The 288,358-nt window shown below is 29.7% G+C and overlaps 8 protein-coding genes across 14 annotated transcripts in view; 3 read left to right on the top strand and 5 right to left on the bottom strand.

Annotated features, from left to right (window-relative positions):
• cora (coracle) overlaps positions 1–75,011 on the top strand; it is a 97,080-nt gene extending 22,069 nt beyond the window's left edge. The window contains exons 3-16 of one of the 2 annotated variants that reach the window (XM_067287907.1): positions 5,456–5,560; positions 9,439–9,481; positions 16,170–16,245; positions 21,080–21,124; positions 23,981–24,154; positions 29,237–29,477; positions 36,162–36,259; positions 38,380–38,564; positions 59,336–59,460; positions 64,563–64,676; positions 67,815–67,937; positions 68,417–68,755; positions 71,270–71,459; positions 73,356–75,011. In XM_067287907.1, coding sequence (XP_067144008.1) covers positions 5,456–5,560; positions 9,439–9,481; positions 16,170–16,245; positions 21,080–21,124; positions 23,981–24,154; positions 29,237–29,477; positions 36,162–36,259; positions 38,380–38,564; positions 59,336–59,460; positions 64,563–64,676; positions 67,815–67,937; positions 68,417–68,755; positions 71,270–71,452 — 1,851 coding nt within the window. In that variant the 3' untranslated portion in view covers positions 71,453–71,459; positions 73,356–75,011. Of the gene's footprint in view, positions 1–5,455; positions 5,561–9,438; positions 9,482–16,169; positions 16,246–21,079; positions 21,125–23,980; positions 24,155–29,236; positions 29,478–36,161; positions 36,260–38,379; positions 38,565–59,263; positions 59,461–64,562; positions 64,677–67,814; positions 67,938–68,416; positions 68,756–71,269; positions 71,460–73,355 lie in introns of both variants that reach the window. The other variant, XM_067287906.1, reaches the window with a different exon arrangement.
• On the bottom strand, positions 69,104–94,155 carry LOC136989684 (uncharacterized). The gene is made up of 9 exons (XM_067287908.1): positions 93,983–94,155; positions 93,585–93,731; positions 92,808–92,957; positions 92,647–92,742; positions 90,588–90,713; positions 89,491–89,667; positions 89,170–89,193; positions 86,316–86,391; positions 69,104–69,544 (listed from the first exon to the last, which is right to left on the bottom strand). The coding sequence occupies exons 1-9, from the start codon at positions 94,062–94,064 to the stop codon at positions 69,514–69,516; spliced, it is 909 nt and encodes a 302-aa protein (XP_067144009.1). The 5' UTR covers positions 94,065–94,155; the 3' UTR covers positions 69,104–69,513.
• Positions 94,156–119,590: 25,435 nt separating this feature from the next.
• Positions 119,591–123,218, top strand: LOC136989693 (cytochrome c oxidase assembly protein COX19-like). The gene is made up of 4 exons (XM_067287915.1): positions 119,591–119,753; positions 122,731–122,842; positions 122,915–122,999; positions 123,113–123,218. The coding sequence occupies exons 1-3, from the start codon at positions 119,672–119,674 to the stop codon at positions 122,985–122,987; spliced, it is 267 nt and encodes an 88-aa protein (XP_067144016.1). The 5' UTR covers positions 119,591–119,671; the 3' UTR covers positions 122,988–122,999; positions 123,113–123,218.
• LOC136989692 (transcription elongation factor, mitochondrial) lies at positions 123,172–133,577 on the bottom strand. The gene is made up of 4 exons (XM_067287914.1): positions 133,417–133,577; positions 132,994–133,290; positions 128,518–128,661; positions 123,172–123,882 (listed from the first exon to the last, which is right to left on the bottom strand). Exons 1-4 carry the CDS (start codon positions 133,489–133,491, stop codon positions 123,436–123,438), a joined length of 963 nt encoding a protein of 320 aa, XP_067144015.1. The 5' UTR covers positions 133,492–133,577; the 3' UTR covers positions 123,172–123,435.
• Positions 133,578–134,858: 1,281 nt separating this feature from the next.
• LOC136989691 (tubulin beta-4B chain) lies at positions 134,859–137,574 on the bottom strand. Its single transcript, XM_067287913.1, has 5 exons — positions 137,389–137,574; positions 137,182–137,290; positions 136,993–137,103; positions 136,673–136,917; positions 134,859–135,820 (listed from the first exon to the last, which is right to left on the bottom strand). Exons 1-5 carry the CDS (start codon positions 137,443–137,445, stop codon positions 135,008–135,010), a joined length of 1,335 nt encoding a protein of 444 aa, XP_067144014.1. The 5' UTR covers positions 137,446–137,574; the 3' UTR covers positions 134,859–135,007.
• A 760-nt stretch (positions 137,575–138,334) lies between these two features.
• On the top strand, positions 138,335–164,099 carry LOC136989735 (transmembrane protein 234 homolog). Of its 3 annotated transcripts, XM_067287988.1 has the most exons (6): positions 138,353–138,500; positions 143,661–143,692; positions 143,830–143,981; positions 154,493–154,559; positions 163,585–163,677; positions 163,801–164,099. In XM_067287988.1, exons 3-6 carry the CDS (start codon positions 143,871–143,873, stop codon positions 163,863–163,865), a joined length of 336 nt encoding a protein of 111 aa, XP_067144089.1. In that variant the 5' UTR covers positions 138,353–138,500; positions 143,661–143,692; positions 143,830–143,870; the 3' UTR covers positions 163,866–164,099. The 3 variants fall into 3 exon arrangements, with proteins under 3 accessions (XP_067144087.1, XP_067144088.1, XP_067144089.1); XM_067287986.1 differs by lacking the exon at positions 143,661–143,692 and having other exon boundaries at positions 138,335–138,500; XM_067287987.1 differs by lacking the exon at positions 143,661–143,692 and having other exon boundaries at positions 138,351–138,544.
• Positions 164,100–166,759: 2,660 nt separating this feature from the next.
• LOC136989650 (microtubule-associated protein futsch-like) lies at positions 166,760–176,089 on the bottom strand. Its single transcript, XM_067287875.1, is given in 4 exon segments — positions 166,760–168,844; positions 168,846–170,003; positions 170,611–170,825; positions 175,933–176,089. Coding segments are annotated over 2 exon segments (2,433 nt in total). The 5' UTR covers positions 169,983–170,003; positions 170,611–170,825; positions 175,933–176,089; the 3' UTR covers positions 166,760–167,548.
• A 10,885-nt stretch (positions 176,090–186,974) lies between these two features.
• Positions 186,975–279,244, bottom strand: LOC136989648 (phosphatase and actin regulator 1-like). Of its 4 annotated transcripts, XM_067287869.1 has the most exons (15): positions 278,987–279,226; positions 245,025–245,117; positions 237,488–237,661; positions 232,586–232,693; positions 224,242–224,409; positions 221,304–221,471; positions 216,200–216,437; positions 205,302–205,319; positions 203,421–203,608; positions 201,186–201,342; positions 195,889–195,944; positions 195,743–195,804; positions 193,367–193,504; positions 192,298–192,374; positions 186,975–187,960 (listed from the first exon to the last, which is right to left on the bottom strand). In XM_067287869.1, the coding sequence occupies exons 3-15, from the start codon at positions 237,639–237,641 to the stop codon at positions 187,945–187,947; spliced, it is 1,548 nt and encodes a 515-aa protein (XP_067143970.1). In that variant the 5' UTR covers positions 237,642–237,661; positions 245,025–245,117; positions 278,987–279,226; the 3' UTR covers positions 186,975–187,944. The 4 variants fall into 4 exon arrangements, with proteins under 4 accessions (XP_067143970.1, XP_067143967.1, XP_067143971.1 ...); XM_067287866.1 differs by lacking the exon at positions 245,025–245,117 and having other exon boundaries at positions 278,987–279,227; XM_067287870.1 differs by lacking the exons at positions 224,242–224,409; positions 245,025–245,117 and having other exon boundaries at positions 278,987–279,244.
• Between the last annotated feature and the right edge of the window lie 9,114 nt (positions 279,245–288,358).

Here is a 288,358-nt window from a genome sequence, read left to right as displayed (position 1 = left end):
TTTGTCTGATATTAGAAAAATGGATTTGAAAATATTAAAGAATGAACTATGGTTAGCTAGATGTAGAAGTATATAATAAAAATTATTATTATATATATCATCATCATTAGATTTAATAATAATTCACATTCAAAGTGAAAAAGTAAAAAATGAATTGTCAAAATGAAAACTTCAAAAATTTTAAGTTATATAAAAAAAATTCATAGAATAAGCCATATGGAAATTAATATTATGAAAAATTATATATTTTTTTATAAGATTTGATTTTTTTAAATGGTTCTGTGATGTATTTATATGTACAAAATATCCAAAAAAAACACAAGTTAATTAATAGATTTTAGCTTTTTATATGAATTGTTTTTTAAATTGCATTTATTGTTTGATTTAGTGTTGTGAGTCAGAGTATGATATTAGTTTTTGATTTTTTTCAAAAATACTATTGGACACAAATATTCAGTCCTTTTCTTGTTTCTCTTTCTGAAGTGAAATATAATAATGCTATATTCACACAATCTTACCAATTAGGCAGAATGATCATTACTGTAAAATGGGGTGAATAGAAACAAAACTTTAAGAAAATTTTGTACATGTCTGACAAAGGAACTAGGGTGTACTATAGATTATCACCTATGGAATTTTGGGTCTTTGAGTATATATTTGAACTCGGAACCAAGACGAGTTCAACGGTACCTTACTTTTGGGCTGAAGGCAAAAAATAATAAAGTTATCATACTGTTTTTGGCAATCGTATGATGATTGGGAGTCGCATCGCTCTCTCCACTAAGCTTATTGCATGTTTAATAGGCAGTCCAGCAAGTCGGCCATATATACCTTCAACAGAGGCAGATGTTGATCCATGAGCACACTGATCGTCTGCAGTTTGAGTTAAGTCCTTTTCGCACATCCTCGCTCGTTGACCTCGGAGGCTATGGCCCCTCAGTCTCACTACCGCTCGCGGTCGGCTAGGACTACGAGCCGACCGCACTGTCGCAATTGGGAGTTGCAATGCTTGAACAAAAGAAAAAAAGGAACTGGCGTTTGACTGTTAGTGCTCCCAACGGACTTCCCCCGGGGGGGAGCCGCCGGCAGGCCGCCGATTGTTTAACGTCACTAGTTATTGATTCATGGTAGTTCTTGAACAAAAGAAAAAAAAGGAAGTGGCGTTCGACTGTTTGTGCAATTTCTTGCCTTTCAGAGTGCTTTTTTAAAATTTGTTTGCAGACATTATTGCGAAATGGCAGCACTAGCAACTACAGTGTCGTCTGTATGAAAGCATTAAAAAAGTACGATAACTTAAAAACTATGATAACTTTCTTATTTTTCGTTTCCGGTCCAAAAGAAGGGTATCGTTGAACTCATCTCGGTTCCCTCAGTTCAGATATATACTCACGTCAGTCCCGAAATTCCATAGGTGGTAATCTATAGTATTTCCAGGAACTAACCAACAAATCAGAAGTTTCTCTTGTCTATATCTCTTTGGACATTATTTTTCAAAGTATGGACATTGTTTTGTTAGGCTGGCAACATTGTTCTTGATGCCAGGCCTGTTTGCATGTTACAATTGTTGCATACATGCTTTTAATGTTTGACAAAAGTTGTTGGTAAGTGTGATATTATAAGACTTTCTTTATTAAAAAATTGTATTAGGATATTGCCGCGACTCACTTCTCCCACCGTGGCATTCCTGGTCCAGTGGTCAGCATGGTCGCCTATCAAACGGGAGGTTTCCGGTTCAAGCCCCCTTGCTGTGATTCTTTTTTGGGGTATACGTTCGCCCGGGCTCAGAACAAATGTAAATCCGTATCATTTACATATGGAAACCCCTGTCCTCACGCGGATATAAGCACGAGCGCTCAGGTTGAGCAGAGTTATTTTCATCTGGCAGTGGTTGTACGTTTATCGAAGTGAATAAACACCTCTTTGAAATCCTCACGTCTGATTATCATTCGTCTACGCGACAGTATTGTCCTAGTATCATTTCATTAAATTTTCATTGAGATCAGTCATATTTTGAATTTTTTTTTATCACTGATCTCTTCTTGCAATGTTTTTGATTTTGTGGGAAGAATAGAAACACAACAAAACTGGCTGTTTCTATTCATCCCAAGCAACTTTTTTCAATACTAGTGGTTTAAAATTTGAAGATGTCTAAGACCTAGCTTTGAAATACCTAAATAGATCTATTTATATGCTTGCAATGTAAAAATGTCAAAGAAACAACTCTTGCATCCAGAGTTTGTAAAATATTAAACAATTTTATCCATATATTTTGTATCAGCTGGATAGATTATAATAAAAAAAAACTTTTAAAAAATCCAACAATGAAATTTAATAAATAATAATGTTTTTGATCAATTTAACTGATCTTCAGTTAAATTGGAATATGAAAATAGAACATAAATACAAAAATATAAATGGGCAGTCCCACGTCAGCAATACTTTGTGAACTGGTGGTGCGACAATTAGAAAACAAGAATCTACTCAAATTCCAACACCTCATTATCTTATGTGCTAGATATGTTGATGATATCTTCATCTTGTGGCAGAGAAAACCAAACTTGCAGCATTTTTTAAAAGTGATCAATGATAACCCCTATGGATTACTCCTACAATTAGACCAGGAGAGTGAAACAATTGTAAACTTTTTGGACATCTTACAAATATGGCAAAATTTGAACCAAGGTATACAGGAAATTATGTTTTCAACCTATTTTAATTCCACATAACTCTGTAGATCCTCTCCACATCAAATTGGCAGCCTTTAGATTCTTGATAAGAAGGGCATATACATATTGTACCAGCATATGGGACACCATAACAGAGCTGAATTACATCTTAAAGATTGCAGAACAATAGAGTTATCCAATAAAAATGATTCAGAAGTTGATTGCAACCTTTCAAACATCAAAACATCAGCATACGTCAGTAGACCAGAAACGAAAAGTGGTTTTAAATTATATTTCATCTTTAAGAAGAATACATAGGAAAGCGGCCAGAACTAATAATGTTGAGGTTGTATATCGACACAACCCAATAATATTCAGAAGTTTAAATAACGATAAGAAACCGTATAACCGTAATTTGACCGCAAAGATTTACTCCATCCCATTAAACAACCAAAGTTTCAAATCAAAACTGGTCTATATGGGTGCCACTATGTGTAATTTACATCATCTCAAATAACATAAATACATAATTGATAAAAATCGCTGCACATTTTCTAATTCCATAATTAACATTTTATGTTGTTGTACATGCATACATACTTAATATTTTATGGTGTTAAAATTTTTTTGAGTAAGGTCTTTTCTATATTTAATTTCAGTAAAATCTGTGAAAATAGAATTGCATGGGAACTATAAACTTTCTGTCTTAAACAGGTTTTTCATTTTTTCCAACTTAGGCAGGCTTGAACAAGAAAATGGTCACTTCAAAATCTTAACATATTTTTTTTTCAAGTTTCAATGTATACATAGTGTTAGCAATATTTCTTGAAATTATCTTATAATAAAAGGAAAAGGCCAGATAAAATATACATTCATATATACAGTCTCAACTGAAAAAAAGAAGAGTGCATACCAAATGTGTTTTAAGGGAAACTTCTTTGTGTTTTCTCATGGAAAATATGGACTTTTAAATGCCATCTTGTATGGTTTACTTGCTCAAATTTTAGCTTCATACTTTTGAGCCCTATCTGCATTTGTATTACAAAGAGATTTTCTAGCTTTGATATCCTGACTTTTGCTGAAATTGTAATATACCCTCTCCACTAATCTAAGGTAGCATAACTTGTGCTAATGAACAGTAATTTAAGATAAATTATTGTTTAAACTTTTCCATATCTGTTATATATCAAGTTCTATAAATGAATTGTAACAATAAAATGGAGAAAACACTGAGATCGGCATTATAACTCTGATCTCAGTGTTTTCTCCATTTTTTTTATACAGTACAGTCAAACCTGTTTTTGTGCGGGGAATAGGGACCGCATAAAAGAAAATGCATTAAAAAAAAATCGCGCGAAACTTCACGAGTGGCTATAAAAAATAGTTTTCGCAACACAATTAAAAAAATATTTTTTTTTATGTGGTGAATAGGGACCGCATAAAAAAAGTCTCACGTAGAAAATAACTCGAAACCGTACGAAATAACTAGGAATTGCTTTTTTAACTCCTTGGGCTTTTTTCTGCAACACCTAATGGGGAAAAAAATCCTCTAAGAATTTTAATTTTTATATTAATTAATTATTTCCACTTAAATACCAATCTAACATTAAAAAGTTAAAAATAATTGTTAAATAATGATTTTATTTGATAAATATAGCTGCAGGAAGTGTTATTTCATTTAACAAGGCTTGAAATTTCACACCTGCAGTCTAAAGCTGGAGGGGAGCTAACTTACTGCATCTGTTCAAATATAACATAATATTTATGGTTTTTATGCTATTAAAATAAGAGGGGATCGAAATAAACGTATGAGAAAAAAATTTTACTGAATAAAAAATGAAAAAACCTGCTGATGTCATAGAAAACAACCAATAGAGTTTTTAAAAATTTTACAGGAGTCAATTATGTTCCAATTTGATTGAAATTTTCATATACCGCACAAAAAAAAATTGCACAAAACAAATTGCACAAAAAAAATCGCACAGAAAAAGACCGCACAAAAACAGGTTTGACTGTATTTGGTGTGAAAATCATCCCATTGATCATGAATTGTAACAAGCAGGCATAGACCAGTAAGTAAAGCACCAGGTTAAAAATCTTAATGTTGCAGGTTTATCTTGTTTTTTCCAACTTTTTTCCAATTTTTTCTGAAGTGTGCAATCCAGTGAACTATTAGAAAATATATTTGGCCCAAAAACACTATTTTTAATTATTAAAATAATTTGCATATTCTTACACCAGCAACTGTGAATGGTAAATCAATGCCAAAACTAACCAAAAAAATCAATACTTTTTCTGCAGTTGTTTAAAGATATGCAAATGATTTTAATAATTACAAGATAGTATTTCAGAAATTTTTAAAAAAATATTTACAACAAAATTTGAAAAATATGAATAATATGTAGAATACTAATTTTACATACACATACATACCATACATAGATTTTAAATAAAAAATAACAAGTATAAAAATAGAATTGTTTTCAGTTTAAATATAATGACAGTACATGACATCTTTTCTGCTAGTATTATTAGTTTTATCTTTGATCAGTCTTTTAGTTAAAACAATATATCTTAAATAAACAACAACATTACAACCCGATACATTATAAACTACAAGCCAACCAATGTTGTATGTTATTGGGCTAGATAACATTGGCTTGTACAATATATCTTGCATTTTTTAATGGAAAAATGCCAACAATCCTTTATTTTGTAAACAATTTTCTGTAATTTATTTTAAAATAAAGAATGCAAAATTCATTTTAAAATGTTTACTATTTTAATAGAGAAAAGCAGTAGGTCAAGAATTATTTGAAAAAGTCTGTGATCATTTGAATTTATTGGAAAAAGATTACTTTGGTCTAACTTATCATGACTCTGAAGAAACAAGGGTAAGTTTTAAGATAATTTATTAAAATATTTTCAAATAATTAAAATATCTTTTAAAAAAGCAATTTTAATTATTATTTATATGTTTCATTATTTAAAAGCTGATAGCTTACGAGTTATTTAATTTCATCATGCAGAACTTTCTATCTGAAGCAATGTAGCATCTGCCTTACTTGTCCAACAATTACTGTATTTTACGGACTATAAGACACACGTGAAGTTTGGAGGCAATTTTTCAAAGAAAAAAGTGCGTCTTATAGTCCGTAAAATACAGTACATTATTCTTAGGTACACTTAATGCTTTAAGTGTGCCTGAGAGTAATGTCAGAAGAAGAGAAAAGATCAGTAGAAGCCTTAAAAATGTTTATCCATTTATAAATAACCATTAACAAATTATTCATCCTACCTACGTTTATACGTTTATATCAACGCAGGTCTGATATCAGGATCATGTGCTAAACAGTTCAACTCTGCCTGTCCATTATAATCAAATTTGAAAATTTTAGTTTTGCACATGTGACAAGAGTGACTATTTTAATTGATTGAAGATAAAATATATCTAATCTTTCATGTCAAATATTTCAAAATCAACAATAACTCAGAGAAAAAATGATTTGGATGTGGAACCCAAAGAAACTGTTCTAAACCTGATTCTCTGGGTCAAAAAGGTGCAGTTGGTCACTCTAATACCACATCATAGTAAAACAATATGATGGTCCTTAGTGAAGTGAATAAATTATATTAAACAACATACCCTCCAGAACCATAGATAAAATATGATATATTACACTCATTGCCATAAAAATTAGTGCACCAACAAGGAGTTATCGGAATTGAACAAAATTGTACATGCAAGTGTAATGTGATATAAGTAAGTGATTACAGAATGAAAGCAAAAGGATCATTTATTGCAGGGAAAACTACAAATAAAAGGAGGTTCTAGTATCCTATTGGGTCACCTCTAGCATGAATACATGATGTTATACAGACAAGCACGAAGGTATACAGGTGCTGTATGGTGTCCTGCAGCATCTCAGTTCACAGTTGTGCAAGTGGTCCTCTAGTTTGGGACCATAGTCCTCTAGTGGTCCTAGGGAGTTTTGTCCAACTTGGTGTCCCAGGTGGTGGTCTCAGACATGTTTGATTGATGACAAATCAGGACTGGCAGGCCAGGGAAGTGTGGTTATATGGCAGAGACAGTCCTGTAACACTCTTGTTGTGTGTGGTTGAGCATTGTCCTGTTGGAAAATGGCTCTTGCGATCCCTGCCATGAGAGCGAAAACATGTGGCTGCAGGATATCACTAGCATACTGCTGGGCTGTCATGGTCCCTTGGATCATTACTAGAGGTGACTGGCTCTTGTATGTGATGGTACCCCCAGTCCATCACACCAGCTGTGAGGACAGTGTGCCACTCCAAAGTGTAGGAGTATTGAGGCATTCACCACAAGGCTTCCAGACACAAATATGCCATTAACTGAATCATGCCCAAACTGAATCTGGATTCATCACTTTAGACAACCCAGTTCCATTCCATTGTGATCCAATTTCATTGGGAGTGACACCACTCCAAACAGAGGCAACAACGGGTGGCTGCCAATGGCAGCACAAGTAATGGCCGCCACAATACCAAATGTTCCTCAGGCAGGTGCCTCGAAATGATACAGACAGACACAGAGCCTATAATGATGGTGCCACCTGTGTCTGGATGGCAGACAATGATACAGTTGGCTGTGTTTGTGCTTGTTGGAGGACCAGATGGTCCTCTTGGCTAGTGGTCTACTGAGGATGTCCTGAGCCAGAGCACCATATGTGAGTTTTCTCTCTCACTGATCCCAACATCTCCTCACAGTGTTGTCAGAACAGTCTAGGTGGAGGCTATTTGACAAGATGATCATGTGGAGTTTGAGAGGGGAAGGATCATTGGGTTGAGAACCCAATGATCTTTTCTCCCTCAAACTTGGTTAGTTGTTCATGTCGTCTTCAATTGTGACGTAAAGGCATCTCTAGTGATACAGTATCCCTCTGCAACAGGTAAACTACAGACAGGATGCCTCTGTGAACTTTTTTATAGGCCAAGCAGGACACACTTTAGTGCCCTCTGCTAGCATTACACAATTAGCCATCATGCTATAATTCTAATCATTTCCATATCTGCTTGAGACTTAATCTGCATGCCAGGTTTTGCCGCAATATGACAACTCATTCTTGATATGCTAATTTTTATGGCACTGAGTGTATTATTACATGTACAGTACCATTCCTTTCATGTCAGTTCAATAGTAACTTGCAAATGAAGTGAAACTGATTTTTGTCACCTTGTTTCCAGAACCATTGCCAATAGAGAGCACTTCTAACACTGACACTTTTGTATGAACTATTTATAAACAGCCTATGGAATTTCTTTGTATTTCACTTATTATTTTACTTACTTATTTTTTTCCTTTTGAACATTTTTGGCTGCTCATTTTTCTGCTTGATGCAGTTGCCTAGTCATCTCACCCATTGAGCTGATCCTGATTCTCCCTAGAAACTGAGAACAGCAGATGGACTTTTTCAGCTATCCAGTATTTAGTGGCTTTCATTATTGTTCTGTATATTAAAGAGACTGCAAAAATATTTATAATAAACATTAATTTTTATGAATAATTTCTGGAAGAAAATTCACTGAGTTTGGCGTTAAAATAGTTCTTTTAGTATTACCACAAGCATGATCGTGACAAGTTAACCACTTTAGAAAAATCAGGAGTCTACGCAATACACCTAGAAAATCCGGCAACGGGAGCTATCACAAGATATATAGGAGCAACAACAAGAATGCTCGCCTCCCACCTCGCAGAGCATCAGGACGATGTAGCCAAGGGAAAATATACTACAGAGCTTGCTAAAAAAGTTCTCGAGCAAGGCTACAACTTGCTGTGGTCCAGAACGGAAATACTAAAATGCTGCAACAATCGAAGGCTTGTGTTTATCTGGGAAGCGCTACTCACAGCTACTACGGAAGCATGCAATGTTCCCACCCTCAATCTACCCAGGGTTTGGGTAGCATTGTATTGACGTTTAAACAACGAAATGCGCCTAACATCATATCGCCATCGTGGTGTCAATTCCACGCATGCGCCGCTCGCACCGTAGAATTAAGAAGTCAAACACGTCAAAAACTATTTGCACGTTCTTAATGGAATTACCAGACGCCTGTTTTGAATTTAAAATTTTCTGTTGTTCTTGGAACATTCTGCATGTTCGTTTCATTAAAATCGTTCTTTTTACCTGAAGACGATGATTATAAACTTGTTGAAAGTGCTCGTGGTAATACTGAAGGAACTATTTTAACGCTGAACTCAGCGAATTTTCTTCCAGAAATTATTTATTCCTTGGTGTGAGTTTTAAGTTTAATTTTTATGAAATAATATAATATAATTATTATTAAAATATAAATGAAAAATCCAAAAATTTGATTTTCGACACTAAACACACATTATACACTTTTCCAGCAACTAAATTGATCAAACAAATGTTTTTGGCCTGATTGATAAGCTTTCATCAGGATTTTAAACAGAGATTCTATTTTTGGAATAAAATAATATTCTTTGATGTAAATTACAATTTTTAAATCATAATGTGTTTTTTTGATTACTCAGTATAACAAAAAATTATAACATAAAATAAAATACATTTAAATATAAAAAATAAAATAAAAATGAGATGAACATACAATGTTTGTTTTGATTAAATTTAGTTGCTGGAAAAGTGTGAAAGGTATTTTAATGTCTTTATATACTGGTGAAGTTCCAGTTTCACTATATATTATTAATTTTATTTTTTTTCTATTGATGTTATTTTTATAAATTGAGCTGTGTTTTCCAAATTTATATTTGCAGAATTGGCTGAATAATGATAAAGGAATAGGAAAACAGATACGAAGTATGTACTGTTATAATAATAATTTCTTGTGTTATGGTTTGGAATTATGATGACAATTTTTTAAACTACTATTTATTCTGTACTAAATAGTAAAATATTGAATATTACATTTCTAAATGTTCTACTGCTGATAAGAATGAAAAATACTGGCAGTTTTTCTCATAAAAATTGGATTTAAATGTTAGAAATAATTTTAAAAGTAAATAAATGCCAAGATAATGGAATTCTTCAGAATGTAGTTGATTGCAACAAATAGAAAAATTATTAAAAAAAATAAAAAGGCGCTCTGATCGTCAAGGCTGTTGGTGACTTTTTTATGCTGCTTCACCCAAGAATTCTTTTTTGACAAATATCGTAAAATATACTTGCCTGGCATTATAATGACTTGCTACAAACTAATATTGCTACTATTGCTGATTTCTGGCATTGAACCTAACCCTGGACCTCTGCAGAAAACTCCTACTAAAAGAGGAAGACCACCTACTAACCGTTCGAATCTACCACTTAGCAGTGCAAAATCATCTGGATCCGAGGTAAATCTTATAACTGAATACACAGAAACAAGAAGAGCAGTTTCCCCAAATACTTCAGGTGAGAATTCTAAATCTACTAAATTAATTGAGACAACTAATCCAAAGTCTCCAGACATCTCAACTACAGAGCTATGGTTAAAGATTGTCGAACTCATTACGGCTAGTAACCAAAAGATTGATAACCAATTTACGTCTATTCGAGAAGAAATTAATAATATTCACAGTGAAATATTGGAATTTAAAAAACAACTTCAACTGGTGAATAAAAAATATGATAAAATTGAACAAGATTTGACTAAACTGCATACTTATACAGAACAAACGCAATTTAGAATGGATGCCATGACTAACTCTATTAATAATAATAAGCTAATAATTTATGATTTTACAAACATTATGAAAGACAAAAACCATAAAGAAATTCTAGCCTTTCTTACATTCGTCTCAAAAATGCCATTTAACGAAAAAGAGGATATAAAACTTATTCATGACATTCCCAATTCTAGAATCAACATTAAGTGTATAACACTAAAATCTGAACAAATACGTAATACTATATTGATGAATTTTAATAATCTGAGACAAAACAAATTATTGGGAGAATGGCAAAATGTAAATGTGGCGGCGGATTTAGTCAAAGATTCACGCCTGCGAAGAAAAATGCTTTTACCACATTATATCGACCTAAAAAAACGTGGATTTCAAATTAAACTAAGAGATGACTATTTCTTATTAAATCAGCATAAAATTACTTACAGCTTAGTACAACAACAGTTGGTTTACGTAAAAGATTTTTTAGAGTATATCCCTTCAACAGATTTATTAACTCGACCACCCTAAATAACGCAAAAGTAGAACTAAATAATGAAAAAGCTCAACAAGATAATCTGTTACGTATAATTAATTGGAACTGCCAAGGTCTAGGAAAAAAAATTAAAAGTAATAACCTTGCTTACCTTCTTAATAACAATCATATAATAGGTATCACCGAAACTTGGATTACTAATCCGAATATTAAATGGGACAATAATAATGATCAATTGAATATCTTTTTAACTACTGCTCGAAAACCTGATGGACCTGGCCGTCCGTATGGAGGTTTATGTTTACTGATTAAAAAAAATATTGGTGAAATTAAATTTAAACAAGAAACTGATAATTATATAATGGTTTTACTACAGGTTACGAATTCAACTATAACATTGTTATTTAAAAAACATTTAATAATTTTATTGATATACGTCCCTCCAGAACAACCAGAAACTATGAAAAAAATATTTGACCAATACGAAAAATGGAAGCACATTTCACCATACACTATCATTATAGGTGATATGAATGCTAGAATAGCTCAGCTAATGGATACCATATACTACGGCCCCAATACCTTAATTAATAATACTCGAGAATCCAAGGATAAAAAATACAATAAAGTTGGTCTGCAACTGCTTGACCATACTCACCGTTTACAACTATACATTATGAATGGAAGATTGCGATTTGATTACCCTTCGGAATTTACATGTATAAATTATAATGGATGCTCTGTTATAGATTTAACAATTTGTTCAGAACTTATGTCGGACCTGTGCGCATCTATTCAAGTGTTGAACTGTGATATGTCTGACCATTTCCCGACCTGTACCTCCTTTGAGATATCAAATAAAACTACTACTAAGAAAGAACCTTTATTCCATCAAACAATTTATTATGATTACCAAGCATATTTATCACAGATTAGCGAATATATCAAGAACACTATGATTAGTGAAGAAAATAATGGCAACGAAAAATACTTACAACTGGTAAATTTAATCAAACAGTTTATAAAAATTAGATCTCTCAAACGACGACAAATTTCTACATTCAAAAAACCTTGGTATGACTTCCATTGCTATGTGGCGAAAAGAAAGAAAAATAAAGCCTTACAACAATTTAGACTAAACTTCTCAAATGAATCATTTACGAATTATAAAAAATTAAAAACAATATATTTTAATTTATTAAAGTCAAAAAAGATCAACTACTTCAAGAATTTACAACATAAGTTGATTTCTACAAAAAATACTGATTTTTTCTGGACAACTATTCAGAGACTAAGGAGGAAAAAACTAGATTATCGAATAAATATAGAAACTTCAACTTGGAATAAATTTTTTAATAGATTTCCAAACATTATTAGACCACCATCTCCAAATTCCTTCATTCCGAATAATGATTTATTCGATCTGCCGTTTACCTCTGATGAACTTGAAGATTCAATTCGAAAGCTGAAATTAAAGTCTGCTCCTGGTATGGACCTAATAACTTCCAGATTCATTAAAGCATTACCACCATCGGGCAAACAAATATTACTAGACTCATTTAACTTCTTTTACAAAACGTCTAAATATCCAGAAAATTGGAATACAGCTAAACTAATTATGATCTACAAAAAAGGAAACCGTTTAGAACCTGAGAACTACAGACCAATAGCTCTTCTCCCAGTACTAAGGAAATGTTTTACATCTATTCTTGTAATCCGGTTTCAGCGATGGACTCAAGAAATAAACCTTAATTCAAAATTTCAATACGCTTTCACTAAATCCAGAGGAACGGAATTTGCTATTTTTCTTTTATCTTCGATTATTCAAATATATTTACAAAAAAAACGAAGAAAAATTTACGCTGCCTTTATTGATATCTCTAAAGCTTTTGACTCTGTCCATGTACCGACTCTAGTCAACAAATTAAAACAATGTGGTGCAGGTAGCTGCTTCTCAGGCTCGATTATGAATCTTTTTTCTTTCTATAAACTATATATCGTGAATGACAAAGTAAATAATCCAGAAATAATTACAAATCGCGGACTGCTTCAAGGTGAACCTCTATCTCCGTATCTTTTTAATTTTTACATAAATGACATAAATAATCTATTTGACAAGGACAATGAAGGAATATATATCAACGGCCGTACCTTCCACCATATCATGTATGCAGATGATCTGGTATTATTAGCACCTACTCGTATAACATTGCAACATAAAATCGATAAAGTAAATAAATACCTATTGTCGTTATATTTATCGATCAATGCTTCCAAAACAAAAATAATCATATTCAGAAAAAATACTAAATTATCTAATCAAGAAACAGGTTTCTACTTAGACGGCAGACCTCTCGAAATTGTCAGCAGTATAAAATACTTGGGAATAACTTTTAATTGGAACGGATTATATCAACAGCACCTGAAAGTACTTACTGCAAAAATTAATACATTAATTGATAATACTATATATTTATGTTCAACGTTAAAAATTTCTGATTTAAAACTTCAAATTAAAATTTTCAATGCTACTATTCTCCCTTCTCTTTTTTACGCCAGCCCGGTGTGGGCTCTTGATTATTTTTATAAATTAGAAAAATTCCACATTAACTACTTACGTAAAATATTTAAACTTGAGAGAACGGTACCAGGTTATTCAATCCGAGCAGAAACTAATAGAATCCAAATATTTCCTTGGTTTCTAAAGAGACTAATAAGATTTTATCATCGACTTATATATACAGATGACGAAAATATAAAATTTTTACACCAACAAATGTACCAAGCAAATGTCTTAAACCCTATTAAAGATACCTGGCAATTCAAATTCAATAACACTCTTCAACAGTATGGAATTTCAAGTGCATTGCTAGACGAATCAGACTTAAATTGGAAAAACAGTTATACTCTACTGATGGATTCGGCCATATCGCATTCAATAATTCAGGATCAAGATTCAATACTAAAATCAACCTATCATCCCTGGTATTCTGAGATTTTAAAAATTCCTTCTGATTCCAGATTTATTACAGCTGATATAAATATGAATATTAAACGATTATGCTTACAACTCCGGCTTAATAAATATTCCTTACTGGTTAATAATACATATATAAACTTTTCCAATCAAAACTGTTACTGGTGCAAAACAATCGACTTTTCTATTACTCATCTCCTGAAAGACTGTGCAGCTATTAATAATTATCGTCAAAAATATCAAATAATAGAAATACTTGGCATGAATCAAAACTTAAATTACAAAACAAGAATTGGTAATCTATCAAAGAATGAAATGTACAAACTAAATAATTTTTTTACCCAAATTACCAACATACTTAACAATGATGTTAATAATCAAGTCTCAGAGAACGTCATTTAATAATAACTTCTTATATGTATAATTATATTTACCTTTTACTCAATTTACATGTAATAACAAAACTACTATATGTTGTACAACTAGATATTACGTGTTTCATGTTCATGAATAATTTAAAAGTAAATAAATGCCAAGATAATGGAATTCTTCAGAATGTAGTTGATTGCAACAAATAGAAAAATTATTAAAAAAAATAAAAAGTTGAAGACTTTTACAAATTAGAAAAATTATAGTTTTTATTTTTAAAAAGTCTGATATAAATGTTAAAATAATTTGTAATAAATGAATTTTTGAGTAGTAGTAATAATTAATATTATGAACCTTTAATATTTTCTGATAATATTAATTTAAAAAGTTTTTAATGAAATTAATATTAATTATAACTAAAGGCTGGAATTGTATGCACATATATTACAATTTTAAATGCCTGAAATATGCATTGTGTGTGTTAAAAGCACCAGTAATGCACACTAAAATTTGTAGATTGAAAGGTGAATGTACTTCTATCTGTGAGCAAATTTTACTAACATCTAGTATGCCACACTTCTTAGGGGGAGGGGATAAGCATCTTACAACAGGTAACACAAGAAATTTGAAAGTTACGACATTACAAATACATAATAGGAGGGAACATGAAATCAATTACAAATAAAATTACATCTTCGATAAAATTTTATAACTCTCTATCTAATCAATCATTATTGAATTTATTTTTATATACATGATCATTTACAAGATGTTTGAGAATGACTTGGTTAACCTAGTTTTCTTCATCCTATAGTTATCAATCTAAAGTAGTCATATATTTTTGTTTATAGCACTGTACAAATAATGAAAAATGAGTAAACACTCTTATTAAGTTATTAACTAATTATAGATTTAGTATTAAAGTTGATAGTAATTTTTTGTTCTTAACTGATATTGTGAATTCTAATAAAGTTAGTTTAAATTCAACTAAATCAAATATAGTCTAGTAGTCAGTTATAATTTTGGCTTTTTTGATGCTTTGTAAGATGTTAATATAAGGAGGTTTCAGCATACTGAGATATTAGAAACTGTTTTTTTTAGTAGGAAACAATTTGTAGCATACATAACAATAAAGAATTTTTCCATTTGTTTTAAATATCTAAGATCCAAATTTCTGTAAGTACTTTCTTAGCAAATCAGTATTAGTTTGAACTGTTTGGTATAAATTTGGTTCAACCAACAATATATGTAAAATACAATAATTAAATTATTGAAAGATTTTTGAAAAATTAAATTTAACATTATTAAATTAAAAAATATAACGTTTACAATAATTTTAACCAGTTTAATCAAAGAATTTTAAAAATAAGAGAGTTCTGTGACAATGCAAAACATGCTTATTTGTGGGAATTTAAAAGGAACAGAGATAAATGGTTCAAATTTAAAACATTTGAATTTTACATGCTCATCTGTAATTGAATGACAGAGTAATATTTCTTATGTGAACTACTGTGCATTCACAAAAATAATTCACCAAACAGATAGCAGAAACTGACTGTAGTGTAGATCATTTGAAAAAAGTAGCATTTGGAATCACAAAAACAAGATATAAAGTTTATTTCATCCCAAAAAAATGATCAAATTTGCAAAATATGCAGTAAAAACATAAATGTATACTTTACATGTATTTTTGAAAATGAATATAAAATATGCACTATCAGACAACCTTTTTTTTTTTATTTGTGGTTTTAGATGCCTTTACCGCTCATAATGAGCACAAAAAGGCCCCTATCAGACAACCTTAATTTGATTTACTTGGACTCAAGTCATGTTTATATCAAGGTTTCAACATCAAAGTACTTAAGGAAAAACATGCATATGCATACAAATCTGGTGCTTAATTATAACTCTCCTCTTTTCTAATTTTATCTATTACTTAGAATAAAATTATTTTTAAAAAATGATTAAAAATCCAATCTAAATACTCTTTTGGTTTTTATTTAGGTGGACCTTGGATATTCTCTTTTGAAGTGAAATTTTATCCACCTGATCCAGCTCAATTACAAGAAGATATTACAAGGTATTTTATTTTTTTATGTAAAAACTAAATTCTTATAATATCAAGTACGTTTAAATATTTGAAATTAAAAATGTTTCTTTTATCTTATCATTTAAAACAATAATTATGAAACATTAAACAGAAAAAGAATTATTATGATAAATCACAAAGGTCAGTTTAAATTAAGTAAATAACCACAAAGCTTTCATTTCTTACTGATAATTGTTTTTAAAAATGTATTATTTATTGTTCTTTTTAATGATTATTTGTGAATAATGAATTTTCTATAATTATTCATTTCGTAATGTAAGTGTAATTGTCAAAGTAGAATCATACCAAATAATAGAGAGATAGACATTTTTAAATTTGATTCTGAAACCTATTTTTTCAAATGATAAGTTTCAGATATTAATTCTCTCTGATAAATTTTATCTAATTTAAAGTTAAGAAACTGAGAAGCTTGATAAATGTAAATTATCATTTATATATTTAAATTAATATAACTAAAATAATTAAATTTGTAATATAAGAAGTAAAAATTAATTATGAAATATTAAACTTTTTAATTTTAATGATTTTAGATAAATTAAAAAAAAAAAATTTTTAATGTTTTTTTCTTATATAAATCTACATAAATAAAAATATACATGTTTGTTTGTTCTTAATAGCTAATCTCCAAAAGTTCTTCACTGATTGCTTTGAAATTTTGGCACAACATCTGCATTTGAATATGTGCATGTTTTTATATAATATAGATGTCAAAATCTCCCCCCGCAAGGGAGAGGGACAAAATTAAGGCTTACCGTGAAGAACTGGGCTTCTATTATACTATTTTAGATGCAGTTTTTTGCATTTTTGATTGTGTTTTAATAGGGTATGTCAAGAGAATGTACCGTACACTAAGAAGGGATTTTTCAAAATTCCCCCATGGGGAAATGTTATACATTTATAATAGATACATTTTGAGCCACAGCAACGCGTGGCGGGTACTGCTAGTTAATAAATAAATAATAATGATTTCGTAAAAAAATTTTAAGATTCCTTTGATAACTGATCTTTAAAAATATTAATAGTTTTTTATTTTGTAATCACAAGTATGAAATTTCACAAATTGGAAATTAGAAAGAAATAAGTTAGTTATTATTTACTAAAGATAAAAATATATTTTCTGTATTATATTTCTTTATTGAAAAAATATGTGATGTATCATTTTTTGGAACATTTTTAGAAAAAATAATATATATATTTTATTATTAAAATATAAAAATCTAGAATGCAAAACAAATTTCAAGATGACCATTATGTGTAGTGAATCAAAAAGAAACCAGACTGCTTCCACTGTTCAATGATAGTACAAAGTACACTCTTTTTATTATCAAGGATCAATACCTTAGACATTTGAGCATCAGTCTGCCAAATGGGGTTGAGTTTTTCAAACCAGAATGCTGATTACACATGATTTTGTCATGTTATGTTAATGTAATGCTGCAATTTGAGAATTAACTTGAAAATTGAACCAAGTTAAATTTTGTGTTAAACTTTGAAAATGCCACAAGTACTCTTGAAATAGTTCAGAAAGCCTGTGGCAAGTAAACCACGGGTGACATCACAATCTATGAGACCAAGAAAATAAGACAAGTCAGAAGCCAAAGTTTTTATAATAAAGGGATAGTATACTGGAAATTTTTTTCTCCAGATCAGACAGTGAATTCAAACTTACTGAACCATTTTAAGTTGATTGTGGAAAACATTTGTCATAAAAGACTAGAACTGTATCACAATCAAACCTGGCTCCTTAATCATGACAATGCACAAATGATCTTTGAAACACAAAACTACAATACCCCACCCTCCTTACTTACTGGATTTACCTTGTCACTTCGTTGGTTCTCTAAAATGAAATTGAAGCTTGAATGAAATTGAAGTTTCTTGATTGAAATCAAGAAACTGTTTTGATACAGTTGAGGAGATCCAATCCTGATTACAACAGGTACTTCAAAATTTTCAAGACAGTGATTTCCAAAGAGCATTTGAGGCTTAACTGAAGTGGCGGGATTACTGTATAAATGCAGGAGAGGAGTACTTTTAAGGAGATGTTGGCCAATTTAATAATTAGTTAAGTATTAAAATATTTATAGATCAAATCTAATTTTTTCTTGATTGCATCTCAGAGTGCTAGAAATCACAAATTTTAACATAGTCTTTATATGTCAATTGTAAAACTTCTTCATTAAAGTATAGTTCTAAGGTAATTGTTGTTATGCTCAAGTACAGTAGAGTGTCTATAATCATACTGGCATGTGTCAGATTATTGGATTTTGTATGTATGTACTATTTATACTGTACAGTAAAAACATACTTAACTCACAGATTAATTTATCATATCATAATTTATCAAATTAATTTATCATGTTTATCACAAAACAGTCACAACTGTGACTGTTTTTATGTGGTCTTTATGTGGACTGTTCTTATGTGGTCACAAAACAGTCACAGTTGTGACTGTTTTGTGACCACATAAGAAACAAAAACAATTAGCAACTGATAGTATGCATATATATATATATAGTAATATCAATCTCTGTCTGTTTGTATATGTCAAGTGGTAACATGAAAATTTCATTTATGCTGTCCTGCAGTGGAGTGTTGGATTATTGGACATGTCATACTAGAGAACAGAGTTTGTATAAACTCTGTTCTCTAGTATGACATGAGTTCTAGAGTTTGTATAAACTCTAGAAGTTTATACAAACTTCTAGAGTTTATACAATTTAAAATTCTCTAAGAGTTACAAGTTAATTCTCTAGAGTTTGTATAAACTCTGTTCTCTACAGAATTATTGAAATATATTTTATATTACAGAACTTGTTTTTAAATTAATGTGTACAACACTGACCAAAATTTTAGAACAAGTTATCAGGAGATTAAGAGAGTTAATTGTTTAGTAATATCAGATATTTAATAATAAAATATAGTGGAACTCTGCTATCTCAATATTCAAATAACATTTTTCTATATTTTGCTTTGTCTAATGTATTATTCTATGGAGAAAAACCTCCTATAGAATAATACATCAATAACATCAATATAAAGTCAACATCAATAACAGACAGCCTTGTTAACTTGAACTATGTTTTACATATTTTTTATAAAAAGCAAGTTTTTCTGAGAATTTGCACTCCTATTGTGTGAACAAATCTCTAAACTTACTTTTCCTTTATTTCTTTTTCCATCCCACTGCCCCATCTCATAAAAGCTGCTGTTCTCTATCCTTTCAACTGGGAAAAACCTAGGGGTTCACTGTCTAGTGTTTTCAATATCAATGTTAATGACTAACTTTGGTGGAGCTATATTCTTAATATTTAATGGATATTTAAAAACTTTTCAGCAAAATATTTAAGAAGCTTTCAAAGAGAGCATATTTTTACTATTTAGCATCTTCTTCATCAACAGAACAAAATTTGGAACTATTACAGTTTAAGATTTGCATTATGCATTTCCAATCAGTGATTGACATAATTGCTTGTTGGGCTTTTGCATCTTTACAATACCTTGTGACTTGCTCATTTGCCATTTTTTATGTTGCCTATACTATGTTTACCAGTGACAGTTTTGAATAGAATTTGAATGAAGTAATATGGATATCTGAAACTTCCATATTGCAAAATTGACTCAACGGATAGACTTAAAGACTCTCAGTTGACTCAGTTTCATGCTCAAGGTATAATTTTCAGTTGGCTATGTTTGCTAACAATTCATTGAGTTGAACATGTCACAGTTCATAAGATCAGTATTTAAAAATTTCTTATCTTTAGTACACAGTTAACCAATCTGGGCCTGTAACCTGATAGATTTTTATTAAGGTGACAAGTAAAAATTAAGAAAGTCTCTAAACGCAACTAAACACTTTAATGGCTTTTACTTGTTTCTTTTACAAAAGTTACAAGATGAAGTAATAAAGAGAAAAGTAATGACATCAAACTAAAAATGAGCAGTGTTGCCATTAGGCACCCACTTTATAGTTTTTTAAATCATTAATAATTACTTCCAACATAGACATATTTTACACAAAGATATTAAACAGTTAAATTTGTCTTTGAAATATAATCAAGGATTCCTGCTTATTTCCTACTGTGAGGATTTAATATGGCTTTATCACTGCAGTTTCTAAATTTGAAACAAAAAAATAAAAATAAAAATACATTTTTATCAATATCACTGCTATTGTGTATTATTAATAAGTACTACTTTTCATATTTTATACTTGTTGCCATATGTTCAGGTTTGTAGTTGCACAGGAATACTGTATCTGGATCACAGAATCTAGGGAACTTCAAAGACTGGCATGATATTGCTCTACTCTATTTGCTTTGCCAATCTTTGAGTCTAGCAATGGCTGCCAAAGTGCCAAAATTACAGAATGTGACATCCTCTCATTATCACAAGATGACAAAACAATTTTGATAATTCATTGAACTTTTATAACTTTCCTGACCATTTGAACATTCCTTGTTTTTTTCAAAAAAACCATATTATTTAGGTGGAAATTTGTCTAGGGATGAAGTTTTTAATATATCAAATCCTGAAAATTTACAAAATCAAAACACTAAATATGGTAATGTTAACATTAAGATTTATGAAAATTTGAAGGGATTGGTGAAAAAATACATTAAATCAATAGAATCAAATCAGAGAGTATTAAATTAAGAAGTTTTTACTCTAATTATTATAATTTATTTTCTATTTGTTTTATATGTACTGATAAGTACAAAAATGTTTATAATATACTGTATATATTATAGCTGACATTATTTCTTTAAATATATAATAATAATAATAATAATAAATTTTTAAGGTACCAATTGTGCTTGCAAATAAGGAATGATATATTATCTGGAAAGTAAGTAAAATTTTAAAATTTTTATGAAATAAATAAAATATGTTGTATATAATTTTAGCTCTAATTAATGTGCATATATGCATGGAATGCTAAATCTTCTTTTTCTTCTTTATCCTTGCCTGTTCCCAGGGTCAGCATTTTTTTCTCTAATACATTTCTTCCATTTCTCCCTATCAAGTGCTTCCCTCTCTTAAGTCTCCTCTTGTTCAAGTCTTCTTCCACCTTATCTTTCCAATGCATCTTTGGTCTTCCTCTTTTCCTCTTTCCTTTTATTATTAGTTTTCTGATCTTCTTTCCAACATAATTGTTGCTTCTTTCCTCTACGTGGCCAAACCACCTCCACCTACATTCTTGCATCTTTTTGCTCAAGGGGCCCGCCTTAACAGAACCTCTAATAAAATCATTCCTTACTCTATTCTTCCTTGACACTCCACACATCCATCTCAACATTCTCATCTCTGCCACTTCCATCTTTCTTTCTTGGGTTCTTGTTATTGCCCATGTCGCCACTCCATGTAACATTGCAGGCCTAACAACTGATTTATACAATTTTGCTTTCAGATTGCAGCTAACTTTTTTGTCACATAACACACTGTTCAGCTTCTTCCAGTTCATCCATCCACATTGAATTCTATGCTGCACCTCTGAGTTCAATCCTCCTCCTATCTCGACAAATGTCCCAAGATATTTAAAACTTGGAACCAAAGGGAGCAGCACATTTTGGATTTTAATATTACACTCGTCTCTACCATTCAAAGTCATATAAGCTGTTTTACTTCTGCTAATCTTCATGCCCCTTTCTTCCAAAACTTTTTTTCCAAGCTTCCAGTTTCTTCTCAGCCTTGGTTTGGGAAAGTGTTCACACAGCACAATATCATTTGCAAATAGAATATTCCACAGAGCTTTACACTTCACGTCACACACCAACACGTCCATTATCAGGTCAAACAAATAAGGGCTAAGGACTGAACTGTGATGCAAACCAACATTAACGAAGAACCCTTCTGTAGTGCCCACACTACTCTTAACTTGGGTCTCTGCTCCCTTGTACATTTCTTTGATGAGCCTAATGAGCCTAACATATTTTTCTGGAACATTCTTTTCCCTCAAACATCTCCATTTCTCTTTCCTTGGTACCCTATCATACTCCTTTTCTAGATCTATGAACCCAGGTACAAATCTTCCTGCATTTCCCTGTGCCTTTTTATCAGCTGTTTTAGAGCAAAGATAGCATCAGTTGTACTCCTTCCTAGCAAAAAGCCAAATCGTTCCTCTCCAATCTCAGATTCCTGCCTAATCCTTTCTCCAAATTTCTTCCAAATCTTCATAGTATGGGACAATAACTTTATACCTCTAATTTCTGCAATTTTTTACATTCCCTTTACCTTTAAAGATTGGCACCAGAATGCTCTTCCTCTATTCATCTGGAATCTTCTCCTGCTGCCAGAGTTTCTTCGTAGGGTCCCAGAGGATATCAATTCCCTCCTTACCCAAACTTCTCCAAGCCTCAACCAGAATCTGATCAGTGCCTACTGCTTTCCCCATTTTCATTTTCCTAAGCACACTTTCCACTTCTTCTCTGCTAATATCTTGCACCATTCCTTCATTTGCCTCTCCATTCTCATATAAAGTTCTGGAGTTTTCTTCATTCGATAAATTCCTAAAATATTCTTTCCATCTTTCCTTGACCTTTTCATAATCTTGTAATACCACTCCTTTATCATATTTAATTGGTTTAATAGAGGTAAAATAAAAATTAAAAATGAATATATTTATGTTTAAGTTTTACTTTTGGATATCTGATTCTATTTATATTTTAGCAAATTTAAAATTATATATTTATAAATATTAATAAATATTATTAAATATAAATATTTTATATACATAATTGTGTATATATACACAAAAAATGCGTATTGTAAACATTTTGGGATTTGCCTATAAACCAAACAATAATGTTAAGTAGGGGGTAAGTAAAGAGGACCACAATTAATAAATATTCTGATTTTTATTGATTTTGACATTAAAACAATAAAAATTATATAACTTCAAGATTTATTGTAGTTTGATTCCTGTAAAATATTTTTAATTCTTGACAAAAACACCTTTTATTGAATCTTAGAGTAAAATAATTTTTTTGTTTTATATGATCAGGATTAGATATAAAACACTAAAAGTTATTTATTTTAAGATTGAATAAAAGATTATTCCCAATTTGTCAGACTGGTACTGTATTTTTCCATATTACTTTATTATTGTATTTTACTACCAGGGTGCCTACGACAATATCTTTATATTTAAGTGCATATTCACTGTTGCAGTAAAATATATGTCAATATACAATATATTTTTTAAAAAACATACAATATTATAATTTAATACATTTTCTTCTCTGGAGATTTTCTGCTAACTTGCAGCTAATTTTTCAAGAGGTCCAGTGACTGATTTCAGTTTGTGGACTGACACCAGTCATATGACTTGTAGTTTGAGTAGTACTGGTTTAAAAGGGTTTTTATATTTGTTATAAAATGTATGTATTTGATATCAAATTTTTTAAAAGAATTTTTAAAATCCTATTCAGTTAAAAATAATTATTAACAATTAATAAACAGATTGTTTCACATATCTTGGCCAGGCAATGCATGGTACTCAATCGGGTTTTAAAAAGTTCCACAGTGCTTTTTTGATAATCCACTGTGACCTTGTCAAAGATTCATCAAACAATTCCTTTCTATCACTAAGTATTGTTCCCTGTTACTGCACATTTTTACAGTTAAGCCAAGATTTATGAAACAAACATTAATATGTGTATTTTTCATATGTAATAATTAATGAGATGTTTTCATTGATCAATAGGCTTCCTTGCTCATTTGTTACTCATGCCCTTTTGGGATCATACTTAGTACAGTCAGAATTAGGAGATTATGATGCAGATGAACATGTTGATAACTACCTCACTGATTTCCGTTTTGCCCCTAATCAAACTCCTGAATTAGAAGAAAAAGTTATGGAGTTACATAAACAACATAAGTAAGTATCAAATTTTTTAATATAGATAATTCAAAGACATTTAAAAATCTTCTTGGGCTGATTTGTAATAACATATAGTATCATATGTACTATATTTCAAAAAGTTTGTTACTACTTTGTTAAGTATTCTTTATAATCATTATAATAATATAACTTATTTTGAATAATTTTATTAGAATATGGCATTGTATATGATGTATATAAAATTTTGTTTAATTTGTATACTCTGATATTTTATTATTCTCAAACATAACATATTATATATAAACATTTTTATTCCAAATTCAGATATTTGAAATATCTATAATTTAAAGCTATACTAAATACTAGAAAGCTGTTTTAATTTGAAAAGTCATAACTTTTAAAAAAATTAATTATTCTTATACTGCTTATTTTTTACAACAATTATAATTTTGGTAAATTTGAAGATTTTTGGAAAAGATGAGATACAATATATCATATATGATTAATGCATTGATAAAATAAAAATATTCTTTCTAATGTTTAAAATTAGAGAAAATACTAATAATAAATATTATTTTTTCTAGAGAATTATATTAGAGAATAATTAATCTTATTAATTATTATTATTATTATAATTAATAAGTCGTCAGATCAGTTTCAGGTTCCATTATGAGCTCTTCAATGCTCTTTATTTCTCAGATGTGATTTTTGTTACTCCTTTAGCTACTTGAGACTTCTTGATTAATAATAATAAATATTATTATTATTATTTTCTCTAATTTTAAACATTAGAAAGAATATATTATAGTAATAATTTGTAATGTATAATATCTCAACAAAAATTTATTTATATGCAAAAATGTATCAAAATTAACATTTGCAACAAATTTATATTTATTTTATTAATATTAAATTAATCAGTATATATTATACATGGTATCATATCAGTAAGTATAATTATTGTACATAAATAAGTCATAAGAAATTTCTTATATATTTGTATATCATGTACTGTACAGTGGGTGATCGATTAATGAACATAATCCATTCCAAGACTTTGTTTACTATCTGAATTGTTTGGAACCGATTATTGATATACCATAAGTTTTTATGGGAATTTGATTAATTCATTCTGGAGACTCCAAAAAAATAAAAAATATATACTTTCTTACTACATTTATTTATATGCAATAATAAAAATACATATATACACAGTCTTGCATTTTTATTAGTCATGTTTTTTCTGTTTATGGGGGTTAAAGAATCTGTCTAATGTCGATTGCTTTTCTCTCTTCTTTAGGATTTTTCAGAAATAATTAATAGCATTGTAATTGTAGAGATCCCTAAGCCTATTAACCTCAACCTGGTTTGGATGCCATTCTAAGACTGTTGTTCTGACATCCTCCCACTTCAAAAGATCTTTAATAGCAGATATCGACATTAATCTTCTTTTTCAGAAGAAAACATATCTTACCGAGTTTCTTGGTGTTCTTCATTCAAGAGTTCTTGGCATTCTTCTGTTGTCAGATCAGTTTTAGGTTCCATTATGAGCTCTTCAATGCTCTTTATTTCTCAGATGTGATTTTTGTTACTCCTTTAGCTGCTTGAGTCTTCTTGATCAATCTTATCTAAGAAAGATACAGTATAAACTATGGCCTACTGTAGACCAGTTCAAGCCATACTGCTTGGCAACATCAGACATCTTCTTCCGTTGCTATTATGCTCTCACTTTTTGAAAATAAAAACTGATGCAAAACTCAATGAGTGTCCGCCCAAAAGTCTTGCGAATACTATAAAAGAATTTTTTTTGTCAGAAAAATAAAAAGCTGGAATTACGAGAGAGTTTCAAATTTCGGAGGAATACTATCCAATTAGTATATACTGGGTTGAGTGTCGATGTCGACATCTCCCGCAATCCGAAAAGTTTCTAGTTGTTGCCTGAAGACAAGGGAAGACCAATCGGTATTCGTTATTTTTTGTCGCTTCTTCTTGTGTTTGTTCTGTGAGGTGTTTGTTGTTAGAACATAAAAATCTTTCGCGAAAATGTTCATTATCTGATTTGTTCATTAACAGATCACCCAGCAAAAAACATGTAAGTGATCAATATTTACAAAAATGTGTGTGTGTAAAAAATTGCAAATTGTTAAGTTTTGCTAAAGAAATGAAAGTTTATACTAAAACAAAAAAATTCTTAAACTAATTTAAAAGTTTTTATTTTACATTTCACTATTTTACTTTATTTGGTCATAAATACTAAGATTGTTTTAATATAGTATTATTGTTTCAATTTTATTTGTTTTTACAGAGAGGCACTTCCAAATACATTATATTCTGTAAACCAAATTCTTTTGGAACTTTGGAGCCTAAACATTATTTTTGGAAATAACAGTATTTGAGAGTTTGGTGGGGTTAATGTAATGAATTTGGTATTTTATGGATTATGAAATCCCTGAGGATAGAGCACTTGCTATGAATGCACTTGGTTTATAGGATATGCTGCCTTTGGAAGTGTTTCTCTGAATAAAACAATGTGTTGTAATAGGAAATAAATATATTAATATACTTCTCTAAAGTAACACAGGAAAATAACTGCATACATAAACTGATAGATCTAATATATTCACTCACCACAGTGGTTTGTTTAAAAACAGTACTCACATCCAAAACCAATAACCAGTGCAAAAACTTCCAAAAAGCAAACGTTTTCGTAGCTGCATTTAGTGTGTTAATACATAGAGCCTATACCCATTTTTCAACCACCCATTATCTACATAAGGAATTATCCTACATTAAGAACATAGCTAAACAGCACGGTTACGGCAGCATCATAAGTAAATTATGTAACCGACACAGTCGTCAACAAAACACTCCGGAAGTTGAGAAAAAAGCAAAGAGGGATAGTAATGAGGAAACCATTGAGAGAATCCTGATATCGTATAACCCACAGCTAAAAGGAGTATACAACACAGTGGCAAAGAAAAAAAGGATTAAAGATTGCATACAGAAGAAACCCTTCCATATATGCTATATTAAGGAATGGGAAAGACAGCTCTGACCTGAATAGACTCCCGGGTGTATATAGCATTCCTTTGAAAGATGAGAGATGGGATAGGAATTTACTTTACATCGGTTCCATCAAGCGGCCTTTAGATATTAGAATAAAAGAGCACAAGTCCGATATCACATGTAACAAATATACAACAGCTTTGTCCACATATGCCACAAACCCGGACATAATACCATTTTTTGAGAAATGCAAATTATCCGAACCACCCAACATCAAGAACATTTAAGAACATTAGAAGCAATCGAAATTTTTAAGGCAGATTGCGACGCAGGATGCATTAATTTTAAAGAAGAAAAGAACCTCTCCACAGCATGGCAGTGCTTATTGGAGGATGAATCGGGACTGAAACAATAGTATACTCATAAATAAAAGATATTTTATTATGACATGCACTCAACGTGATCCCATTGGCCAAATATATTTTTTCAAAGCGGCTCGTGAATTACTTCCTTTTAAAAATTATTTGGAAGGAAAGCACATTATAAGTTTTTAAAAAACCTTTGAATCCAGCTTCAATGGAAAGAAATAAATAAGCCTGACAAAGATCCCAGAAGGGGAATCAAAAACATTTGTTTTATGGAAGTTTTTGCACTGGTTATTGGTTTTGGATGTGAGTACTGATAGATCTATTAATCTAATCTAATACAGTGGAACCCCAGTTAACGAATGCCCTGGTTAATGACCAAATTGGTTAACAAACTTTTATTTTGCAAAAATTTTGTCTCGGATAATGGATGAAATTTAGATAATGAACTTAATGGTTTTTTGTGTCAAATTTTAGTTGCTGTAATGATGGATACTACATTTTCTTACATTTTCATCAAAGAAAACCTACTGTATTTTACAAATAAAGTCACAAAAATTTTGGAGGCTAGAATGGATAAATTGTATTTGCATTAATTCCTATGGGAAAAATTGCTTTGGTTAATGAATGGAGTCGTGGAACAGATTAAGTTCGTAAACTGAGGTTCCACTGTATATTACATGACCTGATTAAGAACTGACTAGTACTTTTATTCAATAGTTGACAATTTCCAAAGATCTGTCATCTAATAGTTTCCATTTTTCATTATAGGATAGATTTGTGATCCTCTCTTACACTAATCTACACTAACAAAACAAAACAGAGGTAAATGTACATTTGATAGGCACAGGTCATATGTATGAAAATATGAACCATATTTATGTTGTATCCTTTATATGTCATGTTAGCGTACTTGTGAGGTGTCACTGGTTACTGTAATAGTCAGTTAAACTGATCAAATTATTTTCTTACATACAGAAAAACAGGGCAAATTCATTTCAGATTGAGGTGTATTTTACTATTCTTCAGTATCTTCCTATACATTAAAAATACCATTTAGTATACCTAGATGCTAATACCCAGTAAAAGTGGATATATTTTAAACAAAACAAACATTCTCTTCTATTTTAAATGGGCATCTTTATGTTAGAAGAAACTTAAATAAAATTGAATGTATATTTTACAAAATAGAACACAACAGAAGATGCCATTTAAAATGAAAGAAAATGGTTTTGTTTAAAATACATTTGAGTTTGCATAAGTTGACTCCCCTCCTGAAAAAAATGAGTTCACACCACATACTGTAATGTCACAGCAGAATTTGATTTAGCATTTTTTTTACCTTTCATTCATGCATTATTTGCAGCAAGTGTTTCACATTTCTGTTAGAAATGAGTATCTGAAACCTAACAATGCTTACACTGAAGGAAAATTACAAACTTGCATGTGAATTTGAATGTAATAAAACTTTGCAAGCTTTCTTTCTGTTTGTTTCACTTTAAAATTTTTATTTTTTTCTTAACCATCTATGTCTGTTCTGGTGTATAAAAGCTAAACATATTTTTGTTACATCAATTCCAAATTATACGTGAATAAAATTTGCATTTTAGTTAGGCTTTTAAGTATTTTCTTCAGAACATGAAAATATCTCATTGTAAATATGCAGAAATGTAATTTATTGCTTATTGGAATATTACTAGTCTGTAATCTAGTGCTTATTCATCATTTATAAATTTTATTTTTTTAGAGGTCAAACTCCAGCAGAAGCTGAGCTTCACTATTTAGAAAATGCTAAAAAATTAGCAATGTATGGGGTTGATTTACATCAAGCAAAAGATTCTGAAGGTGTAGATATTATGCTTGGAGTTTGTGCTTCTGGTTTACTTGTGTATAGGGATAGATTAAGAATTAACCGGTTTGCTTGGCCAAAAATTTTGAAGATATCTTACAAACGAAATAATTTTTACATCAAAATTCGCCCTGGAGAGGTGAGTAGTAGTTAAAGTAATTTATTGAGTAAATAAATTTAAAATTTGAACAAAGTAAATTTATGTAGAAATAAAATAGATAAATGATGGTTTGATAATCTTTAAGTCTATATTTTTTCTTTATTTTAATCTAAAGTTTTTCATATTTATGAATAGATTAATTTTTCTATTAAAAATGTGTTTAGCCTTCTAAGCATGTATTTTGCATTCATACTAGATCTGTTTTCACAAAATTAAATTAATATATTGACTGAAAAATATTTTCTTGTTACATAAATATTAGTTACAATTAATTCTTAAATATATTTAATTTTGAAAATCTGGATTTATAATAAATGAAGCTATTCAATTTTAATAAGAAATGTTATTGATCTTTCCTTGAATCAGCTTCAGTTAACAAAATGTTTAGAATGGAATATAAAAAATATACTGTATATTTTTTATATTCCATTCTAGTCTAGTCTGCATAAGTCATCACCCGGATAACTCAACACACTTCAATTATGTAGTCAGTTTTTGTGGTTCTGGCCGACTTACATAGGCATTAATGTTGTTAATGTTAAAATAAACTCTGTTTATTCGACGTCGGTTAACTTGTCACCACTGGATAAATCAAAATACTTTTTCTGTTTCACACTTTTTAGAATTCTGATAAGTCGACTCCCCCTGAAAAATGAGTTCACACCACACAGCTTATTGTACGGTGTGAACTCATTTTTTCAGGAGGAGAGTTGACTTATCAGACGTCTAAAAAGTGTGAAACAGAAAAAGTATGTTGATTTATCCAGTGGTGACGAGTTAAACGATGTCGAGTAAACTGAGTTTTTTTTAACATTAATAACATTAATCCTATGTAAGTCGGCTGGGACCACAGAAAACTGACTAATTAACCTATGGTGTCGAGTTATCCGGATGAAGACTTATGCAGACTTGACTGTATATAGAAATATGTATCTAAGTTATATATTTTATATTTGTAATGCATAAAGCAATATAATTTTGCTTATAATTTATCCTGAATCTTATCTAATTTGATAATTTCTTATAAATATATAAATTTTCTATATTAAAGCCAAATGATTGCTGAATTATATCAAGCTATATTTATGTAAGTATAGTCTGATATAATTTGGCAATTGTTTGAATTTAATATATAACTAGCAGGTTTGGATGTTTAAATTTTCTGTAGTTTAATAATTCTTCTTTTATATACACCTGTTAAAACTACAGTAGACCCCCCCCTATAACACGGTAGATACGTTCTGTGTTATATGAATCCGTGTTGTACGAGTCACTTAAATACATGAGCCAACCACAGCCCGGCACATGGGCTGTGATTGGCTTATGTATTTAAGTGACTTGTACAACACGGATTCATATAACACAGAACGTATCTACTGTGTTATAGGGGGGTCTACTGTATAGCATCTTTAGCTCTTAAACAATTCTGATAAAGCACTTATAATAATATTTCTTTGATTTAAGATTTCTTGGCTTTAAATTTTTGATGATTTTTTAAAATAAAATAATAAATTATTTATAACAATTGATTTATGTATGATGCAATTGAATAGAACACTATTCAATGATTACCATTAATTTTGACTTAATCATTTTATTTCTCATCTAAATATATTTTTATATATAAAAAATATGAATATTAATTTAACAAATTAAGTATTTAACAATTTATTACATACATAATAAAGTAAATTATAAATGACATTATTGTAATATATTGTAATGGATAAGTGGTCAATTATGCAAACTATTACTTTAAACAGTTTATTATGGTAGCATACTATGTATATATGTATAACAGTAAAATGATATGTGTGTTCAGAAATTGCATCAGTTATAGTTTGGCTAGAATAATTATTATGGAAACAATCTTAATTTTGGCTAATAAAACCAACCAGAGACTAACAAAAATTTTGTTATATCTGTCTTTATGTTGCTCAAGGGGTGGTTTCCTTATTGTGAGAAAATAGTTGTCTGAAGAGGGATGTGGTTTCCCATCTGAAATGCATTGCAATAAAAGATATTTTTAGAGGTTGATTAAATGGTCTTGGTTTTTTTAAAGATTGATATAACAAAAGAGATGTGACAAAATTATTAATAGTCTTTGGCTGGTTTTATTAACCAAAAATAAGTATAGTTTGACTGTTAATATTTGTGATAATCACCACAAATAATTTTTCTTTATAGCCAAATGATTGCTAGATTAGATCAGACTGTATTACTGCTGCTATTAAATATTAAGTAATTTGAATTATAATTAAATTAATATTTATTAATTAATTTAGAAGGTTCTGGTAGAAAAGAATTGGTCTTGAGCAGGACTCAAACCTACAGCTGCCACTTACTGTGTGGCTGTGTTGCCAATTATGCTATCTGGATCTTTGTCTAATCTTTGCTTCTAGAACTATTAATTTACAAGTAACCATACTGTATGTGGTGTAACTGGCAATGCATCTGCATGGTAAGCGACACTTATGGGTTTGAGTTCTGCTTTGGGCCAATTTTTTTCTTCCAGAACCTTCTAAATTAATTAATAAATATTAATTTAATTATAATTAATAAATTTAATAAGATATGGTGTCTAATGCCTACCTCTAGGCCAAATTACTTAGTACTTAATAGTAGTAGTAATATAGCCTGATCTAATCAGGCAATAATTTGACTTTGACATATAACTTCAGACTTATGGATGCATATATTAATAATTTTTATTTTATTTACAAGTTGAAAAGTTTTAAAATTCATGCCATTATAAATGCCATGAAAAATAAAATATAACAAAATAACAACAAAAACATCATTTTTCATAATATAAATAAACATCTCTAAGCCTGATGAGTATATAATAAATTACCAACAATCGCCTAAAAATTGGGCTATAAATTGGCAAATTAAATGATAGATATAAAGTAAATTTGTTACTAGAGGTAGATGTTAGGCACCATCTCTTATCTAAGTTAATAATTATAATTTTAAGTAAATATTAAATAAATTTAGAACCTTCCGGAATAAAAGAACTAACCCGGGCCGGGGCTTTAACTAGCCAATTTATAGCCTGATTTTTAGGTGATCATTGGTAATTTATTATCATTTTTCATCTTTTAGCATAAAATAAAGTACAATTATAAGTTATATAAATTAACTTTAAAGGCTATTTTCTGATGTTAATGTATACAAATTAGTATAGTCCCAATTATGATTGGAGTCAGGCCTGTGCATACAATTTTTGAAAAAAAATGTTATTTTTTATAACTTTTTTTTTTTTTTGAAGTTTTTAGGCCCTTATATATAAACTAGTAGCCTGGAATGCCCCCTAGTGGGCGTTCTGGCAGCAGCGGTGTCATTCCTTGGTATAAAAAATAAATTCATATTAGAAATAAAAATAATAATATACTGAATTTCTCATGGCGTACCCTACTAAAACGCAGTTAGAAATGCAAAAAAACTGCATCTAAAATAGTACAGTAGAAGCCAAGTTCTTCAGGGTAATCCTTAACTCCCCCATGGGAGAAATTTTAAAAAATCCTTTCTTAATGTGCATTCTCGTGGCATACCCTACTAAAACGCAGTCAAAAATGCAAAAAATTGCATTTATTGTATTGTTATGCAAAAAACTGAATTTATTGTTAATTAAAATAATAGCTAGGGGTGCCCCTAGTGGCCATTTTTGGCATACTCTGACAGAGAATGCCCAGTTTTTCAGTTTTATATAGTAGATATTCTAAAAAGAAAGAAAGATAGGAAAGTGTGCAGATTGAGAGAACTAACCAACCAGACCTAACTTGTTATACTGGGTTACCCAAAGCCACCAAGGAAAAGAAGGCAACAGTGGGCAATCCATTGATAATAGTTTTCAGCAATCTGGAAAATAATTTTTTAGATAGAAATATCTCAACACCCATATCAACGTCAGCCTTTCTATGGACGTCAGATCCTCCATAGAAAGGCTGACGTTGATATCGTTTTAACCATGTGAATTTTCTACTTACTGTTTGTTTTTTCGTGAAGTTTATCTTCATGTATTTTTAGCTGTTACTTCTGTGATTGGTGTAAAAAATGGATTAAAACATAGACTTGAAAATGTATATTTTCTTCATTGTCTTAACTTCGATAATATAGTAGACTAGGCAGGAACTGAATGGCTACAAAATAAATATAAATTATATACAATATACAGTTTAATTTTAATTTTTTAAATTCATCTCAAATGGGAGAGTGGGGTCAAGCTCCAAAGCTTTCTTTGTTTGAACAGCCTTGATTGAAATCATTAAAAAGTTTTTCTGAATTATAAATTCTAAATATTCCTAAGGATGAATTTATTGCAAATGAAATACAATATTTTTTTAATATAGTTTTTATCTTTTCTCTTTATTTTAGCACTAATGGATCACAATTAACATCATTGTGATGCTGGTCTATATGTTCCCCTGTACGTTCACAAAATTTTTATTTCAAACAAACTATAAACGCTATACAGACATATGTATGAATAATAATCATCATACAGCAAAAGGATAAAGAATCTCACATGCTGATCAATAATCTGTCAGCCAACCACTAGACAAAAAAGGTCTTAACCCAAACCAGTTGGCATTATACATCAGGGAACCAATGTTTCCTGCCAAATTTTTTGGTTGGGACTTACAAGTTTAGCCTTGGAATTTACTACAAAAGCTTGTTAATTGATTTGCTAACATTTCTGTGAACCATCAATCATAAAAGTAATTGTATGGATTGTATTAACTTTTAGTCAAAATTTATAAAATATATGTATTATTTTAGTATATTTTACTATGAATTACTACTGCTATACTATATTAAAATATATTACTATGTTATATATTACATATATAGTAAAACTTCTAAATCTCAAATATGGACTAAAAAATAGCTAGTTTGACTTATGAAGAGTTTTACATGTGGAAGTATATGAAAAAATTTTTTATTCAAATGCAAAGTACAAAGCAGTGGAATAAGGGATGTAACTTTGTGATATATTTAAGCCCATCATATTTTATTTAAATTATTATTAGAACAATATATGAGGCTGTAATAATGATTTAAATAAATATCATAAATTTAGGTCTATAACATAACTATCTGTATACAGCCATCTACACTACTCTGAATTTATTGAAAAATCAAATTTCACATCATACAACACATCAAATTTTAGGTCTGGTGGATTTTACTAAACTGACAACTTGCTCATGAACAAAGGTAACATTGCTTGATAAAGTGACTAATTGAATAATCAAGTCATTGACATTGCTCATTTCATTTGATATCGACTGTCATTAGCTGCTTATGCAGATGTATTAAAACCACTACTAAGCAGTGTGCCAAAAGATTCATGGAACTTGATAGGTTGGTCAGAATCTGCTGAGTTTGACTAGTTTGACTTAAGGAAGGACAATGTTGAGACATAAAATTTTTTTCCACTTTAGAAGTAGAAAATACATTATATAGGGTGTTTTCCAGGACCAACAATTCAGTTCGATTTGAGGAAGAGATGATTTGAAATTAGAGGTTTTACTGTATATAAATATTACTAGTATTGATTATATTTTATTATAGTAGTAGTAAAACTTTTTAAATTTTTTCCGATGTTGTTTATAAACTTGAATTTAATATACAGTTTGGCCTAAAACTAAATATGTTACCATCATGAATATTTTAATAATTAGAGTTAATGAAGTAAAAATAAATAAATTGAAAACTTGTAGAGATAAGGATCAACTTGGATCAAGATTCAAACATACAATTTTGTTTGCATACATATAATTTTGAAAACATATTACGATCTATTTATGCACCTTCTTTTGCACTCAATTGGCCTAACTTTTTGCCTTAGCATAGTTTAACAATTAATGTACTATACCAGAGGTGGGCAAACAAGAGTTCAGTGGAGCCGAAATGTAGGTTTTGCAAAATGCATGGGAGCCGCAGTTCTGTTACTTTCATGGCGGATAGTATGATAAGGATAGGGTGTCCCCATCTGGATCGAGAACTTGTTATAAAAGAATAGATTAGAAATGTCAATTTAATTTATTGTACCAACTTGGAAATTAATTACTAAATATTACATATATATAATTACATATTTTCATAAAATTGTGGAAATAAAATTGTAAAAATAATAATAAAAGCAGAAATTAACACTTTCAGCAAGAGCCACATGTAACTCAAAAAGAGCCGCATTTGCCCATGTCTATACTATACAAAGGTTGAAAGTTTATATTCCACTGAGGCTCAATTTTTTTTCTCTTAGACATTTTTAAGAAATTAATTAATTAAATGAATTCAAATTATTAAAATATTTTTAAAATTATGACACTGATCTATCTTAGATAAACTTGCATACTAAAATAATTAAATTCAATCTTAAAAGTAATCAAAATAATCCAGAAAACAACCTAATAGTATTTTGTATATTAACTTAATTATTAATATTGATTTCTATATATTACATATTATTCTGCAAAATGTTATATATGTATATCCATTTATCTAACTTAAAACATTAATGTCAAATGTTTATTATATTGATAAATGATAAATATTTTTCATTTTATTTGGATAATATAATATTATTATTATTATTATTATTCTAAAATAGTAAAAACTTAATTTTTAAAACTGAAATGTTTTTCTTTCTTATAGTTTGAACAATTTGAAAGTACAATAGGTTTTAAATTAGCTAATCATAGAGCAGCTAAAAAGCTTTGGAAAGTATGTGTAGAACATCATACATTTTTTAGGTAAGTTAGTTATAAAGCATAGTTTAATTAAATATTTAAGTCAGATAAGGAAACAGATAATGGAAAACATTGATAGAAACAGATGATAATGTCATTTTTCTGTGGAATTGATAGCTTCAAATTCTGTTACAGAGTCTAAATATTTATGAACATTATGAACATCATCAAGTATGTCATAATGAATACCGAACACAACAACATTAAGCAATCAAACACATTAAATATCTGGTATTGAGTATGACATACTTGATGATGATCATTAGAAATGGATGAAAATGTTTGTATCAATAAATATTTATTCCTTTTACAGGTTTTTGATATATTTATGTGTTTTCATTTCATATGATGAATTTCTGAAGTAAATGTGTTACAGTTTAATTTTGGAATAACTTGGAGACCCAAGAAGCCTTTTTCTCCAGTCCTTTTTACTCAATCATAAGTAAAGGCAAAAAGTTAAGCTGCTATAAAGACAAAACATTAACAGATATGATTTTCATTATTTATAAACTGCCAATTTCCAATAAAATTTCCATACATGAGTATTATCACTACAGAACAAACAATTTTTGACTTGTTAATTCTAAATCTGGAACTATCTTCTAAATGCTAAAATTCACACCTTCCTTTCACTTTCTAACATTTGTTATATTGATAAATGAGAAATATTTTTCATTTTATTTGGATAATATATTATTATTATTATTATTATTATTCTAAAATAGTAAAAACTTAATTTTTAAAACTGAAATGTTTTTCTTTCTTATAGTTTGAACTTTCTTATAGTTCTTTCTTATGTTTTTCTTTCTTATAGTAATTCACTGATTAAAATAAACATTTTTGGCTACTTTCAGTGGCCTGCATCAGGTTAAACATATTTCTATATCAGACATCTACAACAGATTTGAAGTTTGGAATAATGCCTTTTTTTTTTTTTTGACATAATGGTCTTTGAATTAAAATAAAACTATATTAATCTCTACATAAATATAGTATAACAAATTAAATGAATAATTACAAATAAAAATATGAAAATGCCAATAAATGATAAAACTGAAAAACTAAAAAATTAAATTATTTGGCAAGATGTAAATTGCTATTACTGCCTGTAATAATACATGCAGTAATTATTGGTTGCCACTATTTTTTTAAGGGGTTATGCACCTGAAAATGTTCATTTTTAGCCAGTGAGTTGCTAGAAAGTGAGGAAGGTGTGAATTTTAGCATTTAGAAGATAATTCCAGCTTTAGAATTAACAAGTTGAAATATGGCAATACCAGCCAATGTTTATAGAAAGAACATCTTAAACAATTTTTGTTTTTAGTTTTCTGTTTTTGTTTCTATTTTACATTATTTGTTTCTGTAGAGTGTGAAGATGACTAATAAACCAAAAACATTTGTATCTACATTTTGTTCATTATTTCAATTAAACAGTTCAATTGTGTTTATATTTATTTTAAAATGTTTGTTTGTTATGCTCTAACTTATTTCTCTTCATTTTATTTTAAATTTTTAAGTCACGTAGATTTCTTTTTTCATGATATTTCCTGATTTATAGCATGCATAATTTTTCAACATTATTTTTTATAAAGATGTTAGTATTAATTGATTCAAATTTCTTAAGTAAAATTATATTTATGTTGAGTATTTTACATGCAAATAAGTTTTATTGACATTAATCTAAACTAACATTATAATAATTATAATCTACTATAATAGCTCTTAAATTGATGAAATTTTTATATTTAATAGAAACAGAAATGTGATTAATTATTATTATGTTTTTGTATATTTTGCAACAAATGTACAAATAATAAAGTAATTAATAACATATGTTTATTAAGTATAATACTGAAAATATTAATATATTGCAAATATATAAAAGCTCAATTTTTATCAAAATTTAATTTATTTGTAAGACTTAGGTTGATGAAAATATTAAAGGAATTTTTTAGTAAATTGTACTGAAATTTTAATGTTAAGAATGTTATATTAATATAATATAACTGTAACAAAATTTATTATTAATTTTGTAATGGGATAAATTTAAAAATTTTTAAATTATTTATCATCAGTTAGAAAATATAATTTAAATGATTAATTTGCCATATTTATTTATTTAGATTAATGTCACCAGAGCCTACACCAAAGCCTAGACTATTCTTTCCTCGTTTTGGATCAAAATTCAGATACTCAGGTCGAACACAATATCAAACAAGATTGGCTAGTTCATTAATCGATCGACCTCCTCCACATTTTGAAAGGACATTAAGTAACAAGCGTTTCACATCTCGTAGCATGGATGGTGGTATGTTAAGAATGTCATCAGTAGTTTCTACATTGTAATTTATATTTAATTTAGGGAAACAATTAATATAAAATGTTAATTTACTTAATATATTCTATGGGTTTAATTATCATGTAGGAAATGAAAATTTATAGTTATTTGTAATTGTAATAATGTGATTGTGGGTGTAATTATTTTAGAGGCATGTCATTAAATAAAATGTTACTCCTTAAATTAATATGTAAATTGACCTGCATTTGCAAATATAGTACAATATGATAAATTTTTGTTATGCTTCCAATTAAACCTATCTGTTCTCTTTCCAGTTGGTAGTTACAGAAATGCAGAAATAATTGTGTATTTATTTCATTATCTTCAAATATTTATAGATTTGCTTTAATTCCATTTAAATCTTAAAAAATAATAAAATAATTGTGCAGATTAGAAGTGTAAATATTTAAAATTTTCCACTACTATATTTTACATGTATGATAATACTTTGCTATCAATATTTAATAATATAATTGTTTGTCATACTAATCATTTGCTATATAGCAAGTTTATCATTATACACTTTATTAATGTGATTTTTGATCTTGCAATTATTGATATGATGCCTTTTTAAAACTTTAGTTTTACAAATTAAAAAACTTTTTAATGAAAATTTACATCTTCAGAAAATATATCATATATTTTGAATTTTTAAAAAGATTGATATTATACATTTATATGTTTTATTTTAATGTCTTTATACAAATTTATATTGAAATATAATTTATAATGATTATGCATCATTGTTTACAATATGTAAGAGTTAGTATGTGAATATGATTTTAATTTTGTAATTTAATGAAAATTTGCAAGATAACAAAAGAAAATTGAATAAATACAACAGTAGTTAAATATAAGTAATTTATGCAAAAATCATAGCAAAATGAAACTAAGAAATTAAGCAAAATGTAACAATTAAAATAGAGGAAATAGATATTTTAATCATATATTTAATAACTGCTGCAAAAGTACATGCATATCTGTTGTAAATGTAAATGCAAATATTTGCAAAAGATTGAGCATTTGGATGTGTAAAGATTGAAATTTTCAAATTGTTTAATTGTTAGATATTGTTTTCTAAATTTTTCATTTATATTTTTATGGTAATTATATTTTTAATTTGTTTAAATATTCATTGACTGTTAAAAAGATGTATTTATCAATAATCTTACCAAAACATTTCTTTTATCACTTTTTAAATCCTAAATTTTGGCATTAAATTGTGAGATTCATAAATAAGTTTTGACACATGGCTGTCATTTGGATAATATCAATAATTAAATTTTAAAGCATTCTAAATTTTAAATTATACACAAACAATTTTTAGAATATTCTAATGATATAAATTATATTAATTTTTTTTAAATTAAAAGTTTGTTGCATTATCAATTTAAATCATTACAATAAATGTTCTAAGTAGGATCCCACCATTTTGAACTTTTGAACTTTTTATAATTTCACTTGTCACTAGGAAGTAAGATTGCATTGCATTATTACCTAATTTTTCTTAAGTAGGTTAAATTATGCAATGATTAATTTTTAGACAATTCTAAAGAATATAAATGATTATCATTTATACTATTGAAGTCAGTTGCATATATTTAATAAAATATTAAACTTCACTTAACATATTAATTCTGATATTAATATGTTAAGTGAAGCAATTTGTTGCTTTTATATTATAGTTTAAATACATAGCTGTAGTTACTGATATTAGACATTACTTGAATATACATGACTTATATACATATTGAATTAATTATTAATTTATATAAGTAAGAAATAATATAAAGCAGTGATTGTTTTTGTAACAATTCATTTTGTCCATAATATAATAATCCACATCTAATAATGTTTATAAAATACTGAGTTTTCTTTATACTTAGCAGTGCATCAGATAAGGGAGCAGTTCATTTAAGAGAGCACTCTTCCATGTTTCCTATTTATTCTCTTACGTTTTTATTTGTCTCTCATTAACAGAGCACCAGATAATAGAACAGTCTATTTAAATGAGTGCCATGTTGATAGATTTTTTTAGAGCAGAGCCCACATAAGAGACCACTATTCTAAGGAAGATTTATAAAGGTCTGTTCAATTTTATGATATATCATTGTCCAGGACACACTGTGACATGGCTTTCTACACTATGGTATTTGTTGAAATATGCCATATGATTAAAAGAAAACAAGTGGAGGAAGATGATGAGATTGAACCCTTGTTATGTCATCATCATTTATTTAAGGTTGTCTAAGTAGAGTATAAAAATATTTAGAAAAATTTTTTTATTAACTATAATGCATTTTATGAGATCAAAAAGATAACTGAAAAAGCAAGCTTCCAGTAATCGTATTAAAAAAGTACAAACTTCTTTAAATAAATTTGTTTAAGTTTACTGCAAGAATTAAGTTATTTATTTTTATATTGTACAGTACATTCCATTAGAGAACATTTAGAAATGTTGGAGCAATGGTGTTCAGATGTTTTCAGCTAGACCTCGTACCATATTTCTGGAAAGAAGTGAAAGTAATGTGATTGGTCAATATACTGTATTTACTGATTATTCAATAAAATGATAAAATTACTGACATAAGAATGGAAACCAATATGCAACTTACAGTAAAATTATGTGATAATGAATTTTAACATTTCTAAGTGTGTTACAAGTTATATTGTGCTTGTAAGACATGGACAAATGGAGAGATTTTGATATGTCCTGGGTAGTCTTGTTAATAGTCTGGGTAGTCTAGTGGATAAGGGAGCATGATGCAACAATCCTGAGAGTGTCATCTTAAGTGGGCTTATCTGTACCAACTATAAACAAAACATTCAAGTAAAACATAAACAATGATATTTATATTTATATTAAGAATTTTTTTTTACATTGATTGAAAATTAAAAACAAAAAATTTAAATGTTAATTACCATAGAAAATATCCTACTTATGTATTTCCCTCCCCATTTGATTCTCTTTTGTATTACATTATTTAAATTATAAATAGAAAAAGAATTAATTAAATATTATTTTATCTTTTATATTTACTCATAAACGTTATTTAATAACTATTAAGTATGTCATCTAACATTTATGTAAAAAAATTAAATGTAAAATTTTCATTTTATTTTTAACTGTGTACTTGGACATTACTCATTAGTAAGACTTTATACTGGTGTTTAAAGATTGGCACAATAATATGAGTTAGTTCAGAAAAAACAAAATTTTTTTATTATATCACCTGTAGTAATTCAGAAATTATTACTGAATTACTACAGGTGATATAATAAAAAAATTTTGTTTTTTCTGAACTAACTCATATTATTGTGCCAATCTTTAAACACCAGTATAAAGTCTTACTAATGAGTAATGTCCAAGTACACAGTTAAAAATAAAATTAGAAGTAAGGACAGTAAGGCATTTATAATTAGTAAAATTTTCAATTTATTTCATTATTTTCAAAATATTATCATTCAAATATAAATGGCAGAATCAAAAATAAACCAAAACCAAACTTTTGATATAACTTTTAATCACATTACTAATACAGAAGACCATGTTCAAAATAAACACCTTCTGTAGTTGAAAGATTATTTTAGTATCTAGTATGTAACTCATTCAGCATTATTTTCCTGGTTGGAATCATTGCAGTACTGTAACCTCTTTTGCTGATTTGAATTCTGTAGCCCTTCAGCAGAAATAACATTTTGGTAAAGACATGAAAGAGCAAGGTCTGGTGAGTAAGGAGGCTATGAATGTATAGCACAGATATTTGGTATTTGCTATGCCAGATATTTGCTAATTAGGAGAGACTGATATATTAGGATGTTGTCATGATGTAAACCCAGCTTTTTGATTCCAAAAATGAGGCTATTTTCATCTTACTGAGTCATGGAGGCAACCCAGAATATCAATGTAGGATTCCTTGTTAACAGGTCTATCATTGGAAAAACTTGTGATGCATAGGTCTTTCACATCAAAACAGTCTGCAATGAAGTGAAAAGTGTGCTATGACAATTGCACTCGAGGTAATGCCGAATAGACTTGAAGACTGTTTATTAAGTAGTACAAACATTGCATAACTATAACTACAGAAAGTATTTACTTTAAAAGTTGTCTTCTATAATTATAAATTTTACATACATACAAAAACTACATACTGTGGGTGTGTATATATCAACCTCAAAAGCCCATGTAATTGTCTAATTTTGGATATTCTAAAACATTGGATACTTTGGACGATGTCTTATGTGTTGTAAAATATGGTAAAAAAAAGGGGGGGACTGAAAAAATTGCCCTAGATCTTAGATATAAAGTTTGATCTCCCAAAGGCTAATGAATTTTCCTGTATTTAGGAAAACAGTTTTCAGTAGATTATTCCACAAGTAACCTTTATCTGGTCCAACTCTTGAATTAAAATTTTACTGTTTAATTAAACATATTATTAGTATTATTATTATTCATTATAGCTAAGCAGCTTCTACATATGTTCACATAGAAATATTTTTTAAAATAATATTTTAATGGCAAATTTTAATTGTAAATGACTTATTTAAAAATTTTTTTTTTCTTGATAAATAAAAGCGTGCATTCTAATTTTACATTTTTTCTTTTAAACAGAATACAGTAAAATATATTTGGGGCTAAATGCCAAAGGCACAGGTTGCCTTAAATTAAACATGTTAAATACTTTTTTCCTAAATATTCTATGCTGAAATGGTGTGCTTTTCATATGTTTTATTATATGCCTGTGTCTTATATGCCATTAAATATAATATATAATTGATTCATTTAAAATATGCTTAAAAAGTAGTTGATGATTCACATGGTAGCGATGAAAAGCTATTCTGGGTTAATATAATCAAAGTATATTTTAAATTATTATTTATAGGCAGGAGTCAGAGTCAGATCTAAAATTCTGTGAGTCAAAGTTGGAATTGGAGGCTTGGTCTACCAATTTCATAGTTCTACTCTAAAATCACAAAAAGCATCTTTAGAAAGCATGAAAAATCTATTTGCAATGTTGACATATCTGTCATTGCAAATTTTTTGAAACCACCAAAGACACATATACACATATCTTGCCTTTAGATCTTTCTACCATTCATTTGCTGTACAATGAATTTGTTACATGTAAGGCTAAGACATCAAGGCACTAAAACTCATATAAGCTATAATTTTCATAAGTACAATATTTATAAGATTTTTAGTGTCTAGATGTCCTAGCCTTAGTTTTATGTAATCAATTATTAATTTTTTTCTCCTTTCCATAATTTCACTTTGGTTTTATCATCCTAAAGATAAATTGGAGCCAAAACTTTCTGATATTAATTCAGCTGAAATAATTGAAATTATTATTATTTTTATAATATTTGGAATAATTTATTAACAGAAAACTATAAAAACTATACCAATTTAGCAGGAATTAAATTTACTTTAGATGTTTTCAGTCTACTTTGTAGACCATCTTCAGGATTTGTTATTTTTCAGAACAAATTCAAGGTATAAAACATAAATCGTTTGAAATTGAATGTGCAAAATAATTTTAAAAAGATTATTTACATATATTACAAATATGACAAATTAAAATAAAAACTATTAAAAACAAAAACCTTAATGTTTCCAGCAATAAAAACTATTTAATAATAACGTTTTCGACTGTTTTAAACAACCATCAATGCAATGTTAGGGCCACGACCAACAAACAAATGCTGAAACATCTAGAAAAGCTGGAAATCTACAAAGCCCACGTTAACACTGGTTGCATTAACCATAGGGACGCAGATGGTTTATCCACGGCATGGAAGTCATTTTACCGAAATGCATAACGTTCTTTCTTGTAATAGAAATATTTTTGCGGCAGTATTTTTGTTATTTTGTTTTTGTTTTTATTTTTATTCTTACTACGATATTTAGCGCATGCGCAGTTTTGTTAGTTTCTAATATACGACGGCATTTTTACTTTGGAATTATTTTTGAATTTTAAATATTTGTATTGCTTGGGTTCTATTTTTTCTGCATTCTTTTTTGTTTAAGTTCGTTTTAACTGATGATGGCTGTTTAAAACAGTCGAAAACGTTATTATTAAATAGTTTTTATTGCTGGAAACATTAAGGTTTTTGTTTTTAATAGTTTATTTTTCCAGTAGCTGATTTACTTATTAAAATAAAAATATAATATTTGCGATATATATTATTTTATATTCATTAATTATATTTATATGAATGTAAATAATGAATAAAAATAAATAAATGTTTATAAATCAAAAACCAAAGCAAATTCCATGTCAAAGAAAGTTTGTCTGCATCCCTACAGTTTAAATGTTCTCTCATAGCTTTTTGCTTAAATATTTCTATTCATTCTGCAATGAGTGCATGTGATGCAGAGCTGATCTTTTTAATAACTTTAGCCTCATTTTACAAAATTTCTGCACTTTGTTTTTGCAAAGTATGCTAGGGCTGTGTTCCTTTTATAATTCCAGTAATATATTTAGTTAACCGAAAATGTTTCTGACCTACTTTCATAGGCCTTCTTCAGTTCTCTTTCATTTAAGTTTGATGTTCCAACTAAAGAGGTTTTTTGGAAGTAGGTTGAAAATGTTTTTGGTTGATCAAATATATTGCTGGAGTTATACAAGGTGTACTACTTCCTTTGTTTGGTTACCTCTCCAGTTTTGTTGAATGATTTTTATAAGACTGTTGTTAAGATTATTCTGTGTATTCTATTTGTGTTCATAAATGCATTTCTCCATGTCTCACTAGTATAGTATGTATAATTAGGCCAACCATGTCTCCAATTTAGCAGGTATCTTGTAAATGCAATGTTGTATCTCTCTGGGATTTTATCCTTGTCATTTCTTAGGAGACTGTATAATGTGGGATTCCATTTGTAAACAATTCTTGATCTTTTTTTCCTAGCCAGTTCATTGAATGTTGGATTTTACAATGTTTACATTCTTAATGATGTTAAGTTCTTATTGAGTGTGTTCTTTATTCTGGACTAATGTGAGTGGATTAGATTAATAACCATCTTCCTACCATATCCATGGGTACATGCTATGTTCATGATTCTGTCAATTTCTGTTTCATAATCACTAGCCAATGTGCAGTGCATATGTACTGCATACATATTGGATCAATGCCCTCAAAGCAGCATGTTTGTAACAGGAGGATCATGTGAACATGCTGGGATAGAACAAAGAGTGGAAGGTCTATTTAACAAATACATTGATGTATATTTACTCAATCCTGATATGTATATTTTCTCAACATATCTTTAAGTGTTACTTTGTTGTTCGATCTTCAATGGAGGGTGTAATATGTTGTTAATGATGGAGTTGAAATAGTTATCAGCTCTGTTACCATTATTCCAAATGATCAGTATGTCATCATATATCCTTTGTATAAGATAAAATCATTTATAAAATTTGATACTATAGATTTTTCTAATTCTATACAACTAATTCACAAAGTGCCCCAGCTGCACACTGCCCGAAGGCACTCCACTCCACTATCTATATATTATTCCATCAAACATGAAAAAGGAATTGCAGACAAGGTTTACTGATTCATTGTCCTTTTGTAAATTTGAAAACTAGTAGCCCTTGGGATATTTAAATGCTAGGAATGAATGCACACATTTTTTGGTATGGAAATTCATATTTTGGTTTGTGATTTATAAAGATTTATTTTCTATTCATTAGTTATTATATTTTTATTTCAATTTGTTATGTTTATAATTGTTGTCAATATATATATATAGACAGACAATCTTCTTCAAATTATTTTGTTCATGCTCATTTGATTCTGAAAATATTACGTTTGTTTCTTCAAATTTGTTTTGATAAAGAATCCTGAATCCCGAAGATGTTCTATGAAGTAGACCAAAAACATTTGAAGCAAATTTAATTCCTGCAAAATTGATCTAGTTTTTATAGTTTATTGTTAAATCATAACATATATCTTCCTCATACACCCCGGTGTGTATGAGGAAGATATATATCTTTTTATTAATAGAAAGCTAAAAGTAAATGGAAATTAGTTTTTTTTACTTTGGAAAGTTTTTGTCCAAAATTTGATTCATTGTTTATTATTGGAAAATTCACTTCAATATGTTGTAAGTATTAATGTCATTTTTAAAGTAATGAAGATCACGGATTGGCTTGTATTTTGGTCATCTTAAAACTAAAAAAAATCATTATTTTGACTGAACAACAATTATGATTTTAATGAAGTTGAATGCTTCAAAAGATTGAAATTTGTAAATTAAACTTAGTTTAAAATATTTTATTATTAAACTGAAATATATATATAGATATAACAAATCTTTTGTTTTTATTAATGGTCATTGATTTTAAAAATAAATTTTGATTAATTTTGGCTAAGTTAACTCAAGCATTTGGTGATTTTTTATTGTTATTATTATTTGTATGAAAATATAAGAAGGCTGTAGTTTTGATCATATTTAAATGTAAAGTTAGAATTAGACGACTTATTTTAGATGGTAAAGAAAAACTTATGACAAAAATTTATATAAATTATAATGAAAATAATTTATATGCATTTTTTGAAACTATGAATAAATTTTTTATGAATGTAGCATGAAAAAATTAAACAATAAACAAAATATATAATTTATTAGTTTTTAAAGTTCATTATTTAAAATATATTGTTAGGATAAATTACTTCTATTGTCTTAAAATAATTTTAATACATATTTTGTGTTTTACACAAATACAAAAACATTCTACAATAACAAGATGTAACATTCCATTTTGTTTGTTTGCTAAAGATCAATAAATTTTTATTTTTTTAAATTTCAGTAGATAAAAATAAAGTAAATTAACGAAGTTCACAATAAATTGTGATAGGTTGTAAATTAATTTTGAATAAACATTATTTTTAGACTAAAGAACAACATAGCACTAGACTAAACTGTAACGAATACGTGAGCATGCACATGCCAGTACATAAGGTCACCGTACAAAAAAATCTCTCTACACTAATAGAGGGGGGTCATATATCAGATTTAATGTCTAGCGATGATGACATTTAAACCTTTAACCTTAACAAATAATTTTAATATACTGTGTGTGTATATTATAGGCATCGGGCATCCTCTACTTAATGTCGGTAATCTATTTCTGAAAATCAGCTGTTTTATTGAAAAATATTAACAAGTAGTTTATATTCCATTATGTTAAGTGGGAAAAATTATAATGCATTATCAAAACTCTCAACTAATTTTCCAAAAGTAATTGATACAAAATACAATGTCTATATATAAGTTACAAACTAGGATACAGGTGAAAAAATTATTCAAAGGACTTCAAATAAGATCTCCAAGTGTGATAGTGTTATTATCCTTAAAGTGTGGATGTATTTTTTCTATAGGTCTTATATATTTCTAGCTTTTCCAAGCTCTTGAGATGCATATATTATACACCATACTGGGAGAAGACACATTTCAAGAGCTTAATAAAACTAGAAATATATAAGGCCTTATAGAAAAAAATACATCCATAAACTTTAATGACAATGATACCTTATCACAATCTTGGAGATCTTATTTTTTCATCTGTATTTGCCTGTAGTGATGTTCAATCTTCCATCCAATTGGAAACTATCTTTTAAAACTTTTGTATTCAAATTACTATTTCACTCTAGAATAATTGACAACCAAATGATGACTGCTTAAAGTGGTAGTTTTCTATTAAATACTTTGCTGGATTACTGATTTTTGAGTGTGTTATTCACAAACATTGTGATGTTTGCATGATGTTGGTATGATATGATGCTTCTTCCAGTATCAGCTATATTCAAGATATATATTCACAAACATCATGTTTACTTGCTGTAATGTAACATATAAATATGTCACAGCAAATAATATTCAAGCAATAGAGGGATTTGTTTTAAAAAATTGTAGACAAAAGTGTACAATAAGAAATAAGGAATAAATTGAAAAATATTTTTAATATCTCTGACATTTCTGTAATTGGGAATTTGTTGCTGTTAGTGATGTATAAATATGAAAGCATGTTTAGGCTGCTTTGCGTGATGTTGGTGTGATATGATGCTTCTTGCAGTATCAGCTATATTAAGATACATATTCAATTTCTTGACACTTAGGGTGCTTTTCAAAACATTTACACATAATTCTAACATACATTCCAAATACAATTGATCAGAAACTTGAAACTTACTACATGCACACAGATGCATTGTTTTGTTAAAAATCTTTATACCAAAAACTTTTTACTTTTTCTACTCTGGGCATAAGAAAACCTTTGTTTTCATATTTGCTATGGGTTTGGTATAAAATAAAATATAAAAAAAATAAATAAATAAATAAAAATGTGGTCTTGCCCATTTGTCTCTGTTGGTCCATTTGTCTCGTTTAGTTTGTCATTGTGTTCATTTCCTTTTTGCACTGTCTGTCTAGCCGTTTAGTATTAAGATTTGCAATTATGTTCAGTTTTATTAGTATTAAGTAGATATAAGTCTTCCTACTAATAGCCACTTGGCACTAACTTCTACACTTAGCTATTTGTGGCGGCACTCAGTTATTGGTGTTCGCTACACTCAGGTTTTCTTTTAGACCCTTTGGGGACTATGGCCTTGCAGCATAAAAACTGCATTCCAACATCAAACATAGAGGGTACTGTAGTCATATGTATGCCGTTCAGAGGGATCCTATCTTTCTCTACTGTCTATCTCCTCTTCCTCCTCCTTCCCTTTCCCTTACCCTCTTTTCTGCCGGCTAAACACTTTGTATACAGCCAATGTCTTTCTTGTATGTATGTATGTATGTATGTATGTATGGGTTTGGCATAGCCCACAGTGGGACTGCTGGGTGGTGAGGAATAGGGTCCAACATATCTGGCACAGATTACTTATGAAAAATTCCTGAACCTCTTGGATTTGTTCACAGGTATCCCAGAATATAGTAGGTTGATGCCTTAACTGCCTCAGCCAACTGTCTGCTTACTGCTATATGTCAGACATTGCCAGTGGCTGAGTGGATAAAACTACTGAACATGCTAGTTTGTCACAAATTTGCACTTCACCAACAGGCTGGCTGCATAGTTTTCTGGGTTTTCTTTACATGTCTAACACCTAAATAGGAGCCAGTTTCTTATAGAAAATCCTCCCACGAGGTCATCCTGCATGGCAGATTATCTATGCGTTACATTGCCATAGTGCATCAGAAGCAAAAAACTATATGTAAGGTTTGGTTTATATGTAATTATCTACCCAATATTATATATATAGTTAGTTTTTTTTATATATTACTTTTTAATTAAAATATTTTTCTCCTGTATTTCTTTCTAGACTAGAGAGTGGTTATTATTTACTGTAGATTGCAATCACTAATATAAAAATTTTCCAATTTATTTTATGTAAATATATTAAATTGAGAGGATAATTCTAATTAATGTAAGATAATTTAAAACAAAACTCTGATGCATGAAAAAATTTTCATAGAAATTTCAACTGAAAGTTATCTACATATCACATTTTCTGTATATATGTTTAACTTTTTAATATATAAATATTAATTATAATTTAATTTAATTTGACTTATTTTGATTTATTGAGTCAGCAGTCAATTTTGTAAGAATATTTTTTTTTATTCCACTTTAATGAACATATTGAAAATTACTTTAATTTTTATTTGTATAAGATTCATTTTCATTATTATATTTAATTATGAGGACAGTTTAACTTCTGTCTGGAATTTCAGTAATAATTCAGAATCTGAAGGAAGTAATGGAACTGTATATACTGCATAGTTCCAATTTATGTTTCTTTCTGTATGTTTCTTCTCCTCCTCCACACACTGATAATTCTCCCACTGTTTTGGCAATGATGCTATGCCTACAGAATAGAAATCTTTTGTTACATAATAATTAATTGCCTGGATTAGAAATAATATAATTAAGTAACTTAAATTTGTAATTCTAGTACTTTAGTGTCTTAAGTGTTTGAATTCTGATGTCTTCACCTGTTTGAATATTCAAATTGGAACAATTAAAACACCAAGTACTCAGATTACAAATTGAAGTTACTTAATTAGAAATCTTTTGGCTGATGTCAGTCCAAATCCATCATTGTACAATTATCATCTGTTTAGTCCTTTGGAAGAAGCCTTAGGAGACAGGAGATTCATTCAGAATACTGAAGTCAGAGAATTCGTGATGCAATGACTCTAACAACAGCCAAAAGATTTATATTTTGGAGGCATAGGATCATTATCACGTTACTGAAATTCAGCACAGGCACAGAAGATAGACTGCCTTTGTATATTAATGTTATCTTAAAAGTGCAAAGTAAAAACATGTAAATCACAGTGAATTACCTTATTTTCTTGCATATATTTCATGGGTTACTATATATGTTTAAACAAGAATTTGAAGGGGTACAGATTATTTAATAGAGTGGATTATGCACTAATTTTAAATTGCAGTTAGGAATTCGCACTTATCAAGCAATGGTTTCTCTCAAAGAGATAGATTATACAGTGAAGCAAGTTATGTGAGGGTCTTATTTTTGTTCTAACACTTTTTGTTGGTTATACACATGAAATACATTAGATAAATCAAGAGGGAGAAAGAATTAGTTTTTTATAATAAACAAATTTTATTATTGTTGAACTATTTCTTACATAATTGACTTCAAAAAATATTAGATAGTTATATAATAATTAGTCAAAGTCAGAACTGGACAAAAGGAATATAAATCCACAAACCTCAGAGTTAGTCCAGTAGTATCCAAAAAATTCACGTTTAATAATTTGTTGTATATTGTATTATCCTGTAATTTTGTTGAGCAATATATTTTGTAAGACAGACAGACTTTACAATAATCATGTTATCAAAATCATATTATTAATGTGACTGATTCAGACTACACTATTTATTCACTATCATTTATAGCTTTCATTGCTTTCCTTGGTCTTTTAAAAATTCATATGTTGTAGTTTAATAATTTCTTATATTAAATTTATTAGAACATTCTATCTCTCAATTTTATGCCAATATTTCTGGTAAAAAGTGATAAAAATATATTTTTATACTTTTAAGTTTCAATATTTTTATAATGTTATGTACAGATATCATTTATTTTAAGTGCAATATTTTTCTCTATATTTTAATTTGTATACTTGTTATAGTGACTTTGCAATATTTTGTAATTTTCTTTTTAAAAATTTAGTGTTGAGATATAAAATTCTGAACTATAGTTAATATAATTTTAAAAATCGATGACCATTAATACAAATATATACATATATATATATATTTATATTGATATTTTGTGTTTTAAATGATTCAATTATATGTAAATAGCATCAATTTCTAATTCCTAATATACATAAAATAAAATAATTATAAGTCAGATTATTAATTTGCTTGTTAAAATTCGTTTTTCAAGCTATTTTCTTGTAAAGGCTTCATAATTGCATTCATAATACTATTTGCTTTTCACAAAAGAAAATTCCTTTGATGTTTTTAAAAAACAGATGATAATTTCAATATTAAATCATGCATTTAATTTGTTAACTATTGATTTTCATTATAAAATGTATGTAATCAAGCATTAAACAGTTAAAATATTTTTTGGTAAGTTAATATAGATAAATATTTTTGCTATATTTACCTTATATAGTCTTTAAAAATACAAAATACACAAAACAAATGTTTACAAACTTATAAAATATTTAGCATTGTTATATATGCTGTTTAGTAATAAAACTTAAAGAAGGTTAATGTAATGTAAACAATAAAATTTTAATCCTGTTGAGAATAAAGAGTTGGATAATGCATTTTGTGCATTTTTTTTTTCTTTTTTGAAGAGACTGTTTACACTTTTCAGTCTGTTTACTTGAAGAAGATCGATTGACAGCCATTTTAACATATAATTCAAATTAAAATTTTCAATGTTTTAAAAATGGTGATCCTTTTATAATTGAAATCAATTTTTTTTTTTAAATTGTCTTTATTGTAAATGCTAATATAAAGTATCTTGAAATGAAAAGAGAATGAGTCAGTACAAATTATTTATTAATCTATGTATGTTTATCTCATTTTGAAACAATAATATGGCACTTAGTTGAATTTTTTATTTCACATTTTAAATTTAATTAAAATTTTTCTGAAGTTGTACAAATTTAAAAGAACAAAAGATAGTTTTTTTTATTTTTGTAAATCCAAAAAGAAAAAATACAAAGAATAAACTTTTCTTTTCACTTAGTCTTTCATGGATTTTTTTTTTTCCAAATATTATACAATCCTGTTTATGATTATATTATATTATCATCATAATATAATATATAATAAAGAAATAGAATTTTGTTTTATCACTTTTTGCTAAGAAAATTTTAAACGTATATATTTTTTGCTGCATCTTAGAATACATAGTGTACAAATTCAATGATGTATTTCAATGTTATTAACAGATCACTTTAGCAAAACAGATATATTATGATACTGTTAAAAAATCTAAAATTCAATAAATACATTATCATTTAGAAGAAACGTTATGTAGAGCAATTAAAAATATAATTAAAAAGAGAACTACTGTAAATAGTTCTTAAAACAAAAAAATAAGTCGAAGAGAAAAATGGTACTAAAGAAACTAAGATTTTTTTTCCCCTGACCAGAAATAAGATGTTAGTATTAGAAATATTCAAGTATTTAAGAGTATTGTAACATATCAGATATGTTTACGTTATTTTTTAAGACAAAGTATTAAAAAACGAAGAGGAAAAAATAAGGAGAAGTATTGTTTTTGACTATTAAAACAGTGTTTGTTTTAATACTCAAATATAGTATTTTTTAATTCTTTGTGTTGAGTTAATAAGCAATGTACTTTATTCAGATTAAATTTTAATAATACATTGCAAATAGAAACAAAATGAAACAATTACTCAACAGATGGGAAACAATATTAGTTGGCGTACTTTTATTTTCTAATGGAAAATACTTTAATTTATATGGCTTCTATGGATTTAAATATTATTGAGATGGCTTATACTAACAAAAAGATGTTAAAATGAGTTGAGTTCATTACAGATCTGTTATAATATAATCTGCTATTGTCAAGATGAAACATTACTGTTATCAAGTAAATTAGAAATACCAAATATTCAATCTATACACATGAATGACTAATTTTGGGTAGTGGTGATTTATTTATTTTCGAAAGTATGATAGAAATAATTTTTATTAGAAAATGCTTTGTCATGTAAGCTTTAAAGTTAATGATATTAAAATTAGCTTCTGAACTAAGAAAGAAACCTCTAACAAAAGATAGAAGTAATACTGGAAAAAACAAAAGTTATCAACTTGTGCATCAACAAGGAACAAATAAGTAATCACTAACAGATTTTATGGTTAAATAAATATAGCAACTAGCTTTCAATTCTGTCATATTGATTTTTTACAAAACCTTAAAGAATTTCACATTATAAACATCATACATTAAAATTAAACAACTCAATATCAAATACCTGTCTTAATCTCTATATTCTTCATAATATACTGTATTTTATAGCATATAAGATAGCACATTTTAGCACAGAATATTTAGGGAAAAAGTATTTAGTGTTTTTAAGCCATCCTATGCCTTTGGCACTTGCCACCATTTTTTTTTTTTTTTTTTACTATATTCTGTTTGAAAAAAGTAAAATTAGAATGCAGTCTTTTGTTTATCAGGTAAAAAAAAAAGGAGTTTAAAAGAAGTCATTACCATTAACTTATTCTACTTGAATTAACTGCAAAGTGTACTGTACAGCAAAAACAAGTAACATTGTCTAATTAAACATATTATTATTAACATTTTTATTTAAGAATTGGGCTAGACAGAGGTTAGCTGTAACTTACAGAAAGACGTTTGGGGAATTCATTAGCCTAAGAAAAATCACATGTAACTTTTGTTAAAAGAAAAAAAAATCTTATATCTTATATGCTGTAAAATATGGTAATAAATAATTAAATAGATTTAATTGATATATTGCAACATCTGATGATTTTTCATACATCTCTCAATATACTGTTTTGAACAAATTGTTGATTTGCATCAAAATAAAACTTAATTATAAATATTTTGACTATATGTTACAAAATTTTAATACTGGTATTGCTTAAAAACTGGTAACTCTTCATTCTTTGATCAGAGACTCCAGCTTTGTCCATTGTTGCCTGAATTATCATCAAAAACTATATTCATGTAACTCTCTTCAAATTTTTAAAATCTAATTACCAATCTATTATAAAATGATTATTTTAAGTACTTGATTGCTTAATTATTTTAAATTATAAAATTGTGTTCATTTGTAGTTCTATCTACTTTGATATCATTTATCTATTTTTGGACTGTAAAAACAAGTTTTCTTATTACCATTCTAAATACAGTTTTATTCATTTAATCAGCCAAGAGAATCATGTAATCTTTTTCTAAATATATTTCCACATTTGCTATTTCCAGAATTTATATTTTTTTTATCAACTTTGTGGGTTTGAATTGTAATGAAAATCATTTTTTATTTTCTTTTACATTGTTTTTTTTTATTGTAAATATATGTTGAACTCATAATTTGAACTTAAAAACCAATCACTGAATAATTGACTGATTGATTAATTTTAATAAACAAAAAGCAGTTATAATTTTCAAATGTATGAAATGATTGGCTGATTATCTAATAATGAGGAAATCCAGACCAAAAAGGCACATTTCCACCATAATTCTTTTATCAGGAAAAGGTAAAATCTGATATCTTAAATTATATAATGTATTAAAGTATTATGAAATGGATTTTGGTATGATTTTGGGGTACATTTCTAGATTTTAGCAAATATAATATGATCCAATAAGAAAATTAAATTTTTCCAACATTTTGTTCTGGACCATCTCAGATGTTTTTGTATAATATTTTTTTCTTTATTTTTCTATACTGACACAAAATTTTTTTAAGTGTGACATTTTTTCCCTCTTTTTCTAGTTCTTATTATTCAAAATTAATTCACTTTTTCTTGATCTAATTTTTAAAATAATCTTTATACATATTAGCTTTTAGATGTCTATTTATTTGTTAAGAGTGTTTTTCATAACAAATAGACATCTACAATTAAAACGTGCAAGATTATTAAAAGTAATAATAATTTAATCTCAAATTGTTCAGCATTGCTTATGAGTGGATATTGAAAATATGTTAACTTACTCAGAATCTTCAAAATGCTCATTTCAAACAGTAAAATATAAGAATATCTCTTATAGCCATCTCTTATCATTTATTGCACACTTCAAATAATTCAAAACCAATTAATAAGATATATTATTATTCTGTATATAAATTTTTTTATTGGTTCAAACCGAGCATCATGATCTATTTCTTTGAGGAAAGAACAGAACAAAAAATTTCTGACATTTTTTTTACATACCAAATTTTTTTGTTTAATCATATGTATGTTGGTAAGGAAATCGTTTTTTTATCGATAGTGAATGTGTTAATACCCAAAATCTGTAGAATATACAGTATATATCTCTCAACGCTTCTTTCAACAAATGTTTATATATTTACATCTCAAAAACTGATTACATCTTTACAAAACAGTATGCAGGAAAATTTCAAGTTAAACTTCAAATTCAGTTGGGGAGAACATTATATGTGATTCTAACATTTTGAGAAGCACCTCAAGTGTTGAGAAATGAAATATGCATCTCAGTTATAGTTGGTGCTGAAAGAGGTATTGTAGTGACATATCATACTGACATCTATAGCAAGAAAGCCTTAAACCCTTTCATGATGTTACTATCTAACAGTACTCAATTGATTTTCTGTTGAAGGAATAAACTGCAATTTATTCCTTATTTTTATTGTAGAATTTTATTTGCAGTTTTTAAAACAAATCTGTATTGCTATGTACTATTTAGTATGCCTTATCATAAATATAACTGCAGTGCAGCATGCATATTGTACCTATTATTGCATACAAAGTGATTATTTGATAACTATATTCAATGTTTAGTGATCAGAAAGCAATGTATTAAGCATTTTATATCCCAATATAATAATTTGTAACTTATAAGTATGTATAAGGGGCAGTCAAATGAAAATGAGACAGATGGGAAAGAAGTAAGTAAACTGTTTATTATTTCAAAAGAAATTGCCATAACTGTTAATACATTTATCCCACTGTGAGACAAGGTGGTCAATGCCTTTATGGAAAAATGTTTATGGTTGCCTACGGAACCATGCTTGTACTCAGGTGTGCACCTCTTCGTCTGAAGCAAATTGATGGCCATGAATGTCTTTCTTCAGGGCTCCAAAAATATGGAAATCACATGGGGAGAGATCAGGACTGTATGGAGGATGTGTGAGAGCTTCCCAGAGAAACTTCTGCAGCATAGTTGAAACAATGTTGGCAACATGTGGGCAGGAATTATCCTGCAACAGAATGATACCATCTGTCATCATTCCTGGGCTTTTGGACTTGATGGCACACTTCAATTTTTGCAAAGTTTCCACATACTGCTGTGCATTAATTGTGGTGCCATGTTCCAGAAAGTCACCTTGCTGTTCCTCTTTCCCAGCCACCATAGTGATGTCAGATGCACACACGACTCACCAACCTCACTTCAAGCACATCTAACAGACAAATGACATAGCGGTGAACGTTTGTGCTGTTCCTTCTGATTCCCAATAGAGGGCACTTTTATACACACACCTACCTGCATTACCAACTTCTGCACCATGCTCGTTATATAGTCTGTCTCGTTTTCATTTGACTTCCCCTTATATTATATTTCTTTTAGTTACATTTTGAAAATTGAGAGTTTTAGGTTGACAATATAATGCATTATAATTTTTCCTGTTTAAAATGATGTGTAAACAGACCTGTAATGTGGTCATATGTTCCAATATTGGCGGGTTACTCCTGCATTTGAGCTTCGTGTCCCACCATTCCCAAATACTTGGTGGGATACACAAATGTTCCACTTTAGGGGAATGGTATAATAACTGTTCTTTATGAAGGTAGGAGTCTTTTTATGCCTTCAATTTGCTGACTGGATGTTTCTAGTACATTGTACAGGTTGCATTGACAGCCAATTGAGTAACCTGTCAGAAGGTGCATTTCCTCTTATAAGTCAACTAATAGTCCAATACAAAATCCTAATATAGTGTAAGTGATACCTCTGAAGCTGCCAAATGGAAGTTTCAGAGGTATCTCTTACTAAAGCTGAAATCTTTTCAGTGAATGCATGTCTTTCAGGTGGACAAAGGAGAAAATTCAACTGTAATGTTGAAGATGATGCTTCTGGTGAAATATAATTTTGATGCCTCTGATACTGAGAACTTGTGTGAGAAACTATATGAACAATCATACAGTGATCAAATCCTATGTGAAAGATTGTGCAATATGTGTGTTTAAGTTACAATTGTCACAACTGTAAATTTTAAATTGTGTCATTTCAGGATATACAGAATACTACAAAAACTGAATTGTGACAATTCAATTTTTATAGTATCCTATATATTCTGAAATTTAACCTGCTCTGGTGTCCATTGTAGTTAATTGTTAATATAAAGTCACCAGAAACAGGGCTACTGGATCAATGGAGGTTTAAAAATTAAACATGTTAATAAATTTTTGAGTTGATGCTGATTTGAAGAGAAAAAATTGGTTATCTCTCCCTCTCCCAGATATCTTTTTGTGTTGACAACCTTACTCTTAAATAAGATAGTTAGATAACCTAAAAAATAGGATTTAACAATTTGGAGGGCTTATTACACCAAGGCCAACAGAAAGAAGAACCAGATCTTTTACAAAAAAGTTAGTCTTTAATAATCACATTTCAAATTTAGGTAAGGATGCATTTCAGATACAAGGACCCCTCATCAGCTTACAAACACATGGCACCAACATGAACTGCTACTCTAAAAATGCCACTGATGCAACACTCATTTAAATGGACTGCTTGGCTATCTGTGCTCTGTTAATGGGAGATTCACTAATGTAAAACATAGGGAAAAAAATTGGGAATGTGGGAGAGTGCTCTCTTAAGTGAACTGCTTCCTTATCTGATGCTCTGCTTTGTTAAATGAACTTAAAACTTATAAACTTAATAAACTGCTTTCATTGCATTTTGTAAATTAATGGTAAAAACTGTACAATAATTTTTCTGTTATTTAAAATTGCTTTATAAGAGATTTTTATTTTGCAAGTAAAATTCTGATATTGTCATCTTAATGCTAAATCATATTCATTTATATTTCATATGAATCAGTTTTATTTATGTGAGAGTATTAAGATACTGAAATTTTAATAATTTACATAATCTAAAACAAAAAATTATGTGTAATATAACTTGCACTAATTTCTTAGTTTTTTTTTTTATTGCAGTTCTGTTTTGTGAAACTATAATGATTTTGTTATCAATACTTTATATTGTAAATTGCACAATTATTCTGCATTTCTGTTAAATATTGCTTGAATAAGTGTAATTTTAACTTTTTTTTATAATTGCATGATACATTAAAGTAAGGCTTTAGTGTTTGTTAATTCAAGTTATAATTGCTTTATAATAATTATGCATGTAATCCATAGCATGTATAGTACCCTTTGTGTAGTCCTAACCCTCCCTTCGTTCCTGGGGAATTTCTGTTGCCCTCCCAGCCCTCGGCTACACCAGGAATCGTTCCTTTCCTGAAGAAAGACCGGACGAAAGCAAGCGCCACACTCTTTCAGGTCCTCCTACAAGAAACTATTTGGGAGATGAAAATCAAGATAAGACAAAATTAGCAAGTACACCTGAAGAAATCAGAGAAAAAGATAAAGATTTAGATGCTGATGAGAAGAAAAAAGAAAGTAAAGTGAGTGTTAATTTTTTTAGTTAAATCTATGGAAGTAATTATTTATTCCCAGGTAAAACAAATTGATTTTAACTTCTCAGTGTATTAGAACAATTGAATGAAATTTGATTAAATAATTTATGAATCCAAACACTATTTACCTGATGAGAGCTCATAAATAGAGCCAAAAAGCATTTAGTAAAGTGATTTAACTACTCCAGTGGTAAGATGTTTTATATTTAGTTAAAAATAGGAGCTGGGTTATAATGGATTATTTGATAAAAACTTCAGATAGTAACTTATGTTTCTCATTTTTTTAAATATACGGAAGAATCTGGTTTTAACAGATTGCTCAGACCACTGAAACTCGTCTGTTGTTCACTGAAACAATGGATTTCCTGCACACCCAGGAAAATATCCATTATTAAAAAAAATTTAATTTTTTAATCACTATATATAGGAAATACCAGTACTTGAAATTACTCAGTCTCTTGAGATCGCTATTTTTTATCCTATAGAAGCACACGTTTGTAACATACATTTATATTATGCCATATGCATGTACAACAAAACTGATGAAAACTGTACATACTGTAGCATAAAAAGAGGCAAATTACATATGCATGTTAGTACTTTGCTTGACTTCATGGTTTGTTAAAAAACTCATGCATCTTGATTTCTTTCGATGCTGCTTTTCTATCTATTGAATACAACACCACTTGAAATTTGCAATGTCATGCACAGTACAACCTGTTTGTTTATGCTGAAAATCATCATGAAGGTCTTCGGGACTTGGAAATACTGTATGGCTTCACTAAATTTTGGTATTACATTTGGACCAGCTCTGGATTAAACCTCTAGCGGGCCCTAGACAAAATTTAAATTGGGGCCCCATTTAAATAAGTTGCTTCTAAACAAATCTTATATAATGTGATATTAGCGTAGCTAGCATGGGTGACACCCGGTGCGGATATCGTGGTGTCAGAAAGTCATTTCTAGATGGTGCGAGAGATCTCGTGGCGTCGATTACTTCTCACGCACGGATGCTATTGAACTTGTAATATCTTCGCACTCAAGCAACTTGAACGCTACATCGAATATGCAATGTCGCGACATATAAGTTTTTAGATTTAGAAAATAAATCATAACCATACATCAGTACTACCACGAGAGAGGCGGCCCTAGAAATATTTCTAGATGGTGCGAGAGATCTCGTGGCGCACATTACTTCTGACGCATGGGTGGCTGTTGACCTTTTTTTTTCTTTTTTTCTTTTTTTTTTTTTCTTTTTAGGTAATGGCTAGTCGAGCGGAGCTTAGTAGAAATTGTTAAATACAGCCTTTTCTGTCCTATCTAATTTCTTAAATGATTTTTAACTCGTTTTGAAACAGAGAAATCTTCTGCACTGAAGCTGGGCCCCTCCGAATTATGGGCCTTAGACATTTGTCTACTTTGCCTATTCGATAATCCGGCCCTGATTTGGACCAGTGACTGAGTTCACTAAGTGGCTCCTCCTCAATTGTATCTGCTGGCTGACTCTTTTCGTACAATTCTTCAATTGTACTTATCCCAAATGTAACAAGTGCATCATCAAACTCAAAAAATTTCCAGAAACAAATAACCCAAATATTAACTAAACATTGAAAAAAAAAGCACAAAGTTTACAATAGATTGGGGTAGAAAGAAAATTTATTATTCCGAGAAGCAGATTTGCTAAGCGGAGGTAAAATTACATTGATTTGGCAGGACCTAGAAAAAAATCCGTTATTCCATGATCCATTAAAACAAGATTCTACTGTATATAACAAATTAAAGAAAATAAATATATAAAGAAAAATTTTATATACACATGTAGATATTTATATGAATAATCAGTTTAAAAGTTTGTCTAAACAAAACAAAGTTCTTAAAATAAAATATATTTATAGAAGCATAAAATGCAATTTGATTAACTTTTTCTCAATTGTAGCAAAATAGAAACAGTTATAGCTATTGCAGAAAAAAGAGATTAAATTTTGTAAATTTAAGGTTTTTGAAATTTATGTAAATTCCAAACATTATTTTTACTTTCATTTTTGTCATAAATTTTGATACTGATTAAATAAAATTAGATTTTCCTCCATTATCTAGTCTCCATCTTTTATGATATAGTGAGATATCATTGCGAGGCAGGAATTTCGATATACAGTCAAACCTGTTTTTATGCGGTGGATAGGGACCGCGTAAAAAAACGCATAAAAAAAAAATCACATGAAACTTCACGAGTGGCTATAAAAAATATTTTTTTTATGCGGTCAATAGGGACCGCATAGAAAAAGTCTCACATAGAAAATAACTCAAAACCGTACGAAATAGAATTTATTGACAACAGATTTCAGCACTTGACTGCATCATCTCGTCTATCGTCTGTTTTACATATTTTTGTCCAGGTGGTTTTTTTTTGACTTAAAAAATAAATTATTTCATTTTTTGCATATTCATGCAATAATATTACTATAATAATTTCATTTATGCTATAATAAGTTTATTTAGCTATAATAAGTCAACGTGAGACATGACAAATCACACGAGACTAGTCGCCAACTATACCGCACAAATAAAAAATCGCACAAAAAAAAACGCATGAATTAAAAATTCGCATAAAAAAATCGCACAAAAAAAGACCGCATAAAAACAGGTTTGACTGTAATCATTACATATAAGTTTGCATTCATTAATTCTTCCATATATTTCTATTATTCTTCAGTAACTGAAAGAAATATAAATTAGAATACAATAACCCTTTTTTTTTTATATATTTGCTGTTTGAACACATTATCAATAACATTTATTTTCAAAATAAGATAAAAGAAAATAAATGTTTAATTACTGTTTCTTTCACCCACTTGGGCTTTTTCTTAAGGTAAGCACTTATTGTTTGAATGAAGAAAAACACTAGGCTGATTCCTTTATCCTTTTATTTATTTCCCAAATGCTTTTCAAACTACTTTGTTCCTCGTCAGTGGGTATAAAAGGAAAGATTTCTGGTACAAAATTTACAGGTGCAATATTGTATAGAACATAATTTACCTTCATAATGTTTGAGTCACAATTTCACGAAGTTTGTTACTTGCTTTTGAAAACTGATAATTCTGCTTTTATTCTTAATTAACATTTATTTGTCTTAACACCATATGATAAAGTTTCATCAAAAAAAAATTTAAGACATTCAAATATGTGTAACAGTCCATTTACTTCACTTGTTTCAAACTGTTTGATAAAGATAGATCTGTACTTCAAAAATCTCAAAACATTTTTTGTTAAAACATCTCTTAGATGACAACTATTAACAGTTATTCTGTAAATTCTCTTTTACTCCATATACAGTGGAACCTCGCTTAACGAGCACCTCGCACAACGAGTTTTGCATAATGAGCAAAACAAATTGTAAAAATTTGCCTCACTTAATGAGCGATGTTTCGCATAACGAGTGGTGAGGAGAGGGGAAGTCCCAAATTGTGCGCATGCAGCATGCTCCATCAGTCTGTGTTTAGCACTCGTTCCACTGGCATCTTAGTGTCACTTGTGATCACATATTTTTCCAAACTTGTGTTCACACATATTACTTATAAACATCAACAACCATAGCCTGTTATATAATAAACACGCCCAACGATATGCCAAATTCTTGGGTTATTAAATTTAATGAATGATTCCAAATTAAATTTTAGAAATGTCTGAATTAAAACTTAACTATTTTTATAATTATTAAATTTAATATGAGATGGAAACATAACTGCCTACCTCTAGTCAAATTAATTAATTTCTAATATTTAATTATAGCCTTTACATAACCCAAGAATTTGACATATTGTTTGGAGTGTTTATCAAACATATTAGATGTGATTTTGTTTTTTGTTTCTGCAAATTGAATTCTCATTCCAGGATGGTTCATTTTGCACTAGAAAAAAAGATGATGATGATTCACGCTCCTTAACAGTGTATATTATACAATTTTTTTTAAAACATTATACATAAAACATTTGAGCATTTTTTCGGCGTGGAACGCATTATTGTATTTTACATTAATTTCTATGGGAGAAACTGTTTCGCTTAACGAGTGTTTCGCATTTCGATTAAGACTCTGGAATGAATTATGCTCGTTAAGCGAGGTTCCACTGTACTAGGTTCTACAAACTTACCCTGAAGATTCCTAATTCCATGGTAATTTCAAATCCTTTAAAGCAGCATCTCTCTTTTTCCTTCTAACTGTTCTAGCCAAAGCCGACAATCTCATAATCCTTTCTTTTCTCAACCTCTCACACTCTAAAGTGTTCTTAAGTCCCAATCTGCATGGACTCAAACTTACTCTTCCTTGATTCTTTTCTTTCTCTATTCCATCCCATTGACCTTTTTTAACATGTAGGAGGTCTGTAATATGCCTGGGCCATCAACTACAGGGAAAGGAAAGACAAGAAAAACACCAAAGACAAAGGAGACACAAAAACAAAGAAAATAGAAATAAACAAGAATTTTAAAACATGGCAAACAGCCACAATTAATTGTGTTTTCTATCTGTACTGTAATAAATAAAACCTTACACTAGTATTGATAATGAGATAGCTCTATAGTGCAATTACAGAAGATTGTTGACAATTGTTGTTATATAAAAACTTTGTAATTTCTGGAATTAGTACTTTCTCAAGTTCATTTTGGTTAATTTTCAGATAATTGATGTTATACTATATATTCATTCATTGTTAATCTTCATCTAGTTTTCAAGATCTGTATAATTTCTTTATAACAACATTATTCAAGTTATTTAAAGAAAAATAAACTTTACACTTTACTTCAACTTCTAATTAGTATCTGATTTTTTTTCTTGCAACAATTTATCAAGTTTTATGATTATTAAAAATAAAAATTTTAGATGTTTTGTACTTGAAAAGTTTTTAATATTCATAATGACTGTTAATGTTACATTAAAATTAATTTAAAAGTTATTAGAAGTTTCATTTTGAGTAGTTTATTTTGTAAGTGTTTTCGTGTTTGTCTGTGCATGAAAAATGGATCATGTATGTATAAATTTCACCCAATAAACATATTAACTGAAAAAAAAAATTTCATTTTTTCTTTATTACTAGAAACCTGTTGGTGGTGTGGCAGTTTTACCTCCAATGGACTTATTGATGAAAGAGCAAAAGCAAAATCAAAAGAAATCACCTGAAATTTTTAATGGAACAGCTGAACAATATGAGGTTAATAAATTTATATAAATGTATTAATTTTAAATATTAAAAAAAAATATATCAAATCTAAAGTGAAAATTCTTTTTAAATAAATATATCATAAAAGTTTACTGAGAAGTTGTTAATGTATTTTCTATTATTCATTCAATTTTGCCATCAATTATCAGAGTTAAATTTATTTACTTTAACTGTAAATCTTTTTAGAAAGAAATATTAATTTTATTAGGAAAATAGTTAAGATTGAAAATATGTATTTATAAAGTAACATTGACAATTCTATGATTTATTGGAGAGCTAATGGCAACAGTCATGTCTTGTCATTAGCATCCCAACATTAAGATGTGTCCCCATAAATATAAAAGCACAACTTGTTATGCAAATAAAAGCTAAACTAATTATCATATAACAAAACTAATTTAATTTTGAGGTAGTTACAACTTACAAATAAACATACTAAAAAAATCATGTAATTATATTGTTTAACAACTTAACAATAAATTAATTTAAATGAAAATTGCATTTTTTGCTGTCCCAAAATATAAAGGCAGGTTTGATTTTTCTAACAATAGAGTTCATACAGTAATACAGTATAACTGTTACATATTTCAAATGTTTATTTCTGTTGTGTATTGATGTAAATGAGTTGTTTTTGAAAAAAGGCAAGATTTCAGCTTTAAGAGATGAAAATTACTCAGCAAGAGCAATTGCAAAGAAAATTAATCATTCTCCAATTGTAATTGACAATTTCATAAAGCTTGGAGACAAATACAGACAAAAAGAAATTAACAGGTCAACCTTCAAAGCTTACAAACAGAGGAAAATGCAGTATTTTTAGGGAAATCAAAAGCAATTAAACATCTTTATGAAAATTAGCATCAAAACCAGAGCTTAATGTATCAAAATCTACAATTGGAAGAATTGTTAGTACATGTCAGGATCTCATCTATAAGAAGAAAAAGCCTGCACCATCACTAGCCCCCATCCATAAGCAAAAGCACTTGCAGTGGGCACAGGAAAAAATGGGATGGACAGACACATGGAAACACATCATCTGGAGTGACAAGAAGTTTAATCTCGATGGACCAGATGGTTGGACTTGTTATTGGCATAATTTGAAGGATGAAGAATAAATATTTTTAAAACAGTAGCAAGTGGGAGGCTCAATGATGGTATGGGTGGATTTAGTTGGTTTGTCAAGACAAATATTGAAACGGAAAGACTTTTTCCGAACAAAATGTTCTAATTCTGTACTTCAAAAGTTTTGTTTGGAAAAGTTTTCCATTTCAGTTGCCTGATCACGATATTTATATTAATATTAAAAGTGCTAGCAGAGGATTAAAAAAAAGCCCTTTAATGCCATTTTTGTTGACTTATTCTTTTTCTCTCTAGTAAGTGTGTTGGTGTGAATTCCATTACTAATTTGAGGTGGAGAGCATATATATTTTAAATTAAATAAATTAAAAGTATGATTAAAAATTGCAGCCCGGCATTTTGATGATGTCACAATAAATAATTGCTTGTTATTTGATTATTTTACTGCATCATTAGAATTATTATTCTTCACATTTAAAACTTATATAATGAGATTAAAAATTGTGATGTCATATCCTTTTAGAAAAAGCAAGTCTATGTTGATGTAAAGTTTTATCTAACAACATTTACACTTACTACTTCACATTTATTTTCACATATTTTTGATCATGATATACTCTGTCCTCACAAGCAAACAAGCTTCAGACATTACTGCACATGAATGAAAAAGACAAGTGATATGAATATTTAGCATTTTATTATTATTTTTTGTTAATATTATGGAAAATTTCCTTATATGCTCATCTTGGTTACACTTCAAATATCACAATATCACCATATATGAAAATAAGTATGAAGAAATAAAAATTTTATTTAATAACATACAAGTTAAATCTACAGATGAAATGACGTAATTTTTAATCTCTTGTTTTATAAGCTTTAAACGTTAGGAATGATAAAGCTAATGATGTGGTAAAAACCCAAAATAATAATGTTACGCATTAAAAAATAAATAAAACTAAGCTAAGATTCCAAAGGTTTGAACCTACTTCATTCAGCATCAGTACATAGCATCTTATCCACTGCTATCGCCACTAAGATACATGAAACTTTCAAAGACTTATAAGCTAAAGACTGAATTTTCAGAGGTCTGGTTTTTGGAAATGTTTGAGAATTGTTTAGACAAGAAGTTGTTTGTGTTTAAGGTTACATGCTCTTCAAGTTTTGTTCAAATCAGAGACCCACATGCCTAGCCCCCTCCTTGTAAGTGACAGCGTAATGTGTTACTTTCGCTTTCCAGAGGCCAATTTGATAAGGCTACAGCACCTACATAATTAATAAGTAAAACTGGTGGAAATAATTTTAAGTAACGAAAAAATTTAAAACTGACGAAATGGTTGTGATGTTTTTAAATTTTCCAGAGAAACCCCTGCAGTGGTGTTACATCTTTCCTCCCATAAGAAATGAGTTTCTGCATGAACTTCCAATTTGGACACTACATTCAAATGAAATGACATCCTTTATGACTGAAAACTGATTAACCTCTGCAGCTAAATTTGCTATGCCTTGTAGCCAGAAGTATTATTAACATTGTTACCAGATTTCATCTAAATATCATTTATTAACAAAACGTTCTTACCAATTGCAACTTACTTTTTGATTTACCCTGGTATATACAGTATGTGGAAAAGACTGGGAGCATGGGGATTTTCCCATTCAAGAATACTGGTTGAGATATTCTCAGAATTATGGTTGAAATTGTAAACAACAATTATTTAATATAATCAAAAATGCCATTTTATACAAATTGGCCTGATTAGGATATGAATCCAAGTTTCGTTAGATTCAAAAAACAAATATTTACATACACACATATTTCTATTATTTAAGTGCACGCATGCAAACAAATATAGTGAATATTACTATTTACTATGTTTATCAAACTATTAAATATTTTAGTAAAATTAATTAAATATCTAATTTAATAAAACTTGTATTCAATTTGTAATTAACAGATCTTCAATCAAATTAAAAAATATATAAATATAAATTGATAACTTATTTTCTGAATGAATTCATTATGTTAAATGTCATTACTATTTTTATATCTAACAGACTGACAATGCAAATAAAATCAGTCAAGATGGATCAAACAAATTTACAGGAAAGAAGCTGCCAGCAATTCCTCCAGACAGATCTGTTAATGAACATAAATCTTCAGTTAGTCCCAAAGAACAGGTATATTATATAATATATTATATTTATTTGTTATACAGAAGATAAAATATATGTTTTAAAATCTTTTTAATGTTTATAAATTTTAGGAAATAATTAAAAAGATATATTGTGATATTTAAGCATAATAATGAAGAAAAATAATTTTGTTTATTCCTTTTGAGTTTTAATAATTGTTGTTATTAACAGAAAATATAAAGAAAAAGGTTTTTGTTTATTTGATATAATCTAAAAAAATGTGGTGTATCAAAAAATGACTATTTTAAGCAAAAATCCAATTATATGGATGCACCAAGATTCCAGTTAATTTGGAGAATTGGAGTTTTATCACATAGTTTTTATTTATTGTGTGTATATATATAAAAATTTCAGTATTTTATATCATTTAATCATAAAAATTATTCAAAACCTTAAATGATAGCAACAATATACCAATAGTATTTAATTTGTTTTGTATAGTTGATATATTTTTATATTTTCAGCACCCATTAAAAACAGAAGCCACGAAATATGAACAAAATAATATTGATGAAATGCAAGACAATGTATTTGAAGATTCAATACCAACTTCTGAAACAAGAAAAGCTGCCTTTTCATCTGATCAGATTTCACCTGTAGCTTCTTCACCACCACCACCGCCTCCACCACCGCCTCCACCTCCTCCTATTCCGCCGCCACCTCCATTATCATCATCTGCTTCATCTTTACCCGATTCAGATCAAATACCATTACCATTACCACCAGAACACGATACGTTAGTAGGAGAAGTTGTTAGTTCATCAACAATATCAAGTAAAACTAGAACTGTGGAAACCATTACAGTTAGTGAAATTTTTAAATTTTATAATTCTCTAATTTATAGGGATAATAATTTGCCATTTTTATTAATTATGGAACTTGTAAATTAATTATAATTTTTGTGTTATTATTTTAATTTTTAAGATTATCTTTACATAAGTATTTTAATTTGAAAAATGTATGTATGTATGTATATATATATATATATATATATATATATATTTTATTGTCCATTTTTTTAATGTTGTAAAATTATTTTATATGCTAAATCCTTGATAAAATATTCACGATGAAATGCAGATATTTATAATTTTATACCATTAGATTTAATTTATAATTTAATAAAGAATTAGAACAGTACTGCATTTATTTGCAAATTATCTTAGCACAGATGAACAAAAATAAAAAAATATTTATACAGGATAAATATTTTTGGAATTTAAAATTCCAGAATCAGATTCAATTTAAAATACAAACAAAAATAGAACATAAACTGATTTGCGTGAATTGAACAGCACATGGCATCATAATCATTTTAAGAATTTTACATTAATGTAACTAAAATATTATAATACAAATAAATAAAAATAAAATGATACAAAAAATAATAAATTAAACATAAAGAGTAAAAGACAACTATTTAGTATAAAATTTTATGAAATATCAAATAAATGACTGTCCCATGTCTAGACTTTAATTTCACAACTTTTCAGTGTTCATATCTCCCACGATCAGCAGAATTCCCTTGTTTTTGTCTGCTCACGTAGCAATAAATAAGTCTTCAATGATCTTTAGTAGCGTTAATCTTGAATCTGATTATATTATATTTGTCTGATTAGTTACAATATATTTAAACACAAGCAAAACAATTATTATAATGAAAAGATTATAAATAAATTCTAAAAGTTTTTGTAATTATATATGATTTATAAATAGAAGGCAATAAAAAGTACCTTTAATGACTTTTTGGCTTCTCATTTTCATGATTTCTATCATATTTGCATTAGTGCATTTTTTGCATTGGGAAAAGTGTATTAATGTTGGAGAAGACAATTTTGATTTAATATGAAAGTTTTAGATTAAAGTAATAAACATTTAAAGTCAGAAGTAAAAATCAGTTATTTCATTTACAACAACCTAATAATATAAATCTTAATGTTTATTCTTAGTTCCTGAAATTAAGAATTATGTGATTGTGCATTATTTACATGGTCGTATTAAAAAATAAAATTACTTTATAAAAAGAATAACTCCTTATAGAAATATTTTAAATAATTTTCTGAGAACTTGTTAATAATTCTTATTGAATTACTAAATTAAATCCAAATGATCTGCCAAGTTATCAAGTTATTTTTAGGCTAAGTTAATAATTAGCCTAAAAATAGTCCAGTAATTCAGCAGATCGTTTAGATTTAATTATTTAAATCAGGTTATGACTTGTTATTACAGGAAATCCTTGTTAGTTTGAAACTTAAGTGACAAAATAATTGTGACTTCAAATTATCCAAGATTTACATATTTTTATATAATATGCCAAATGCCATGTAACTGATATAATTTATTAAGCAACTGGAATATGACTATGTATACAGAACATTACTTTCATTAATTAATAATTATTAACAATAATATAAATAAACTGGAGGTAAATGGCACATGTCCAGTGAGAACCTTACAATTTGCCACATAGGTAGAATAGCAGAATAGCAAAGTAAAGCAAAATTTTCAAAATGTAGCCCAAATGATTTTTAAAGTAACCCAAATCTAGTAGTGTACAAATATCAATCTGCTGTTTGTAGCCCAATTCTTCACTCCTGAAATCCAGTGATATTTTGAGGTAAGAGAAAAAGGGTGGTCGATGGTAAGGTGACACCTGAAAATGTGTTACTGTAAAAGCAAAACCATGTTGACAAAATTAGAATTGTTCATGGTCAGTTATTCTCTTATAGTATGGCGATGTAAACTTCAGTCTAAACATATAAGTTAATATAAGCATATTATAATTTGCACAGAATTTTCTCTTTGAATTTCAAAGTAGCCTTATTTGAACTAACTAAATTCCATAACATATAAATTTCTATATCCTTGGCTGAGAAAAATAATAGTTACAAAGAATGAGATTACAAACTATCTGAGTTTGAATTATCAAGGATTTCCTGTATTATGTTGAATTACTAAACTTTAAACATTATTTTTGAATGTTCTATTTTTTTCCTATTATAACTTCTTAATGATTTGTTGATTGGAAAACTATTTTTGATTAGTTAGTAATCTATTACATAATATATCATCACACATAAAAATTTTCAAACTTCAAAATAGTTTTCTCATAATATCTTGTTTATAAGACTAATGTTTGCTTTCTGAATGAGATTTGATTATTTGTGTGTGGTGAGAACAATGCTTAGTTTTCTTATTTGCCTTATTATAAATAGAATAGAGTAGTTTATATTCTACATTAATCATACTTACTCTGATAAAAGTATTATTTTGTTAGAGATCAGTATGATTGATATGATTATTATGGAATATTTCAGTATAAAATGGAACATGATGGAATTGTTGAAACCAGAGTTGAACAAAAAATAACAATTCAAAGTGATGGTGATCCAATTGATCATGATCGAGCATTAGCTGAAGCAATTCAAGAAGCAACTATGATGAATCCAGATATGACAGTTGAAAAAATTGAAATACAGCAACAAACATCAAGTCAATAACAAAAAGGTAAAAAGGTTTGATAAAATATGTAGTTTATATTCGTTTTGTGTTTGTAGCTATTAAAAATCTAGATTTATATAGTATATTTTTGGTTATCTGAATACCTGATAATCCAAACTTTCTGAAGTCTAGAAAGCTCTTATTTTGACTGAGAAGAAAATTGTAGAAATAGCACTCATCAAACAGAAACAAACAAGAATTAATAATGCTTTTCATTAAAAATAATGTTATTCTGTAGATGATTTAGTATCAATTTTAAGTTTTATTAAATTTATATTTTCAATAATCTGAACTTTTTACTAATTTGAATACCCTTAATATTAATTAGGCTAATATAAACATCTACAAACTTAATTTTAGATTAAAGCCAAACAAATACTAGATTATATTGGGCTATATTAATGCAACTAATTACTGATTAAATATCAAGTAATTTGGCCTAGAGGCATACATTAGGAACCATCTCTTGATAAATTTAATTATAATTATTAAATAATAAAACTGGTTATCACTTCACGCCAACTTTATAATTATCATAAACTACACTCACGTGTTGTGGCATTACCATGTTGAATTGTTAAAATATAAAGATGTTCACAAGCACTTACAATTACCATCTTCAGGTGAAATTGAATCATGCCGAAAGTGCTCGTGAACATCTTTATATTTTAACAATTCAATGTGGTGTAGTTCATGATGATAATTATTAAATTTATCAAGAGATCTCTAGGCCAAATTACTTGACATTTAATTAGTAATTAGTAGCGTTGATGTAGCCTGATGTAATCTGACAATTGTTTGGCTTTAATATTAGTTCTAATTCAATATTTCCTAATTATCTTACAAAATGAGTAATGTTGTGTATCAATTAAATAAAACACAGCTGTTTGTTCAATCATTTTCAGTCTATTTTGATTGAAGGTCTCCTCCAGTGATTTCCATTCTTTTCTTTGATTTTCATTCATTTTGAACTAATCAGTTTGTTTTAGTTAATATAGACAGGTGAAATCCCAACCTGTCTGGACAGCATGAGATGGTTAATGATCAAAAATTGAGAGCAAAACACTACTTATAACAACATTATGCAATCAAATTTTGTATGATACTTGTTAAAAATAAGAACAACACAAACACATGAAAAAGTGAAACTGGCCTATGGAAAGCACTCAATATTCAGGGCATGAAGTGTTCAGATTGTTCAGAAGTGTTAAGGCATTTGCAGAAAGTCATGAAAGTGTTGAAGATTAACTCTGCTCAGAAAGACCATATTTGGTGAAACCAGATGGAAAAAATAAATAAATACATAAAGATTTTCTTTTTCTGAATAAGATCTCTGTTTGCAGAAACTGAAACAACACCAGTATAATAAGTTCTATTAATATACTAAGTACAATGTAGACAATGATATAATAAAAAATTCAATACAGTAAGGACATAGAAGCAAAAGAATTAAAGTTATCTTTAGAACAACTAAAACTAAAAAATAAAAATAACAATTCCTGAAAGTGCTTACTCGTAAAATATGTACTTGATTTCTTGAATGAATGTGAGCATGTCACACAATTAAAATAAAGTATCTCAAGAATAAAGTCTTAAGAATTCACTAAAAGAGGGATAAGCTACCCCAAAAGTTTATTCTGATAGTTTCAAATAATTAAATCATTCAAGATTTTAACAAAAGACATGAATTTGATTCTCAGTCAGTTCTTTTTTTGATGGATCTTGATTTTATTTTTCAGTTCAATTTAAATGTAACAGCCATCTGTGGAGTATAATTAATTAGCTATCACATGTACTAGATTAAAATTTTATTGTCAATTACCATTTTTAATATTTATTTAATATAATATCAAATTTATGCAAATAAAAAATATTTATATGTAAAGATGTAATTTTTTTCAGCCATCTTAAATGCTGTGATGCTGCTTCAATTTGAATACAAAATAAACAATTTCAAGCAAGAATATTATTTTTATTTTCATGTGAAAAGTGAATAAATGTAGAGAAGCTAAATCACCATCACATAAAAGACTGCTGAATTTAAGGTATTTCCACTGAATAAAGCATTTATGAATCCAAAGGATTAAATTTAAAAAAATGATGCTTGTTGTAATTTTATAATGTAATCAAACTAATATTCCTAAGATATTTTCAGCAGAGCTTCCTTAAAGATTGTTTTCTTCTTTTAACAATGGTGAAATCAGAAAAATAGCACCAAAAAAAATTATATATATATATATACATCAAAACTATTTCCCCATTCTTTTTACTCAGCATTGAAGTAAATTGACTTGTATGGTGCTTAATATAACTTAGAAAAGTTTATTAACACATACATCTTTTCAAATTTTTATAAACAAATAATAAAAAAAAAATCTTTTATGCATTCTTCAAGTTGATTTTTATAAAAGAATTACTGTATAACAATAAAAATCAGCAATTAGCTTCTGTGAAATTGTTTCAAACCTATTTTGTCATTCAGTAAATAGTCTGATAGTGATTTGAGTAATTGTTAAAATTATTTATTCTTATTTTAAATTATTTTGTTAATATCATTTTTCACATTAAATTTGTTAAAATTTTATCAGTCATTTTAAGTTCTTTTTTATTCCTAAGAATTAAACCTCAAAAAAATTTTCAATTTAACAAAAATTCTTTTTGAATTTTTTATTAAAATAAAAAAACTAAATATTAATTATTTTTGTTACTATTGTTTGAAGTGGATTATTCTAAGATAGTTTAGTTTAATTTTTTAATATAATAATAATTGTCAATTATAAATGTAAACTGTTAAATGAAGATGGTTAAATAAGAAATCCCCATGAAATTTCCATATATAATTGTTAAATTGGTGTTAAATTTGATGACTGTTAGAAAAAAAAACTTTAAATCATGAATACAACTTTAATCTTTGATTAGTAGTTAGCATAAATTGTTTGTCTGTGGAGTTTAATTAATGCTAATACAGTATCATAATTCTTTGGCTATGTGATTTAAGAATTTGTGAGTTTTTGTTGTTGTACTTTGTATAAACTTTTTTTTTATATATACACATATATATATAATTTATTTAAATTTTTCATTCAATCCATTTTTTTCAGATTTATATTTACGGTAATTTAATTTTTAATTAATTTAAAATATTTTTTCTCATTTATTATATACTCTCATCATTTATTTCCTAATCATAATTAATAAATTATGTGTACAGATTGATAAATACACTCATTAATATAAATTAGCCTAATATATTTAGGTATTAAATATTAAAAAAAAATAATATAACATTAAAGAAAAAGCACAAAAATATTAATTTTTGTGTTTGCTCAATTTAATTTTGATTATCAATTCATTTGCTAAAGTGGCTCATTATTTTTCATATCATTAAAAAAAGAAAGTTTTTAAAAACTAGAAAACAATTACTTTAGATATTGCAATTGTATCTTTTAAAAAAATTGTACTTATAAACTTATAACTATGCTGAAATACATGACTGAAATTAATTTTATGATACAGGAACTATCTGAAATCTAACTAATAAGAAATTGATTTATTTTGATTAATGTCCATCGAAAAAATATTTAATCATTGTATCTACTAAAAATTTCATTAGTATGTTCAATATGTAAGTTATCAATCAGAAGAGAAAGATGATTAGATTCAAAGAAAATTTTTAATTTATTAAAATTTTTGAATAATAATTTTTTAACAAGTATATATGAATAATAATGGTTCATCTTCCTTAAGTAAAATTGAAAATTCAGAATCTAAAACGCAGTGCTCAATTCATAAATATTACCCAATATTATTATATATATTTTAGTGTTTAATCATTTTTTTTAATATGGCTAACATAACATTCCAATTTTTCTGACAAATTTTCCAGGAATAACTATCTTAAAGTTTGTCATTAAGATATTATAAATCAAATTCTATTTCCACTTAAGCTTAATGCCATAAACTGAAAATTTATTTCTGGAAATACTGAAAACATTAATATATGTAATATCGTACCGAGATGGCTAACAAAAAAATTACAGTTGCTTAAATCTGATATAAATTTTTATGATTATATGAAATATCAGTAAATAAAAGTAGAAACCAAAAAGTGGAATTTATTTCCTAATAAATTCAAAAATATAACTATCAAAACCTTTTATTTCTCTGGCAGGTTAATTTCTTTGATTAATAAACAATGAATGTCTTTAGCTGCCTTCATCAGCCATGTTCATGTTTATTGAACATCATCCAAACGGTATTCTTTCCAGTTGAATTTCACATGAAGGTGGCTCATTCTAATAGTAGAATGTATAGTTAAATTTAGCAATTTGAACACAAATGATAATGTGCATGCATAATCAGAAACGAACTAACACGTTTAAGAATTGTGTAGAACTGACATAACCACAGATGCTTACAAAGAAATAAATGTGCATCCAGTTCTCCATTGGGAAACCAACTCTCTAGTGATGTAGCATCTTCCATACATTTGTAAGTCCATCAGCATCTCTATTGTTTATGCAATTGGTACTTAGCTCATGTCTATACATTTCAATTATTTCAGCATACTTGTTAATGGTAGTCTCTGATGGGTCTAATAACTTGACTCTGTCCCAATACAATACATTGTCCTTCACTATGAATGCAGCAGGTGCTTTAGAGTGCCTTCCTTTCAAATATTAGCATGAATTGTTTTATGTGATTTCTATCGGAAAGAATTCCATTCAGTTGATATTCAATAAATCTGCAGATGAAGGCAGTCAAAAATGTCCATTGTTTATTAATCAAAGAAATTAATCTACTGGAGAGACAAATGTCTGTGATAGTCATACAAATACTTTAGTTGTGTGTTTAGTAGACTTAAATTCAAAAATAATAAATAAATATAGTATTAAAAGTATTATACACAAAAAATGTACTGAAAAACTTTTTAAAATATTATCAAAATTGATAATATTTTAAAAAGTTTTTTTTGAGATCATTCTTATTTATAATAATCTAAATTCTAAAATATCAGATAAGATGAATTACTAATAATCAATCTTTTATTATATTTAATAAAACTTATTAACTTCAGTTAAAACAAGATGTACTCTTTTATATAGGGATATGAATTTCAGGCAGGTTTTTGCCCCTCCAATGTTTGTCCAACTTTTTAAAGCTCTCTTTTAACATTAAGAAATTGGACTAAAGGGGCAAAAAATTTGTCATATTTTTAAATTATGGAAATTGTATCCATTTTTTACAAGTTGAAAATTTTTATTGAAAATACAATGATTCAAAGTAACAATTATTATGTTTTAATTAATTTTGATACATTATTAAGTTGTTATATTATAAAACATGTTAAATAAATATTATTTTAATATTTGCAGATTTGTTTTATATTGTAATTTAATAAAAAAAAAAAAAAAGTCTAGAACATTAAATCATACATAAACAGTTATAAAATATACACAGTTAAATCTCTATAAATAAAAATTATATTGAATTCCTTTATGAAATGAATTGTAGCCAAGAGTATAAAATCTGTTTCTATACTATGAAATGCTTAAACATCTTCCTAACAAATTTTAGGTTGATTTATTATTTAAACAATATGTTGCTAATAAGTTAATCTGTTCATTGGTATTGTGCATTACACAATAAAGAATCTAAAATGAGAAATGAATTATTTACATTCCTTTTCAGTTTTAATTTACATAAATTGATTCTATATAATAAAATTTTCATGTAATGAAATTTTGATGGACTTTTTGTCATTTTTCTCCGTAGAAATTTTAACTGGCTGCCTAATCTAACTTAAATTCTATTAGTCTAGAATTTAGATAGTTCATTGAATATTGCAATTTGCTCTGAGTGATATGGCATTTATAAATTAAGCATGCAAATTTGTTTGGCTTTATAATTAATTTGTGTTTTATGCATAAATTAATTCTGTAAAAAAAGTCAGTAATTTAAGTTTAAATTGTCATAAAGAATATTTAAAATTTTTCTAACATATTTTAAATACTTTCTTATAAATATAAATAATAATTTAAGAAATATAGAACTGTTAATTTATTTTTATAAAATTAAAAAATATGTAAATTCTGTATGCTATCTTTAACAGTTATTAAACAGAAATAAAGGAGCGTTAAAAAATTCTTCTATATATTTTAAGTCATTAGTTGTAATTAAAAAGTAAAAGAAAAAAAGGAAACATGGGAATAGAAAATACGAAAGATTCTAATAGAGCATAATATAAATCGGATTATATATGCAATAATAAACAAAAATACAACCATAAATGATGCTTAAACAATATTTTTACCAATTTTACAAAAATAAAGAAACTTCTTTAAAAACAGTTTTTCTGGAGAAACAAACAAAATCAACTAGACTGATATTTTACCCAAGATATTTTCCCTTCTTACAATCATTATCAGGGAACATTCAAACACAAAATCTGAACTTTACCAATTCAAAAACATTCCAAACATCTAGTATGAAAATCTTTATAGCCTAAGTACTCTGATCTCCAATTGAGTGTCATCTTTAAGACTGTTCTTTACTTAAAAAATTTAAGAGATTTACAGTAGATCTATAATTTTTATCACTGGACATTACTCTTTTCTTAATCCATGCAATCCTCATAGTTCCCAGAATGCTTATAAACCTTTTACTATTTTTATCTTCTAATTGTTCCTACTTCTCCTCTTATGCCATATTATCCATTTCCAAGCTTGTGATCACAGGTAACAAATCTAAAGAATGGGAAAATGTTAAGCTCAAAAATCTAACCTCTAATGCTCATCATCAAAATACTTTGGTAAAATATCAGACCGATTTAGTTTGTAGGTTCCCTGATAAAGCAGTTTTTGAGATAACGGAGAGTGATAGAACTGGAATAAAATAAATATTGAGATATTAATTAATGGAGATCTAAAAAGAATACAATTTATATATTTTTCTTATCTTAAATTTTGAAATTGAACATTAATCAATAATATTATCAGTTATAATTTTAAAATATCATTTCAGTCTTATAATGATGATCACAAATTAGCTCAACTGGAAAAATTTATAATCATTAATTAATGTGTATTTTATAATACAAAACTTTAATTTGGATATTATCTCACATTAATAATAGTGAATAAGTCATTCAAGAAATATTTCTGTTCTAGACAATTGAAATTTTAATTATTACAAAAGCAGAAGCCAACCTTGACCACATTGAAATGCAATATTTAAAAAATAGACAAATATAAATTAGAAATTGAGTAAACTGTTTTAAAAAATTTTAAGACAGTTAAGAAATGAATGTGTTTTAATGAAGAAGAAATTTAAAAAATTAATGGCAAAGATACTTCAAAAATGTAGCAAAAGTACCTTCGTTGACAGGCTTCAACAAATTTCTTAACGATCGATCAGAATTAAGCGTGTTTTAAAATTACAAAAATAGCTATTGCATTCTTGCTAGGTCTTTATATAAAAAATAATGCTTAATAAATGTAAACACAGATTTAAGCTCTTGATTTTTATAAGAATTCTGTTGTGATTTGAATATATAATTCATTTAAAACATATTTAAAAAATTAAGCTTTTTTTTATGATATTTGTCTTTGTTTTTAAATATTGCAATTATAGTACCTTAAATGCAAAAGGATTCATCAAATTGCCTTCATAAATCAGAAAAATCATTTATGAAATATATAAAAAGAAATAATCCATTAAATTTTGATCCCATTGAAAACTTATCTGCAGAAATTTTCCTATAATAAATTAAAGAGAAGAAGAAAATTCAAATTTTATCAATTATTTTTCATATCAATAGTCTGTTCAACAACTCACATATCTGTATTATGACTTAATAACTGCTGAAGTTAGCACAAAAAAAAAAAAATAATAAAAATTAAATGGAAAAATTTTAAGAAAAAGTTTTATGTTCTATATTTCTGCATCTTTAATTGGTTGAACAACTTAAATAACTTAACTCTTATGCAAAATTTTAAATTCCCTTTTATGGAATGAAAATTTTTGTGTCAAAGTTTTGGATTTTTTAAGGCAAAATATTAAATAATGATTACTATCAAAGTATTAATTTTTACTATTTTATACCAGTTTATATTTATATATGTAAAAAATACAGTTTAGAATATGAACTTTAACAAAGAAATTTTATACGATAGAATTTAAAATACTTATAATAATTTCTTATATTAATGTTTTACATAATTTCCATTGTAATTGGTAACCGGTATCATCTGATTGACCATAGTTTTCTATTGTTTATTACTGTTTTACTTTATAAACATTAATACAGTCAACTAATAAAAGTCAGTGTAATTTTAGCTTTAGAATGGTTTTCTGATAGTTAACGTTCAATTTATTGAAGAGATTAAAAGAGATGAGAGATATTTGTGTGCATGAAAATGTTTTCGTATAGTATCTGAACTTTTAAGAGTTGACTGTATAATATTAAAGTAGTGAATTATATGAAATAGTTATTTTAATTTACTGTAATCAAAAATAACCTTACATGTTTTGAAATTTATTGTGAAATATAATATGAATTTTCTTCTGAAATTTAAAAGCTTAAAAATTTTTAAATGCTATAAAGTTTCAGAAAATTTTTTTTATTTAGCAAAGTTCTTAATGCTTTTTCTTTTAATTTTTAGTGTTTATATAAAGATAAATAATCTTAATTTTTCTCTTTTCAATGCACCTTTAACTAAATAAAATGCATTTAAGTGTTCAGATTTGATGTATTTTGTGAATTGTACAATTGCTTCTTTGCTAACTAAATATACACAATATAATAGATTGTTGCATCTAGAAAAATACAAATATTTTTAGGCAAAAAAAATATATAAAATGCATATATATATGAAAAAAAAATATATATATATATATATAAGAAAACATAATAAAATACTGCCATAATAATAATTAATACTATGGCAATATTGGAAATGTATTACTATAATGGGAACAATACTATGTACTGTACAACTTATGTAATAAGTAATTATTCAGTTTTATTAAAAGTGTGATTATCAATTTCTATCAAAATGACAATTAAATTTTCATATGAAATTTTGTTTTATCTATCTAATGTATAAGGTTTATTTAGTATTATATTTATAATTGTAATGATTGTTATGCATTTTATGTTTATCAAAAATTAAGTTAATAATATTTCCTGAATAATTGTATATTTAAAATCAATTTAATTAAAAAAAATGTAAATGAAATGTGTTTTTTTTTTTATTCAAAATATTCTATGTTTTCTTCGCATCTTAAGTTATTTAAATATTTAATATAGCTGAAACTTTTTTGAATCTGCTGCCATTAGTTTGTGAATCAGTCACCATTTAGTAATATTAAGATGCCAGATTTATGTATATATGCAAACGTTGGATTATTGTGTGGCAAAACCGTCTTCCTTTCTTTTGAGGGTTTAAAGCTGTAACTATCTAAGAAATGTTTGCCACATTTTAAAAATATAAACTTGATTCACTGTAGCTAAATATATGGTGATTAGATGGAAAGCCTACCCAGGCTAAGATCAAATCTAGGCAGGTAACCCCAGAATTTTTTACGGGTATGTCTATGCCAGATAAGTTAAACCCATATCTCACTATCTGGTCTTCCCCATTGTGAACATGACCAAACCAACGATGGGTATGTGGAAAAGGCCCTCTTAACATCCACAGGATAATGGTCAGATGGTAAAGACTTAAAGATGTGTTTCCAGCCTCTGAGAAGGACTTTGAGCTGTAAAAGACAAGTCTGAGAACCAGATATGAAAGATATAGTCAAAGATTAAAATTAAGATTTTTTAAATTTCTGAATAACAATAGATATAAATCAATGTGAAAGTCACAACTGATTTTTCAAAAAAAGAATGTCATGAAAATTAGTGATAAGTTTTATGCACTCAATATAAAATCACCTTTAGATATTCATCAGACATTGACGTTCGATATTCTGATTTTATATATTCTATTTTCAAAAAGGCTTGTTCACAAAGATATGTAGAAACAAAAATAGAAAATATCTCCCATTCAAATTTCTTGACTTTCAAAATTCTCTTCCAGAAGAGATTTGTAAAAATTTAACTAATGACTCTTTAAATAGGTTTTTATAAGAATTATTTGCAACATGGTCTATTTATTCTAATTGATTTTTCAATTAGAATAAATAGTTTGCTGTTCAAATGAAAGGCTGAGAGCAACAGTTCTATGTATAATTGAGTTAACAGTGCCGAACTGTTGTGTACTAATTATGCTATTTCTAAATATAATGAAAGATTACTAGAGTTTCAATTAAGTATTGATGGAGACAAAAAAAATTGTAACAATGAAATATGAAAAACTAGTATGCTCCATTTTTACAGTACATATCTCAACTTGTAAAAAAATAGTGTTAGATTCTCATGCTCAGTCTTACAAATCTTGATGATAAAACATATCTGTTGTTTATGACTTTTGTCCTTTAGTTACATTAACTTTTTGTTATAACCTAACCAGTTACTTAAATTTTAGGGCTTATCACAAAAAGTTAACAAAACATGTCAGTGAGAACAAAGTACAGAATCAAATAAATGTGCTTCAAAGCCTTTTTTGTCCTATGGAGATCCTGGGGTTAAGACGTCAAAATACAGCTCTGGGGAGCAGGAAACAGATTGGATTGATGGTATACAGAAATACAACACATGAATGATTTGCCAAGAGGGAGGTGCCTCCTGGTATGAATTTCTATAGGAAACTGGCTCCTATTTAAATGTTATATGGTGAAGGAAACACAGAAAACTTCATATGGCCAGCCATTGGCAAGATAAGAACCTACAACCAGCTATTAGTATTTAGTGATGTTACCCGTTCACCCACTGGGAGAAAATCTGGGAATGAATCCAGATGGGTTAAAAAGCCATGGAAATTTTTTGAGATGTCCATCCTGGATAAGTCAAGCCCCATTTCCCACCATCTAGACACCCTATTGTGACCTGGCTAAATCCATAATGTCCACAGGAACGAAAGAGCAGTCTTATACTACTAAAAGAATAATTAAGTTATACATTTTTCTTCAAATTTGTTTCATGTAATAATTAGATCCTTCCTGATGACTAATCTCAGAAACAGAATCAAACCAGAATATCCAGAGTTGATGATTCAAACCCTGATCTCTTGTGATGGATTATTTGCAAGACCCTCCAACTAACTTCTCATGAACCGTAACTTATAATGGATACATGCTGCCTTTAGTTTTGTTTAAGGTAAGGTGACCAGACATCTCGGATTTGGGTTGTTAGTCCCACATTGAACACCGTCCCGGAAAGTGTCCCGCATTTGATCGTGTAACATTTTCAACATGTTCACAAGTTGTCAAGAGCACAAAGTTGTTTTCTAGTGAGCGTTCTAGCAGCAACGGTATCATTCCGTGGTATAAACAATAAATTCATATCAATAATTCAATAATAAATTCCTATTGCAATAATAATATACTGAATTTATTATTAATTTAAATAATATCTAGGGGCGCCCCTAGTGGCCATTCTAGGTATACCATGTCAAAACAGCGCCATCAAGTTGTGGAAAAAAAAAAATTGTTTTTTTTTTCTATGAAGAGTTATTTTTAAGTTTATTTATGCATTTATGTATTTATATATTTTTCTACTAAATTATTTATTAATGAATTTGTTTTTATTATTATATATATGTTGGAGGTCCACCCCATTTTTAACTCCCACAACACAGAAGCGTCCCGCATTTCAACCTAACATATCTGGTCACTTTAGTTTAAGGGAAAGCCAAGTCCTCAATAAGATAGATAAGATTTGACCGTTTATCTAATGGAGGAAAATTTAGCCATAGAATTATATCTGCTAAATTTAGTCGAGAGATTTTCCAAATAATTTTCAAAAACAGCTATATACAATATATGCAAATCAAGATAAATTAACTTTTCCAACATATAAAAATGATAATCTCCAAATATTTCTAACCCTTGATTTACACAGTACTCAAATTGCACAATATCTGTTCAATAGAGTGGAAAAATTCTAAACAATATACAGGGTGACTCCTGAAAAGGATTCAGGTTAATAGCTCAAAAAGAACTGTCGGCTTCATTTAAGCAATGTTTGCTTTCACACATCATCAAACATGGGTTATTCATTGGTGCATCAATAAATTTCTACCCCTATCCCAAAAAAGCAGGCCTGAAAGTATTTCAGCTCCTATTCAGATAGAATTACAGTTCTAATTGCCAAGTTGTAGAGAGGTTGAAATTATTACATTCCACATTTCCTTCAATTAAAAAGGTTAAAGAGAGCATACCATGTACTCTCAAAAATTTGAAGGGTTGTGTGAGTTTGCTTCCCTGTATTGATGCACTGTTTGCAAGTGTTTTCTTCTCAAGTTTTAAGTAGTTTGTGATAAAGCTGTCATAAGATTGCAATGAGCCTGTATTGATGCACTGTTTGCAAGTGTTTTCTTCTCAAGTTTTAAGTAGTTTGTGATAAAGCTGTCATTGAAGAATACATTTTTTTGGTTTCTGGTTTCATTAAAGATCTCACAAGACAAAAGGCTATAATTTGGAACTTACTGATTATCGGCACAACACTAAAGCTATCATAAACAGATAAACAAACTGCCAGTAAGAGGCATCTCAATCCAATCAGCAGCAAAAAGATCAGCACAGCATTTGGGCATTGATGGATTCATAGCTAATAGTAGTCAGTTGCATCGTTAGAATACTAAAATGTAATACTAGCCTACATCGAATGCTTTTATTCATGAAAAACAGCCTAAACTAAATGTACTTTCAAGAAGTGCCAATATGCAGTGGTGGACTGGAACATGATTTTGAGTCTGGCAACATAAGGCTAACTTTACTAATGTCAGATGTTAATACAATGGGTGATCAATTAACGAACATAAAAAGAAGCGACGAAAATAGCAAATTCTGATTGATTTTCCCTTGTCTTCACGTAACAATTCGAAACTTTTCGGAGCATGGGAGACGTCGACATCGACGCTCAACCCGATATATACTGATCAGATGGTATTCCTAGAACTTTGAAATACTCCCTTATAATTCTAGCCTTTTATTTTTCTGACAAACAATTCGTTTTATAGTTTCGCGAAACTGTCGGGCGGGCACTCGTTAAGTTTTGCGTGGGTTTTTATTTTTGAAAGGTGAGAGTATAATAGCAAAGGTAGAGAGTGGGCAGATGTCTGATGTTGCTGGGCAGTATGGCTTGAACAAATCTACAGTAGGGCACAGTTCAATCTTATCTGAGAAAGGTACTGTATAATCAAGCAGCTAAACAAGTAACCAAAATCACATCTGAGAAATAAAGAACATTGGAGAGCTCATAATGGAACCTGAAACTGATCTGACGACAGAAGAACGCCAAGAATTCTTGAATGAAGAACAAGAAACTCGGCAAGATATGTTTTATTATGAAAAAGAGGATTAATTCCGATATCTGCTATTAATTAAAGATCTTTTGAAGAAGTGGGGGAGGTCAGATCAACGGTCTTAGAATGGCATACAAACCAGGTTGAGGTTAATAGGCTTGGGGATCTCTACAATTACAATGCTATTAATTACTTCTGAAAATCCTGAAGAAGAGAGAAAAGCAATCGACATTGGATAGATTCTTTAACCCCCACAAACGGATAAAAACATAACTAATAAAAATGCAAGACTGTGTATATATGTATTTTTATTATTGCATATAAATAAATCTAGTAAGAAAGTATATTTTTTATTTTTTGGGGTCTTCAGAACGAATTAATCAAATTCCCATACAAACCTATGGTAAATTGATAATCGGTTAACAAACAATTCGGATAGCGAACAAAGTCTTGGAACGGATTATGTTCGTTAACCGATCACCCACTGTATTCCAAAAAGAAGAAAAAATGGGCGAAAGGGCGGTAAAATGAAACGAAATGTATTTGTATAATCAATTAGATTTGACTCTTTTTTCCCCTCTTAACGGGCTTGTGAAAAAAGGAAAGAGTTATGAGTTCGGCCAGGCCCACAATGGGGCGGTCGGGTGGTGAGGGACGGGTAGTGTTGCCACCAGGCCGGTTTTCATCCAGACAATCCTGTTTTTAATACATTGTCCGGGATTTCGTAGAAATTGTGAAATTATGATGAAACAAAGTACTAGCAAATATTTTTATAAATTTACCTTATTTTAACAGCGAAAGACTTCACACTCTCACCGAAAGTTAATTCGCCATCTTACGAGACGTACTGTATAGTACGTTGCAACCTGATGGCCGAGCGGTAAAGGTGGCAGCCTACCGCTCTGGGGGACCCGGGATCGAATCCGATGTCATTTCTTAATTTAAGTCGCTCCTACACAAGTCCCTAACCAGTTTAGAATTGGGGTGCACGTTATCCTTCACATAGCAAAATAACATTTCGCATGCGTCAGGGACTTCTGTTCGAACGAACCTGACTCGGACGGCAGGTCAGGTTCGTTCGAACAGGGACGGGGCCCGATATATCCAAACGGACAATTATATTTGACTATAACTAATAAATAATACCTGTAAATTTCAACAAACGGCATTTTTACGTATACAACTTCTAACAAAACAGGCCCATTTTGGCGCCAGAACTGCCCTATGCCCAGTCCGTCCCTGTCAATAGGTATTTCATATGAAAAATAGTTCTTTATTTTCAATTATTATTCACAATGCTGAAAAATTAATTTTTATAACTGGAATACTATTAATTTTTTTTTAAAAAAATATAATAATAATAAACAGAGAATAACAGTGGCTGTTACGTAACCCGGTATATTCACGAACTACAAAAACAGTTAAATTATTTTATGCTATTGACTCTTACCTTTTTATAAATATGTAGTAGTATCCAGCCATCAATATAATAATTATAAATGCGGTAACAAATACAATTGTAACAACTGAAAATACGTAAAATGTATTAGAAAAAATTAAACTGTTATTTTTATTAATAAAATCGTAAAATTTGAAGAATAATCTTAAAATTAAATCTCAAAGTAATTTTGGATATTCTGTAATCTACACGTAAGGGAATGTCGGGCAAGAATACGAACTGAATTTTTTTGTCTTTTATTTGGCAACATTACACGTTTCACTTCATAAAGTTGATGGTGGACATCAAGCCTACCGACAGTAGCGTAGCGAGGGGGTGCAAGGGGGTGTATCATGCACCGGGCGCCACTCTCAGAGGGGCGCCCAAATGGTCTCCAAGACAAACTATATGTGTTTCTGGAGGGGGAAGAGGGGCGCCAGTTATGTTCGCTACGTTACTGCCTACCGAGCGCGATTTTACTATCGCCGAGATTAAGACTTGTTAGTTTTTTGAAGTAAGTGTTTTTTTTGTGCCCTGATCTTATTTTCCTGTTTTTAGAATTCAGGATTCTGCTTTAATTGTGTGTGTAAATAGAACAATTGTTTAAGCGTAAGGTATGTCGTTTTTTTCGGTTATTTTCGGATGTTCAGTCGTTTTATTCGGTTGTTATTTCGGTTGCCATTCGTTTACCGCTGCAAAAACGATGCCGTTAACTTATGGCCTTACAATGAAAGACATTCGGTCACTAGCTTGCCAGCTGGCAGAAAAGAATAAATTGATATATCCATTCAATCAAGAGCTTCAGTTAGCTGGAAGAGATTGTGCCTATTGTTTCCTTTAAAATGCAGAGAAATTTCATGGACCATCTTTATCCCTTCTCCAACCTAAAGCTACAAGTGGTGCTCGAGCAATAGGTTTCAATCGCCTGCAAGTAGTAAAATTTTACAATATGCTGCTAGAATTATACGATAACATAAAATTTGGTTCCACAAAAATATTTAACATAAATGAAACTAGAATCAGCACAGTTCCCAGCAAATTACCAAAAGTAATCTCAGTTTTTGCTTTTTACAATGTTAACAAAGTTACATCTGCAATGAAAAATATGTAGAACTCCTCCAGAAGAATGAATAAAGCGTAAAGAATGGTGCGCGTGAAACATTATACGATCACAAACGAATTCTGAGGATCAAGAGAATTGTTTGTGATCGTTGTTAATATAAAAATGTAAGATATATTTGCAGAATCATAAGCATACTCTTGCCCCAATACTGGGACAAGAGTACGCTTGTGAGCAAGTGTTATGATAAAAACTGGGTTTTTTTTGTATATTAATAAAATAATGTAAAAGATAAAAATTACTTCGAAAAAACTCTTATCTTAAAACCGATGGAGTCAGATAAAATCAGTCTTTTTCTTATTTGTACTATATATGTTAGTACACGGAAAATTAATCTTCACTCTTTTCTGACGTACGGAGGCTAGAAATTTCACAGTAGTCTAATCTGTTTACTTAAAAACAAACCCGAATAAAATTAAAAATTGTAAGGCAAACAGGTAAATCTTGAGAGAGAAAAATTTTTTTATTATTCATATTATATTATCCCAAATGCATTTCGCCGCTAACGGCCTCCTCAGTAGTGCTTTTTTGGAAAAAAAAACCCTACTGAGCTTCTCTTTTCTAGCCTCCGCACGTCAGAAAGGAGTGGAGATTAATTTTCCGTGTACTAACATATATAGTACAAATAAGAAAAAGACTGTTTTTTGTGTCGGTCTTATATTCTAATTAGATAAATAAAACACCCATCAAAACTAAACGTGTGTAGTACTGTTTTGTATAGTTAGTTAATTTAATACAACGCAACACTTGGGCGATCTGCCTAGAGGGGATGCCTTCTGGGAGGTCTTTCTTGTTGCGTTATTTTCGCATGTTATCCACAATTAATCTAAGCCTTTAACAACATAACAACTTAAACTACAAAGGTCTCACAAGCTCTACATGTAAGGTAAGCACACCTCGTGCTCCAATGTTACCAAGACGTCCTCTCACCAGAGATGTATCTGCCGCCTTCCCATAGCCAAATTATAGCCACGACATTTCTAAGGGTAACTGACCCCAATTCAGGCGTTACAGACGTGGAGAACTCCCAGCGTTCAGGAACGGAACTGCTTGGCCACTGGTGGGCCTTTGTGTAGTTAGAATTTTAAAATACTGTACTGATAATTGTGAGTGCATTAATGCAAAATCTAAAAATCACGTACCCCACATTCCCTTATTTCAAGAACAGTTCATAAGAAAACTGAAATGAATTCCAGAAATTTAAAGATGAATATAATATATTGTTCTCTTTATCCGTTTTAAAAGTTATCTTTTAGTAAAATTGTAGTTCTGAGTGAAGAGTTTGTATTCCAAATTTTAGATTCCCAGGCGACAAAAACTCATAGGAACCTTATCTATAGTGAACCTTGGCGAGATAGCCGCCTCCAAAGTTTGATTTTTGAGTGTCTTCAAAATTCTATGTAGGCCGATTATCTTGCAAAGGGTCACATGTAGTCCGTCGGTTCCTTCGACTTTTTTTTTACTCTTAATGGATATGGTCAACAGCTGATTAGATACAAACGCAGCTCTGATTGAGGTAGTTCGGATCTAATTTTTAAAGAAGAATAATGCTAAATGGAACCTTCTCACTTTAGATTGTTTCGATAGCCTAAAATGGAAGAAAGCATCTCGTCGTGTCATCCCTGAAATGCGAAGACGAATAATTGAGACTAATTTTATACGGATTTATCTTCAAATTTGCAAAAATAAATATACAAATAAAAAATATTACTGAAAATCTGACTCGTGTTCTTTTACGTAACATACCTAAATGAACTGGAAATTTCTTCTCTGTAAAAAAGGGAAGCCAATTATTTATTAACTTATTTATAAGTCCAGAAATAATAATTTCAAATATTTAAACGAACTGCAGAAGAAAGGAAATATTCAATATCTTAAAAACGAAAAATAGCCCTCTTGTAATCTAGTTATGTATTAAATGTACTGTACCTCAATTATAAATCAGCTTCATAAGAATAAATTTTTATTTTATTTCCGTTGTCTGTTAGATATTATTTTAGGCGAATACTTAAAATTTATTTCCTTTAATCTTTGCTATTAGAAAATAAAAATGGCCCTGTTACTTACGTATACAACGAGGTATATTTCTCTTTACCACTCCACAATAAAAATACTTTATTCCTTGAAGATGGAAACCCTCGTCACAGTAAAAAGTTATGTGTTTTCCGTATGTTAAAATTTTAGCATTTTTCGGAGAAAAATAACCGTTTGGTACGTTTATTAGTGAAACGTTACATTCTTCATCTGTCAAGAAAAATAATACCTTTTTTGAATAAAGAGTTTTATTGAAAAGATCACCCTGCTTTAGCACAAATATTCAGGAAAAAATATTTAATGTATTTAACTGTAGCCTATTGAAGCTCGTTGGGGAAATTGTTAGCCTGCGGAAGATCGCAACTTCACACAATAAGACTCAGAACAGTTTTGAGCCTTTCTTCTGGATAGGAGTTGTCTTATATTCCATAAAACACGATAACGATTACTCGAAAATATAAAATTTTAAATATTTCTTTGTTTCTTCGTTTTTCAGGATAGTTTAATGCTGTATACAGCGACGATTTCTAACAAAATGTAAATGTATTTTAACCTTCGATATAATTCTTAAAATAAAAACTTCTAAACCACTTTTTATTTATTTATTTAGATATTCTATTCAGGATCCGAGCTATCGAGCGCCTCAAACGCGCATAGGGTGCAACTATGCAGACGCCAGCGAGCGAGAAGAGGCGAGACGCGATAAATATCAAACTTTGTCAGATATGTTCGAGAACCAGAAATCCGCTCAAGCTTCACGCTTGTGCATGTTTTCCTTTGCGAGAACTATATCGCTAACTTATCTCCACCCTCAAAATTAAGCTTTTTGCCATTTTATAAAAATTAATAATATAGAAGTTATTTTTACAATAAAATCTCATAACGGCCAGGAAAGTTACGCAACTCGTTGCTGGAATTTTTTTTAATGAAATTTGTATACCAACCGTTCCATTTCGTATATAACAATTTGGATTGTGTCTTAGCTTACGTGAGTTTTTTATAACACTATATTCTTATATTATTTGCAATTTCTTGAACTTTAATCCTCGTATATATATATATATATTACTTCTTACATACAAATCACTTTATTAAAAGCAAATTCTCAATATAGAAATAAAAAAACTTACTTGATTTCGAATAAATGTAGATTCCACATACTTGAACAGAAGAAAAAACGTACTGTGGATGTCGCTGAATAAATTTAATATCGCCTTTCATACTATTGTTAAATATATATATAGACTCTGTAAGATCTGAAATGGTTAAAATAAAGTTTATATAATGGAGATTTATTTAAGAGAAAATATCCATAACGGAAATATTTCTAATTTTCATCTCAAAGGATAAAAACAATTCTTAATTAATGGATATTGAGTAAGTTTGCCACAAGACATTAATAACTGCTCAGTATTTGTAGGGGTTTTTAATCGTTGTATTTTTATAGAGAACAACATATACAGGCTTTTTTATTTGTGCTGATAATTAATATTAATAACCTAATGCCAACATCAGTAATATCTCAATCAGTTTACATGCAATTTATATCGCGTTTGTGTATTATAGTCCGCGCAGCGAAAGAGTAGACATGAGTCAGCCTGAGCTGGAAGGGTCTATATTAGATGAAAAGGATTGAAGGAGACATGTGGGAATTGATGCATGGATCACAGTAGTAAAATTTGTAAAAAAATAATAAAACAGTATAATTATTTTTATATAGTATAAAAACGTTTGAAAACTGCTGAAAGAGATCCGTGTGTCAACTTTCATATTTATGTGTCTCCCAAATGTTTAGAAAATGATAATTCAGTTATGGCCGATTGACTCGGTTATAATCTAACTTACGATGCGTTAGACGTTTCGCGCCTAGTGTAAATCGCGCTTCAAGGCTGCAGCCTACCGCTCTGATGGACTGAATTCGGACAAGTCGAAAAATCCCTGGAGTTTTTCGGGCATGGTCCCTTCGGATCAAGGTCCTAGAATTCTATGCAATAGCAAGACGCATTTATGTTACTATGTGAATGATACGTTATATAAATTCAACAAGATTTAAAACCATCACAGAACGCGCAGTACAACCCAGTCAAGATTCGTGAAGCAACCTCAAAAAATGAATATTTATCGTAGAATAAAATTTTATTGTCGAGAGTTTAGCGTAACTTTACTCGTCGCATCCTGAATGAATCTCAATAGCGAGTGTCCACTACATTGCATTACTAACGTCTGATTGTTGATAGTTTACGGTAATTAAAGTTTGGTTTATTTAGTTACGACAAGGTAGCTATGGGCGATCTGTCGAGGGAGAATGCCTCCCGGGAGGCCTCTTGAGGGAAATTAGCCTCTATTTAGGTGCTACTAACTGAAGAAAATCCGGAAAATTCCACTTGGCCAGCCCGTTGGCGAGGCGCGAACCCACAACCAGTTGCTAGTATTCAGTGGTTTTACCCACTTTGCCATCGGTGAGCGCCTGTAAATATAGACTTTGTGAAAAATAAGAACAGCATTCAGCAAGAAGTTACGAAATATTCTGTTCGTTATTTTCTGTTGGATAATGCACTAAGAATTTCATATTAATGAAAACCATTTTTTATTCTTGTATGAATTTTTTTTTATGTACAAAACTAGAATGTAATATACCTTTACGAATGATATAATTATTGTGAAAGATTTTTTATGCCTATTTATGGTATGTAAAATGGTTGTGTCATATAAAGATTCTCTTTCCGCGATATCTAAATAATGTTGCGTCCTATTTATATTTTTGTTTTTTTCTATATAGCACTGAAGAGGAGACGGGAATGTAAACCAACCCGAAATGCATATGTAATCCAAATTTTTAAAAAATAAAGATGTTTCTAACCGTAATGCCGTGAGATAGTCTACCGAACAAAGTTTTGGATTAAAGAGACGTTTTCATACAAGAACCAATAGACAGCAACCGTATTACAGTGTGAACAATTTTTCGCATAATAAAATGTGACAAAATAAAAACAAGGTACAATGCAATACTATACAAGGCTATAAAAATCGGTTTTCTCGCGAACTGTAATTAAAGAAGCAATTTCTTTTTATAAATAAAATTCTGGATAGTATTAAGGACCCATTCTTTAACGAACCTAGTAAATTAATATGATCTGCACACTAACAATAAAATTCAGAACATGAAAATTTAACTTGTTTGTTACTTACTGTTTTTACAGTCATGTACACTCTCGCTACATGTCTCGTTGTTTTTAGTTAAAATTTCAATAGGACTAATACATTCTCGTTTATTCTGTCGGTAGTCTGCAAATCATATTTAAAATTAACAATAAATGAAATACAAATATTAAACTATTTTTAAAATTTACCTTTAGTCACTAATTTAATAACAGAAAAAGTTTTATTAAATACTTTTATCTCCCACAATTCATGATTATCCAAACTTATGCAATATCTTTTATACATCTCAGCTGTTACAGCAATTCCATTCTTCAATATCTGTACAGGAATTGGACTTACTGAAATAATTAACTAGAAATTATTTGCTGTAATACAAGTCTTGAAATACAAAATATCAAAACAATATCAATTAGAAACGGTTTAATCAACACGTAGCTGTAACAAGAGGAAATTAGTTTCTGTTGAGAATATATCAAATCATGTATATTATTTTATTAGACTAAACGATATAATACATAATAGCCCAGTAATTTTTGACCGTAAACATATGCGTTATTCACGGAAATGTTCAATATTATATTAGAATTATTTACTCTTTTGAAGTAAAAAATTATTTATGTAAATCTGACCATGCTGTGTACTAGACTTAATGGTACGCCATTTTGTTGGGCATTTTTACCAATTTTCACCAAGGCTTTAAAGTTATTACCGGTATATTACTGCGTTATTATCGATATATTTTATCGCATTTTTATTTTATACTGTAGTAAGATTTTACCAGCAATTACGTTTTTCATGTATTGGTCGCCCTTGTTCATAGGCTACACGCGATGGATTTTACAAATAGGCCTTTAATCTATACGAACGTATAGGTCGCGGCCAATAGCCAAGATTTTAGGGTATTTATTTTATTTTCTATTTAATGCTTTAATCTTCTTGTGTATTTCCTTAAGCTAAGAACTTACCACAAAAAGGTATTTCTCCTTCCCAACTTTTATCCTCACGGCATGTTAATGTTTCATTTCCAAACAGATAACTATTAAGAGAATTGCATTTATATTTACCATCGTTCTGATCATAAAATCCTTTCTTAATTTTAATCTGTGGACATCCTGCAATCAATTACACTTATATTAAAACCTTCATATTTGATATTTCGTAATTAGCCTATTTATAAGATTATGCATATATTTAACACGTTGTAACGATTGTATTAAACTATTTTTAAATCTTTTAAAACTTTTGGTTCAAAAAATTATTTTCTTATAATTTTCTATTAATTATTTATATACTAAACACATTTTATCTAAAATATAAACTCCAAAAACCAATTGTTTTAAAAAAAGATTTTAATTTCTCTCACCTGAAAAATTACGAACTTTATGACAGATGAACACTAATATAAGACTTGTGTATATCAGTTGACGTATAATTTTGACGTTCATTTCAAATTTATGGCATTGAAATGAGATATTAATAATTATGAAAGTAATACGATTAGATTGAAAGGTTTTATATTCTCATTACTTCTGCATTGGTTTCAACGCAAACATCGCTAAACCTTCCGGAAAATTACCTAACGTATCCTGTGATTAGTCATACATATTTTTATCTAGTTTTTAACGGAAAACTATTTATTTCTATGAATACAAACCTACAGTATATAATTTATCATGTTAGTTGACTTATTATAAACTGAATTTATATTATAAAATAATTATGAGAAACGTAAAGAATTTTCTTTGAAGTATTCTTTTTCTTCAGAGATTCTGTCCAGATCGATGTCATCTAATGAATTACATAATTTTGTGATTTATTTGTGTTTAGTTGAATTCTATTATTAGAATATATGCCGACATAATGTTATTATAGTAGACTCGTTAATTCGAACTCGGAGGTATTGCCTTAAACAGTTCAAACTAAAAGATCATTTCCGGACACATAAAACAGATTTAACAGTGGCCAATCACAAGCGAATGTTTGAACACGTCAAACCTAGAAGTTTAAAACCTGTAGTGCTGTGCGATGCATCGTTTGTTAGTCAATTGAATGAATTCATTGACTATTTTAATTATTAAAATTAGTGATAAAAATTCTGCAGTTTTATTTATTCGATATGTTTTAAGTAAAATAAAAGCTTTATATGATTTTAATTTCACGTTTATTGAAATTTGAAGTTCAATTAAAGTAACGTTTGTCTGACACACACAAACTTTAGTGTATGAGTATAAAGTAAATATATGATGCAGTTTAAAACTCTAGTTGTAAACTATTGATACTTAACAAACCGACATTACCATCCTATGTTGCTGCAAGATGTTCTACCCAGTTCGTCCTTTGTATTGTACAAATCCACAAAGCTGCTTTCAATGAAGTCTCTGTAGCTTTTCTGCCGTTGATAGGCTGTCTCTGTCTTTCATTATTAAGGCATTGAAATGTTTCCTTGATGATATTTATGCTGTTAATGTACTTCTCTTGTTGACGTTGAACTATATGACAGGTTATTTCGAAGGCCTACAGATTTTGAAGATAACAATACACTTTTCATCTTTTAGGTACTGTACATTTTCATTTCGGATGGGCAGATAAATCATTTTTTTCGCTTCCTTGTATTTTTAAATGACGAATAAGTTTTTTCTCACTTGTAAAGTTACCATATGTATGAGAGTTACGAAACTCTTACCTTAATGTTTGTTTATGAGCCAAATATTAAATTGTACTTTACAGCATAATTTACTCCATACTTCTATTTATATTCCATAAAATCTCTGAAACAATGAAATGACTGAATATAATGGGATACATTAGTATGTATTATACCAAAGTGTGATAAAATTTTTTTCTTTTTATAATATGTATGTAAATAGAAATTATCTTTAACATTGTAATGATCATAAAAAAAAATTTGTGCCAATTCAATCCTTTTCCTATATCCTACCAGAGATTGATAATATACAACACGAAGATAAAACATAAAATCGGTTAATGTGAGCTTAGGCATACAAAATGGCGGCCGGAAGTGCCGCCATCTTGTTTGCACACGCAAATGTGCAAACAAGATGACGACTGTCGAAAATAACCTAAACACGCCTAAATTTAATCGTTTTTAAAACTAAAATATTGTTAAAACGTAAATTTGCTACTTACTTTTTCCCCTCTTTTCGGTTACTTTTCCTACTCTTGGACCAGAAACGAAAAATAAAAAAGTCATCATACTACCTATAAATTCAATCGATGCATGGACGATGTGAATTACGAGTTTCTATACATCAGTGGTTCGAACCAAATTTGCCTGTATTGTACATAAAATTTACTCCTCTTAAGAACTGCAGTCCGACGATTCACATCACTCGACCTTTCATCGACGATAGGTAGCGTCGCCATAGAGGTTGGCACCTGCGATCCACGGCCACGTAGCCTTCCCTGTGTCGTTCACGTTGTCTTTCGTGTCGGAAATCACTGTTACATATCCTTTGTTATGACAAATTTACCACGTTTAACGCACATTTGCACACTATAAATGCAGATTTAAATCACGTTTAAACACATTAAGCTCACATTTGCACAATTTTAAACAAGTTTAACACATATTTAACACATTAACACACTTTAAACGCAAATTACAACCGCATATACACCCTTTAAAAAACTTCTACCTCACTTACACAATGTTAACACACCTTTTACACACTTTTATGACATTTAACACGCATTAAACACGTTAATGACACGTTTATCATGTTAATTACTATTTACAAGCTTTCCTTCTCGATAACTTTTGTCTTCGAGTAAATTGTACACACTTTGAAAAATACACAGACACTAAAAAAAATAAAACCCCGTACATAATCCGACTACATCGCAATCAAAATTCTAAACTCACGTTATTCCTCATGTATCCAGAACAAAATTTTTTGATGGATATTTGCATACGGATGCATCATTACTATCAGCGCCATCTACATTTCTTTTCTAAAAACACTTGCCATCGAGGCTACCGGAAGCGCCGCCATTTTGTATACCTAAGCTCACATTAACCCATAAATCTTTAAAATGACCGGCAAGCTATTGTTAAAAATGTGTACTGTACAGGTTAAGATCATAAATGACGCCATAAATGCCAGAATACTGAATATCTTCTCCCACTCTAAAGTGGCCAGCAAATCTCGTTTGTAACACGATGTTTGAACTTTCATCACTATAAAAGCTGCTGTCATAACCGTTTTAAGTTTCTTTTTTGTTACTACTGTACTACGATTCTTGTCGAATAAATGAATAATTCGGGAAAAGTTTATACCACAAACTTAATTTAATTCCAACAATAACACAGAAGTTTAATAGCATTAATATGTAATTTAACGTATCTTCATTTTTAACTAATAGTAATCACAAATAAAGCATTATAATTTGTAATTATGACCAGAAAATACCACAAAACTAGTTCCGGCTATTGGCACTGTTTACCGCAGTGGCAACTAATGTCGCTTAGGGTTTAGACTCTAGACAGTAGTTCAAACTGGAATCCACATGGACCCTAGGGGTCCATGTAACATTACTGGGGTCCACAGAAAGAAATACCGAATTGCGGGTTCACGGTGATATTTTAGTGGTCTATAGGGTAATTCTACTTCAGAAGCAATTGTTTTACTGAGAATTAAATTTCTACAGTATATATATTGTCAGTTTATTTATTACTCATTTCTTGCATAAGGGTTAAAATATAAATTATTTAAAATATTGAATACGTATACGATATATATATTTCATTGACAAAAGTCAAAGAAATATTATAAAGCCGGGGTTTGTTAGAAGAATCTTATACCATCAGCGTCATGTCACTTAACAGTGACATTTCTAAACGTTTTCCTTTCTTTTTTTATTAGTGAAAAATATAAGGTTTTTTCTGTGCAATGTCTATGGGGGTTCACAAAAAATTAACAGGAAAAGGGGTCCATGGATAAAAAAAAAAGTTGAGAACCACTGCTCTAGACGCTTGTTTACAATACGAAGCTTTCTTCTGAATACCTGTAATACAAGGTTCAATTGCTTATCAGTAATGGCGCCACTCTAGTGATAATATTTTGTATCATTGATGTTTATATTACTATTATAATTAATAAAATAAACAATATTTTAAAATAAAATCTCATAACAGATGGCGCCGCACACAATTTTAAACACATACTATCCATTATTGAATCATTTAATAAGAGAATAAATCAATAAGGATAAATTTTTAAATTATTTTTTACGTTCACAATTGCCTGTTCCAAAAAACAGATCACTTTTAGATCTACAATGAAATCCAATTTTACAAGGACAGTAATTATTCTTCAGAGTATTGCACCAATCTCCTTCTTTCCCTAAAGGTATACACCTCCCTGTAAAAATATATATTTAATTAAAACATATTTTCCAACGTTTTTAAGAAAATCAAATTATTTAATAAAAGGGTTTCAGAGACGTATATTATGGGGCTTAAAGCTTAAAAGTCCAGTATTTATAATTTTATTGAATTTATAAAGATTGAATTAGTTTGAAGGAAAACTCCAAACTAAAAATTATAAAATCATGTTTCTAAAATAAAATCAATGTTTGATAATGGTTTAATATTACTGTATGATTTCTCAGATGATGTTAATGATGATGACAACAATGTCTAAATGTTAAAATTAAATTTCATACTAACAAATAACTGAGGTTGGAAAAGAATAAAGGAAAACTGTAGATGAAACACAGCATTCGTTCTTCTTACAATCATCATCAGACGAACATTGAATTTCTTCTTGTGATTCTTGATTACTCTAAAATAGTTAAGCTCATTTAATTACGTTTTTAATTAAATTCGCTATACATGTTAAAATCCTTTGTACTGTAAATTAATGAAATGAATATAATTAAAGAACTTATCATTGGCCAAGAATAAGATGGAAATAACATTGGAAAAATTAACAGAAGAAAAACACCTTTCTTCCTCATGATTTAAATGCTTTATAAATCTGAAAATCGTCATTTTAATTTTTATTATTAAAAAATTATAAAATATTTGATTACATACATAATTTTTCTGTAATTACAGCCCATTAATGTAGATAGTATCGCCATTTTTTTATTATTAATATAATGTTAAATATTGTATTAAATAATTCTTGAAAATTCCGTAATCGTGCGTCTGCAAGTATACAGAAAATCTATCGGTAATATATAGTTTAATTATATTTATTTTGGTTGATTACATATATTATTAAATACATTTCGGGCCTACTTTTATTTTACGGCCTCTCATCAGTAAAATTGTTAAGGGCTAAGCATACGTACAAAATTAATTAAAAAAGATAATAATTGAAAAAAAAATTGATTAAATAATCTTTAGTCTTACTTTTTATATTTAACAAAATTTCATGTAAAATGTAATCAACATTATTCAAATTTTCATGTTTCGCAAGATTTCTATCGAACGATGCATTAAATTACTATAAGGTCAGCTTCTGTTTAGTCGTTACAAACAGATTTAATCCGAAACAAGAACGTCAAACATAGATGAAAGACGAAGAACAAAGATCTAAATAAAATTATCTATCTGAATGACAAAAGTTTCCTTATAAAACCAATCTCTTAATGCGCGACCATTCTAGTCTCCTCTGTTGTAGAAAATTTGCATTATTCTATACGAGGTATTTCAAAAATAAAATGTTCATTCTAATTAGACATACATAAATAATTAAATACTATTAAACACATTGGTTGTGATAATGATATATACTTGTTAATCTAAATTGAGAAAAAAATTTAAGATTATTTACCTGTTTAAACTGAGAAATGTACAATAGATGTGCAAATTCCTGTATTTACGTCAGACGCTATTTTATGAACATTGTTAAATAAAGTTAACATTATTGATAGGTAGAGCTATGAATAGCATCATCGCGAAGTTATTAAATTAAATTAAATTAATTTAAAATATGATTAAAAATTGCAGCCTGGCATTGTGACGATGTCACAATAAATAATTGCTCGTTACTTAATATTGTCAAATAATACATACAAATGAACATATCAGACAATATAGAAATAGGTAAAAGAAACGCACGACTAATCATTTCATTACCGCTGAGGTATCCTCACAGCAATTCATTCGTTTTATATAAAAATATGCACAGCAATGGTCGAGTGGATGAAACGACTGAACATTGGTGGTTAGTTGATCATGGGTTCATGTCTTGACAAAAATCAGGAAAATTCCACGTGGCCAGCCCACGGCAATTTTCCGGATATTCTTCACGTTTGTAACGCTTTGATAAGGCTAATTTCTCAAAGAAAGCACTCCCGGGAGGCATCCCCCTCGGCAGATCGCCCACGTTTCGAGTTGCCATATACAAACAAACTAAACCAATCGATATGAAATTCAAACATAATACGCTGAAATATTTTAATAGATTTAAAACTTTTATTTATACGTAATTCAGGAAAAAAATTATTGTATAAAAAGTTTTATAACGCCAAACAAGAGCTTAAAATCTATTTACAACAAATTAATACGAATTAGATTTATCCATTCATTTGATTGATATTAAATGAAATTTTTTATGTCGGAATACGAAAATTAGTAGACAAAATTGTTCAAAATTGCATACTCACCAATTATTAATAATTTTCTTCTGAATAATTTAAATAAATTTGAATTAAAAATTACACAAAATACAGAAATACAGAATTTTTTATTTATTAAACTGTATAGCGATTTATAAATACACTCATATAAGAGAGTCAAAGTTTGATTTTACAATCTATTTAAACTGTTATTAAAATCAGTTCATTGGCTGATGTAAAATGAAGAGACAGAACTATCCACCATTTGTCTTTGAACAACAAACATCAGAAGTGATGGCTGTATTATATTTGAATATTCATTTATGTATCATTTTTCTGTCACATCCGGGATTTAACGTCACAAATCCGAGGCAAACTGTCACATTCGGGTTATTTGTCAAATCCGGGTGTTATTGTCAAGTCCAGGTTAAAATGTCAAGTCCGAGAGTCGACACAACTTGATAAAATAATCCTTCTTTTCACCGAACCACCGAAATCCGCCCTAAGGAGATATTCCGCCAGAGGCTCTCTTTTCCATCTCTCAAAATGAACGCCAACTTCCTTCTCGAATTACTCTGCAATGTCTGCAAAATTAAATCCAAGATTAAATATTTCGTCAAAGAAAGAATCGAATTAAGAGAACGCGCAATCTGCCAAAATGTGCACTTACCCAAATATTGGCTATTGTATCCCTGGTTGCAATATTGTTTAAAGTTGTTTGAATAAACATCGGCTTTGGATTTCTCGCCTCTGCCAAAACAACAGCAAGTGAAGTTCCAGTTTATTTTGGACTTCTTTTTATTTTCTGGCGGACCTCTGGACATTGCGCGCTGGAAATTGGCTTTGATTTCCAGCTCTTTTTCGTACTCCACGAAAGCCTGTTTGAGTCTTGCTAGCTTGGCTTTGTCCCAATAAATCTCGGGATTCTCCCGCTCTGTAGGTTCGAAAGACTCCCAAGACTCTGAAGAAGGCACACTGACGCCTGGATCCTTCTGACACTCCGAGGACTCTAACGAAAATCCTCCATCTTCTGGAACCTTCGAATATTCCGAAGATTCTGGCGGAAGCCCACTGACTTCTGCGTCCGGAAGAGGATCATTAGCCTCTTCCTCTCTCTCCTCAACCTTTTCTTCACTTGGATGTCTTCGTCCGAAGATCCTTCCAATCCATCTCCAAAAATTTTTATTCTTTTCACTCATCTCGAAAATTGCAAGAAAGTTTAACAACAAACGAAAGCGCTTCGAAATAATCGAAAAAGAAAGATTGTTGGCGCGCGTCAACAATTAAAATATCTGTTGTGCGCAGAACTTAATTAATTTTAGAAATTCCGTTTTGTACCTTTACAAGGACATGCACGACATTTAAAATTTTTTAACACAACTCAACAAATTTTTTCCAACAATTTCAAAAACAAAAAAATGTATTTCGAGAGAAATAATCACAAACGAGAAGAAATTGTGTATTTTCATAGCTCTAAGAACATAAACCTTTCTTTCAATATCTCGTAAAAACAAGGATACAATTGATATAGCTTCCTTCTAAATAGCGCCGTTCTCCTAAAGCAGCGGTTCCCAACTAGGGGTCCGCGTATCCTCGGGTACGCGAAAAAAATAATAATGGCGGATACACTATAAAAAATATTCGGATTCTGCGTTGAGGCCTTTGGCGACGTCATGGCACTCGATGCTTAATTTTAAATAAAAACATAATTACATTTTTATTATATTTATGTGTGTCCTTCCTCACAATTTTCAATTTGAAACCGAAGTTTTGTATTTAACTAAACAAATAGATAAAATTTTTAAAAAGGAAAAGAATTAAATTTGACAAAATAAAAAAAAGAATGATTTAGTCGTCTAAGTATGATGATATATCGAGACGCTCTCGTTATGTCGTGAAGTTAAGTGCCGTGACTCTGATTTGAAAAAAACCTGTTTATTTAATTACACACAAAAAGCATTTTAAAACGAGCAATTATTTATTGTGACATGGTCACAATAAATAGTGCCCTCTCATAAGTTTTATGATAGGGCAATGCAATAGCCCGCATATATAAAATTACTTCATATCCTCAAATATCAGTGGCGCGTTATCCTATGGGCAAAAAGGCAAATGCCTGGGCCGACACCAACAAAGTCCACAAACCAATCTTTCGTAAAAAAAAATTTCCCAAAAAATTCTCTCGAAGAATAATGTTTGAAGTAAAGACTGTATATGGTGCTCCCTAATTCAAATTTTACTGACGCAGTTCTCATAGATTCGACTTTCTTTTAGAGTTCTTGTTGTTTAAAGACGAATGATGGATAGTTCTGTCTCGTCATTTTACATTAGCCAATGAATCGATTTTGATTGTAAAGTCAGGAATTTCGAACCTCGTATATAACTGTTTATAGATACAGTATAATAAAAAAGAAATTTCGTATTATCTGCATTCTGTGTATTTTTAATTCAAATTTAAAGTATCCGAAAGGAAATTATTAATCATCATTGTGGAATATGCAATTTTGAATAATTTTGTTTTCTGTTTTTCATATTCCGACATAAAAATTTCATTTAATAGCAATCAAATGAATCGATAGACCAAATTCGTGTTAATTTGTTGTGAACTGATTTTAAGCTTTTATTTAGCGACTTTTTATACAATTTTATTCCTGAATTACTTGTAAATACAACTTTTATATCTATAAAAATATTTCAGCTTACGATATTTGAACTTCGTACACGGTGGTACAGTACAGTAGCTCCTTTGCTAATAAAGTGCTTCACAAGAATCGGTAAGAACTCGATTTTGTAGTTTAGTTTTTATTCAATTTAATTGCAAAAAATACGTTCAACTGCTGAATGAGAAAGCAATAAAAGCATCTATTTACTGCCAAAGTAAAGTAAAAAATACAGAAATAATAGAATAGAAACGAATGTTTTGAAAGGTACTAAATTGAAAGGAAAGGTATTAGGATTTCATGAATAGTATTAGGAAAATGGTGTTGGGTATCTTCGTACTGGAACAAGTAAAAAGGTACTAGATTAGTACAAAAGTATTAGCTGAAACAACACTGATGCCGGCTTTGTAGTCCCGATTCTGTTACCCGGCGTCACCGCTAGAGGCGCCTCGATCTAGTTTCGTCGTTCCTTCCACAAGCTCTATTTACAGTAGAGCATCGATTATCCGATTCCCGATTAACCAACTTATCGGTTAACCGACCGCGTTCTAGTCGGCAAATTCACATGTCCGCTAGTGATGTGGCGCTACAATATTTGGTTATGTCTTGGCTACTTTAATATTATTTTTGTTAATTTTTTGCATGTTTTAGCTGGCAGCACTGGCTCGACCATGAAAGGGAGGCTAGTATTTAAACCAGGCCTAATACACTATACTGATAATATATTTTTTCATACTTTTCGGTTATCCGACTTTTCAGTTATCCGACCAACCCCAGTCCCCAATTAATTGACGCCTTCTTGTGACTTGTAATTTTTTTAGTCTGCAAATATGAAATAAATAAATAAAAAGTTAATTACTACATTTATTTCTCTTATCGTTTCCGAAAAATTACAAAGAATTGGAAAAATAACTATTAATTAGTTATTTTTCCAATTTAATAATCTATTAAAGATCTCGCGGGCCGAGGGTTGCCCACCGTTGCCCTAGACCAGGGGTCGCCAAACTTTTTTGATCGTCGACCCCCTACAACTGTTCGAAACCTCACATCGACCCCCCACCAAAAAGTTTCTGTTACAAGCAAAAAAAAAGCTCCTACTATTTTAATATAGGCCTATATTTTTTAATTTTACATTTATTGTATATATGTTAATAATAATTTTTGTAACTGACAATCAATTGGACGGATAAGCTTGATGATCCTTAGCAAGATTAGCAATATTCGGTTCAAAATTTGTAAGATTTAGTCTTTTCATTGACTCCCAAATAATGTTTTATCGACCCCCAGGGGTCGATATCGACTACTTTGGCGACCCCTGCCCTAGACCATCACTGACGCGCAATTAACTGATTGCCCCTGGAAGTCGGTTTCTTACAGAAACACAGCTTCACAATCACCAAATGTCACGGCACGCCACTGGGAAAGTTTAAAATATCCTAAAACTGTTTGAGAAGCGAAGCAACTAAAGAATTAACCAGGCATTTTGCTTTTCAACTCTCTTCAAATAGCTTTATAACTTTCCATTTTCTGTAAATGATAATTGAATTAGAAATGCCTTGTGTGTTATATGCGAAAAACGTATATACTAATTTTGAGTCTACACTGCTATATAAAGGAATTTATATGATTTTAGTACTTAGATGTAACGAATAGAGTAAGGCCGCGACTCCACTAGCCGTAAAAGGGCCGTAAAACCCCTCGCCGTAAAAGCTTTTAATCACGTGACCATGATATTTTACGCCTGAGCAGGTCGTAAAACCAACGTAAAAGCGAGTTGAGCAGTGTTCAACTTTCGAAGTGAATACGATCGTAAACCGGTACCATCCACCAATCAGAAGTCAGTGAAATCTAGGTCATCGTGACACGGTGCGAAAATGGCGGAATACGAGCTTTTGTGTACGTTCTCTCGTGGCTACTCTAGAAGGTCTGGAAAGATTTATCGAAAACAACCGAAAGTATTCATGTATCTACGACAAGAGGTATCCCGATTATAATAATGGATGCCTAAAACACGCGATATGAACGGCCAAAGGAAAATCCTTCAATTTAGAGAAGTATATAATAAAGCTAAGCTTAAAAGTGCTGTATATTATCTTAATAATATAATAATAAAAGTCAATATATGAAAGTAAAGATATTACTTTTACTACATTTGTAATTATAGTACAGAGAAAACTCGTAGAATATAATTATTGTCTTTATATCGATATATCACGTATACACCGTAATAGTACTGTCGCCGTAAAAAGCTTCGCTAGCCGGACCTCCACCGCAATCCGAGCGCAAACGCAAATAGGTCACGTGATTAAAAGCTTTTACGGCGAGGGGTTTTACGGCCCTTTTACGGCTAGTGGAGTCGCGGCCTTAGGGTAAATTGCTCTAGAAGGAAACACTTGTTACGACTTGGGCTCGAATGCCTTTTCCTCATGGCTACGTGCGGCGTGTCTTTAATTTACTGTCGTACAAATACAAATTACACGTAAGAGAGTTTCTTCGTTCCGGGTTGGTCGTCTCTACTGCAAATACAGTTGGAACGTTCTAACAATTTCCGGTAGGATCTAACGCGGGCTATCCGAATTCCGATTCGTCGTATAATCTTTTCCGGTAGGAAAGATGAATGGGAGGCCGACAAAGTCGCGCTTGGAACGACTCAGGGCCGGTTTTGGTAGGTACGCAGTGCGTGCATGCACGCTGGCGGCCGATAGTGCACTAAAAAATATAATTTTTCGTACTGTAAATATAATACTCAACTGGCTCCTGCCGATCGTTATCTAACTCCTTTCGGGGGAGACCTTTTTGAATGATGTATAGTTAATCGGGACATGCCGCCCCTAAGCTTTCTATATTTGGTCTTGAATTTTATGTACCGAACTCCGTTCTCGAGATTAAGGAAGGACAGACATGCGGACGGACGACAGTGGGAATTTATAGGTCTACAATTTTTTCAAATTGCAGCCCAATTTAAATAAACAAAGAGATGCGTTGTTAATTTAAATAAATTTTTATATACACATATTCATATACTGAATAAGAAATATTTCATTTTAATTTGTAGCTTGTATTTCATGGCGGCGCAGAAAGGCGCCTATTATCAACGGGGAGGTTCGATTTGAAAAATTAAAATTAATTCTAATGGATTTTTTAAACCCCTGTCAACTACACGAAACTATCGATAGTACGCTCTCGCGGGTTTTGAATTTACTCGCGATCAGCATTGATGGGGGCGGTCAAATATGTGTAGCAGGCAGGTGGCTAACAGTCCAAAACATGTCCTGGTGGAGTGGACAAGAAGAGGTCAACATTTGCCTCCCACATATTGTAGTATTTTCCATTATCAGAAGTTGCTTCAACAACAGCTACCGTGAGAAACTAAATTCATTCCACATTAAATAAATGTTCTAAAAACTGAAACATGAGAAATAATTTCCTCAGGCTGCAAAGTATTAATTAATCATACCATTTGTCTTGGTTATAAGGGTGATCACCTTAAGCAGGTCCTACTGTATTTCTATTTTCATATAAAATTTCAAATTATATGTCTTCAAAGACTTCAAGTTTATTAAACATTAACTAAATATCTGATGAAAAATGTGCTTTTTCCGAAATTCGTTAAAATTTTATTTAAAAAATTAGTTTATTTTTACTTAAAATTTATTACTTTAAATAAATAAATTATTAATTCTTGCTGTATTCATTAACATTAAGATAATTAAACGGGCAGGATTAACTATATACAGGGTTCCTACTCAAATTTTTGTTTGAAATTCCATGACATTCCCTGACCAACTTTGTACAAATTGTCGGACAGTACAGCACATTGACAAAATAAAACAGCATACGACTCACTATGCAAATTAGGGTTTCTCATTTCCCGGTCTTTTGCTTGTCCCGGAATCCCGGGATAAAAGTGAACTGTTTCCCGGGACAAAATTAATTATTTTTAAGATATACAAAATGTCATGAAATTAAATGATATAATTATTTTTCGTTTTTTAAAGTAATTTAATACGTTCCGCATCCTCCAAAATCATATTAATAATACTGTATAAGATATATATTAAAAATTACCTTTGAATTACGTAGAAATTTTCACAAATAGAAAAAATTTGTTAAAGTTTGCTGGAAACTGCATACAGCAACGACAAAAATGCCTTTGAATTGAGTTGAAAATTTAAAAAAAAAAAAAAAAATGAATTTAGATCAAACTTCTAACTTAGAAGGTCATTTTTGTTTTTTTAAATACAATATAAAAATTTACAATATTTTGTATTATAAGATTTTAAAAAGCAAAGATGGTCAATACTCCGATCACTCAATCTAATTTTTATTTTAGTAATGAAAAGTCTCGCTACCGAAAATGCCTTTTCCGGTTCAATTGATGTGATTGGAATCGTGTTTAATGCATTTAAGAGAAGACAAATATTATGTGTTTTTCACCCGTATCCTGAAAGATTTCTAGTTCGTTTTCGAGATTGTAGTACTTCTTTTGTTCTCTAGTATTCCTGATTTGTCTACCTCGGCTGCTTTAATAGAAACATCATAGCCCAATAATTCGGCAGTAAGTTTGTCTTTAATAATCAGGTTATGAAGAAAAACTTCATACTTGCAGACTTCGTACTCGTTCGTATCCTTGCCCAATTTGCACAACTTGGCGTTACGCAGACATTGAAGCTACTGGGCATGGTTAAAAATTAAGACAGCGTAAACACAATTATTCCAGATATTACTGGTAAAGAATTTTGAGAGTCCTGCCACACATAAGCTACGTATTGATTATTGACCATTTGTGACCTGCCATAACGAACAAAAGTTAAAAAAAAAACTAATAAGTAGGTTTAAAATTAATAAATACAAATGTATTCTGACAGTTCATGAGTTAATTATACTTTCTATTTGCAAAATTTCCTCAGCCTTAACGTAAAATAAGAAAAAAGTGAATTTTCAAAAAGTTTGCGGGATTTCCCGGGATAAGAAAAATTTTCCGGGATATTTCCCGGGTTAAAAAAACGACCGGGATCCCGGAATCCCGTTTGAGAAACCCTAATGCAAATATGCTGTTGCTTCTTTGACCTTTTAGTCAGTTATTTTTTCTAATTAACAGTTGCAGAATATATATAATTGCCGAATAATTAAAATTAAAAATAAAATGTTTTATTAAATTAATCCACAACCATAAACCTATGCGGCTTTGAAAAAAAAAATAATAAGCCATTATTTATTGATCCACGTACAAAAGTATATATTTATTGAATTTATCTCTTAAGAAATTTTCTGGACTTTATAAAATATCAATAAGATCAGAAATTGTTTTTATAACAAAATCAAATGGCAAAACTATAAAACTTTGCTGAAAATTTATACCTCATCTTATCTGAAGGTCGTCTTATCCGCGGAAATATACGGTAGGTAAAAATAGAGGCAAGCTAAACTTAATATAAAGTATACTGTACTAATAAAAGAAAAAATCAGTAATATATCGATATGTGTTATAAAAAGTTTTACTTTCAGATGGAATTCTTAAAGTATTGCACGAGGTTTATATCATATTCTGTTGAACTTACAATTACATGTAGAAATACATAACAGTGAAAAGAAAAACAACATTTAAATGTTGGAAGTGATAGCATTTTAGCAATAGGCTCGCTGTTTGTCTGACAAAATCGCATAATTAAATGTTCATTTGAGATCAGTTCAGACTCAAGTCCGAAATTATATATTTTAAATATGCAGGATGGTGCAAAATTAGGCATACGTTTGTATAATACGGATATTTGGTGTTTCTCGTTATTATTAATACTTTTAAATTTTTTCTATGTATTTGATTTAATCATCCTCGTCAGTGAACAGATGTGTGCACGCCTTAATGATTATTCAAACGAATAATCCGCTATCAGATATAATGTACTGTACCAAGTGATAGTAATTTGTTTCTCAATTCAAAGCTGTCAAAAAAGATATGGTTGCATTTGGACTGCTAAATATCTGGTTTGGTAAAATTAAATCACTTCATTAGCACTCATGCAACCGTCTCTTAATATCGTGCTTAATCTACACTTGTACAGAATGGGCCACATACCAGAGACGTTGCGCGAGTGTAAATCTTTTAGATAAGTTACCCGGCGTATTTTGATATGTAGGATACGATCTTTATTTAGATTGATCCTAATCCCGACAAAATATTTATAAAAAATGATTACAATTCTAATACAGCGTTATACGATATAAATTTCAATGAATTCAATTTAATATATATCCGCTGGATCTCAAATTCATGCCGGTCATCTAACAGGAAAAGTATGATGTACTGTACTTCTTAATTTGTTGATTCGTTTTTTGTCATTTCACGAAACCAGTTAAGAGATTTGATCAAATCACTTATTTTTTTTTAGGGAAATGACACTATAGAATTGTCATTTTAACATCTTCAGTGAATTGATCAAATCCCCACTTTTATCATATCCCTGCGACATATATATCAATTAATTTCTGTCTACATTTAATTGCTGGCTATACACGTAGCATCATCTATTGGCAAAAAATTTTAAAAATTAATTCTTACAAAAAAAATAATATAATTTTAAAATATATATACAGGGCCCGCTCTAGGCGCGGACAACCCCGACATTTGTTTTGGGCGGCAGATCTAAAGGCGACATTTTGGTCGTGAATGTGACAAAATATTTATAAGTTAAATACTTAGTTAATCGAAATTTATATTTGTCGATTTTTTTCTATGGATACAATTACCATACAATTTTCTATGGCTACAATTACATTTCGTATTTATTATTTTTGCCTGAAAGCTAAGAAAATATTTGCATTCCTTAATTCCGAAGAAAACAACCATAAAAGAGGGCTTTTGGGAAAAAAGGAAAGATAAGCAACAATGTTAAATTTTGTCCCAAACCTTAGTGTCACCTTAAGAATACTGCCGATTATACCAATAACTAGCTAGTGGGGGAAAAGAGTTCTATAAATAAAAATTTAATTAAAAACTTTTTACGTTCCACTACCACGCAAAATCATCATAATAATTTGGGCATTTTGGCCATTGCGCATGAAACTGCCGATCAAGTAAACTTAAAAAAGTTAATAAAACGCAATTAAAATTCAAACATCCATACTCAATAAATAGGTTTCCTGTTAACTGGCAATTCGAAATTATCAGAAAATATTTCTATTTTTCTGCCAATTGATCGTCTGTTGAGAAGGGAAGTGAGAGTTAGGGGTACGCATTGAGTGGTTTAAGAGTACGCGAAAAAAAATAAATAAATAGTAGCTAATGTATTGTATTCCGGTGCTACATTGACCACGCTATGTCATTGGGTGCTCAGTCTTAAATAAAATGTAATTATAATTTTATCACATTTATCTATGTTTTTCCTGCAAAAATTTTCGCTTTAACAAAAATGTTTTTTACATTTAATTGTACACTGCTACATAATTGACTAAGGCACTCCCGTTTGTCGATAATACGAAATACAACTAGAAAAATGCGAAATGGAAAAATACTTAAGGGAATGGCTGCCACGGGGCATGCATATAAAGAAAGTATGGGAACTGCTGCTCTGAATCAATGTAGTGAAGTCGGTCCGTTAATTTTTATGTAACCTGCGCAATTTCTTCTAATAAACATAAGTTATTCAAGTGCAACGAACATAAAAATGTCTTCCGATTGTGGGTCTCAAAAACTGCCTGGCCCCTGGATTGAGGGGAAAAATTGTTACGGCCTTGCTTTTTACAATTTTGATCAATAATATAACTACGTAACTTATATTTGAAACAAAATTTCATAGATATTTTTGTAATTTTCTATAATGCACACGATTTTCCACGAATTCACCACTCACACTGACATTTTCTCGCAAATTTATTACTATCTTCCAATTACGATCTCTTTATGCTTTCTATCGGAAAATATGTGTACCACGACGTGTGTTGCAGAACGACATTCGATCACACTACTATTTCCAAACCTTAATCACGCTGTGACGTATTTTCCGAAAACTTTCGAACTCCGAACAGTCCGACGACGACAATTTTTTTTCGTTTTCGGTAACATTCTGAAACAAAATTACGCTTTTGCCTTTGACCGGTGCATTTCCTACAAGTTTTTAACAGAAAAGACGTAAAATTATCGTTACGCTATTCCTTACGACGTTACGAACTGTAAACATGATTGAAATGTCACGCGCAGATAATCCCTGGTATCTGAATTATACGAAATTAAAAGCTTATTGAATATTTGTGGTAATGACTTAAATGGTTTATCGTAGAAATTTCGAGGTAATAAATGACGCGCGTGATGCGACGTAATACTCAACGAACAATACTTTACAATTGTTCTTTTTCATATTGTTTTTAGATGATTTCTATTATTGTTTCTTTTCAGAGACTTTTCAGCTGAATTCCGTTTCGGAAGGTCTCACGGAAGTAAGTAATCCTTTGTTTTTGTTTATATAATTAATATTGAGTATAAATTCTAATAGAACATCGACCCGAAACATATTCGGGTCGATGTTTCGGGTCAAGTTTAGATAATTGTACAAATTATTGCTGAATTAGCGAGATTGATTTATATACAGATTTTTGTTATATTTGAGCTTATTTTCGTTTAAATTCTGATAATAACTCTCAAATTATTAAAATGAAAATGCGGTAAATGTTCAATAGTTTGAACAGGAATCAGTTCAATAAATAATCTTAGTTCTTTTAATATATTTTATGTGCATTATAATTTTCTACGCAAAGTACTTTAATTCCAAGATTTCTAAGCTATATTTCGTGTTTGATTAACAATACGAAGTACAAAAAACAAAAGAAAGCGTCTTCTGTAACAATGAATAAGCAATGTTTTATTCAGTTAAATCTAATTTCAGTGCCGAAATCGAATAAAACAGTTAAACAACACTATCGCCAGGGTCAGTGTCATCAAATAATTTATAATATAAGCAGAATCAATTAGGTAAGTTCTCATCTTTCCTCTTATTAAACTTTTTTCAAATTTTTACAAAAATATTACTTTCAGGTATCGACTTTCAAATTAAAATTTAACTTGAACAATTTTCTTCCCGACGCCAGACAGTAAAATCACGATAAGTAGCATGATTTTTACACCTTCTTTTAATTTAATATCATAATATTTAATTTAATGATTTCAATAAGTAATAACCGGGTTCTTTCTAATTCTAATTGATATATAAGCTGGAATTTTAGTAATCTTTAATATTCTAATTTCATATAACATTCACTCGATATACTTTTTAACAACTATATTAATACATAACATATATCTTAAATATTTGGCGCTATGATTACATGAAACATTTGACCGATACACAAGCTTATTTCTCTTTTAAAAATATTCTCATAATAGGTAGATAACACGTATCTTAAATATTTGGCGCTATGATTACATGGAACATTTGACCGATACACAAGCTTATTTCTCTTTTAAAAATATTCTCATAATAGGTAGATAACATGTATCTTAAATATTTGGCGCTATGATTACATGAGAACATTTGACCGATACACAAGCTTATTTCTCTTTTAAAAATATTCTCATAATAGGTAGATAACATGTATCTTAAATATTTGGCGCTATGATTACATGGAACATTTGACCGATACACAAGCTTATTTCTCTTTTAAAAATATTTTTTTTATTCAATCGATACCTAATAAATATCGTAATATTTTTCGTTCTAATTTATTTTTCTGTATAAAAACAGTTTCACTACACAAAAATTGGTTGCAAAAGGCTTAAGCAACAGCGTCTTTGTTACAATATAATAAGTTTTTAGTATATGTTTTATATGCAATTTTTATAATTTGTGGTTATTTATATTTTGAACATAATTTTTTATTCGTTGCTATATTTATATGTAAATGAAAAATCTGTATTTAAACTTCATGTCCTTCAATAGGAAAGTTTGAGGAAAATGGCATAAAAATTAAATCTTCGTAGTGTATTTTAGTTTACCGAATGAATTGAATAGCAACGAATGTCCAGTTTTATTCCTCGATTGTTATTCTGTCGAGCAATCGGGGTCAGTTTCTGGAAATCAAAAAACTACCACAAAATGGGTGTCGCCTTGACGTGGCTTTGTGGCTTAACGTGTGAAAATTTTCTCGAAGTTCTAAAGAAAATTTTTACCACAGACTAAGAACACCCGACAGAAATTTGAAGTGTTTTTAAGTACAATTTTTTCAATCAGTTTTTTTGTCAATTACGCTAAAACACAAAGCAATAAATGTGTTGAATCTATTGCTTTATTTAGGTAAAAACAGAAACATAAAATGTATTGTATTAATTTGAGAAAGATCATGGTGGTATGATTAAGTAAACATTTTCCATTAAGTGGTGAGTAACTAAGGCTGCTCGGAATGCTGATGTCAAACTTCACAGCAGAAATTTATACAAATAAACGTTGCCTTGAAGTACTTCTTAATCTAATGAAATTAAATGAATAGTGACGCATGAATATGTATTCTGCTCGTGTGATAATTTGGGTAACGTAGATATTCATGTTTTAACAGTAATTAGTAGTATTGACAGGTGTAATTGAATTCACGTGGATGTTGATCCACACCAAATTTCTCGAATTTCCAGCATTATGTTGAATACCGTATATAATGAATGCACTATATATCTAAAAATAAAAAATATGGAAAAGTTAAGAAAACAAATTACAGAATCGACAACACTTCGTAAATTGCCAAATTTTTATGGTCAACCCATTATATTTTTTTTATTGCTTCATTTCATACAAAGAAAATATTTATGTCTAAACTATCAACAAAGAATTTTGATGGTTTCTATAATATTTTGAGCGATGTTAATTTTTAATATCAGGTGATCGAATTCTGCCTACCACACGACTGAATCACATAAAAAAATTAAAAATAAAATTTATGTTTAAAAATCTAACAAAGCCAACTGTTAAATCTTTAAGACAACATTCTTATAAGTAAAACGAAATGAAACGTTTGTTAATTAGTCGAGTTATAACCCAGAAAAAAGCATTTATCAATAGAGTCATAAAACAATTAACGTTTATTGTCTCTCGCAGTAGGGGTAACGAGAGGTCTATTAACAAATCTTTTTGCAGTAGCATTAAATTTCTACTAACTTCACGTGAATGAGTCATGTTTCTTCCCTATTTACGAACTAACCAGATGACGATCAGTGAAACGTGAGATAATTTACAGCCGAGTTGAAACATGCTACGTTTATTAATTGCATTTTTTCCATCAAATTACGTAAAAATAAATATTATAAAGGGAATTTTGTCAATACATAAGTACTTTATACTACTAGATAGAAAACAAAGCGCAGAATTTAACGTAGAAATTGTAGTTTTTTTATGCGATTGATAAAATTGAATAATTTTATAATAAGAACAGGATTCTGAGAGACCATTGCGACTCAGGCAAGGGAAAATGTTGCGATTCACAAAGAATAATTAGCAACCGTTTTGAACAATGTTAATTTGTGAGAAGCAAAGTTGATTAGTATTAAAGTGCTCCACATTCATTTTAATCAATTCAAGAATGTTAACTTAAGTAATGAACGATAAGAAAATTTTACAAATTAAATTCACATTTCAATTGATTTTTGTTATGTAAAACAAATAGAAACGTTCAATTAAACGAAATTTATAAAAATGAATACACGTTTAATTATAAATTGAAATATGCACTTAACAATATGAAATCACAATAAATTTTACAATTATCAAGACAACACAAAATTCTAGTTATTTGTACGTTTGTAACTATAATATGTTCAAAAGAGAACCCATTTCGCAACTAACATGCTAAACGCTTCGTTTTGAAGTATTAACAAGTAGTTCGGAAGAATTTATCACTGAATATACTGTACAGTACATACTATTTCTCATAATTTACAAAAAAGTATTTATTAATTTTATGCGCGTTAATAATTTTTTACTGACCATTTTTCACGACACGGCTTAAATATTTTAAATAAAAATGGCTCGCTAACCATTTTTGGTCAACAAACCATGTTTATTTTTGTTAACCAGTATTGGAGAATCTAAAAGAGGAACATTTCGGTTTTAAGTGTCATCCTTTTCGAACAGTTGCCAGAGTTTATGGGACCCCGAAATACGAGTATTAAAATTATCAAAATTTGTAACTGTTTATTGAAATATTTTATCGAAGAGTTATTTTTGAATTTTCACATAATGGTTTGTTCTATTTGAAAATGCCAAAAACAAAGGTTATTACATCGAATTTTAAACTGCAGTTACTTCCAAAGTATCGGGCTGGGTTGCCCACGCCAGAAACGAAACTAAAGAAAAACTTTTAAAATTTGAAACACGTGAGAAGATTACCTTGCGACACACTAGATGGCAGTATGACGTGCATTGCCAAAATGATGGATATGCAGCAGAAGGCATTTACGATGACTTTGTCTTCCAGCAGAGTGGGGCTCCATCTCATTAGCATACTGAGATGCGTCGATACCTGAACGTAGAACCCACCTGCAAAGTTTACGCAAATCAGCAATGATGGTACTCTTCTGTCATCAGAGAACGAGATTGGTATAAAAATGGATTGCTGGATGATTGTACACACAATTGTAGGGAATTGCAAGTGAAGGTATGGGCGGAAAACGTGATTTAACAGACTTTCAACATGGAATGATTATGGATGCTAGAAGTAGCGGAGTATCAGCAAAACTGCTTCGCTTGTCGCCCCTACAAGTGGTGTTATGGTCTGGGGTGTCATCACATACGATCACCATTAGTAGTAATGTGAAGCTTCAGAAATGGGTCTAGAATTTGTGCAAAAAAAGGAAAAATAATTTTTTTTCTCATTGTTTTGGAATAGAAGCAAATAATAATAATTATTATTATAATAAATTTATGTTGAAAAAACTCATCAACAAGAAAAAAAGAGGAAAACGAAAAATGAATATTTTATGCCCATAAAAAGACATGTCTGTAGAGATTTCCGAGAAAGTCAGACTTCTCAGGTTAAAACAATAGATGAATTTGAGTACTTACTACGAACATCGTCGATAGGAATCGAATTGTCCGTCGATATTGACTCATCCTTCGATCTGGGTTCCGATCTCGTTACAACTCGTAACGAAGGGGGGGCAATCGGAGAGCGGAGGCAAGTCGGCATCGACCTATCGGAGTGTTCGATCTGGGACTCAAAGAAAAGTTATAAAAAACCCTAAGAAAAAGGGGATGAGACGTTCTCGCAGTCATTAGTTCTCAGTTCAGAGTGCTCCGCTCCGGGAGTTTTGCTGCTATCCAGCGACGAAAGCTTGGACGACGTTTCGGGACGTGTCTTCGACATCCGCTCCCGGCAAGTTTCTCCCAGGTACTTCCCGTCGACGAGAAATCATCCTCTCAAGTTGTGCTGTGCGCCCCGGGGCCGACGCTCTCCACATCACTTTCGCCGGAGGAGGAATCGATTGTCGGATCACTCAATTGAACTTTTTGCACGGACTGGTTCACCCTTCGGATAGGCCTTACGTCAAACTTTAATAGTAGTTATAAGCGCCATTTTTATATTTAATAAACGGTTTAAGATGGAAAGCCTGTCTCCGTGTATTTTTCCACTCCCACACGGCAGTGCTGTCCGCTAGGTTGTCGTGACACTTTCTCCCAACAGGCTAACCTCACAGTAATTTACGCGACCATGACAGCCCAACGGTATGTTAACGACACTGCAGCAACATGTGTTGCCTTTTATGGTAAGGCTCCCAAGAACCAAGGAGCTTTTGTTCATGTGTACAAAGAGTGTACTACCAATAGAAAAAGCGGGTCTAACGTATGGCAAGTGGTCGTCCTCGGCCGCTGGATGCTCGAGCTGAAAGAAGAGTTGCCAGGCTTAATCAGTGCAACAGAAGAGCAGCAGTACGTCAGATTACAATTGATCTTAGTCAAGAAATATTTCCGATGACCTCTGAACGAACTGTTCGCCGTACATTACATCATCTTGGATATGAAAGCCGAAGGCCTGTTCGAATGCCTTTTTTGTCTGCAGCTAACAAGATCAAATGACTCCAATTCGTACATGATCACAAAGATTGGACAGTAAATGACTTGAAAAGGGTAATGCGGTCCGATAGTTTTTAATTTCACCACGCAGATGGCAGAGTGCGAATATAGAGAAAACAGCATGATTGTATGGTCTCTAAGTGCATTGCCACAACACTTCAAGCTGATGGAAGCAATGTTGTAGTTTAGGGATGTTTTCCTGACATTGTTTGGGTTTTTTGCTTCGTGTGGAACAACATCTGAATACACATAGGCATTTAAATATTGTCATTGCCAAGTACTGTACATGGGCAGGCCACTACTAATTTGAAATGGAGAACATATATTTTAAGTGAACTAAATTTAGAAAATGATTAAAAATTGCAATCTGGCATTGTGACGATGTTTCATTAAATAATTGCTCATTATCTTTGCTTCTTCTATAAATCTGTTTCAATGCGTTTACGATAACGTCGCATGATTGTCTTATCCAGCGACACTATGCAAATAAGTAGGTTTCCTATTTAAAAGGATAGTGCACCATCTTTATTGAATACTTGAGTGTTATTATCGCGAAACTTGTATTTTATTTAGGAAGTTTATACTCTGGGGGGCCGTAATCTAAACATAGGCCCGAAATCATTCCATCAAGTTCGTTCGAGTCACTTTTTTTAATTATTTAAAAAAAAAATAAGGTTTAATTGAATGTATCAACTTCCTACCTATATACTACTGTGATCAAAAAGTATCAAAAATGGGTTCGGTAAGAGTATAGCTAGGTAAATCAGATGGCGGTACTTCCGGTCGCCATCACGCAACATCCGCAGACAAGATGGCGACAGACGCAACTACTAACCACACCGGCATTTAAATAAAAAAAATCTTTCACTCACCGTTGGCATATTCCTAATTCCTTATTCCTTTTCTCCGATTTATTCGATAAAAAACACGGTTCGGATGATTCTTTCGTAACTTCATCCTTTTCCATCGTAGAAACTTTTCCGCATTCTTAACACACGTCTACATTCTTCCTCTTACGAGTTTCGCATTTATTGGTACTTACTATCAGAGCTGAAGGTACAATATCTGGCTCTTTCCAAACTGAAACACGTCCTGCTCCTGGATAAACCTTACTCATACGTTAAACAGGTCGAAACTTTTTCCTGGTTTTGTCCTTTTGCTCACATCAGTCTCGTCGATTTCGACCCTTCCAGGTCGGCAAATTCTCATTCGGGGCAAATTAATCTATGAAACCATCGTATTGTGTAGTATGAAATTCACCCAGTCAACAGTTGTTAGACTATTCGTGCCTTCATTGGAAGCGATGGAAGCGCCGATTCCACCTTCCAATGATCTTCCCTTGTATTTTATAAAATATAAATTTTCATATTTTAACGTACAGCATTAATTAAAATTAATATTTTATTATAACTGCATTATGTATCTTTTACAAATTTCTATACTACATGTGAAAAAAACGATAAGATTGCTATTGTATATTCGAATAATTCGGTGGCAGAAGGAGTGTCGAAACCGGTCAGTTTCCAATCAGCCAGATTATATAGGCATTGGCACCAGGGCCGGATTATCGAATAGGCAAAGTAGGCAAATGTCTAGGGCCCGTAATTCGGAAGGGCCCGGCTTCATTAGCCATTGCATAAAAAAAAAAAAAGGTCAACAGCCATCCGTGCGTCAGAAGTAATCTCTCCCACGAGATCTCTCGCACCATCTAGAAATATTCCTAGGGCCGCCTCTCATAGTAATACTGATGTATGGTTATGATTCATTTTCTAAATTTAAACTTATACGTCGGACATCGCATATTCGATGTAGCGTTCAAGTTGCTCGAGTGCGAAGTTATTACAATTCAATAGTGTTTTATAAAACAGTTAAAAAGGGTGACACTACGATATCTGCACCGGGTGTCACCCATGCTAGCTACGCTAATGTCACATTACATAAGATTTGTTTAGAAGCAACTTATTTAAGTCGGATAATCGATGCTCTACTGTATATTCATGAAAAATAATTGAACGATGATTTGGTATTTTCATTTTGCATAAACATAAATTTGATAGTAATATTATTTAATTTATTGCTATTAGCAAATATTTTAAATTAATACATTTATACATTCATATTTTATATAGTTTTAAGAAGGGGCGCGTTTTTTTATGCAGCGCTCGAGAAGCGCTTTACAGCTAATCCTCTGAAACCCGTTTCTAAATTGCCAACGCTGCTCGTGACGTCATTTCGCTACACTTTCGCTGCATAAAAAAACGCGCCCAAGTTAAGCTAGGTCACGTTTGATCACGTGATTTAGGTATTAATAATTCAAATATAGTTTTTTAAAAATTATATTTAAAACATGATTATAATTTATTATATATTTTTATATAAAGGCACAACCCTTATAATATTTATTTAATATAATAATTTATTTATATCATATTAAATAATACAGTAAAATATTCTAAATAAAATTTAATGCTTCCATCTATTGACAAGAATATAAATTAACTCTAAGATGGAAATAGAAAAAAGTAAATATTTAGATGTTTCCTATAATTGATAATTTATTAATTCATAAATTGTAATTGGAAGTAATAGTTTATAAAAAATTTTAATTTGTTTGAGCCTTTTAATAGTTGACAAAATGCCCACCAGATGGATAATATTTGAGTACACGTGTTTACTAGCTTTGGTTAGTTTAGATTTTGGAAATTGTTTTTTCTCTCCTATTATCTATTTAAAACAAGAAATTTAAATACGTTCATCATGTCTTATATGAGTGGTTTCGGTCAGAAGACATTTAAGCCTGTTCCTCCAGAAAAAGGAAGTTTTCCATTAGATCATGAAGGTCAGACAGTAAATTTTTATGTAAACATCAATTTTTCAATGTATTTTTTAAAATAAAATTTCAATTCTGATTGTTTTTTCGAACAATTTCAGCCCTGCATGAAACTGTGATGATCTTATCAGTATTATAGACCATGCCCATAGAAAATATCCCAGTATTATACACTACAATATAAAACTATGATCATTATTTTAGCTCTGTCAAACACTATTACATGTTGCTATGGTTGGAAGCCATCCCTACACAAAAATCAATGTTTCCTTTTCTTTAAGAATGACTCTCTATATCTTCCAAACCTTCTTTCTTGCAATGCTGAGTTTTAAAAATAGATGAAAATTTAAAATAAAAGAAACTCTAACAGTATCCGAGAGCATATTTTCCTCTTTTTGACACAAGACTAAAAATGCATATGTAATGTGGCATGTATTAACTTGCCATTGTGTATTTAATGCACAATATTGCAGCTATATAGTGAAATTGACAGCTTGCTTTATATATAAAATATGTATTATAACGTTCTTCCTAGTAAATAACTGAGAACCCTTAAAATAAATTTGATCGACTTTTCAGATGTCTTCCAAAATGTCAGCCAAAGCAAAATATATTTTTCATTTTTGACACTGCTCTGTGGGCACTAAGAGGGCCTTTTAATTATGTCGATCATGGATTTGGCTCTGCCCACAGATGGGGAAACAGGGTCTGATGTATCTTAGACAGATTACCCACAAGAAATTCCTAGAGTTTTTCAACCATTTATATTTATTCCAGAGCAGTAGGTGGATGTCTTAACTGCTCAGCCATCTGTACAAACAGAGTATAATAATTCAGTTTGGTTTTGTGATTAACTTGTGAATCATTTCTCTTTAAATTGTTCATTTTATGGTTTTAACTTTGATAAAATCTTTGCTTTTAATAATTGTAAAGAAATCCCTTGTTATGGAAGAGGTCTTGGATATTTAAATCAGTCTTCGTTTTGTATCCAATTAACAAAAGATCGACCTGATTTTATCAGTGATAAGTGAACGAGTAAATTGTTAAGACCAGAGAAACAAAGTAAGAACAGTAGCAAAACTGTACAGCATGATGTACAGTATGGATAAAGTAGGATGCAGTCCTATCCAGGAAGATTAAAAATTATCTTGAGAACTGGTGTGACGTTTCTAGACTTTGTCACCACATTGTGCTTGATAAGCTGTGTATTTGGTTAATTATAAAATTCTCATTTAATTCAGCATCTATATAATAATAATAATAATAATAAAAGAGGTATGAATATTGTATTATTAACATGTTTATAATACATGTATGTTTATTTTTTAAAATAATCATCTGTTTAATCTCTAATAAGTTTCTTCATCCATTTATTATTATTTTTACATAAACAAATTAAAATGAACTCCTATACTTGACAATATTGTTTTGAATATGTTCCTTAAGAAAGATAAGTGGAAGATAATTGGTGAGCAACACAGACAAAGCATTACAAACCTCCAAGATTTCTGATTTAGTGAAGATGATTGTTGATGTTATCTGCTCCACAAATGATGTGTAAATAACTAATAGAGGCAATATTTTATCATCTAAAAATAAGGAACTAGATATATCTATTAAGCAGCTTTCCTGCATCATCAATTAGATCAAATTGTAAGATTGAAGATAAAACAATGCAAGAAAATCTCTATAAGGGAACAAAATTGGGATACAGTATTATCAGACATGCAATGCTAGCTAAATTATCCTCATCATTGTCGTATTCTATTTGTGCAAAGTGCATACAGATACAGCAGTTTAACTTGTTGAAATTCACTACACTTAAGTACTCTATCTGTGTGCACTTTGCATGAATAGAGTACTTTCAATAGTTGGCATAATTACATAGTGACTATATCTGAAGAATATTTAGTGATAAAATATATGGGCACGTTAGCCCTCATTATATTGTGTGTGTCGAGAGAGAGAGAGAAATCAAATGAGCAATAGCGAGGTTGAGGCTGAAGTTTTCAACGTGAAAATGTGTACGTCGGACGTTCAGCGCTGCTTTCCTGTAAGCCTAGAAGTTTGACAGTGGCATTTGGAACGTCGAGCATGATTCCGCTGATTTTCCAAACACCATTGTCAACCTTCTAGGCTTACAGGAAAGCGGCGCTGAACATCCAACGTACACGTTTTCACATTGAAAACTTCGGCCTCAACCTGTTCTGTCTTTCATTTTTCATGAAGACTTGCTTCTTTTATAGGCTGTATTTCATACAATGGTAGTTTCAATGCCAATGATTGAAATAAAGTAATATTTTTTTGCCAGTAGAAATTGATTGGCAATTTTACTTTCTTGGCTGTTATGACGTAATATTGTAATTGTCATGCATGACCCTCTGGGTATTTGAAATCTTGATGTTTTCAGACTCCCGAAGTCAAAAAAAAAAAAACTTATGTGTGTGTCATTTAATATCTCAGGATGGAATAAAGGTTAAACAAAATTTAGCACAGTAACTTATATATGATGGGTATTAATGCTATTAAGTTTTGTTGGTTAAAGGTCAAGGTGTGGGGAGATAGATGGAGGTCATGTCATGTCTAGAGTAGTCAGACTTAATGAAAATTTTACTCATTATTGGCGTTTACAATATATTTAGAAATTCTACCCTTAAAGTTAAGGTTGTTTTGCTTTTTTTATAATAGAATCTCATAACAGCCAGGAAAGTTATGTAATTTATTGCTGATTTTTTTTTAATCGCAAACAACTGTAGTCTCCATTGGCAAATTTCAATAATTAGAGAACATTTCTCCAAGAATGCTTTCTTTTGAGCCATTGATTTTTGCCATAGAACCATACTGATGAAAAAAATTGGGAAAAGTGATGCTTTCATGACTTTTAAGAAAGCAGCATAGTGAGAAAACCTACAGATTACAAATATACCTATCGCGATTCTAAGAACTCGTAAGAATAAATGCAATAATATTTCTTAATATATTCTAGGAGAATGTAAGAAACCAATGCTCGAATATCTGTTGTGTTTGCACCAGAATGACGGTGACAATTCAATGTGTCGCTTAATAGCTAAGGAATATCTTCAATGCAGAATGGACAAGTAATTTCAATAAAATTACGTTAAATAATAATAATTATTATAATAAATTAAAACATTATTTGTGATTATCAGGGATCTAATGAAAAAAGAAGAATGGTCTAAATTAGGATTTAATGATAAAAATGTTACCAGTGATGAGAAGTAACAGCTTTTAAATGTAATTATTTTTATGGAATTTATTTTTTAAATATATTCTATTTAAAGCTATCAAATAAATATTTTTAAGATGTAATTGTTCTCTCTGATTGATTTAAAAACTTTTTATTACAGATGTTCAGTAGTCTGAAATTTGGGAGTATCAGAGGAACTATGTATATAAAACAAATATATTTTGTAAGTGTTCCAATTAACTATATTAAATCTCTTTATTCCTAGATATTCAGTCTTGAGAAATACTTTTTCAGCATCTGCATCTTACATTAAATTTTTGTGAAGCCATCAAACATTCTACGTTAACAGGTAATGTTTGAAACTGTAAAGATCTCTTTTGGTAGTAAAGAATTAAATTTTTACAATTTCAAACCATATGTACAGTACATAAATAATTTTATAACAATTATTTATACAGTATTTACATTTGGCATAAATATACATTATAATCTATTATTTTCTACCTTAAAAACAATATGTTCATAAAATGCCAAACATAATAAAAGACTATTGCACATGAATTCTTTGTCGGTTAAATTACTACGAAAGTACAACTCTCGGAGTGCCGGACCGCAGGACATTTTAGGAAGCGACGGCAAAAAAGGAACGGTCTCTTTGTTTAATAGTTTATGAATGATGTCCTGGCCGGTTACCCTTTCATTTCCAACTTGTATTTGAAAGACACTGGATAATGAGGAGTTTTTTATGGTCACCACCTTAAGATGAGTTGGCAAAATATCTTCAGAATGTTTGAATTGACTTAAGATAAACGATTCTAGTGCAGTCTGCCTTATCATGTACGGCACGTGAGTCAAGTGCTTAGCACGTAGCCGTTTCTGCTCCATTAAGTATATGTCAGCTTCGGGTATTCTTGATACTAAGTCGATTGCCTAAAATGAAAACGGTACTATTAATAATTTTGTTATTAAACCGTATAGAAAATCGGTAATTATCAAATTATGCCATATTATTTCATTGAACAATATTTATGAAATTGGTCACAATAATTTACTTTCTAATTATATTTTTAATTAAAGAATCTTAGACTTTATTCACTTCTAAAATATTTCATTACAGTCATAAATGCAAAACAATTTTATGAATTTTTGCTAAATGTAGAAAATACTTTTGACTGTACTGAAAACTTAAAACTTGTAACGATATTTATATATTTATGTTTAATATACAATTATAAAAATAACAATAATGCAGACTGTAGATATATCTATCGGAAAACGTTTGTTGATTTGATTTTGTTTATTTTCACACTGGTCACAGGCTCAAGTAAGTGTTGTATTTATCTATTATCTATATTCATTTTAAAAGGTTTTCTTTTAACTTTAAAATGCTTAACCTTAGACTGGGTGGAAAATACAAAGTTTATGTAAATATATAATATTCCTAGCATTTATTGTCAAATAAATTATCTAATTGATACATTCCCAGGTTCTTAAATGTTACATACTATTATTTAGGTTCATTCATGTGGTATTTTCTATCAGAGGGTTGCCAAGTGATGGTCAATTTCCTCTAATAGTCACTGTCCTTTTGTGTCGTTACCTACATAATTCAAGACTAGGCACACAGGTCTGGATCTTCCTCTTGTCTTTCCTTCTAATTTGCCTTGAAGCACTGTCTTCATTTCTGAAAGACTCTCTTGTATTGTGCCCTGCATTGGCTGTTTTCATTTGCATTAATACCTTTCCTAGGCTTTTTTTATTTGCAGTATGTATTAAAGATCATTATTAAAAGTATTGCATATGTACACTGTACACATCTTATGTATTGGTTGTTACATTACAAGCACTAGTCATTTGCAATTATTTTTTATGGACAGATTGCTGTTATTTGTGCATATTATCTACGTTATAACAGATTTCTGTAGACTGATGCTCTGTGTTCCTTTTGTTATAAATTTTTTTCTTATTGTTCCTACTATTGTAATTCCAAGACACAGTAGTTCTTTTGAATAATTCAACACTTGTGAAATATTTGTCTATTGTTAATTTTAGTACAATCTACAGAATATCAAGAAAGTTTTAGAACATTCGTAGTTAGATGTTTTTATTTCTCTGTTCCAAGCTGTTTTGGGGATGTCCAAAAATGATGTCTATATTGGAAGGGAGGAAGGGGTTGAACTTCAACAGACATCCATTTTCTTTCTTGAAATTTTATACAGTTTATGCACTTTATTATTCATATAGTGATAAAGGTTACAAGGGGAGGTTGAGTTTTGTTGGATGTCTGAAGAAGGGGTTAGGAAAACTTTGATAAATTAGGACAATGGGAGAGGGGGAGTAAAAATTTCAAAAGAAACATGGACATAATTTATGGACAGCCCCTTTTCTACATACATTTTGCCATTTATAGGACAACCAGTTTCAGATTCACAAAGAAAAAAATTTAAGGTCATATTTACCTGGCTTGCTGAAGGCATGTATGGAATAGATAAATTTCTTCTGGATTTCAAAGGCAGATATTTATCTTCTAGTATTATGAGTGTTATATATTTGAAACTATTTCTTAGTATAATTTAGATCCGTGCTAGTTTGTCAATCTTAACCTCTCAAAACCAAATTCTTTTATCATCAAATCTCAAAAATCTGTTTTCAAATTATTCACTGGTATAAATTAGAATAAATAAAATTTGACAAGTTATAAGAACAGGAACATTGAGCTTTTATCTACACCAGCCATTAGCAAAACATTAAAACATACATTCATTTCATGTATTTTAGAGAACAAAACTTGTACAGCCTTACAATTGGTCAAGAGTATAATTTCCTGTGCAATATTTGATGATATAAATTTCTTCCATATGTTCAAGTGTGTAAATGTTTCATTTCTGCATGAGTCCTGCCTTAAACTATATATTATCACAAGATCTAACTTAGGAAATTGCCTTCAAGAAGAATGTCTACAATTCAGAACAGTCAAAAATTTAATGTTTCTCTCTAATTATTGTTGGTATTGTAATTCACAAGAAGAATTCTCATCATCAGACACTAATTTGAGTTATGGATCAATTTTGCTGTCTTCATTTATATAATCATTATCTCCATATTCTGATTCTGCATTTAGAGTTTCATAAAACTGTTACATTACAGTTTATTTATATTTGGGTTTGAGTATTGTACTGATTTTCTCTTTACAGTATTACTTGTAGATGCCATAATTAAAATCCAAAATTCAAATATAAAGAAACACAGTATACACTAAAACAAAATTTAAAAACCTACCTAACATAGAGATAACCTTTCTGCATAATAACAAGAGCTCTTCTTAGTGACAAAGCACAAGAAACATCAATGATGATAAGCAACAGAAAGAAAAGCATTGTGTAACTCAAGTTATTAAGAACGTAATTAGGTAATTAAAGAGGTATTTTATACCCAGGCTAAGCATCCTTAGGTTTACTGCCCTAAAGCTAATTTGTTAAATTCTTCAATAAGTTAAATAGATGGTATAAAGAACAAATAAAACTTATGTAGGTTATCTTTATATACTATTCTCTTTGCCACATTTATCATATCATTTCCATATTTTTTTATTATTATGTTTGGATTAAATAGTATGAAAACTTAAACAGCATTCGATGATCCCAAGTTTTGATACATATGTACAGAATTTTTCATACGTCAATTATTGTATTGTTAATCAATTACGTGAATGAACAATGACAAATGATAATACATTTTCTTCTAGTAAAAATTTCTTTAATATTCATATTAAATTTCTTCATACTGTAAGTGAAATTAATTGTTATGATGCATATTTGGAAAGTAAAGATGCAAGGCCAGGAGAAATCCAAGGAAAATTATTTTTTCACAGTTTGCTGCTTCTATTAGGTTACTTCTGTCATATGACTCAGACCCTGACTTTAATTGTATCATTGTTATGTTTGCAGTGTGTGTTTAAAATAGTTTTGTTCATTTGTAATCCTGCCAAGTGCAAGATTCATTCAATGATTTGATTCCTTTTAGTGGCAAACGGAGAAACTGCCACTGAAGTTCATTGGCAGCTTGTTTCTGTTTACAGCAAAGATGTTATGAATAGACAAAAATGTAATAAAATGGTGTCCAACTGCATGATAAAACCTATTTTCACACTGCTCACAGCATGAAAGTTGTTACAGATTTTGAAGTGGAAAGTTTTGGAACATCCTTTGCACATCCCAGATCAGCTGTGCATCAAGTGATTATCACTTGTTTCCAAAATTGAAGGAACATCTCTCCGGAAAGAAATCTGATAAAGACAAGGTTCAAGAGCAGATGATATGGTTACAAGAGCAAGCAGGATATTTCTATGAGATCAGCATCAAGAAATTAATTTCTAGACTCACTAAGTGCATTAAGGTTCATGGAGATTATATTGAAAAATAAAATGCTTTAGAAATATTTTCTGGACCTAGTATCTCTTTACCTATGCTTTGTAATATTATGAGACATCAAGCACAAATGACCAAAATCATTTTTACTATGCACATTTGAAATTTATTTGCTCATTTCTTTTGTGGGTGCTTTTGGTTAACACACTGATCAATATGACATTTTCCAGGTTTAACCATAATACAACTGTATTTCTCATTGGTTAAATCAGGAGAATGCCATGCTGATGAATGTCAACTGAAATATATCCATGGAGGCATTGAGAAATTAAATGGTAAACTGTATAGTAAAAATGCTTTTTGTCAATGGATATATTTCAGTTCCAATAAGAAATTTCAGATAAGTTAAAATTACCAGATTTAACTTACTTCTTATGTGTAGAATAAAAAAAAAAAAAAAAGATTAGTTTAGAATAAAGCTTGATTTCATAATATCCTTTCAGTCTGTATATGTTATTTTAAAATACAGACTGTCCATTAACAGTGCTGGATGTAAATTGCATGCTGTTAGCATTGCACATAGTTGGCAATCTTGAAAATGTCATTGTCAATGGGCCATACTTCAGAAATGATTTCTAGGCCGTGTCATCTCCCACATTTCTAACCAGAACTGGCCATCAAGTTTGTATGATTCGACATTCTGCAACTTTTTCTTTGGGGGTTTATCAAATGTCATATCTATGCTAACAATCCATGAACAATTCCTGGCCTTGGGACTGAGATTTGGCATGTTATTGGCAGAATTAGGCCAGAATTATGTGGCAGTGTCATAAGAAATTTTACAAAAAGAGTACGTGTGTGCCACCAGAGTTGTGACATTTGGCAAACATTTTTAGCATGGAGACAATGACTTAGCACTGAAATGGATTATAATGTTAATTTGCACTGAAATAAAAATATCAGCTGTTCAATAAACAATGTGTTTTATTCTACAATTAAATCCAGCACTGCTATTGGGATACCCTACATTTTGAAGTTAATGCAGAATGTTCAGATTTTTTTATAACTATAAAAGCTATTATTATTCAGACTTTTATACATAATTTTTAAATGTATTGGTTGAAATTTCACTTCTGTTTTTAACAGTAATAATAATAAACCTGATTAAAGATATTTAAATACATTTATTTAAACATACCTCACTGTAACAGGCATGGATATCATATTTAAGATCATTCGAAACAGGAATTCGTTCCCAGCTGTGAAGCACCATGTCTCGACTCAGATGCGAGACTGTCAAATATGGAAGAGTTAAGTCCAATCCCACAACGCTTTTAATATTCTAAGTAAAGAAAAAGCACATATAATTAAACTACTCAAATCAATATATATTTTTAGAAAAGAAATGCTTTATTTCTTTAATAAACATATTATTGCTTTTATACATATGGAAGTTGTTTTACAATGCATCACTAATTGCTTAAACATCTAAATCAGAGGTGGGCAAGCAAGAGTTCAGTGGGAGCCAAAATGTAGGTTTTGCAAAATGCATGGGAGCCGCATTTCTGTACTGTTGTGGCAGATAGTGTGGTAAGGCTGGGAAGGATAGCACTTTTGGCAAGAGCCACATGTAACTTAAAAAGAGCCGCATTTGCTGATGCCTGATCTAAATAAAAGTTTTAGAATATAACTTGTTGAAATTAACTAGTAGTTATTAAGTTTGATTGTCTGTGTATAATGTCATAGGCCTTGCAGCCTAAAAACTGCATGCTAACATCAAACATAGAGGGTACTGTAGCCATATGTATGCCGTTCAGAGGGATCCTACCTTTCTCTACTGTCTCCCTCCTTCCCCTTACCCTCTTTTCTGCCAACCAAACACCTCATGTACAGCCGATGTCTTTCTTGTATGTGTGTGTATAATGTCATTTAAAAATAGAATAGTTAACATTCAATGAATTTGATAAAATAAATCAACCCACAACTGTTTACAATGCAGATGCATTGTCCATTGCATTACCTAAACCAGGGGTGGCAAACCTGTGGCATGTAAGGAGAAATCATCTGGCACATAACGTATCATACAATTTTGATTTGTCATCTATCTTTTTCAATCAGCTTTTTTATATTTATTCTAATTAAAACACATTTGTTTAATTTCTTTAAATATTGTTATTCAAAGTCTTTGGCACGCATATACATCTTTAAAGCTAAGTATACTTACTATATGACATGCAGGCTCAAAAAAGGTTTACCATTTCTGACCTAGACTATCTGATCTTCATTTCCAAACTAATTAATTTAGAACATGGTTCTCAATGTTTCTTGTGTTACAGACCCCTAAAATCCCCACACCACAATGGACCATGGACCCCTCACACAGGTTGAGAAAGGTAGATTTATAAGATATAATCATATTGGTCACACTTCATATTGATTACATACTGTGGTCTTATAAATCATTTAAATTTTAAAAGACAAAACTTCCAAATTTTTGAAACAGGTTAAACTTTTCATAAAATTTTGTGAACTGTTTTTGGGTAGTGATGTGCAATCAAACATTGATACTCTAACTAGTTGTTATGAATGTATGTTGGCTCCACAAAAATATCAAGAAAAGCACAAACACAAACAATTAAAGGAGTCAAATTTTTGCCTTAATTTAGCTTAAAAAAAACTAGTTTAAGAGCATGTCAATTCCATGTAAACACACGACTCTAAACTCCTTTAATTGACTAAGAACTGTATCCTTGTTTTCATTAAAAATAAGAAAATAAAATTTCCTAGTAAATATTTTTTAGAACTCAAGATTCTGCAGAACACAGTTAAAGAATTACTTCTACAGACTAATAAACTATTTAAATCAAAATTGACCTGGAATTTTTTGTAACTGTAATACCTTGAACTTACACTACCCCGACTTACGTGATCCCGGAGTTACGCGACTTTTCAAATCTCATTGATTCATCTTTTGTTTGAGCGCCACTCTTGATTACTCACTCCCCCCACACTATTGTTCAGCTTACATGTTCGGCCATGTTGCGCAGAATTGACACATAGCAACAATTTATTTTGTGTTATTTATTTCTGTGTTTGTTATATCTACAGAGACTTGAGAGACTCTACTATGTCATCTAAATGAAGTAGAACTGATTCTTCTGCATCAAACAAGAAAAGAAAAGCTTTATCTTTGGAATGTAAAGTTAACATTATTAAAGACTTCGATACAAAAATGAAAATTTGTGAATTGGAAAGAAGTTTGACCTACCGGAATCAATGGTCAGAACAATTATAAAAGGTAAAGAAAAAATTCTCAAAGCTGTGAAAACTTGACAGAAGGCCTCAGTTCAATTGAAAAGGGGTTACAAATTTTAGAAAATATATACTCCAACGAAGAGCACATTTCTTCCACAAAACGAGAAATAAAAAAATTATTAGCATGCTACGAGGAAATTTTGCAGGAGAAAAAAAAACTCTTTGAGTTGTCAGACGAATTTGTTAGATTTTATGAAGCCTTCTACATCAAAATAACTTTGGTTTACGATTTTAATAATATAATTTGTTATACATATGTATTATCTAAGATTTTATTAAACCTTTTTTTCTAAATTATTGTTTTCTTTAGTCTCTGGCCCCAATTAAAATAATTTGTACGTATTGTGAAATTATACCCTGACTTACGCCGTTATCGCTCGGTCCCACCTATCATGTAAGTTTGGGGTATTACTGTACTGTATTTCTGAAACAATATGTCTGTTTTGCTCTCATTATCATGTATTTTATAGCAGAACATCTGCATGTGGCAACATTGCAGGAAGGACATCTTGGGTATTTGCCTTTACACAGACATGATGACCAACTCAGTCAGTGTGAAAGTGGGATCAGAGGTGGATTGTGACATCAGTAGGGAGAGAAGGTGCAGTTCATTTAACACAGGACAAGAGCAGGTTATGAATCTTTCTGATTTTGCACACCCTCAGACATCAGTGATTTTAGAAAACTGCCATATTTCAGTTTGAGATGTGGCCACAGAAATGATTATCAGTTATGGTAGTGTGAAAAGCATTATTCACAATCACCTTTGTTTTTAAAAAGTCGCTGTCCAATGAGTTTCCAAAACTTTGATATTTGATAAAAAGATGCAGAGTAGAAGCAGCCAGTCAGCTGTTGAAACAATATGAAAAAGGAGGTGATACTTTCTCAAGCAGATTATCACCTGTGGTGAAACATGGGTGTATCATCACACACTTGAGAGCAAACATGCAAGTATGGAACGAAAGAATAAGAATTCATTGTCTGTGAAGAAAGTGAAAACTGTAAAATCAGCTGGGAAAGTCCTTGCAATAATTTTCTGGAACTGATATCATGTTATTTAAATCAATTTTTTGGAAAATAAAGTTACAATCATTTCCCAATATAACTTCAGTTTGCTGGAAACCAAAGTTAAATTTGTCCTCAGGAATATCACAGTGTGAGATCTGGAACAGAATCATCCTGCTTCGTGACAATGCAAAAACACTTACTGCCATTTATACTGTTCAAACACTGACATCTTTCGGTTAGAAATTCTGGGTCGCCTACCATAGTCCTAATCTTTCACCACATGATTATCACTTGTTTGGATCCATGAAAAAGCAATTCATTGCAGAATTTGTGGCCACCAATGAAATTGAAGCAGCTGTGCAACAGTGGCTATGGCAATGTCCCCAAAATAGTTTCTGATTAGCAATTAAATAATATAAAAACATTCTTTTACCTTTTGACTAAAACTTCCTCTCTTAGCTAATCAGAAGCTCTATCAGTATAATAAGTCCTATTAATAAACAAGGTCCAAGTAGACAATATAAAAACAAAAAAGTTAACAATTTTTTAATTGATATTTTAATCTAATAATATTGTGATGTGAACTATGTTAAAAGAATGTGATTTTACTATAAACGGATTGCATGCCATATAAATTAGTTAAGGCACTAAATATATCTATCTGTCACTTTAAAGACCATAGTTGGAATTCATGTCAAAATTTTTAATAAACAGTCTGATCCAGATACAACTATTTCTCTTTATTTGCTCATCTCCACTTGCAATTAAGTCCATTCATAAAACAGACAAAACTGAGGCCGACAGTAATAATCCATAGCAAATTAATGCCTCGTGTCAACGTACCACTCAGAATTTAGGCCTCATACAGACTGTAGAGCATTTGCCTCAATGAAACAGCATCCCAAACCAAGCACTAACATATATTATAGTGTGTACAGGATCCATAAAGTATAACAGAATCTGTTCAGTACTATGGACAGAAGCCACTCCCTCTAAAAATGCTCCACTCCACTCCAAAACATCAAAGAACGAACAAGTCGGCACTCGGCCAGCGTGGACGTCATCTGTCGAAACAATATTCCAAGCATCGACGCAAACACACACTTTTCCTTTCCACTTCTACTTCTGGCTTACCAGTTTTATTACAAAAACTCATTGCGATTCAGAGCTCGGCTCTGGCCAGAAAAAGGCAAACCAACCAAACAGAACATCAAACTAAGCAGGGGCTGCTCGGGTGCCATTACATTAAAAAGATATGTTTTATAGTCTTACGTGGCTTTAAATTTAACAAACATATTGATTAAAAAGATGCATTTTATTAAAATAATATGTATTGTATTTTTATACTTACTCCACATGCTTCTGGAGATACAACTGGATTAATTATTAATTTATTTGCTGCTTGAGTCTTGTTTGACTTCTTATTTGTACTAGTTTTCTTGCTAACTTTCTGTAATTTATCTACACCAATGCCAGTAACCGTAATCAACTCGGAGAGTGTCTTAAAAACTCCGTATCTTTCTCTATGTTGAATCAATCGAGAAATGTATTTCTCTCCTATATTGTGTTGCTCTAATTCATTTTTTTCGGCCTTGTTAAAGAAATGCAGTATCTTCGAACCTTTAGATTCTTGAATAGAAGGAAGATTCTATTAAAAATATAAATTTCAATGAAAAACTGAGCACTCGTCTTCGTAACACGTGCTACAAAGTATCATGTAATTCACGTTAAATCAATTTGCTTAAATTAAATACATGCAATTTTCTAAACTTACTTTAGAAGCAAGCGTGCAGTATCTCGGGATGCAACGGCAGTTATTTTTTAATGGTGAAAATAAATAAAAATTCATGTTGAATGCTTTAAATGAAGTCAACACTACAACCTTTCCCTTTCCCCCGCGAGAACTGAACACAGCGCCCTCTAACTTTTACAATTCTCTAAGTTGAATTAAAACCTAAATGATCGTAAACTGACCCGGCAAAACAACAACAATAATAAATCAGCAAAATTTTATATTTCTTTCGTATTATTAAATTGACACATTTTTCCGAACGTCGATAGATTTTTGCATTCCGTGAATGAAAAAACTTTCCTGATTTTTTCTTGATCCATTTTCGTACAGCAGCTTAGAGTTAGGCATTCGATGAAAAAGACTGACCCTTCTACACTTCTTTTAATTTTGGGAACAACCAGAAGTTTGACAATACCAGATCTAAACTGTGGAATTACATTCAATTTCTGGGTCTTAATTAAGCGTCTTGATGTTTTTTACAGTGCGATCTTGCTGCAAAACTGAAGACTTTTTCTGTCTTGTTCTGCGAATATTTTCTTGAGTACTCGTAACATTGGCGGCTTTCTTTATGCAACGCTGCTCGATCACTACACAGCAAAGCGTTTCTAAATGAAGCGCTGTCATGTAGCGAACCGTTTTTAAACTGCGCGTCGTTGTACCCACATAAACAAGCTTAAAATTGAAACGTTGGTCGTGTAAAGGCACCGAATATATATGCGTTGTTGAATTCCGATCCTCTTTCTTTTTATCGTTTCTTAAAAGTTTGAAAACAGTGGGATTACGTCGGTATACAATGCGAAAATTATTAGACCTGGCAGTACATCTATGTATCTTGTTTAAAAATGGGGTGTAATTAAAACGAACAGGGACTGAAAGTCGACGACAGCTAAATTAACCACTTATTTTAATTGCCAAGCGACGATTGTTGGAACTAGTCGTTAACGTTCAAGTCACTTTTTGCCTTCCTTTAAAAACTTTTCTTTTACGTACGGTACTTGTTAGATTGACATTTTAAAAATAAAAATCGTCAATACAATTATACAATATATGAACACAATACCCTCATATAAATTTAATATGCTGTCTGCAGATTAACTTTGTAAACTTGGCTAATTTCCTATTAAAATTTCAAGTTTACTTATATTGTTTTCAGTTTCAACAAAATACATCTGGCAAATAAGCGGAAATGACGTTGATATTAACCTAACATCAATACATTATGTATACGTTGTATTTCAGGCTAAAAGTTTACGGTAATATTAATTACCGAGTTTTCAAGTGAGGTGTGTATGAAAGAACTGTATAGGATTTCTGCTTGGACGTGAAAAATTTCCATACTAACTGATAACTGATAAACACATTTGATGATGATGAGAATACACTGTGTTCTTTTTGTTAAAATTCGGGTTTATAAAAACATTATAACGGAAAAATATTAAGTTACATTCATTTATATTTTACGGTATTATAGTTAGTTCGCAATACATTGTTAAGGTTAATTTTAAACAGAATAAAAAACAAATTGAATATTTTAAAATAAACACAGATAATTTATGAATAGAAATAAAAAATCTTAGGCTTCCTCGGCTTCCTCTTCGTCAAACTCTCCTTCTTCGTCTGCGGTAGCTTCTTGATACTGCTGGTATTCGGAAACTAAATCGTTCATATTTGATTCGGCTTCGGTAAATTCCATCTCGTCCATTCCCTCTCCGGTATACCAATGCAAAAAGGCTTTTCTACGAAACATGGCGGTGAACTGCTCCGAGATGCGTTTGAACAGCTCTTGAATGGCCGTAGTGTTACCTATGAATGTTGCCGACATCTTTAATCCGCGAGGAGGAATGTCGCAAACGGCCGTTTTTACGTTATTCGGTATCCATTCTACAAAGTAGCTGCTATTTTTGTTCTGGACATTTAGCATTTGCTCGTCCACTTCTTTCATGCTCATCCTACCGCGAAAGATGGCTGCCACGGTCAAGTAGCGACCGTGACGAGGATCGCAAGCTGCCATCATGTTTTTGGCATCAAACATTTGTTGCGTCAATTCGGGAACCGTCAGAGCTCGATACTGTTGACTTCCGCGAGAGGTGAGAGGAGCGAAACCGGGCATAAAAAAATGAAGACGAGGGAACGGAACCATGTTCACCGCCAACTTCCGTAAATCTGCATTCAGTTGACCCGGGAATCTCAAGCACGTGGTAACACCGGACATAGTAGCCGACACCAAATGATTCAGGTCACCGTAGGTCGGAGTGGTTAATTTCAGGGTTCTGAAGCAAATGTCGTACAAGGCCTCGTTATCTATGCTGTAGGTTTCATCGGTGTTTTCTACTAACTGATGAACAGACAGGGTGGCGTTGTAAGGCTCCACTACTGTGTCCGATACCTAAAAATATTGTAAGATTAAATGGTACTTTCCGTTAACTGGGCGTCAGTCATATTTACTACTATTTTTAGCCAAATCCAATATGCTTAAACACGTGTTTGTATTCATGTTTATAAGGTTTATCTGTAAAAAATGTGAAATTATTCATCGTTTTTTTTAAAACTGGATTGAAAATTGAATGACGCCCACTTAACGGAAAAGTACCGATTAAATTATAATATTAAATCAATTTTATACTTTAATTATTACATTTTTTCCCTGTTTTTGGTTTAATTTTGATGATAAATTTTTGTGAAAGTTATAATTACTCAAAATATTTTTAATATTTATTTATTTTAATGTGTATTTTTAATTTTTAATAATTTTTTTAAAAAATAACTCCAAAAGCTCACATTAACTGAATAACATAGGCTAACTACTTTAATGAAATAAAATAACAAAATAAAACTACAACCCAAAGTAATAAATTATTTTTTGTTCCCTTAAAGCAGTTATATAAGTTCGTTTTTTATACTGCAATTCTTTTTCCACTTAATTTACTAAGTGATGAATTTAAAATTATATATGTGTATTGTATAAAGTGTAAAACTGAAGAAAAGGTGTTAGAATATTTTTATGGTTATTGCCGAAATTGAATTTACATATTAAATAACGAATGCCAGTATTTTGCGAAATTCACGTGGCATTCGTAGTGTTTTTTAAGTTTTAATTGAAATTTATTGTAAATATTTCTACACCGATTTTAATTACCATCAATTTCGAAAGAAAATGCTAGAAATTTTCATCTTACTAAGAATAAAGAGTCGATTAATATAAACAAAATGATTGAATGGAGAAGACGGAAAAGCTTACTTTCGGTGAGGGAACGATGCTGAAGGTATTCATGATTCGATCGGGATATTCCTCTCGAATTTTGGTAATGAGAAGCGTCCCCATTCCGGATCCCGTTCCTCCTCCCAGAGAATGCGTCAACTGAAAACCTTGGATGCAATCGCAGCTTTCGGCTTCTTTTCTCACCACGTCCAAAACCGAATCCACCAACTCGGCGCCTTCCGTGTAATGACCTTTTGCCCAATTGTTGCCGGCACCGCTTTGACCTACACGTTAAACCTTTATTAAGTAATTACCGAAAGAGCTTAGGAAAATAATAATTTTCCATTAATTAAACCCACCAAAAACGAAATTATCCGGTCTGAATAATTGACCGAAAGCACCGGACCGAACGGAATCCATCGTTCCCGGTTCTAAATCCACTAGAATAGCTCGAGGCACGTACTTGCCGCCTGTCAAACAGAAATATCGAAGATAAAAACACCGTACACAATATAAAAAGCTATTTTTCGTCTTTCAGAAGAACAAACCCGTAGCTTCATTGTAGTACACGTTGATCCTTTCCAACTGCAGATCCGAATCTCCGTGGTAAGTTCCGGTGGGATCGATTCCGTGCTCGTCAGAAATCACCTCCCAAAACTACGTAACAATAATCATTTATTTACAATTGCAAAATTCTTATATTAGGGATTAGTTTTAATGACGTTCGGTTATGAACGTCATTAATTTCGTTTTACCTTAGCGCCAATCTGATTTCCGCATTGTCCCGCTTGTAAATGGACGATTTCTCTCATTCTGTTGTTTATTTGTAAATTAAACTGCAGCAGATTTTCCGAATGTTGAAGATTCAATTCGATTTATTTCCGATCTTCCCTAAGTCGAAAACTAATAACGGACGCTTCCTTTACGCATGCGCATGAATCAAACTTTTTTCAATATTTATAAATTTATTTTTTAAGTTCTGATTGAAATCGTCGTGCATCTATTTATTATTTTTAGTAACAAAAATATTTTATTTTTAAAGTATTTAATTGAATGTTTAAGTTTCGAAATCAAAAAAATAGATTATATATAAAGAAAAATTTCGATTACTGCGCATGCGTTCTTAATCTTTCAAAACTAATCGCGCGCTTTTCGTGAGTCCGTTATAAAAGGCGCGAAATTAATCTTTATCTGGGCATGCGTAGATACGAATTGCTTTATAATATAATTACGTAATAAATTCTTAATTAAAGGGTCGAATGATATGTATATTTGCATGAATATTTCGCTTGATAAAGGTTATTAAGGGTGAATGTGAATTTTGGGAAAAAATGTAAAAATTCGTTAATTAACATAAATAAAACAACAATGAAAATCTTAAGAAGCTAAAGCAGCCATTTTGCAGATTTTTTTTCACCTTTATGCATCCCACGTGATGAAAAAAAATAAGACGAGTTTTAAAGCGTCAAAATATAAAATGGCAACCGTGATGATTGGCACCAGAATCGGTAGATTACCGCTGGCACGGCAAATTTTTGCCTTAAGAGTTTAAATATTTTGTGTACACCACTCTCTTCGTCATACGAAAGAAGTGAAAATTGATTAAAATTAAAAAGTAATAACAACTAAATGGCGAGGAAACAAATCTTTAAAAAATAGAATAAAAATAAGTATTAGTTTATAGAGGGCGCTCGAGTTTACTTTTTATTGTCGTCTGTCGGCTGCAGGGTAACGAAGTTTAAATATACAGACTCAGTCGTCCGCAATAGAGAGGAAGCGATAAGTTTTAAATTTCGTTCGTGTGTAATTTTATTTGATGTATCATGTTTAGTTGAAATCACTTCGTCCGTAGAAATGTTGGAAGCTGGTAATACTCCTGAAAAGTTTAAATTTATGCCTATTTTATATCAAGTAATGAATTCAGCATCCTCTGATATAAATAGATAGGCCTAATTATTTCTAAAAAATAATAAAATGTGAGAGTTTTGGAAGTTATCGAGATTTATTTAATTAAGTCTTATGGTTTTCCTCCTACATCTAATACATTTCCAAATACTGTCATATTTATTGAAATTTAATCCTGTTTTTGTGTATCATTTCGATGATTCATGATACAGCTGCATTTTATATATAAATATTTATATATAATATATACGATTGGTAAATAATCACCATATGTATAAAATTGGTAATTATAATGGTAAACTCTGAGTCATGGGTTTTCGTAAGCCCCCTGTACAGCTCGATTCAAGCTACGAACGAGATGGTTGGGACTTTAATGGAGCTGTACGGCATACTTGTATGAGCAAAAAAGCCAAGTCAAAGGAACCGCACTTCTACGTGTGACTTTTTGCGAGATACTTCACGAAGGGTCACATGTAGATGTACGGATCCTTTGACTTTTTTTGCTCCTATGGCTACTCTGGTAAGGTTCCAACCATCTCATTTGGAGATGTAAGAGAGGAATATATACAGTAATTATTTATTGATTGTAAATAATTCCCTCAAAGTTTACTGTTTATATAAAAGCAAAATAGACTATGTGTGAATTACATATGATTTAAAATTTTTTTATTGTAATGAGATTGTTTTTTTAAAAATAAAATATAATTTTAGTAATTTTTCATAATTATACTTCATATGACAATGTTCTTATAAGAAATATTAAGAAATTTGTGGCAAAGGAGATTTTTAACCTTTTTTTGTGATCTGGAATCAATTAATGTCTTGATACTATGCAAAAGTCAATGACTATGTTTACTATTGTGTAAATAATAATTATAATAGTGAGTTTGTGTATTTGTATTTTCCATTAGACTTACAAGTTTATAAATAGTATAATGTTGAACATTGTGAATAGCATTGGCATAACAATTTGTTATACTTGCAATATTATGTTTTGAAGACACAAGATTGTTGATGATGATCACTTTTTGTTGCCTTGAGATATCATATTTCATAAATTTCCTTACTCAATTAAGTGCATATTCTTTTAATAATCTTAAATTGTAAAATTTGAATCTAAAAATTACAGATATACAGCTTCTATGAATTTAATTATCATATTTAATACAGTTTATATTCCCTACCCTAGTACATCTTGAAACGATACAGAATGCACATAATTCATAATTCATTATTATCATTTAAAAATATTAAATAATTCATGTACTGAAGGTATTTTGATTTTATGATGTTGAAAGTGTCCTTCAACATACCTTCTTAGTTGCCATGTTTTATGAAGTTAATGGCAACTTTTGCTACATCTTTTTGGCTTTTTAATAAGCAAACTACTACTGTGATTGGCTATATAGTTACCTTATTTTATAACGTAAGCTTATATTTGGATACTTTATACCAGGCATGGGCAAATGCGGCTCTTTTTGAGTTACATGCGGCTCTTGCTGAAAGTGTTAATTTCTGTTTTTTATTATTTTTACAATTTTATTTTTATAATTTTGTGAAAGTATGTTTATTAAAAAAATTCAATATTTGTTTTATATTATATTTATGTTATATAATAAAATTGCGCGCCTTATCATACTATCTGCCACGACAGTACAGAGCTGTGGCTCCCATGCGTTTTGCAAAACCTACATTTCGGCTCCCACTGAACTCTTGCTTGCCCACCCCTGTAATATACACTAACAGATACTCAGTGCAATCTGTACTAAAAAATAAACCAAGTTTTATTTTGGTCTCGCCTTTAATATTTTATTTTTATTACAGTTTTGCCTGGACATTGTTAGGTATCTCTGCTACAGTGTGTCACAAAAATATAGATAATTATGTTTTTATTTTTTTAAAATATTAAGTATTTCTTAACAATGTGAGTGGTTATTATTATTTATTTATAGCATGGTACAATGTTGTATAATTGTTTTTACAATATTTGACAGTTACATAAAGTTTTAAACACAAAGTACTTATTTTGTGATGTCCCAAAAATGTAGATAAGGTTAAACTTTGATCAATAGTTTATAACATAAATTGAAAATTGTTTTAATGTGAAATAGAACTACCATTATGCTTAACAGCTTTAAAAATGCAATTAGACACTGATTTAATTAAATTTTGTGAGATTTCTGGATCCATTTAAAACCAGCACTTAATGATTTCTTGTTTAAGCTCTGAAACAGTCATAAAATGTCTGTTATTAGCATAAAGTTTTCAAGCAAGAATGCCCCACAAGTTCTCAATAGGATTAATGTCCAGGCTTCTTGCCAACCACTTCATAACTTGAATATTATGATCTTTTTGAACCATAGTTGTTGAGCGTGAACAATGAATACTGGCATTGTCCTGTTGGAAAATCCAATCAGATCCTCCAATTTCTTCTTCGATAGGTAATAATTTATTTCGATAGGTAGTAATTTATTTTTTTTAGGACTTCTTGACAACTGTTAGATGTCTAGCAGTTAAAATCACTAAATTTGATAAACCATTAAATGCAAAGCAGCCCCATACCATAACAGAACCATCACTCAGTTGCTTGTTGAAAAACTGCACTCTTTCTTAATATCATGCCAGTAATTAGACCATACAAATTAAATTTCTTTTCATCACTGAAAAAGACATCCATTGGTCATTCCACAGCGTGTGATCTTTAGTCCACTGCATTCCTGCCAATTTGTGTCATTTTGTTAGTGATGGTTTTTTCAACAAGGTATCAAATTTCATATGTGGAACTGCTAAAATTCTTCAACGAACAGTGCATTTTGATATTTTTAATCTACTTTCACACAAAATTTCAGGAACTGATTTATCCTATTGTGCTCTTGGAGCAAGTTCTTCCTGGTCTGTTGCAGGATGTTCTGCTCATGATGGGGTCCTAGCTCATTTTTCCATAAAGAATCTGATACTTCCTAAATGTGACCTCCTGGGCAAGTGAATTGGATGTGGTGGACCTGTGGCATGACCTCCATGCTCCCCAGACCTTAATCCACTGAACTTTTTCTGGGGGCATATGAAAACATTGATGTACAAGATACCTGTGAACACCTTGGAAGATCTCATAAGAATCATTGTTGCTATGGGCAAGATCAACACCACCAGGAGTCATGAGATGGTGTAAATTTTTCATTTACTGGTGTTGGTTGTGCAATGACTCCTCAGATGCTACTTTGAGTCTTTTTCTGATGTGAAAGGAAATGTGAAACTCCTAAATTGATTAAGACTTTTTCCACTGTTGAAGGATCAATGTGGATATATAACTATACTCTTTTCTGGCACTATGAGTGGAATGCAGCCCTAGGTTCCATTGCAAATATTGTTCATCTTGATGTATACTATTACCCCTCTTTTTTTTTTGTTGAAAGAGTTTATGATCACCCTACATATGAAATAATGTTTTTGAAAGAAGTTACAGAATGTAGAATTACAGAATTCAGTCATATTATTACATAATTTTTTCTATAATTTCTATTTATGTGTTTTAATCTCTTAACATGAACCTTAAAAAATAATTATGCATTATTAATTTTTCTATAGTTCATGATCTTGCATTTGATGTATTAAGTTAAGAGAAGATTAAAAGAAGGTTTAAAAGTTTGAATATGTGAATCATGTAAAGATAAATAACTAATGTTGGAAATGCTGGAAATTTTAAGTAATGGTCCTTATACAGGGTGTGCACTTAAACATTGTCTGGAGCAAAAGAGATCTTTCAGCATTGCACAAGTGTATGTGGGTGCATGTTTGTTCCAGTGCTAAAATAACCAAAGGGCATCAGTTTAAGACTTAGCAGAACAAGGATAAAAATGATATTACAAAAATGATACAAAATGTGAGTTTTATTTTTGTTAGAAAACATGTTCAAAACAACCATCTTCAGCAGCAATAGAAATACATAGATGGTTGAGCATGATGTTATCGATGGTATCCTGGTATTCCTGGTGTTACCATTTTATAGGCCTCTCATGTGCATCTTTCCAGTTCACCAACATCATATGGTGTTGTGGGTATTCATCATACACCAATGCTTTTGGGTATCTCTACAGGAAAAAATCCAGAGGGATCAAGTCTGGGAAAGTCATGGTCCAAGAGTGGTCATGAAACAGGACCATGTTGTCCTGTGCAGCAATTGCCAAACTATTCTATGAGCCACTTATGCATGTCTCTCCAGGAATGAGGTGGTGCACTATCATGCTGGTACTAAACTTACTGTAGTTGCACAAGTGGCAAGTCATTTGCCCACTATCATGTTTAGGATGATCAGATATTAGTCACTATTTAGGGTGCTGTCTATTCATGGAGCATGCTCTGCCAATGCTGGAAAAATCAAGAGAGATTTTTCCGGCATTGCAAGTGTCCAAATGCAAAAGATTAATTCATTTAAAAAATTCTGCTGGCAGAGCATCTTTTGTCCCTGAACAGATGTTTAAGTGGACACTCTGTGTACATTTTTTGAAATAAAATATGATTTAAAATAATTTATTTATAACATAAAAAATTAGATTTATTTGAAAAATTTTATATTTTATTAAGTTAACTGTTACATATAAAATAATTTGACAAAACTGGAAAAGTAATCAAATGAAAGAAGCAGTACACCTTTTATAAATTCAGTTACTATAAAGAGTTAAGGAACACACATACACCACTGAAAAAAATCTCAACACCATGGTCTTAGCAGTTTATGCCTCTATGCAGGACATATGGATAAAATGAAATGAGACTAAGGTCATTTGGCCTGCCAGAAGCTCTAACTTAAGTTCTTAGAGTTAATAAAAATTTTTTAAAGCTAATAGAAGACACTTTCGTATCAATTATAGGGATCAATCTATAAATGAGCTTTAACGCTGACTTGGTGTTCCAATAATTGTTTATTTTTATTTTATTTTTGTACCATTTATGTTTTTATGTTCTGATTATATTATGTATTGATATATTTCTTATATCCTTTGTATTTGAATTGTACAAATGTTCTATTGATTTAGAACATTCTTCCCATTTTTTTTTTTAATTTAAATTATTTCTGTGTTTAATATGTTTTTCAAATCTTATTTTTGTACTTTTTTCATTTAAGTTTGATGTTCTAACTGAAGAAGACCTATCGAAGTAGGTTGAAAATGTTTTTGGTTAATTAAATATATTGCTGGAGTTATACATGGTGTATGGCTTCTTTTGTCTGTTAAATATATCTTTAAATTAATTTTTGTTATAAACTGTTAATTCATATATATTAATTTCTTTAGGATCATTGGCTTCATTGTTATTTGTCTCATTACTATGGGGAATGTCAACTCCATTTTTACGCAAAGGGAGTGAAGGAATTGAGAAAATCAAACACAAGAATTTCTTTAAACAATGGTTTGCAGAATTATGGTTTTTGGCTACAAGATGGAAAGTAATTATTATTTTTTTCTTAAAATTTATAGTAATATATTACAGTAATGTAATTTATCTAAAGTGTACCTTTGTCAGGATTTTACTTTAAAACTAAGTAATGTTCATGTTAAATGTGAACTAAATACTTAACAAAATTTATCAGAAAACATTTATTATTTATGAATTAAGAAAAGTATTTGTTTCATCTTAAGGAATTATAAAAGTTACATTTTAATTCAATTAGAGAATTGATTATCTATATTGTTTGTTTAAATAAATTGATTCAAATACACTGATGATTAAAAGTTAAGCAATAAATACAAAAATCTGAATAAAAGATTTTTGTAATGGACTTTAATGGAATTTATGGGTTAAATTCATTTTAATGTATTGCATTAATGTATGAAAGAAAAATTCTGTATTGTATATGTATACATACAGGGTGATTCAAATTAAAGTTGCCTGTTCAGCACCTGTAGAGAGAACCAAAGGACAAAACTTTTGTTAAATTTTTTTTGCACATGTTTCAGATCATGGGGGGGAGAACTTTATGAAAAAAAAATAGTAGTTCCAAAAATCACTACTAGAGATGCTATGTGGAATCTGTATTGGTTAGATTTACAAAGTACATTTGTAGTCAACTATAATTAGCCTTTTTCAGGTAAGACATGCCTAATTACTTTTTTTAACAATTTTAATGAAAATTGTAATGATTAACAATCAGAGTGAAAAAAACACTGCTGGAATGAAATACAATGCTGCTAAAGAAGTGTCCTTAGACTATTGGTGTCAATTAAAGGATGTGTTCAATGTGGTGGCTGTGGATACAAACCAACTGATACTGCAAGACAAAATTCTTAATTGCAGCACACAATTGATCTGGTGAAATCTGTCACATGTGCTGCAGTTAAGAGTTACAATTTTCATTAAAATTATCAGTAGTTAAATACATCTATGCTCAAATAAGCTGCCTATGGTTGACTGTGAATGTTTTTGTAAATCTAACTGATGTAGACTCCATATATTGCCCCTACACAAAGCAGTAACTCTTGCAGACAAAAGCAGCACACTATTAAACTTACACAATGCTGATCTCAATATAACACATTACACAAAATGCGGAAACACTAAAGGCACTCTTGAGCTCAGAAGGGGCTCCACAGTAGGCATCCTAGCAATTTCATCCAGGATCATGTTGACAGAATTGCATCAAACTGTTGACTGACTCATAGATGCCTCTTTGGATAGACAGAGACGTTTATGATTGCCATGCAAGACCTGGTTGTAAATATAAGAAACTATAGGAAGCACATTTTAAAAGATATCTCACTTACAGGTGACACTTGTAGGAAATGCCACATCATGAATGAAATTATAGATGATGATAGTTCAGCTTGCAAGCTTTTAACATAAACTGACTACTTATGTCAACAAAATAGCAAATATAATACATGGAAAAACTTGCACACAAACACAAACTTCTACACAAATAGGAACCATATTGCAAATACACACTGCAGAGAATTATAGAAACAGTGCATACAAAATATACTATCACTGAACCTTAATCATGTACTGTGATTAAGGTTCAGTGATAGTATATTTTGTGTGAACTGTTTTCTATAATTACCTGCAGGGTATATTTGCAATGAGAGAAAAACAATTTATTCCAACAAATGAGACATCAAGTTCAATTACAAAACAGTATCACATTATAGACAACTGTACTAAAAGGAGAGTGCATCTTATATGCCATAAAATACAATATATACACACTGATGTTTTAAAGTATTTGTACACCTGCTGAGTTTATATGAATCAGCAAAGTGTATAATGTAGATGTAACCTATAATGGGGATAATGTATTAGTGTTAAGTAGTAATAAACATAGAAGAAAAATAAAGACTTTCAAAGTTGGTTTACTGCAATTTATTTTTATACTAGCATAAGTGCCCATTGAATTTCAAATAAAAAGTTTCTGTGTGTTTTGTTTTCATACATATGCATGTGAAAGTGTTCTGTATTGTTGTTATAATTTCAATTATTGAATATAAAGACAAAAAAAAGAACAAAGTTTAAAATGATACTAAAAATGAACCATCACCACCACAACATACCATATCACCATATTGAAATATGAAAATCAAATTACAACTTTTATTTATTCATTTTGCACTCTGCCCTGTGGGTTTAATCAGGCCTACAAAGAGACAACCTACAGGTGAGAGTTGGAGCCCTATATATCAGGAGAGGCCAGATGAACACTTTTTGTATTTTTTGTCTTCCCAGATTTGATCTCTGGTGCTTAAACTGATAAGCTGATGCCTTAACCACCCAGGCCATCTGGCTGACCAAACCACAATTTAAACAATGTTTTCTCATATAGTCATCTGCTATTTCTCCTGTGCAATGGAATGGAGATGCCATTGTCCTTTATTTAATATTAATCAGCATAATGACATTATTATTTAATTTGTCTGCATTTAATATTTTAATGTAATTTTATTATTAAATTTATAAGTGTAGTTATAAATTCAATTGTAAATTTAGGAAACAGTTATAATTATAAAACTGTTACGGACATCAACAAATGGTTTGGTGAGTTTAAAATGTTCACTTCCAGTGTCAATTAATAAACAAATTGTTAATTTTTTGTTAGTTAAATAGGATCATTCAATTTGAGCTTTGGAAGAAATAATTTTATTATTTTACGATATGAAAGTTGTACAAAAAAAAAATTGCTTTGTAAGAGGACTATGCCATTAAATCAGAATATATTGGATAACAAATTCAATTGAAGGTAGAAATCCTTTTATCACTGTAAAAACAGCTTTTTAATTTAAATCTGAATTAAGAAATCTGTGGGTTGGATTTAGTATTATTTTATAGGACTTTTTTTAATATCAGTTAAATGCTGATCCAAAGTCTCATCTCGATTTTTAACAGTCATGTAATTTCACACAAAGGACAATAACAGACCTTAGCACATCATTTTTTTATTTCCATTTATATATATATACATTTAGATACAACTATTGTGGTATCTCTCTTCAGTACAGATGAAAAGTTTGAATCTACAAATAAACCACTTTTTAATTAAAATATTTACAGAACTCCAGGAAGACTCTTGGAGTTCTGTTAAGGATTTAGATAGAATATTCATGTAAATAGGATGTGAGTGTACTAATGTTAGGCTCAAAGACCAAAAATGTTCATTGAGTGAAAAAATTGACCACAATGCATTCTGACTTCTCATATCCAGTCACAATATGAATTTTGTGTTGTGGCACTTTCAAAAATGCGCAAAACACATTTTATCATATTCAATAAGACCACAAACGTGAAAAATACTTTATTTTCTTTTATAGTTCACAATCAAGAATATAGTTTGCTATTAATTGCTTTGTTTGTGAATCCTTGATACCTATATAAATGATATGTTAATATCTTAGATACTTAAAAAAGTATCTAAGATATTAACATATCATTTATTCCCTTGCAGGGGAGAAGGAGAGCATTAAGGCTTAACCTGAAGAATGGCTTCTACTGTACTATTTTAGATGTGATTTTTTTTTGTTTTCAATTACTTTTAGTTTTCAAAATAGCAACGAATTGAACCTTTAAAGAAATTCCAGGATAATTAATTGCAAATTCGGTAATCAATTGCAACCTCTATAGCAGGGCTATCATGACTTATCCAGATACCCCTAAACTATTTGCCTTTGCAAAGACCCACAAACGAGGGAACACCATAAGACCTATTGTCAATAAAGCTAAATCACCTAATAGGCTATTAGAACAATGTATACATGATTTACTCAAAGACCATTTAAAAGAATACAGCTTCTTCATTAGTAACCCTGTACAGCTTATCAATAAAATGTGGCAGCTCCAAGTGACACAAAGTGTGTATATAACAATATTAGATTTTTATTTCTTTATACCTGTCAATACACTTACAACCATGTTTCTGCACACTTAGAGATTTTTTGTTAAGTGTAAACAATGAACCTACTCATCACAAACATATTTTAGAACTAGCACATATGTTATGCTATTCCTCCTTTTTTTCAATATGATTACAAAACATACAAAAAAGAGGTGTACCAATAGGCAGTCCCCTATTGGGGGATCTTTGTGAGATGGTTATTAGGTTCTTAGAAAAAACAGTCCTATCTTCTTTCTTTTCTAGTATTATCATATATAGAAGGTACAGTACATCAACGATATTTTTATATTGTGGAAAGAAAAACCAAATATAGAAAGTTTCATAGAACATATGAATAACAACCCATAGACTTTCCACAAAATTAGACCAAGTCAGAAATTCAAGGGCACACTTTTTAGATCTCAATATCAGTATTATAAACAATGTTATCTGTACCAGTATTTATCATAAACCATCTCACCTTTCATTGTTTATACCAGCCTACTCATATGACCCATATATCTACAAAATAGCTGCCTTTCGTGCCTTAACCAAGAATGCTTTCACCCACTGCATGTACTATGAGGACACGTTAAAAGAGCTTAAACATCTTGAGGATATAGCTAAAAGGCATGGTTACTAAAATCATCTTATTTGTAAATTAGTGAACACCTATTCCAACAGGGGTACTCTTATTCCCAATAATGTTGTATCACTAGTGGGAATGCTCACAACACATTCCGCATAGTTCTAGATTATAATCACAACATGAAAAGCTTATATAGAGAGCTTGCCCGTCACAGAGGAGATAGATTAGCTTATAGGTGTGTTCCCACTATTTATAACATCCTTAGAAATGGAAAGGACATGCTTAGGGTCCCTGGCGTTTATAAGATTACGCTGAGAGACAATAGATTCCAGTGTGATCTTGAGTACATCAGTGTCACCACACGATCTCTTAAAGTAAGGCTGGCTGAACACAAGTATGATATCAGTAAAGGAAAATACAACACTGCCCTAGCCAGGTATGCCGCAGACAATGACATTAAAGTCCATCTAGACTAAGCTTCCATCATAAAACGATCTAAACATGACGACCAAATAAGGACACTGGAAACTCTCAAAATATTTAAATCCATAAAGAGCGGCCGTTGCATTAATTTCAAAGAGGAAGGACAAGTATCTTATGCATGGCAATCATTATTCCTAAGGAAGAAGTCGAATTAAAAATTATTCTGTAGAAATTTAAATTCAATTTAATCTATTTAAAATATTATTTTAAATTGTTAAGAAAATTAGTTGAAAAATTCTTGTTTATACATTTTTAAATAATTTTTAAAAACGTTCCAAGTTCTGCATTCCAATTTAATTAATCCTGAGGAAGATCTCCTAAGTAGATCGAAAACATTAGAGGTTGCAATTGATTATCGAATTTGCAATTAATTATCCTGGAATTTCTTTAAAGGTTCAATTTGTTACTATTTTGTAATATATTCCAGGCTTGAAGAGTTTGAGCTATGTTTAGTCTTCATTGAGTACTTAGGTGTATTAAATTGATAACATTTCAGACATTGTTATAAATATTTTTATATATTTCGATTTTTTAACCAAATGTTTGAACTGTTTTAAATTCAAATTTGTTATTGCATATTGGTTTGATTATATAACAATTGTAAATGTTCCAGAAAATTGATCAAATTGAAAACAGTTTGTTTGATTCTCAGCAATTCTCATCATTCTCAGCGGTAGGTGTTATATAACAATTATTATAGTTGTTGAAAAACTGAATATAAATGGTGTTTGCTTGCAAAATCCGCATCAAACACAAAAGGCTAGAATTGATCAACAGAAAAGGTGTAGTGTTCACCATGATAATGTCAGATCTTACACAAGTTTGGTAACTTGTCAGAAGCAGTTACAGCTTGGATGGGATGTGCTACCACACCCACCATATTTGCCAGATCTGGCACCCTCAGATTATTACTTGTTCTGGTTTTTACAAAATTTTAAATGGTAAAACATTTATCTCAAATGAGGATGTCAAAAATCATTTGAATGAATTTTTTGTAAGTGGAATCATGCTGCTACCAAAAAGATGGCAAAAGATATTGGACCAAAATGGTCAATATATAACTTAATAAAATATTTATATATTATAAGAAAATTGTTTTTTTTTTTCTTTCTTTCTTTTGTGGGAAAAAAACAAATTTACTTTCTGAACAACTCAATAGCTTCTCTCATGTCATTAGATGTAGAAAGATACTTTTCATTACACATAAGCATCTTTTGAGAGAGATGATAATGAATTTTATCATGCAATCAAGAAATATATCAGTCACTTCAAGTTTCTGATGTGAGTGTAGTGATGCACTAAAATAACAGACAGAAAATTGTTATTTCACTTATGTTTAACTTAAATTTCATCTTACTTTAGTTTAAATAATGCAGAACTATCCCAGTGTATGTAATAGTTAAATAAACATGCACCTTTTCTATCACCTTTTGCTGTCTTTTTTAGTATATTTTTACATTGGAAATTCCTCTTTTTAGTTACAACTGAAATTCAAAAGTTGTATTTAACTTTTTAATTTATACTTAAATATTTCAAATTATTTAAAAATTTAAAAAAAAACAGTTATAAATTATTACAAAACTAATAACTGTAGAATCATGTGTAAAGTTTATTACATCACTTTCACTGAATAATTTTCATGTAATATAAACTTACAAAAGAATCTAGATCATGCTTTTATATCTAGGTGTCACAGTAACCTGATGTGGGTCCTTTTTTTAAAAGAGGTGTTTTTTGTCAAACTGTTTGATTGGTAGCAAGGCTAACAAATGAATAGTTCAGAAATCAGTTGTTATATATCAGTAAAAACTAATGTAAAGATAAACAAAGAAGTTTTCTACACAGGACAGGATACATGACTCCATAATCTTGCAAAATAGTTACTTTTTTATATATATAAATTATAAATCCAAATAACAGAATCACTTACATTATCAATATTAATCAACACACTAAAACCCTTTTTTATATCCCAGTACGAATAGCTGGATTACCCTCAGATTACCTAAATCGTACTATGATGTATGGACCTATGTATGTGCCAGGTGAATCCATAATACAACCTGAAAAAGTGATGCCAGAAGTCGAAAATCTCATCACAGGCATGATGGGAGTCCAAAAGGAATATTACAGATGGAAAACTGCACTCAAAATCCGCACTACCGACAACCGGACCCAAGAGGATGAGTTCTGGTGTCTCCTAAGAAGATCCAGGAAATGGTTGGCAGATGAACATCGTGCTCAAGGCAGATAAAATCAGATCTCTTGTCTTACTAAGGAAAGATACCTACAAATCACTAATGCAGCAGTACATCGTGGACACTGACTGTGAACCTGTCAATGATACATACCTAACAAGTTACAGGCTCGATTGAAACGATTCACACAAACTCTCTCGGCCAGGGTGTGGAAGTTGAACAGGGCAGTGGTTGCCTTGCCAGATACTCCTAGGTTATTTGCTTTTGCAAAGACTCATAAACTGATACTTTCCCTGAGACCCATTCTGGATAAATCCAGATCTCCTACTAAGTTGCTTGACAATGTGGTACACAACTTTATATCTGAGTGCTTACAGGGGTTGATTGGAATGTCAAGAATTCCAATGATCTAATTGATAGTTTACAACAAGTTAAGGCAACAGATGTTGCATGCATTATTGTCTTTGATTTTGTCTCCCTATACCCTTTAATTAAAATACAACCATGCTTCTGTGCACCCTGCGATCTGTTACTAAGCCACAAAGGGGCGGGTACTCATTGTAAGCATGTATTAGAGCTAATGCACCTCTTATGCTATACCTCATTCTTCCGCTTCAGCAACTCTACGTATTTACAAAAATGGGCCATACCTATGGGCAGCCGCATCTCAGTGAACTTGTGCGAATTGGTTGTTTGACAATTGGAGTGAAAGGTCATACCTCTATTCCTATCCAACATCCTAGTTTATAAAAGGTATGTAGATGACATCTGCATTCTTAGGAAGACTGAGCCCAACGTAAATGATTTCATGGACTACATGAACAACAACCTGTATGGCTTTACTATCAAACTGGAGCAGAAGAGTGACACGAATGTACATTTCCTAGATGTCAACTTTCACCTTGATGCAGACAGAGTGCAAACCAGCATACATTACAAACCTTGCTGCGTACCAATATTTATTCCATTGAACTCTGCGGACCCTTTTTCTTACAAGATTTCTGCATTCCGTGCACTAACTGGAAGGGCATAAATGCACCACACTAGATGGGAGGATACTGTGGCAGAACTAAAGTACATTGAAAACATAGCGGTAAAGCACGGGTATTGTTGAAGCATGATACATAATTTATTGCACAGGTACGCCAACCTACTAACAGCACGCCACACACATAGCACATAGGTAGATACCCATAATCATAGTAGCAATCAATCACGCACCTAACCAACACTAAGTTCAATACAACCAACACCTAAGTTCCATTTATAAAGAAACTGCTAACTGTAAAGGCACAAAGATCGTATATAAGAGATCTAACACAATATATGGGCTGTTACGCAATGACAAAGACAGGACAGAGGAAAGTCAAGTACCGGATGTCTATATGGTTCCTCACAAAAACCACAGATTCCAGCGAGATCTAGTATACATCGGATCCACAAAGCACTCACTAAGCAAAAGAATACAGGAACATGGGTATGATATTGCCAACCAAAGGCATACCACCATCCTAGCTGCCTATGCCACAGACCCTGAAATACAAGCTGACCTTCATAGGGCCAAATTGGTAAAAATGTCAGATCAGGTTCAACACCTTTGCAACCTTGAAGCGTTGGAAATATACAAGGCTGGCCTGGTAGGCAACTGTATTAACCTTTCAACAGTGGAACAGTCAGGTGTAGGGCTCCCACTTAGTTGTGGAGAAGAAATGTGGGAAATTTTTAAAGTATATTTTCAAGCGTTTTTCTCATTACCATTTTGGAAAAAGATTTTGTAAACAGTTCTGTCTAGTAAAGAAAAGTCTTTTTTATTGTTACATAATTCATTTTTTATGTGAATTTTTTTTCGCGGTAGTTTTTGGCTAGTTTTTGGCGATACCCCCAAAAGAATTTAGCAAGTATAGTCGTCCCTCACCACTGCCACACGATCGCCTTGGACGACTATACTCATCCCTCACTGTTAAGAGGTTAATGCAAAAGATGCCACAAATATTTCATATGCATGGAGGTGGTGCTATGAGAAAAAAGTGTAAACAACACTATCATGTTGCTAACGTTTCTACACCAGCAAATACATCGTATTATTTATTTGTGGGAATGTAACAATATTTTTATCACTTCAATAGCATGTATGGCGAAAATTAGTTTCCAATTTTTAAATAATTTGGAATTTAAAATAATTTTAAACATGTTCGAATTCCAGTTTCAAATTTTATACTGGTCAATAGCCTGTCAAAGACCAAGTTTTTGGTCGAAAACATTAGTTTTTATCTAAAGCTATTCATACTGGGATATAAAAAAGGTTTTTACTGTGTTGATTTATCCTTCCCAGGGATTGTGTGAGAAGTTGGTTTTATTAATATTAATTTTTTTATTTATAAATAAATCATACATCATTGTAGAGTTAACTAATTATGAAATTATTATATATATAATGCCAAATGATTTGCTGTATTGGGCTGTAATAAGTTTAATTTAATAATTAGATATAAATATGAGTGGAGGTAGGCAGTTAGGCCACCATCTCTTGATAACTAAAAAAATTAAAATTAACTAATTTATTTATAATGTTTTTGAAGAAAAGACTCAGCTTGGATTGGAACTTAGATTACTTTATATATAATTATTAAATTAGCCTTATTATAGTTCAATAATAAGGCAGATTGTTTGGCATTATGTAAAAATCAGGTTAATGGATTTATTGTTTTATATTTTATATTTATATATAAAATATTCAAATTGTTGATTATTGCAACAAATAATATGAATATTTCAAATGGAAAGCATGAACTATTTGTATGATTGTTTATGGTATGAATAAAAGCTCTCAGTTTTTAAGATAACAAATATTTAATATGTAATGGACATCAAAAATGTAAAAAGCAATTAATTTTTCATCACATTTTTAAATAAATATACTTCCAATACATGAATAGTATATTAATGCTTTATTATGTGTATAACTATAAAAAAATACTTGATATTTTGTTTTTTTAGTCAATGGTTTGGTTTGATTTATTTTTTTTTTTTTGGTACAAGCCTCCTCGTTGCATTATTAAGCAATAACAGATCAGAATTGCAAACAAAAATATACTCAGAAGTGGAAAAATTAATATTTTGTGAATTAGTTTATATTCTCAAAAATGAGGGGAAAAAATAAGCATAATTAATGCTTGTTTGAATATACAATTTTATCAACATTTTTTTTTATTAATATTTAAAACTTAATTATAAATTTAAATCTTTTCTTTATCTATTCAGAAAATATATTTTTAATTAAATTAAAAAGATTAATATTTATTATACTTTAATTTTTTTATATATATTTCTAGTATGTTCTTCCATTTTTAATCAATCAAAGTGGTTCTGCTTTTTATATTATGACTCTTGCATCAACAGGTTAGTTTGTTTATTTCTTTTTAGATAAGAATTAATTTATTAAATCAATAAAAGAATTATTGAAATATATACAAATAAATATTATTGAATTATTTGTATCATGTTTTGACCTTTAATGAATAAATATATCAATAAATTGTTTGCAAAATTTAAATAATAATTAGCTCTCTTTAGTATTAAAAATATCTTCATTATATTTTGAAGGATAAGGCTCAAATGACCTTCTTTAGTCTATTTTATTTATTTCCTTATAGTACTATTCTCTTCATTTATTTTTTTAGATCAATGATTATGTATACTATAAGCATGTCTTCATAAGCATTATTATCACATTCTTTCTTTTGTCACATAGAATAATGGCCAAATTATATAGAAACTAATTTTCAGTGCTGTTTTGTTTATACAAGTCTTATCATTTTTCATTGTGATATTACAATAAACTAAATTTAGATTTAAAAAGTTCAGTAACTTACATAAAAAATGATCTTGTTAGTTTAATTGCCAATTCAATTCAGTAAAAAATTGCAATGAATTAATAATAGAAAGGATAAAAAATGACTTATTGATTAAAGTAAATATAAATTGTATATTTATTTAAGATTTTTTTTATCATAAAATTAATAATAAAATTAAATTCCTGGATTTTAAAGAAAATTCCTTCTAAAGTTTTTGATAAATCTAATAATTTTACTTATTAAATTTTATCTATAGTTTTTGTAATTATGTGTGTGAAAAAATAATTGTAAATTATTAAATTTTTTATTATCGTTTCTTGTGCTTGATTTCTTGAATTATTTTTTTGTTTTTAATTTCTAGAATTTTAACTGTAGTTATAAGAATAAAAATAAATATATATTTATTTTTATTTATCTAACTACAATTAAAATTTGTTGAGTATTACAGTTAAAATTGTATGAGTATTATTAGCTTTTTCAATCATTCTCATTGATTGAAAAACTAATACTCATGCAATTAATACTTCGACTATTAATCAACTAAACTTTCCATTGTTGCTTAACATTATTTGATGATGATGAGTTTATTCTGTTCAAGTACAATTATGTATTATTTTGTCATGTGTCGTGTCTGTAATTTTATATTACTTACACTTAAGTTTTCCTTAATATTGCATATGCAACTATATTATGCTATAAATATTTTAAGATTTAAGAGAGAGAGATTTCTGGCTTTTCTTACTTTCATTTTTTAAAGATAAATTTATTAAATCAGAAAACTTTTTGTATCTTACATTTAAATACAACTGTAATGTAGGAAAACAATCATATGTTACTGGTTTTATTAATATTATATGTATACTTAAATATACATAATCAAAATTTTATAAACTTAATGCATTCAATAAATGCTATATTAATAAATAAAACAAAGATTTCTTATATATTTTTATAAACTCTGGAAGTTATTTTGAGTGTGTCTAAGAATAATTAGATATTTCTAAAATTATGATTCTATTTCATTTGTAGAATGTAAGTTTTTTAATATTTTTTGAGATTAAGATAATTTTTTATTGTATATAATATGTATGTGTTGCTTTAAATAAAATATACAACTCTATACACACAAAGTATTAAGATATGGTTATTTTCTTAAAAAAACAACAACATTTTTAATATTGAATAAACAAAATATGTAGGTAATATTTTTCATATTTGACAAGATTTAAGCAAACACTAACTTGGTTTGAATTTGCACAAGTTTAAAATAAATTTCTAAGATTCAAAGTAAATAGGTTTTCTGTTTTCATAAAAATGCCAAAATCTTTTGAGCATCATAATTTCATTTTTCATCAGTCAAATGTTTTCAGAATATAAGAGAGTGATTCAATTTGTTTTTGTAATTGCCTTGAAGATGGAACAATTACTCTAAAAACATCTGGCTAATTAAAAATTTTTATAAAGCTTGTATAAGTGTTTTGGCATTTCTGTTAGAATAATTTTTCAATATATAAATAATAGCCATAAATTTATATAATACAACCAAGGATAACCAAAACTGTCAGAAATTTTTTAAACTGAACTACTTTTAAGCTAATTTAAATTAATTTAGAAAAAAGAACTAAAAATTTCAGCATTTTTGATTTTTTGAATAATCTTTCAGTCTTTATCAAGGGTAAAAAGAATATTTTTAATTTGAGAAATATTATGTTAATATTTCAACAACATTGTTTGCAATACTGCATTTAATTGAAATGATATTTGTAATGATTCAATTATAAAATACATTATTTCACTATTATGTTTTCCATTCATATCCAGGAATTGCTACTACAAAAATTTAAAATTATAATGCTTGCATTAAGAATAAATTCAAATAAACAATGAGAATTACAGTTAATTACAAATAGTCAATGCAACTTTTTTAAAGGATAGAAAATGATAATATTCAGCTTCTGTCTCATATTTATAGTTCAAATGTATGCTTATTAACCATAAATACATACATTACAAATATTTAATGATTTAGAAAATAGAATTTCTGGTCTACATTTAGTGTACTTTAGTGGATTGTGCTCAGGAATAGGGTCTGATTTTTGCATATCCTTGCAATCTGTGGTGCTGTATATTTTTGAAAGCTTGTAAGCTGTCATTGGTAGCTTTAGCATTTGCTTTCTGTTCATCATCTTCCTCTTTACTGTTCTGCAAAATTTCTGTAATCACCATGTCCTGTTCCTCATTTGTGGGCTCTGCAGTTGTCTGGTATGATGTTCTGAACATCATCTGTCTACATTCCTGAAATCTCCCACCAACTATCTACTTTTTCATCTTTTATGTATTATTATTATATTTACAAAAGGCATTGTTACTGTAATGCAGTGACTTGTTTGACAGTACAGTAGTTATTGTACTTTGCTTGGTTATGCCAAAAAAATGTAAAAATTTGAGATAACAGAAAGTATGTTTTTTTACAAGTACTGTACTATAATAGAACTATTAGAAAAGGAATTTGTGAAGTAGCAAATGTTTTAAAATAGTCATGTACAGGTATCCCTCATATAACACGGTAGTTACATTACAAAAAAGTTTCATGTTATGCAAATCTTTTCTATACGAAACAAAAGACTAATGCAAAACATAGGGTTACATTCCAGAAGTTAACAAAAGTATACTATTCTTTTCTGTCACTGTGAGAAATATGTTTATTTCCAATCAATAGTTAACTAACAATACATTACTTTTAATTGTGATTAAAAGTTAATATTGATTTTAGTTAAACGAGGGCATTTTCTTTTTATGAAGTATCATCATCTGAGTTTTTCTGTTGATCTTGATCAGAAGTATCAGCAACATTTTCATATTTTTTATTAGTGCAACATGATGTTAAATTTACAGTATGACAAATTTTTATCATAAAAAGTTTTAAATGGATGACAAAATAAAAATACATTGTTAATCAAAGATTTGTTCTAGTGGGTCACGTTTGTTCAATAGAATTATCAAGCAACTTTTTTCCAGGATTTATGTTTGGATAACAAGATACTGCTGTATTTCGTTCGTCATTTTATGAATGATTGCTTACCTACAGTTAAAAACAGGTTTAATAGTACTTTTCTAAAAATGTTTAAGTAAACTTTACTAAATACAACAACACCTAGGACAAGGAAGAAAAACTTGTGCTATCAGTTTTCATTTAAGCAAACCTGATGAAAGACATAAAACAAATTGAAAATTTAAATATTTTAAAATCCATGGACAAATTTGAGAAAAACGCATGCTTGCTTGAATAAAAAAATCAAATAACGTAGGATAAATTTTGTATGGAGGGTTTCCAAAACTGTGTTAGAGTGAAACCAGAAATCATATTATATGGGGGGATATCTCCAATTTTCAAACCATGTTAGAATGAAATTGTGTTATAGAAGTACTGTTTGTTCAAGGGATACTTGTAGTTGGTCACATGACTATTTGATATTTGCATGTTGGTAATATATATATATATATATATAGGGTTGAGTCATATGTAATGGCATTGTTTTCATGCTATAACACAACTTGTATAATACATTAATCAGTTTAGGTGCTAATTTGCTAATTATATAACTGTTTTAATAATAATTTTAATTTCTTATATTTCAGACTCGTAGTTATTTATTACTAATTAGACAAGAACAAGTCAGAAGCTCACATCAAAATTTTAATTGCTGTTTTTGATTATTTTTAATAAGTTATTTTAAAATAATTTTTTAATTTTGAAAGTTGTTAGTATCAACCAAAATGAGCTTCTTGGAAGAACATTTAAGGCATGTAAAATTAATTTAGAAAACATAACACTGTGATTATAGTAACAGTGTGTGTAATATGTATGACAGGTGAAGCCAGAAAAGTCAATAGAAGTCATCATTTGTTCAAAAAATTTAAAGATGGGAATGTCAATCTTAAATATGAGCCTTGCTTTGGATGACCTTCTGGTTGGAAAATGCTGAAATTGCTGCAGTAGTGGAAGTTGACTCAAAACTAACTAGATGAGAAAATCTTGGTGTCCCCCAGTCAACAGCAGTTATGTGATTAAGCCAAGTAGGAAAAAAAAAAACACAGATGGGATATGGATTTCAAATGACCTTATTGAACAGAATCATCTGGATTGATTAGACTTAGGTGTTTCATTTCTTAATAGGCAAGAACAAACTCTATTTCTGGATATAATAGTAACTGGGAATGAGAAGTGGGTATCTTATGCTAGTTGCATTTGTAAAAGACATTGATTAGATTCAAAGGCTATTTCAACTCCAGAATTAAAGTGTGGTCTTTGGTTTTGAAAGGTGTAGCTATGTGTTTAATAGAATGAGGGAAATACTACATTTTGAATTATTAAATCCAAATGAAGCAAAAAATGTTTCTTTTTACTGTTGGCAATTGGAAAAAATTTGTGAAAAACTCCAAGAAAAAATCTATATTTGACAGATAGGAATGATGTTATTTTGTTAAGTAATAATACTTGACCCTAAACCACAATAGCTACCCAACAAAAACTAAGAGAATTAACTTAATTGGGAAATTTTTTCCTTGTTTTCTATACAATCCTGATATGACATCTAAAAAATTATCTTCTTTTCCAATTCCTTCAAAACAGTCTTAGTGGAAAAGTTTTTATTCAAAAAGTTATCCAGAAGCATCTAGAAATAATCTGAGTCAAAATCTGATAATTTTTATATGAAAGGCATTGAAAAACTTGTAGTTTAGAAAAAATGTCATATCTAAATGAAGGACATTATATGTTGGATTAAAATAATATATTTTTAATGTTGTTAAGGTCTGTTAAACTGTATTACTTATGACTCACTTCAATATATATATATATATATATTTTTTTACTTTTAAATTATAAATAGAATTGAAATAGAAGTTATAGTTTGCAGAGGAGAATATATGTGTTATCATATTGTAAAGAATAAATATATTAATTTATTAAAGACATATACAATACTTTTATTTAAATTTTGAAATATCACTACTGTAATTAAGACTATTAAAAAATTCTTTAAGTTTAGCATATAAAATTATTGTAGAACTTATTTAAATTATAATTTTATGTAACTTACTTTTGTGATACTGAACATTTCAACTGTAAATGTAAATTAAATTCAGTTATTTAAGTCAAAATTTAGAAATTTATCTATTGGCATTAGTTTAAATGAAATAGTTCAAGGAAAACCAATATTTCACAATATATTGTGATATTTTGTTAAATCTTTTATATTTTCCTCTTTAGAATGATTTATTGATTTGATATTTTAAGTTGAATTGTTTCATCATACTTCAAGAAAACAAAATACAAAGACATTTTAATGTGTTAAAAAGAACAATAAGTAAAAGATGTACAGAGATTTTCCTTAAATTACATTCATTTTCGCAATCATTATTATTGTCATAATGATTCATAAAATGATCATCCTTTTCTTAAAATTATTACATTTATTGTATGAATTTTAAATCTGGAAAAATTTATTTAGATATATGTAAAGCAAATGAATTTTCTTTCTTATAAATTATTTAAAATGTAAGTTTTATGAAGATTATTTGAATAGTTCTTGAATTCAACAAAAATCTTATATAATAAATAAAAGTCTCAATTCCAACAACTATCATTATAAAAGTTTGAATGTTACAAAACTGAGTGCAATTTTTATAAATTATTATTTACATCATTGAAATAAATTTAGTTATCCTTACAAAAATAAGTATGTTATAACAACTTGTAAATCTTTTTAGGAACATGTTTTAGTGATGTTTCAGAGATGTCATAAGATGCATATCTTCTTCACATGACTAATTTAATTTATTATCATCATTAAGCAAGAACATAGTGTTTCCAGCAATATTTTGTTAATATATAAGCTATAGAAAAGTATTAGAACAGTAGAGAATATTGTTATTATTGACACCTTAATATATGTTTTTTTAATTCATAAAATGGCTTCTATTAGAAACTTCTATTAGAAAAAAATTATAAGGCTTCGGGCCTTATAATTTTTTTTATGAAGAGAGGAATACGGAGTTTGGTTATGTTAAATGAAGAATGGCGATAGTGGCTATTAAGTTTAGGTTAATTTGAATGAAGAAGAAAGTTATTAGGGCGATAAGCAAGAAAGATATTTTAAATAAAAGATTAAACCTACTTCAGAGAATTTGCAAATTATTACACAAATTTAGTATTTGTGTTTAAAATTCAGATGAAATTATATGACACTTGAAATTTTTAATAAATTGCAAAAAAAATTTTCAGTAATTTTTTTAATGCTTAACATATGGAAATCAGATAAAATGATCAAGGTAACAAAAAATTTAATAGTTGGAAGATTCAGCTTTTATTAGGGTTATTATTTTTCTTTCTATACATCTTTTAGTTTTAAAGAAAATTGAAGTGCTTTTTCCAACTGTAATTTATTCTTTGCTTAAATATATCAAAAGAGGAGGAGCAATTACTTATTGTGACGTCACAATGCCGAGCTGAAGTTTTTAATTATATTTTTTATTTATTTAATTTAAAATATATGCTCTCCACCTCAAATTAGTAGTGGCTTGCCCCTGTACATCATACTTTTCCTTTAACAATAGAGTCGTGCAGGCCATCTAACTAGCATGTTTTAGGGGAAAATTTTTGAATTGAGATAAGATGGCTTCCAGTTTGTATTGGGAGTTCGTATATAGTTAATCGGGGCCTCCTGCCCCTACGGTTTCTATATCTGGTTTCGTCTTTCAAATAACTCCATTCTCCACATTGAGGAAAGACGGACGGACAACAGTGGGAATTTATAGGTCTACAATGTTTTCAAATTGCAGCCCAATAAATTGATTGCAGAATAGTAATATGTTCTGTATAGTAATTACGAAAATTTTCGCCTAATTTTGAAATTGGTTTTTTAATTTTGAAATTTTAGCATTCAGTTTATTTTATATTATTGTACTTGAATTAGTAAAACAAAGTGGTGTTAATAAATATTTTAAAATAATAATAGCAGAATGAGTTAAATATTTTTAAATTTTATTTTTGTAGTAGTAATTTATCGACATTCAGTTTATGTATATTCATTATTCCAATAAACCAATAAGGATTTTTAAAAAATCTAATATTTAGTATCATTTTCATTAAGAAGTTTATCAGAGAAACATCATGATTTCAATTAGACTTATTAGAATAGCTAATAATTTTAAATCTTTCAAATTAAAATTTATAACGATTAAATTTACTAAATATGTGTTATAAGGAGGAAAAAATTAAGAATTTAAAAAGCAATATTAAAAAAAGTCCAGCAACGAGTTGCTTGACTTTCCCGGCGACATTTGGTGGCGCCATCTGTTATATTATTTTAAAAGCTTTATATATTTTTAATTATTATAAAATGGCAGAAAACTTAATTTTGAGGGCTAAGGATGGGTTTTATATAAAAAAAAAAAAAAAAAATTATAAATGTTAATAAGTAAAATCGTCATTGTCCGACCCTAGTCGAGATATGACGACCCCTTTTATCTCCCCACTCCCTCGACCTTTAACCACCAAAATTTAAAAGATAATATCGGAAACCAATTTTAAACCTCCTGCCGGCTGTTTATTTTCAAGTTCTGTTACAATGTGTATAAACTGAAGCTTTAATTTAAATGTTGAAATTTTTTTAACGGTAAAGTGTATAGATACTGCAGCCTTAAAGTAGATAAGACTTTGTTTACCTTGCCAAGGTAAGTAAATCTTGCCCAAGTATGGAAGAATCACTTACTTCAATCCGTTGACAGAAGCATAAAAAATACAAAATTACTTTAAAAGTTGACAACTTTGGTGTTAGTACTGTAGCGGAAAATTTGAAAAGTGGCTTTTTTTGGCAGGCTAAATCTTGAAAATAAAGCGGAATCTGAAAAACAGAATTTTCAGCTTATTTTTGACCCTAGATTGGCACGGAGTTTCCTTACACCTTATGTAATATAATTGTTTTATAGCCTAATAATATGATAAAATAAATACAGGAAAAATCAAATCTGATATGTTTGAATATTTTCAATTAAATTTAATGACTTTTTATTGTATACTAAAAAGTGCAAAACTGTTTTTTGTAAGCATGGATTTTGCTTATGGCGAGAAAAATTAATTCAAAATATAGGTCTTATATGGTTTGTTAACTGTATTAATAGCGAATAGAGTACAGTGACTCACTAATAATCATATCACTGTCATATATTTATATACGTAATGAAATTTTAATTTCTCAGCTAAATTTTTTAATTCGTTTACGTAACACATTTTATGATTATATATCGGCCAGTGAAAACGCCACTTTGAAAAATGAGCTTAAAAAATCATTTTACTAATACTAGGTTATTGTAACCCTTCTTGATAACAATAAAAAAGCAAACAAAGAAACGATCAGATATATTCTAATCTGTAACTGGGTATTTTAGCCCCGAGCAAAATCCGTTTACAAATGCTTTTCAACCTTTCTTAAAACATTATAACGATTTATCGGCATATTATCCTTGACCTTGGACATCCAGTTATAACAATCTTACTTTTTTTTTAGATCTTTCGTTGGCCATCCCTTTGACTAATTCTCTAACTTTTGTCTTCGTTACTCTTGCGGGTCGCTATCTAGGAGAAGAGGGTGACAACGTGAGTAAGTATCTCTCACATATTAATAGGTCACTTTTAATTATTGGGAAATGTTTTGTTATCATTATTTCTATTTGATTGTATTGTAAGTTGTGCCACTCATTCACAATAATCTGCCATTTTTCAGTGTCTTATGTAGGAATGACATTAGTTATAACCGGAGTGACCCTTTGTGTAGCCGATAGAGTATAGAAATCGTCGATAGATCGTAAGCTAATATCGATTTACACAAAGTAGATAATCCATTTTAAAAAACGCAAATAGGAAAAAATCGATTCATGATCGAACCAGCAATATTTTCCTTTGGAATTTCCCACTTAGTTGAAACAATCTTATGCACGGGTATATAAATATATATATTTGTTAACGTTTAATCGAGATTGTTATGTATAAATATAGTTGAAATAAATATTATTTCATTGTTTATCTTCCGTTTAAATATTTATACGAAGGGCGAGTTACGTAGCCCCGAAGCTAGTGTCGTGTCGTTGCACGTTATCTCGATCAGATTCGAATCTTTGTCCCGCCCATCCCTGATCTGATTTTTCCAAGCATTATATCCCAAAGTATATTAAATGGAACGCAAGTATGTAATGTTGTTTTGTGTAGGCATTAACTAATGATTCGGATCGGTTATGAGATATACGACTTTTTTAAAATTTTGTACGGTCAAACGTGAAACAAAAAAAATGCAGACTATGCCAAAATTTATTTAGTTACGGGTCAAATGCTATGAAAGATCAGCTGTTTGAGATAAAAGGAATATTAAATTTACATAATCTCTGTTTATAGTCATTTCAAGTTTGCAAATACGATTAATAAGCTCTGTAGTCATGTGAGTTTTTTGGAAGCTTTCTATTCCGAATTCCAATTACCTCATTCGTGGACGTTCAACCTTTTGGTGGAAGTGTAGAGAGTCTTTGAACGAGGACAAGTCATTAACCATATACGCTAGTTGTTCGTTAAAATTGACTTTGGGCAGAGATTTGAACGTGTTTTTCTTTATTGATCCATTATTAGAAGTAATATATCGACAATTGGGGTTTTTTATAGTTTAAAGTATTGATAGATTTAAAAAAATAGCATATTGTAAACTGTAAATGCATAATTTAATATACCAAATCATGAAATTGGCGAATTGGAAATTTAATATAGCTAAAGTATTACGAAATCAGTATTTGGATCAAGTCGCTAATTTTTTGAGATTATTAAAAAGTTTTTTATATAATAGTTGGATATCATCCGTTATAACAACAACCAGTTTAAAAGTGGATGCTTCGTTTAATAAACACGCACTCTAAGCAAAGAACAACAATTTTTTTTTTCTCCAGTTCTAATTTATCTAATCGATCTAACTCATTCATCCATATCATAACTTATGAATAGTCTACTGCCGAATTCTCTTTAAAAAAATGTATTTGCCGACAGTTTTTTTTTGCAAATCAAACTAAATGGATCAGTTACAATAGAACGAAATATGACGAATAATAAAGTCATTTAAAAAAATAAATTTTTATCCGCTAGTTCTTTTATAGACAGCAATTAAAATTTTTATTATAAGCAGTATATTTGACATTGAATAAAAGTTATGAAATTAAAAAGAAAGTCATTCTTGATTAACGGATAAGATTTTTCATTATTTGACAAACTGATGAATATCAGAGATTGGATATAGTGTCCATTCTTAAATCGTACGATGCGAACCGTACTTCCTACAATAGAGAGTTCCGCCCTTAATGATGGACGGAAATTGTCTAGGGAGGAAAGGATGTTAGTAAATACTCGATATTTTAAAGGGACGATAGAAGAGATAACAGACCATTAAGACGAAGTTGAAAAATCGTGATGCGAATTACAATGAATCTTTTTCATTGTCGAGTTTACTTTCGCCAAACGTTCACAGTTAATCTGCGGATCCGATGCAGTTATTCAAATGATGGATTTAAGGTCGATCTGTCCTTGAAAGGCGGTCATTAGATAAACGAGTGTGTGATGTAACGAGCTAGAGCCGAGCATCCGGTTCCCCCTGCTAAATCTCGATCCGCTCCAGCAGTTAGAACGAAAACCAGATTGGGAAATGCTGTTGTAAACGGAAGGCGAATAAAGCATATCCTCTGCAACCTTGGATTGCCCTCTTTACGGGTGAAAATTAAAAATTCGAATAAGGTTCTTTCAAAGATTAGAAACAAATCGGGTTTGACCTGTTCTTTCTAAAGTTTGAACAAGAATTTTAAATATTATTCATTGCGTGGGAAGAAGGTAGCGAGTTTACGGATAAAAGAAAACCAATATTAATTATAAAATATACACGTTTTAAATGATATTAATAGTTTAATTGGGTCGAAGTCATCTGGAATTTTAAATTTTTGTAACGCCCCCGATTTTCGTCGCGGTTGGAACTTGTTGGAGAGTAAAATTTCTAAATTCGTTTGTGCACAAAATCCGGTTATGGTCGAGGCGATCGTTTACCTTCCAGGTATGACTACCTACGCGGTTTAGGAAGTGTGTTAATTTTGAACGAAAGGGTCGAAAAATGAGAGTAATGTCATCATTTTTATTCGAGGAGGAGAGAAAGTCTTTGAGAATTCTTCCTGGTGGAATGCTCCTGGGAAACAAACAACATCGACATGATTTGTAGACTTAATTAATGTCCATGCCTGCTGAGCAAGAATCTACTCATTAGGCCTTCTATAATAAGTAAATATCAAGATTTGTGTCTTGATTTCATTGTTACAACGTTGTCTAACAGATAAAATGTCTTTTTATAGAGGTCGAAAAATTTTATGTAGGCCTGTATTCTAATTTCAAATTATTCAGTCATGTTAAGCATATTTCTTTAGAGACATGTTTATTGGCTGACGAATATTAATTAAATTGTAAAGCTCGTTTCTAGAAGCCTTTAAGATGATAACATTTTGAAGTGAGTTATGAAGAAAAATTTATTCCAACGAACAAGAGAAAAATGAAATCAGTTGATCTTGCTGCAATTAAGTCAAATTCATTATCAGTATCAGAATTTTAAACAGTGCGTTCTGAATAATTTTCCGAAACGAAGTATATTTATTAGAAACCGAAATTCAAAATAATTAGTAATTAAAAATTTTATTTTCAAGATGTATTATACAATATCATATAAAGAGATTAATCGCCAAATGTCTATACAAATGTCAGACTAGTTAGTAGTTCCGTAACGAACCGACTAGGATCTGACTTGGACGAACATCAACATTAATGGAAAGTTATTGCGCATTCATCCATTCCTCTCTTCCAGTCGAAAGTTCTTTCTAAAAAAAATCTCGTCAATCGATCACCATTTGAACCAGTTCCTTTCATGGCACTCAAACTCATTATACATGATAACAACTTATCTTTCGCAATTAATGAAGCGGGCGAAAGATCCAAGTTCGCTGTTTTGAGTTCGTTGGACATCACGAATCATCTCGTCACGCATCTTCGTGAGTTAATGGACGATCTGTCTAAGAAGATTCGTTAACTTAATTGCATCGAAGGTTAAGTATGTAAATTTTTTACAACCGTAGCTAATTCTTAAGAGAATTTTTTTCCTAAAAGCAACAGCATTAGAAAACGTCTTCGTTGGTCGTCTGACCGCACTTTCTCATTCTGGATAAATCGACTATGACAAAAGAATACCCGTAATGTTACGAGACCACATCTCCTGTCGATTATCACATGAACTCCATAAAGAAACGTTAGAAGATAATATATATATAAATTTTTCACTTGCTTTTTGCAACACAATGGCCGATTTCCAGTCAAAGACGATTGTTACTTTCTCGCTCTACTGAAGGCTTTACAGGTGAAGCAAGACGTGAAAATGGGAACTATAAAGTATTATAGTTTGTCTGCTTAATTGTTTAAGGTTCGCGAGAAGGTTTTGCTCTTATTTTCCATTTAAACCAGGGAAATTTGACATCCTTGGGCATGGAATTACTTCTGGATAAGTCGCTCTTTTCGCTACCAGAATGGCGAGTGTTTCGATATTTAGATCTATATTTGGCAGGTTTGGAAGATGATAACATGGACTGTGTTCTGGCTACGTTAGCTCCGGATGATCGATCATCCTCGTTAATCGAGTGATCCGGATGTTCGACTCCCGGAATATACAGAACTAACGGTTTGTGTCGGCGACTCGATTCACTGTCGGAACTGGAAATTCCCGAAGCGGCCGAAGAACCACCGCGATTAGGACTTAATCCGGTTTGCTGCACGGGTCGAACGAAAACTCCTCCTGCAGTACTGTTGCTCCTACGAAGAGCAGCTTTTTGACGGGCCTGATAGGAAGCCGCTAACCCTCCTCTCAAGCATTGTTTGTTATCGTCTTTAACGGGTTTACCATTAACTAAGATTTTTACATTGCTTGGACCATGATTGTTTCGATAGTGATGTCTGTCTAGCGTCTGAGCTTGGCCTGATTCGAACGATTTTCTATTGCTCTTGGTTATCCTCCCCAAAGACGAATAAGACGAATCCATCGTCCCTTCATTAAATACCATATCCCGACGGTAATCGTCATCAGCTTTATGGAACCATAAATTTCTGTCTTTAGTAATCTGATCGGTTCTCGATCCATCTTTTCTAGGGACGTTCTCGTAAGATATTTCTCTCTTTTTATAATCGACTTCCCTGATGACTGAATTGGGAGCTGTATCTGCATCGCTGGATTCTTCGGATTTTTTCTGTCGTTCGATCTCCTGTAGATCGTCATCCACGTCGTACCAATCTTTCTCTATCGGGATGTCGTAAACGTCTTCCTGAAAACCATTTCTTAATTTAAAGCCGAAACTTCTTTTTGTTGTTTTAATTTTGTTTTCTTTAGTGTGTCTTTTATAGGAATCTTCTTTAGCTCTGGCATCTTCCGACATAATATCTGAAGGGGTGGCTAACGGAGGGCGCATATTCTTTTTCTTCTTACTTTTGTCTACTTGACTATAAATGGCGTCGTTCTTTTCATAGCTTTCCAAAGAAGGCACATCGCTAAATGCTGAAACGAAACCGTTTTTTGATCTAATGATACGACAAAACTCCGAATCCGATTGGGTTTCCGAATCCCAAGAATCCGAGTCTGTCCAAAACTCGTCACACTGTATTGCTTTGTCTTCTTTGATGGTTTTGTTCTTGGAAGAATGTTTCGATTTGTTTAATTCTTCATCGGAATAATCCAGCCTTTGAGTATGGATGAGTTTTGTTCTTGGAAGAATGTTTCGATATGTTTAATTCTTCATCGGAATAGTCCAGCCTTTGAGTATGGATGATTTTGTTCTTCGAAGACTGTTTCGATTTATTTAATTCCTCGTCGGAATAGTCCAGCCTTTGAGTATGGATTGTTCTTTTATTATCAGATAAATCATTTTCACTGGAAATCTTCTTTCTAGTGATGAAAATGGGCTCTTCGTAACGGGTTACTTTATCTTGTTTCCATATACGATGTCTCTCTCCTGCGCTTTTATAGAATTTTCCTTCTCGGGAACTTTCTAAGGAATTATCAACTTGGCTCGAATCACTCACTAAAATTTTTCCAGAATCCCAAGTAGCAGTAGTAGGATCGGGGTGATAAGAATGGGAAGAATTAGGGTATCCATTTCCATTCATTTTGTCATTATAACGGTGATAAGACGAATCTACTTCAGATATCCTTTTGATATCTGGTATAATTATATTGGTTTTGTGTGGTCCTTTTTGATCGTTTGATTTAATTTTGTTTCCGGAATTCCGAGTTTTCTTCAGATTTATTGCGTTTTTCTTGTGAACCTCGTCTTTGGTCTTCTTCTTTAAACTGTTCATGCCAAACATTACTTTCACCCCGTTAACTAAGGGATTTTTCTTCTGTTTGGGACTGGTATGTTTGTGTTCGCTATTATGAGAGTTGTAATCGGTGGGAGGATCCATAGGCCTGCTATGGTGTTCTGCGTCTTCTGAGGTGGGTTTTAGCACAGCTTCCTGATTAAACAAATTAACGATGTGTCTGACGTGATCTTTTCTCACGTGGGGTGTTTCGGCGGGCATTTGGCTGGGATGCAACGAATCGGATTGGGGATCGTGAGCAGAAACGTTGTTGCAATTAGCATTAAATTCACGAGTCTCTTTAACTAAATCTGGTTCTTGATGATGGCGGTTTTTGTAAACTTTGAACCAGAACTTCTTTTCTGGGCTTTCGGTGACTGACTGCGAATGTTTTCCTGGTCTGGAATACTTCTTTACTTTTACCGCTCGGTTAAAACTGACTTTCTTTCTAGAATCTGTACTACTGTCTGATCTCTGCGAATCACTTCTTCTAACGCTTCCTGGCATTTCACTCTTTCATTCGGAATTCTACAAACAGAAATATTAATAATGAATCACAGAATTATTACAACAAAAGTAGTGATATTCGACAGCCTAACGGATTCTCGAATAGATGATAGTATGATTTAATCTCGTAACCGATCCTAGCGTAACACGATCTTTTAGGGGTCACGCTCTGTCGAAGGATGGCGATCCGTAACTACAGGTCACATTTTGACCGGATATTTACGTATCCGTTTACCGAAAGGATGAGTTACATTAAATTAAATGCAGAAATTATGATATAAATAGCAGGCTTCCTCTCAGAAAGACATTAAATGTTAGAAATTACAATATCTCAGTGATTCTAATAGATATTTTTTTAAAATCAGGTTCCTAACACAATTTTCTTCACTATAAGTCTTCAGACTAACGTAATTTTTGTTCTGAACTAAAGTTTCTTAGACACTAATTTAAATAAAATTACTGTAGAATTATTTAAATAAAACATTGTAATATCATTTTAATATCATTATAACACACAAATTTAAAAAAACCAAATGTCGAAAATCAAACGACTCTGTGATAAAGAAATTTTAATGGAGAAATATACATAATATACTGTATTTAAATATTACTTATAATAAAATTTTACCTGAACGACAAAAATATTAAAGAATCATCCGAGTCCAACTAGTTAGTTATAAACGGCAAGTTGAACTTTAGAAGGCGAAGAATCTATGTCGAAGGTAGTTGGTGTCATGCAAAGAAAAGAGGTGTACGAGTAGGAGGTGCAACCCACCAAATATTTTTTAAAGGCCGGCGCATACCGGATCCTTCGCTGGAAATTCCCTGATACAGATCCGAATTCTGCAACAAAAATTGATACTCTGGCCAATGCATAAAACAAAACAATTGGTCACGGAAATTATACGCGTTAGAAGATAACAGACCACTGAAAATGCCCACGGCCGAAACAGCACTGTACCGTGAAATGACTTTAAAAAAAAAAAGTCATTAATTAAACTATTCCCCTTCCCCCCTGAGAAACAAATACCTAACGGTATTTCTTTTTTAATTCGAAAAAGATTGTAACATTTTATATAGATTATTTTGTAAAAAGAAAACAAAGATTTTTATAGGAGAATGGTGGAAAGAGGTCGTTGCCCCTATTATTATTATTTAAATTCTATTTTTGATTATTTTTAAAAATTTGCTTAAAAATATAACCGAATAGCCTATATCGTAAAAATTAAAATATTTATATAATACTTTTAAAAAAAATTGTAAAAATCTCATTAGGAAGCCGAAATTAACATTGGAAGAGAACTATTTGATATCAAATCAACGAAGTAAGTATAATGATAAACTAATTGCTAATGATTTTCGTTTGGATTTGCCTAGTTTGGAAAAGAAACATTTTTCTACACCTTTGTTTATATTCATGTTGACTGAAAAAATAATATAGAGACGGAAGAGATGACAACGTTATTGGTCGACCTAGATAGTTTTTTATAGAATTTCGCACCATCTTGCAAAAAAAGTTGATGATAGTAACGCTTAATATTTTGATAAGAGGGTTGACACATTTTAATTAATATTTATTTCCTATTCGACTTTGAAACATCGTCCTGGCATGACTATTATACTATATAAAGAACGGGAAGACCAGAAATATCCGTATTGTGATAATTTATTTTAAAAGCCATTGAGAGCAGAATCTTACAGGCTTTCCAATAAACCAAATAATGCTAAAATTAAATATTTTTTATCTCTATGTAAACAGAATAATATATTTTATGAAATTTAAAAAAAAAATCCCATTTTCTTTCTTAGTAGCCTGCATAATTTATGAACGGCTTCTTGAAAACCAGGTGTGAAACCATCTGGTTTCTCTCAAAAAGCAAGCAGTTGGAATAGTAAACATTTTTTTTTTTTAATCTTATTTTTCTGCCCATATACATTTCATATATTAATTTAGGATAGAACTTCAAAATGTAGTCTGTATTGCGAATCTAATATATTATGGATAATCTTTATTCATCGACCTCCAAAGGAAGGTGAATGAAGAGAATTTATTCGTCGTCCTCTAAAGGAGATTGAAGATTTTTTAATTATGAACATTGTCACTATTTTAATTTTATTTTCAAAATCAAATTAAGTTTAAGAATTATAATATATAAAATTGTTTATTTATTTATTTTTTAATATAATATTTTATTTTGTGATAGATTTTTGTTCTAATTGGATAGATAATCATTACATTGAAAGCGATTCAACTTACATCGCATTTTCAGCATTTCATACATGGAAGAAAGAAATTATCAAATGATATTTAAAGTTGAATTCAATTTGATTTTAGAGGCTTCAAATGTGTATAATGGGTATTATATTAGCACATTTTACTCTAATTTTGGTGTACTCTACATTTAATAATTCGTAACTGAAGAATAATGAATTGCTATTAGAAATAATTTCGAAGGCTCGAACGAGCTGGTAAATTTAATTGGAAATTTTAATATTAAATGAAACAAATTTCTTTAATTAAATATATTAGTGACTCGGAGCTTATCGGAAATCATACTTAATTAGAATACAGTAGTTTGAATCCATAAACTAGGTAATAATAAATAATATATGTCTACACTGTTAATAACCCTCTGTAGAACGTATCTGCTACAGAAGATTCTGTTTTTGTCAACAATCAAATAATTCACAGCAATATTCTATATAAATTCGGAACCAGGAAACTATCAAAATGAAGTTATAGATTTTTATTTCGCTTAATGTCTATATCCTATCGTTTGTCTACAGAAATTTCTGTAAATAATGAACGAACAAACTTTTTAAAACATCGGAAAGAATTCAATACGGACGATTCAGTATGCCCACCGTTCTTTTAATTAGTTAAATGGGTGTCTAATTTTTGTCCAAAGCTTTCTGCGGCTCCTTGAAGTTAATTTAGAATATATTATCATGTTGCATGTGATAATCCAGAAGGGGAAAAAGGCAATTATAGAAATTTGGCCGAGGAAAACGCTTCGTAACTAGTTCACAGCTCTCCTTAATTTAGAACGTCGTACCTAATCCGGGTCAATTAAAGGACCACTAATTTTTCCTATTAGTTGATCGGAAGATGCGGTCAGAATAATTTTAAGTGTCATTTATGAATTTCAATAGGAAGATGCTGAAGGGAATTTAAAAATAAACTGGTCTCCGAACCTTTTCTCCTAGCAAATTGAATGGATTTTTATTTTATTTTATTTTTTTAACTAACTACAAAGAGAACGCATTATCAACGGCTGTGTTGATTTTATTTAATTTAGTGTTAGAGAAATTAAAGTGAAAATGAAAGCAATAGAAATATATCTGCTTCAATAATATGTGACTTAGCCAAATTGATAAAATTGATAATTAATGTATAAAAATTTTCGTATTGATAAGTTAAAGCAAACCTATAAGAAAATTCAATAAAGAAATAACAGTTTCCTCCCTAATAAACTCAACTCCAATTGTTTTCTATATCAATCTGTAAATTGGTGCTGGTGTATTATTTTTATTAATGAAGTTTCAATTATTTCAAAGTTCTTTCTAACATTTGAACGGATTCGAAAACTAAATGTGTTTCAAAGATACTAAAAATTCGAAGGTAATGAATATAATTAGTACAGAATTCTCTATATTAAAATGATTTAATTAATTTTAGATTAAAAATTTAATTTTTTTTTTTTGCAGTTTTATAATTGAGTACTTAATTGTATACTGTACCTTGTCTTTTCGTTTGAAGTGAATATTTATTCATGTTGCAATTATTGACAGTTAAAATTCATATTTATATATCCGCCCATGTTGTGTATTAACATATAAAGAAAAAAAAAATCTTGTTTGCTTAAATTTCTACAAAGGCGTCTCTTTAATACTCTTAAATTTTGGAATAAATAAACCCCTAATACATTAGCCAACTTTAATTATCAACATTCATAACTTAGAACAATCAAAAGCGCTCAGTTCAAAAGTTGGCAGCTTTTTTTTGTTCTATCAATTGTCTAGAAAAAGTAATTAGCTCCACAGTAATTAAGTGGTTGTCTATTTCCTTTAATGGATGTTTCTTATAATACACAAACGGAAACGTTTGCCAAGATCGCCCCGAAATAATAATGGAAATTGAATGTTGAGGCTTTAGAATATTAAAAATATCGCTTTAGGAGGAAATTGCAAATTAATTAGGCATTCTGTAAATTTATTTGCAGTTTGTGATTAATTATTATTATTAAAGGGTTATCAAAATAATTATTTCGATTCTTATATCTGTTTTTACGGAAACAAAACTTAGGGAAGCTCGGGAACAAAAATAATCCCGTTAACATGGATCGAGTATTTTAAATGAGAAAGGAAGAAATCTGCTAGAAGCAAAAATTCCGAACTTCTTTCATTCAAAATCCGACACCGATTCTAATATAGGAATTCGAGTTTTTTCTTTCGTAAATTAGTATTCTGGACTGTTGCTTTTTCTATTAATTATCGTCGTCTACAAAGCAATTTGCAAACGAGTGAGTATTCTTCGTCGGAAAAAATGGAATAAAGTTTTGAAACGATATAATTAAAGTTAACTTATATTTCATTTATAGTTCCACCAGAAAAAGTTGGATATGAGATTGTACTTTACATAGAAAACATATATAGAGAGATTATTAATCAATTTTAAAATTCTATAAACTGATAACAGTTTTAGTGAGACTCGTCGCTTAATATTTTTGGGAATTAAAATAATTTCTTTACTAATTTTTTTTCTAGATTTAATTTCGTTAGCGTTAAAAGTAAATAAACTCGCTCAAGGATTGAGGGATTGCCTATGAATCATTATATAGAATTGGATAATTCTTCCAAATTCATTTTATTTTATTTAATAAATAAGAATGTATTTATATATTTTTATCACTAATTCTACATATTATGGTGTTTTCCCCCTTCGATGTCGCATCCAATCCCTACGTATTCGCTGTTTTCATTCTATTTGAGGATGTCGTTTTATAAATTTTAATGTCAAAAAGGATACAAAAGTTTTCCTTTCGGAATTTTTTTAGAAACGTATTTTCCTGTAAATCAGAACAAACATTTTCAGGAAATGAATAAAAGATTGCATGGTAACAAAGGATATCACAATGAGCTTTTTTAAAAAAAGGTAACTGATCTAACTATTCGATTGCTTCCTATTCCTTTTTTTTTTATCATTTCAAATATAGAACTTTCTTAATTTCTATCATTTTCTCCTTCAATTTAAGACACTTCGACTAATCTTCATTTCTAGATCGCGCGAAACGAAAACCTTTCCAAACTGTGATTCTAATCTCAAATTGAAAATACAGAAATATCGTGGAATTTCGTACGATTTCCAACTGATATATTTTACATCAATGAAAAGATTCGATAGATTAAAGGTGGTTCCATACTTCGTTCTCTAGAACTCTCCTAGTATCCAGGAAGGACTAGAAAACCTTTTTCGTTTCCTTCGTCTTCCAGAGAATTATGATCATTCGATTCTTTTCCTTCGATATTCGTCCAAACATTGGGCGAAGCAGATCAGATGGGAAGATCGGGCACGTTCTTTCAGGTTTCAATATCAAAGTCCGCAGCCGAGGAACCAGTTCTGCAAGTCGCGAAGGTGGAAACAACCGAATTACTTTCCTCCACCCGAACGGAAAAGCGAAAAATGCGGCTTGGTCCATCGTTCCGCTATTCCGAAGGATCGGAAAATACGGATGGACGGACGTATTAACTCATCCTCCTAGGCCCGGAGACTTTTTCAAAACCTTCAGAAACATCCCCGACTCCAAGAAGAACCGAAAATTAGAGACGTAACTAGAATTTAATTCTCAAATCAGAGGAGGATAAGGGAGGAGAAGAGCGGGAAAATCGTACATTACACAAAGATTGGACCAGATAGAGACAGGAGAGGAGAGTCATACATCGCTCTTACCTGTGTAGAAACGACGTATCCCCGTCCAGGTAAATCTTAACTACGTACGAATCGAAGCAAGACCCGTAGAAAGGACACCTGTTGCAATCGGGACAGGTGCGCACTCTCAGGTAATATTATATGGCGCATGCGTCCGGTTACACTCTCCCCCGTCCTACTAACATATTACCTTATACGGAAGGTTTATCTCGACTCTCGATCGTCGCGTTTCTTAGCTCTGTTTCTTTTTTTCCCTCTCTTACCCGAAATGTCGTTTTCAATTTTTATAAATCGCGCCGATTCGTATTGTCATTTTCCAAGTTCGTTCTATCCCCCGTTTCGAATCGAATCCCGAAAAAATTTCTATATATCTCAGTTTGGTAAACGAAACAGCAGCGACACCCACGCTGCACGGCCGTAACAAGAACTACGAATTGACCTTGTGACGTCGCGGCTGACGCGCTCACGCCTAAATTGCTGCCGTTACGCAATCGACGAGGGTCGGAAAATGGGGAAAGAAAGGTCGCAACTTCCGCTTTTTTCCGGATAAATATCGGAACAGTGAGATTTTTTTCCGGACGGAAGTGTTCCGTTTCGCCGACTGGCAACGGTGCAGTTATTTAACGCTGGCTGACTCGTGAAGCAAAACGTGACGTGACGCAACAGCATGTAAAGGTTTACCGAATGGCTATGCTAACCGAGTAAACTCTCCGGAGTTTAGTCTGCTGAGCCAAACAAACCGGTACTCGATGACGGGTGTGGGAAGATTTGTTATAGTAAACAAAGATTCCTTGCGATACAGAATTAACAGCAATTCAGACAAGTTCTTATTAAAATTTGTGAATTGTAAAGGCTTCGATAGTTTTATTTGATAGCCAGACAGTAGAATAAAAGTGTTTCAAATGTTTTGAGGTATGGTAGGAAAGAATAAAATTCGACACCTAGGAACAATTAATGCGCGCGCTTTGTCCGATTTTCTGGTTCTGTCAAAGTCGAACGGGTTTACAGACGACTACCGAATCGAATTAATTAAGTTGGAAGAATGAAAACGAGTTCTTAATATTTTTATCACTTAAAAGATATTTAATGCAGTTAAAATCTCATTTTTTTTAAAGCGTTGGCGAATTTGCCTTTCAGTAGGAGACAAACACGTTTCTATTGTAGAAGATGGTAGTTACGAATAAGAAATTCGATTTAATTGTATTTAAATTCGTAAAGTTCGATTAATTTAATATTCTTCACATATTTTTACTTTTTCAAATTCATTTTAAGTTTAACTTATTGAATGAAAATTTCTTGTCTAGAATCTCTCAAGTGAAAATGAAAGGTTATCTTGTGATAAATTGTCTGTAAATCTTATTTACATTCTGTCTTGTCGAATAAGAAAGAAATGTGTGTAAATTGGTGCTGTCTTTCATACAGGGTTGTTGTCTCTTACAAAATAGTTCTTATGCAATAATCCAGAAGTTATGAAAATTAATTACCAATAAGTCTAGTTTGAAGATTCTGTTGTAGAAACAATTACTAGAAATTCTATACTGATCCGGTTTTCAACCACTCATGGGCCAAAAACTGCTTTATCCAGTTTATTAGAACTTTCAAAAATACAATAAAAATGAAGCAAATAAATTAAAGTAAGGATTTTATTACTGTATTTATCAAATAATTATCAATATGTAGTCTAAACAGGGATTCCAATCTAGTCGCTAGAGATCCCTGAGGGGGTCAATCGATTTATCTTGAACGGTCGTCTGGCAGTCAGTTGACGAATTAAATATGATTCTTGATATATTATAGCAGAAGTTTCCAATCTCTCTTGCTTGTCGATCCCTTTTTTAAAATTAATCTTCTTGCTAAATGATTTTCTGATGGCTTAGCTAATTTTAAAGCTTTTTCAAATTATTCATACATTTGTTGTTTATTAGCAATGTGCATCGAATAAAATCGTGGTTTAGATAAACGACCAAACTGGGGAATTATAAATTATTAGTTTGGCTGTTCCGAAGAAGATATAATCTTTTAAAATTTCTGCATGAAATTAATTTCTTTACATAGAAAGTCACATAATAACTGTCTAACCGCAAAATTAAGACGAAACGCCTCGCACTTCGAAAATTTCCGGATTACTCTCGCACACATTATATTGCCACACGCTCATGCGTGAACAACAGATACATTTCACCGAGAATAAAAAAATACACATGATGAATTAGCGTAGCAATGAATAAATACGAAAATATCAAAAATTTTCAGAATAAGAAACAAATAATTATAAATATATCCAAAAATGACGACAGATTATCCGTTTGAAGATATCTACACATTGAGATCATCATCATCATAGTGCCAGAAAATAACGAATTACAAGGGAGTGAGATTGAAGATGGCGTGGTCGCCGATATCATCATATTTTACTCACGTTGGGATGCTAGTGAGAAGAAAATTTATTTTTAATATAGGTCTATAATAAAATTTCTCACAAGATTTTGGGTAAGTGTTATTTACTTTACACCTTACAGTTACAATCTTATTTTTTGGATATATGTATATAAGCATAATCATTAATTTGGCTTGTATATCAGGAACAACATAAAACTTACTTAACATAAATACAGTAATACAATGTTCGGCTTGTAACAAAATAGTTGAAAAGCAGAAATCTAGTCTAATTTACATCAAATCAAAAACAAGAAAAATACTAAGTACTGTTGTAAATCTTTTTGCACAGAAAACATTGATATGGTGTGTAGTTGCCTCTGACACAGCACATGTGCAATGATCGAAGGGAGTGAAGTCCAAGCATGAGCAGAGCCGATAAACATTTTTGAACAAGAATATCTTGAAACTTCTAGAGTGCTTTTGGTGAAGGCTGGCGGAATGTAACTAGTCTACCTAGAGCAATTGTTTTAATTTGGAGTGCCACAATGAAGTGCTGAGCAGTGCAGAGTTAACATTTCTTCATCAATGCAGTTATGCTTTGTGTACTTTTAGTATTAACCATAACAAGTAGAAATGCTGCAAGAAAAAAAAAAAAATTTACAAAGTTGCCACTATTAGAAAGAAAGGATGAAAAAACTGCAGATATGTTTTATGAAATTTAGGCTCACAGATTTTGCTGAGCATTCCATGTGATGAATAACTTCATTGTCAAGCAAGTGTTGCACTTTGTGTGGTAATTATTACCTATAAAAATGAAATCTGTGTCCATAACACCTCAGGAAAGTCTCACATGGAGTTCCAAAACAGTGTCTCTGTACTTTCTTGCAGTAAGACACCCCTTATAAAAACAAGCTTGGTGTATCCATTAAGCATAATGTTACCTTAACCATGATACAATCACCTGCAAACTGGTCTCTTTCACAATGTTGATGAGACTGTATTGGGTTCCTTGCTGCCTCCAATCTATTCAAAGTACAATATCTATCTGGACTCAAATTAAATGAAGCAATGTTCTCGATACCAACTTAAATAGACTGTTTTGTGCACAAGAATCAATGGAACACAACATATTGGGCATCTATCAAAAACACCATTTCTCATGGAACTAACACTGGTAGTTGTAGCCATTTCTGCAGAGAGCTGTCTAATAGACTTCTATTACGATGCTGCACTGTTACCATCCCTCGACATGACTGCTATTTGATGTTAACTTTTGGACATCGGCCAAAAAACAGAAATCTAACATCTGTTCTTTGAAATTTGGCCCAAAGCCTGGCTATTATGTTCTGCAGCATATCCAGCATCCTGCACACATCTGTCTTTTTGGAAAGCTAGAAGCAAGCTAGTCACATTTTTCCGTTCATCTTAGTGATGCACAAATGCACTACCGCCAGTATAATACAGTAAAACAACAATGAACTGTTTCTGCTGCATTTAATTATCAAGGCAATGTATACTATTGCTGTATTTATAGAGCCTACATATTCTGCATGGAATATTCAACTGCATTCCAAATATTAATTTTTTGCTTTATCTATGGATTGGATGATTTTATTTATTTTTTGTGTATGAGTATATATAGGAACTAGGAACAGGCCTTAAATGCTCTATCATATCGACAGTAATATTTTATCTCTTACATAACTATATACTGGGTTACCAGTATTAGATATTTCAATTGATTTACAGATTAAACCTCACTAATCCGGTAAGCTTGGGACAATACAGGTCCTGGAATAACAATTTTCCAAACCAGTGAAACTTAGCATAAAAAAATACAATAAATGAATTATTTTGTATGTGCTGTATATTATTAATACTGATACAACTTAGACACGAACCTAGTCCTTGTGACAAAAAGTGTTTTTCTTCTACTAAAGAAAAAAGCCTACTGATAACATATAAACATGACTTTTTCATAAGGCAAATAAATTATGTAAAAATTAACTTTCACAGTACTGTAAATCCATTTTCAAAATTTATTTCTACAAGCAATCTAAATTAATTTTCTTTTCCTACATATTACTCAGCTTTGACTTGCAATTCAACTAATTATCATTGATATATAATAGAAGCATATAATAAAAATGAATAATTTTGTTTCCAAATTAGCTAATATAACTGATACAAATGATTAGTATAAAGAATATTAGTGAGTTAAAATTAATTCTAAATTGTTTATGTAATGTCAATGTAGTTTCAAATTTTTGTAAATGATAAAAACACTAATCACATTTCAAAGTTGTCTAAACCAGTGGTACACAAAGTGATACTTGGGGTATGCCAAATTTCCCTTCAAAATACTGTAATTCGAATTCAAAATGTAAATTTGTAACTTAATTTAAATCTATGTATATAGTTTAAAATAAATAAATAATAGATAATTTGATTTTTGCCTACACACACACACACACACGTCAATATAATATATATTAATGTGTTTGTGTATTGTGTATTATATTATAGGGCAGGGATGGCAAACCTGTGGCACTTAAGAGAAATCATCTGGCATGTAATGTATCATATGATTTCTGTCTTTTTCGATCATCCTTTCTGTTTATCACCTGATCATCTTTTTTTACATTTATTCGAATTAAAGTGTATTCATTTAATTTCTTTAAATATCATTATTCAAAGTCTAAGACATTGGCACGCATTAACATCTTTAAAGCTAAGTATGCTTACAATATGGCACACGGACTCAAAAAGGTTCGCCATCCCTGTTATAGGGGATACAACTTATAATTATTTTCGTCTTAGGGGTGCAAAAAAGTTTGGAGATCACTGGTCTAAACCAAAATATTCAACAGTATTTATAGTTAGTATTTTGAGTTCTAGATCAAAATGATGATTTTCAGAAAACTTTAGGTACATTTATTTTGTCAGAGTATTTGCAATTCAAACTTAACATCTACAGAAAACTTCCTTTGTGCTTGAGAATTGCTTAGTTTGTTTATTTCTTAGTGGTTCATAAAAAAAGAGGGTATTAATTAGAAAACAGCATCAAAAAGCTCTTTATAGTTAAAAAAAAAAGAAAATTTAAGCTGCACTTTAATATTTTTAGTGAAATTAATGAAATTTCTTAGAAATATTGTTTCAGAACATAGTTTGATACTACTGGTACAAACCTCATTTATGAGGTTGTTTGAAAAATAACCAAACTTTATTTTTTTTGTTATTCAAGTTACAGATTATTGGTCCTTGTCCCCTTCAAAGAACTCCCTTCCACTGTTTCCACTTTGCAAAGAAGTCCTGGTAGGCTTGTTTCAGACTGTACTTGTGAGTGCTTGTGACAAATTTGTTTTAATGTCATCAATTGTCAAAGTGGCATTCTTTCAGCACTGATTTTAATTTTGGAAACAAGAAAAAAAAAACAAGTAGTCAGGTCTGATGAGACGAGGCTGGGGAGGAGAGTCATTTGATTTTTGGCACAAAACTGGCAAATTGACAAGGCTGAGTGAGCAGGTACATTGTTATGGTGAAGGAATCATGAGTTGTCTTGTCACAACTCTGGTCTCTTTTTGTGAATTTTTTCCATGCAATTGTTTCAAAACACCTGCATAGTACTGACGGTTAACTGTTTGACCTTGAGGCAAAAATTCAAAGTGCACAACTTGGATTTTCTGAACATGAGTTATCAGTTGAGGTCAAAGGCTTTCCTGGTCTAGGGTCATCTTCAACTAACTGACAACCACTTTTGAATAAAGTAAGCCATTCATAACACTGCATATGACCTAGAGCATCGCCTCTATAAGCTTGATTCAAAAGTTCAAATCTTTCTGCAAAAGTTTTCCCCAGTTTTACACAAAACTTCATTGCTCCCATAAATCACACATTGCAAAAATTGCCATGAACACAAACACCTTTTACTCAAAAAACAATAATGTGGGAACAAAACGAGATATCAACAATCCAAAAAAACACAGCTTCCTCAGTAGGTTATTATGGAAGTAGTGTTGTCAACTTCACATCACTAGGACACTGTTTTTGCCCAGTTTAAAAAGTTTGGTTATTTTTTGAACAGACATTGTATGTCAATTTGATATCATTCCTTTTTTTTTCATAATGGATAAGTGTGAAAGTGCACACTACTCTGACAAAACAAATGCACCTTAAAAAATGTAGAAAAAATAGACATGCCTGTAAGATCAGTGAAATAAATAATTTTGATTTGATTTATTCTTTCAGTGTTTTTTCAGAATGCTCTATTTGTGTTGCATTTTGAGACAAACTGAAAATTATTACTTTTCTACATTTGTTAAATGAAAAATTCAGGCATGTAAAAAGTGTCATCATTTGTTGAAAAGTTAGCAAAATTGCATCTATAAATTTTCGATTTATAAAACAGGCTTATAAACAATTAAGATTGTGTGTTATCTAAACCAAGTAGAATTTTTAAAATTTTAATTCTCCACCCTGTCACTCTTTGATGTTCTTTTTTGTACATCTATCATGGATTTGATAGCAGGCCCACAATAAGACAGTTGTATAAAGTTTTAAAAACATTAAAAAAAAAAAAAAGAAAAGTGATGATTTTAGATGCGAGCATATGGCTTCTAGGTAATTCTTGAGGTCTATGAGAGTTGTGTGTGTGATAAAATGAGGTCAAAAATGGAGAATGTATTGTTCACTTGAATCTATCAAAACAAGGAAACCTGCCTGTGAATTTTATGATTTCTTCCAAGACCTCATGTTTTATAGTTGAGGAAGTCTTTGCTTAAATCTGTTAAAAAATACCTGCCTCACTTATCAGCAAAGACTGTTTCCGGAAGTTTAAAAGACATAATACACTATGTAGCATAAGGCTTACAGAAAAAATCTTGGGGGTAATTATGGACCGACTGCCATACTTTCCCCTCTGCTATATATAACAGCTGGGAAAGTAAACTTGATTCTATTGGGATAGGCCATCTGTCCTTTAATAATTATAATCAAATTTAATTATATAACTTAAATAGATATCATCCAAGATGACCATTTCAATCAAACAAAAAACTTTTTCAAGCTAATTTTATCATTGAAAGTCTTACCCAAGTAAGTAAAATAATCATCTAAACATAATAGATGATTGCCAATGTACAAATTTTTTTTTTGTTGTTTAATTGCTATTTGTTTTCCTGATAGAATAAAAGATTTATAAGGTGTTTTGGTTGATGAAATTGAATTTTATCAAAATCTCTAGATCCTTTAGTGATAAGCATAAATTTTGCTGAAGGGAGAATAAATCATATGAGGAACACACCAGTAACTGACTATTCCAACTTTATTGTAGAAGGAAATGCATTTTGGGCCTCCTGCCACTTTTCAGTCTTTTATTACAGATCTTTGACTTTAATGACAACTGGATGAATCAACTTTGTGTACATAAGCTGCTAAATAAAATATTTTATTTTAAATTTAAAAAAAATAGGTGTACACATCTTTTAGTCTTTTCATATGTAAAAATAAATGTAAATGCTTTAAAATGTTGATTAAGGAAAACCTTTTACAGTAAAATTAAAAGGACCTTATTAATCACTTTAAAAAACTTCACTGTATGTTCCTCAACCAAGTTGATATTGCAGATACAGGATACAGTACATTATAAAACATGGGAGTGAAAGGGAGGGATCCATGGTGGGCTCATTAGGTTGTAATAATGGCTGCCAGATCTCACTGATGACTACTACTGTGTTTAAAATTAAAGTAAACAGAATGCATTTAATGACTTCTAAATGTTCATTAAGTTTTCTTTTAATGTTAAGTTCTTCCTTTTTAAAAATTGTAACATCATTCAGTGAGACCTTTCAACCCTTTTGATTACGATGTATGGCTGTTGTGAAATTGGTGTAATTGATGCAAGATGATGATCTCTAATCTTAGTTTTTAATGTTTCTCCCATTTCACCACATAGGGTAGGGACTCCTATTGCCGACTGCTTCCAGTAATCAATCATGTAAGCCAAAATCCATGTGCAGTTAGCTTCCCTAAATCTGTTCAGGTGGACTATCTTCACAGGAAGCATCATAAGATGATCCCTTTTTCACTGACATGTAAGAATAACAGGTTGCTTCACTCATGGGGATGGAAAAAATTATTGTGCAACACCTCTTCTGGTAGTCAACCATATAAGTTTTAAAGACCTGACAATACCTTAATGAAGGTTCTATGTTTCAGGTGCATATTTTCTACAAGATAGTTTACCATCCAGAAAAATAATTAAGCAAGCTCAAAGCACCTGCTGTAGCTAATAATTTGCATCAATTCTGATATATGTAAATAATGAGGTTGTTAATTACTGGATACACTGACTCCATAAATTCATATGGTCAACCGCAGTGGTTGAGTACTGGAGTTTGTGAGTTTTTTCTGTGATGTGTGTCCATCAGGTTTCCCTTTCACACTTTCTACATTTGTGAGGCTCTCGATGAAAGAAAACCCAGTTGCTGATTGTGCGACTATGCTGGTTGACTACTGGATCAGAATTAAAAGTGATCAACCACTGATGCATACCAGCTTCCCAATGCCTGTTATTCCAGGGTATTTAATATTTAAATGTTAAGCCAATCATCAAAAAAACAGAAAATAAAATGAACAGTTGTATAATTCATAGTTTTAAAAACATTGCGGTGTCAGAACATAAAAATGTCACCAGCAAAGTCCAAATACATCAGTGTACAGAGAAAGCATTCTGATACTTTCTCTGTTAATGGAGGCCAAAAATTGTCTATCAGATCCATATCAAGTTTGAAAATTCTGAAACAAACCAGTCTGATTCAAATTATCTCCAGCAATTCCATAATCATCATCACATGAAAACATGTTGCCCGGCTTTCTTCTTCATTTGTATTGGCCACAACCAATTGCTACAAAAAAGAAATATAAATGAAAACAATGTCCACTAGATACTATAGCTTCCAAGTCATCGAGAGAGTTCATATTAGAAAAGGAAAGAGCAAAATGTTGTCTGTGATTATTGCCGCAGGCAATACCATTTGAAATGTTAACCAATAGCAGGAACCCCTTATGATATTGCTGTAACAATGCAGCTCATATGTGAATTATGGCTTATTTACTACACAAAGTGTTCATGTTAAGTTTTCTTACTTATCCAACTGAATTTATGCCCACCAGTGGCTGAGTGGATAAAACAACTGAACACTGGTAAGGGTTGTGGGTTCCTGCCTCTCCATTGGACTGGTCAGACAGTTTTCTGGGTTTAATAACACCTAAATAGAGGCCAGTTTCCTATAAAAAGACATCTTGGGAGGCATCCCCTTGGCAGATCGCCCATGTAGCGAGTTGCCATATACAAATAAAACCAAATCAAACTGAATTTATACAGATATATCAACTGCAATGTTTATGTGGTTGACAATTGGATCATCAGTGGTAGGACTTGGGAATATCCTGGTCAACTACCGGGTTAACAGCCCATTGTGAGTCTTTATTTCATAGTGTAAACAAAGTTCTTTTCCATGACAAGTATAGAACAAACTTCATTTTCATATATGAATTTTTGCTTTTTGCATTACTACACATCATAATAAAAAACAGTCCAAAATAGCTTTAAACAGTCAACTACCACTACCATTACCTAGTTATGTTTTAGTTGGCAATTACATAAAATTTTGTATACTACATTGTTATTTTGCACTATAACTGCTTTCTTATTAATTGAATCTTTAGTTTTTGATATTATTAAATGTGGGATCAATAACAATATTGTATCTTTTCGAATACTAACTGTGAACCTGACCCAATAGGATGTAAAGACTACTCATTAATAAAAATATCATTTTATAAATTTACTTTTTAGAAAATTTCTTAGCACTGCATAGTGGAGAGTTTTCCTGTAATTTCTGTTTTGAAAATTAATTGAAAAGTAATAGCAGTCTACATAGTAATAATTTCTCATTTAGAGCTTAAAATTTCACTAAACTTTCCCCTTCCTCAAGTTTCAAATATAACTAAGAATAACTTTTATTTAATATTAAAATTTCTATGTAACACAATTCAAAGGAACAAATAATGAGGGAAGCCAAATGTACAATTTATTTAAACATATTTGATACACCAGATTAGGAAAGAATCTGGATTACCAACAATAAAAATCTGATCGGAAACTGTACAAAATGTCAATCACAATGGAAGGATGATGATTTAATAAATGTAAAAGTGGAAATGATAAATTTTCTTCTATAATGATCAATATTTACATGTTAATCTGTACTGTACAATATTGAAAAATCTGGTTGAATGCCATATAATGCCCCTTTTTACATTTAATAATTTTTTCTTTTTACATTCTTTTTCAGAATGGCATAATGGACAATTATGGAATTCACCATTTTGGGTATATATATAGATATATGCATATACATGCATGTACATATATGTATACATATGTGCATATGCAATGGATTTTTGAAAATATTTTTTCTTCCATTTAGCCTAAATGATAAAAAGGCTAAATTCTACAATTACTTCACATTGTTAAATTACCACCTCGAAAAGAAAAAATATATATATATATATATATATTTTATATATAAAGTAAATTATTCTAGTATCATAAAATATTGGCTAGTTGAATATAATGAAAGTTATCTATTGCATAATTGTTGCATATTGGCTATGCTCTGTTGTTTTTTTTGGACATAAGTCAAAATTTATGTCTTTTTATCATAATTTACTTTTTTTACATTGGAGAAGATTAATACAAATTCAAAATGACATAATAAAAGAATAAAGTTCTTTTCTGTCCATAGAATGCAATTTGCTCTCAGAATAATTTTTTTTTTTACAAATATTTACTTGTTTCAAATTATATAAAATAAAAATATTGTTTATGGCTGGAAAATAGTGTTTCTAAATCTAGACACAACAGATGGTGGAGCAGTAAAGAAAGCTATTTCTTATTCAATATTATTAACAATAAGAATACGAATACTTACAGCATGCAAATACTGGACATTTCAAAATACTGGGCATCCATCGACAGATGCCTTTTGGTTCAATTAACGAAGTTCACAACCATTTAGTTCTATACACCAGAGATCACAATTGAGCTACTAGATGTCTAGCAACGCTTCAATTTTCTATGTAATTGAATACATAACAGAAATTTTATTTTCTAGCAAGTCCTAAAACTTATCTTGCCAATTAATCATTTTTTTAAAAGTTTCTTCGTTCTATTTTCCATATAAAATTACAAAACGATTACCGAGCCGACCAATCAAACATCAAAGGTCCTTCTACCTTAATTTATAAAGAAACTGGACAACTGTTTACACTATAATTAAAAATATATTTGGACTTTAACTTTTTTTTTATAAAGTCGATATGGAAGTCCACAAACATATTCTGTCGACGACGAAAGGAATGACGCCTGTGGCAGGGAGCGATTTTGTTCGGAGAACGACCGGACCAAACACTATTCGTTCACTTTGTACAGGATTTCCTTTATCTGCCTTTAAAATCACCATTTTTTGGACTGGCAAAATTTTTGGAAATTCTTGCAAAGGTCTTCTCACATTGGTCCAAGGAAGCAATGATAAAAACCATCATTCAAAATATTGGAAAAAAGTGAATACTGGCTCTATAATCATTCATTCATGGTCGATGGAACCTACAAAAAAGATATTAAATTTTAGTTTGTTTTATCTATTTAGAAATTACTTATATATATAAAAATTCAAAGAGTTAAAGCATGCTACATAAAATGATATATTGAATTCAAACTTCATGTTTTAGGAATTATAAAGGTGATGGAAAATACATAAGGTATATTAAGGTAAATATATAAGGTTAAAACAGCAATAATAATCTACAATAATATGAAAAGGCAATAACTGATGATTAGCGATTAATATATTAAGCAAAAAATTTATTTTAGTTTTTATTCAGTTCATTGTTTAAACCTATAATTTTTAAAACAAATGTTTTCTTTCGTTTGGAAAAAGTGAAAGGTTTTTAATTAAAAAAATTCACGGCTATACAGAATATCAGTTGTTCAACGAGCAAGAGATTGATCAAAGTTGAAAAAGTACTCCTTGTTTATAGGGCAGCAGTAAGCTCTTCCTACATCTTAGACTGTGAAAAGTTTTGTAAACAGAGCAAATTAAAATATTCCATAGAATTCAGATAAGGGCTGCAACTTTATCATTCAAATAATTGCACATTAATAACTGCAGATGAACCTTTTGTTGTCGAAGAGCTGTGAATTGAAACATTATCTTGCTGGAAAGTCCGATCTTCGGATATAATAAACGTTGGAAGATAATTTATTTCCAATGCACTGTGTCTTGATACTTTATAGAACCCAGAAGTAAAGGCATCAGCCTGTCAGCTGGGTTCAAATCCGAGCAGAGAACTCCAGGAATTTTTCACGGATAGCCCGTTATGGGAATATATGGCCCCACCCCCACCATCTAACCAACCTGTGAAAAGACCCTACTTAGTGCTCACACACAGAAAGAAGAAAAAATGAAAAATAAAAAATACTTAAATTTTAATTCTGAAAAGTGAAAACACTTGACATTAATCCTTGGCTAGTAAACTCAGTTTAAACCACAATAGACCCTCCAATATATTAGCACTTGGCAGGATCAAAAGGAATATTTCACCATCATGCAGTAATGTTTAAAACCATAAAGTCCATCTACATTACATCCAAATGGGATGACATGTTCTTTCAGAAAGTTTTAATGCCAGACTTGATGTTGTAAATTCCAAATGCACATCTCAGTGTGCTTTAGCTAAGGATGGTTATGACTACATTACCACATATTTTAAGTTTGAACTCAAAGCCAAAGCATTTTGTATAGTCTGTTTGTACAATGAATGTCAATGTTATCAGCAGTTGTAAATGAAATGTAATGTCTTAAGACTAACTGCAAATAACTTTTCCTGGCACATTAATGACTTTAGTCTTCTAGTTTTTCTAGTTTTAATGACTTTAGTCTTACTATAGTAAACAATTTCCTGCTCTCGCAGGAAATTGTTTACTATAGTTTTGGAACAATTAAGTTTCTTAGTCATTTCTGTTCCGGTTAATCCAGGATTTTCAATAAAAGCCAAATCTGCCCTTTTTCAATATCCAATGCTTCCTTTTGGCATTGTTTAAACAACTAGATTTAATATTGACTACTAAAAATGTAAATAATAATTGGGATAAGTGTAAAATTTGAATACGGGTGCAGGAGATTGCTAAGGCAATACGGGTTCTAATGCAATTTGTTGAATTTACATTATCCTGTATAATTTACTTCTAAAGGAAAAAAAGAGAGAAATATTTTCCACTGTTATTTAGTTAATTATTTAAACTGCTATAGTAATAACTGATATTTTTTCCTGACTATGTCATATTCATATATGGTAGTGGGAAAAGTATAATAGAGAATTTCAAAAAGGCAAATGAAAAGTTAATGGTTGATATTTAAAGTATTGTTTAGAGCAACTCAACTTTTATTTTGATTCTAAATGTAACCTGATATGTCCTATATTAAAACATTTCACATAAAATGCAGATAACCTACATATTTCCACATAAACAAGCACTTCTCACATAAGAATATGCTCCTGTTTTTGTAGTTTTGAAACATGTTATGCTCACTTATTAGAGTTTGCTATTATGTGTACCAGCTTGTTTTGGAACTGCACTGCTGTATCAGTGTAAATTAAAGGTAAATTTAATGATACGGTAACTAATGGTTACTACAGAGATGTCACTAATAAAAAAAATTCTTCTGATATTGTTTTTAAAAAAATTTATAGCAAGTTTTTTAAGGTATTTTGCAGAATATAGTGCTGATTTTGCTCTATAAAAGCATGCTCTTTTGTGTACAGAAATATGATTGACCCAGGTATAATAATGGCACTTTTTTTTTAGAAATGGCAACATCACTAGAACTTCCTGACTATGATGCGATCAACCAACCCATGCCATTGTTGAATTTCTGAAAGTATCATGCATTCAATGGTGAAGTTTCATCATTCTATTCTCAATGGGTCAAATGTTACAGTATCCAGAAGTTGAGATATTTTTATCATTGCCCTAAAACATGGTCACTTGGCAGGAGCAATAAGGCTTTATCAAAGTTCAAGTCACACAAGAACAAAATGCTCCTCAGTGCCATAAGGGACTACAACAAACACATGGTGATTGTAGTTCCTAGTCTGCACTTGAACAAGGTGATGGACATCCTGTGAACAGAACAGATGCAAAACATATTGAAGCTGTTAGGAAGTTACTGAAGAAAGATCATCAATGGATGTGCAAAGAGTCTAGCTGTGAAGTGAATGTATCACCTTCAATTGTGATCAACATCTTGACAAAGAAAGAGGATAAAAAAAAGTCACACCAAAGGAAGTGCTCCACACTCAGTGCAGAAGTTATAATGGACAAAAACTGTACAACTTTATCTGGAACATTAGAGACATGAGGGAAAAGAGTTTCTTTGCTGAATTATTGTACTTGATTAAACATGGAGTAGATCATATGAGTTTATTAAACTGAAAGGCAAATCAAGTAAATGGAGCATCTGTTATCACCATACTAGAGGAAACTGTAGCAAGACCCAGAAAGCTAAAAAGGTAATGGTGATCATTGCTTACAAGTTTGGAGTTCTTTTGGCCCATACTATACCATAAGAACAGACAGTAATAAGCAGAGTTTACTGTCAGTTTTTGGAAATTTTCTAAATTGCTTGATGCAGAAGAAGAATCAGACAAGAAACATGACACAATCAGGAGAGACATGACGTAATCAGAGCAATTTCTGCCGTTTTTTAAGCAGCGATGGCACTGGGAAATCTTGGACAATCTGTTGTATTTGTTGGGGATAAGATCTTACAATTTTAACTTGTTCAAAAAGTTGAAGTAGCCACTTGTTCACAGCATCATCTCTGCACTAGGATGGTGCCTGAGAACCTTGTCAGAAAACAATGAGTAGCAGCAAACACCGTCAGTAGCAGTTATTCATGCAACTGGAGAATATATTGAAGGACAGCAAATGTCATTGTTAATCTATGCTTTAATATATAGTAAACTAGCTTGTTACACCTGGCATTATTAATTTGAAGAATGTATGTGGTAAAACCCATTTTAAAAATGCCTATAAACTATGTGGGAAGTATGTCCTCACAAATAGCAAGTTTACAGAAAAATTATTAGAATTAGTTTGGTTTATATTGTTACAACAAAGCAACATGTGGACAATCTACCACAGGGAATGCCTCCTGGGAGGACTTTTATGGGAAATTGGCACCTACTGCAATGTTACTAAAGTGAAGAAAACCCGGAAAATTCTACATGGCCAGCCTGTTGATGATGTGGAACCCACGACTCTACTAACTCATGACTAACTACCAGCAGAACACTTATTAAAATTAAGAAAGTAGAGTTGTTAGATGTGTAAAATTAAATACTTGTATAGTTTTCAGTTTAACACTTTCAACTCCACATAGGTGAGTGCCATGTGCTACCCATCGCAGTAATGATATGGTGCATCTACTTTGCACTATGTTGTTGTTACAATAAGTGAATATATTTGTTTTTTTTGGATGAATTATGTTTAGTTTATTATTTTTTAAAATTATTTTGCCAATAGATTGTACTACATGTAAAGCCAGCAAATCAAATTTAGACAGAAATTAATTAATCAATATATAGAAATACAATCAATATTTTTGGATTGGTATGGCATTATCTACGTCAGAAGTAGGCTAATGTAACTGCCGAGTTTCATACCAATTGATCGAACTGTCTAGGAGTGCATTGTGAACAAACATCCTCATTTATACATATAGATAAATGCATGTTGCCACTTCAAAAAATGGCCTTCATATAATTAACCTTATTAATCTGCATTACATTTATGGGATAAAACATTTATTTTTTACAGAAATTTTAAGCAACTTATAAAATTTTATTAATGTAATTAATCAACAAGTAAGAATGCAATACCTTGTTAAATGACGACTATCTGCATGTACTTCCATCTCCATACTTTTAAATTCATTTAGTTCTTTTCTGATGGCAGCCTGTAATGGTAATATTTTTTAAAAGAAATCCAAAATTTATACAATTCTTTGAAAATAAAAAGCGCAATATATTTCTAAATTTTCCTATGACAAAACATACAAGTACTAACAGAGTTACAGAAAAAAAAGCAGAATATTTATATGCATTTTTAATTTAGATCAAGCATTCCCAACCTTACATTGACCCCTCCCTCCTCTTCTAGACCATTTCAAGAAGAAGTTTTATGTTAATCATTATTAATTTTTTTTGTAATTTATTGATCCAGAATGATGTAATTTCTTATAGTTCTTGCATTTTTTAAATTGTCATTAATATATAGTGTTTAAAAGCAGAAATTTTATTAAGGCATTCTGATTAATTATTATTTTTACTATTTTAAGTGTTTTATGAAATAGTTTTGAGTTTAATTATTTTTATTTTTGTAGTAAAATAATCAGATTTTTTTAAATTATTTATCTCATTATAAGAACTATTTTATCATTTTGTTCTAAGCAAACAACTACAAATGGCCTTCAACACCAGAAATTAGTAACAACACTCTTCTAACCTGTTACCGGTGTGCATTTCCTCTTCTTCACACTCGTAATTTACCCAAAAAATAGGTCTTTACAAATGTTTTCGAACCCCAAACGCCGGTTTTTCCTCAGGTAATACGAATTTCGTTGGAATTGCCATTCGAATCACCTGGTTTGAACGGCAATTCCAACGAAATTCATATTACCTGAGGAAGAACTGACGTTTGGGGTTCGAAAACATTTGTAAAGACCTATTTTTTGGGTAAATTACGAGTGTGAAGAAGAGAAAATGCACACCGGTAACAGGTTAGAAGAGTGGTTGTTACTAAGCAAACAAATATATTATTTCAAAACAGATGATTAACACAAGCTTTAAGTCATTTTAATAAGTAAAGAATCTAGCTTGATTTATAGCTGTTTTAAGTGTTTATTATTCCAATGGAAATGAATTTAATGTCAAAATATAAAAAATTTACCTTGTCTCTTGGCGTAAGACGGGTCCATGGCTTGTCGGCACGTCTATCGTAATCTTGTGCCTGTGTCACTTCGACATAGTCATTAAAACGAATAATTTTTCTTTCCTTTAATTCCTCAATTGTAGGTCGAAAACTCAGCTAAATTAAACATATCAAAACATTTCAAGCTCATCATTTGAAAGAAACTCATAATATATTATAAAATTCCACTTTAACATAAAACTATTAAAATCAGAGGTATTGTTTTTCCAAATCAAAATGCATTACTTGAAGAACAAAAAATTATTTAAGTAATACATAAAATAATCAGAGAAATAAAGTGCTAGTATCTTCCATAGATTTGTGGCATTCTTAAAGAAATGGATAGAAAAAAATTTTCTAATTGCTCTATTTTCTTTTTGAATACTTATCTTGAATTACCAGATCTTCAATTTATGGTTATGTACAATCTTCAAGATAAATAATTTTGTTTTAAAAATGCTTTCCAATCTGAACAAAAATCTAATTCTCTTCTAAAAACTGATTTAAAAACTTTATAAGGCTATAATTAAATAAAAACAAATAGCTCAAAATGCTTCTTTACAATAAATGTTCTGTGTCTATTCAATTAGAAATCCAGGAATAGATCTTCAATATTTATATAAAAGTTAGTTTATTAGAATAAATATGGTATTTATTCAATATATCCAGTCTTCTAATAGTAAGTGCACCATTTATTGGGGGAAAGTAAGGATTATTATAACCTGTATGAATTTGAGATTTAGAAATTCTTTATTAAGCATGTGATAATTTCCCTAATGGCTCCAGCTAGAGTCAGGCAACTGAAGTGTTTTTTCTTCTGCTTTTAAATTTTATCTTTGGATTAAAAGTAAGATTGGTGGGAAGTTCTAAATATTTTGACAGTTAAAGTATATTACAGTCAAACCCCATTAATACAAAGTCGAAGCGGCTTAAAGATATTATAAAAAGGCTAAGAAATTTTGCAAATTTTCTCCCAGTTATTTCACTGTGTTTTATGTTGTTTGGATATATTTAATATTTAAAAAAATAAACTTTATTGAGATACACTGGTTTGAAGAAAGAATCAATGCTCATTTTTTGACTTATAAAGCTACTGAATATAATGGGTTGACCTAGCTGCCAAATCGAATCCAGAAGTTGAATGTACAAACTTTACAAATTTAAAAATAACTTATCTGCTTGGATTTTGATGGAAATCCTTTTTTATTTAAAAACTGATAACTAATTACCGGTATACAATAGTGTAATAACAGAAATAATGAAACTATTGAATTAAAGCAATTAAAAATAAATATTTCCTAAAACTACAGAGTTTCAAAATTCTCCCAATCTTATTAACTTCTAATGCATGTTGATTGTTGTAATTGACCACTTGGCATTATCATAGCATAAAAAGAACAGACTATAACAGTGTAATTTTTTGAGTTGGAATGATCATCACATGATGTTAATATTATCGTCATTATTTCACACCAAAGTGTTATGGCCAATGTTAAAGTTGAACAATATGCCTTTAATTAATCGTGTCGAGACTTATGTTACAACTATCTTGTGTGACTTCAGGAAAGCTGGAGGCAGTGTTTTTTATATTAAATGATGTAATATAATTATACTGAATTCATGTAACCATTACAGATTTCATATCACGTATCTGAATTTGTTAACATTAAAATGCCTATTCACAAGATATAGGACCTATTTTGCATAAACCAATAACATAATAACGGGATTTGATTGCAATTCAAAAACACTTGCAAAATAAATACTGTATTTATTCTTCTAATAAACAGTGTCTTCTAATAGTGCATTGTTTATCAAAGGCTTATTAAAGTAAACTGAAAAATTGCACCTTCTATTTAGTATTAACACATTTTAACAGATGGTAAAGGTGACAAGTGTTGTGTTGTTTAAATAATAATAATAAAGTGAAAATTTACCACATTTATTCCGTTAGTAGACACCCTTAAATAATAATCACACCCAATTTCCAAACAATATGAATAATAGTTGTCCTCTAAACAGCACAGTTGTAATTTGAGAAAATTTATAGACATTTATTGTAATGAACAATGTGCTATGGTTAATTGTAACTAACATATACAATTTATTTATTTATTGTAAAATTACAAAGGCAGTGATTGCCACTCCAAAACAAACAACAAATAAGAATGCCAATTAAAAAAATAAAAATGTAAAAATACACAGTTGTTTTAAAACAGCAAAAACTTAGATAATATATAAAAATTTAACAATAAATGCAAAAAAAATTTTTATAATGTATATGTAAAATTAAATTTCAGTTCTTTTTTGTTTTTAATGTATCAATTTATTATGTATATATAAACTATATATTACCTTTCTTATAAGCATTTTCTTTTTCTGCTCTTTTTCTTTCTTGATTTCTTCTGGAGTTTGATCTAGATGTAGTGACAAAATAATTAAAATCAGATAAACAATGGTACTGACTTGAAAAAAATCTTAAAAAGAAAAGAAAAACATACTTTTTAAAATATTCCTTTGTTCTAGTTCTTCTGCTGTTGGCCGTAAACTCAATCTCCTACAAATTAAAAGGAAAGTGAGTAATGAAGACTAAATTAGTATCAAATGATTAGAAGTTAGTTTTTAAAACAAAAGTATATTTGCAATAAAATTTAAAATAAAACTTGTTGTAAACAAAGTGAACATAAAACATTAGTTTATATAAGATTGTTTTGAATTTTCTTTATTATACTGCAAGTCTTAATTCCAAATAGTTACCACCAAACTTATGTATTTATGTATGCAGGTAGCTTTTTGTATTGCTCTCATGGATAAGTCACACAAACTGTCTATCTGCAGTATGGAAGAATATTTATTTTTCAAGTACTTTCTACATTTTACAACTGTCCTCTTCAGGCAGTATCATTCATAGAGAACAGCACATTTTAATTGTAGAAATAGAACATTTTTCAGATTGTTTCTTATGCACGGGCATGGAACTTACATAATATATATTTATACAATATTAAAAATAATAATGACATGCAAAAAATTATTAATAATAAAAGTAACAGTATTAAAATATGAAAATAAGTAATAAATTAAATACTGTTACTTTTATTATTAATAATTTTTTGCATGTCATTATTATTTTTAATATTGTATAAATATATATTATGTAAGTTCCATGCCCGTGCATAAGAAACAATCTGAAAAATGTTCTATTTCTACAATTAAAATGTGCTGTTCTCTATGAACGATACTGCCTGAAGAGGACAGTTATAAAATGTAGAAAGTACTTGCAAAATAAATATTTTTTCATAATGTCGATAGACGGTTGTTTTTGACTTATCTTTTTGTATGCCCGTAATTATTTGTTGCCCAATCATCATTAACAAAATTTATTTTTGTTTTTACATATTTATTAATGTTCTAGTTATAATGGAATATTTAAAATAACTAAAACCAAGTGAATATATTAAAAATAAATTTTTAGACTATATAAATTTCTAGAATATACAAGATATCTTTGTTTATGTGTAATATAAACAAACTCTTAAACAGATCAATGTTAAAAATTATAGTTAATAAAGGCACTTCCGAATTTAAAAAATTTGTTGTTATTTTTTAAACCTGTTATTAAATCAATGTTCCTGTTATTAATGAATTAATAACCGGAAAACAAATTTATCTTACAAAATTAATACATTAAAATAACTAAAATACATCAAATATTTATGGGAAACAAGATGCATATTTAAATTTATGTTTATTTCTGTTTGTATGAAATGTCACTTAAAAGGTCTCATAATAAAATGTAAGTAGCAAATTTCACACATTTTTAATATGGATTTAATAAAAGCATCTTTATCATATACACTAAGATTGAACTTTGGCACCTGTTGGCATATAAAAATGTTCTATTTCTCAGATTTTTCTGAGATTTAATGCACCCAATATTATTTTGATTGTCTCATTTCTCGTCAAGAAGTCTTTCTATTCAAACATTGCATATAAATAAAAGTGTATCAGATGAGCTTATATAAGAAATAAATCAATTTACAAAAATGTTTCTAATAAATTCAATAATTATAGATTCACCAGTATTATTTATATAAACATATAAATATTATATTTTTTAAATTTTTCATACACTATCTATAATCTTTATTGCTATAAAGATAAAATGTACTATACAAAAGATTAATAAAGATAAAACTCTTAAATTTATTTAAGGCCCAAATTTCAATTTAAATAAGACTACTACTTTAACTCAAAATCTGAGTTTGAACTTAAAATCACACAGAATGGATAATACAAATATCAGAATAAATTCAAAATCTTTACAATCAAAAATTTACTGATTAAAAACAGTATGTATGAAGAAGTAATATATACATATCAATTACATACAATCATTTGATAATTTTAAAGTAGATAATTTTATTCCACAGACAAATCCAAGTCTCGTGTATATATACGTATTCAATATACTAAATTTATATCAGACATATTTTTTCTATTATGTCAGAATGTATGTGACCCTATTCTTATATCAAAAACTCTGGCTCAATGTCAAACACCTGAAATAACTAGTGCATTATTTAAATCTTGTCTTAACAGAGAATATTTTTAGTACCTGCATTATTATTATTTTCTGACTAAATATTGCAATCTGGATCTTACTGTCACTACTAGAGAAATCTTCCCACATTATACTAGTTAAGTTTTTAAAATTGATATAATATAATATATTTGCTTCAGATAAAAAGCATTTTAATTCCTGTTTAAAATGAAAATAACTTTTCATTTTAAACAGGAATTAAAATGCTTTTCATCTGACTAACTCTTCATTAATTCATTAATATAATAATTTTAATTATCTGATATTAGAATTTACTTAAATTTTACTATGAGAATTTTCATAGTATTTTTAAAGTAATAATAAATAAAAATATATATAAAATAAACAATATTGTATTTGTGTTAAAACTCTTGACAACAGCACTTTAATCCTAATGGAATCAGCATTTTAGCAAATGCTTTTGATATCATATTGCTTTGGTTATTTTTATTATTCTTTTATCTGCTTTTCTTTTTAAATCATTATAACATCAATATCCTTCATTTATATTTATGTTCAAATTTAAATACTTGCAAATTTAAATGTGTTTGTTCTTTTTTGGTCAAATGATTAGTCAAACAGTATTTTTTTTTTAAATATTCCACATTGTCTGAAGGTTAAAGATGCCAATGTGATGCTAATTTTCTGTTATTTCCTAAATTCTATTTTAATGACAAAAGACAGCATTGGTTATTTTACTAAGTTCTACTGAATTTGGAACATAGAATTCTCACAGCTTGCTCTCATTTTTTCTTTCAATGTAAGCCTGAAGCGAGCCTTAAACAGAGCAGAAAATGTTTGCTTAGAGCAGTGGTTCTCAACCGGGGTCCATGTAACATTACTGAGGGTCCACAGAAAAAAAAAATACCGAATTGTTAACCGAATAACTGAGTTCATGGTGATATTATAGTGGTCTATAGGGTAATTCTACTTCAGAACAATTGTTTTACTGAAAAATAAATTTCTACAATATATAAACACAATTACAAACTTCAGATACGGAGGCGTTAAACGAAATTTTATTTCTGCAAGTGCTTTTGACATAATTTACGCATGTCGTCCTCAGGCAGTTAGAATAACAGAGAATTTGAACAAAATATTTAGAATTTTAAAAACCTTAACAACATTAACAGTTTTGGAACATAACGTTTTAAGAACAAAAATAAACATTTTTTGTAAACTTGTAAAACTGACGCGCATGCGCCTTAACATATATAAAGGTAAAAATCAATTGGAAGAGCACTATAAGTGCATGTTACGTTAAAATATAAATATAAAAATATGTAACATAATTTGAAAACACGTAAAATATATGTAACATATATTAAGATACATTTTTTAAAATTTGATGCGCATGTGTCTTACTCTACAATGGAGGCACGGGAAACGAAAGTAAATTTAATGTTGATTTTTCAATAATTTGTATAAATTAGTCCAAACTTCAGGTAATTCGAGGGTAGGAGAGTTGCACAGGGAGAGCAGCTCAGTGAAGATGGCCTCCCAAATAAACAGCAAGCGCCTCTCCTCACAGTGCCTGAATATCACCACCTGATTCCAAAGTGCTGTGTGGTGATGCTGTACCACCAATTTGGAAAGTTCGGTATTGCAATTGCCTAGAGCAACCGAACGTTGGTGTTCAGACATGCAAAACGGCCAGCATTCTGGCAGTTGCACTTATACAGGGTGCACAGGAAAGTTCCTTTAACCAGAAAATTCTTGCGAACAGAGAGAGCTACAGGTATGCAAGTGAGGTAACGGTATAGTAAAGTGACTATGCCCAACCTAGTGCAAAACGAAAACAGATAGAGCAAACTTCCCAATTAGAAAGTTTTAGAGCATCAATTAATTAGTACAAAACTACATGTGGTTCACACGGATAAGATAAATTGTCGCCTGTATACCCAAAAATGTCCGAAAGCAATGCACGCCATTTTGTGTGACGTTTGAAAGGAATAGCCATAGGTATGAAGAAATACGCACAATTTATTGCATAAAATTCATACTTATGTCAATACAGTTTGATAACATCGCACAAAAAACAATGGAAAAGCAAACTGTCACACAGTGATAACAAGTTTTTGAACATACTCAACATTAACTTGTTATCACTGTGTGACAGTTTGCCTTTCAATTGTTTTTTGTACGATGTTATCAAACTGTATTGACATAAGTATGAATTTTATGCAATAAATTGTGCATATTTCTTCATACCTATGGCTAATCCTTTCAAACGTCACACAAAATGGCGTGCATTGCTTTTGGACATTTTTGGGTATACAGGCGACAATTTATCTTATCCGTGTGAACCACATCGTTTTGTACTAATTAACTGATGCTCTAAAACTTTCTGATTGGGAAGTTTGCTCTATCTGTTTTCGTTTTGCACTGCTTATCTTCCAAATTTCGCCACTAGGGGCACTGATGTCGTTTGCATTAGGTCGGGCATAGTCACTTTACTATACCGTTACATCACTTGCATAGCTGTAGCTCTCTCCGCCCGCAAGAATTTTCTGGTTAAAGGGACTTTCCTATGGACCTTGTATAATCCCAGTGTATAGTCCCAATATTGGGTTTTGCAGGGGAATGGAGTAGACACCAGATTTTTCCAGGGTGGAAAGAGTGTCCCGTCCCTATCGTTATACAAGATTTGTCTCAGACTTGGGCATGGGGCTATGGGTAAGCGAAAGCCATTTTGCCTAAAAATCTGGCATCTGATTACCAGTATATCAATTGGTCTCTAAACCTGATATCAATTCCACTTAGACGTATGGAAAGATTATCAGGTGTCTGGATTTACATATCACCTGCATACTTGCATTGCAGGCTGTATTACATACAACTTGGTTTGACTCATTTTCAAATGTGTCCAACATCTTGCTAAATCAATGTGTGTTTGCTAACTGCTCTACTGAGGGCAAAAAAAGGACTTACAAAGTATTAGGCAGATGGTCATAATTCAGTGATCAGTTTATAATAGGAATAATGAAAAAATTAGCTAAAAAATTAAAATTGATTAAATTGGATTTTTGTGTAGGCCATTAGTTTAAGCATTAATAATACATTATGACAACATTAAAAACAAAGTTATTGGATATATTGGACATATGCTTTCTAGAATAACTACTTACTTATTAAATAACAAAACTTTCTTAAAAAATAGTATTTTTGGAAAACTTATAAAAACTAATTGAATACCTGATTAATTTGTTTTCCACAGCTTCTCTACTTTCTTGTCTTTCTTTTTCACTCTGAATATGAATTATATTTTTATCAATTAATTCTTGAAGATCGGGTCTTTGAGATAATTTCATTGCTAATGAATCTTTCCTAGCTAGTTTAGCAACCAAACGACCTATCAAAATAAAATCATTATTTTTCTGAAATTATAATCATGTAATTTGATAGTTAATATTTTCAATAATTAAATAAATAAATCAGTGAAAATCACAAAACTTGGTGCCATTATAACAAAGTAAATAAACTGCTAAATTTAACATTACCAAAATGAATTATACAGATTTTCCAGTTGTTATTAGGTTAGAACCAGAACAGCACAGAATAGATTCTACACTATATTTAATAGATCTTACTATTTCTAAGACTCAAGCTAGTTACAGAGTTAACAAGAACTTTAGTGCTGTATCTGTTATTTCCTATATTGATTGGCATTTATTTGATACAACTTCAATCTTGCAATTGTTAATTCAGCAAGCATTTACACACTTTCCTACAGAGTGACAGAATATATACAGGTATACCTTGAGTTATATTGTTCCCGATTATACGTCGTTTGTCAAAAAAGTATATGGAAAAATAAAAATCAAGTTTAAGTCAGTTTATTCGACTTAAAATCCATCCGCCACAAACACTGAAGTCGTAATATCACTAGAAAAGTGTTGAAAGCACATAAAATCATATTAAAATATGTACATTTACAGTAAATGTTAATATAATCATCATAAATCCTAGAGAACAAAACATGAAAACATCTGTGTTTCTGTGTTGTCGTCTTATTTAGCGGTCTTTAAGTGCTCATTATTGGCGTTTAGTTATGACGTAAGTCGTAGTTTCGACTTACGTCATAACTACACAAGTAAATTTGACTTACGTCGCCTCTCCCGGAACCAATTACAGACGTAAGACGAGGTATACCTGTATAATTGATCAAAATCTTGTGAATTTTTGTAGATCACTGCTTTCAGAAGACCATTATTTCAAGTCTGATTAAAGCACAGCATCAATTTCAGTTATGTAGTGGAATGCCTAAATCAATTATTAATCCAAGCTTAAACACTGTAATGTTAGGTAAGGCATTACCTTCCATTATAAAGCCTGTTATTAAAGACAAAAATTTTAATTAATTCTGATCTTTCTTGTAGCAATTTTTTTAAAATTATAATTGATATAACAATCTCAAATTTAATTGAGTTTTTATTAAAAATCTTTCAACAAAGTGGCATTCTTCTAACAGATTTCTTGTCATCAATACAATACAATACAATTAATCTATTTAATTAGTAAAGACCTACAAAATACTTGTACTCAATTATTATTCTACTTGTAAAAACATTTTAAATATGAAATTTGCAGATATTTTTTCATCAAAAACTAATAGTATTAAAACTTTTCATTCTAGAAAAGAGTGATATTAAGATGGTTTTGGAATATGTATACAAAAATTTCATCAGAAATCCAGTCTATTTACTTTCACATATTACTTACATCTGGTACTAAGTAATAGTAATATAATGTGCAAGTATTTTCCAGGTAGATAGAAATAGTTTAACAACTTTTTGCAGTATACTGATTAGTTCAAAAATATAATTTTATTAATTCAGCAGTAATTATTTTATCTTTTTTTTTGTTATTATTATTATTACATTTCCTTGATTCTAAGACATTGTCAATTAAAATATACAAGTTTGAAATTGAATTTAAGATGTTTTTTTTATATGGAATAAAAAATTTTTAAACTTAATAAATTTTATTAATTTAAAAGCTGTAGAAATAGAGCTGCCAATGTTTTTCTAAATTATTATTAGTTAAGTAATAATAAGTTAGAAAAACAGTGGCCACTATTTCTATACGTTTGCATACACAACTTTTCTTTTAATGCTGCATCATAATACCACCTTAAATGCATTTTAAATGCTGAGCAGTTTTAAATTAAGCACTTTTACCAGCAATGCTCATTCATTAACATTGCTGTGACTGTCGAGTAGTAAAAAATGAAAATGACTACCGTTGGTACATAATACACTAAGTGATCTATGTGCAATGACTTGCATTTATTTTGGACAGTGAAAATAACATGTCATCAATTTTAAGATCCTTCTATTTCAAACAAGTAAATATGAATAAAAACAAAGAGTATATCTTAGAATCTAGGAAAAAACAGTAATTAATATTTTAACTCATATATTAACTTACATTGTTCATCATTCCCATAATAATCCCTCCATAGAATTGGATTATCAATATCTGAATCACTATCTCCTCCAGAATTATCATAATTATCTCCCAAATGATTATTTATAAATGGTACAGGACGGTTTTCTTTATTTTCTGAGTTGTATTTATGGTTTGATGTGACAGTTATAACAGGAGATTGTAATTTACTACAAAAGAAAAAATATATATATATAAATTTTATTTAAATATATTTGTATAAAGCTATGTAGTCTCATAAAAGCTCACAAAATGAATTATTAACATTTGAATTAAACATGTATCAGATGAAATAAAATGAAATTATAAACTATTTATACTGAAATATACATTGATAAATTTAGTGATCTAAATTATAAAAAAAAAAAAAAAATCAAGTAACTCCAATTTAAGTTTAGAACTTTAGCAATTTTCTATTTAATAATTTTTATTTTTAGTAATTAATAATAAAATTCATGTTCAAATTAATGTCTTAAAGTCAAATAACAGTTGGATTACTAATTAAAATTAATGCTACATTTTTATATGTAAATTTTATTTGCAGTTTCAACTACTTAGAGCAATTTTCTTTGGAGATTTATTTCATATAGAAGAAGCAACTCTAAACACTGCTAACGCTGCATATTTAAAACATTTTAATTAGAAACATTTTTGAAGTTATTTTACCTAAACATGAAGCTGCATGTTCAGCATTTCCTTTTAACCATTTAAAATGTTGTAAAGCAGTTAATTCTTTAAGTTTTTAGTAGTACTTATTGTAGACAATTTTTAAGATAATTTACTGACTCTTCTGTTCTATTACTTTATTAGAAGAATAATCTTGATCAGAAAAGTAAGCTGCCAAAAAAAGACAAGCCAAACTTTTATTTTTACTCTAAATATCTGATTACAAGATTTTACGGAATTATTTTTTTTATTCGACTAAATTTATATATTTATAAATGTATAGAAACTATGCCATTAGAATATTTGTGTACAGTACATCCAATATAAGAATAGAATCATTTCTAAATTGTACATAAATATAAGCCTTTATCTAATCTGTTAGCAGGATAAAAATTCATTAATTACTAAATTAAGGAACACTTTGCATTTCTCCATCTCATAATCTTCAGATGAAAATATAAATTATGTTTGTTTAACTTTAATCTATAAATAAATAATCCATAAAAGCCAACAAATTTTATGAATTGTTCATTTCATTAAAGAAAAAAATTTCTAATAAAAAGAGTAAAATATTGTTTTATACAATGTACAGTACGTAATATAACAGCAGCACTTAAATCATTATATATTCATAATTTTTATTTAACTAAAATTAAAAGTAACTGTATCACACAATAAATTATGATTATGAACTATTAAGATTATAATAGTAACAAGATTTAATAATTTGCATAATTTAATATACAATAGACTACTTATTGTAATCACGAATATTGTTATTAGACATTTATCATCATCAAAATTAGCAGGTCCCAAAACATAAGTTAAATGCACTATAAAAACTTCACTTAAATTGTAATCAGAATTCATCATCAATCTTTGGGCATTTTAAAAAGCTGTCTTTTCATGCTATTGGCCACAATATGTGAGTGATAACATGCTATCATTTTCCACCAACAACATATAATAACAGTTGTAATTAATAAATCATTAAATCAAGGCGCACAGTTTTTAATTGTTTTAAGTTCTTTTAATGTCACAATAATCGTAGAATTTCCTCTAATTGTCATCTCATACTGCACTTCAGGCTGTTATTGTTATCAGTTTAGACACGTTCCAAAGTGATTACATTAAGTGGATTCTACTGTATTAAAATTTTAATTTAAATGACATATTAGAATCTTAAATGATACAAACCTAAACTGGAAAAGCATGCTATATAATAAAAATATTCATATTTAATAAATGAAAAATTTTAAAATATGAAACTGATTAGTATTTAAAATATTTCATTTTAGAAAAAACAAATATTTTAATTATTAGAAAGTTATTAATTTTTTCATATTGCTAGATGAATATCAGTCATTAAATTAAATACTTTATATGTTCTAGATATATTGTTGATTTAAAACGATACATTAACAATGGCATTATGCTCACCTAAAATTAACTATCATTAAAAAAGTTTTTACAAGTTTATTAGTTAATAACTACTTAGTTAAATGGCAAAATAAGTTTTTTGGCTTATGACTCAAATTATAAATTATTAAGAAGAGATTAGATTAATCTAAAACAGTTAAGCATAACACCACTTCTAAAAAACATGTAGCATATAGAAAAAAATACAATATACCAGATAACTGTAAAGTACTATTCAATGCTGTTTAGAATTTTGGTAGTAATTTTTTATTTAATTGAATTATCTGAATGTTCTGAAATATCACCATATCAGATTTGTCATATTTGGACTGCTAAACCTCTATCTAGACAGTGTTGAATAGGAGTACTTCATGAACATCCAACATATAATCATCATTCAATTTTCTCAGTGAATAAAGAAGTTATGCATTCAGTTTATGGAGTTCATACATTTCTACAGATACATACAAAAACACTCTCACACACACTTTGCATACTGAAACATTCAAGAATTAGAATGAAAGATTGTAATAATTGTACTTCTCTGAAAACTGCACTTGTCATAAACCACCACTAAAATTTTTACAAAAATTTGCTAGCCATGGATACAGATACAGGTATACCTTGGGTTACGTCATTTCGAGTTAAGTTGTTCTCAATTATACGTCATTTGTCAAAATATATATATATATATATATATATATATATATATATGAAAAAATAAAAATCAAGTTTAAGTCATTTTATTCGACTTTACATCTGTCCACCACAAATATTGAAGTCGTAATATCACTAGAAAAACGTTAGAAGTACCTAAAATCATGTTACTATACAATAAATAAGAATAAAAGTATATAAAATTATATTAAAATACATACATTTACAGTAAATGTTAATACTGTACAACATAAAACCTAGAGAACAAAATATGAAAACATCTGTGACTCTGTGTTGTCATCTTATTTAGTGGTCTTTATTGGTAAATTTAACATAAATTAGTTTATTTTCTACTATCGCAAAATAATTTTAATAACTGTATTTGATATTTAATCTTATAAAATCATTTTATATTATAATGTCTTAGAGCAAACCACATTAACAAATAGAGTCCGCAATGTACCGTAAACATCGCCAAATTGTAAACATGTACGTTTACAAGTATGTAAGTACTGTACATGTATTTGTAAATTTAGATAAATTTTAGTTTTTAATATAGTACAAAAAAAAGTAATTTGTTTGTAAGCTTAAAATAGATTCTTATTAACCATATATTATTAAAAATGCATTTAAAAATAAAATACAGAACTGGAAATGGTTATTTGTGGCTTAGCCTAGTGACAAGTAAATTTGACTTATGTCACCTCTCCTGGAACCAATTACCAACATAAGGTGAGGTATACCTGTATAGGTAAAAACCAAACATGCAAATCTTTGTGAATTACTACCTTCTCAAATATTCATTAATGATTTCTTCATTTCAAGTGCAATAATAAGAGTTTTGTATGGAAAGAATTTTCTATCTAGATTAATTTAGCAATTCATTTTTCTAAAATTTAGTTAAACCATGCAATTTTGTTTTGAAGACATCAACTTATTACATCAATTTCATCAGTAACTAATGATGCTGTTATAATAATAATTATATATCTGGTATTGGTTTTGTATAACATCGCCAATTAATACGGAAGCACAATCTTTTATATTGATACATCACTAATTTCATGATAAAACTTAATATGTATAATAAATAAACATGATAAATATTTTTGTCTATTCTCCCCTCTTTACTCACGCATTAAAAAAAAAAAGTAATATTCAGATTATAAATAAATGTTAGCAGATTTTAAAACTTTCTTTCAAACATCTCTTCTTGATCATTATTTTTATAAACAAAGTAGCAGAACTTCAATAATCAAAATATACATTGTAATTATTTTGCAAAGAAATTAGAATTTTTAATTTTTTCTTATTGTTATATTTAATCATAAAAAGATATAATCATTAATCCATTTATCCATTTATTTCTGTATATTTTAAAATAGTTTCTAGTACTTTCGATATTAATGATTAAATGGGGAAATTATGTTGACAAGTTAAAGTAAATCTCTTCACTTCAAACAATTAATATTAAAAAGAAAATTTTTGATAATTATTTTTAAATTACTTTATATCTGAATCTTCTTAAGAAAAATTTGATTATTAAAAATTCAAAGTAGAGTTGTTTTCTATGCAAAAATCATAAAAAGTAATAATGATACGAATGATTAATGAATATACATTTTATTTAACATAACAATATTGTTACGCTAAATGAACTTTAATAGCAAGAGCAAGAGACTCACTAATAATATAATTACATTAAATATTATCATCAAAATTAAAAAGAACTAACTGACTTACTCAGAAATGAGATTACCAAATTATTTAAAATTGAAAAATAGTTGCAATTGTTAAATTTTTGATAAAAGTTAATGGCACATTGCACTTTTATCTTATGTATATACAGATCATCTTATATTTTTTGCATTAGTTAATTGGTCTTCAGTTTTGAATCAAATATTTCATATTACAGTAAAATATGCCTAATATAGAATCTGAGTTAAATGGAAACCTGCCTAAATAGAAAAATTGCTCGATTCTGAAAAATTTTTTCAATATTAAGTTTTACTATAAGCTGGAAACCTGTCCAACACAAACACGAGATTTTTGGATACGAAGAATGTAACTTAAACCTGGTTAAAGCAGAAAATTAAGATTCCACTCATAGGAAAATAAGTAAAATTGTCTCCAGAACATGACAAACTATTCTGAGAATGATTTCAAACATTATCAGAGAAACAAACACAAATTCTTTAATGGAATGAATTGAGAATTAATAATGAATAGACTAATATATTAGAAAAACACTATGAAAAAATATTCACCTTTCAATTCTATGAAATTAAATTCAAAGTACTCAGTGTACTAATATCTTAAAGTATTTTTACCAAAGAAAATAATTAATATTCAAAAAAAAACCTTTTCAATTTGAAAGAGATTATTGTTATTTTGTGCATGCACTGATGATAATTAGGATAATAATGGAGAAATGTGTTTTGTAATCAGTCGGGTAGTTAAACAATGGAGTGAATTCTCGACAGAATTATATCATAGTCAAAATTATTTTTCTGATAGTAACTATACATATTATCTTTAAAATAACAGTCATTAAAATTGTATTTTATTAATTCATTATATTATTCTATCTCAATTTAATCAAATTTCAGAATTTATTTGTAATTCAAGATTCATAATAATATAAATTCACATCAATTAGTTTCTAGATGAAATTTATCCAAAAAACTGAGCTATTTAAAAATATTTTAAATTTTTAAATAATAAAGAATTTAAGAAGATTAATTATGCTAAATGTAAGAAAAATAAGAGAAGTCTATATGTTAAATTACCGTATTTTCCGGTGTATAAGACAACTTTTTAACCCAGGAAAAGTTATAAAGTTATCTTCTCGAAAGCCGAGTGTCGTCTTATAGGACAAGTATCCCAAACTCTATATTTTAACTGTAAAAGTCGGGAGTCGCCTTATACACCCAGTTGTCTTAAACACCGGAAAATATGGTAACTTAAATTTAAAAACTTAATGTAACACGTCTTCTTTTTTTTTATCAACATAATCAAGAATTTTTTTAAGTCAAATTATTTTACTACAATTTTTATAAAATCTTTTTTTTTTAATCCAATTCAATTAAAATTTCAAATCAGTACTATACTTAAATGTCATTACAGTACTGAATGAAACAAAAACTGTTAATATTACAATGAACAGCATTATTATATGCATATTCAGATTTTAAAAATGGTAGCATGAGACACATCCAAAAAGTACACAAGTGGAAAATTAATACATTATATAAAATTTAAAAATTTATCATCATCAACCCAAGATTTTTTTTTTTTTTTGAGAAACTCAACATTTAAAGATGGTTTACAGTATAACATATTTAGAAACTGCATTGTAATTTGTTTTTTCAATACATGACTTGCTACACTAAAGCCATATTTTATTTCTTAACTTTCTTTTTTAAACAAAATAGTCATGTCATTTTATAACTTGTAACACGTAGCTACGCTGGTGGACAAACTTAAGGATGAAGAAGAAATGGACATGTATATGAAAAACTAGATGTGGTTATAGACCAAGAAAACAATAGTATTGACAGCATGTTCAACATAATTTAATATAATAATTATGTTCAAAGGAAGTACGCAGGATGTCAAAAGAGGGTGTTTTTGTAAAAGGTGCATGTTGTCCGAAGACATGGTTGTACAAAAAAAATGCACAATACTTAATACAAACAATTCTGAGCATCATGTCAGTAAGGGATATGGCCACCATGAAGTGCGATGCAACTTTGTACATGACGCAGCATACTCAGAACAACATAATCCAGGAGCTGTTGAGGCAAGTTGTCCCATTCCTTTTTCACTGTACGAATGAGGGTCTCCTTGTTTGTCGGTGGATATTGTCAACCAGTAATACATCTCCCCAAGGCATCCCATACATTTTCAATTGAATTCAAGTCAGAAGAACGGGCTGGCCAGACTATGTGATGAATATCCTCGCTGTCAAGACACTCCTCTACAGCTTGTATGTGATGACAAGGCATGTTATCATCCATAAAACAAAAGTTTTTACTGACAGCACCTCGGAAAAATCAAACATGTGGGACAACTTCGTCAATTTACCATTGGCCAGTCATGGTTCCTCGGTCAGCACATACAGGTTCGTACAGCCATTGACTATGATGCCTGCCTACACCATGATACTGCATGTCAGATAGCAAATATTTTTGAAACGATAAGCACTGCTAACCTTGTGCCATATCAGTTGTAGTCTAGAATTAGACAATAGACTAAATCTACTCTCATCCGAAAAGAACATGTAGTCCTCAATCGTCATTGCATCGCAATGACAACTGGGCTACCAGTTACCTGGGCTGGGTCATGCATCCAATTGCGATGCAGACGCATGACCCATTGCAGATGCAATGGGCGCTTCGGTGAACTCTCGAGAGTGGGATACACACAACAGATCTGGCATGTAGTCCTTTCTTTTGCAAACGTCTGCAACAGTTTTATGGGATATCTTAGTTCCTGTGGTTGCCTGTAAATGACTTGCCAGTTCACCAGCTGTGCTGCATCAGTTCCTTTTCACTGAAAGAACAACTTACTGATCTTCTTGGGGTGTCACAACCTCCCCCATTGCGCCTGCTGCACATTCTGCTAGTTTAAAATGCTGCCCATACTCTAGAAACAATACTGTGTGTGATGTTAAATTCACATGCAACATCTGTTATTTTCTGCCCTTCTTCCAGCTTTCTGATTATTCTTCCACGAGTAAAATCATTTAAATGATGCCTGGAAGACATGCCCACAATTTTATTATTGTAACTTCACTCCTTCCATCCAAATTTCACATCCAACAAAAACTGACTGCATGCACAGATTGCCTGAAATCTATCATCTGTGCTGTCATGTGACCGACATGTGTGGAACTCAAACATTTGCATACGTTTTACATAACAGAGTACATCATGATTTCAAGCATATTTCAACAGGCTGCTGCGGTTCAATTTCTAACTGTAATTGTTGAAAATAGCATTTGTCCTTAACTTTTGTCCACCAGTGTATATACAGTAGAATCTCATTTTAACAGATTGCAAGACAATGGCTCTCTCTGAATAATGGATTTTTTCTCAGGTCCCACGAAAATCAATGTAATTTTACCTCCTTTTAGCAGATCTGTTACTTGGAATAATGGATGTTTTTTTAGCCCTATCTATTGTAAATATGTTTTTCAACACTTAATATTTGGGCATTTCTGAGTTGTCTATTGAATTAAAATAAAAATATATTGCATATAGAACAAAATACATGCATATTTATCATGGTCATATTGCTAATGTTTCAGCTGTATATCAGCTCTCTCCTGTAACACATTAATTAATGGTGGGAAGCTATTTCCGGCTTGATACTTCCAGACATGCAGGTGTCTGCAGCAAAGGCATATGGCAGATTGAGACTATTGCAACTTGGAATTAATCATATTGTCATCCTCACTCAACAGTAACATTTCATACTGATGACAGTGTATACATGTCATCAGTATAAATCTTCCTATACTTTGTCAAATACACATACAGCATAATGTATGATCTTGTAACATACATGTGTCTATAGAGTAAAGGGCAGAGATCTTACGAGACTGAATAATTTCAAGCACAGGTATTTCTTATATGTAGGGTGTTAAAAAGTTTTTGAGTAATGGATATTTTTCTGGATGTAAGAGAAATCCATGATATAATGGGTTCTCAAAACAAAGGATGATTTCTGGCTACCCAAATGATCTGTTAAAATGAGATTCTAAGGTATGTATTTCGGTGCAAGCTGCAATCATTTCAGTATGGCTAATAATTTATTTTCGATCACACAAAATACTATTAAATAAAGTCATTATTACTTGACAATAAAATTTGGTTATACTTAAAATTATATTAATTTTAAAACTTATATGATCACAAGTTACAAAATCACAAAACTGTTTTGTACAAAAAAATTGAAGTGATAAGATGAAAATTAGATTTTAGAAAATCATATGTCAAGAATACAAATTTTATTTATTTAAATAATTTATGGACTTAAAATTAAATATTTTATTGAAAAGCAAAATTTTATTTCATAACATAGTCAAAAATAAGCAAAATGCAGTTTTATTATTATATAAGCCTAGTAAGAATTGAATATATATATTTCCTTCAAAGTAATGTCTGTCTACTGCAACACACTTCTGCCAATGTCCATACTGTATTTTTGCAGATTGTCTGGTTATATTTTGCTAACAGAAAATGAAATCTTTAAGATTGAATTTTTCTGTATTAAATAAAAGGCAACATATTTCATTTAGTTAAAAAGATAATAAAAAGCTAGTTAAAGGGCTCACAAAGAGGCAAAGAAGCCTGCTCTACTCCCCAAGCTCTCAATAGCCCTGTTCATCTATTAGAACTCTTGTAGAACGCTAGTAAACAATATAATCTGAGATCAATGAAGAATCTTATGGACCAACTATGGAAAATGTTTATTTTTGGACAGATCATGAATTGTTTGCATCTAATTTCCTCTCAAATCTGATCAGTTTGTTTGTTTTGTGCTGTGGCAGGTCTGTATGGATAGGGTTATCTTTCACAGATTCTTATCTTTAAACTTCTTGAACTACTTGTAAACTCTGGCTTGTGGCATAGTTTTGTTGCCATGCACTAGCATTGTCAGTGTCTCACTACAACTTTTCTCATTTGTAGCAAGACTATGTTAATTCATTGTTCCATTACAAAAAACAGACAATCTTTTTGACAATCTGAAAGCCTGAACTGATACCAACCTTTATGCATGCTGACTTGTTTACATACTTAGCATGAAGTGTTGCCCCAAATTCTTTGCAGTTTCTGAGATATTTGGACATTCTTGCTTATTTTTTATTCTACCCCACATACTGTATTAAGACTTACTGAATAACTAATTTTTTTTTAATCTTTTAAGCACAGTCAGAGTATAGAATTCATTTAATGATTAATTCATAGCATGTCTTTGCTATGCTGCAAAATTTCAGCATAATTCATAAGATGTTTGCACTGTACTGTACATTGTGATGAATGAATACATCAGAGAGGGAGACACAGTGAATTGTAATTATTAATAGTGGAGAACATGCCTATAAAAGTTTCATTAATCTTGAAAAATGATTATATTAGTAAAAAGTGAATAAAAACATTGATACAACCTGAAAGATACAGGATGTAGTGTACATTCCATGATAAAGTGACAGATGAGTGTTCAGCAAGCAAATGCCAAGAATTACAGAATATATGATCATTGTAACATACCCTTGGAAGGAATAAACTACAAAAAAATAGATATCTGAAATTTCAAAAGACAACTATAAAGCATAAATTGAACAATAATATTCCTATATAGCAGGGGTGGCCAACTTTTGTGCACATAAGATCTACTTTTTATCGTAAAAATGTGTCGCGATCGACTTGTTGTCATAGGCATAGTCTAAGTGGGGAGGGGGAAGTGTGAAATACATACTATGTTTATACACTGTTTCAGTACGAAGTGCACTCACTGCTTATGAGTCGAGTCATAACTGCATGCATACAGTTGCGTTCGGTTACAAATATAATACATTAAGTCAAGACATCGCTACCGATCGACCAAAATTGGCTTGGCGATCGACCGGTCGATCGCGATCGACTTGTTGGCCACCCCTGCTATATAGTATTCACATTCAATTCCAATGCATATGTTGCTCAAAGTTAAAAAAAAACATGAATATTATGCATGCATCCTGACATAGATTTGGAAAATTTTCTCTCAACACAACAGTATTTGGCCTCAAATAAGCTTCAAGATGATAGAACCATATCTGAAATGAAGTAGATCATTATTTCTCATCCACTACAGAGCATTATATCAGACTTCCTTCACTCTGTTGTATAATACATGCAATGGAGGGAAAAAAAGCATTCAATGATAATGAGGTGGTTGTCAAGGAGATAAACAAATAGTTTTTATGTTAGGAGCATAAGGACTAGTTCCCTTCTTAGTAGTGCAAGGTTGTAAAAAGCAGAATCTATATATATAATTGAGACAAGTTGATGATGATGATAATCAGTGCAGAGCCCAAACAGTTAGGAGTTGGAAGTTGAAATTTGGTACACAGTTAGGGTACGTCACGAGAATACACATTAAGAAAGGATTTTTGAAATTCCTCCCCATGGGGGAAAGAGACAGGATTAAGGCTTAACACTTCCATCAACAATCGAAGTGTTAATAGAAATCGACGTGCAAGACGCAGATGCAGTTTTTTTCGTTTTTGCGGGAAATCAAACATATTTTTAGACCCATCTAAAAATTCTCTAATTAGTCTGGAAACAGGAAAACCCAATTCTTGCATTCTGTGAAAACAGATAAGTTTGACTATAATGTAATAATCTTAATCTTCGCTATCATTACTTTTGCCTGAGCAACGCCAGGCCTACCTGCTAGTAATATATATAGGGTGATTCAAAAGTCACAGAAATTTTAAAAAATTAATAACTCACAAACTATTTACAGTAAGATGATGCAGTTTTCACAGAAATGCTTAAAAAGAAGTGGAATATTTTTGTGTAATAAAAATTTTAGTACCAAAATAGTTACATTTCAGTTAATGTGAGCCTAGGTATACAAAATGGAGGCGCTTCCGGTAACCTCGATGGCAAGTGTTTTTAGAAAGAAATGTAGCTGGCGCTGATAGTAATGATGTCTTCGTATGCAAATATCCATCAAAAAATTCGGTTCAGGAAACATGAGGAATAATGTGAATTTTGAGTTTTGGTTACGATGTAGACAGATTATGCACGTTGTTAATTTTTTTAAAAGTGTCTGTTTTTTTAAAGTTTGTACAATTTACTCTAAGCCTAAAGTTATCGAGGAGGAAAGTTTGTCAATGGTAATTAACATGTTAAACATGCCCTTGATGTGTTTAATGCGTGTTAAATGTCATAAAAGTGTATTAAAGGTGTGTTAACATTGTATAAGTGAGGTAAAAATTTTGTAAAGAGGTTTATATGTGGTTCAAATGTACGTTTAAAGTGTGTAAAGGTGTGTTAAATGTGTTAAATGTGTTAAATTTGTCATAACCAAGGATATGTAATAGTGATTTCCGACCCGAAAGACAACGTGAATGACACATGGAAGGCTAGGTGGCCGTGGATCGCAGGTGCCATCCTCGATGGAGACGCTGCCTATTGTAGATGAAAAGGAGAGAGATGTGAATCGTAAGACTGCAGTTCTTAAGAGAAGTAAAATTTATGTACAATACAGGCAAATTTTGTTTGAACCACTGATGTATAGAATCTTGTAATTCACTTCGTCCATGCATCGATTGAATTTATAGGTAGTATGATGACTTTATTTTTCGTTTCTGGTCCAAGAGTAGGAAAAGTAACCAAAAACAGGGAAAAAGTAAGTAGCAAATTTACATTTTAAAAATGTTTTAGTTTTAAAAAAGTTTAAATATAGGCATGTTTAGGTTATTGTCAACGGTCTCCATTTTGTATACCTAGGCTCACATTAACCTACATTTCTTGCCATAGATGGCACTGTAGGAAACTGAAAGCATTTGTAATTTGTTAAAGTAATAATAAAATAATAAAAATATTCTTAGTGTAAGCTCTAGTAACAACTACAGAAATTATGTAGTCTTATCAAGTGCCATCTATGGCAAGAAATGTAACTATTTTGGTACTAAAATTTTTATTACACAAAAAATATCCCACTTCTTTCTAAGCATTTCTGTGAAAACTGCATCATCTTACTGTAAATAGTTTGTGAGTTATTAATTTTTAAAAATTTCTGTGACTTTTGAATCACCCTGTAGACTACATGTGTTTTATAATAAAATTATCTTTCAATATAAATTTTATCTATCTGTATTAAAAATTTAGTCAAGAAAAACATTAGTTTGCAAACTTTAAATCTTTTGATCTTCATATAAACTTCTCTTATTTATAATAAAATAAAAGTTTTTGTTTTAAAGTCATTAAATTAGTTTTAAAAAGTCATTAAATTAAACAAACCAATTAATTATCTTATTCTGGGATGATAAAGGTGTAACATCACTAATGTTTTGGTTCGCAGCTGTACTTGTTTGAACTTGTGAAGGCAAAGTCGAGGACAACCCATAACGTTTTTTCAATGCACTTTTCTTTGGCATTGCAGATAACTGGGGCTCTTTAGCTGGGATTTCTTCAACCACAGAAGTATCAACTGCAGCATCAGATTGCCCTACAACAATTGCTTCATTTTCATTTTCATCTGTAAAAAATTTAGAGAGAAATATTTTCATATTACAGATGGATTATTTATATTAATATTTTAAATTCACAAACAACTTTTTCTAAATCAAAAAGTTTTAATATAAAATAATATGTAACTAAGTATAAAACAATTTAAAATACAGGCATTCTTTGCCAACCATAGAATTATATTTGGAAAAAAGTGGCATGATTAATAAAATAAGTTAGGGGAAGAAGGATAATCATGTCACTGAAGGTATGTTGTTGTATAATAAATTTTATTTTACATTAAAAATATTGCATAATGAAAACTTTTAAAAACTAAAATTCAGAGGAAAAAACATATGACAGACAATATTAAGGAGTCCACTTTCTTAATGTGTTTTAAACATTTTTCAGGACAACTGGTCTATCTTCAAGTATGAACAAAACGGAACATTAAAATCAACAATGCATTATATCAACTCCTTTTTAACATTTGAAATTTTGATAGTTTAGTATATTTTATGATCATCAGAAATCCATTCTAAAAGAAATGAAAAAATTATGAATTGTTTCGAAGTGGTTAAGAAGCATTTTTTTTAAGAAAAAAAAACTTTTTTAAAAAAAGCTAAAAATCAAAAGCAATCATTTTTTCAAATCTTTTTGAATTTCTTGATATCAACAACACTTCCAATTTTCCTTAACCCTTTCCCGGCCAGGGTACCGATCTATCGTTACCCTATTCGTTTAGCAAAACGGCCAGGGTACCGATTGATCGTTACCCTGTTAACAATCGATTTTTATAAAATTTATCGACAACAGATGTCAGCACTTGACGGCATCGTCTTGTTTATCGTTCATTCTACATATTTTTGTCCAGGTGGTGTTTTGTCGACTTAAAAAATTTTAATTATCGGTTATTTTTTCTTAATTTTTCATTTTCTGATAATTTTTTATTTTATTTTTAGCAGATTCATGCAATAATATTACTATAATAAGTTGATTTATGCTATAATAAGTTTATTCAGCTATAATATGTTAATATATCGTGAATATTTAAGTTATGACCTTCAGTTCTGATATTTTATATATTTTTTTTTTAATTTTGATTTTTAATTTTTTTTTAAATCTAAAATATTAGCAAATGTTACATCTATTGCTATTGGTAATCATATGTTTATTACAAAAATATATAGTCTTGTTTGATATGAAATGAATAAAGTATATTAGTTAATTATATTAGATGAAAGCAGAATAAAGTTCAGATTTCAAACAAATGTTTGATATAATGTGCGATAATTTCACAACGAATAAACGTACGTGCATAAATGTAATATCAAATTGTACAGAACAATATTCTACGTCATTCTGGCTTAGTGACAATAAGAATAAAGTAACCAGACAATGTTAATTTTGACAAAAAGTAACAAATTTTCAAGTTTGAATGTCAATTATCATATATTATTTTTTTTTTCTCATAAATTTTTCAAACAAACTTTATTGAAAAATGTCGTATTTAAAACTAACTATATTGATAAATATATGTGATTTTTTTCATATGAATCAAATAATAATTTAATTTTTGGTGAATTTTTAAAATAATATTGCCTGATTTACTTATTTTGACCTTGGCCGTTTTACAAAATAAGGGGGCGTGGCAAACGGCAGGGAAAGGGTTAAACTTCAATTGGTAACTGGATCACACTTTATAAAATAGTTAGTAAGATCATAGGCTATCTACATTCATCATTGGGCTGCAATTTGAAAAACTATAGACCTATAAATTCCCACTGTTGTCCATCTGTCCTTCCTTAATCTCAAGAACAGAGTTAGATGATAGCTGAGACCAGATATAGAAAACTTGAGGGCAGGAGGCCAATTAACTATATGCAAACTTCCGATGCAAATTGAAAGTCACGTTATTTCAATTCAAAAATTTCCCTCGAAAGGAGTTAAATATATGACCGGCACAACTCTATTGCTAGCAGGAAACGTATGACGAACAGGGAAAGACACTACTAATTTGAAGATGAAGAGCATACATTTTAAATTAAATAAATCAAAAATATGATTAAAAATTTAAGCCTGGCATTTGATGATGTCACAATAAAATAATTGCTTGTTTATGGTAGGGTTCTCACTGACTTTTCAATATTGACTCAAAGTAAAAATTATACAAAGCACATCTTTGACAATATATTTTGTAACAAACAACTAACTAGTTCACATACAAATTATAAATATTTGTATACAAAATACAAAAATATTCCTTTCATTAGATACCTGATTGGTCACAAAAAAGTATCATGTACAGTACAATAAAATTATGTAAAGTGAGTTTCTAAAATGTTTCCAAAATGAAAAATATCCAAAATTTACAGATATTTCTTTTTTACAATTAGTACATTTTGATTCAGTTATGCTGAAAACTACCAACCCTCGTATGTTCAAAAATAAGTTGAAGTCATATACAAATGTCATGTATGAATTCAGTATTGTGCTATATTCATTTTACAGAAACAACCAAACCATACAGATCCTATTAATGGAAAAAGCTCAGCAACTAAACCATAGTCATTTCATTTTGAAAATGAATCATTTAAATATGATTTACTCAGTTTAAGTATGTTGAGGTATTTTGCATAACTGGATTCAATTGTAAATAATAGTTTAAATTTGATTTTATGAATCAAATCAGGATAATCAATTTTGTCAAACAAATGATCTTAAAATTGGGACCTGTTATAATAAAATTTAAGAAACAAAAACACTAATAATTCACATTCTGCATCTAAAAAAAGTAAATACTTGAAAACACTGACTGTACATGTGATGTTTGAATTGTGATATTCATGCATGATGCATTCATTCATAGATGCAAACACAAGTTGTTTCTTCTGATTTTTTGAAATTTCATTACAGTAAAACTGCAAAAAAGGCAGATCACATATAAGGAATATCTATTTACAGACTGTAAACTTATTAAAATTGAGAACTTTTGTAATTTAATCAGCAATTATTATTTTATGGCTTAAAACAATCCAGTTTTTCAATTTCATCTACTTTTTTTAATAATATTTTAAAGTGAGAATTAAGAAAATTAATAATAAATTGTAATTACATTGCCAGTCAAGTTTTTGCTAAACATTCACTGAAGCTATAAAGACATACTGTATAATGATTCATATTGTACTCTTTCCAAACTACAATTCTTTAACTGATAACATTCCAATTGGTCACCGTGTAGGCAATTTGATGAAATACCTACAACTAATAAATTTAGGCATCTAATTTCTTGCCATATGATAAAAGATAAAATAACAATAGAAAGTCATGAACTTAAATATGTTTATTCTTTATCACTCTCATAACAGACATCTCAAAATAAAGAAAATATACTATTTTAAATAATAATTTAATATAGTGTATTTCCTTGATTTTGAGAAATCCCCCCTTTGTAATCCATTTTCACTTGTCCAAGAAGAGCTACATCTTCGAATTGATGGTTTATTACATTTACAGTCTGAAATACCAATCAACAGTCACTGTGCTGATTATTATTTCAAGACCACTTAGTGCATTATGCACCAATAATAAATGTTTGCAAATACATTATACGACAATCACCTAAGTTCAAAATGAACATTTTGCCGGTAATGACAATTTACTTTAAAAACTCGTTTTTAACATTTAAAATACTTTCAAGGTTATGATGCAGCATTACATTACAATTGAATATAAAAATTAAAACTCAAACCAGGTAGAGTAACTTTATATTTTCAGTTTTGTATAATTCGAAAATTTTTAAAAACAAATATTAAACGTTTATAAAAATTCTGTTTATTCAATTAAAAATACCGAAGAACTTTTTAATAGTTTAAAAAAAAAAGTAAAAATAAATGCTCAATATAAGATGGCTAGTTCAGACAGAGTGTATGAAGCTGTCAATAATACAATATATAAATAGAATAGTTATTCATTTTAATGTGCTTAAGAAAAGCATGAAAATAGAGCTGTCAAATATTACCCAATTTATGGAATTTGTATTATTTTTCTAACTTTTTATTAAGTTTTCTTAAGTAATAACATCTATTTAAAAATTTCTCTCTATAAAAAATTCTTAAAATTAATTTCAAACTCATAGCACATCTTATAATCAAGGAAACAGTATTTTTTGCATCAATGTTATATAAAATGCATTTATTTGACAATATCAGAAAACTGGTTTATTTCCAAAGAAAAACTATTTTATAAATATGGAGTTAAATGTATTGTACAAATCATAATTTTAATTTCTTAAAGTTTATTAAACAAATTTCTATTATCAAGATTATAGAAAACATAATACAAAATGAGCAATTATTTATTTGACAGTCAATGCCGGGCTGCAATTTTTGATCATATATTTTAATTTATTTAAAATATATGCTCTCCACCTCAATTGGCTTGCCCCTGTACATCATATTTCTCCTTTAACAATAGAAACGTGCCATCATCTATCAAAATGTTTCAGGGGAAAATTTCTGTACTGAAATAACATGACGTGTGGTTTGCATCAGAAGTTCATATATAGTCAATTGGGACCTCCTGCCCCTACAGTTTCCATATCTGGTCTTGTCTTTCATCTATCTGATTCTGTTCTCGAGATTAAGCAAAGACAGATGACAGTGGGAATTTATAGGTCAACAATTTTTTCAAATTGCAGCTCAATGATTTCATTATATCATATTTTCAATAAAGAAACTAAAGAATTGTATCTCAAATTTTTTAACTTATTTTTTATGCTAAATGTCAAACTTTTTAATGCTCTAATTTCATACTAGCAATATTCAATCATTATTTATAATAATTTATTGTTGTTTTCATAAAATTTTATTTAAAAATTCACAAAAACTATACTTACACTGAACTGATGAAAATTTTACTGTTACTAAAGGGGAAGGATTGCAAAACATAGGTGGAGGTGGAATAGGTCCTATTTCATTAACAGGAATTGGAGGATCAGGCAGTGTTGATAGGAACAGTTCACCTTCACCAGATGATACTTCTCCCAGATCAGGTAAACTCAGAACTAAGAAATGTAATCAACAAACACATTACACCATATAATTATTTATACAACATAACATTATATAAACAGAATAAAATGATACAAAAGTATATCTAAAGTTTAAATAAAATAGAATGATTAATGAAAATAAAATGCAACGTATGGACTAAATTAAAATTTTGATTTTATATTCTTTTATTCATAAATCACTTCTTATTATGTTTCACTCAATAATTTTACATTTATTATTTGCTTTTTTCGCTTAAACAATTTATCATAAATTGTCAATTCCAAATAGTGTAATTAAAAATTTGTTTTATGAATAATTTCATTTCAAATTTTTGTTACTTTATAGTAAATGATTTCTACATTCATAAACTTTATTTTATTATGAATAAAATTTGATATGTGATAGTTCAATAACTTATAAAATTAATTTTATACATATTACTTAATTAGCCTATAAAAACAATATATTATTGAAAGTATACCTAGAAAAAAATTGTCTATTCTTTTTCCCTAAAATCATTTTAAAATTTAACTTGCATTTATAAATATTGATTTATATGAATTTTTACAATACAGTAGAGCGTCGATAAGTGGAATGGCCGGAAAGTGGAACGATTTTCAGTCGGACTGTGTCGTGCTGAATCGAATGTTTTTGATACTAAATTTACTTCTAAAGTATAATTTTCATGTTTTTTATATTCTTTAATATATTTATTTTGTTTGTACAAAATGCAGAAATAATTTTTAACGATACGATAGCCTCGATGATTATTATAAAAATTTTCGTTAGGCTTAAAATCAACGAAAATTCAACACGAAGCGACGCGCAATGGAGAAAAATTTGAACATTGGACAGGTTAATGTATTTTTTCGTACAAAGTCGGAAACTGGAACAAATCATTAACTGGAAAGACCCCAGTCCCCAATTGGTTCCACTTATCGACACTCTACTGTAATAGGCAAAATTTTCAGAACAACTTTTTCATCTTATAATTTAATGTTCTAAAAGTTTTTTTTTTTTATCAATCAGTGAGATAATTGTTTTATTTTAAAATTAGTCTACTGATTCCAAAATATATATTCAATAGTTTTGAAGTTTAGAAATTTTACAATAAACTTGACTGAGTAACAAGATATAAACTACAAAATTATTGTTACTATATAAACCATGTACTTATATTTTCTTACTATCAATAATCATTACTGAAATAATACTTATTAAATAGTTTCAAATTTTTGTCAATCAAAATTGAAAAATTTATTGTTCAAAGTCAATGATTCAAAAACTCAAAAATAAAGTCTGACAATCATTACTAGCCAGGAAACTAATTTATAAAAAAAAAAACCAGAGCTTGATATTTAAGTAATCAAAATACAGTAGAGCGTCGTTAATTGGAACGTCGGTAATTGAAATGGCTGGAAATTGGAACGATTTTCAGTCGGACTGTGTCGTGCTGAATCGAATGTTTTTGATACTAGATTTACTTCTAAAGTATAATTTTCATGTTTTTTATATTCTTTAATATATTTATTTTGTTTGTACAAAATGCAGAAATAATTTTTAACGATACGATAGCCTCGATTATTATTATAAAAATTTTCGTTAGGCTTAAAATCGACGAAAATTCAACACGAAGCGACACGCGACGGAGAAAAATTCAACAGGAAGCGATACGCAACGGAGAAAAATTTGAACATCCGACAGGTTAATATATTTTTTCGTACAAAGTCGGAAATTGGAACAAATGACTAATTGGAACGACCCCAGTCCCCAATTGACGCCAACTTTCGACGCTCTACTGTATCTACAATTTATAACTGATTATTTATGAGCTATAACTGTGCTAATTACTAAAAATCATTATTTAATAATTATTCACTTGTAGTTTGACTTAATTCGTCACTATTTCAAACTACAGATGCTCCTAGACGTCCAATATTTCAACATATGATGGCTAATGTGAGTGAAGCTTCACTTCATTCACATTATATCACAGGGTTTTCTTGTGTTTTACAATATACTCATTATGTTGCAAAACACCCCACTGTCTCCTGCTACTAGTGAGAAGACAATACTCTCAATGAGAAATTTCAGATATCTAAGCAAGGCAGTTATGGCATTCACTTGCAAGTTTGGGATAGCCCAAATTCACATTACTGTATAACCTTACATATAGCCTTTTTATTTATGTATATTTTTGACTTATGATGTGTTTATCAGAACATAATCTCATCATAAGTCAAGGAGAGACTGTATTATTATAGCAATATATTGAAAATTAAAATGTGACAATAAAAAACTTTGTTATAAATGACACTAAAATTATCATAATCATCATAGTATTGACATTAAAATTATAGTGTAATGTTACAACGTAGCATATTCTGTCTTACAGCATTAAAACTAATCTTTTATTGAAAATCAATGCCGTAAGATAGAATACTACCATCATATTAAATCATTATTTGGCATGAGATGCAATTAACTTTCTTATAACATGGGTCCTTTAAATGCACATACCTTCATTATGATAATATAAAATTTGTAAATAGTTTTTCTTTCATTACAGAAAACTAGGAATAATTTTATATAAACTTATATATGTATTAGGATTCAATTTTTTTTTGGTTCACAATCTTCACTAACAACTGATGTAATAGAAAAATATTTTAAGAAAAATTTGCACTTTAGGGAAATTATAAAATATTAAAATGCATTGGTGCATCAGTTAGTTAAATTATCAAAATTATATTCCATTATAAATCCCAAAATTTAACTTACATGGGTTATTTTTATATGAAACAGTTGTTGTACTATTTTCTGAGGAACCAGTCCTACTTATACTCTGAGATGCATCTGTAAATCCACCAGATTGCATGTAGGATACTGAATTTTCCTCTTTAGTAACTGATCCATTGGCTTGGGGTGTATGATTCTGATTAATAGGTTCTGTAATAAAATTAATCAGTTTTTCAAAATTGTTTTAAAATGTAAACTTTTAGCTTTATAAGAAATAATCTGGTTCAATTATTCTGATGAATAAATAAAATATTTCTAAAATAAATTCCCACCATAAAATATTTATTTATATATAATAATATTTAGTGTATTCATGCATGCACAAAACCATATTTCTAATTATATTATTTAGATAATTTATCCCTACTCTTAGAACTTAAAATGATACCCACTTTAGTTGTACAGTGTTACCTCGATTTTTGTCAATAATCCATCCAAAACCAAATCGGTGAAATCCGAAACCGACAAAAACTGAGGCAATTATTTCCATATGAATCAATGTAAATCCAATTAATTCGTTCTAGACACTCCGAAATGCATACCAAAAACACATTTTATAGAGTATTAATATAGCATTAAATACTAAAAGCAATAAGAAATTAACATAAAAGACTAATTAGCATAAAGATAAAAGCATTAAGATTAAAGATAAGATAATTAGCATTAAGATGAAAGCAATGGAATTGTTCGGCTAGACATGCGGGGTAATGTTTTGTCTTGTAGAAGCTAGTTGGACATGAGCTTCTAGCATATATCGCCCCGTGGTAAAAATGTGATGTAATTGTCATGTAATAGTAGTTGTATGAGTTTATGATGGTCGTAACGAGGGAAAAATGCCTTCCGGGAATCTGTTTAAGGGTAACTGGCCCTATTCAGGTGTTACAGACGTGGAGAAAACTCAGAAAATTTCACGTGGCCAGCCCACCCTGGTGATGCACAAACCCACGACCGAACTCCCAGTGTTCAGGGAACGAAACCATTGGCCAATGGTGGACCTTGCGGGATAATGTTCACACAACAAGAAATAACACCACACTGCACCGAAAACACGTGGGTTACCCTTTGTTTTCACAGAATTAGCAGTGAGGTCACTTGAGCACATCAACGAAATCCAAGGCAATCGACGAAAATCGACAAATTTTTTGTGGGGGGGAAGAAAAAAAAAAAAAAAAAAAGAATGAAAACCGAAACCGACGATAACCAAAGTCAGCAAAAACCGAGGTATTACTGTATTTAATGCAACAACAAATCACAGCATGTTTGTTAAATTCACAAACAGCAAAATGTTTTGGAAATTGTTATTAATATCTCTTACATTATAACTCAAATTAAGAAATTTGTTAAATTTAAGCAAATAATCTGAGGATTTTTACCAGAATATTGGCATATTGATTGTGAAAATATGACAAATTAATAATGTTCAAAGTGGAATTAATTGAATAAATACATGTATTTTCCTTCGTTAACAACAACTTCATAGCATTACAAACATTTAAAACATATTTCAAACAAGGATGGTTAAAAAATTTTTAAAGTTATTCTTGTTCAAATCTAACCTAACAAAATTTCTTAACATAAAATTTATTGTTAAAGAACAAAAGTACTTTTATATTGTTCTATTAACTTTGTTATACAGTAGAGAGTCATTAATCAGAATCAATTGGGGACTGAGGTTGTTCAGATTAGTGATTTGTCCAGATTACCGATTATGTACGAAAAAATACCTTAACCTGTCCAATGTTCAAATTTTTCTCCATTGCGTGTCGCTTCGTGTTGAATTTTCGTCGATTTTAAGCCTAACGAAAATTTTTATAATAATAATCGAGGCTATCGTATCATTAAAAATTATTTCTTCATTTTGTACAAACAAAATAAATATATTGAAGAATATAATAACACGAAAATTATACTTTAGAAGTAAATCTAGTATCAAAAACGTTCGATTCAGCACGACACAGACTGAAATTCGTTCCGATTACCGGCGATTCCTATTACCGGGGTTCCGATTAACGACTCTCTACTGTATTTGCATAACATACAGGCTTAATATGCTATTGTGCTATATGCGAAGCATTACTATGCCTGTTTTTATGAGATTATGTTTGGTTTAATAAATAAAACTTTGCACTATAGAAAACAAAGCTATCATGTATCAATGACAAATTACTTCATTTAGTGTCAAAATTTACTTAATGATTTAAAAAAAATCTAGCTAGTAATGTAAATATAACAGTGATTGGTTAATATTTATTGAAACATACTCATAATAAAAACATTTGGCAAATAAATTTTAAAATAAGTTATGCACTGATTGAGTTTCTAAATTATTATTCTGAAAATCAATGCATAAATCTGGATGACATTTTATGAATTAACTAATCTGATACTATTGATCATAAAAGTTTTTACACCTAACATTTTAAAATATAAATTTTAAGATATTTTTTGGCATTAATAAATTAATTTTAATCCTTTTCATGTAAAAAAGTTTCAGTTCACAGAAATCAAAGTTAAACTGATTTTTAACATTTCCAAAAGCTTCAAAGATTATACACCTTTGTTTTAAAACTATTCTAATTGAAAAAGGAAACTTTATATTTTGTACAATTTTTTAGAATTACCAATAAAATTTATATAAAACATTTTAAATTTTTTCTTGTATTTTGTGATATAATTTTCCAGTTTATAGTTTATACTTCAGTAGAAAATAAGTTGTTCTTAGTTCATCCAAAATAAATTCTTTTAAAACAAAGTCTGTCATCTAAATAAAACATATTTAATGACAGTTTCTTTCAGTAATCTCATATCTATCAGATGGAAAAATTATAATAATCTATATATTTTGCTTTTTATTGTATTGGATATATTTTCTAAGAATTCATAAAACTTTAAAATACAAAAAAGTTACACAACAGAAATTTAAAACTATGTCTAAATAAATAACAAATATAAAATGCAAGATTTTATTAACACTGATATATAATTTTAAAAAATTATTTTAGATATGCTATAATTATTAATCTTAAAATAAATTATGTTATTTCTTATATAATAATTATTCACAATAGTATTAATTTTTATAATAAAAATGATTGTAACTTGCAAATAGTTTCATTTTATCCTATTAAAAATATTCAAAAGTACATTGAGTAAAAATCCCAATCAGAAAAATACATTTGTTTGTCAAAAATTCCAATTGGAGCCAAGTATTTTGATTTCAAAGAGTTAATCTTTGAAACGAATACTGCATTTGCATTTCTGTACTGCACATATCTTTCAATGATTTTGTTGTAACTGATAATTTTGTATAAGTTTCTCTTTTTAACTTATGACAACAACAGTTTTTTCTAATAATAGATAATTTAAAGTAAAATCTCTCTCGAGGATTTTAAATTTTATTTTATACAGTAAGGCTTAATTTTGTGTTTCCTCGTTAACATACATTTCAAAATTAATAGAAAAAAAAATATATCAAACATGACAAAAGTAGATGAAGACAAAATACAAAAGCATAAATGCAATATTTCAGCAGCATAAAATTGCATTGTTAACAAATGTGATATTATGGGAGAGAAAACTGCAACTTTTAAAAAAAAATTTATTAGAAATTTATTTTAAAATAATTTGGGGAGTTGTGGGTAATTACAAAAGTTTGTTACATTTTAGTCCATCATGAACTTCACTGTTGGGATTCACACTGATGATGTCAATGAGTTGTTAGAAAATCACGGAGAACCACTTTCAAAGTATGATTTGGAAAGCTCTCTCAATGACATGTTGGAGGAGAGAAGGAAAAAGGCTTGACATCCTTAGTGTGGTTCTTAACCAGAAAAACCAGAGCCTATGGAAGTAAATGATCCTCAACCAGGCTCATCTCATTGAGGCTTCTTCATTATGGACTTATAAACTAAAAGTTACAAACATTGATAACTTTGTTTGTTTTTGAATTTATAATTATTATTTATGTATAAATTAACTATAATTCTTTATTAAATTGAAAAATTATTAACTTTTAGTAGTCAGTTTGAATACTGAAGGAACTAATCTCATTTAAATATACTACAATTCTTCCTCAATTTATAAATGATTAATTTTATAAACAGTGAATTGGGATCCTAACCTCTTCATAAAACAAGGCCTTACTGCACACTTATGAATAAATATCTTTAAAAAAATTCTAGCTATTAATATTTAGATTCCATTCATTCACTTCAAAACTGCAGCTAAGTCATGTTACTTAAAATATAAAAATCTAAAATGTAACAATATAATAATTTCAGAATTTCCTGTTGTTCCACTAAGAGCAAACTGTTAAATACTTAAAATAATTTAATTAATAACTTCATTAAAAATTTAAAAGAATCAATACTCTGAAAATTTAAAAGAACCAAACTGTCCATCAAACTCTAAATCAGGGGTTCTCAACCTTTTTTTACCCATGGACCTCTTTTCCTCTTAACTTTTTTTCTGGATCCCCCATAGACATTGCACAGAATTTTTTTCAGTGCAATGTCTATTTCTAAAAAAACCTTATATTTTCTTTATTACATTGTTTCAAATTGGAAAAACAATTTTTAATACTGAAGCTCTGAATTTCAGAAAAAGTAACTAGTGTATTTATGAACTAGCACTTTTAAATTACCTCTTAACTTGTCAAGATGGTGTTTTGCACAGAACTGAAGGTTAGAGTTAAAATAAACTGATTACATTTATACTGGAGGGAGAAGTTTAAAGCCTCTCTCCCTAATCTTTAAGACCTGGAACAAACTGACACAAAATGTTCAGAAATGTCACTGTTGAGTGACATGACACTGATGGTATAAGATTCTCCTAACAGACCCCAGTTTTATAATCTATCTTTGACCTTTGAGAGACATATATGTCATATACGTATTCAATATTTTAAATAATTTATATTTTAACCCTTATGCAAGAAATGAGTAATAAAGAAATTGGCAATATATATACTGTAGAAATTTAATTCTCAGTAAAACAATTGTTCTGAAGTAGAATTACCCTATAGACCACTAAAATATCACCGTGAACCCCCAATTTGGTATTTTTTTTTTGTGGACCCCAAGTAATGTTACATGGACCCCAGTAGAGAACCCCTACTCTAAATCAGTGTTTTTCAAACTTTTTGGTCTGTAACCCCCCTTTTGCATTTAAAAATTTCAACCATTCCAAATGACAACGTTGTTCTATCATAGTTTAGGCAGATGGAAGCTCGGGATTCTCCAATAACGCACACATTTTTGAATGTTATATTTAGGCTCGTATTAAAATATTTATATTGTTTTTATTATTTATATGTGCAATTTATTTAAGTAAAAATTATTTTATATATTTTTTATTTCTACTATTTCTAAAAAATGAATCCATAGTAAATTTATAAAATATTTAAAAAAAATTGATCTGGCATCAATTTTTCTGCAACCCCCATTTTCAGAATCACTGCTCTAAATGATATCAATGCTTCATTATATTGTGATAAAATCATCAGAAAGAAAATCATAAAAGGAATAAAATAGTGAACACAAATATTGATGAAATAAAAGCATACAATATATTAATTTTTCTCTATTTATTCAAATTCATAGAAATGAAAATATGATCATTCAAATAATAATAATTTATATTATAAACTAATAAAAGTGAAATGCTTTTAATCCTTTCAATCAATAAAATCATCATGTCAAAATTTGTATCAAGTTTTTGTGCTAATAATAATTTGATATAGTGTTATAAATTACTTTATACACATTCTTTATTTTAATGCCTTTTATTTTTAATTACATAAAAAATGGAAATTTTCAATTTATCACAAAGCTTTCGTTAATGCTTTTTCATTATGAAAAAAATAATAAAAAAAGCTAGAAGACAAAGAAAAAGTAACTGAAATGTAACTCCTTTATACATCACTGCCAGTTTAAAAAATTTATGTCTAGTGAAGATCATAAGAATAGTGTGAGGGCAGCCATGGGTAGACGGTCTGGGTTAGCCCCTCTACTACTTATTCGGCAATGCAGTCGTTGAGACTGGCCTCTATCGTTGTAGGATGGCATTTAATGAGTGATAATAGAGATCAAGATCATATGATCCCGATCTACATCAGGACTGACACCAGATAGGGTAATTAAAATTATGTGCCCTAACTCGTGTTTACTTCAATTGGTAAATGACGTCCAAGTGACGATGTCCGAACTAATCATAGGAGGATTAAATTGAGTGAGGTGGGAATTGTCGTTAACAATAAATGATCTGAACTCAATAAACAAATTGAATTGAAGTATATGCATAACAAGTATTATTTATTAGATTAAATGAATAAGCTATATACAAGACACTACATACAATATATAATAATAAAAGTAACTTATCTACTTAACAATTTCTATATAAATTATGTTATCTATGCCTTGCGTGAATGTTACACCAGAGAGAGAGCGAGCGAGAGAGAGAGAGAGAGAGAGAGTCTTAGAATGGCATCCAAACCAGGTTGAGGTTAATGGGCTTAGGGATCTCTACAGTTACAATGCTATTAATTACTTCTGAAAAATCCTGAAGAGAGAAAAGCAATCAACAATAGACAGATTCTTTAACCCCACAAATGGAAAAAACATGACTAATAAAAATGCAAGACGGTGTGTATATGTATTTTTATTATTACATATAAATAAACATAGTAAGAAAGTATATATGTTTTATTTTTTCGGGTTTCCAGAACGAATTAATCAAATTCCTATAAAACCAATGGTAAATCAATAATCGGTTAGCGAACAATTCGGATAGCAACAAAAGTCTTAGAACGGATTACGTTCGTTAACCGATCACCCATTGTACTATCCAATTTTGATGGATTATATTTGCAGTTAAGAGGAAACATCTGTTAATTTTTGTTGGCTATTTAAATATCAAAATGTACTATATTCAATAATTTTAAATAAATGTTCTTCTAATATTGTAATTGAAAATAAATATTTTCAATTACAATATTTTAATAATTTTGATTATTACAGTTAATTACTACAGTAAATAAATTACTTGAAAGATTTAACTTTTAAAAATTTTTCTATGGTAAAAATATATTTTTAATTATTTGTTATAAGAAATGTTTTCACATTGATCTCATTCAAATCAAATAAAATGTTTTTATGTGAAACTGGGATATTACTGCACAACATTCCTACTTTGTAAGATGATTTCATCTCTATTAAATGTTTTTCAGCAATAAAAAGATTTTTCCCACCATTTTTATTTTAATACTCTACAACATACGTAAGGATCATCAAAATCAGAGAGGTGACATTTACATATTTTATAAGTACTGAATGAATTTATTATTAATTTAAATTAGTAGCAAATCTTTCTTGAAATTCAATAGGAAATCCTTAGGCACTCTTGAAAATATAATGTATGTATTATCATTACTATTTTTTTTTTGTATCTTTTGTGTTCTCATTCATTCACAGAAAATTAAGTGCTTTAAAATTTTAACATTTTAGATTGTCTTTAATCTGATAAATGACTTTTTTTTGCATTAAGTAATGCCTTAATAGTATGGGATCAACTAAACTATAAACATCATAAATAACTAATAAAAACAGCACACAGCTCGGCAGCTTTAACTGTATTTGATTTCTAAACTATTCCAGAAATTTAATTTAAAAAAAAAAAATTTTTTTATAACAAAGTTACAAGAAAAAAATTTTTTTGATGATGTTAAGACTATTTATTTAAAATTAACTCCACTTTGAGTCTTGTTCTTATACTTTAACTTAAGAATTAAAAAATTGTAAATAAACTAATTATTTCCCTTAATATCTTGAAATTATACCAGAATATTACAAATTACAGAAAATAAAACATATGCAACTAATTATAATTAAAAAACTTACATTAATTTTCTTACATGCATAACTTTAAATAAATTTTCTATCTTTGACTTAGTAAATAATATAAAGTAACAATAAATATGTACTATGTAAAATTGGATTAATTGTCCAACACACGCAAAAATACCAGAAATGTCCATTTTTTGACATCAGTGTTTTCCAACTATGAAATTATTGTTCCATGCATTTTCAAAGTTTGAATTTTCACATTGACATTTAACTGACTAACCTGAGGATGACAATTTAAAAATCATTAAAAATGTTTGTTTTTTCTTTATTTTTAGTAAGTATAATTTGTGTTGGATATTTCTGGTATTTTTAAGTAAGTTAATAATAATATAAAGTTTTTTTTTAGTTTCTATTCTCTTATAAAATTATTATTAAAAATGTTCCTACACAATATTAATTTTTCAGAAAAAATCTTTTTGTACCTTTTTGTGGAAGGCTAGCACTTTTTTCTTTCTCTGCATCTGGCAATAAAACACCTTTCTTTATCAAATCTTCCTTAGTAGCTCTCATAGATATTTTTCTTTCTAGTGCTAAAAACAAATTCAAAATCAAATTCTGAAGAAATAAACTTAAAATTATAAAATTAAATTACAATACATTTTAAAATCAATCAACACAAATAGAAAAACTAAAAAAACCGTGACGAAAGAAAGAAAAAAAAACAGTAATGTAAATAACTATTACAATTAATTTCCTTCAAACAATTGCAGACTAGTATTATTTACTAAATACTTTCAAAATTATATATTGTTAACATATTAGGTAAAACAAAACAATGAAAATAAGCACATTTTCAGTTATAATAATTTTACATTTACACATTTTTTTATATAATTTACAATTTTGCATAATATATAATTTTACACTTAAAAAACAAATGTATTGGAAACTTTCTTTTCATAACATAAAATTTAACTTTATAACTAATTCTATCTCAAACTATAACAGATGTTTGGCTTTTATCCATACAATTAGATAATTAGACCTGTAATAAACTATCTATTGAATTTGCTATTCTATTGGTTGGTCTATATTTCACAACTTTATGATCATAAAATTAATTAAATAATAATCAAATTATTATTACGAATATTCCTTAATTATAGATTTGCCGTATTCTTATGCGTTTTAACTAAATAATCCTATATTTATAGGTGTAGTATTTTGTTCAGCAAGTACAATATCCAAAGGTTAACAGTACAATTTATTCAACTCTTTATTCCACATATGCATTTTGGGTCAATGTGAACTCCCAACCCCTCCTTCAGTGCTATAGCTAGAATATTTTTCTACATTTGCAATTTTTTAATACAAAAAATTATAAATACAAAAGACAATTTACTGACTTACAATTTGTAAGTATTTATAAAAAAACAATCATAGGTGGAGATTCAATTTTAAGTACAAGTTCATATCCAGTGTTTTATGCCATTTAACAATTACTTTTTATTATTATTAATTACATTCATAATTAAAATATCATTGCATTACTCACATTTTATTTATTGGATATTACATTTCATAAAATTTAATATTTTTCCTTTATGATCTTGGTTTATTTAATCTAAACAATTATAATGCTTAAAACTAATAATCTCATATTAAAACTTAGGTGATTATGAGTAATAACCATCCAGCCATCATTTTAATGTAGTCAAGAACAATTTTTTTTTAAATCCTTATACAAACTTTCCACATATGACATGGATGAGAAAGAAATAAGCTTTATTAAAAAAAAAGATCAAATTATGGTTTAGTTATTACTTCTAATAATAATCCAGTGTTCAGAGTGCAATGAAATACTATCCCAAAAAAGTATGAAGCTGTCTAATTTAAATATTATCACAAAACATTCAAATGAAAAGGACAAGTCTTAGAAATTTTTCAAAGAGAATTAACAACTCTGTATCAACAAGAATTATTATTCATATACCAATGTAAATGAAAAAGTATTGCTAGCAAGTTACAAGGTTGCATCTCATCTCTTAAAAGGAAGCAAGCAGCATACAATTGCTGAAAGTCTGATTTTACCAGCAGATGTCAGTACAACAAAAATAATAATAGGGGAAGAAAGTTCAAAAACTTAAAAATCAAGAATTTGTTAATCTAAAGAATACAACAGAAAATCTGATATGACATAATATTCACAATCAAATTTTAGATAAAATTAGAAAAAGCACATACTTATATTTGCAATTTCACAAATCTACAAAAATTTCTAGTTGTATAAAATTTGCACAATTCAAACTATATAATATGGAAGCATTGTCAAAAACAAATATTTTACTTTATAAACCACTAGAAAGTAACACAACTGGAAAGTGTTTATTCAACATGTTTATGCAAAATACAATAGTCTATAGATTGGACAAAATGTACTGTCATAAACTCTGATGGGTTGTCAAAGTGGTCTTATTGCAAGATTAAAAATGACAATGTGAAATGGACATACTATTTCCTATGTCACCATTTGATTGCAAGCAAATCTTTACTCTTTAAACTGGAGTTTATTTTGCAAATTAAAAATAGTAAATTCCATCATAAGAAGTGTTGCAAATTCTTTTTTTTTAAACAATTTGTAAAGATAAAGGTTCATTACATGAAAATCTTTATTGTACAGAGGTTAGGTAGCTTTCAAGAGCAAAGATATTGACAAGTTTCCAAAAAATAGAACAGAACTTCTGATAGATACATCTGCTAGAGGGAAAAATTTAATTATGCTGAATTCTTTTGCAATAATGTTTGGCTTGAAACTAGCATATCTTTGACATTTTTAATAACTGTTGTTCAAAATATTTTAAGTGAACAAATTTACAATGCTAGTACTGTTACAAAATTAATGGATTCATAAAGAAAATTACCTTTTACCTTTACTGCATTAAAGGAAAAGAAATTCAATTAATTTCTTTGTATTCAACAAATAATGGAGGATATATCTATAAATGCCACAGTGAATGTTAAACTAGTAATTTTGGAGAAACAAGTAGGTTTTTCTGAAAGAAACTCAACTTAGTTTCAATAATTACAGATTTAAAAAAAAAAAATTATTTCAAAAGAAAAATCTGTTAATGAGACCACAATAGAAATAAATATAAAAGGAAAAGTAATTGAAATATCTGCTGATTGGAATTAAAAGTCAAACTTTTTTTTTTGCGAAAGATCAATTGTGGTTGAAAAGAAGAAAAATAATCTAAAGTTACAAATGAAGCTTTAAAACTGTTGGTATCACTTGCAACATCATATAATTAAATGTGAATTAACTCTTCTGTAATTGCAATAAAAATGAAACACACAGATGACTTCATCTTGAAAATGAGCTCTGTATATGTAAAATATAAAGCAGAAACTGAGAAATTGATTAATGAAAAACAAGCAAATGCATCACATTACTATTATTATTATTTTACATGTTCTCTGAAATATTTGCTTTTCATAGTCTGAACACTTAATATGGAAGAACACAATGTTCAATAAAATTTATATTTTATTATACACCTTTCTTTAAGTGTAATGCACCTTCCTTTAAGAATTGTTCCATTAATCAATTTTTCACTTTAATCTTGAAAATGAAAAAACAATCATGAAACACAGATTGCACTCATGTTGCACATCTGCCAATAATCACATAGCACCACTCCAGATGGAGCAACTAGTGCTATGTCGACATTTAATAAGTGGCCACAGAATGGCCATTCATGAAATCATATTCAGCAATAAATCTCATTTCAGCCTGCATGCAGATGACAATTGCATCTGTGTCTAGAAGAGACCTGGCAATTGCTCTCAGAAGCCTGTGTTGTGCAGTGTCACATATGTATTACCCCTAGTGTTACAGTCTGGAATGGAATGCCATTGCTTATGACAACAGGTCTTCCCTAGTAGTCATCCAAACAACATTAACAGCCCAGTGACACATGAATGACATCCTGTTACCAGTATTACTGCAGGCATGTCTGCCTGCAGTAATACTGGTAACAGGATGTCAGAAAATGGCCAAAGGCATGTTTGCCAGTGGCCATTTTCCAACAAAATAATGAATGGCCCAATACGGCATGTGTGTCTCAGGAATGTTTCCATGCTGTTGAAACCCTTTCTTGGCCAATGAGGTCCCCAGACCTTTTACCCATAGAGCACATGTGAGACATGATGGGTAAGCAAGTATGGACAAACTGGAGTATCCATAATCTGGAGCAGCAGTTGCAAATCCGGACAAACTTTTGACAGGATGACATCAGGGCTTGGCATGGAGTCATACAGAGACTCCATGCCAAGCCTTATCTCAGCATGCATTACAGCTAGAGGAAGTTTCACAAGGTAAACATTGTAAACATTGCTTTGTTGCTATTTGCTATTAAAGTATCCTATAACTCTGAAATTGTAATCATTTTTTTTATCTATACTACTACATTGAACATGATGAATTTTGCTGCAATCAGACACTTTTTCCTAAGAGCTTGGATTTTTTTGCAAAAAAGTGTATATCATAATTAGAAGCTGACTTGTTTTTTATGTTTAATGTATAGATGATGTCTGTCATATTAAAAGTAAAACTGTATCAGACCAAGACTGATTCATGTTCTGTGATACTCCTTTTTCACCAAGTGACTTTTCTTTAGACTACTCTCTGGTTATTTGAAACTCCAATCACCAGATGAATACAAACTGCAAATTTTGCAACAGGCAGCATGACCCATCTCTTATTAAATTTAATAATTATAATTAAATTGAAATTTATTTATTAAATAATTTAATCCAGTAATCATTTGCCTTTATTTTTATTGTTAATTCTTATTTATTATTAATTTTTGTTGAGTTTATTATAAAAGTGAGATTAGAATGAAAATCCCAGACCAGCAAAACTGCAGAAAATTAGTTCTATATTTTGCTGAGATGTTAGATACATACGGTGCAAACTCAAATTAGTTAAACATGATTAAACTTATGATTTATCTTGATATCTGTATTTATTGCTCATTACTATATTACATTTAACATTTAATTGTTATATTATACTACTAGTGAGTGCAACTAATTCAATTCAAAAATAAATTTCTAAGTATACTAGTTTCAATCTTTTATAAGTAAAAATTGTTGTGAGAGACCAAGTGTATAATAGTCAGCCAATAATTATTAGTAATTGTTTATTTTTAAATAAATAGATATTAATTAATGCAATGATTAACTCAAAAATTACACAGTAAAGCTAAAATATAAGTTAAAAAAATTCTTAATATTTTTTCACTTATTATATTCACACAAAAAAAAACAAAAAAACTTTAAGCCTTCCATAAAAATAATGCAATATAACTGAAAAATATACTCACTTCTTGAAGTTTGTTCAAATTTATCACTTTTCTTTTTTCTTTTCCACTTCCATGGTTTAAACAACCTTCCCAATGCAGATAAACGACTATGTTTCCCTTCCATAGAAGGCGGTGTACTAGTTCTTGAATTAGAACTTAGAGAACTTGTTCTCATATTGTTACTGATTTTTTTACCTAAAATAAGAAAATAAATAGTAATTTGTAGCAACCATCTAATCAATTTTTAAAGACAAATAATCAAAATTTAACTTTTATTTCTTGTACAAAAATTTTGAATATGGCTAAAGTTTAATCTGATAAATTTATTCTAAAATCAACTATACCATTAAAAGTTTACTAATATTAATTAACAATTAATTAAATAATACATTCAAATTAATCTATAATACTACATTTACATAATTTTTAAATATTAAAAATTTAAAATTATTAAATAAAAATCATAATTTTATTGTTCAAGATATTATTGATAATTATTGTAATTAAAAATTAAAAAATGAATTTAATGATAAAAGTAAGCATTTTTGCAATTCCAATTTTTTACTTTTGAAAAAAATCTATTAATTATTATAACAGAAAAAAATATCAACACGATAACTTTAGCTATTGTTAAAACTGATTAACCAAGTCAATAAAAGTAACAAGACAGTTTCCTTAAAAATTTGATGCATATTTTCATATTGACAAAAGTTATATTTTGGATGATTTCAATTTATACAATCCATTTCAACATTTGAAATAGTATCAAAAGCAAATATCTTGCTCTTCAAAATTGTAATTTTAAAATACACTAATTAATGAAAAGATTAGAGAAACCTATTAATAGTATGTCAGTCCCCCTCAAGTATAAATGATAGCTGAAATCAGCTGAGGCATTGACCATCTGATGCAGGAGGGTTGCTGGAAGTATTGAAAATCATGCCTGGGGTGAAATGGATCAATAAAGCAAAGCATTGATCCATTTCACCCCAGGATCAATAAGGCAAAGCATTGTTCTTCTGAAATGCACCATTCCCTTAAATCGTCAAGAGAAGACTACAAAAGGGTATAAGTGATTATACAGAACATTAGCGAGATTGAGGCCGAAGTTTTAAACACGAAAATGTGTTCATTGAATGTTCAGCGCTGCTTTCCTGTAAGCCTAGAAGTTTGACAATGGCATTTGGAATGTCGAGCATGATTCCACTGACTTCCCAAACACCATTGTCAAACTTTTAGGTTTACAGGAAAGAGGCGCTGAACGTCCGACGTACAGTACACGTTTAAAACTTCGGCCTCAACCTTGCTATTATATCATTACATGACACTTAAGGATCTCTCCAGACATACTAAGGAACCTAGTGAGCTTCATGAGAAGGCTCCTCACATCATCACAAGGGCATCACTACATTGCAAAAGAACCAACCTGACAGAATGGGTCCATGGTTTCATGTTGTAGACAATACACTCAAATCCTTCCATCAGACTGATGCAGCTGGAAATGAGATTCATCTAGCTACACAACTCATTGCCACTCTTCAGAGGCCAGTTTTGATGTTCCTGGCACTAGGCAATGAACATTGTCTGATGATATGCAGTCAGCAGTGGCATACAAATAGTTTAAGGAATTCACTGGTTTCCATAGTTTAAGTTATGCAGAATGCTTTGTACCATCTACTCACATTACTTGGGGCTCTAGCATCAAGCCTTCAAGTGATCTGAATCACTGTTGTTCTTCAAGTCAAGTCTATACAATCTTATGGTATCTCTGTCATCCTATTATCAATGATGCATGAGTGGTTTCGTTTTCTTGCTGGGCACAGATACAGCCATGGATAGTACACCATGAGCTGTATCTGGTCTACTATCCAGATACAGCTCAGGGTCTCAGATTAGACAACCATTTCAGGATCTACTGAAATGGTTGTCCTTAAGAACACTGGGGTTGTTGCCACTTCAAAGATGGAATTGACTGTCTGTCTTGTGCCAACAATGCATTCACAATCAACATTGCTAAGAATAGATCTTTTCACTTTAAAAATGCAAAGATTCAAAATTAATTTCTGAATAGTTTCTTAAGTCATGTATCATGTAGTAATGTTCTAATACAACTATATGGTTGTAGAACATATTGAAAAGAAGTTAATTTTGAATTAAAATGGTATAATTAGCAAAATATCATTTGTACATTGAAAACTATAGGCTCCAAATTAGTTCTAAAAATTTAAAAAAAACCTAATTAATTACTATATTGACATAAGATGGCAACAATTACACATATTAATTCAATTGTATCTAAAACTAATTAAATTTTATCAGTGAAAAATTATTTTAATTAAATTTTATAAACTTTTTTAAGCTATAACTTTGTTATTTTTAATTAAATTAATAATAAACTTCTACAGTATCACATGCATGAAAGACTATTTATGAACATTTATAATCTTATTTATATTTTTTAGTTATTTTTATTTTGATCTTTATATTTGTACAGTAATACCTCGTTTAGCACTTAAGATGTGTTCCTAGACAAAACGCTAAATGAAACAGCATTAAACAAGGTAATTTTAACACATAGTAAATAGGGAAAGAGGGAACACATTGACAAAAATAAATAAATTTTACTTTAATTTTGTTATTTTTGTATTAATTTGCATAATAATACACTGTATGTTACATAAAATGTAAACATATGCACACAGAAATATAAAGTTCATTTTTGTGATGAAGGTCCTGGCTCTTCTGAAATCCTTGATTTTTTTGTGAAGTCATCTAGTGTCATTTGTTACTTTTTTTCCTTTCCTTAAGCAAATATGGGTAGCAAGAAATTGCATCCAAAATGCCTAGGTCTTGCTTTTGCACTCCTTTCAAAATCTGGATCATTTGCTACAATTTGATCGATGATTTTGGTTATCGTTACCAAACTTTTACTGAGGAAATCTGTAGAGAAATTCTGAAAATGAAGAGCCTAAAGAATCACTATTGCCAATCTGCCAGTTCTTGAAAGTTGTCGTTGGTAAGGCTCTCACGAGAAACTTGCAGTAACTCCTCAATATCATGCTCATCTATATCTCCTAGTCCTACTATATCAATTAGGTTGACAATTTGGTCAACGATAGGCTCTTCTCATTGACAATCCTTGGATAACTTCAGCCATACCTTCTTCCACACACTGTTCATGCATTCATCAGTTAATTCTTGCTATGCAAAGTCAATATTGCCTATGGCATCCATGATATATTTTTTCCAAAACTGCAAACAAACACACACAGATTTAGGGAAAGTACACCTACAACAAATTGTCACTTTTTGCTGATTAGTTTATGTTCGTGAATAAAGGTATTATACATAAATCAATGAAATGCTGCAATAATTTGAATCAGTGTAAATTTTGAGTTTCTTTTTTAAAGGCTTCAACTAGACCACGTTATATCGAATCACAATTAATCAAAGAAGTACTAAACAACATTTTACTGTATTTTTATTTGTACTTATACCTTATGTATGTACTTCATTTAATCCCTGTTATATTGTTTTGTATTTTATTTCATTTTATTTTTCTTCAACATTTTTTTACATGAGACCATCACATTATGTTTAACGAGTTCTATTTTATTTAAATTGTGTTTTTTGAATTTTGTTCTATGTAACATTCCATAATGTAAATATGGCTGTTAAAAATAGTTGAAAATGTTTGTTCTTTAAACTAAAATTAAAGAATTTATTGTAAGTTAATCTCTAAAATGCATATATTTACTTTATTGCCATCTTTTAGAAACATCTTTCCTAATTTATTTATTTACTTAAATACGCATTACTGTTTACAACTTCTTATCCATTATTTAATTGTGTCCAAACCAAATGTATGCTACCTTAACGTCAAGCATTTTAATTTTCTTAAGTAATTGAGATATTTAAAATCTTGTATTTTCATATATTGAAATAAATATAAAAAAGTAAAAGTATGATCATCTATGCTTACTAAAAAATTTTTAAAATCAGTAACAAACTTAGTAATAGTCTTTTAAATCTGTTTTATCATTTAACAAAACAGATTCAAAGGACTATTTGGCATAAAAATTCTTTTTCTAACACAAGGGATGTCAATTGTGCAGCCCATGTCATTCAACCTAGTTTGCCATCAAACCAAAAGTCCAGTTGACAAGAAATTTCTAGATTAAAGCATTCTAGTAGATTAATCACTTATTATTATTTGAATCTGTGGTAACCCCAAGTGCAGTGGTATAACTAAATGCAGTCCTCTACATCAGTTTGACATGCATTCTAACACAATACATAAAGTATAAAAACAAAAAAACTAATGAAACATTAGTAAATATTCCCCTATGGAAACACACAAAATAATTAGCATTTTAGAAATAATAGCACATTTTTTCATAAGATGAAAAAGATGTCAATAACTTCAATAAAAATTAACTTAAAAAGTCATTAATAAGCATATTAAATCAAGTGAATTGAGAGCTACTTAGCAAATAAAATAATAATAATTACAAATAATATAATATCTTTCAAAATATAAAAATGTACTGTACATCAAATTAATTTATATAAGACTATAGAAATAAGAAGAATGAAATATTATGTATCATAAATATGATTTTACAAGTAGCTATTTTGTCCAATTAAATTCAATCTTAACATGTAAGCAAAACAAAAAAAAAACTTAAAAAAAATAAAACTTTTTATTAAAAAAAATGAATATTTGAAATCTAAGTTTTAAAGTAACATAATATAGATAATAAATATGACACCAATAATTACCTTTATAAGAAACATCAATAATTAATAATAATGATTTTATGTATAATCAAGAAGTTATAGCAAACTATTATTAAATTTCCATCGTTATTAGTAAGAAATTAATCATCACAGAATTTAAACAAGAAGAAAGGAAAAACAAACAAAAACAAAAACATGAAAAACAGGAAATAAAACAAAGGAACAAAATAAAAATTTTGCAGTTTTTGTAGTTATTATAACACTTTCACAATCTGTGAATTAACAACAAAATATACTAAAAAGACACAAATTTACAATTTAAAAATTTCTTTAATTATATTAAACAGTTTATAATTTTATTTTCTTTAAATCTAGAAATATTTAAGTATAAATACTTTTTAACATTAAAATAATAATTTTATTATATTCACATTGAATTGTCATTTTCTAGATAACTATTAGCGAGGTTGAGGCCAAAGTTGTAAATGCAAAAACGTGTACGTTGGACGTTCAGCGTCGCTTTCCCGTAAGCCTAGAAGTTTGACAATGGCGTTTGGAAAGTCAGTAGAATCATGCTCGACATTCCAAACACCATTGTCAAACTTCTAGGCTAACAGGAAAGCGGTGCTGAATGTCTGACGTACACATTTTTGCATTTAAAACTTCGGCCTCAACCTTGCTATTCATTTTCAATATAAGAAGTCAAAATATTTTAGACATCTTAAATTTTACTTACAAAGTATATTTCCTCCATTTTTCAACTGAAATCTTACTTTACAGAAGTGTGCATTTAAAAATGGGATCTTAATTTTCTACATTCATAATAATTTACATACATTTATAAACAATAATTTTATTGAGATTTAACTTGATTTAAAACCTTAAAAATATATGTATTATTTATTTTTTTAAATTTATTCTAAGTTTTTCCAAGTATTGTAAAACAATGCTCAAAGTTTTAAAAATTATTCAAACAATTTACTTAGTCTTTTAAAATCAATGAGAAAAAAATAAATGTTAATGGCCTGATAATTAAAGTAAGTTAAAAAAGTATCAGCTACTGCTCTGAACAAATTGGATTTGAAAAAGTTCCTCAGAAATTTTAATAGAGTAAACTCTGAATTGTAGGATTGTTTCTCCTTCCCATCCCATTGTAGGCTTGGTCAAGCTCATAAGCATGTAAAAAAGTCTTAAATGTTCAAAGCAGAATATCAGTAAAAATTTTAAAAAGATACATTTGACAGCATTTAAAAGTACTTGATCTAATTTTAAAATTTGTCTCTATTTAATAGTTTGCCAAATTTATAAATTTAATTACTGATTATTACTTAATTTATCAGAATAATATACTTACTTAATATCAGAATACTAATGTAAATATATTGCCACTTGATTTTAAAAAATTTACACAAAACAGAAATAAGATTAAAATATGCATCTTTCAATACGTAAATGTATTACTAGTTATACCATCTACATATTCTGAATTATATTTCTATAAAATACAAACTTGCACCAGTACAAAAAAGAACTCCATTATCAGGATAACTAAGGATTCCTTATCATTTACATATTGGTATATTATATCTACCTTTTTCGTTTCTTTTCTTTCGAAGACACAATGTAGTGACGTAAACTTAAACACTGGGCAAATTTTTCATCCTTTTTATTCGGTTTATTACCAACCGAATAAAAAGGATGAAAAATTCGCCCAGTGTTTAAGTTTACGTCACTACATTGTGTCTTCGAAAGAAAAGAAACGAAAAGAAAATACAAAACACGGTTTCCTCAAGATAGATCTACCTTTTTGACAAATTAATTAAATCATTAAAATTATATTAGGTTATCTTTATTACAAACCAAATATTTTTTACATATACAATATGTATTAAGATATAAAAGTTATGCTGATAAAGTATTATCGGAAAATGTAAGAAACCTTGATACAATGATAAATAATAATTGAGTTTATATGATAATCTAATATGATTGGCAACTATAAGCTACTGACAGTATAACTCAACAGAATCACAAGTTGCCTAAAAGTTACAATTTTAAATACCACTCCAAGCAATTGATCAATTAAAAATTTTTAAAAATTAATTTAAAATTATCAAAAAGATACAATATGCAATGACAATTGCAAAATATAATTAAATTATAAAATTTAATTTAAAGGTTAATATCTTATGTTAAAATTAATAATTGGAAATTATTTAAATAATTTAGAAACTTCTTGAAAAAAGATCAATGTGGAGCAGGATACAAACTGCAACTTCTGCTTATCATGCAAATACATTATTACATATATCACTCTCAAGGGAACTCACTCCAACTTAAAATTGAGTTTCAGGGAAAAAGTTTTGAATTGAAATAACTTGACTTCCAGTTGCATTGGAAATCCGTATATAGTTAATCAGGAGCCTCCTGCCCCTAAGATTTCCATATCTGGTCTGAGATTTCATCTATCTAACTCCGTTCTTGAGATTAAGGAAAAACAGATGGATAACAGTGGAAATTTATAGATTTACAATTTTTTCAAATTGCAGCCCAATTATTTTTTAAAAATTCTGTAATGACAATTTGTCATATAAACTTTGAGTTTTTATAATATTAGTAAATTATTTGGAGAAGATACTTTATATATAATCTGCATGTGTACTGTACATAAACTAATCTTAAGGCATTCTGACTACCTTTTTTTTTATATTGAATATTTTGTATTACATAAATTCACAATTTCTAAATTTAAACTTTTGAAAATACTAACTTATTCTAGTGTATTAATAAAAGAAACAAGTTTTATGATATACATTACATTATGAATGATCTTATTTTGGAATGGATGACAGATGGTTATTCAGTTAATTTGTTAGGCAACTTTAATCCAAGAGATTGCAAGAATATCTATCTGTGGAAAGAAAAATGTATTTTTAGCTAAATTTCTAAATGAAAATTAAAATAAGTGACTTAATTATATAGTGTCAATTATTTGATTTAACTTTGAATTATAAAAAAAAATTGAAATTTTTGATCACTACAAAATATTATTCAAATAAAGATCAGACTTTTTGATATGCAATCAGAAATATTTTTCAAAATGAAAAGCTAAATAAAAGCTGAAAATATTCATTACTTAACTTTTGAACACTAATGTTCAAAAGTTAAGTAATGAATAAAAATAGATTCTCTTACAGTTTAAACTTAGTATCTGAATTTTAATATCTTATAAATTTATTTTAAAATATCCACTTTTAAAATGTTATAAATTAATTAGGATTAAGATTTAAGTTTATTTACATCATCATTTATAAAAAGATATTCTACAAAGACAAATGGCTTTTCCCCACTTAACAAAAAATCTTCAATTTCTCATACTGAAAAAGAACAAGTTGCACACATTAATGTATTCTTGCATTACAGTACAACCACTCATATTTTTAGAAATGTAATATTATTTTAATTTTTGTAATTTTTAATTTAAAAAAATTTATACTGCATTTTTAAACATTTGTCATAATGTCATAAAGTGCATGTTGCATTATGACAAATGCAGTTTTACTGAAAAGTGTGTTCTTGCATTATTATTACCAGTATTCTATGAAGATTTTGAATGCTATGGAGTTTCAAGTATTTTATACTAAAATAATTGAAGTAAAAAAACATTCATCTTATTACCAGTATTTAAGAAATTTTTTTTTCATTATTTTGAACAGTTATCTTCAAGTTTTTATTACAAACAACAAATCTTTATTCTTTCAAAATTAACACATACATTTATTAGCATTAATATTTTCTTTTTAAAGTTTCTATTAAACATTTAAACACACAAGTTTTTTTCTATTTATAAATAAATATTTAAGTTTTTCTTTGTTTGGAAAAAACTTTTTCCAGATTATAACAATGATCTAACAAAAGTATTTAATTTTTAAATAACCAATTTCTTAAATAATATTGGAACAATAAGATAAAAATACAAGATATTTCACTATCCATATTAATTTAATCATTTTTTATTTCAATTCTATTGGTTTGATTATCACTATTAGAGAACAGTCAAATTGTTTCTTTAACACTATTATAATAGTGTTAAATGAGTCCAATAATACAAAATAAATAATAATTAATAAAATATAAAATCTTTTACATTGAAAAAAACAATTCTTCACCTTATTTTCATAATTTTAATTCAATATTTAATACAACAAACAAGAAAACAAATATAGCATTATAAATGAAATCAATTTCATTTATAAAACAACAAAACACAGTATTCTATTTGTTAAAGAGGCTTGAAAATTCTATTAATTAATTTAAGGATGTGGAAAATTTTAATGTTATGTGTTTTTGTATATTATTTATGACTTTTGTATTAAATATTGATTAAAATTATTACAGAATCTTTCATATCAAATAATATAAAATCTGAACATCCATCAACCCAATTTTTAGATTAATGCCAAATGATTGCTGGAATAAATTTAATTAGTAATTAGTATCATCATCATCACAAGTCTCCAGAACGTGTTTTTGAATTCTGCCACACAAGGGTGTATGTCTTGGCAGCCATTAAGATACTGTCAGTTGTTAGGGTTTGCAATTTTTAGTTTCTCATCAGCAACATGCCTTATAAAACCAGTTCAAATAGTGTGCAGTGGTTGTCTGCCATAATAGCCACAGTTCTTTATAAGTGGTTTGAAGCTGTATGCAATACATACAAAAACATGATGCATTGAGATTGTCCATGTATTCAACCTTTCCAGTTACATTCATTTCTACATGATGAAAATTTAAGAAGAGATTGGGTAACTAGCCATGCATTTGCATCCAGCTAGATAAATAACTTTGCTATCATTAGACACACAAGTCCATGCAAAATGATTACTTGTAGATACAGTTTGTGATGGCTCTACATTTATCTCAAGGACATGAATGGTTTGTGACAATTTATCAATTGAAATTTCACCTACTTTACCACTTTAAAAATAATTATGAAAGTCAAAACTCCTATAATTAAGCATTTTTTGGTAATCATAGGCTTTACTTTTAATTTTTTGGTAATAAGGTATTCAAATAGATACAATTACAGATAGTTAATTATTTCTATCAATTTGGTCGTTATGTGCTACAAGTTGAAATCTAACCTATAAATAATTTATCGTTTATAAAAAGTTTCCATCTCTAATAATGCTTAAATATTACTCCACGTATTGAATGTGTGTGTAATAAAGCTCTTTATTGTTTTTATAAATGATGCTGTTGAGACCTTAACAGAGCTTTAGAGCATATCCATAGGAGCAAAAAAGTCAAAGTAACCTCTAAATATAACCCTTTGAAGATATAGCCCCCAAAATCAGCCGCACGTGATAACTAGTTGTGCCGAGCATGCACTAAGACTATTGCATTTAACTATTTGCCCACATGAGTATGTCAGCTTCAAGTAGCCCACTTGACTGTTTGCAGAGTACTTGATGTTATGTAGGTTTAGGGGGTGTGGAGGCTTGCCCCCACCAAGGTGCTAAGGTGTGAGCAATAGCAAGCACTGAGGCACATGACTACATGAGGAGCATCAGTGGGCACATCAAGGTGGGCAATAGCAAGCCTTGGCAATGTGGAACATGGAGAATAGGCAATGGTACTGGTTCAAGGTAAAAACAGTTTTCAGTCAGTAGAAGTAAATGACTTTATTATTTGTTATAGGCACTAATTGCAGTGTCTATAACATAACATGCTTGCAATCATGACATCCACAAGCAAGATGGCAATCTGAACTTTGCCATTGGGTTCCACATTTTGAGGTGAATATCTCAAATGGTTGGGTGTCCGACTTTTTCTTATTATTTGCCAATAAATATCGTTAAAATGCAGTGGCGTAGCTAAATATTCAGTGCCCTGGAGCAAGTAGGATCAGTGCACCCCTTTGTTCCTCGGAAGAAGTCTGGCAAAATTTATTTTGAACATTTACTTTAAAAACATATATCTAATTATTTCAATTTAAAACCTTACTTAATAATTTGAGATTCAAGGCATTTCAACAATGAGATATTCAATTTAATAAATATAAATATAATTCTTTAAGTACAGAGTACCTAATAATATTTATTACATAGTATATAAACTGTATTGACAAAATGTATGCAAGTTTAGTTTTATAACAAATACATAATAATACATAAAAAAACTTCAAGACTGACCGATTTGCAAACAAAAAAGCAAGAAAACAACAATCAATTTCTCTAGATCAAGTTGACAAGCTATTATTTTTTTCAATTGATGTAGCAGCCAGAGCTAAGACAGTTAATTTTAGTTTTGAAAAACTCTGTTCTGTTGTCACTGTCGTCACCTGTAAAGTTAAAAAAACTGAGGCATGCTGCAGTGATGTCGGAGAACCTACTTGAGGCTGCAGTGTGAATTAAAAGTAGTTTGGCAACTTCGCTTATACAAGTAATTGACTATAAAAACACATTTTAAATCGAAGCAACTGAGGTCCAAAACTAGGTGAAATGTTGGAGGGATATGCCAATTGTAACAATTCTGACCCTTCTGGAATATTTTTATCAGATGATGCAACAAGACTTAGGTGATAAGCACTTAAAAAAAGTACAAAATTGTCAAACAAATTCAAATCTAATAGATAATCAATTAATTATTAAATCCAAAAAATTTTTACAAATATTTTTACAAGTTTTTATTTTGACCTTTCTAACTTAGCATCCTCATGATTCATGTGCCTGGAGCAGTTTGCTCCAACTGCTCTACAGTAACTATGCTTCTGTTAAAATGTCTGATCACCATGCTGTAATGACTGTTAAACATGCAACAGGCTTAACAGAGCATACAGCATGACTCCCTATAGTACCTAGAAGTAGGCTTTAGGCCAATTTCGTGGGGTCTATATCTCACAAAGGGTCACATTTAGAAGTACGGTTGCTTTGACTTTATTGCTCTTATGGACATATTCTACAGCTCTATTAATGTTCCAACAGTGTTGTTCACATCTGCAACCTTACTGAAAACAACTGTCCATACAAAAATAAATTAGAAAATACAAGTTTGTAGAAGAAACTATGCAAAAATCCAAAAACTTTGCTTTTGACTTAATTCTGATATCCTGTGAATATTTTGGATTACTTTATGAATTAAATGGCCATATAAGTATTTGCTGATAGATAATAACAGTGAAATATTAGTAAAATTATAGAAGCCAATTTTGTCAATTATTTTCTAGAGAGAAAAAAATTAGAAAATAGGATTTAGGTTTTCTTAATTTTACTTTTAAATTTTTATTAGTTTTAAGATGTTTACCCACCATGCAAGTAGCACACTTTTTTCTTTACGTTACAAAAATTTAAACTTGAGAATATTTTCAATTGTTTTTACACTTTATAATTTAAAATGAAAAACTTTTATCAATTACTAACAAAGTGGTCATTAGGAACAAATTTCTATTAATCATTTCAAAATTGATTATATTTTCAATTGTATAGTTTTGCAGTTCCATTGTTCTTGCAGTATCTTAATGGTGGTGCGAGTGTCACTACAGTACAAGAAAATACACGAATCTTCTCTAGAAACTTGTGGATAGCCCAATGTAATCTGACAATCATTTGGCATTAATATAAAATATGATTTTATATTTGCCAAAATATTAAATACATCACACAAAATTATTTGATTCAAAAAAATTAACTAAAAGTTTTTAATTGTTCCTTCATAGTAACTTAATAAAATTACTCATAATGTTCTGGTTGTAACAACTAAACAAAGTGTAACTGGAACAGAGATAATTAAACAGACCTTTTACTTTCAAAAAACAATTTAAATGAGAATTGTTTTGATTATGCAATAATAATAATTAGAATTCTAATAATTTTCAATCTTATATACACCTATCCCTCGTTTTACACGGTACTTTTTTTTACACGTTTTCGCTTTTACACGGTTTAAAAAAATATATGTAGAAAATAAACTGGCTATGATCAAAAAGAACAATTTTTAACTCTAATCTACATCTATATTCTAATCCACCTTAATTATATGTTATAGTTGATATTTAGGATACTAGGTGACAGTTTTATTTCAATCCGTCAAATAGTAACCGATAAACCGATATAGGGTACTCCCCCATACGCACGAAGTTGCATTCGTTGCACATAGTTTTAAACCAGAAAATTTTAATTTTTCATATTCATAAGTAACAAACGATTACATTATTTTTAATTACATTTTTTACATTACACAATTACATTACATTTTTATGAATCTTTCAGATTTTATTTTTTGTTCCTTTGTTCTTTGTATTTAATTAATAAAAGAATATATTTTTTTTTGCCTTTCAATATTTTTGTTTGATTTATGTACCTTTAAAAAATTGAAAAAAATTCATAATTAATAAACAACGAAATTATGCGTTTTTTGCATACTTTTTGATTTACACGATTTTACATTCAAAAAGATACAAATTCGATTTACACGTTTTTCTCAGGAACCTATCTTCCGTGTAAATCGAGGGATAGGTGTATTTGGTTCATTTCTTTTGCATGATGATGATTATGAACTAATAAAAATACTTGTTTTATCAAATATTTTTTGCTTAAATCAAAAGATATATTTCTGTTAAACTTTACAACTACAATTGAAATTAACACATTAACTCTATATATAATGACTTTAAACTGTTACAAGTTTCCTTTACAGATTAAAACAACATGCTGATATTAAATAATTAATGAAAATTTTTTTTAATAACTTATATATTAGAAATATCTAAGATATGCTAAAATTTTATTTACATTTATTATTGTAATTTCATGCAAATAACCCACAGGTTATCTGCATTTAAAAGAATTTGAAAAGAAGTGCAAGTTATATGGAGGTGAATTATATGCTGATTTTAAAAACACGCACACAAAAACCAAAGTATTCAGTAATAAAATATTTTACTAACTAAACAAAACATTTTCAATGGTTTTAAACTGTCATCTTCAGGTTGTGAATACATTAGCAACATGGAATACAAAATAGAACATAATTTTAAATGGATGGAACAACAATTTCATAATTTCACTAACTAAACAAATGTTTTCAACTATTAAATAATAACAACTACAAATAAACACCAATAAACCAGCAAAAAAATTATTAAATTAAACCAAAAATCAACAGTTTTAAACCATAAAAAAAAGTAAATAAATCACACCTTTAAAATCCAGCAATGAATTTAATAAAATAAGAACATTTTTGATCAGTTTAACTGACCTTCTTCATTTACAGAAGGACGTGAATACAAAAATTTTAGAAGAACATGAGAACAAGAATTTCTAAATAAAAACAAGAACAATGAATTCCAATAAAAGTATAAATAAATAATCAAGATCGAAATAAAATAAGTGAAAATAAACGAATAAATATCACTTAATAAAATTAAAATTAATTAGATGCAGACAACTTGGTGACCACAAGTTGTCTGCATCTAATTAATTTTAATTTTATTAAGTGATATTTATTCGTTTATTTTCACTTATTTTATTTCGATCTTGATTATTTATTTATACTTTTATTGGAATTCTTGTTCTTGTTTTTAAATTTAAAAAATTTTTGTATTCATGTTCTTCTATTTTTCCATTCTATTGTAACTGAAGGAGGTCAGTTAAACTGATTGAAAATGTTCTTATTTTATTAAATTCATTGCTGGATTTTAAAAAGGTGTTATTTTTTGTGATCTATCTCTCCAGTTAGTTCAAAACATATGGTTTTAAACCATTTTGAAATTGTTATTTCATCCATTTAAAATTTATACTCTATTTTGTATTCCGTGTTCCTAATGTATTCACAACCTGAAGATGAGAGTTTAAAACCATTGAAAATATTTGTTTCATTAATAAAATATTTTATTGCTGGATATCTTTGGTTTTTGATGTGTTTATTTTGACATTGTTGCATCCAGTTATATAATTGTTATCATCATGTTTGTGTATATGCTGGTTTTAAAAAAATCAAAAGTTTGAGTTGATTCACACTAATTATTTTCACATTTAATTTAAATAATTGGGGCAGTTCATAAACACCTGCAAATGGATGGCCAATGAACACAGGGGCAACTCAACATTTCAGAGCTATATCAGTAGCCACTTCCCTGTTAATGCTAAGAACCATACCACGCAGGTAAGGTTATCTCAAAGTGACATTAGGTAAAATAATACACGTGTGTTATGCCACCGTACTAAGTTATTGTCTTTGCTAACATGTACTTGGACTGAAAGTTATTTAATATTTTAAATTTTACACAAATGTTAGTTTAATTAATATAAAATGGATTTCAACATTATGGTTTAAAAAATAAAGAAAAAAAAGGTAATGTATCTTTAGTTTCAATTTCATTAATTATTATTTTGAATTAAAAACTTTAATAATAATTTTATTTAATAATTAACAATAATTTCTGAATTAAATTTATTATTAATTAATGTCAGTATTAGATAGCAGTATAACTGTCTACTTTAATAATTAATGTAAAATAATTTTTTCTAAATAGTAAGCAACACTATAGTCCAAATAATCATGAAATTAATACGATTATAAAAGATTTGGGCTTGGTTGTTTATGTATATCTACAATAATTTGTTAACTAAATGAAATAGGAGTCATCTCAAGAATTAAAATATTGCATCTTCTAAACCACATACAAGTAATTATCTTACTTTCAATGGCTGACCTGGAGGTACTGTACAGGGTATACAATAGAATGAGTTAAAGATTTTATTTTTATTCTTGAAATTTTCTGCCAAATATATGCTGTTGCTGGTTATCTGCACAAAATTACAATATATGTATGACAAGCAATAAAAATATTTACTGTATGACAAACATGTAAAATTTTATTAATACAGAAAAACATTTAAGCAGCTTACATTATTTTAACTGTTATTAAAAATATGAACAGGGTGATCCATTTGGGATGTCAAAATTAAACATGTGTAGAAAATAAAGTAATGCAATTTGAGATTACTAAATATTATGTACATGTGTTGGAAGATTGTCAGTTTCAGCTTAAGAGAAATTCAATATTCAATGTGGTCACCATGGTGGACAGTACACAGTTTGTTCCAATTGAACTTACAATCACACTACTGCAATGCTCGCAGTTCTTACATATAATACAGAAAACTTTAAATACCAACACACAATTCTCTGAGACATGCTGTATGGAATGTCACATTCCACTGGCAAATGACTGTGTTCTTTGGACTCTGAATCGTGGCTTGCCAAACATCCTCCTCTCCTCTGACCATCACATACTTCCTCCGGTATGAAGAAAGTCAGACACTTGTGAGAACTTTTGATATCATTCCACAATATCCCAATATGATGGGACATGGTGACACTCAACTTGCTGGAACTCTTTCTGGATATGAGTAACATCCTCCCATTTCCCATACCATACTACACACTGGCCCTCTGCTGCAGTGTGATTGCCATTTTGCATCCTCATGCATGTGCACTACCATGTAGCAAAGTATTGAAATGAACATACACCACCCTGAAATTGACAACCTTCCAACACATATACAGTGGTGCCTTGTGTTTTGAACTTAATTTATTCCAGAAGATCGTTTGAAGTCCTAAGCAATTTTTTCCATAATAATGGAAAGTGAATTAATTCATTCCCTGACTGAACAATATCCATTTTGATAAACTGAAAACTGCAAATACACATTATTTAATGTAAAATTAAGACAATTACATGCTCTAATAATAAATTAAATCTTGAAAACAAATAAAATGCATAAATAATGTATAATAAACTGAAAAATTCATTTACTGGTCATACACTGTTGACTTCAGCATCTTAAACATGGCCATCAGATCGGCCACATATGTACTGCTTTCATGCTTTGTGATAAGTTCCTTTTTCATTTCAATTGTGATACAACAACCTTTCTTTTAGAGTGTTGCTTCCACACCCTTTTCTGATTCCATAATTAATAAGTAAAAGTTATATTGAGTTGAAGAGAAAGTTTTTGTTTATTTTTAACAGCTGTCATTACTTAACATAATTGTGTGATTTACTTGCAACAATCATGAAATTTAACTCATTAACTCAAGAGATTGTATTCTTTATTTAGAAGCTTATTTTAAACTTTTTACTTCATATTTTGTTTGAATAAAATCAAGTCAAAATGTCTTCAGATAAAAAGCATATCCAGCATGCTACTCTATGAATTTTGGAAAGGATATAATACCGTACAAATAGTAAAAAAAGATTTGTAATGTGTATGGGGAAGATGCTCATAAGCTTTGAATATGCAAATGTGGAGGCGAATAGGGGTACGTGGCCAGATTTGTAATAAACACTCATTTCTACCTTGTCCCTATTGAGATGCATGCTGACGCATATTAATCATTTCTTAGATGTCAACATGCATCTCAACAGGGGCAAGGTGGAAATGAGCATTTATTACAAACCTGGCCATGTACCACTATTCATTCCTGCAAACTCATTGGACCCCTTTTCTTATAAAATCATGCAAATGGGGTTTAAAAAGTTCCATTCAGGAAATAAACAATATACAGGGCATTTGAAAGATGTCCATGAAGAAAAATTGCAGGAAGAAATTGTTAAAAGTTGATAAAAAACATAATATATATATATATAACCAAACATACCAAAAACAAAGTGAAAAAAGTATTGAAAACATATGAGTATAATGCAAGAGTGAGAAATGATGCAATTACAGTTCAAGTGCATTTTTTCAGTGCATGCACAGTTTAAACTCTAATGCATTTAAATCTGAGGCAAATTTTTGTCAAATTTAGCATTCAAACTCTGAATTGTTCAAAGTCTGAGGTACCACTGTATATAACATTCAGTAACCTCTAATTGTATTACTTTATTTTCTACATATTTTTAATTTTATGGCATCCCAAATAAATTACCCACCATATTAAGGATTTATTGAAATTATAAGCACAGTTTACAGTGCAATTTATGACAAAGCTTTCTATTTTTTATATAATGAAATAGGTCTATAAGACTAAACCAATTTAAGATAACCTTAACAGAAAAATACAATTGAAAACAACATACCAATATCAGGAAGTATAAAATAATCCATTTTCTAACATATCAAAAAGTGGATATTTAAAAAAATACAGATTATTATCAAAATTTTTTTAAAAAGGTAGATAGCTTTAAGGAGGAAAGACTGAATTTTATTTATATATTGTCAAATAAATTAAATAAAAAATCTAAAAACAAATTTGTTAAGAGATACCTTACACCAGAACAGAGTAACTTGATTTTTGACAAATTTTAATTAATAAAATAATTTACCAATTTTCTGAACACAAAGTGTTCACTTCAACTATCATACAGATGCTGTATGATAGTTGATAGATGATATGTATAGATGCTGTATCTCATTTCTGCTTTTTTTAAAACAATATCTGAATTATCTGATGAATTTTTTTTATTGCACATGCTACTGCCAAATAGAAATGATTTTAAAAATATTTATACATTTTGATAGTCTTTTTATTCTATATATAAAACTACAAATAAAGTTAAAAAGTTATTTCTAATAATTTTATAATGCTCTACAACTTTAATATAAATATTTATTAAAATTAACTACAAAATAGAAACTATTTCATTACTTTCACATATTAGCTCTAATTTTATCAATATATAATATTGATATCTTTAGTAGATCAGAATATATTTTCTAATACACTCTTATGTATCTCATTTTGCATTTTAAAAAACTAAAATTACTTCTTTAAGTATGATTAAACAAAAAAAAACATTAAAAACTTTGTTTTATTCTAAAAAAATCATTGTTCCTTAAAACTAACATACAAACAAACATGTGTATATATATGTATATATATGTATATACTGGTATATATATTATATATATACACAACATTAATATATACAGATTAGTAGTGTCACTTGCAGTTAATAAGATATATTATCTGTGTTAAGACAAAAATTTTAAATATTTTAAAAATTTACAATAACCAAAACTTAAATTGCATCCATATGTAAACAAATAATGAGTCATATTTTAAACATTCTTTAGTTTATATTGTTACAACTATTTATGAAGATTAGTTAAAGCTTACACCACAAATGTTAAATATAGAATATGAAACTTTTAAATTGGGTTTTAAAACAGATAGAAAAATTTGAAAAGCAGAAGAGTAATTAAATATTTTTCAGATCTTATGTTTTAATACAAAATTTAAAAGTTTCACATTCTATATTGCTATAACTATTCTGAAAATATTTTTAACATTCTAAATAAAAAAATAAAAAAATTAATATATATATATATTTAATGAAATAATTATAGAAGATAGCAATACACACATGTATTTCAAGAGATTAATTATATTACTAATCTGTTTCCAGCAATCTTGCAAAAAAATGACAGTTTAACACATTTAAGGTTTCATACTTTATGACCAACACTTTAAATACTAGCAGGTTTTCATTTTACAAATGAAATTTAATTTTTGACAAGTTATTATATTGATATTTGTTTTATATATAATATTTTTGAAAAACAAATCTAAATAAACTATTAAACAACTAAATATGAAATCATTTTCAACATTTAAAATTATTTAAATATAATTTATTTTCTAACAAAATTAATATATATAATATAATTAACATAAAAGTTTAGTTTTATAATTTTAGTTTTTAAACTATTTAATTAATTTACATTTAAACTAAAAGATTAGCAAATTCAGAAAAATCTGAATTTAAGGTAGGCAAATTTGTTACCTCTTATTAATAATTAAATAATTTAGAAATGCCTAAAAGAAAAATCTACCCAAAACAAGGTTTAAACTTTTTTCTCTTATGTCTAAGGATCTATAATTGATTTAATGGGCCATTTGCAGTTTCTTCTTATTTTGGTATGTACTTAGATATGAACTGTCTTAATCTTCAAAACTTTTCATTAGGGATAGGCAATCTTTTTCTACATAAAAAGCACATTTAAAACTTTAAAACTGATACAAACTGTGCACAAGAGAAAAATAGGGGAAGGGAAGTGCAGGCAAATCACAATTATTTATTCATATATGATTATAAATTAACATAGGTATACTTATGACTTCTGGAAATGATGTGAGCATATCTGAAACATTTGGCTAAATAATGGTCACAGCTAGTTTTAAATTATTTTTGAGATGAGAGTCTGTTAGCCAATTTCTTGTTTTATTTTTTTACTAAATTCATTGCAGGAAAAAACTGTTCATATATGTAAGTTGTAGAAAATAATGATAGAATTTTGCTGCATATTTCCTTAAGTTGGGAAATTAATTTTCTTTGATAAAAAGGTTTTATAAATTAACCACGATGTTCTAGTATTCAACATATTAAAGAAGTGTTTTCTAGAAATAAATTGCTATAATTTGCAAATAATGTATCTTTATTGTATATACAAATTTATTTTTTTCTCAGTATTACCATCTTTTCATAGCGTATGGATTTATAAACAAGGCACTGTCACATTGAAATGCTACAAAACAGAGTTAAGGTTTACTTTGCTTAGCAACAACCTTATTAATGATGACATCATTTCTGTTAGTGCTGACCAATGAGATGCTCTTGCTTACTTAAAAGCTGAATAACTGGAAGCATTGGGCATATTCAAAATCTAAGAATGTTGCCAGCACCTCTCAGTACCACTGTTCAAAATCTCAGGCAACTTCCAGCTGCCAGCAAACTGAAAGATCTTTTACAGTACTCAATACACCAGCGAGCAAGATGGTAGCCATCGTGAGATTCATAAGAGTTCTATTCTGCATTGAAAATTTTGAATTTAATTTGCTTGTTGATGAATGTACCCTGAATAAATTAAGATTAGGTTAGTACTGTACATTAATAGAATATTTTAATATACTAGTATATGTACGTAAGACATCACATAATTTGTTTTAGTTGTTAAAGTGTAATCATAGAATGAGTAAGTTATTAGTAATTCCTAAGAAAATTAAAAAATCCACACTACCATTTACAAACATAGCCTTAACAACAACTGTATTAACAACAAATAAGAATTAACTCTGTCCATAGCATGGCAAGTGCTAATGGATAAAGAACTATAAATTATCGTCAAAAGCTACCTTCTATAGTGTACATACCTAATAAGACATCATCGAGTAAACATATTCAAATTTCGAATAATGTTCCTTTTTAATGGCATTCTAATGGAAATTCGTCACCACCCGAAGAAGAACCATTTGGAAGATTCGAAAATGTCTGAAATCTAATTTTTTGTTTTCTGATATTAATTTCACACCAGTAACAGGCTTTGAGGTACGTAATTAAATTTAAAAATCTTTATCCCTCTTTCTTTTTTCAAAATATTCATTTTTCATTAAGCTGTTCTCATTAAGTTCAAAAATAAATTTAACATAATGTGGAATTCCACATCATTTGCCTTTTTCTTGTTTCTCTTTCCCAACATCCCAGCAAACAGCATTTGTGTTCTCTTAAAAACACTAACAGTTGAATCACTTCCAGCAGCTTCTCACTAAATTGATGCTGAGATTTTGAATATGCCCATCCATTGTCTTCCACAGTTTCAATGCTGGCAAATTTACATGTTCTTGATAAGCCATACTTCGTAAGTGTCTCCACAAACAAAATTGCTTTTTTGTTGCTTGCAGCACCAAAGTGCCATAGCAACACTTTTTAGTACTAATATTTTTTTCTTTTTTACAGAAATGTCTTTTACTGAATTGTTAACATACCAAATTTGGTTACATTTGGACTGCTATATAATTGGCTCAAGGCAACATTGAATGGTGATACTTTAAATACAGTCTAATTCTAGTTTAAAATTTCAAACACAAATCATTGTGTCAAAACAGGAGTATTCAGATACTCCTGAAATTGATCTAATTTTGTCTAGTTGTAACAGGTGTTTTATTGAACTTTAGATTTGACACAAGATTTAATAAACATGCAGATTAAATACTCCGGGTTTAGTAAAACCCTGATATTCAAATATAAATGATTGCATCAAAATCATACGTTCATTAGTACTAATATATATTAGTGAAAATAAACATATAAGATAAAAATATATTTATAGAGTGATTCAGAGTGATTATACAAGTTAATTTAATGGATATTTTCTCTGATTTATGATTTAAAATGCAATCTTTGTTTTTTTTAACTAAAAAAACATAATAAAGAATAACTTACTAATTGGAAAAAAGTAATTTAAAAAAACTTAACTTTACATTATAGTAATTAAGCTTAACTTATTTAAGTTTTTACTGAAATTTATGGTTTTTGTTGTGGTTTGTTAAGCTTAACTTATTTTCATATTCCAAATCTAGCTCTTAACAAATCCCATTATGGATTTTTAATCCAAAAACTAAACAAGAAAAAGCTACTGTAGTTATTCTGTAGCATTATACATATGTATAATACTTACAAAATACTGTAAGATAATGTATTCCTGGAATCATTTAATATAAAATATTTAGTTAATGTCTATTTAGCAATGAACATCAAGTCAATTTTATCTCACAATATCACTATTTTACAGCTGGTCAGTCCTACACAGTAGACATTTTGTCAACTTAAAGTATTAGAAAAATAGATTACTATGATGCAAACTCAAAAATTTATTCATATATAGGACTGACAAGAGTGTAAATTAAAAATGATTAGACATACACACTTACTTTTACCTGATATCAGTTAGCCAAAAAAAAAAAAATTTCTACATTTTCATTTTAGCCTAACAACTAAAAGTTAATGGTACATTCATAATGCCAAACAACTATCGGATTACATCAAGCTACTTTTCCGCAATTATATTTAATTAATTACTAAATAATTTGTCACTAAAGAGATGGCACCAAATGCCTTCCTCATTAAATTTAATAATTATAATTAATTTAATATTAATTAAATAATTTAGAATATACAAATACATCGTACTAACCTTGTATAGCTTTGCAGATGATACTTAGAACATAACACTAACGTTTTTCGACCCATTTCTAGGGTCTTCTTCAGGTGTGAGTTTGATTCCGATTTTTAGATGTTCCAGTCTCCAATACTTCTATCTTCGAAATTTATTTCTAAAATTTGAAAATTTAAAACTCCAAAAGGTTTGCACCTATGCTGGATGTTATAGTATGTCGTCATAAATAGCTTGCCATGCTTTAGATAGTTGTTTTTCTTCTCTAAATTGATCGACAGGCCTTTGCAGTCTGCTTTAAAAATTTCTAACGCCTATAAACTTTGCAGTTGGTTTATATGCCGGGTTTATCAGATCATTGCCGCTTGTTGTAAATTAGGTGTAATACCATTTTCATTGGCATATATCACTAAGATGGTATTGCTTTTCTTTTTTCAATGTCCATTTTGTGTTCGGGGAGGCATTGTTTGTGTGATCTTTTTGTAGATCCAACATATACGAGGTCTCTATCGAATCTGCTATCTCTTAGCAAAATTTTATATACTCCCAGCGTTCTTTCGATTTCTGCCCTATCCTTCTTGTTTCTTAGCATGCTGAATGTATCTGACTTAGGTCTGTAGGCTATTTTTGCATTAGTGTAAGCCCACATTTCTTGATACAGGGACTGCATAGGGCACTCATATGCCATAGCTATATGCATCTTGTTGTGGATCCTTTTCTGGAATCCTATTTAATTGGTCTTTAAGTTGGTTTTTTTTGCTTATCTGCCATTCTATATATTAGGCCTTTATTGTAGCCATGATTTTCAGCAATTTCTGCTATTTTTCTTATTTGTCTTGTTCTTTGCTACAGTGTGTGTACGCCCTTCTGATAAGTGCTCTAAGAGCTGCCATTCTGTAGTTATATGGGTCAGTAGAGTTGGCTGGGATGTATATTGAGACTTGCACTTGGTTTTCAGTATATCTTGGTGTCATATCCACTACCATTGAATCTCATACTGAAGTCTAAAATTGAGCCTCTTTATTGCTTATTTGTAAAGTGATACGAGTTGCAATTCATGCATTGTATAAATTCTTTGATGACTGGCTTTGTCTTCCATACGATGCATACGTCATTGATGTATCGCTTATATACTTTAATATTGGGAAGGAACCGGTGATGATTTTGGCTTCTAGAAGGCATACTACAATTTCAGCTAAGTCCCCTGATAGTGGGCTACCCATAGGTACCCCTCTTTTTTTGAAGTAACATCTTCCCATCTAATTATAAGCATGAAGTATAACAGAGCATATGTGATAGTTCTAGTATTTGTCTTTGGTCTGCTTTGTCATCTTTGTCATAAGCCAATCTCGTAAACCACAGAAACAAGGCTCTAGTTTAACTGATGAGTATAGTGCCTTAAAGTCTAAAATAGTGATCCAGAATTCTTCAGATGGTTCACAGTTCCTTATGGCTTCAATTACTTGTGTGAAATTGGAAATTGCAAACTGGTAGCCTTCAAGGTATTTAGCCAGGAGCATGTGGATCTTCTGTTCTATTTTTCTGGTGGGTGCATTGGTTTTGTCTAATATAGGTCTTAATTCCATCCCTTGTTTATGCATTTTGGCATAGGCAAATAGTCTGGGGGACCACTGGTGAGGCTATTGTTGCATTGCTTAACCCTAACTTCCTTGCAGTTGAGTGTGTGTAAACCTATGCACTCTTGACTGGAGTTTGTTGACAAAGTCTTTTCCTACCTCCTCACATTCTGTGTCTTGTATATATGTCTGTAAGATGGTGGTATAGGAGCTCTTCATCAATACTATAACTTTATTTTTATTTGCTTTTAAAGTATCATCTGCAAAGCAATACAAGGTCAGTACGACATATTTGTATTTATTATTGAAATGTTTGTTGGATGGATTTAATTTAGAATATTCTGTAAGAAAAACAAAAGAATTGGCCCAGAGTGAGACTCGAATCCACAACTCCTGCTTACTGTGCAGATGCATTCCAGTCTTGTTGTTAGCAAGTTTCAGCTAAAAATAAAATTTTTTGTATTTCTTTAAAAAAAAACTTTTCTTCATAATCTAGTACAAATCCTTTATTTAGTATTAATTTAGATAAATGTTTACAATTGTATTAGCAAAAGTTTCTTTTGCTGATAATACAAATGTCTTTCATATGCTCTTTTTATTCTTTCCTATAAAATCATTATGTTGCATCTACATAATGCATAATTTCAAAACTTAATTTTTGTGCCTGTTTTCTCATAATCAATGGGTCTAATGGACATGATGAAAATATTACTTCTAATTAAAACTGATTTAACTTAAAAGTGTCAAAACAAAACTTGCCTAGTCTTATTATTTAAATAATGCAGTTTGGAATCTGAAAAATTATTATACTTTATTAATCAATACAAATGTAATGCCAATTATATTTAACATATCTTCCTTAATACTTCAAATTCATTATTTAAGCTTTCACTTGCAGAAAAACATGTACATTTTGTTCAAGTTTGAAATGAAAGCAGAATATTATAAATGAATGAACCAAAATGGAAAGAATATTTTATAGGAAAAGTTAACAATTGCTTTATGCATACCTGAATGTAAATTTTACAATCAGAAATAACAAGTCTAAAAATGGAAATAAATTATCATTAGATATTTCTAAGAAAAGCCTAATATAAATAAAGATATTACTTATGAGCAAAAACAATATACAAAAATCTCATTAGGCTTTCATCATTGACTGTATCATCAAATATTTGAACTAAAATACTGGATATGGAATAAAACACTTTGGGCTAAAGAAAAATGTTAGGATTTGGTAAAATTAAATCTTCTGAATTAAAAAAGGGGATAGTTTGAAGAGAAGTTGAATCAGAGTTCATCAGAATCAGATTTTTAAGGGACAAATAAACATACTACCATACCAAGAACCATCAAAAAAAATCCCATATTATAATGAAAACAAATGATTTTTTTTTTGTTGGTTCTTGGTATGATAGTGTGCCTATCAGTACATAAAACCAGTTAATCTACTTAATAGTGACTGGAGTAAGTGACTTTGGAGAGTTCAACAGAATTGACTTAAGTGTGAAAATGTCCCTCCAAGAGTTTTCTTTTGTTCATTTTATTTCTACTCTGTATGAAGTGACAAATCTATGGGAATTGTAAAAACTGTACTTTAGTTAATAAAATAAACTGTTATTTTGTTATTGTATAAAAGTAAATTTGTATAAAGAGTATTTGTTGATGTTCTTCAAAACTGGAAGAGCATTCTAAACTAAAAATGTATGTTCCAATTATCTCATAATATCTAGAAAGATGAACCCGTAAAATGGTGTAGGCCTACTTCTGTAAATAAACAGAATCGTCAGGCTAATGTTCAAAAATAGAGCTGCATTCTATTTTCACTCATTAGCCTGATGCAAAAAATAAGTCATTTGGAAAATTATTGAAAGTGGAGAAAGAGAAGGAAATTATGGGAACAAAATCTTCACAATTGGATTAGTCATGAATATAAATTGTTTTTATGGTTTCTATTTGAGTTCTGCATTTCTGATTAGATTGATTGTCTGTGTTGCATTGCCTTATTCAATCCATCAAGAAGGTGATTTCAGAAGGACTTTATGAGGAAACTGACCCCTATTTACACTGAACAATCACTACCATTAGGAACACCTGCCTAATAACTGATTAGTCCACCTCTCTAGGAAACCACAGCTTGTAAATGCTAAGGCATGGACTCTAGCAGATGCTAAACAGCCTCTATTCTTAACTGGACCCATGCCTGCTAAAGCAGTTGGGTCCAGTTAAGAAACTATAAAAACTGTCAGTTGGGGCACATTTTGCAGAGAAGTTCGATGACAACCTCACAATACATTCCAGAATATTCCAAACAAGCTCAATAGAGTTACAGTCTGGTGAGTATGGGACCAAGGCAGTGTGTGGAATTAGAATTCATCATCATGTTTCTCTAACCATTCTTGAGTGAGCCTCACACAGTGACTCGGTGCATTATGTTGAAACATGGCATCATTGTCAGGAAACATAAGTGGACCATCTGCACCATTATTTCCAGGCTAATAGGTCTCTGTATCATTCACCATTCAAGGATTGTGGAATGAAGATCAATGATCCTAGACCTTACCAAGAGAACACTCCCCAGACAACAATACCATCACCACCAGCTTTTGTAACACCAACTGTGCTTGTGCAACCAGGGGAGACAGCTTCGGGCTGTTATGCCAGATTCAGACATGGCCATCAGCATGGTTCAGCATGAAATGGGCCTTGTCACCCCAGATGACTTTCTTCCACATGTCCAAGTTCCAATAATGGCTTTCTCTTGCCCATGCAAGGCATTGTTTGTGATGACACATGTTTAACATAGGCACTCATGCAGGTCAACAGCTATTGAACCCAGTTGATGCAAGGTATGTCACATGGTCAACACATCTGCCTCATCCACTGTTGTACTAGTGCATAGGTGGGGAACCTGCGGCCTCCGCGAGGTTCTTGTGCGGCCCTTTGCCACCTAGTACAAAATGGTAGAGTTCGTTTCAAACAACTATTGTACATCAACGCCATGAGAGTTGCGCGAAAAATCCCGCCAAAGACAGTCATATTGTAACATGACGTCAGAATACTAGTCTGTATGTTTATGTAATTTACATATCTAAAAGAAACGAATAATGTTCTATGTAATATTTATTTGAAAATAAATTAAAATTACAAAATACTATTTACAAAATTTGTCATACAATTCATTAGTCAGCTGATTGTCTTTGCAAAAAAAAATTTAAATTAGCGCTAGCAGCGCCATCTACCTTGTCTAAGAAGTAAACAAAACTCAGTTTCAGATCTCCCATTTGAGTGTCACACCTTGCTTTGGCTTCTCTGACTCGCATCTCTCAACGCTTCCCTGTTGCGATCTTCAGCAAACAGTAGTTAATAGTGCGTGCTTATAATAGTTACACGGTTTTATTGTATTTCTAGAAAGTATACACTTTGTTAAAGATATTATTTGATATTCATTTTTTTATCCATCATGTCAAATAGTAAGAGAAGAAAATTAGGTGATGAAAACAGAACATTTAATGTAGAATGGGAGTTAGATTTTTTCTTTACTGCTGAGAAAGATAAAATGATGTGTTTGTTGTGCAATACAGTTTTAAATACTTTAAAAAAAGCGAATGCAAATAAACACTATTTGACTCATAAAGAACATAAATATTTCGCTTTAGAAGGTGAATCACGAAAAGCTGCACTTCAAAAGTTGAAAAATGAGAAGCATCATCAGCAGGCATCTTTTAGTGCCTTTGTAAATCAAAATTCCGCTGCAGTTGCTGTTACGTATAAAATAGCACATATACTTGGAAAAAGGGGCAAACCATTTAGTGACATTGAAATAATTAAAGAATGTATTGTTGAAGCAGTGAGTATGTTAGATCCAAGAAATGTCGACAAATACAAACAATTACCTCTTTCAAGAAGAACTGTAACAGATCGACAGCACGAATTAGCGCAAAATGTAACAGAGCAACTTCATACAATTATACAAAATGAAGATGTTTATTTTTCAATTCCTTTAGATGAAAGCACTGATAAAACAGATTCGGCACAAGTTTTATATTTTATTCGTGCTATAACTAAAGATTTTCAATGTTACGAAGAACTACTTGCGTTGGGTACACTAACTGGAAGAACTCGCGGAGCCGATATTTTCGAAAACTTCAAAGAAGTATGTAATAAATTACAATTGAATGTCAGTAATTTAGTCAGTGTCTGCACCGATGGCGCACCTTCCATGAGAGGCAAAAAAGAAGGATTCGTTGCTTTGTTAAAAAAGGAAAACTTAAACTTGAAAAAATTGATTTCATTTCACTGCATTTTGCATCAGCAAAATCTTTGCGCAAAATCTACCATTTTGCAAGACACTGTGGATAGAACCATTGCCATTGTCAACTATATTCGCGTAAATGCAATGCGTCATCGTGAATTTCGGCAGATGCTCTCTTTAGATGAGGAAACGTATAGTGTTGACCTACCATACTACTGCAAGGTTCGCTGGCTATCAACAGGTCAGGTTTTGATAAAAGTTTTGTCTTTACGACGACAAATTTTAAACTTTTATCAAGAACAAGGAAAACAATGTGATCTATCAGATGAAGTATTTCTCAGAAACCTTGCATTTTTGTCTGATATGATGACAAAACAAAACAATTTAAATGTTTGCCTGCAAGGTGAAACGAGGTATATTTATGAAATGTGGCAAAAGATCCAAGCGTTTAGAAAAAAATTATCATTTTTCAAAACATTGCTTTGTCGATCGGAAATATCTGCACAACACTTCCCGGAGCTAGCTAAAATGTTAAATGAGCAGAACTGTGAAAATAAAATATTCGATGAATATGTAGGTGTCTTGGATTGTTTAATAGAAGAGTATACTAATAGATTTTCTGATTTTGACGAGCACACTCCTGCTATGAAACTGGCATTTGAACCACATTTAATAGATATATCCGAGGCTCCTGCAGAACTACAAATGGAGTTAATTGATTTAGGGGAAGATAGTATCATCAAATCCCTTTTTAACGCTAAAAAGGATCCCATAGAAATCTGGAAAAATGCTGTTGAATATCCATGCCTTCGAGAACATGCTCGCCGTTTACTTTCCTGCTTCGGAAGTACCTACTGTTGCGAGAAAACATTTTCTCTCATGTCAAAAATAAAAACAAATTTAAGAACGCAAATTACAGATGCACATTTAGAGGATCAATTAAAGCTGTGTGTTACGAAGCTTGATCCAAATATACAATTACTGTCAAACAAAAAACAAAGCCAAATAAGTCACTAACTTAGTGAATAAAAAAATATTTTTTATTGTATTTTTTTATAATATTTTTATATTATTTTATATGTATATTATATTTAAAATTTTGTAGTATTATATTTCATTTTTTCTATATAATGCAATAAATTGTTAAATCTATAGAAAAACTATAATAATTTCACAAAAGTCACTTTCTTAGGTCAATCAGCTTATGCGGCCTCTCTTATTGCTGCCTAATTTAAATGTGGCCTCTAATGGTAAAAAGGTTCCCCACCTCTGTACTAGTGGGTAAACTGTTCCACTGTGACACATCTTCATTCAGATATCAGTCTTGTATAAGAATAAAGCAAACTTTATCGGCAGTAAAGTTGTTTATTTGCAAAGTATTTAATTAAATTTATTTAAATTATACATTAAATGTACTTTTTTTAAAAATTGTAATTTGAATAATATATGCTCAACCTGAAGATGACATTTTGAAATATCAAAAGTACTTTTTTTTAATTACTTTGCAAATAGACAACTTTAAAGCCAATAGACAGCTTGCTTTATTTTCATTCTATATTTGGCATTGTAAAGAACATATTTAGATAAGTCTTGACAGGCAATGCTCACCTCTGGGATCAATCACATGTGACTGACCATTCTGTAATCTTCTGGTGGATGTTTGTGAATGATCCATTACTCATGGTACACCCTAAACACCATGGTATGAAAACAATCAATGCACCCATTTTGAAAATACTGGCACCTGCCTTCGGGTCCCAAATGATCTGTCCACACTCAAAGTCACTCAAGTTGCTGTCTGCCTATGATTAGCAAGTATTGCCTTCTATAAGCAAAAGACTGCAATGACTGCAGAAAATTGTGACATGGCAATTACAGGACATTTCTTTATCATTTCTGAGATAGTACTGGCATGGTGCTCCTAATGCAGTAATCATTTAGTGTAGGTGTTAAACATATGAAGAAAACCAAGTTCTATTTTTGAACATTAGCCTGACAATATCCATATAAGATGGAAGAAAATGTTTGCTATTCTAAAGTGAGTGTTCTTATTGCTGATTTTAGGTTGTTGAGTTAGTAGTCTTATTAGATTGATTTTTATATTAATTAATAGTATAACATAACATTTGGCTTTGCTGGTTCTATACATCAGACAAAAAGATTAAAAACAATTGCTCATAGCTGCTAATGTCACTGTTTGATATACAAGGTGTGTCTGAAAAGTTCGGTGAATGTTCCCATAGTTGAATAACCATGCTGGTTAGAATGTTGTGCTCACGCAGACATAGTGAGAGACTTGCCAACTAGTGCCCCCAGCATTGAAATCACAACAGTTAAACAGAAGTGCGTGCAGCAAACAATGCAACGCAGTCAGTGTGAGGAGGAGTGTCACTGCGAAATGGAGAAACACATGAACATTAATTACTGCACTTCCTCGCTACACGCCAGGTGACAGTTCTTCAACACTTTCCATAATTCTCCAGATCTGGCACCTGCAGATTTCTTCTTGTTCCCCGCCTGAAACACCTATGCTTTTCCAACATTACGCAGATCCAACAACATGTGACAACGGTGCTTTGTGCAATACCGAAAGAAGTGTTTGCTCACAGCTTCCAGCAGCTGTACAACCTATGTCAAATGTGTGTTGTCACTAATGGCGATTACTTTGAATGCCAATAAAAGTATTTTGTTTGTATCTCTCGTTTCCTTTATTTTAGGAGACCATTCACTGAACTTTTCAGACACACCTTGTAAATAAAGTCATTTACTTATATCAAGGTAGAAGTTAGTTTTCTTTAGCCCAAATTGTATTATCAGATTGAAAGCTATATTAAATAATAGTTTCTCAAATTACAATTTCATAATCTAGGAAGTTGTACAGTTTAAAAAGTTTTTGAACTTTCTTACACTCTAATGATAAATTTTAATAATCAAAAATTATTATTCTTTAAATTGAATTCTTAACAGGAAAAAAATAAAAAGTCAACTATTTTGTTTCTGTTATTCCAAATCAGTATTTCCAAAATTCTTTTGAGAATTTTAATAACCAAGTTTTATGATGTTTGTGATTTTATAACATTAGTGATTCTTTAAACTTTGGAATACAAAATATTTTCAGCGGATGCAAGCCTTTCTATAACAGATGTTTTTTTTATGAAAAAAATATATACAGTACTTAATTAGTAACAGAAATAAAAGTTAGACTTTATAATGTAATATTTCTTTAAAAATTGTCATTATCATCTTACTGTATCTCTAAAATCCATTATTAATTTTATATTTGAGTTTTTCATCAATGCAGTTTTGGTATTTTTTAAGGGTTTTTCTTAATTACTTAAGATGTACAGTATCTTAACTTTAAGTACAAGTGATACACACAAGAAAATGGGATAACCCTATCCTTTTAAATATAAAAAAAAAAAAAAACAAATTCTCCTTGGAGATACAAGAAAATGTTTTAACAATTCAATAAGAGGAAGCAGTGAAAAAGTTTAAGAATCACTGTTCCACAAAATATATCAAATTTAAAATTAGCAGGATGTCTAGAAATACTTCAGACTGAATTTCCCTTTCTTTTCTAGATTTTCCAGGTAATTTTTGATAATTTCAGGCCATAAAAACATCTAATTACTTCAAAGAAGCTATCTGCCAATTCATAAGTAGGTACCCAATATTCAATACTAGAATTTTATTATAACAACAGATTAGCCAAGTGTCACAGTTTAGACATGAGATTCATAGTACAGGAGTAAATGTCAGTCTCATTCTTGTCCTTAAATATTACAGTTTTTCATAAAATAGCCAAAAGCAAGTGGTGCATCTTTTATCCTAATTTAATTTTATCATGTCTTATAAAACTTTGATACAGATTACTTCATCAATCTTGGCTGGGCTGTAAAAATGCATAGTAGCAGAAACCAGTCTATTTACTTACGAAGAAATGGCATGACTTTGGAGTCACTAATTTTAATCAAACTCTGTAAGGCTGTAGTGCATCCCTAATGTTTCAATTTTCTCAAGAAATTTTTAACTTTAATTTTCAGTAGTGCACCTTACTGCTTAACACATGTCACTTATTGGGGATGCACTATATCCTCTCAGAGTTCGATCAAAATTGGTGATCCCAGCATAATGCCATCCTCTTGTTAGTGAAAGAAACTTTGACAAGGTCACTGTGCATTACTAAGAGGATCTTGAACTTTTTAAAACTTCCAGAACTTCAACAAGTATCACACATTGTCCAGTCAATATATGTAAAATGATTCTGAACAATAAATATTAATATAGATAAAAGCCATATTCATAAAACATAAAATGATTAAATATAGTTATGGTTTATTCAATTTTTGTTATTAAAAACCTGTGATAAAAGTTACTAAAAGTAATTAATATTTACAAAGGATTGTATATTTGATTTTTCTGAAGTGTCAGCACTATTTGAGTCTGAACCATACTATTTGAGTCTCCAGCAGACTTGATTGAACGAACAAAGAAAGCAATGCAGTTGTATAATAAGAACATTCTAAGAGTAGTAAATTCTGAATTGTATAGTTAATTCTAGCCAGAAAACACATTCTGCTTGAGAATAATTCTTTCAAATGTAAGGAATTGGCAACATCTTATACATTCATTTAAATATTGCTAGGCATTGAAAGTAAAACTTGATTTTCTGATTAGGATTTGACCCAACCTTTCACTCCCAGTACAATCCATACCAAAACAATGCCTTCAAATTTCTTTGTCTCAGAAAACTTTACAACAGCAGGTGTAGAGTTATCACTGTATAAAATCCATCATTACCATTGATCATTGAGTGTGAAAGAATAAAGTAAGATTTCTAATCCAAAATGAAATCTTTTTCAGAAAACGTTTGCAATAACCTTCCACACTTTGGACATGCAAAGAAGACTGGCAAAAATATTCTGTCCAGAATTACCTGCTTCTTTTAATATTTAATGTGTATTTTTGTTTTCAAAGCCTTAGAGTCAAATAAATGAAATTTTTAGTTTCAAGATTACAGTTTGAATTGACACCTTGTCACTGCCTTCAAAGGTCCTCTTCAATCCTTCCAATTTGGCTTTTGTTGGAATTTTTACTTTTCTACCAGACCCTTTCTTCTCTGTGATAGTAATCCATTATTGAAAAATTAGATAATGCAATATATAGTCCACTTTAGAATTGCAAAATAGAGTACAGTATCGTAGGCACAAAAAACCTTTCACACACTATTTCTAGCAGACAAATTAATGAGCACAAACGTTTTCGGCCGTTTTAAAAGGCCTTCTTCAGGTGCACCTGAAGAAGGCCTTTTAAAACGGTCTAACTTTTAAAACGGTCTAACATTCTAACGGTGTGTGAAAGGTTTTTTGTGCCTACGATTTTAAAATTGGTTCTAGCTTTGTGTGCAGAGATTAGAGTACAGTAAACGTTCTCCTAATGCTTTATTTAAATGTGTAAATGCTGTTCAGTCTTAGCTGTAAAGACTCTTTCATTGCCTTTATGAAAGCAGCAGAAAATCAAATTCAGAAAAAGATTCTAGCTTGTTCTACAGCATACAAAGCACTTTCAAATTATAACATGTGCAGCATAGTTAAAACTTATTGGCTATTAGCTAGAGCCTGAGATATTGTGTGAATTTTTTCCAGAAACCCATTATATGTTTCTCTTCTGAAATTCTTATGAGCTTATTCATATACTAAAATATGAATTTGAATAGAACTGCCTATTTATTGAATAGAACAGCTCTTATTTTATTAAATCTTACAATAAATAAAAATTTATATTATGATGATTTTATGTGATCTCAAGTATAATCAGAGCATTAACATTAAAATTTAGAGTGTATATTATCCAATAAACTAATACAGTAATACCTTGGTTTTCATTGACTTCAGTTATCATCTGTTTTGGATTTCATTGATTTTTTTCTGTGAAAAATTTGTCTTAGTTTTCATCGGCATGCCCACTTGACCTAGCTGCTAATTTCGCAAAAACAAAGGGTGACCCACACATTTTCCTGCTCAGTATGTTGTTGTTTCTCATTGTGTGAACGTTACCCCACACATCTAAACAAACAATTCCATATGTTGAATTTCTTTATGCAGCACTGCTCGATTGCTACACAGCAAAGCATTCCTAAATGAAGTGCTATAAGGTAACAAACTGTTTTTAAACGTTTGCTGCAAGGGATTGCAGCAGCAAAGATAAAGCAGCTTTTATGTCTGCTACACGTGTAAAGTAAAATGGATGCTCATGTAAATAATACAATATTATGCTGCAAAAATAAAGTCGAAGTGACTGTTGATAAAAATATTATGGAAAGATTAAAAACAATTAAATTTTATAAAATGACTGAAAGATATCTAAAGAATAAGAAAATAATACATTTTAAATATAATCATCTATCTCCTAGCTCTACTTTGATTGCATTTTCAAAGAGAGAAATGCTCAATTCTTCTTTATATCTCTTTATTTAAATATTGTAGTTCTTTAACTAAAAACTATTTTTGGCTGTAACTGGAACTAAAGGGTAGATTACAGCATCCATCTTTAGCTTGAGCGGAAAGCGTTTCTAAACTATAATGCAGCAAAATGTAGCGATAGCTGCTCGTGACGTCATTTTCGCTACACTAACTACATAAACGCTGCCATTGCTTTCCTTTCCTTTTAGCTCCATCATGACCCCAAAGAAAGTTTCCAGAGCCAGCAGTCCTTCGAATGTCATGTTAAATGTTCATTTATTCATCAGTCTTTTATATTCATTTTATATTAATTTTTTATTGTTTTTAGTATTAAACACTATATTTATTCTCTATATTCTCTATAATGTGTTTTTTGTATGTATTTTAGAGTGTCTAGAACAAATTGATTAGATTTACGTTGATTCATATGGAAATAATTGCCTTTGTTTTTGTCAGTTTCAGATTTCACCAATTGTTTTTGAACAGATTATCAACAAAAACTGAGGTATCACTGTATATTATTATTAAAATCTCACAGTTACATATATTAACAATTTAATGTTAAGTATATTGAATAATAATGTGAATAAAAAAATATTTAATCTTTGCATTTACATTGTTATATCACTATAAACAAATTGTCCAAAAAATTTGTTACAATAATAATAATTTGAAATATGAAATAAATAAAAATGTTGTAATTTTTAAAATACGACTAGTTTTATTATAACGTTTTATAAAATAAATATTTAAAATCTAAAGATTGACATTTAGAATAACAATTTGTAATTGAAAAATTCTGCATAAATCAAAAGTTATTTTAATCACTAACATTGTACAATTTGATGAGTAGTTGTTTTAAAACTTGTGAAAGAATCAATTATGTAAATAACGTTACAAAATAATTTCACACATTTTCAATAAAATAATTTAAAATAACTCATTAGTGAATGAATAATAATTACAAAGTACCTTCTGATGTTACTACAAAATTAATAAACAACTCAGCCAAAATAAGCATATAATTTCCATCATATTGACATAAAATTTTCAAGATTATATGTATTTCTGTAAATGTGATGTAATCTATTTGAATTTACTCTAAAATATAGAATCTATCTACAATTTAAAATATCAATTTATCCCACGTAGATGTAATAGATCCTTGAAAATTATGATATAATCATTTGGTTTTTACTTACATTTCTAAATTTTAATTTTATAACACAAAAAAGACAGTTTATAATTATCATAGCTTAAAATAGGTGCATTCTCATGTAAATTTCTTAAGATATTACCTATCATTTGCAGAATGTACATTTAACAAAGAATTTATAAAACAAATCTAGCTTTCTAACAGCAGTAATATGATTTTCAATTTTCAAAATCTGTCTAATCAAAGTGTTTTTTCCATAATAAAATTGTTTAGCATCTTTGTCTGAATTTTTTGTAGGCAGATAAGTAAGGTTCTTCATTGCTGTGTATCAGCATTGCAGACTTACAAGCTTAATTTATTATTCCTTACACAATAAGTAGCAAGTAAATCATTCATTATCTCCTTGGGACATTGCTTCATAAATTAGTTTATTTTGTTATAAATATTTAAGTATTATTAACTCTGGATGAGTATAATGAGGTATGAAAGTATGAACTATCCTATGATAAATATTATTTTTAATTTTTTTTTGTTTTGTTTTTCTGGCAACAGATCCTTTCCTCACATTTCTTATCAAGCAGCAATAAACAAGTAGCAAACATTATATGTACAGTACATGGAGAAGATTCACTTAGTAATTTGAGCTGTGGGGTGTATATCATACCCAAATACTCACAGAATATAAATTTAAAAAATTTTAAGTAAAAATTAGTAAGTAAAAATGGCAACAAACATAGATTTATGTCAATAACAAAGAAGATATACCTGTTAAAGATATTCATTTCATGTAAAACAACTCTGTCTCCTCAAATGACGAGTAGAGTAATTAACTTATGCCCAGTGGACGAGATCATTAAACAAAAATTTTATGTATGAAATGCAAGCATAATACTTGTAAGGCAAGTTCTGCATTATTACATGCAGCACTTGCTCTGAAGATTAAAAAAAATTGATGGCATAAAGATCATAAAATGCTACTTTTTGCTTTAGAAATGAATAAATTTTCATTTTTTGTCATATAATCCTTGTGATATTTAATTATAGTTGTTTTTATCTACATATCATAAAATGAAAAAATTAGATAAAAAATAAAACATTCATTCATATAGAGTAAATGACACATACCATGTTAAGTATGTTTTCTCATATTTTTAATGTTTCATTGAAAATCTTCATTTTTTGTGAGTTTCTGCACATCCAATAGATATTTCTTGCATCTGTGGCTTTGGCTATTTCTAAATTTTGGACTGTTTGGAGGGCCACACAATACTCAGTGTACATTTTTCAGATATAGTGATATTTAATTTCCCTAAAAAACAGTTTTCCTTTTTTTTTTGTCAAGTTTTATGTATGCAGTATAAATATAAAAGTAAAATTTACTTTGTTGTTTTGTCCAACTTACTATACAATGAAAAAAGAAAACCTTTGTAAAGTTAATGTTTACATAAGATTTGTTTGTTTACATTAAAGATAAAAAAAATAAATTTTAATTTCTTATTTTTTTGTTTTGTTTACTATACTTGAAACATCCTATTATATTATAAAGCAGAAATAATTCTTTTGGGGAAATAAAAAAATCATATCATCATATGGGATGGCACATACTCCACAATATTCAAGTAATGATTGTGGAACTGTACTCATCTGGGATTAAGATACTGATTACTATCAAAGACAAATGAAATAAAAACTGCATGTCAATTTAAGTCTCTAAGCAGACATTCTATGGTCTAGCAAGTATTATATGAGAATAAAGTTAAGCAGAAAAAATGAATTGCACACTTGGCAAACTACAATGCAATTGTTGATAAAACTTTCTATTTTTAATCTAAACAAATGAGAAACAACATTTGTAATTTTAAAAAAGTCAAATTTATTTAGATAAATTCAAGAGTTATGATAAACTAACATTGTAACTTAAATATATTTTTAGTATATTTTGCTATCAATTCTAAATCTATAGTTCTCAAATAACAAATATGTCTTCAAAAATTTTTTGAAAATCTAAATTTAGAAAGGAAACACCTGTTAAACTACCCTACAACATTTTTGTGTAAGACTTTTAATCATGGTACTAGAGATTAAAAATAATAAGTTTCAAAAGAAGAATTTTAATAATTAAGTTAAAATATCATAAACTAAGTAAATAAAAGCAAATTTATCTAAAACTAAAGATAAGTTAAATATAACTAATATTATAATATTCAAATTAACTATATAAAATTCAATGTTTTTATAAAACTCCTGATAATCTCACTTTTAATTTTAAAATTGGTAATGCTAGTTATATAATTCTAGCTAAATACTGAAGGAATTACAGAATATTTTTGTTGCTAATATAAATTTGTAAATAATGAACAAGAATGTAAAGAATTTGTTTACATAAATGATAAACTCCTTATATTAGTAAAATAATGAATAAATAGAATCCATGGCCAATTATTACTTATTTTTTACAATTCTCAATTATTGTTTATTAAATATTATATAGAATGTAAATTGTATAATTATTCCAATATAAATTATTTTTAATTTATTCTAATTTTTTTCAATTTCCTATCCTTAAAAGAACCACCATTAATTATATCTAATTATTAAAAGTAAAATATTTATATTTTCTTTCTACGTATGGGACAAAAAACAGATAATTAAAAATTATGAAACTATTTTTATGCTTCTTTTCTTAATAGTAATTACAATATAAAATGGAAATAGTTCCTGTTTAGATCTATTCAATATACCGGTATAACCTTCCATACATGTAATCATTCATATTTATAGAAAGTCCCGATTTACAACAAACAATTATAATGGATTCTTCTATTATAATTGTTTGTTGTAAGTCCAGCTGAAAATTTAATTATTCTTTGAATTTATAAAAGAAGTCTTTTAGAAATTTTTATGATAATTTCTAAATGCCCAAAGTCTAACTAAATATTACTTCTATAATTGTAACCTCAATCTTTTCAATATTTTACAAAATTCAAAAGGAATGGATATTTTGGATATTTCATTATTCAAAAATATTATAAAATCTTTGATTGTAATTATTACTATGATTCTTAGTAAGGTTTTTATAACAAATATAATGCTTAAATTCAAATTTCTATAAATTTAGATTTTTAAATCTTAAAAAAGTTGCTAATTCTGATATTTATAATTTGATTTTTTGTTCTACAAACAATATAACAAATTCATGTAAACTATTAAAAATGATATGTTTCTTATAAATTATCAATTATTTTATTTATTAAACTTGCCAGTATCTTAAACATTTCTTTCTGATATATTCTCTACTTATTAACTATTTACAACTCATTAATTCTTACTGTATTTCTACAAATAAAAAATTTTAAAAGTAATTAAAACTAATCATTCAATTTGGTAATTTTGAAAGCATTGGATTATACACAGATTAAGTTTAGCCTTTACAGAATATCAATTTTTTTAAAAACAATACATCTTATCAAATAACAGAACACAATGTAATAAATATTAATTTTTTTCTCATTGTTTAAAAGTATTTTTTAATCATAATTTAAAAAATACTTTTAAATAAATTCTATCGATTACTATCACTAATATATTCTAGTTAAAATGTAAGAGTAAATGTTAATTTAATTAGTAAATAATAATAGATTAATTCATAGACTTTCCAATAAATACATAAATAACAAGAATCTTTAAGTTCACTTTCATATTAAAATGTTTTGGAGAAAAAATATTTTAAAAACACAGTTTCTTATCTAAAGATAACTTATATAATAATTATTATTATAGAATTTGTTATATCGATGATCAACTTAACATATTGTTTGTTTTATATGCCTATATATTTTATTTTTCTCTAAAATATATTTTTCCTTTATGATGTATAAAAATCTTTATAATTTGTATAATCCAGTTAGTCAAACCATCCCAAAAACAGCACTATTGATCAATTCGTGTTAAGAAATTCACATTAAGAAATTTATTTAATAGTATGCTATGTCAAAATTTAAAAAAAGTTTAAAGTCAGAATACTATGTCAAAATTGTATTTAAAAAATTAATTGTCTATATCTTTAAAAAAGTTAAAAATATTTAATATACAGTGAAGATATCTTTAATGTATTTTACCAATACACCTTAAAATATAAACCCGGTTATATTCACCTAAAATGAATTTATATATTATGGAATCACTAAATTACAGCTTTTTTTAAGTAGTAATAAAAATTTAATATATCAAATATTTGATATAAGTAGACTATATAAGTGAAAAAAACTTTTTATGACAATTTTCAGCATGAAAAAAATTCGGTAAAAAACTTTATGAAATAAAAAATTCATTCGGTTTTTGAAATATATTTAGCAACAGTAATATCAACAATTGTAAAAATAAAAACCATAAAAACCCAATTAAATATTTGAAAATTTTTATTAACTTTATCTGTTTATCTTAATTGTGATGATAAATTTAATGCTGCTATTGTTAAAATAGACTACAGAAGCATTTCAAAAATTTTGCTTTTCAGTGAATGAAATTTATTTTAATTACAGTTCATTAATAATGTAATGAAATGCCTCATTAAAATAATAATTTAAAAAAAAAAAATGTTGGGAGGAAAGAGCTTAGCCTCAGCATTGCATTTGACAACCCGAGATTAAAATCAAACACGTTGATAAAGTTTATTTCCTTTCCGACTATATATATTTTAATGTGGATAAGATATCATAAAACTCGTTGACAATTAAATGTATTTTAACATATATACAATATGTTATAAATTACTGTCAAAGTACACGTAAAGAACTACTATTGAGATGTTCATGAAAGCAGTCAAGGTTGGCAGAACGTGACTCAATGGTAAAGGAATGTCTGAATGGAACAGTAAGAATTAATCACTTAAATTTCTTTCTATCTTATATACTTGTGTAAAGAATAATTTTATAAATATTTGTAAGGAAAGTTGATTTAGATTAAGAATCGTATGGAAGTTTTTATATTTCCATACTATAGGTTAAGAATGGAGAAAAATTGACTTGTTCACTACTTGCGGATATCGGTAATAAATGAGAAAATTAACCTACTAAACTTGTGTAAGAGGAAGATAATGGAGAAGTTTTTTTTCAAATAGAAATGCTTTGGCGGAAGATTACAATAAGTGGAAGGTACGAAAAATTCAAATTGATAGTAAATTTGAAAGATTGTGTATTGCATTTCCTGTGCATATGATCAGGGCGGGGCCCTTCACCCCAAACAAGAAATAAATAAAGATGATACCAACACCTGTTTGTCCGGTCTTTCATCATCAACATTTAAAAGTGTTCAAAACTTTAGAAAGCACTCGCATTATAGTTCATCGATTATAATGGTAAACGTCACTTACTTCTTGTTAATATATGCCTTCCACGCACCATTTTCCACCTTCTATCTCCCATGGGCAATTTATTCACCTTTGTCCACACTTAACGAGGATCGAAGTTTTTTCAACTCGAAAGCTACAATATAACACAACCATCACAACCAACTAACACCGACTGCAGAATCACTCGTGCATTGCATCTTCCACCGTCTAATTGGCTGCTTTGCGTCACGTGCAAATACCGATTTCCTTCGAGGGAATTGGCCATTCCCATTGGTTAGGAGACGATCACGTGGATAGCCGCCAACTAGCGCCGAAACCCGAGGAGTACGTTTCTTTACGCGTTGGAGATAAAAGCGAAGTTTTTCTTTCGCGAATAACTGCGCAACTGTTTAATAACTACAAGTTTGGTCGAAGCGTTCAAATGACCTGGTTTCGTAACAGACGCCTGATCTATTTTCGGATTGAGCAAAGCTTTTCATAGCATCAGTTGACATCGTTACAGACATCCGCTTACCTCGGGTTCTAAACTATTTTTTACGCTTCTTCGACGCTTCGAATCATTGATTTATTATTTCCGTTATCTGATCATTACCGATAACAATTCATTTATACCGTAGCCGGCGGTTACAATAAGCGAAAAGGAAAAAAGATGTTGAGATCATAGTCGTTTCGGTACAAATGACAATTAACCAAGTATGCGACTCCCACAAATGACTAAGTTATCGCATATTGGGAATTCCAGTTTGTGTATTCATCTTTGTTTCCGTTTCTTTATGTCATCTCAATACGCGTATAACTGTTATTATTTAAAACGTAATTTGCACTTGAAAACAGATAACACCGAGATAATTATTATCACTTATTTTTCTTTTCTTATCGGTAAATTTACCTTTGTTTAAAAAAAAATATTATAATATAAATAGGTTGAAATCGAATATACCTCATTTTTATTTATAATTAATTGTAATATATTTACATAAACATTTTTAATTTAAAAGAAAATAATATTTATATAGAATTAATGCGGACTTTTTTAATCACTAAATTATGCTTCGTCTCGAAACAACGCTTCTTAAAAAATGCAACTCTACAAAATTTAATGAAATCATTTTAAAATAAAATAAAATTTTTCTAATTTATGAATTTATTAAATTTTCTCGTGATAAGGAGTCATAATTCACTAAAAATTGCATGAATATATATACTTTTGCGCTCATTAAAAATATCTATAATATTATTTAAAATAAAATAATAATACCAAAAATTGCTTCTTAGCAAAGTTAATAACCCTTTGAGGGATAATTGTTACATAAGCACTTACAAAAATAAATTAAGTTATTAAAATCTATTTATCGCTGCGTAATATATTTTGTAATTAAATATAAATTTCACGTCATGAACAATTGCTAAAGTTTTTGTCATATTTCAAAGCATTTACATGCAAATTATATATTTATTATAATATATTTACAGGTACTGGTACATTAAGCATTTTTAGTTACAAATATATATATTATTACATATTGAGTGTAATAAATACTATTGTAAATTGTAACTCTATTTAAAAACTTTAATTTTCTTTCAAACTCGTAACAAATTAAATATTGTAAATTCAAATTTGTTACGATAACAACAATCATTTTTACCTATAAAGTTATAAATTTCTATATAATTTAATTCATTTTTTTATTAATCCTTTAATCTATCAAATATTAGAATGTTTTAAAATTTGATAAACTCAAAGACGTATAAAATTATGAATAATAATTTCCAAGAAAAAGAAAAATATGAGTCCTACTTCCATAAACCTATATTTCTATATAATTATATTTTAATGATTAAAAATATATATATATATACAATTTAGAACAAGAATAATTTTACTGTATAATCAAATGTAATTCTACTCTGTTACACTATAGAATTAGGTCTACAATGACAATTTCACACTTGTAGTAATAGTGCAAAATTTTCACACGTTAATTAAAAAGAAATTATGTTGAAAGAAATTAACATAAATCAGCTGAAAGAATTACTTTGAGCTGATTTATATTATGTTTTGCTGATTTATTTTTCATGCTGTAGATATTTTTAAAGTTTTCCGGCCTTTATCCCTTCATGAGCAAGCAGTATTTTACAAACAGCGCATGAAGGAATAAAACATTGATGGATATTTAACATAATTTAGAATTAGGGTAACCTTTTCTTTTATTTCCCTGTTTTTTTTTCCTTTCTTTCTTCTTCTTTTATTACAGTTAAAACAGGAAAAATACAATGCTTATAATTTGGTACGTCTAATTCCTGTTAGAAAAATTTTTATCTCAAAATAAATATATAAATTATTTCAGCTTTATTCTTAAATTTTAAATAATTATTTAAATATTCTAAACATTTCGAATTTTTATTTGATAGATCTATTTTTTTTTTTTTTTAATAAATTAAACTTTGTATTTTAATAGTTAATTAATGTAGCCTATACAGTAGATTTTATATTCAAGATATAAATTTATTTTAAATGATAAAATATTTATCATTAAAATAAATGATCATATTTTTTAATTAATTAAAGATCAACTGACAATATTTTATTATCTTTATACTAAATATATAAAATTATTTAATTAAAAATGCATAATAACAATAAAAGTAAGAAATGTTTAGCTTGATATAAAATCATTTACAAGTAAATGTAATTTTTAAATTTATTTAATATTATTATTATTTTTGAGTTTTCTGGATATATAATATTATCATACATTTTGCATATATATATTCTACAAATTTAAACTAATATTAAATTTTCTATGAAGTTAACATAACTGCAATTTGTGCAAATTTTGAATTCAGTTCCTGAACTTTGAAGCTAACTATTATGTTTTATTTTTCGTTTACAACACTTCAAATGCAGTTGCTCTGCAAGATAAGAACGTAAATCAACAGTACTAATCTGAATATCTTTTCAGATATTCAAATGTATGATAAGTTATTTTTGGTCACTCGATAAAAAAAGGCAATTCGCAACTAGTATTGTATAAAAGTTACTTAAGATTATGTTAAGTGCAATTTTTATTGATTTATTTTCAGGTGAGGACAGGGCCGGATTTGAGGCGATTGGAGCGATTGGTGCCAATCGGGCCCCGCGCTTGAAGGGGCCCACATCACGTCAAAATTTATATATTTAAAAATAGTACATGTTACAAAAATAAATATCTAGGTATATTGTTATTACTATTGGATCCGGCGCTGGGTGAGGAAGAAGGAAATTTCTATAGAGGACGGTTTATTTTAGAAAATATAAAAAATAAAATAAAATAAGTCTTGAACTAATTTAGTTTGCATCCTTGACATTAAAAAAAATTCTAGATAAAAGATGCAAAAATTATTTCTGCATTCGATATCTTGCGCTTTTCGAATTGCAAATATTCGTTAAATGACTTAAAGACAATCGCCCTTCTTCCTTTCTTTGGACTCACGCCTGTTTTGTCGATCCAAATACGTTGCTCTTCGTATAAGATTTATAAGACTATAAATACTAATTTCACTCAATTTAAGCTGAAATTTTCAATTTTAGTTTGCAAATAATTTTCGAAATTTAAGTAAAAACATTTTATATATTTTAAATTTATTACCTGTAATATATTTTATTCATTAACACTAATTCAATTATTTTTTGATAAATGAATAGTAACTTTGTATAATCTATAACTAAAGCAGCTTTTCAAAAAATATAACATCTTTGATTAACATAAAATTAAGCATAATACAGTGGCGTAGCGAGGGGGTGCAAGGGGGTGTATCGTGCACCGGGCGCCACTCTCAGAGGGGCGTCCAAATGGTCTCCAAGACAAACTATATGTGTTTCTGGAGGGGGAAGAAGAGCGCCAATAAAGTGTCGGGCGCCAGTTATGTTCGCTACGCCACTTGCATAATATATGATATAAAAGTTTCATCAATTCAAAATTCAAAAGAATTTAGAAATTATGTTGATAATATACTTTTTATGCATAATTTTAGAAGGAATGGTAACGTCGTTATAAAAACAAATTCTATTTTTAACTTAGCCAAATTTTAGATGATTAGCATTGTATGTTATCTTATGTGGCTACAGCTAGTGAATGATTTATCATTGTTTTTAATGTGTATGTATGTTTTTTGAGTGTGTTGTACAGTACAGTATGTTGCTGTGTTCAGTGGCGTAGCGAGGGGGATGCAAGGGGGTGTATCGTGCACCGGACGCCACTCGCAGAGGGGCGCCCAAATGGTCTCCAAGACAAACTATACGAGTTTCTAGAGAGGGATGAGGCGCCAATAAAGTGTCGTGCCCCGGGCGCCAGTTAGGTTCGCTACGCCACAGCCTGTGTAGTATGGCATATGAATAATATATTGCCTATTGTGAGATAAGCAGTGGGCCAGGGGTTGATCCCTTCTGACCACTTAATCTGCACGGGCTGGTAAAGCCCGATCTCGGAGTCGTCGGATGGCTAGGAGGGCAAAACGAGTGGGGAGCGCGTCGGTAAGTTGACAGGTGTCTTTGCATAGACAGGAGACAGGTATACATACCATAATATAACATTTTAATAAACAGATAGATTACTAAAATTATTCTAAAGTACACAACAAATGGATATACCACTAACACAGTAAATGCGGTATCGACGCGACAATTCTCATTTGGCGCGTGACCGTTCGTACGTTGACCGTCCGGTAATACTAATCTAACTTATAAACTATTCGGACTGAGAGAGAGAGCGAGAATTTACAAATCGGTCTAAGTTAATAACTCACGATGATTATTCGCTGTGTAGAGATCGATGGGTTCATGCGTTGTCCTGAAGACATTCGCTGATCTAGCGGAGTATCGGAGGTGAGCCGTCGGCGATTATGGAGGAGTCGGGCGGTTTCGTGACCGTCGGGACGGGTCCTATGTCCACTGTTGATGTCTGCCGTCGAAGAATTGGCGGGGTCGGGCCGGAGGGTCCTGTGTCTTGATGATGTCCGCCCGGAGGACTGTGTTCAACCCCTTTTTATACCCGTTTCTGGGAACTGACTAATGCATCGGATGATGTAACCCGTTCCTAGTTCGGTCCGTGTCTAGAGGTTATTTATATTAATTGTCAAAAATCAAACATTTCGACAAATTTATGACCTCTCTCTATTCGGTATTGTTACTCATTCTACCTGATAAAATTGATAACAGCTGTAAAACAAACTGTATTAATAACTGGAGATGACTAAGGTCAGGATTTGTCTTGCGGCCTTAGTAATAATTGTAAAGTGAACCGACTTTCAATCGTCTTATCGGTTGAAAATCGAATGACCTAAGACGGAAAAAACGGAAAACCCACGGTGTGGATTTTGGGTTTTTTTCGTTGACCTTTTTCTCTCCGTTTTCTACGACGCATTAAAATAAATTTTTAATTCTTTAATTACTTTCATTCCTCCCTCTCGGAATGTCACACCTATTTTAAAGTCTAAAATGTTCACATAGAATAAAATACAAGGTAAGTCTCAAAAGTCAAGGATGCAAGAGGCGAGGATGGTCTATCCATATATATATTTTTTTTTTTTAGTCAGTCTGAAATCTGATGTGAAGTATCAATACCGTACGGTAGATTTTCTCAGTATGATGCAAACAGGATGCAAGTCTTCGAAATGCCGCCGCTTAAATGCTGCTTATGCCGCCTCTTTACAGTGTCGCCCAATGCAGCCACATCTCTGTATCATAGCACAGCACGACCCTGTGAAGTATGAGAAATTACATTTACATTTATCGTGCAACAGGCGTCCCATCCTGCACATAGTCCGGACTTAATACCTCTGATTTTTTACCTTTTGGGCCTTTTAAGAAACATCTTAGAGGCTTGCACTTTCTGATGATGATGATGAAGTTAAAGACGCAGTTATGGACTTTTTCAAATCATTAAGTGGATAATTTTTAAGAAAGAAATGTTTGCCCTTCTCTCCCACTGGAAAAAATGTTTAGAAAAAATCCGACTATGTAGAAAAATAGTATAGACTGTATACTATCAAATGGCTAATTTAAGTTTTTATTTTTTAATCTAATTTGTTATTAAGTTGTTTAAGAGATTGTATCTGACTTTTGGTACATGCTTGGGACAGAATGAAAATAACAGAAAATGCTCCAATAGAAATTATATAGGCTATATGTGCGCGAGCGTTTTCGTGAATATTTTGGATGATGTTTCAAGTTTTTATGTTGTAATGATTGTAATTTATCTTCTTAATTCGTTGTGTTCTCACTCATAGAATTAAAGATTAATTACAACCGTTATTACTTATTAACATAAGCTTATGACGGCCGGATGGCCGAGCGGTCAAGGTGGCAGCCTACCGCTCTGGGGGACCCGGGATCGAATCCGAACGGGTCGAATAATCCCCAGGAATTTTTCGGGGGGTGGTCCGTTTGGATATGTCGGGCCCCGTCCCTCACCACCCGGTCGCCCCATTGTGGGCCTGGCCGAACCCATAATGGGCCTACTAAAAGAGGCCCTCTTAGTGCCCACAGGGCGGAAAGAGTTAAAAAAAAAAAAAAAAAAAGCTTATATTATGTAGACCAGAGCACAACAAAATTGTGCCTCAATTTGTTAATTTTGATTTTAAAATATTATCATATTATTCTCTGTCTATCTGAGACGTTTTAGAATTTGAGAATATGTAGGCCTAATTCGTATATTTCGTTATTTTAGTTCATGTATTTCAAGTATCCAACTCGTGTACTATAATAGATATTTTATTTTTAAAAAATCTTCTTATATATATATATATATATATATATATATATATACATTTCATTACAATAAGACTCAGTGAATAATCAATGAGATATTGTAATCAGGATGATCCGTATCATAACTATTGATATCAAGTTACGGCGCCAAGCCACAGTTTGATGTAAAATAGCGCGATAAACATCATCCTCTTTTCTCTAGTATTACGTCCTCAGACTGCCTGCAATTCAGAGATTTTAATGATTTCATTTATTAATCACATCAGAATTATCTTAAAATTCATTGAAGCATCATTAATATTATTTAGATAGTAAAAATTTAAACATAAACAATACAAAGTGTTAAAATAACAAAACTCTTTTGGATTGTTAATCCGGATGTGGAATTACTAGAAAACATTCTATCTTCCAGTAAAAAATAACAATTTTGACCCCGAACGAAGCAAGCTCCGAATATATTATTCTCAAAGTCGTGAATTCACCTGCGGAGCTGAGTTCGATTCCATTTCCGCTACTTAAAACATTCAACCTTTTTACTTTTCTTTCCTCCTAGCCATCATGTTATCAAATCATTTCATTGTTAAGAAACACATTTTTAAATGTAGATGGTTGTATTATTTATTTTATACATAAATATTCTTGTAATATAAAATTAATAGGTTATTATGCAACTGTGAAAAGAATCGGAAAAGATGGTCTCAACAAACTCCTTTACCATTGCGCTCCCAAATTTCTAAAAACTTCCTGCTCGTCTACGAAGCTACTGCAACTGCGTAGAAAAATTCACAACAAGGATGCTTTGAAGCAAAGATTTGGATTTGAATTTGTATTGGTGGAAGAAGCAGAGTATCTCAACAGGTGGTCCGCGGACTACCTGTAATCCGCAATAATGGGGCAAGTGTTCCGCAGATAGATTTAAATTGATAAAGATTAAAACTTTGTTCAATGATGATTGACTTTTAATAGTTTGCTTCTAATTTCATTAATTATGTTTCCGTATGTATACAAAACATGCCTTTGATTTATTATAAATGGCACAGTATGTCTCTAACGTTGGTGATACCCACATAAGTTTTTTTTAAAAAATTAAGCCTACATAACTTAATGGTCCGTAAAATATTTTCAGACATTTAACTGGTCCTTGGGCTTAAAAAAGTTGCGAAACGCTGAGATAAGGTATTGCAAATACATGGCCAAATTGTCGAAGGGAGTCTCCCGGATAGACTTTCTAGGGAAACTGGTCCTTCTTTAGATGTTAGACACCTGAAGTTCTGAAGCAAGGACGTGCAAACGGGATTTGGAGATTTCTAATACAATGCGTGGTGAAATGTGAACGCAGAGATACAGTAAGTACGAAGAACATGGAAAATGAAAAGTCGTTTTAATCACGGATATTTACAAAAAATAATGTTTCGTTTTTTGTTTTTTTTTCTTGTAAATACGAAATAATGCTTCGTATTTACAAGAATTGTTCAAATGAACGACCACCAACTGCAATACATGCATCACAACGGCGACGGAATGATTGGCGTACACTTTAGAAGATACCCGGCATATCATGTACTTCTGCAGCAACGGCGCTAATTTTGGCGACAAGGTCTTCAAGAAAGTCAATGGGCATATTCGCTTTCTCAGCATTCGAATACTATTGCATCTCTGCGGCCGTACAACTTCCGAATGACGATGTGTACTACACGTTGCCCTTCTCACCAGCAAGCGCCATCTTACGGCAAATCACTTGGCTTCTGACCACTCATTGTATTTACAATTGTTACTTTTGCCATGTTCCATCACCCGTTAAAGTTGTGACCCCGTATACCTGCTAGTGTAAAGTGAAATGACATGCCAGATTTTTTAAAAATTCTAGTCAGTTTCCTGGAACAGTTACTTTAGTTAGGCACAAGCGCTGCAATGACAATGACTTTGTGGCAAGCAACAGTGGTTTCCTGACTTAACTTCATGCGATTTTTCTTATGGGGTTACATATAAGACAGATTCTTTGTACCGCCTCTTCCACGTGACCTGCGAGAACTACGAATAAGGATTGAAGAAGTCGCAGCCATGATGACATCTGACTTGTTGTCCAACGTGTGGCAGGAATTTGAATACAGCTTCGATGTTTACCACGTCACGCAGACGCTCACATTCAGTCATTGTGATACGAACATTGTGAAATAAAATCTGGACACGTTGTGCTTTGTATAAATCATAAAACAGCTAATGTACTGGTATAGGATTTGACTACTAAATTTCTGAAAATGGGACTTTATAAATGTCCTAAACGTGGGTGTCTGCAGAAAAGTTTCCAGGGAAAGGCAAAGCTTGGAGACAAATAATTGCATCAATAAATTTATATTTAATTATTTAAATTTTTAGGTTTTTTCATACGTAGATTATAGAATACAGTATTGCATCTATACAAAAAGACAGGCAAAGCATCCCATGGTCGAGGACGAAAGATTGTATATGTCAGTCGCTTTTACGATTATAATTGGTGGAATTTTTTATCCCAGAGGAGAACAAGTTTCCCGTTTGCTTCTCCTTCGCAGACGCCGATGCCTCCTACATAGAGGCACTAACAAAGTTATAATTTTCGAATGTGTTTAATATTTTCTAAAAATTACTCTAGCATTGCCGAATACATC

The sequence above is a fragment of the Centruroides vittatus genome, unplaced genomic scaffold (assembly GCF_030686945.1).
Source record: "Centruroides vittatus isolate TY-2023 unplaced genomic scaffold, ASM3068694v2 scaffold_752, whole genome shotgun sequence".
NCBI classification, from domain to species: Eukaryota; Metazoa; Arthropoda; class Arachnida; order Scorpiones; family Buthidae; genus Centruroides; species Centruroides vittatus.
This window is presented reverse-complemented; position numbering and strand designations above follow the sequence as displayed.

What these genes read in the sequence shown, in the direction of transcription:
- LOC136989684 (XM_067287908.1), bottom strand. Translation starts at nt 94,064, where the DNA reads ATGAACGTCAAAATTATACGTCAACTGATATACACAAGTCTTATATTA. An exon ending in CTACATTTATTCGAAATCAA is followed by an intron (nt 89,668 to 90,587) that starts GTAAGTTTTTTT and finishes TTTTCTTGACAG; the next exon opens with ATGAAGAATGTAACGTTTCA. An exon ending in GAAATTTCCAGTTCATTTAG is followed by an intron (nt 86,392 to 89,169) that starts GTATGTTACGTA and finishes ACGTATTTTCAG; the next exon opens with TTGTTACAATTGTATTTGTT.
- LOC136989693 (XM_067287915.1), top strand. Translation starts at nt 119,672, where the DNA reads ATGTCTTATATGAGTGGTTTCGGTCAGAAGACATTTAAGCCTGTTCCT. An exon ending in TTTTCCATTAGATCATGAAG is followed by an intron (nt 119,754 to 122,730) that starts GTCAGACAGTAA and finishes AATATATTCTAG; the next exon opens with GAGAATGTAAGAAACCAATG. An exon ending in CTTCAATGCAGAATGGACAA is followed by an intron (nt 122,843 to 122,914) that starts GTAATTTCAATA and finishes TGTGATTATCAG; the next exon opens with GGATCTAATGAAAAAAGAAG.
- LOC136989692 (XM_067287914.1), bottom strand. Translation starts at nt 133,491, where the DNA reads ATGAATTTTTATTTATTTTCACCATTAAAAAATAACTGCCGTTGCATC. An exon ending in TATCTCCAGAAGCATGTGGA is followed by an intron (nt 128,662 to 132,993) that starts GTAAGTATAAAA and finishes TTCTTTACTTAG; the next exon opens with AATATTAAAAGCGTTGTGGG. An exon ending in TCCATGCCTGTTACAGTGAG is followed by an intron (nt 123,883 to 128,517) that starts GTATGTTTAAAT and finishes TTTTCATTTTAG; the next exon opens with GCAATCGACTTAGTATCAAG.
- LOC136989691 (XM_067287913.1), bottom strand. Translation starts at nt 137,445, where the DNA reads ATGAGAGAAATCGTCCATTTACAAGCGGGACAATGCGGAAATCAGATT. An exon ending in ACCGGATAATTTCGTTTTTG is followed by an intron (nt 136,918 to 136,992) that starts GTGGGTTTAATT and finishes TTTAACGTGTAG; the next exon opens with GTCAAAGCGGTGCCGGCAAC. An exon ending in GCATCGTTCCCTCACCGAAA is followed by an intron (nt 135,821 to 136,672) that starts GTAAGCTTTTCC and finishes CAATATTTTTAG; the next exon opens with GTATCGGACACAGTAGTGGA.
- LOC136989648 (XM_067287866.1), bottom strand. Translation starts at nt 279,038, where the DNA reads ATGGGAGATAGAAGGTGGAAAATGGTGCGTGGAAGGCATATATTAACA. An exon ending in TGCTAGCCTTCCACAAAAAG is followed by an intron (nt 224,410 to 232,585) that starts GTACAAAAAGAT and finishes ATTTTATTACAG; the next exon opens with AACCTATTAATCAGAATCAT. An exon ending in GTGGAAAACAAATTAATCAG is followed by an intron (nt 195,945 to 201,185) that starts GTATTCAATTAG and finishes TTTAATTTGTAG; the next exon opens with GAGATTGAGTTTACGGCCAA.
- LOC136989735 (XM_067287986.1), top strand. An exon ending in TATGACTCTTGCATCAACAG is followed by an intron (nt 154,560 to 163,584) that starts GTTAGTTTGTTT and finishes CTTTTTTTTTAG; the next exon opens with ATCTTTCGTTGGCCATCCCT. An exon ending in AGAAGAGGGTGACAACGTGA is followed by an intron (nt 163,678 to 163,800) that starts GTAAGTATCTCT and finishes GCCATTTTTCAG; the next exon opens with TGTCTTATGTAGGAATGACA.